The sequence below is a fragment of the Vulpes lagopus genome, chromosome 11 (assembly GCF_018345385.1).
Source record: "Vulpes lagopus strain Blue_001 chromosome 11, ASM1834538v1, whole genome shotgun sequence".
NCBI lineage: Eukaryota > Metazoa > Chordata > Mammalia > Carnivora > Canidae > Vulpes > Vulpes lagopus.
The window spans coordinates 66,868,273-67,125,126 of NC_054834.1; the positions used below are offsets into that span (position 1 = coordinate 66,868,273).

The window sequence follows — 256,854 nt, forward strand, 5'->3', positions numbered from 1 at the left end:
ACGTGAAAATATTATCATTTTAGCATGTAATTAATACAAAAATTATTAATGGGACATTTTACATGATTTTTTCACACTCTTTGAACTCCAGTGTTCAAAGCACATCTCAATTCAGACACTAAATTTTCATTAGAAATATCGATCTCTAAAGATTTTAGATTTCATGAAATTTACAGTTGGAGAGTAGAGTCACATACCCACATTATTCCAAACATAGTCAAAAGTTTTCCAATAACTGAATCGAGGATCAGTTTTAAAATATAAATGTAAGATGGGGCTCCTGGGTGGCTCAATAAATTAAGTGTCTGCCTTTGGCTCAGGTCATGATCTCAGCGTCTTGGGATTGAGCTCCACATTGAGCTCCCTACTCCGCGGGGAATCTGCTTCTCCCTCTCCCTCTGTGTGCTCCCCCATCTCTAATAATTAAATAAATCTTTTAAAAAATATAAATGTAAGTTAATCTAAGTAAAATTAAATTAGAAATGTAGTTCCTCAGTAACCACATTTCTAATGCTCAGTTGCCACACATAGTCGGTGGCTACTGTATTGGATAACAGGCTTTAGAGTAAGCTAGAGATCACAAGTTCTCTAATTCATTTTTAAGCTTTGCAAATTTCATCATAAAAATCCTTCAAAGATACAAAATACAATAGCCCAACCTCTCTTGGGAATAAATGCTAAATAAAATATTAGCAAATTGAGTCAAGCAATATTTTAAAAAATCATAACCAAATAGGGTATATTTAAGGAAGGCAAGAATGGTCCCTCCTTTCCCTTTCTCTTAGCACAAAAGACCCATTCACAATTCGTGTAAAAAATAAAATACTGGGCAGCCCGGGTGGTTCAGTGGTTTGGCGCCGCTTTCAGCCCAGGGTCTGATCCTGGAGAGTGGGGATTGAGTCCCACTTCGGGCTCCCTGCTCGGAGCCTGCTTCTCTCTCTGCCTGTGTCTCTTGTGAACAAATAAAATCTTTTTAAAAAATAAAAATAAAATACTTACCAGTAACTAACAAAAATGGATATTTCTGAAGAAAGTATAAAACTTAGGGGCACCTGGTGGCTCAGTCGGTTAAGCATCTGCTTTTGGCTTAGGCCATGATCCCAGGATTCTGGGACCCAGCCCGGTGTTGGACTCCCTGCTCAGTGGGGAGCCTGCTTCTCCCTCTCCTCCTGGCTTGTGTTCTTTTTCGCGCTCTCTCTCAAATAAATAAAGTATTTTTTTAAAAAAAGATCTGAAGTCTCCCAAAATTAATATGTATTATTTATTTATTTATTTATCTGTAATTCTGATGTAATTGCAACCAAAATACCGAGATAACATTTGTTGGGGTGGGGGGAGATGACTAGTTAAACCTATTCTGAAGTTTATCTAGATGAATAAACAAATGGAAAATACCAAAAAATAATGAAAATAGGTTAACTTGTTCTGCCTGATGTAAAAATTACCTATAAAACAATAGTGAATAAAACATTGTGAGAGAATGCAGGAAGAGACAGGTAATGGAGATAGATCCATGAATGTAGGAAAGTCTGGCACATAATAAAGACAGTATTTCAGTGCGGTGGGGTGGGGGGGAAGGTATTGATTACTTAATAAAAGTTATTGGTATCACTAATAATCTCAACCACACCCAAAAATGAATTCCAGATAGTTCAAAGATTTGGAAATTAGCAAAACGAAACTGACAAAAAAAAAAAAAAAACCTTCAGAAGTTCAAAAAGATAATACTGGAGTTCATTTTAAAATAATTTAGGGGGTGGGAAGGGCCTTTGGTAATATGGTAGTGAGCCACAAGTCATGGAGGAAATGACTGACAGGTTTGACTATTTTGGTAGACACTACTGGTTACCAGTGAGATGTAAATAAAAATCTGCTGGGGACTACTGGGAAAGATTTTCCTTCCTAATGAGATAACAGATCTGTGAGATGAAAAAAACCTGTTTTGTCCTCATCCTCTGCCTCCCTAATTGGACTATGAGGATGTAAGATTTGGAGGTGTCACAGCCATCTCATATTATGAGGGGAGACCTTGTCAGCACATTGGAGATGGCAAATCTGAGAGATGTACATAAAGAGACAGATCATACCTCTGAACCACCACATGGATTCTGGGACCATGTACCTCTGGATTTCAGGTTAATTAAATAGTTAATATTTTCTAGTTTAAGCCCTTGTTACTTGACTTTCTGTTACCTAGGGCTAGTACAAATATGTATATATAAAAAAACTCTCCATGGCAAAAGACACAATGAACTAAATGAGGAAAAATAATTTCAACATAGGTGTTCAGGTTAATAGCCTTAATATGTTAAGGATTTTCACTAACCAATAAGAAAAAAAAGAGAATAAAATAAAATGAGCAAAGAACATAAACAGATAATTCATAAATTAAATTCGATGACAAAGATATAAAAACCTCACCAATAATTAAAGACTTGCAGATGGAAACCACAATAAAATGTCATTTTTGGCCATCATACTGGCAAATATAAAAAGGAGTGAGAATGGCCAATCCAGGAGACAGTATGAAGAATCATCTTAACTCATACATGTTTGCGAAATATAAATTGGTACAACTTTGTACAGAGTGACATTTTAATATGAATCAAATTTAGAAAGATATATCCTATTTTTCACAGCAATTTTCCTTTTAGGAATTTTTTCAAAGGGAATAATCAGCCATGTGACAAAGATGTGTACACAATAATGTTTAGTAATAACAGTGAATAATAGTAAGATAATAGTTTAAAACATTAGAAGTAACTCACATGTTTCTAACAATAGGTGATTAAATAACTTACTCATTCAACGGAATGGAATTCTACGTAAACATGAAGAAAGATGGTGCGTTATATGTGTTGACATGAAAGATACTCATGATCTAGTGATATACAGTAAAAAGCAGGTTACAAAACACTGTGTGTTATGATTCTGTTTATGTAGATGTGTGTTTATATATATATGAAAACTTGAGGGATTTATTTTTTAGTAACAGCGGTTATCTTTAGGAAGTGGAATTAGGAGGGAAACTTTATTTTTCTGTATGGGTTGAATATTTTACACATCAGAAAAACAAATTGGATTCCAGTTTAGGAAATAAAGTGTTTCCAGAATAACATGCAGCAATGTGCAAAGACACATATGAGGTGGAAAAGGAGGATAGATGTTAATGTTATAGCAGGGTTATTTTAAGAGTAGGGCTAATTTAATCGACAATTATCTGGAAAGTTATACACCACAATGTTCACAATGATTATCTTTTGGATGTGCTGTGGAAATATGAATGATTTTTATCTTATTGGTCATACTTCCCATTTAAAAAATAGTTTGAGGTGTTTGTATTGCTTCTACAGAAAAACATTACTCTTGGACAACAAGAGAAAAAAAGGAAGGAGAGAGGGAAGGAGGGATGGACAAGCCAGGGCTAACTTGGGCCAAACCCTCTTGGAGGACAGCTAGCATCCTGAGAAGCCTACAAGATGTGTATTGATTTGATACCATTAAATATAAACCCTGACATTTATTAAAAAAAATTTTTGTGTGTGTCACAAAGAATTTAAGGGAACTCAAAAGATAGGATAAGTCAGAAAATTACAAAGGAAGAGATATGAGGCTCTAGGCAAATAGAGGCACACTAGAACAGCAAGATTGAGGGACATCATACTTTGGGTGTGATGAAAGGTGAGCTCCCTCCTCGTTCCACAGTCCTGCGGGGGGGGGGTCCTCCGTTAGCCCCGATGGAGACTTGCAAGAGCTGGGCATCTGCACAGAGCAAGCCCACCAAGAGGACTGTTCAGTAGATGACACTGTGGGGTCATCTGTCTGTGCCACCCATAGCAACCCCTTTTCTTGTGCGTCAGTAAAGGAAGTTGCAGTATTACAACTGACAGTGCTTGGGTGAACCTCTGGCACAGGTGGAGCCTAGCAGAATCTCTCTCCCAGACATTTGCAACGGGGCCTGGGGAGCTCGCCACGGGGTGGTTGGTGGGTGGGGGTGCCTACACAGAGCACAGCGCACCTCTTAGCTGGGGCCTTAGAGCTCGCTTCTGGTTTGTAAGGCTCCTGGTGCCTCAAGAAATAAAGAAACAAGGTTAGAAAAAATGATGGTATATTTTTTTAATGTTTATATTGAACAAATTAATGCTTTTCACCCAAAAAAAAGAGTGCCACGAAAATGCTCTGTTCACAAGATAATTACAGGATTTATTAAAAATATTAATTCATGATGCACTACAGGCGGTGTGGTCCAGAGCCAAAAGAGCCTGTGCCAACCTCCTGCTCCCCTCCCGCCACATGCCCCTGAGTCTGTGAACTCTGGGATGAGCTGGAAGCAGGAGGAAACTCAAGTGCAGCTGGCAGCAGGGAGACGTGGGGAGTTGCTACTCCTGCTTCTCCACCCCTTCCAGGGCTCAGTTCCAGGTCCTTCTGAGGCCCACTGACCTGGCCCCATGAGACACCTCCATAACCTTCCAACGAGGTCCCTGTCCCTCCTTCACCTAACTCTGCTTGACGTGGATTTCTGCCACTGGCAACCAAAAAAACTTTGCTGGAAACAACTTGCAGAGATCCCAGATTCTTATTTTTCATGGGAGGTGTGTTTTTCCACTTGCACCAAAATCCCCTCCCAGGGAGAAAGGGAATTCTCAGCTTCCGTGGCCCTGGTCTGCAGCAAGTTCATGCGTCTTCTCCCAAGGTGGAGGAGGATTGTTTAAAAGATGCTGAGTGGCAGGGAGAGAAGAAAGTCACCTCAACATCCCTCCGCCAAGCCGGGAGAGGTTTGGCTGAGTCTCAAGGACACAGGTTCAGACAAGGGCAGGCCTGGCTGCCTTAGTGAGAGCCAGAGTCGTTTTCCTGGTGCTGGAGAATGTTGAGGAGTCTTGGGGTTCTGCTTCAAGACCTCTCCTCGTGGGGGTTGGTCCTAAAACTGGCTTCTTCGGGAGAAGACAGCCAGGTGAGGTCTATCTGTCCTCTGAGGGGCTGCTTGGCTGCTTCTGCTCAATGGAAAGATAGGGCAGTGGAAGCTGGTTGCCCTTACCCATCTTATTTCTCCATGGTTCCTATACTGCCTAACTGTGAGCCTTAAATAAAGCAGACACACCGAAGCTGTTTGTGGTCTCCAGTGCTGCAGGCAACGTAAAGCCTTTGTCCTTTGCTCTTAGCTCAGGCAGTTCTGGGAGAATGTTCTAGGACTCTCCTCCTCCCCTCCTACTACAAATGGGAATTCATTAGTTTAGCCAAGCAATATTTCCTGAGCACCTACTTCGTGCTAGGCTCTGTCTTGGTGCCGGGAACACAAGGGTGGTGATAAGAGAGCCATGGCCCCTTCTCTCCTAGAACACACATCTTTTCATTCCACCTTTTTACCAACACCCCTCCCACTCCTGCATATACATAACAGAAAATCAAGCAAGAGCGAATCATGTCTTATTTCTCTTGACCCACCAAAGTATACCAACCATGTCCTTTCAGAGAGAGACAAAGAGAGAGAAAGAGAAAGAGAGAGAAAGGGAGAGAAGGCTCTCCTTCTAGTTACTAGAGAGAAAACTCTCAGTTTTGTGGTAGTCTCCCAGAACAAGGGGCCCATTTTGTCATTCCTTGTTCAAAAATCCCATGTCCCCCACTCAATGCATACACACACATACATATGTTCCCCACACAGTTGACATTCATGCCATGTACAGCTGGAGAGCAGTGAAGTCTGCCTCCCACATTATACAGAACGGATTGGCAGCTGGGACTGAAGGCGATAGAAATAAGCTATTGATCAAGGGTTATAAAAGTACTGCCACTGGGATCCCGTGATGCTTGCAAGCTGAGGGCAGCAGTAAAGTGCTACACAAATGCAATAACATTTATAACCCCAGGGCAAGTGCTTTTTACATGAAAATAAAAAGCTGATCCTCTGTTTAATTCTTTCCCCCTCCTTGGGCCAAGGTGGCCAAGTGCATGGACAGGAGCTAAGCAGGGCCACTCTGGATGGGCCAGCCTCTTGCTCCCTGGGTGAGTGACAAGTGACAGAGATCTCTTTTCCCCTTGCTGATGCCTTCTGGTGGTGTGGGGAGTAACCGCACTTTTTAAAGCTTCCCTGGCAGGAGGGAAGAAGCAGCTGTGTCCTGCCATCCTGAGGGACCCAGTCATGCCTTGGCCCCGCAGGTCTTCCTTGGTCAGCTTTGTGGATGTTGCCTGGTCCTGTTGGGAGCTGAACTTTTCACTTGAATGGATGCTAGGAATCGCTCTTTAGAACTTCATTCTGTGACATTTGTAAAAAGAAGTCCTATTTTGGGGAGAAATAAATGGAGAAGGAAGACGGCTCTGGAGGTACTACAAAACAGTAAGCACATCATGATGACTAAAACTGAGGAACCCAGCTTTTTCTTCCAAAACTCACCAGACTGGTGCTTCCTAACATGTGTTCCACAGGAATGTCAGTCCTAGAAGAAGCTCCATAAAAAATCCGGCTATCTGGGACACCTGGGTGGCTTAGTAGGTTAAAGCATCTGCCTTTGGCTCAGGTCATAATCCCAGGGTCCTAGGTTTGAGCCCCTCATTGGGCTCCTTGCTCAGCGGGGAGCCTACTTCTCCCTCTTCCTATATCCCTCCCCGTGCTTGTGCTTTCTCTCTCTCTCTCTCTGTCAAATAAATAAAATATTTTTTAAAATGGGGCTATCTGATCAAGGATTGGGAAAATGCTTCCTCTTGGAGATTCCTATTGCATGTTTGTCATTTAAAGGCTCTGAAAAGTCCTGTGGTAAAGGAACATTTTGATTTTGCTTTAACAGCATCTCCCAGATTTACTTGACTGCCAAGCTGTCCTCTCACTTAAAATTTCTTTCCTCTTTCCTTTTATTACCTAATGCCTACTAACGACACATTTTGGGAAAATGCTGCCAAGGTACTTAAGAAAGGATGTGATATATTGCCTGCCGTGTATTGTATGCCTACCAGGTGCAAAGCACTTGACATGAATTATTTCTAACCACCAAAACAACTTGGCAAATGTTATTATCCCTATTTCACAGATGAGAACAACGAGGATAAGAGTGGATAAATAACCTGTCCAAGGCCCCTGGGTTAAGTAGTGGCTCAGCCAAGAGTCTCATGCAGGCTATTCTGATTCCAAACTTCACATTTTCCAATATGCCACATGCCTCTCTACATGGAATAGAGACTTCTCTTTTTGCCAAAGCGAAGATAAGTTGCTCTTCTTTGGAGACCCTTGTCTCAGAATCCATTCATTCTTCTTCAAGCCTTGCCTGATTCATCTTTCAGCCTGGCACTAGCCCATATCTCCTTCCTTGTGGCTCATGGGAATTCCCATTAGAAAGCAGAACCTGAATCTAAGTAGCCATGGGCAGGAGTCCCAGTTTTGCCATTTACTATTTATGTGACTTTAGGCAATTTACCTAACCCCTCTATACCTCAGTTTTCTTATCTATAAAATTTTAAGTGTGCACAGAACATCTGGCCCGGAATGCTTAATAAATGGCGGCTGTTAAGTTTACTGTTAATAACCAACAGCAAGTCTTCGTGGGGGGCGGGGGGGAAGGCTCATTAGGAAAATTTTAGGAATCCCTATTTTAAATCCCCCAACTATCCTGGTGTGGTAAGATACAGACATTTTTGTGTTGAAGATGAAAAAACTGAAACTTTTTCCAGTGTACAGGTAGCAAATAGCAGAACTGGGACCTGGGCTCCCAGTTCACAGAAATTTAAGACACCCCGATGTATCAAACAGCTAAATGCACCTTAAAAGGCAGAGACATTTAGATTTAAAGCTTTGGGAGCTATTTCCAACTGAAGTCCAATCAGCAATGAGTATGAAATGTCTCTGAAATTGTGAAGTTTGATAAAATTAAATATTAATTTTAAAAATTTGATCAAAAATTAGATGGGAAGGAGAGCCCACTTGTCTTACCTACTATCATCTTTTTTTTTTTCTTTCTGGTTACATACAATTACTCTGGCCAAACCATTTTTTCTTTAAAACAACATTTTTGTAAATTGACCGAGGTTTGGATAACAGATGAACACAAGAGCTCCGTGTTAATGTTGTCATACTCTCAGTTGCTTTGCTCTGTGATCTTCTTGGTTTTGTCTAGGCTGCTGAGGCGAGGACACTCTAGGATGAAATGAACTGTCTTTAGGCACAGTTAGTCACAAAGCTTAGGTTGGAGCATTTCAGCTCGGAATGGGTCTGTTCCCATCAACCCACTGACGTTTATCAAAGGAAATGTAATATTCATCCAGATTGGAATTGGAATGAGTTTTTCTTTTCTATTAGATGAACAGTGACAACACAATGTACTTGGAAAAATAATAAGTTTGAGCTTATGCTAATTGAGGAAGTAGTATTAAAATAAATTGTTTGTGGTTCTGAGACTCATGCCCTGCACTTTTGGGGAGCCAAAAGTCCCCAAGTGACTACTGGAAAATGCTTCTTGTTTTTTTTTTTTAAATTTTATTTATTTATTCATGAGAGACACAGAGAGAGAGAGAGAGAGAGAGAAGAGGCAGAGACATAGGCAGAGGGAGAGGAAAGCTCCATGCAGGGAGCCCAAAGTGGGACTCGATCCCAGAACTCCAGGATCATGCCCTGAGCCAAAGGCAGACGTTCAACCACTGAGCCACCCAGGCATCCTGCTTCTTGTTTTTTTTAATTCTCACTCTCAGCATATTAGGAGAACGTAATGTTTTAGGTCCCTACTTCTCTGTTAGCTCCATATTTACCAAGGCAATTTGTAGCCCAAAGCCCCTAACCCACTGCTTCCCCTACTTGTTTTCCTTAACCCAGATTCTGGGATGGTAGAAGTGAAGTTCTTTTAAATTTAATTAATTCCTCTTTCTTTCACTTACAGTACCAGTTTTCAGCAAATTCAAATCTTTTGCAATTTCTTTTTTTTTAAAAGAAAAAAAATTTAAAAAAAAAAAAAAAAGAAAAAAAATTTTAAGTTTATTCATTTGAGAGTGAAAGAGTGAGTGTGAGCAAGAGCACCAGCAGGGGAGAGGGGCAGAGAGAGAGGGAGAAGTAGACTCCCCCCTGAGCAAGGAGCCCAACTCTGGGCTCAACTTGGGGCTCCATGCCAGGATCCTGAGATCATGTCCTGAACTGTAGGCAGATGCTTAACTGACTGAGCTACCGAGGAGCCCCTCTTTTGCAACTTCTAATTGGTTCTCTGTAGGCAAAGAGGGAAATGAGCAATGTGGTGTGTCTATTTCACAGATGGGAATACAGACTATACCCAAAAGCTATAGGCAACTTTTCTCCCATCTCATAGTGTAGAAGAGTTCTGGCTTATTGATGTAATAAAGTGTAAAACACAAATAATCAGCCTCTGTTTAGCTCTCAGAGAGGGCTACATCTACAGAAATAATGCTTAAAAAAAACTCTAAAGTTTTTGAATTCTGAGAGCCTTCAAAACATTTTTTTATTTTAATAGATCCCTTAACATTTCTACCTATGGGAAAATAATATCTCATGTTAGAGACGAAGCTAAAGGGAAAGGAAATTGGCTAGACTTAAAAGGAGGGAATATTATTTAGGCCTTCTGTCTTTCTATTCCCACCACTTTGGGGTGTGGTTCTCCATGTGTTCTAGCTTGGATGCACACAGTTGATGAGTTTAACACTAATGGGTGTCAGGTTCATCCAGAGAGCATGACCTCAGTATGTAAATTATTCAGCAATGAGGTTGATGTGACTATTTATAGGTCATAAATCAGTTATAAACTCAGAAATATGAGAACAGGTCCCTAAATAGAGAGGCAATTGTTACCTACCTATCCAGGGCTTAATTTAAATATGCAGTGTTGAAACCAGGCAAATTTCAAATCCAATACACTTTATTATTTTTTTCCAATACCCTTTATTTTTTTTTTATTTTTTTTTTTTAAAGAGTTTTTATTTTTTTCTTTTTTATGATAGTCACAGAGAGAGAGAGAGAGGCAGAGATACAGGCAGAGGGAGAAGCAGGCTCCATGCACCGGGAGCCCGATGTGGGATTCGATCCCGGGTCTCCAGGATCGCGCCCTGGGCCAAAGGCAGGCGCCAAACCGCTGCGCCACCCAGGGATCCCTCCAATACCCTTTAAATTGGGATTTGGGAGAAGCGAATAGGATAGGTGCATTACTTATAACAAGAAATGAGGGGTAAGTCCAGGTATGACAAAGTAGATTTCTATCTTAAGCAAGCCCCAAACATTTGGTAATGCCTGCCTGATGCCCTGGGTTGAGAAGGATTCTGAGGCCAAGATCAGCCTCTGGGAAACCCACAGGCCACATTGGTTATCCCGAGCTTGGTCATTTCATAGCCTTTAGTCATTTGTGACAGATGTTTCATGAGCGTGAGGACACTGGGTCACGTTTGCTCACCAGAATGGTCCTGCTAAATTTTATTTATTGATGCATCCCCTGCAACCAGTCAAGGAAAAAGAAAGCAAATTGCTTCCTCTTAAAGACTTGTAGACCCTTATAAGCTATTTTCAAGATTGAGATAAGGAAGAAGAAATAAGGACACTCTAAGGTCTGGCTGTGACCAGTTAGGTTTCTGGCTGGATTTGAGGCAACTCCTTGTTGTCATCATCCAGAGGGGAGATTCTCCTGCCTTGTCTAGCATCTGAGACTCCATTCTACTTTAGTAGCGCCTCTTTCTCTCATTCAGGATCCAAGTCGATTCAAGTGCACAATTACAACTTATTTCAGTGTGAAGGAATGCCAGGCCTGACAGTATCCACTTGAGGTCATTCCTAAGCTATAAGTAGCTCCAGTCCCTTAGTCTTGAATAAAGCCCTAAACGAGTCCCTTCCTTCAGTGCACTGGCCTTTCAAGGCTCTGACCGCTGGGATTAGGGTTTCCTATGGCTGCTGCTTCTCTCCTTTCTCTCTCTAGACCCACATCAAACAAACAATCACTCCTAGACCTTACTCTGGTCTCTGAAAAATCAGGTCATGTCCTGTTTGGATGCCAGGCACACCCCTGTGGCTTTCTGTTCATAACTGCACTATCTTTACAGCCCCTTGGTTCATCACCCTGCCTGCTGCCTCTGGCTACTCTCTTCTCAGGTTTCGTGTTCTAGCATTTGCTGGTGCCAGGGTTCAGTGATAGCAACCCTTAGCTGTTCTGATCCAGCTCCCCTTCTGAGCAAAATCACCCCTTTTTCTAAAAGAATTCTTGTAATCTCCTTAACTTCCTTCATATTGTCCCTTGGGAAATCATCCTGAATGGAGAATCATTTACATGTAGGAAGAGCATGTGTTCCAGCATTCCCCCAAACTTTTACAAGCATTATTTCATCTATTCCTAAAAATAATTCTGTTACTATTCCCATTTCACACATAAAAAGACTGATGCCCTTGAAGTTAATTGTCTAGAATCATATATCAAGTGATAGATGATATCAAAGAACTTTGGCAATCTGATTCCAATGTGTTATTTTGCAATATTGCCATTTGACAATTCAGAATCACATTTGCAAGGCAAAGACAGTTGCTGTCTAGTCTGGGAAATCTTAGGTATTTTCTTTCAGATTCATAGTGATCTTTTTGGGGGCACCTGGGTGGCTCAGTTAAGCATCTGAATCTTGCTTTCAGCTCAGGTCATGATCTCATGGGTCATGAGATCCACCCCTGTATCCTGGTTCCATGCTCAGGGGGAGTCTGCTTGAAGATGCTCTCCCTCTGCCCTTCCCCTCTCTCCCTCTTTCTCTCTAATAAATAAATAAATATTTATAAAAAATAATTCATAGGAACCTTTTTTAAAATCCCTTAATGATAAAACTAATGTTTATTTCAGGATTCTCTAACCTTTAAAAACACCCAACAATTACCTAAGTGTGTTTGCTTGTAAAAATTTACTGATACTTACAACTTGTGATTTGTGCACTTCTCTGTATGAATGTTATACCTTAATTAAAAAGTTTATATAAAGGAGGGGTGCCTAGGTGGTTCAGTCAGTTAAGCGTCTGCCTTTGGCTCAGGTCATGATTGCAGGTCCTGGGATGGAGCCCAGAGAGGGAGGGAGCCTGCTTCTCCCTTTGCCTATGCCCCTCCCCCTGCTCATGCAAGCTCTCTCTCTCTCTGTCAAATAAATTAATTAATTAAGTCTTTTTTAAAAAGTGTACATAAAAGATATTCCCAAATCTCTTTATTTATATTTAAACTTAGAAAACACCTCCCCTGCCCCCCATTTTGGAACTGCAATGCAGTTTGTCAACATTTTTGGGGAAGGTGCAACAGTCAGATTTTATGTTCAGCACTGGACATACATTGTGCAAGGTGGATATGCTATGCCTGATCCCATGTATTTTATGTGATAGGTTGTAAAAAACTTATTAGAACATTATTTCAATAAGGGGAAGTGAACCTTATGTTATTGCAACAAACCCGTGCCCTAACTGATTTAACATGAAAGATGGAAGGTGGCACGCTAGTTTAATGCTGCTTTCACCTGGTTGGAATTGGGGATGCTACTTACTTCTAACAGGGTCTCACTCGTATAGGAATATTAATTGGTTCTTTAGATTTCAAGGTTTCAATGCTCATAGAAAAGAAGTTACAATAAAATGATATGTAACTTTTGTACAATTTGCCTTATTTGTACAATTTGATGCAATTTACCAAGGCCAGTAATAATATTTATTCAGCACATATGACACATTATCTCATTTAAACTCCATAACAACCCTACGAAATCATATGATTATTTCTGCATTTTGCTTACAACAGTGCATCATTTGCTCAAGGTCAACCCAGGACTCTATGATTCTAGTGTTCCTAATTCCTCAAGAATAAGCCCTGCTACTTCTCACTAACAGCTTGGACCCTCACAACAATCCAGTAGATTAAGTATTATTGTTTTCCCCATTTTGGACAAGGAAATAGGCCCAGAGAAATAAAGTGATTAACTAGACATTTGCAGAGCTCAGACCCAAGCTCAGGTTCTCTGACTCCAAATCTGGGATACCTTCTACTAGATAATGTCATTGCTCAGGCCCACAATACAATTTACTTATGTTGATAATGGATAATCTAAAGGTGGGAATAATAAGGTGATAAAATTCTTTTAACATCCCCAGTCTTAGAAGATCTCCCCTGTGATATTTTTAGCAGCTCAGCAGCTTTAAGGCAGACATTTCTACTGTTCTAATTGCAACCATTTTTGTTTTTAACAACAGGTCCAGCATAAGCCCCCTGATCTATATCAGTTACTTCTGGAAAAGGAATTGGGATCTGCTTCTGTGTGGAAGTCAGAGTCACATGCACACACATACACACCTAAATTTGTGCACGGTGTTTGGTCTAGTTTAGTCGTTTTTACCTTCCCCCACCCCCCATATCCTCTGCAACTCCTGGTGTGATTTTACCCTCCTTTCCCCTGCCCCATACACACACGCAGGGGACATCTGGAAATGTCTGGAGATATATTTGGTTGTCACCACTGTCAGGGAGACGCTATCTGCATCTAGTGGGTAGAGGCCAGGGATGCTGTTAAACATCCTACAATGCCACCCATAACAAAAAATTATCTGGCCCCCAAATGTCAATAGTGCCAAAGTTCAGGAGCTCTGGTCTAGTTAATTCTATTAAGCGCACACACACCTGATATTGCTTAGGATTAAATTGACCTTGGCGATTATGGCAAAGTAATGAAATTGAAGGCATTCTCTAGAGAGTCAACTGCTTATCCACCAATATTTATTTATTTACAAGTTATACCTCATCCATTTATAATTATGATTTTGGCTTTCTGTAAATGCACACACAAGATAGTTAAAGAGATTTTAAAAGATCAGAAACCATTGAGACAGTGGGGAGAAAAGAACATACATTCAACTCCTGCTAGTCACTGGGGATTTTCTGTCATGATTATTTAAAAATCACATTGATAGATTTCCTCTACTTATTTAAGCACCTTGTTGGTACAACCCAGGTTTTCATTTATTCCAGTCCAAGAGGAATTAGAAAAGACCTGGCGAACTTCAGTAGTTACCTCCCTGCTTCAGTGAAGGAGGACCCTCAGGTTTTCAGACAGTTCAAATTTCCTTTAGGCTGACCTTTTAAGAGACAATGGGGTTACTTTTCAGCCTAAGAAAAAAAAGGATGATAGTTGAGTGAGCGAAGGACAGGCAAGGGGAGTTGGATGAGAATGCTTGTTCACATAGTCCTTTGTGGTGGTGGTGGTGGGGAGTTTATTACCTTGTTTGAAATACTCTCAAATACTGTCAGAACATCAGAAACTATCAGGTACAAGTACAAAACATCTTACTATCCATGGGTGCAGTGTGTACCAAACTACTACAAAATTGTAAATAAGAAAGTTTAGAAGAGACTGTTTTCTATTATAACACATAATACTCCATATAATACTGTAATATATAAGCTTCTGTTATATTTTTGCTATATTTACAGTATCTCTACATTAGACTGATAATGCTTATGGGGGACTAGCTGTTTTTATCATTTTGAAAGACATTTTGTATTATCCAATAGAATCCCAATAGCAAATATTTTCTGTCAAACAGAAGTTATTTAGATTCCTACCTCCTTTATTTTTTAAAAGATTTTATTTAAAAAAAAATAAAAGATTTTATTTACTATGAGAGAGAGAAAGAGAGAGTGAGAGTGCAGGGAAGGGCAGAGGGAGAGAATCTTAAGCAGACTCCCCACCGAATGCAAAGCCTGATGAGGAGCTAGATCCTAAGACCCTGAGATCAGCACCTGAGCTGAAACCAAGAGTCAGACATTTAACTGACTAGCCACCCAGGTGCCCCTCCTACCTCCTTTCTTATGCACACACACACACACACACACACACACAAGCACAAAAATTATATGTAATAACAACGTAAATGTAAAAAAATAGAAACTATAAAAATACAAGAAAAAATTATATTTTTCTAATCTTGAACTTTGGATGACCTCTTGAAGCATGGACAGAAGGCAAGAATATATAGGAAACCACAGATAAATTTGACTACTTTTATAAAAATGAAAAACTGTACTCCAGTATATAATAACATTCAAAATTTGAGTTTACTTTTGTTCAACAGTGTTTTGATGGCTATTAAATAGCTTTGGAGGAGTAAACAGGTTGTGGGAGAGCAAATTCTAAGTTACTATGCACCTGCTCTTATTGTTATGTCATTCATGTCTAAAAGTTGAACGATTTATTTCAAAGGAGCTTCTGATGTAAACTTTCAGTTTCAACTTATTTCTGTGATTTTCACTAACTTATACAAACTTTTAGCTTTTTTCCTTTTAGATTTTACTTATTTATTCATGAGAGACACAGCAGGCTCCATGCAGGGAACCCTCTGTGGGACTCGATCCTGGGACTCCAGGATCACACCCTGGGCTGAAGGCAGACGCTTAACTGCTGAGCCACCTAGGCGTCCCAGCTTTTTTCTTTAGTATTTATGCTATATAACCCTTTAAAAAATCCAATAAAGATTATTTTTAATTTGTGCATGAGAAACACAGGATTCAGAAGGCTTAAGTGTCTGCCTAAGGCCATACAGCTAGTGTGGGTCTACCAAGTGCCTATAACCGGCATGCTTAGAAATTGAGAAACACCCACCAAAACATAAAAATACCGACCCCACCACCTTGACTCAAACAAGAATCCTTGGACTTCATATGCCACATCAGTGGTAGTGTAGACGAGATATTGGGACTCTACTTGTTCATCCTCTCCAGAGTTAACTCAGAAAAAGAATTTGAGGGCAAAGGGAAAAAAGTGTATTATACAGTCCCATGTACCAGGCATTGTAGTTAGCACTTGATATGGATTATTCTATTCAATCTTCTTGATAGCCCTACAAATAAATATTAATAGCTACATTTTACAGGATATGAAAACTGAGGCATTGAGAGGTTAAGTAACTTGCCCAAGGGGTCTTAGTTGAGAAGGAGTGGTACTACCCAGGTGCCGGAAATCTGGGTCAGTTTGGGTCCACTCCTCCTTATCATCTTAGAGTGGGAAAGAGTATGTAAATGGAAACATCATCTATCAGTGAATCACAGCCATTCTTTTCCATAGGTAGTTATAGGAATGTCAAGAAAATTAGTCAAAATATTTTAATTAAATGTAAATATCTAAAATGCAGTTTTGCCTCACATTGATGTTTGATTGATACCCAAACATCTTAATGTTTGTCAGCTTGAGTCTTCTTAAAGCCAGGGTTGGTAAGCCATAGCCCCTGGGCCCAGTCCTGCTCACTCCCCTGGTTTAGCCCATAAGCTAAAAATGCTTCAACTTTTTTCTGTAGTGGTTGAAAAAAATTAAAAGAATATTTTGTGATACAAAAGAAGTAGACGAAATTCAAATGTCAAGGCCCATAAATAAAAGCTTTATTAAAAAGAACACAGCCAGGCTCATAGGTTTACATATTTTCTATGGCTGCTTTTGTGCTACAACTACATAGAGTTGAGAAGTTGTGACTTCTGTGGAGATTCTATGATCTACAAAGTCTAAATATTTACTATCTGGGCTTCTATAGAAAAAAGTTTACTTACTCCTCTTCTATAGCATTTACACACTCAGGCACAATTTAAGTTTCTGGATTTTTTTTTCCATGACATTCTGAAACATTTTTAAGTTTGTTTGTTTGTTTTCTAGAATGTACACTAGAGCAGTCTTGCTCTGAAAAAAATTTTGACAGTCCGGGCTGATCTGAAATGACCCTATTAGGTTGCCGTTCCAGTGCCTAGTGGTCCAGTTTGTGAGGCCCTGCCTTAATTCATCTCTTAAATACATTAGTGTTATCTCTAGGTGGCAAAGCTGGGTCTTACTACCCAACCTGTCCTTCCGTTACTCATCTTGACTGTGTTATGGGTTCAGTTTCACAACATTATGAGTTCATCCAGGCTTCTTGAATCATTTATAGGGATTTTCATTTTTGCTCTCAAACTCTTACTTTCTCCGCTGTGAAATTTTTTAAATATAAAATTCAGAGTACTAAATGGCCTATACATGTAAAATAAAGTCCATACTTTTAATTTTTTTTTTTTAGCTTTAAGAAATCAGAATTTTTAAAAATTTCTTTTTCTTGAGAAACTAAACTTAATTTTGCAGGTCACAGAAGTAATAAAACACCTTCATATCCAAGGATCTCAAAGCACCTCTGGTGGAAATGCATAACAAGGTAAAGAACGTCTATTTATTTTTAAACATTGTTTATTTCTTGGAGGAAATACTGTTTAATGGGAAAGAGGTGACTAGTAACAAATGCGACTCTAAGACTATTTCTGGTTTTGTCAATGACTCACTTTGACTTTGGGCAAATCCTCTCACCACTGTTGCTCTTTATCTGCAAAAACTGGACTTCATGCCTATGGGAGTTGCATGGCTAATCAATGCCTGGAAAATGCGTAGTGGCAGATGCTACAAAAGTGCTGAGCCTTAAAAACAAAACCACCCCCACCCCCCATTTGTATTCAGTTGAGGTTGGGGTTTATTGTTATTTAACATTCGAAGGCCAACACTATGTTAAGTCCAGTGTGCTGCACAGACCAGATAATATCACTGTCCAGTAGGGATTGTTTTTTTCTTTAATCTAGGATTTTGGACTTTTTTTCTTTATTGTGGTTGGGGGTTATTTTAGAATCTAGTAGTATGTCCATACAAAGACATTAAGCTTTAAGTTGAAAACTATCGATTTGAAAATCTAAATAAACCTCCTCCAAAAAAAAAAAAAAAAAAAAAAAAAAAAGGGCCCTCCCCTCCCCGCCAAGAAATCTCTCAAAACAAGAATTCCTCTGATGTTTTTTTTTTTTTTCCCCCTCTCCCTGCAGTTCTCCATGTTACAGTCCTTGGAGGTAGAATAGGCATAAAATACTTTCACTAATAAAATATGACAAACCGCCGGATTATACGTGGCCGATTCCCAGTGATTGCCCTGCTACACAAAGCAGAAAAGTAAATGCCATCATCCCCCTTAGAACAAAAGAACTTAGGAATAAAAAACATGGAGAGGGGGGGAGAAAGCAGCAATAAATAAAGGTGAGGGAAGGACCCCGTCCCCCGCCCCTCCCCGACGCGACTGTGGGACTAAGTGTGGCTAATAAAGTGGTTCAAGGGTAGTTATTTGGAAAGGGGGCGGGGTGGCGAGGGGAGGGAGCGGGCGAGCGGCGGCCGGGGATTGCATGTTGCATTCGACTTGAGGTTGCATCTTTCTCCTGTTGCCTGGACCACGCTCCCCCATTGCAGTGCTTCCCCGTTGCTTCTCTCCGCTCCTGCCCTCGCGGCTTTTTCTTTTTTTTTCCCCCCTTAAAACTGCTGTTGCACTGGAGGGAGTTGGGGCCGCTCCGGAGCCCCTTTGCAGCTCCTGCCGGCGGGAGGGGGGAGTTGGGCTCGGGCCGCGGAGTTGGGGGGGCCGCAGCGGGCTCCGGCCTCGCCTCGGCTGCAGCTACACGGGAGCCGAGCTGCGGCGCGGCTCGGGCCCATCATTGCGGCGGCCCCGGAGTTTGGCCGCCGCCGCTCCGAGCTCAGCCCCATCACCGCCGCCGCCGCCGCCGCCGCCGCCGCTGCACTGGAGTTTGGCTGCTGCTGCCCTACTTCACTCTAGTTTAGTTTCACTCACTTTACATCCGGGTTTTTTCCCTAGGCAATGGGGGCCGCAGCACACCCCGTTCCTTAGGCAAAGTGAAATAAATTCGCCGCACCGACACGTCAAGTAGTCCGCCCGCCCGAGCGCCGCCGCGGGCCCCCGCCGCCCCCCCCGCCGCCGCCCCGCCGCCCCCGGGGGGGGGCCCGCGCGGCCCGGGAGCCGCCGGGAGAGGCGAGGGGGCCCGGGCCGGCCGCCGTACAACTCCGCCCGGCGGCCCCCTCCCTCCCCGCCGTGCCCCTCTACCCCGGCGCCTCCTCTCCCCCCCCCGCCCTCGTCCCCGCTTTCCCAGCCCCAGTCCCTCTCGCCCGGCTCTCGGGAGCGGCGGGGGCGCGCACGGCGGCGGCGGCGGCGGGCCGGCGGGGCCGCGCGGCGGGCTCCCGCGCGGGCGAGTGTGTCTGGGCCTGGGCGGAGGGATCCCCGGGCTGAGGCGGCGGAGGTGCTGCGGCCCGGGGCCGGGTGGTGAATGGGCTGGTGGTGCTCGCTGCTGCTGCTGAGAGGAGGAGGAGGAGGATGAAGAGTTGGGCTTGTTTGTCTCCCACAGTTTCTCTCCTGCTGCTCTGATTCCCCCCCACCCCGATTCCGGCCCGGGGCCTGTGTGTGTCTCTCCTGGAGGAGGAGGAGGATCCAGTTCCTCCCCCCACCCCCTCCTCCCCACCCCCCCCTTGCCTGGGGAAGAGGAGGAAAGAAACAGCCCAGAGAGAGAGAGAGAGAGGGAGAGTGAGTGAGTGAGTGAGAGAGAGAGGAGAGGAGAGGAGGAGGAGGAGGAGGGAGAAGGGAACAACCTACCATCTTAACACACTAATATCTAAAAAGTGCGAGAGGCCCAGAGCAGCAGCAGAAGCAGCAGCAGCAGCTCCAGCTTCTTCCCTCCCTCCCCATGAAGAAGAGTTCCCTCCTCCTCCTCCTCCTGCTTCTCCTGCTCAGAGTTCCTGCCTCCAGCTGCCAGGGGGGACAACCAGCCAGCAGCAGGAGGGTGCAGTATCCCAGCTTTTCCATTCTCTCTTCTCCTCACTCTCCTCTTTTTTTCTTGAGTAGCTCTATTTCCCCTCCCTCCCCCCTTCCCCCTCTCCCCCTCTCCCTGTCTCCCTGTCTTGTCTCTGGTGTTTGTCTCTGGGAGGAACTGGGGCTGCCTGCTTGGAGTTTGTTGTGGGGGGGGGGGGGGAGGGAGGGGGAGGGGAGGGGTGTGTGGGAGGGAGGAGGGAAAGGGGGGGTGTTCTCGTCAGGACCCCTCAGTTAACTTGAGATTTGAGCTATAACTTCCCCTTCGGGGCGCCCCCCTGCGTGCCCTTCCTATTCCTCCCCCCCTAAAAAAAAGACAATGGAAAAACCTTGTCTCCCCCTTCCTTCCCTCTGCCCTCCACCCCTCCCCAGGATAAATTGGAAGTAAGTTTATGAGCAGCCTCGGGAGCCTGGGCGCTGAGTGCAGGGCCGGAGCGGGTGACAGAGGCGGCGCGCCGGGGGTGGCGGGGAGGGGGCGTCACATTGTCCCGGCGGGGGGCCGGGGAAGGGGGGCCGCCGGCGGGGGCGGGGGGCGCGGAGCCTCGTCCGCCCCCTCGGCTGTCCCTCAGCCCGGGGATGGTCGCCTCGGCTCCCTCACCACCCTGCCCCCTACCCCCCCCCCGAGATGCTGTCGGGGGGAAGTTTTTATTATGATTATTTAATTAATTTTTTTTTTTTTTTTTTTTTTGAAAACCATCTTGTTTGGTGACTGAGGGATCTGGTTTAAAAAAAAAAAAAAAGCTGCGGCTGCTGACGCTGCCGGGCCCGAGTGTGTGTGTGTGTGTGTGTGTGTGTGTGTGTGTTGGTGCATTTGTCTTGGGTGGCCGGAGCAGCGTTGGGGAAATTCCGCTTATTCTTCTTCTTCTGCAACTTGTTATTCCGGAGAGTCTGCCTGCACCCCTCACCCCGGGGCCGGCCCTCCCGCACTCGCCCCCGCCGCCCGCGGCCGCGGGGCGCCCCCGGGACCCCGCGCGGGCCGAGGCCGGCAGGCCGCTCCGAGAGGGGCCGCGGCCGCCCCTCCCCCGCCCGCGCCCCCGCCGGGGGGAGGGGCGCGCGGAGTGGGACTCTTTCCGTTTGGTCCAGCCCCGTCGTGCACGCAGTTCCCAACACTTCTCGTCATCCTCTCTCTTTGGTCTCTTTATTCTGCTGAGCGGTGCTGTTAGGATTTCTTTTTTTTCCCCTGACCACGTTCGCGATGGTGGGTAGCAGCAAGGTGGCCCCGGTAGGGGAGGGGTTGATACCGAGATTGGGCACCGGGGGGAGGAATGTCTCGTTTCAACTTTGTCTGTGGCTTGCACCCCCGGAGAAGGCCACACGCCGGTTGTAGGGTGCAGATGTGCTGAGAGTGATTTCTAAGTAGTTGAGTTGTTGAGATGAGGGTATGACTGCTAATGGCAGGCAGGTTTTGTTTTCATTGGTGAATCTGGTGTCATCATATTCGGGGCATATGTTGAAATATTCTTTGTTTAGGTCTTGAAGTAGAGGATCTCACCCTGCACGTCCACATTGTGTTGTTTTTAAATGATGTCTGCAAGTGTGGCTTTCTAGAATTTCAAATGGGAGTTAAGGTCCGGGCGTGTGTGGGCCTCAGCATTGGCCTTGACAGTGAACTTTGTGGCTGTGTTTTTGGATTTCAGAGATTTGCCCCATAGCTGGGGTGTGAGCTATGCATTTTTTGTTAATAGTAAGTGTCAGGAATGTAGATGCTTAAGCTGGGACGTTAAAGAGAGAACATTCCTGTATTAATAATTGATAGCTGAATATTAGAATCAGATTAATTTGGGTTGATGAAAGTTTTTTTTTTTCTTTTTTTTTAAAGCAGCTGTGCACTCTAGGAAGGAAGCCTTTACATAGGCATACTTTATAGGGGTTCTTTAGGGCAGGGAGCTGGAATATCTCCTTTGAGAGAAGATACTCATCAACATCTCTGGCTTCTTTGAAGGCCTGGTAAAGGGCCTGAAATTGGGGCTAAGACATCCAAGTGTACTTTTCACTGTTTGTGTTGTTTGTTTACATCTGGTGTTTCTCACATTTGGTCACTAGAAATAAATAGGTCAATTTTTCTTTTGGTTTTTGAAGAGTAGCCCCCCCCCCCTTTTTTTTTTAAGTTTCTTGATTTACTTGGTTTCACAGCATTGTAGGAAACTGTTACTACATTTTTACTGGAAATACTATTTTTCATTTTGATTTTGGTAAGTTCCTTTCTATTTTTTTCTATCTTCACTTGTATATGGAATCTACATTGTGGGCTTAAAACTAGCTAATTAGGGGCTATTTAAAATGTCTGAAGAATACATTTTAATATATCAGGACATATTTGATGGCAAAGAGGAAATTTTTGTGTGCAGTTTGCTCTTGTTTATCAAAAAATTTCTATACTTAAAACTTCTGTAGATAGACAACTATCCTTAAAAGGAGCATAGTAATAGTGCAGAAAATTCTCTAACACAAACTTCTGACTAATATGTTAAAAATATTCCAGGTGCTTTTCTTTATGTTAGACTTTTGCTTTTGTTAACATAATGGTATTTGCAATATGACTGGCATTGCTTGGCTGGCCGTAATAAAGTCTTTTGCTTGAGTGCTTTTGAAGGCTTTTTAAAGTAGTTTTTAGATAATTTTGCAAGCTTTATTTAAGCATGTTGTACTTTGGACTCAGGCAGGTCTTATGGAAGCAGAATAGTAATAGATTAAAGAGATTCCTACCTATGCCAGATTTTATTTTTAAGAGGTATAAGTGATGGATGGGGCCCTATTCCTTTTAGCTTTGAAGGGTCCATCCTTTTTCCCATTCAATCATCCAGAAGGAGCTGCCTCAGAAATACTCTTCTTCTGCTTACATGAAGAACTCTAAATGCTATCCAGCAGGAGGTGCTACACCAAGATAAAGCAAATCTCTGAATTTTGAGGGTCTTGCTACTTATTACAGCTCTATTAGCTTCGACTAAGCAACAGGATTAATGCCTTAAAGTTCCAGAAAGATTTTGAGTAAGTTCATTTAAAAGTTCATTAATAAATTACATTTGCTATTTGAAACTGAAATCTTTGATTGCTTTTTACCTGCTTACCGTATTTACCTGAAGTAGATTTGTTATTGTGGATAGTTTAAGAATGCTACGCTTAGGCACAGAGTGCTGTTAGAATTATTTTATTTTGATGAAGAGTTATCTTGTATTGGTGAGTGGGGTGTTGAACAGATTATGCATAATGGCTATAAACAAAAGAAGTTGGTATGACTTGGGGCTTTAGGTTTTGTGTCATCCCTATATAAGACAGATAGGATATGGAGATACGAGACTTTGGAAAGGAAGATACTGTATGTGAAAAAATTTAATTTCTTGTGTTTTTTTCCCTCACAATTATGGTCAGTGACCCTAATAGATAAATTCTTATGCACTTAGCTTTATAAATACGTATGGTTGATATATTTGAGTTGGTCTCCAAAGACTGAGATTCTTGAACTGTAAGTAAAGTTGTACCTGTGAGTACAGGTCATTGTTGATATGTCTGTTAGTAACACTTAACAATAACTGCATAAAGATGAAAGTAGTTTCATAGCATTTACAGCACATGCCCCTTTGAAGCTCTATTAGTGTTAGGTGAATTGATTTATCCCTGGGAATATCATGCTACTGTGGTAGCTTGTAAAGTTTTATATCAAAGTTTTAGAAACTTAGGAATGTGTAGAAAATTTGAAGAAGCTGCTTTGAATTTTGTCGGTTTTCTAGGCATAATACTATACTTTTTTCTCAGTAAGATAGACTGAGATAATACATGTGAAGGTTCTTTGTAAATTGTTAGAAGCTGTGCAGATGTTGAGATAGGTAACTAAATACATGGACAGAAATTTCTATCTTTAAAATACTAACTTTCTCCACATCATTTTGGAAATGAGCACCTTACAAGTGTACCCCCAACAAGTGATGAATTTTTTTTAAAATGCTATTGTGGTTACCAAAAAGCTCTTTGTTACAGTGTTGAAGCTTTGTTTAAAAAATGCTGTGGAGGCAGTTTCTCATAATTCAAAAAAAATTTGTGTGTGTGTGTGTGTGTGTGTAGATCCTATGAAATGTGTATCCCCCATTAAAATTTTTTTTCATTTCTTCATTGATGTGATAGTAGCTGATTTTAGTGAATATTTAAGTTTCAGGATTCTTCTATAGACTCTCATTAACACACAGAGTAACAGATGTCACAGTTAAGGTTTTGATTGTTTTGAGTGATTCTGTTAACTTTCTGAAAAATTCTTACTAACTAAAGCTTTCAAGCTTGTTTCAAAGTGAAAAAGATGTATAACTGTATGTATTAGTATTAGGTACACGTGTATGTCATTTTATTATTTTTTTTTAGAGGGATGCATGAGGAAATGACTACTCAAATCTAGAGGAGTGCACCGAAACATTTTTGTGTGAAAATAACGCAAAAGTTTAAAACTCAGAGCCTTGATTTGGGGCTTTTCTGATAGACTCTGCTCACAAATTTGGACTAAAACAAAATAAAATATAGTTAATTGGGAGACCCTGTGTTTATGAGCATATCAAAAGGTTTAGTATCTTAATATTTTAGAAGCTAATGCTCTTTATGAAATAGCCCCTTTAATTAGAAATTAAATATAGAAACTTATTTCTGTGTGAAGTGAGAAAAACATTTAACTGTTTAAATAAAAATGAAACCTCTTAGGGTAGTATTAACTTTTTCATCCTTCAGACATTGAATACTAAGGTTTTTTGTTTTGTATTGTTTTGTTTTTTGAGGAAATACGGAAGTTAAGGTTATAGTAATGTGCCTTTAAGTTTTGTATTCTTGGTATTTTATTGCTGAAAGCTTTTGTATTTAATTGCTATTCCAAGGGAGAAAAGGAAGGGATTAAAGTTTTAGGGCTCTAACCTTTGACAGAATTCCTTTATTTCTGTATTTGGACCTGATTTCTTGAAATATGTTTGAATCTTCATGTTACTTTGTGCTGGGAAATATTCACAATTTTTGTTGACTTCTCAGGAACTTTTGTACGTGGCTTTTTTGTAGGCCCTAAGTATTTTTTAAGAGCACAGCAATATATTTTGATCAGTTTAACTTTACCAGGTGTGTATTTTTGCTGCTTTAAGATTTTTTTAAGACAGTAATATGCTAACACTGCTTTAAGTTTATTGTATATAATTACTTTTTAAATAGCATATGTTTTCTTGTTTGTATGTGTATGTGGCTGTGTTATTTTGTAGGCTTTCGTAAAATTTTTGTGCATTGAATTTCTGGAGTTCTCTTTTGTGAGAATGTTGACGTAGACTTTTAAGAATAACTTTTATATTACTTGTCTATTAGTTCAGTGTTAAACTGGGGTGGTGGTGAACTCTTCCACCACATTTAGAGATAATATGTGAGATTCAGTCAACCTTTGGGTTTTCTATAGCAACTTTCTCACACTAGAAACTTGTGTGGCAGCAGTTTGAATACCCCTCCGCTTCTCTCCTTCCAATACATTGCAAGGCCTCCCCCGTTTAAAAAAAAAAAAAATAGTGCGCAGGTCTCTGTTGAAGGAAACTATTCCGATCTATATTTTGGAATCATGTATAGAAATGTTTTCTGCTTTTTTAAATAGACAAAAAAGTGAACCAGTCATACGAAGATAGGAAGGGGATGGGGCCTAACAGGTTGGTGAACTAGGCTTTATTTTGACTCTGTTTGTAGGCCTAGGGGACAAAAAATAACTTAAACACAGAAGCCAAAAAGATGGGTTTTGTTTTATTGTTTTGGCTGCATTGAGAATACAAACTGTCAGTACTTGAAGAGAAGGAGCAGCAGAAAGGAATTGATTTTTTTCTGCTGCAGATCCAAGTATTGTTAACCATGTGCATCTCTTAAGCAGCATGCTTACAAATCAAATAGTAGTTGATTCTTTCACTCAATTAACAGTCAGACCCTAGATTGTTTTTTTCCCCAGATTTTAAGTAAGTACCAAAAACTTCAGAGTAATGACAATAATTTCCTGATAAAAGTGGGTGATAGTAACCATGGCAACTGCTATCTGGCCTTATGGACAGTATGTTGTATTGATGAAGCTTCAGATCCTGTAGTAGCCTGTCACTTTTATGGTGAAATGTAGTAACATGTGTTGCAGGTGATTTTTAGCTGGATTGTGTTAAATTTGTGTGCCAGCTTATCTTTCCTTGTTAGGAATTTCTTGGACTGTATTCCACAGCATGTTTGTGAAGGTGCTGTTGCCTGAAAATAACCCACCACCTGTGTTAGGCCTCCTGATGCAGATTGCACTTAGTTCTTTCCCAGCCTCCTTCCTTAGTCTTGCAGAAGTAGGGGTGTGTGTAGAAACTGTATATACATAAATAACAGCTCAAAGTTATCTATTTGGACATGTTATTGATAGTTTAAAAAAATCTCTTTGTTTTTAGAGGAGGTCAATGGAGGAGAGAAATGGATCTCATTTCTATTTTTTTCTACGTCTTCTTTCTGGCAACGTGTATGTGTGTGTGTGTGAGAGAGAGAGAGAGAAATGAGGGGTTAGGAGTAGAGGGCATAAATATTGAGTAAGGACTTGACAAAAGAGAAACTTAAGTATTACTGTTTTTGTGTGTGTGATGGTGTTATGTGTGTAAAAATACAAGAATATTTTTCCTAGTAGACATTATTAGAGTATGGGAAATGTTTTTGTATGAAAATTTCCAGGAAGAAAAATTATTTATAAAATATAACTTGAAAGACTGTCAAGAGAAAATCTGGTAAAACAATTAAAACTTTCTTGGGGAAGGGAATAGGGAGCTTTGAAACTGATCCAACCAAACTTTAAATAAATGGCTCTAAAAATGATGTTTTAAAAAGTAATTTTAAAATTTTATAAAACTTTTTGCTTTTTAAGCATTTCTTTTATATACTTATCCTGTGTCAGGTTTTTCTGACGTGAAAATGTTGATGTAAATATTCATTGATACTTTTTCCAATATGTGCTAAGGAAATTGCCAGAGCAGAGAGCAAATAGATTCGATCTGAATTTTACTAGGCCCCGATAATAAGATCTAGTCAAATTGTGCTTAGATAGTTCAGACTTTCTTAAAACTTGCTGTGATAGGGTGAAGTGGTTTACTTACTACAATTCCCAGGATGCATTTCGGGCTTTTGCTTAACTCCGGATTAGAGCGTTGCATGCTGGGACCTGTAGTTGATTTAAACAGCACACACAACCCTTTCCTCTTGTCTACTCCATTTTATACAAACAGCTTCCCAAGCCTCTAAGAACTTTCTGCTAAGTAAAATTTGATTGATAATATTATGATTATCATGGTGCTGGTATTCTAAAGTGAGTCTTCAGAAACACCCTAGTGTTTTAGTTTACCTTGGAATAGTTTTTTTTTTATCAGCTACTATAAGATTTACATGTAAAGTAACTGATACATGTGTATATATGTTTGTGTTTATATATTTAAAACTTAGCAATTGTAAGTTTTTTTTGTCTGTGCTGCTATAGATCACTTTATAATTATAGCATATAGATTGCCAATATGGGCATTAGGAGCTTATTATTGTAGGGCCTGATATATGTGCTATTCTCTTTTCTTTGAATGGGGCCAGTTACTCAGTGCCCATATTTAAGTTTAAAGGTTTTTAAAAAATTATTTTGTAATAATTGTCAAAATCTTGAATCTTAGTATTTTTTAAATGGAAGACAGATTCCTTTTAATAGTTTTTTTTTTTAATTTTTATTTATTTATGATAGTCACACACACAGAGAGAGAGAGAGAGAGAGAGAGAGAGAGAGAGAGAGAGAGGCAGAGGGAGAAGCAGGCTCCATGCACCGGGAGCCCGACGTGGGATTCGATCCTGGGTCTCCAGGATCGCGCCCTGGGCCAAAGGCAGGCGCCAAACCGCTTAGCCACCCAGGGATCCCGGAAGACAGATTCCTGAAAGTAGATGTAGTTTCAGTGTAAATTTAATACTCAAAGATGTCATCTGAAAGGTAGAGGGGAAAAAAAAAAAGAAAGGTAGAGGGAGAGGTAAGGTTTCTTTAATAATTTGTTTATATTTTCATTTGTAAAATTTAAATTTCTGTTTCTGTTCTTTAAAGTTCTGATACTTTATTAATGAATGTCAGAATGTTGTTGCAGGGATTAAATGTCGAAATCTGTGAAAGTACTTAGCACGGTGCCTGGCACATAATAAAGCCTCAGTAAATGTTTAGAATTAGCAGCAGCAGTAGTAATGGTGGTTCCTGTCATTAAATAAATAGCATGCTTCACATTTTTCCTCTCCTTTTGCATTATTATTTGATCAGAAGCCCAGCCTGTTCTGACAAGACCTTGAAATTTTTGGCTTAAGATCATGATGTGGCAGTTCCTTAGAATTTTTTGCTGTATATAAGATGTCTTTGCACCTCAGTTTCTCCCTGAATGATATATGCCTGAAGTTAGATACTACCCACCAACAGCAGAATTTTGACCAGAATTCTGCCCTCTCTATTCAGTACTTTCTGTTGCTATACCACAGCCCTTGGTTGACTTTGGAAAGTTCAAAAGATATTGAAAATTTGTTTGTTCATAATATTCGCACTGGTAAAGTACGCAAACTAGTTGATTAATGAAAATGAGATGCTGCAAAAATGTTCCTCATGTCACAGTGTATGTAACCTTGGAAAGATTCTGTTTTGTTTAGAAGCATGAACCAGTCTATCACTACAGTTCACGGTGTTAAGAGAATTGATGTATTGGAGGTCAGTGAGCAGCCCCAGAAAGAAAATAGTTTCAGGTCTATAGGTTGTACTTAAAATGTTAGCTTCAAAAAAATCTTAAGTCTTTACATTATTTTTCTCTTTTAGGACACTCTTAACTTCTTTTAGGCTCTTGAACTTATAGGATATTTTTATCTCATGGCTGGTCTCTTTTAGCTTTTTGAGAAGGAAAAGGGACATCTGGGAATATTGAAAAATGTAAGCATAAGTTGTGATGTATGTGCCTTAGTTTGAGGGTATACAGAATCAAGACAGTGTCCTTCTTACCTGCTTGCCTGTTATCTTATTCCAGCTTTTTTCCTTGTGTAGAGTTCCTGGAATAATATTGCTGATGGCTGCTGTGTTTATTTAAGAGAATCCTGCCTTTAGTAGTGATTATTTAAGTATTTGTTCTCACAACAAACCAACCCACTGTAATAATACTAACCTTTTTTTCTCTTATATATATGAATTGAAATTTGTTAATATTTGTGTATTAGGCATTAAATAGATTCTTTAGATGTGTCAGAAATTTGTGAGATCTGATCTGATAATGCTGCCACATTATGAGTGGCTTTATTTATCTTATATTAACTTGACTTTTTAAGACCTAACATTAAAATAAAATAAATTCAGTGGTTACAAAGAAGTTAAATACAGAGGGCTAAGTAGAAGGGGTAAAATCGTCTCTAGTGTTAATTGGCCAATGCTGGAAAGATCAGATTTGGAGGAATTCTCCTTATAGGCATTATATAATTACACATGTGTAACTCTTGAAACACTAAAGTTGGAAATAAGGAGAGTAAAACTGGGCAGCCATGGTAATCCCTATAGAATCCTCTAATATACCTAAAGTATCGAGCACAGTTTTCTGTCTTTTTTTTTTTTTGTAATGAAATGTCCCAGGACAATGGAAATGAAACAATTGTGATGGTGTCAGAGGACTTGGCCCTAAGACCAGTCCTGTCACTACCTGTATTCTCTTGGGAAATTCAGCCTTGCTGGACTTTAGTTTTTGCAGCATTAAGATGGGGATAATGGAAAAAAAAAAAGGGGGGGGGTATAATGGTAAAAGCCTGCTTCACAATGCTGTTTAAAAGGACTGGGAGAGATAATACTGATGAATATACTTCATAGACTAAAGTAGTATATATAAATTGAGTTTGTAATCACTAATAGATGCCTGAACTTTATGATATTTGTCTATATTGTGTTAACAATGTTAATATCTAAAAAATTTAAATAATATGAGTTAGAATCATACTTGGTGATCTGAATACCCCCTGCCCATGGATAACAGACAAGTTCTTAACATGTTTACAGCATAGTTAGTGACAATATGCACTGATGCATTTGTGTCTATGTGTATATATATGTAATATATATAAATATCATAAATGTACTAGGGTGTTATGATAATAAAAACTTTTAATTATGGGCTTTTATGTTGAAAACTACTTTTATGTGTTAATATACAAACTTCCACAAATATGTGTATTTGTTCTTGGAGAAGTGGCATTGATATAAGACTAAAGGTTTGGCAAATTATGAACAGTTCTTGTACTCGGGTTGTTATTTTAATAACAATAACGATAATAGTAATGTAACATTTACTGAGTGCTTACTATATATAGTGCTAAGCTTTTTTACATGTAGGATCTCATTTAAATGTAATCCTCCCAGCAATATTCTGAGGATTTACTTTTAATATCCTACCCCCATTTTATAGATGAGGAAATGTAGGCCTCCCTGGGATCACATAGGTGTGGCAAATGCTACAACCTGAATTTAAGCCCACGTTTGATTCCAGAGCCTCTCAAGTGTCCATAGTATTGTACTAAACTATGTAATTCCTCTAGAAACCTAGAAAATGAATTACTAAAAAAATTTTCAATTTACTAAAATGGTCACAGCTATAATGTATGATTTTGAGAATGTTTCATATTGGTTTTGGTTGGGTTAGATTGAATATTTTGGAAATAGTGAGCATTGAAATGGAACGTAAACGAAGGTATTTGGGATAGTGCCTATCTTGTTCATTATTGTATGTTAGTTGTGAAGCATAGTGCCTAGCATGGAGTGGGGACTGATAACTTCTTAAGGTTGGAATTTGGGCGCTTGAGCATGGTAGGTTATTTTATACATTTTCTTAGTAAGTGCAAATATTTTACATTTGCTGTTTTAATTATTATGTAACTATCAACATTTTAGAGGGTTTGATGAGAAATGTCTTTTTTTAAAAAAAGAAACATTACAAAGGCAGTTCATCTGAATAATTCTAGGCATATAGATATGTATAAAGTAGAAAATGAAAGTCGTTCCATTCTACTTTTAAATTTTCCTGTGCATTAAATATATACTATATCCATTTCAAAAATAAATAGAATTATACCATAATACTGTCTTGAAGTTTACTTTTTTTCAAGTGGCTATTTAAAAAACTTATTTTTGAAAATAAGGCTCAGGTGAGAAGTGGGAGTGAGGTTGGAAGGAGAGAGGTAAGATTTTATACATTAAGATTATAAACATGTACTCTTGACTGGTTATTACTTATGGGGCAAAAAGCATTTTTAAGTTCTTTTACTTGTGCCTAATGGCTTAGAGATGATCATTGTTATTTTTAAAACTTTAAAAAATGTTAACCAGTATACAATGGCTACACCATTTTCTGTCCTGTGCAAGTGATTTAGGAGGCATCATTTCAGAATTAAGTTCTACTAGTTTATTCTGGTAGCTACTATTTATAAAGAGATCAATTATGGCTTCACATAACTTTTTTTTTAAACTGGTGGGCTCTCTTGTTAGGAGGCATTCATTCAACACTTACAAATTAAAATACATTTTAAAGCTGAGAAAATAATTGTAATATTTTAATGGAAATGCAAACCAAGTACTGCTTAATCAGCATACAGATAGATACCCTGCATAGGAATTAGTCCTGGTACTCACATCTTTATGTCAGTAGTGTTGGCTGACCTCACACCCCCATCCCTATCCCTACTCACTCAACCAGTACTAAATGCTATACTGATAGCCCATTGTTTTTTAAAGCAATGGAAAAAGAAAGGAAAATTATTTGAGTGCCATTTGTTTTTCTGGCATTGTGTAAAATAAGACATCCTAAAGGCCTTATAATCTACGTTAAATATAATCTTTTGATTCTGGCTTTGAAAGTGTTATCTTGTTGCTAAGGTTGTTGGTCATAATTCACCTTTGTAATTTTTAAATTTAAAAATTTTATTTCATAGGTAATAAATTTTTCATTACACAAGTTTTATTTATTTTTTAAAAAAGTCTTCCTGGTCCTAGAACGCACTCCTTGTGTCTAAGGTGCCTTAATGTTTCTTTAGACTCATATTTAGTGAAGTGCTGAAGCCTGGCCTTAAAATTCTAAGAACTGGGTCTGACAGGGCATAGCAGTTTATTTGAATTACAGTATAGTCAGTTTATTTATTTATTTGAGAGCGAGAGAGGGAGGGCACACAGGAGTTGGGAGTAGGGGGTAAGTGGTAGGGATAGCAGAGGGAGAGGGAGAGAGAATCCCAGGCTGACATCATACTCAGAGTGGAGCCCCTTTTCAGGACCTCGAGATCATGAAATCAGGAATTGGATGCTTAACCAATTGAGCCACCTAGGCACCCCCAGTATAATCAGTTTTAACAAGCCAATTCAAGGGATTTCTCATTGGCAGCATTCATATGTGCTTTTCATCTTGGTGGCTCAGACCATGCCCTAGGACGTATTTTCTTATTTCTCGAAATAGTCCTAAAAGTGTGTAGAGGGCTCAGTTCATGTCATGGATGGTCAAACTGAGGCAGAGACAAGAATTCAAAAAGTGAATGGTAGAGCCTAATTTTCCTCTATTCTACTTTGGCCTTAGCTTCTTGTCTCCAAACTTTAAAAAAGTACTGCTACCAATAAATATGTTTACATGTAATTTTCTGAATTAGTGTTTTATGCATGTTAGAAAATATACAGGGAAGCTGAAATTTTTAAAAGGGTGATATTTAAAAATATAAATTGCAATAATTCCTTCCATGGCCCCCTTCCTTCTCCAGGGTGGGTGCACCCACTTGGAGCTGACAACTTTAGATAGGCCATTCTTCTGCGGAAGAGGGTCATGAGGACACCTGGAGGACAGTTGGCACTAGGTGTGGGCCTTTTAAGTTGGAGTGGTCTTTTGTAGCTTTTTAGTTTTAAAGAAACAGCCTTTCTTTCTGTGAAAGGCTGAAAGATTGAGAGTAAAGGCCTTGAGAAAGGTGAGCTTAAAAGACAGAAATATAAGCCTTATTTGTTTTCTTCAGAGTTGACCAAAGGCAAAAGGCTGCCTACCCCAAGAGCTCTTACTCCCACCATAGAGATGGCAGTGCCTTTTTCTGTTGTTGTTAGGCAGTTTATAGAACGCAGGATAGCTTGGTAAGCGTCTTCTCTGTGCCTGATATGACGTAACAGTGTGGAGTATGCAGCATGCATGTTAAGTACAAGTGGTTGTATTTGGCTTGTTGGTGCAGCATTTTTGAGGATGTCTTAAAAAGCAGTTCTCATTTGATAGAGTTGGATATGTACAAATAATTGAAATCATCATTTCATGAAAACCAAACTTTGTAACTGAAATTACTCTATTTAGTATTTGTTTATTTCTTTCCTCTCCTTCTCCACCCCCCCCCCCCCCCCCCCCCGCCCCAGTACTTCAGAGCCGAATTCTTTTTCTGAAAGGAACAGATGCTGTTAACTTATCAGGACCTGATACTAAAAAGCCTACAAAAGTCTTTGTGCTGCTTATTTTCTTTATTTAATCTATATGCAAAGCATATTGTAATTATTGCTGTTAGAAGGTTTTAAACTGATGGTTCCCCACCCTTTTTGTGCACAGGGGAGATAGATTAGGAAAGCCAAATGGACAACTTGGTATAAAGAAATAATGACCACTGAAATAAAACAGGAGTTCAAATAAAAAGCAAACCACATACAAATGTAGAATGAAAATATCTTTTAGTAAAATGTTAGCATGCTGTACTTGGAACAGATGCCACATTAATTCAAAAGAGAGCCCAGAAAATGTGGCAACTTTACGATGTCAATGGAGGGAGCTGCAATAGTTCCTTTTCTCATTGTGTCAAGTTCTTAGTACCTCCAGGTCCAGTTCTGTTCTTCTGTATTTATTTTTCTGTGTATATTACATGTTCACATAGGAATATTAAATCCATGCTCTTTATTTTTATTTATGTAATTAAATATATTGTCATACTAGTAGATATTAGGGTGGAAAGCCCAATGACTTGTAACTAATGATTTTTGTTTTAAATATGTATATCAAAGTATTCAGAATCTGAGGTAAAAATTTATTTTTCTCTCACCTTTCAAGGGACATTTATAGTAATAAGGTAGTAGACTTGAGACTTTCAAAGAGGTCTGTGCCTTTTTTTTTTTTTTTTTTTTTTTTTTTTTGAGGCCCATCCTTTTTTGAATGTAGAATTTGGACAAGTTACAAAACTATGAGAATTTTGCATTTTTTTCTCATTTAAATTTGTAGTTATCATTGGACATTTGTTATGGTTTTTAAGTAGCTTAGATTCATTCATTCCTTTTGCGGTGTTCTTTATGGTGTTTGGGAAGAAGAAGAAAGGGTGTTGGAAGGGTACTACCATACACACTTGGATACTTCCAGACTGACGTTCATTTTATAGAAGATTGCACTGGGACATCTCTGAATTGCCTGCTTCTTGCAGTGCATGGTTAGTGTGATTCTGAGTGTGGAGAGATATGGGCTGGGGGCTCTTAACCAGATTTACAGTGTGCCACTTCCTGAACAGTGCAATGATCTAATCACCAGGGGCATACCCTTTGTGCCTGCAAAGAAGTCTGGTATGCATGCTTAGAAGAGTACTACTAGTTTTTCTCTTAATTAGTCAAAGCACGAAGGCTTACAATCTAGTAATTTTGTTGAAAAGGTTAAAAGTTTTGTTTTCATGCAGTTCAGATGAAGGGAAGTTTTTAGCAAGGGAGTAAATAAAAGCTCAATGGTTGAGTATCAGGACTGGAGCTGGTGCCAGTTTGCATGGGCTCAAATCCTGCTTTGCCACATATTAGCTCTGTAATAATGGTCAGATCACTTCACCCCTCTGTGCTTTTGCCTCTGTTTCTTCATATGTGAAATATGAATAAATAATGGTACCCATAGCCTGAGATTGTTAGGAGGAATTAATAATTTAAGGTATAAACTGCAGTAAGTTCTTGACACATAGTATGCACTAAATAAATGGAAACTGTTGTTAGGTATCACTACTTAACCTTAATTCTCAAATCCTTTCTTCTTTTAAGGCTTGAGACAAATGTTGCATAGTGGGAAAAGAGCCTGAGCTTTGTGGTCTGACCCCTTGGTTGAAATCTCTGTACAGCCACTTAAAGTTGAGTGTGTGATCTTAGACTAATTATTTAAGTTCCCTTCAGCAAAGATGTCTCTTATATGTGCTGTATACCAAGCCCTGCGCTGTTCATTTGGATTTCAATTTCTTCATCTGTGATGTAGGGCTGATAACACCAACCTTCTGGGATTGATGTGAAGATAAAATGAGGAAATCTTAAGACACTTGATAAGCAATAACTACTGTTACCATTGTTACGGTAAAAGAGTAAATATGGGAAAAGAGTAAATATGGAACAGCTTAGCTGGAAAGGAGGGTTTTTTCCTGAAATGTCATGGTGAAAAAAGGTATGGATGGGAAAAGTGTATCTTATGAGTTCTTGTTTGTGAAAGTTCTGGGAGAAATAGAAAATATGTGGGAATATGCCAGTTTTAACAGACTTTTTAAAATATTATAAGGCACTTTTAAAAAAAAACTCTTGGTGATAAAAGTCTCTTCTTATTACCAACATGGTGATGTGGTTTACAGCAGGTCACTTAGCATGGAGTCAGTAGTAGACCAGGCATTATAACTCAAAACTCAAAAGTCTAAAATCCTTATCAGCTGGTCAGTCACTTGGGTCAGCTGCTCAGGACAAAGTGTGTGCTTAACCCCTGAGAACACATGCTTGAGTAGAAAGAATAACTAGTGGAAACAATTGTAGAGGCACACAAATGCTTTCTAGTAACAATGGACATTATTTATTTGCCTTCTGATTTTGGGCATTTTGCCTTTGTGAAATTTTCTCTCATCTGGTGCTTGGTCTTTTCTTATGGTAATTTTAATTTTCTTTCTATATTTAACTGTTGTATGTTACCTATATTGAGCCTAGAAAGGCCTGAGAACAAGTTGGTTATGAGAAAAGCCACTCTTTTTTTTTTTTTTTTAAGATTTTATTTGTTTACTTATTCATGAGAGACAGAGAGAGAGAGAGAGAGAGAGAGAGGCACACAGACACAGGGAGAGGGAGAAGCAGGCTCCCTGCAAGGAGCCTGACGTGGGACTCAATCCTGAGTCTCCAGGATCACAGCCTGGACTGAAGGCGGCGCTAAACCGCTGAGCCACCTGGGCTGCCCCAAAAAGCCACTCTTTAAGTTTCTGCCTTACAATGACCTCAGACTTAAGATTTCTTTGTAAAATATCTGAGTTTTTAATATGTCCATTAGTGTGCATGAGTGTGTGTGTTTGTGTGTATGTATCTTTCTGTAAGTGAAATCAGTAATTGAGGGAGGGGGAATGATCATTAAGTGTGAAATAGAGTTAATTTTATTCATTCACTACCAATTTGGATTTGAAACTTTTTTTGATCTTTCATCTGTATAGTTTTTTTTTTTTCCCTAGGATTCATCAAATGTATTTGTAATAGCTTACCACAACACCCTGAATAAGGCATGTGTAACCACTGATGAGCATTTGAGTTAAAGTAGAATAATAGCTTCCATTAACTTTTTGTTCTTACTTACCCAACTGTACCAGTTCATAAAGGCCTAGAAGGTAGATAGAAGCATTTGCTAGATTTTATTTTGTCGGTGTTCCTAAAACCTTTCTGCTTTCTGAGCAGAAATTCTAGGAAGTTTGTGTTGATAAATTGCTGTACTTTAGCTCAACAAATATTTAAAAAATTAAGGAGTTTTATAGTAGACCATATAGTGGGGCTTGAACTCAAAACCCTGAGATCAAGACCTGAGCTGTGACCCAAGAGTTGGATGCTTAACTGACTGAGCCATGCAGGCACCCCTGTATAGTTTTCTTCCAGTTAAAAAAAATTTAAGGTTACTTTACAATTGCTAAAGTGGTCAGTAAGTGAAGCTTTGTAGTTTTAGAATTAACATAGTGTATGTACAGTATTTTTTTGAAAGATTTTATTTATTCATGAGAATGCACAGAGAGGAGAGAGAGAGAGACGCAGAGACACAGGCAGAGGGAGAAGCAGGCTTCATGCAGGGAGCCCGACGTGGGACTCGATCCAGGGTCTCCAGGATCACACCCTGGGCTGCAGGCGGCGCTAAACCGCTGAGCCACCAGGGCTGCCCGTGTATGTACAGTATTAAGTTTTCTTTATGTAGGGCTTACAAAAAATTGCTTCTTTTGGGTGAATGGAATTAAAGAACATTAAAAGTATACTTCATTTTAATAAATATAGGAGTTAGACCCTATGAGGTCTTTGGGGTTGATTTAAAGAATTGTACGTTTTTGAAAGTCTGTCTCTGCCCAATTTGTAAAAGTTGGGCCATTCATGTCAGGGCTGCACTCCTATCATACTTATGCGGGAACCTGTCTGGTTCAGTGGTACATTAGCTGCTTCGTAGAGAGATGCACATTGATTGCACATACTCCCTCCATGGCCTTTCCTTTCCCCTCTCCTTTACTATCCCTTTGCCATCTCTTCTCTATGTATGCTGTCCTGTCTGCTGTGCATCACTCCTTCCAAGGCTACCACCATCTTATTCTCTGTCTCTTAAAAACAAAACACAACACCATTGTAATTATTAGTTTTTAAACAGAGCTGTTATCAAGACCTTAAGGCTTTAACAGTTTGTGGACCTCCTCATTTTGGGCTGTCAGCCAGAAGTTGGATAATAGATAGCTTAAAATCACTTGTGAAGTAACTGAGTATTTGTGAAACATTTTTTTATCTGGACTAAGGAAGGGAATAGAAAAAGACCTGTTTACCTCAGAAGTTGCTATATTTTCTGGTAGGGGGTGAGGTGGGGGCATAGTGGGGAAAGGGGGAGCTTTGTTACTTAAACTAAGGTAAGGGAAATAGGAAGCATTAATTAATTAGATTGTTCTCTGTAGTCCTGTGGACCTAACTGGAGAAGGAATTGGAAATTCTGGCGTTGCTGATTCTAAAACTATTTTGACTGGGTAATAGAGAAGGCTAGTAGAATTTCTTTCTTTTATTTGTAAAATGTAAAATACGGCTATAATGCTTTGTTTTTAGGCATTGATTGCATTTCATTAATTGGTAGTTGCAAAATAGCAGATCTTTTCCTTTCCAGATTTCTCCTAGTGGTTTTGAACTGTTAACTGAATTGTTTTGGTAAGAAAAGTGAAACTTGGAAATTAGCTGTGGTTAAATGTTAAGTTAATGGCTATATTGGATTTAAATTCAGTAGCTTCTAAGATCTATATGTAATACATTTCATCTATTATATAGTTATACATACTAAAAACATTTGAGATGAGAATTTTAACTTTATAAGATTTTAAAAAACTTTTTATAGAAATTTAAAAACATATGCAAAAGCAGAGTAATATTAGCAAAAGCCACATACCTCTTAACCCAACTTCACGTTATCATTTTGCCAATGTTTACAGTGTGTGAAACATACAAGGAAAGTACTTTTGTGTTTTTAAAAAATGCAGTACAAAGAGATCTGTTAATATACTCAAAGGAAAAAATGTATGTGAGAATGTTAACTCTTTTCATACATTGTAAATTTAATACTGGTAATCACCCTTTAGGAGAATACTGCTTTTATTTGTCTTTTAACTTATTGAAGATATCTGAGCCACCAGTAACTTAATGGAGAACCACATCTGCTGGAAATTTTTGGTTTTCTTACCCCTTTCTGTCTTTGGAAACTCACGATTATTAGTTTTTTGAATTTACTATCCTTCTTACTTGCATCTTATTTTATGTACACTTGTCTATCGGCAACTTTTTTATGGTCTTTTCTAGAGTAGTATGTAGGGCAACTTCTTAAATCTTGTTCTGCATTTTCTCCTTTGAATGTTCTGTGTCTATGTCACATATGTGTATATAACAATTCACTAATAATACTTGTTATAACTTGTAAGATGGTTTGTCGAGGAGGGAATTTTGACTATCTGCTATCCCTGGACCTGGTAATAGTGATTAGGAACTTAAGTTATTTGCTCCATTGTTCACTTCTCTTTGGAGGAGTAGTAAGTTGTATATGTGCCTACAGTTGTGGGGCTTTTCATTACTAATCACTACAAGGTGATGGTAACCTTATTTCTGAATTTCCTTGCTTTTATTAGTTTAAATTAGACCCATACGGGTAATTATTCCACCCCAATGCATGAGGAAGCATGGTCATTGGGTGTTGTGCATCTAAACCCCTGTGCAATGCATTGAAAAGGTATCTTTAATGTTATGATGCTGTTTGGCATATTTAGTTTAGTGCAAGGAGTGTACTTACTTAACAGGACCGCAAATAAGCTTCCTCTACACCAAAGATATATTTTTAAAAATTATACTTAAGACAACTTTGTAGTATTCCCCAGTAGAGTTCATCTAGAGCAGCAAAGTCTTTCTAAAATAAAACTTATTCCTTTAACCGGTATTCATTTAAGTGGGTTTCTCTGTACTTGGTTTCCATGGAAATAGCGAATAGCTAACGTTATTTATAAGGTGGAAGTAAAATAGGGTGCCTAATGGGACCCCATGCTGCTCTGATGAAGAGACTTAGGAAAAAAAATCCATGCTCATGGGATTTTTTTTTTTTTTAACAAGGTTAATGGAAGCCCTGATTTCAGTCTTCTGTAACAGAACATATTTTTGGTTTTAAAGGCTAGCATTAATATCAAGCAAACTTCTTCTTCTTCTTCTTCTTCTTCTTCTTCTTCTTCTTCTTCTTCTTTTTTTTTTTTTGGTGTATATTGCTTTCACTTTCAACTTTTAGGACCACTTACTTATCAGCATGATTGAGGCTTTATGCTTCAGACTCGTGTTTCTTTGTGGTTTTTGTTTCAAAAGTTAAAATCCCCAGCATATTGTAGCTTTTTCAATTTCTCATTGACATTTGAAAGTACAGATAAAATGCTAAATGTTCATTAATGATAGCAGCAATGATAAAGAATCAATATGTTGAACTACATAGCTTTATGTTTTGTTTTTAATGTGAGTGTTATGGAACCATGTTTAGTTTTCAGGCCTTAAGTCAGGATTCTCTTTTATTTGTGTTGTGGAGCTAAACCTGTGTAGAGAGAAAAGATTCTGATTTTCTCTTGGGGTTAGGAACGGGGAAAATCTTAATTTCTCCTTTTTTTTTTAAAAAGGATTGTTGTCAAAGCATTTTAATTGAGATAAATGTTAATTCTTTTAGTCTTTGAATGTGGATTTGGAGTAAATCTTGGCTCTTTCCTCATTTCTTCGGTAAGGCCTACTCTTAGTTTTCTAGGCCTACAGCAAAGCCTTGCATTTCTTAAGCCCCTTCAAGTGAAAGAATATCATTCCCTTTGTGTTTGTGTTTGTGACTGGGCTGTGTGTGTGTCTCAGTAATTTCTCTATAGCCTGAAAGGCACCTGCTCATTTTCTAGCCTGGTGAGTACAGCAGTGCTATATTGAGAAGTGAGGCGGTATGGGAAGACAATAAGGTGCTATAATTTTTATTTAGTTAGTTTGGTCGTCCTTAGCAGCTTGTGATTGTTATCCGTTTTTCTGGAAGTACTCTGTGATTATTCTGGCTATCAATGCAGCAGGAGCTTTCTTCTGTGTTTTAAAAGCAAGGTTTGTAGTGTACTTAGGGCTCCATCAGGGGGGGAGTTTTTGTTTTGTTTTGTTTTGTTTGTGTGTGTTTCTTTGGACAAGCTTCTGGCTATACTTGGGTTTACTGTGCTCTAATTTTTAAAAATTTGATTAACTTAGTCTTGTTGAATTTTTGTGTGAATTTTTATCTCCAGCAATTCACTAGTTTCCTCTGTGCATGTTGGTTGGTGCTATTTTATAAAATTTCCTCAGTGTGTCAGATGTTTTAGTTTAGCTTTTTCTTGTATATTTTTAAAATCAGCTGTTTACTAGTGACCTTCCTTAGTGACTTTTACTTGAATTATCTTTGTGCTTTAGAGACATAGGAATTTGGGTCTATTATCCCATTTCTGAGAGAACAAGTCCCAGTAGTTGCAGTTAGTGCAATAGGAAGGGTTTTCACAGATGCAGTACTGGGCATTGATCCTCCTCCTTGGTGCTTATGGTTTACACCCAGAACTCCCATTAGTGTTAATAGGAGACACTAGCTTAAATCCCTATACACCAGGATAAACCCAAACTCTTTTGTAATGCCTTATAGGTACCTGAGTTGTTTTTTTGTTATTGATGGCAAGAGTTTTGGACCTGGGTTAACTGATTATTAAGATAAGAATTTGAGTTATCTTGGGATATGGGGTGATTTACTAATTCTGATCTGTAATTAAGAAGTTTATGTTATGATTAGACTCAGAAAACATTTACAGCTTTGTGAGCTGTGGAAGCTTTTGAATAAAGGATTTTTGTACTTTATAGCATGATGAAGGAAGATTTCTTCTTTCTGTCTATTTCTCCTAATACTTCTCATTTATAAAATAAATGATTTTATAAGTTTTTATACATATTGCAAGAGAACTTGGTAAAAATTATTTTTTAATTGTTAGCCTTCTCACAATTACTCTCTGGCCTTTTAAGTCTTTTGTCAGCTAATGTTGCTCACATTTTCAAACATATAGAAGCTAATAATGCACACTTAGAACTTGGACATTGTAGGGGATCCCTGGGTGGCGCAGCCGTTTGGCGCCTGCCTTTGGCCCAGGGCGCGATCCTGGAGACCCGGGATCGAATCCTACGTCGGGCTCCCGGTGCATGGAGCCTGCTTCTCCCTCTGCCTATGTCTCTGCTTCCCTCTCTCTCTCTCTCTCTCTCTCTCTCTCTCTGTGACTATCATAAATAAATAAAAATTAAAAAAGAAAAGAACTTGGACATTGTAATAACTGGTCAAGTATAAAAAAAAAATCACTGTTTACTGTGCCTGTCTGTGAATTGTGGATTTTTATTACTTTCATTTATTTATGCACAGCCTAATGGAAGAATTCCTAGATTGAGAGCAGTAAATCTGGGTTTTAGGTTGGGCTTTACCTCTTACTAACCTTTGTAGCTTTTGGCTAGTCATGTAGACTTCTTGGATTGCCGTTCCCCTGTGGAATGAAGGAATGGATTTGGTTCTCTGGGGTGTCCATTCTAGCTGTAAGCTCTTTGAAGGCTTACTTTCATAGGTACTGAAGGACGTAGAGAACTGTAAGGCAATGATTCCCAGTCCCTATCCTTCAGAATCTTCTGGGGGGAGTTAAAAAAAAATAGAGATATCTGAGCTCTAAATCAAACATCATGAGTGCAGAAGCATTAAGGGTAGGCTGTGAATTTATGTATTTTTTGGAGTTTTACAGGTTTGAGAACTACTTGTGCAAGGCATTATTTCTATTCTACATGTGTGTTTGCGCGCGTGTGCGCACATAGTCAGGGAGATAAGACGTATAAGTTACAATGTGAGATAGTGTGGTTAAATTTTAAGATGAATGTGAGAGATGATAAAGTATCTGAGAATTCAAAGAAGGGAAGATCTGGGAGTTGCAATGGTTAGGGAAGGTCTCCATTTATCACTGAATCTTTATCTGGATCTGAATGACTGGCTGAGATTTGGCTAGGTGGGGAGAAGGTAAAAAGGGTATTGTTGGCATAAGAAAGAAGATCCTCACAGTAAGTTTGGGAAGAGAAACAATTCTGAGGACAGTTGTAGTCTTTATTTCAGTATTCTCCTCTCGCAACTGCTGTATGTAGATTTCCTAAACATTTTGAGGGAGTGAACTGTGAAGATATTTTATGGAAGATACTATTCCAGTCAGAGGGAAAAGCAAATAGAAGAGCCCTGAGAAGGGAACTTGTTTTGAGTTTTTGAAGTACAAAAAAGAGGTGAGTATGGCTGGAGCAGATTAAGCAGTGGGGAGAGGGGAGGAGAGGAGATCTGAGACTAACAGAGGCCCAAATCACTTAGAATCTCTTGGGCTGTTTTAAAGGATGGCTTTTTTCCTGGGTATGGTGGGATACCATTGGAGGGGATTTTGAATAGAGGAGTAACTGGATCTGTCTTGGAATTTGAAAAGGCACTCTGGCTGCTGAGACAATAGACTGTAGCAAGACAAAGATGGAAAGGAGGGAGGGCAATAGGAGGCTATTGTAATAATCTAAGTGAAAGATGAGGGTGGCTTGGACCAAGGAGGTTGTAGTGGAGTTGATGCAAGTGGTCCAAGTCTGTATTTTGATGGTGGAGGCAAGGTGGTTGGCTATTAGATTGGATATAAGGTGTGGAAAAAAGAGGAAAAGAGCCATGACTTTAAGGTTTTGGTCCAAAGGGATAAAGTTGCCACTTACTGAGGTAGGGATGACTCTGAGGAGGAAGTTGGGGGATAGGTGATCAAGAGTAATCAAACCTATTTGACAAGTGGTGAGTGGGCAATTGGCTATATGAGTTTGGAATTTAGGGGAAAGGTCTGAGCTGGAGATAAAAGTTTGGGAGTCACCAGTGTACGGATCCTTTTATAGCCATGAGAGTGGGTGAGATTACCTAATGGGAAGAGTTCCAAGAACCCTGAGCCCTGGGGCAGTTCAGCATTTTGAGGTCTTGAGAGATGAGAAGAAACCAGCATAAGAAATCCAGAACAGTGGCCAGGGAGATTAGGAGGAAAACCAAGATCGAGTGGTGTCCTGGGGGAGAAAGGATTTCAAGAAGGAAGGAATGATCAACTGGGTCAAATACTACTGATCAAAGATGGAAGTGAGGGCTGAGACTTTTCTATTGGCTTTAGCAACAGGGAGGTCATTGGTGATCTTAAGAATAGAAGGAGACCAAAGCCCTAATGGAGTGAATCTAGTAGAGAATGAGAAGGAACTAGGGACAGTGATAATGGAGTTTTCCTATAAACAGGAGCATAGACGTGGGGTAGTAACTAGAGAAGGTTATGGAGTTAAGGGAGGCTTTTTTTTTTTTTTTTTTTTTTAAGGTGGAAGAAATAGCGGTGCTTGGCTGGCTCCAGTCAGTGGAATGTACAACTCTTGATCTTAGGGTTGTGAGTTCGAGCCTCATGTTGGGTTTGGTAAAATCTTAAAAAAAAAGATGGAAGAAACAAACAAAATGATCCAGTAATGAGGGGAAAAATTGATGCTTCTTGAAACATGAGGGGAGAAATGCTAGAGGGATGTCCATGAGAGGGTAAGAAGACAGATGGGGGACACAGGAATGATTATGATATTGGGGCCTAAAGGACTAACTCTCATTAAGCAGGATTCTGCTTTTTCTTCTGAACAGTTATTTGCATTTAAATTTATTTCAAAGTTATTATGCTTTCTGTTAGAAGTTAGGAAGGGCAGATAAAAAACAGTAAAACTTATTGTGTATCAAATTAGTGTATCAGCTTGGTGTAGTAGAAGAGAAGAGATTGAATCTTCTGTGTAAGGTGACATTTTAAAGTGTCTTTGAATGACAATTATCTGTGCTATTCTAGTCCCTTATCAAAATTTATGATTGAGCACAGACTATAAACTTAATTGTTCGAATTTGTAGTGGGATGAATTTTAGCTTAATTTAAAACATGATCTAATGTTAAACCTTTTCTCTGCAAAATTTGTTTATTATTTAATATATGTTCTTCATATACAAAGGTTTTAGGTATTTTACAAAGGGTACTTAAGTTGTTATTAATCACCTTTGATTTATTGATGGTATTTTCAGTTTTACAACCATATTAGAAATCTGAGTGATTCATTTCTTTACCAATTCTAATTAAAGCAACTACCTGTGAAGTTCTGGAGAGGTGAACCATCTTTGGTTGGCAAAAAATCATGGGAAATTATGTTAGCAAGATAATATTCATTTCTAAAAGCAAAAATAATTTTATTTAGTTCACCATATGTGTTTTGAGTGTATTTTTAAAGAATAAATCTGTAGAGGGCAGCGTTGGTGGCTCAGCAGTTTAGCACGCCGCCTTCAGCCCAGGTTGTGATCCTTGGAGACCTGGGCTCCCTGTATGGAGCCACTTCTCCCTCTGCCTGTGTCTCTACCTTTCTCTCTGTGTCTCTCATGAATAGATAAATAAAATCTTAAAAAAAAAAAAGAATACGTCTGTATTTGAAACATTTAAGCAAATATGGTTAAAATTTTTAACCACCTTAGCTCTGAGTGTGAAGAGTATGTGAGAAACAAGTGGACTTTAATCAGCTTAACATGAAGAAATCAAACTTGCATTTCAGATTTAAATACATTTTACATGTAGATAGTGTTAAAATACACATTTATATATACATTTTATTGCTAATTATTACTAAATTATATAAATAAAATATTTTTTTATCAGCTTCCAAATGGTAGTCAATTAATCAGTCATCATTTAATTAATAATCTTGGGTAGTTGTGACACACAGTGTTTAAAAATCATTAGTCTAAAAATAATTGACTCTTTTTTTGGTGTCTGAACTTCTTTACAAATCTTATTAAAGGTATGGGTCCTCTTCCCAGAATTCTTATACATATAAAATTTAGCCAGTAGTATTGTAGGGTTGGCAAATCCCTCTGAAGTCCATTCATGAGGCTCCCTCAGGCATAAAAGGATCTCAAGTTTTAAAACTTGCCCTATCTAGCTTACTTATAATGATTTTTCTTTAAAACTTTTTCCAAAAATACTTTGCCAGTATTTATTGTAGTTTGTTTTATAGAAATGTTACTACTGTGCCTGGTTGAGAGGAGGTGAGATTAGTGGAAAGGCCAGCTTGGTCAAAGGAATCTTAGGGTCCGGTCCGTAAGCTTTCTCCAGCTTTACAACCAATTGGTGTGTGACCTTTGGGGAAGTAATTTAACCTCTCAGGCTTTGATTTCCTATGTGATATCTACAGTCCCTGCAAGCAGTTTTATGAATAGTTTTATAATATCATGATTTCATGGTAAAATTCTTTATCAGTTTGGGATTAACTCTGCTATTGAGTTTTGGAGAAAATGCCCTAGAGTTTAGATACACATCCATTGTATCTCCTTACTGAATATGACTTTTTCAGAAGAGTTAATGTGACTTCACTTTGTCAGATGCCATATATGTGGAAGTAAAAATCCCAATTCTGTCCTGATCACTTTGAGTTTCAACATATTTCATATGTTATGGTTATAAACCATTGTTGTATGTGTTGGAATTGTCATCTCCAATTCTGTGGCTTGTTTCTTCATTCTCTCAATGGTGTTTTTTAGGTGAATGAGGTTCTTAATTTAGTACAATAGATCAGTCTTTTTCTTTTCATTACATTTTAAAATGGCAGTATCTTTCTTTCTGATCTACTGTTTTTTATCCAAAGTCATTCGTTTAACAAATAATGCTGTGGGGGATTGATGCATAAGACATTATCACGAGGGATCCCTGGGTGGCTCAGCGGTTTAGCGCCTGCCTTTGGCCCAAGGCGCGATCCTGGAGTCCCGGGATCGAGTTCCACGTCGGGCTCCCGGCATGGAGCCTGCTTCTCCCTCCTCCTGTGTGTGTCTCTACCTCTCTCTCTCTCTGTGTCTATCATAAATAAATAAATCTTTTAAAAAAAAGTCATTATCACCAGCATGAAAAAGCTAACAAGAAATGTCTCATAGGGAAAGTAAGTCATCAATAGAGTTAAGGGTCCACTCAGTCAATTCATTCATTTAACAAATATTTACTGAACATTTAGTCTGTGCCTGATACTGTTCTGAGTGGTACAGAATCCTGTAGGTGCTATCTATAATGTTAAGAATTCACTTTTTAAAAATTGAGATATTACTGACCTATGACATTATATTAGTTTTGGGTGTGCAGCATGATGATTCAATATCTGCATATATTGCAAAATGATTATCACAATAGGTTCAGTAAGCATACATCACCACACAGTTACAAATTTTTTCCTTGTGAGGATCCACTTTTAAATAATCACATCACTTTATAGACCTTTGCATGATTTTTTTTCTTTTGGTTGGAAGTCATTCTAATCTTGGTGACTAAAATAGCCATTTATATGGACTTGAGAACTTTCAGAAGTACTGCTGCTAAAGAAAAGACAGGATAAAACAGCAAATTTTAATTTCTTTTGAAATGTTAACTGCATGTTTTGAGGCCCTTTTAAATTATTTTACTGCATGTTTGTTATGACTGTACTTGATTAAATAAAAATTTATAATCTGGATGACATGATTTTTTGAAATAATCCCTTGAAATGAGAACACTACTGAAGTAACATCACTCAACAAATATACTATGTTTATTTTTATTTATTTATTTATTTTTTAATGATAGTCACAGAGAGAGAGAGAGAGGCAGAGACACAGGCGGAGGGAGAAGCAGGCTCCATGCACCAGGAGCCTGATGTGGGATTCGATCCGGGGTCTCCAGGATCGCGCCCTGGGCCAAAGGCAGGCGCCAAACCGCTGCGCCACCCAGGGATCCCAATATACTATGTTTAAAACATAAGTTTAGAGCATTGAATGTAGAGTTTAAATACTTAATACTAAAATATCAGGAGAAAAGCCTTGTTTCCTAATGTTTTTTAACTGAAAAAGAAGTTTGGGGTGAGGCAGAGTTAAACGATATTGGGATGTCTGGCTGGCTTCATCAGTAGAGCATGTAACTCTTGATCTCAGAGTCATAAGTTCAAGCCGCACTTTGAGTGTAGAGATTACTTAAAAATAAAATTAAAAAACAAAACAAAAACAAAACCAGTATAGCCTGACTTGACTTTTCTAACTTTGAAGTCAACTTAATGGAGTTTAGTTAATCTTAAAAAATGCAATTGATAAAAGCATCATTGAGCATTAGATCGAGATCCCAAAATCTTAATTTTCTTTCTGGCTCTATCACTGATTAAATATGTGGCAGAGAGAAAGGCACCCTTGTGTATGTATTACAGTCTGAAGTGGTGAGACTTGAAGAATGTGAATGAAAAGTTTAATTGAAATTACAGTGAAACATATAAAATGCTGTGAATTTTAAAGCCTTGTAGAAGTCCACTTCAAGATTAATTGAAAAAAGACACTTTAAATAGACAGAACTAAGTGTCAGTGACGTTACCTTGTTACTATAAAGCAATGAACAATGAGGCCCATTTGTTGGGGATGAGCCTGTATTTGTGTGTTACTTAGATAAGGTGTATTTTATTTTTGTGTGTCTCTTAGGAAAGGGAAACCATCATCTACTTACTTTCCTTGTCTTGGAAAAACTGGAATAGTGAAAAATGGAAAATTAGAGATTTAACTGCCTTTGAATTTTTTCCTTGCTGTGAAAACTACCTCTCTTTCCTTTTTTGAGAGGGTGGGGTGGCGGTTAAAGCTTTGGAGATTTTTGCGTTTTGTTTTTTCATAAAGTTAGAAATCTTTAAGTCTTCAGCTTTTGATGACATGTCGTAAATCTGTTTGTAGTCTAATTCTATTTTCCCCTTCTTCTGCTGTAGGGAGCAAGAGAGCTGAAGGAGAGCCTGTTTCCCCAGAATTGGTAAGTACTTTCATGAGGCAGGCGTAGTGTGCCTGATGCTAGTTGGGTAATAATTCAAATGTTCAGTGATTTTTTTTTTTCAAAAAAACTCTCTCCCAGAAATGAAGCTTTACTGTTTGCATTGAGTGAAAGTGAATTTTTGTCTAATTTCACGTAACCGTATCTCAAATGCATTTGTGTTTCTAATAATACTGCTAGGCTTGCATGTTCCTACATTTGATAACCTGTTAAAATGTAAAGGTCCCCTTTGCCAAAAATGTCCTTAATGCGGTGGTGAGAGCTGAAAATTCTAAAGTCAGGAATTTCAAAAGTTCAGGTTCCTATTGTGTTTTGTATTACTTAATATGCTGTTAAATTTGATGGCCTTAGTATATGTGCAAAATGGCTAGGTTAATGTAACTATGGGAACCTTGACTTTGAAATTTGGGACCCTTAAGCATTTATATCCTTAAATGTAATGCTGGATTGGTTTCATTTCTGATATTACATTTTTAGTATATGTTTGTATAATTCTAAAAGAGGAAAAAATAAGAGAGACAGTGAAATGTAGCAGTGTGGGGGCATATAGGCAAATATATTTTTTTCCTATTATCTACTTTAGTATCTACTCTAACAGCTTATAAATTGTCACACTTTAATCATTTTTTTGAATGTCTAACTCAAGATCACAGATTGCACAGGGCAGTCTAGTGACTAAGGATCAAACAAATATTAACCTTATTTGGAGAGCATGTATTATGAAAAAAAAAAAAAGAAACCAGAGCTGGAATAGTATCATTCCCTAATACAAGGCTACTTCTTTTTGTTTTTGTTTTTTAAATTCTCTCTCTCACATTTTAATTAATTTAGTGGCTGGAGTAGATATTTGGTTAGGGCTTCTTTTTGATAATTTACTGTCCTTGAGGTGTCTCTCTTATCTTTTAGGGATTGGGCTTTGAACATGAAAGGGAGGCATTTGAACCAGTTAACCTTGCATTTTACTACCTTTTTATTCTACTTGCCTGTCTCTCATGGAACCTTTTTAAATAAATAATCAAGACCCTATAGCCCTTTTCTTTGAGATGTGATAGAATCACAGAATTTTAGAGAAGAAACCTTAAGGGCTTTTTCTCTTCCAGTCTTTTACCGGTATGGCAATTTCTTCTCCTATATCCCAGACAGATTGTTATTCAGGTGCATATTGAATACTACATTAAAAAAAATGTAGCTCATTATTTTCTGTAATGTTTTCTGAGGAATTCTAGTTCCACAGAAGTGAGTAAATATTATTGAGGTGGGGTGGGGGTGGGAAAAATGTTCTGTGGTCAAATAATTTGGGAAATGCTGCGTTAAACAGGTTTCTTTACTGCAGGACTTCTCAGAACCTTTAATATGCTAATGTGCATTGTGAATCTCCAAGAGGGGGATATGATATGCAGCATTCTTGAATACTTCTAATGACAGGGAGCCCACTACCTCATAAGGTAACCCATTCCTTTTTTGTATAGCTCTAATCCTTAGTTTTTCCTTAAATTGATCTGAAATCTATCTTCCCATAACTTCCACTTCTATTAAAGTACTTATTTTGGTTATGCCAAGACCACCACACCTTCTTGTGTTACCCTTTGTGTAGTAAATATTTATATGATTCTGCCCAGGCTTATCTGGACAGTTTTTTTTTTAAAATCATTAAATAGTATTCTATAGGAAATGTGGCAATCAACTCTAAAATCTTCTCATTGTCACTGTGCTCTTATACACTTCTCTCCAGACTCCATTCCGAATTTCTGTAAGTTTTTAAATTTACTCTCAATGTTCTTGTTGGATATAGTTAGGCTGATTTTAGTAGACGTGCTTGATTTCTGTAAAAACAGGTAGAAAACAGAAAAATGTGTATGTCAGCTAGGCCTGTCCTGGGAAGCTGAGGTAGAAACTACATTATCAGAATGAACATTGGTAGTAGGGTGAGATGCAAGACAGTGCAGCAGACCATGAAGGAAGAGGGTGCTGTCAGGGAGACCCTGACTTGACGTTGTGTGGCAATGGTATAACTTCTATTGGTATTCCTTTTCTTTTTCTAAATAAGGATCTGGCCCCTCCCTCCAAAAACAAAACACAGAGGAGAGATATATATTTTATATTCAAACACATTCAGACATTATCATAAATCTAATTGTGTGTGTGTGTGTGTGTGTGTGTGTGTGTGTATGTTTAAATCTAATCTAATGGCTGAGAAACATCAGTCTCACTAGCTCGGGTGATATTTGTCAACAGCTGTTAGTACCAAGATGTGAGCATAGTAGCCTTCCCAGTGTCAGAAGGTAGTCCTCTGAAATCAGGATTGCTAAGTTCTTTGTGCAGTAGCATTTTCTGTTGACATGTGGAGTGTCACCAAAGAGATACCACCATGAAAACAAACATTATATATTTTTTAATGGCATTTTTATTCATGTTAGTAAATATTAGTTTTCAATAAATGCTACTAAAGAGCTTTATTATTTTTAGCATCTGTGACTGTTTTTTAGCACTTAATAGCTAGTTAAGTTAAAATTTAAAGATATTGTTATATCTCTGAGCATTTTTGTACAAATTGAAACCTGATATTTTAGTACTTGACATGTGACAAGTAAGGACACATGGATCTAGCAAGACTTTCTACTTTTTTTTTTTAAGGATTTTATTTTTTTTATTCACAAGAGAGAGAGAGAGGCAGAGACACACAGGTAGAGGGAGAACCAGGCTCCCCATAGGAGCCTGATAAGGGACTCGATCCCAGACCCAGGGGTCATGCCCTGAGCTGAAGGCAGATGCTCAACCGCTGAGCCACCCAGGCGTCTCTCTACTTTTTTTTTTTTTTTTAATTTTAAAGTAATCTCTATACCATTGTGGGGCTTGAATTTACATCCCAAGACCAAGAATTGCACATTCCATTGACTGAGCCAGCCAAGCACCCCTCTATTTTTTTTTTTATTGAACATACTCTAAACAGTATTCTGTATAACATGTAAGTCAAAAGTAGAGTCTTGAAGCTACTGGCTGGCTCAGTCAGTAGAGCATGAGACTGGATCTCAGGGCCATGAGTTCAAGTCCCACATTGGGTGTGGAGTTTACTTAATTAATAGAAAACAACAACTGGAGTCTTACACCAAATAAATATTTGGTATAGAGAATACTGAGCTGTCCATTTTTAGAGAATTCAGTCTGAGGGCACAGTGTTTTATGGACTTACTGTTAGTTAAAGAAACTTGGTAGATAACTTGAGTTTTGATGGGAAAAAATGTTTATGCCAATTCAGGAACAGAGCAGTGTTTCTTAGCAGTAAATTCAGAGGTACAGCATTACTACATTATTAGAATCATAATGAAAGACCTGGAGGTTACATATCTCTAAGCAGAACCTACCCACCAAAATAGTTAAAAGCCCCTTGTTTAGAGAATTTGAAAGTAGGAGTCTTCTCAGCAATATACTGTGGTGAGAAGTTTATTAAAAAGTTTGTTTGTATGAATAAAAGAGTTAAGTATGTTAATAATAGCATAGAACTTTGTAGTTTACAAAGAACTTTTTGTGTAACTTCATCTCTTTTAAACCTCATAACAGTTTTATGAGTAGATGATACTGTTCCCATTTTTCTGATTTATAAGCAAACAAACAAATTAAAAACCCTGAGGCTAAGAGTGGTTGCATAGCAAGTAAATGGAATCCGTTTTTTTCTTGTTTTAGGGGGATAGTGAGTGTGCTTTCCAGACATCACAGCTGTTTTTTTTAGTGAGATTTGATTATTATTTTTGTTTTGTTGGTTTGTGGAATTTTTATTTGTTCATGTTTTTGGTTTTATGTTATTTGAAGGTGAGAAGCCATTAGGTGTCCTAGTAGTTTGGCATGTACAGTTCTGAAGATAACAAATGTTAGTATTTTGTACTAAGCCATTGTCCTCTCTGATGGTAGCATTTAGAGCTGTTGGGTAGTAAAAGGCATTGTACCTCAGTAAAGTGTGTCCATTATTGCTTCGTGAGTCTGTTTATATTTACCTTGTAGCAATGATTTGTTAATTATAACTTACTGGAATTGGTCAAAATATGATAAATCATCCTTCTACAAATTTAGCAAATAAAACCTGTTTTATGATGCTGTAAACTGTCCCCAAATAGTCATCGTATGATAGCTGCATAAGCTGTCTAAACCCCCAAAATATTTCTTAAAAGGATTCAACATGTGCTTGCCTTGTTTTTATAAGCTATAAATATATGTATATAATGTGTTCCTTTAGGTAGAGATCAATCTCTTAAAACTGCTCTCCAGAAAGAGAACTTTTTGAAGAAGTAGGATATAAAATAAATCCTCTAATCCTTCATAAGTTTTTTATAACAAGTCACTAACTTTTTTAACCCTTCAGTTTTATTTTGAAATAAAATGAATAATTGGCATTTAGTCATCGCCAAATAAAATTTTGTGTCTCTCTGTGTCTCTAATAAGACAACAATCTGATGAAGGAATAAAAGCTGTCAGCTCCTCATTAAGTTGAGTTACAAGCTTCTTATCGTGCAAGGCACTCTTTGACATTTAGAGCCTCCAGGTTAAGTTCTGGTTTTACTTTTTCTTTTCCTGAACATTTTGTTTCATCAGTATCGAATTTTCTGAGGCTTTAGCAATCCTCAGTTAATTTTTTTAAATTTAAAAATAAGTACATATTTTCTGTGGAAAAATGTCAAAACATCAATACTCTGAAAAATTGAAAGTAAATAATCCTTATTGCTACCACCCAGAGATAACCAGTAGCAAATTATGAAAGTGCCACCTGCCCCAAACTTTTGACAGCTCTCAGAGTATTCTTATTTCTACAAATCTTTGTCAGATTGATAGACCAAACTTACCTTCTTAAAATTTACAGTTCTATGACTATTGAAGATGGATGTTTTCCGTGTTTGTTGGTCATGCTTATTCTTCTGTGAGTTGCTTTTTTATACTTTTAAAATTAATTTGTGAGCACTCTAATGTATAAATTGTTAACCCTTTGTTGTATATGTTGTAAGTTCTATATTGTAAGTTCTCTGTTTTTAACTTGCTCTTTATTTCCAGAGTTTATATGTTGAGTTGAACTATGATGTGCTATGTTGCTACCAGTAAAATCAAATATGGCCTTTCTGCTGTTAAAAATGCTCGTTTAACTTCAAGATGATTCTTAATTTGACAAAAATGATAAGGAATCATTTTTGGACATGTTTTCTGATAGAATCTTTCAAAAATGAAAACTAATTCAACTGAGTCAAGTACTGTTTTCAGGAATAACTCTAATATATGTAAGTTACAAATTTGAGTAGGATTATTTTAGTTCTTAAGATTAAGGGAGGAGCGCCTGGCTGGCTCAGTTGGTGGAGCATGCAGCTCTTGATCTCAGGGTTGTAAGATCCAACTGCCCATTGGATATAGGGATTACTTAAAAGTGAAATCTAAAAAAAAAAATAAAAATAAAAATGAAAGCAATGCTATAGTTTTAACATTTGCTTTGTATATAGAGTAAACTTATGTGACAACAAAAACCTTAGTCTTGCTAATTTCATGATTCTGATATTTATTACAGTCCATAGATTTTCTGAGATAATAAGTAGCTAAAAAACTGCTTTTGTAGTTTGTTCCTCAAAATATGGTTCCTTTTCAAAATTGTCTCCCCTAAACATACTGCCTTTTTTGTTGGTAGTATCATTATATAGTAATGCTTTCCTAACCTCCATAAATGTTAACTTTGAATGAATTTTACATTTTTGAAGTTTGTTGTTTTTTGAGAATTTTTATATAATATTTCATAGTATATAAATCCTAGGGGAGAGATTGTCAGTGATGTTTTAAGTCTAGCGAGATTAAGCAAATATAATGAAAAATAAATTCATAGGAATATTATCTATAGTTAATGATTCCATTATAACTGTTAAGTACGGTTTTAAAGACGTTTTAAGAAACTTAGGTTGATTATGGACTTGATCCATGGATAAATAATTTTTGGAAATGTAAAGATTATGAATTTCATTTGGTTTAAGGAGTACTGGTTCTTTTAGATTCATGATTGCTCCCTTCCTCAGTTGTTAAGAATATTGAAAAGCTGCTCTAGCTACAAGTTTTACAGGTACAAAGAGGAAAAAGAACAGAAGTAAAGTTTAGATTTATTTTGGCAAAAGCAAACTTTTGCTTTGGGAGGGTACCTCAAATCATGTCTGAGGCCACACTCGAGAAAAAAAAATTAAAAGAGAAATTAGCCATTGAGTTCATTTAAATATTAGTGATAAGCAGAGCAGAATAGGAAGGCTCACACTCACAAATCTAGACTTTTGACATTATTGCCACTTGCAGTTATACATATAGCCAAAAGAGATGGGCTGGCAGGCTTGAAGAAGATGGTGTTCATTATCAAGCTGGAAATTGATAGATTTCCATTGCTAGACTGCCACCTCTATTATACAGGATAGGATTATTATTTAACATTCCTGTCGTAACTTTATGAAAGTTACATTGCATTGTATCTATATAAAGTATTAATTTGTTAAATGTAAACCTTTAAATAATACCAAAATTTTCCGTTTTGAGGTTTATTTTAAAAACAGAGTAAGAGTCCATCCAAATGAAAGTACTCTGGCCTTCTTTAACCTCTGAGAGACCCTGAACTTTCCAGTTCACTCTGTGTGATGTTTAAAAATGTATGACTCTGTTGTTATGTGTCTCTAAGGACAGTGTGTCCTGGATGGTTGTAGTCTCAGCCTCTAGATTCCCAGCTCATTTAGGAAGGAAGTGGTCTTGTTCAGCTCTGTATCCTCAGAATGTAGTATGTACTATAGTGCTGAGCATCTAAGTGTGCTTAGATGTTTTCATGACCAGATTAAACACCTCCCTTCTCCCATTTCTTACTTTTTTGAAGTGTTCTGTGGAGGAATGAATGTTCAGAGAATAAAACCCAGAAAATTTTGGTACTAATTCAGTGAAAAATACTCATTTTGGAAAGAAATCTGTTTGGGACATTTCATGCTCTGTGTTGGAGCATCAAATAATTTTCAACTAATGTAATTTCTTTTATTTAACACGAACATTTCCTTTATGATCCAAAACATTTTATGATCTCCACAGCTGCAGTGAGAAGAGGAGTTTGTTATTTTAAACAGAGGCTGAAGAAACTGTAGACAGAAAGGCTGTAGACAGAGGCTGAAGAATTAGCAGACAGAAAGTGGAGAAGGTGGAGGATGGAGTTGCAGACTCTACAGGAGGCTCTTAAAGTGGAAATTCAGGTTCACCAGGTAAGTTCCATTATTGGTTTCTCCTATGTTGTATTATTAAGTAATGGCTAAGATTAGTAAACTCGCCTATCTCTGAATTTCAGTACACTTTTTAATTGTCTTTCAGACAGTTGTCCAAGAATCATGTCTTTTGCCTTTTATTGATAAGTAACAAATTCACTGACAGTACTTTTAAGAACTTTAATAGAATATTCCTGACTTTCTTTCCAGAGAAAAGAATGGAAAATATTTTTTTCAAATACTAAAGGTGTTAAAAAAAAATAACCCACACTCTTTTTTTCTTTTTTTGGTTCATCTGAAAACTTTGTTCATGTGACCTAACTTGTGTATTTTAAGTTGAGCCATGTTTTAGTTAACTACCATTTATACTGAAGTTTTTACATGTAACTCAGCTTTATGCCTTGATTCTAATCTTTAGTAAAGAAAACATCACTGCTAGAGTGCCTGGTGGCTCAGTCAGTTAAACCTATGATTCTTGATCTCCTCTCAGTTCATGGTCTCAGGATCATGAGATGTAGCCTCGAATTGGGCTCTTTAGTCTCAGCAGGCAGCATGCTTGGGATTCTCTCTCTCCCTCTCCTTCTGCCCCTCCCCCTGTTCTCTCTCTGTCTCCAATAAGTAAATCTAAACAAAAGAAAAGAAAATGTTACTGCCTTCACAGATGTTTACATTTAAAATTTCACAATTTTTTTTTAAAGATTTTATTTATTTATTCATGAGAGACAGAGAGAGAGATACAGGCAGAGGGAGAAGCAGGCTCCATGCAGGGAGCCTGACGTGGAACTCGATCCCAGGTCTCCAGGATCACACCCTGGACTGAAGGTGGCTCTAAACCGCTGAGCCACCCAGGCTGCCCAAATTTCACAATTTTTAATATTTACCTCAGGTGTATAGGCTAACAAACCTTAAAAAATATAAATAAAAATATGTTAACAATTATATTTATATAATAATATCGATAAAATATTAAATATGTAATACATTTTATATGTATAATAAATCTTATTTAATATAATTAACCCAGAAATAAAGCTATTCTTAAATAACTGGATCATTAACATATATTTCATAAACAGAGTATCACTGTTTCTATCCCTTTCCTAGACATTAGCCGAAATGTGGTCCCAGGTTCAAGATAAACACATACATACAATCAAAAGTGATAAATGATGATGAATTGACTGCTTTTGAATGTTTGGGGTGTGGAAGTAGAAAGGAGAAGGGAACAAGTTTCTCTTGTTTTATCTGAATAGTTTAAGGTTAATTTCTGAAATTGTTGGAAGCACCCTGTGGGCTTTTGATAACTACTAAATTTGCAAGTTGCTTAGAATTAGGGTGGATGACAGCTAACAAGAAAGCTTCAAAGACATACACACATAGTTTTAATTTTTCAAATCTCTGTATTCAGAAATCCCTGCTTCTGCTTTGGATTTGTTAAACTCTTGCTCAGCAGTAGTCTTATAGTTTGCTGTGTACAGGTGGACTTCTCTATGTGTGAAGTGTTTTGTTTTATGGTAATTTTAAGAAATTTAGTATATAATAAGTTATGCACATTTTATTTTATTTGGCCTTGCTTCTGTTACTAATTGAAGAGAGTAAAAATCTGTTTATAAAATCAAGCAGTCTTTTTCCCAGATGTAAGTATGTTAACCCAGAGTTGTGTTGAATACTTAATTTGGCTGAATGGCAAATGACAACAATTAAATTCATAATTTGTTCGAAGCTGACATCATCATAAAAGGAATTTCTGGAAAACAATAATCCATCTGAAATTTGTATGGATCGAAGATATTTAATGAAGTTGTATGTGATTTTAGGAGATATTCCTTCTCTCAAGAAATTTGGAGATGGCAGCATTGACATTCTGCTTTTAGTTCATCCTCACAAGATATGAACAAGTCCCAAATAAGACTTATTGAAAGACTCATCTCCTAAATTGAACTAAATTACTAAAAATGATAAATTTTTTTTTTTTTTCCAGAAAGGTAGATTCGGGTAGAAGAGTAGAGGGAGATAAAGAGAATCACAAGCAGACTCACATCTAGTGTGGAGCCCGACATGGGGCTGTATCTCAAAACCCTGAGATCATGACCTGAGCCAAAATTAAGAGTTGGACACCTAACCAACTGAGCCGTCTAGGCACCCCTAAAAATGAGAATTCTTAAATATTAATTTGCTTTATATTTTTAATTCAAGCATACCAATTTTATGGAAATTATAATTATGAAAAAATTTAATGTTTATTCTGTTTTAAAATCTAATTTAATTTTTTAAAATACATTTTTTGACTCAAAAGGGATATAATGTTCTTCTGAAAGTTATCCCAGTCTCTTAATATTTACGTTGTTTATTTCCCTATATATTTAAATATTTTTTTTTTAGGATAAAGAGCTTTTATATTCATCCTTGATTATTACATATTTCATTTGTGCAATATCATTTATATGTTGATTTATAATATTTCAACTTATAAAACACATGTAAGAATTTTCACTGTAATTACATTTAGAATACTTTTCTATTTGGGGAAGAATGTTAAATATTAAAGTAAATACAAATGATAAGCCTTGTTTATAAATCTGATGTTATTCTGGTTGGATGTGTGGTAATCTACATGATCATTGATTGTGACAAGTTCAGGAATGACAGAAATGATATCAAAGTAGGCACTGGCTGTTAGGTTGAGGCCAAAGCCAGACCGTACATTTGACTAAATATTGGATCAAAAGCCTCCCTTTTGCATTTTGTTAGGGATGGAATTATGGCTAAAATTGAGCTTGCTGGATAGAAGTGTGTTAAGAAAAAAAAAGAGAGAAAAAAAAATTTAAAAAAAAAAAGTGTGTTAAGAAAGTATGCTGTGGTGGAAGTATATTTCTGTTCTTTATGGACATAGAGATGGCTAAGAAAATTACCATGTACACATGGTTGATGTTGAGTAAATGTTAAATAATAATGGCCTGTGATGAGTATCTCACCCTTTTTGAGAAATTGCCTTTTTTATTATTTTTATACAGATTTGATGGAAGCCATATTTAAACTTTAGTAGGAGTATTTACATGGAACAGAGGATAGTATAAAGCAGAGGTTAGCAAACTTTTTCTGTAAAGAGCCAGATAGTAAAATGTTTTGCACTTTGTGAGTCATTTATGGTCTCTGTCACTAGTACGTTGCTGCCATATAGACAAAGCAGCCAGAGATAATATATAAATGAATGGGTGTGGCTGTGTCCCAATAAAACTTTATAAAAACAGGTGGTAGGTTGGATTTGCCAATAGGCTATAGTTTATGCTAACAGTATATCTTTATAAAAAATGGCTCCATTCTTGCAAAAGAAAGTAGTTTAATTTTGATAACACAGTGTTAGCTTAAAGTCATTAAGAATATGGATGGTCTAGTTAGGTTGTCCAGCTTCTCATATTCTGCCTCTGCTTGTCTAAAATGCAGCTTGACTACTTATAGATAGGAAAGGTGGTTTATTTCCTCCAGGAGTGGAGGCTTAATGTGGTTATCAGTCAGTTTTTAAGTTCCAGTATCATGGAAGAAAACCTTTTTTTTGGCTTTAAAAAGGCACCTGGGTGGCTCCATTTGTTGAACATCTGTCTTCAGCTCAGGTCATGATCTTGGCAGTCTCTAAATTGAACCCTGAGTCAGGCTCCCTGCTCAGTGGGGACTCTGCTTCTCCCTTACCCTTTGCCCTTTCCCTGTGCTTGTGCTCACACTCTCTCGCTCTCCCCGCCCCTAAATAAATAAATAAACAAACAAACAAACAAATAAATAAATAAATAAATAAATATTTAAAGGCAACTTTAGTGTTGTAGCCAACTCTCTAGTAACTAAATTAAAAAAGAAAACCAAGGACTTTTTTCATTGAAGAATGAGGCTAGCCTTTAGGCTGCACTTATAAGAATGTCTATGTATAAAGTCGCGTTTCAGTTTCACTGAGCTCTTGGAATGTCTTATTACTGTTTTGTAGATTAAGGCCAGGATACAGAAGAGTTACTACTGTCACATATGAAGTAGAATATAGTTCATATATACCTTGTGTAGATGGAAGTTACATGGTTAGCAACCTCAGCCATGCATAATGTATCTAAGCACCTGAAGTAAGACTAGTAAGACTTGACCAACTACAATAAATATCAGAAATCTTTCACCAAAGAGTGTACATTTTACTCAAGGGGCATTTCTTAAGCTATTATAACCTATTTGTTCATCTTAGAATTAGTTCACTGTGCATATCACACAGTAGATCAAAAGCTGCAAATTGGAGTTGGGGTTCAGGGGCTGTTGGAGGAGACATAATAGTAACAAAATTTGCTAGCTGATTCCTTGGCATTAAGAAGTAGATTGAAAAATTAAAATGTAAGGGGACCTGGGTGGTCAGTTGGTTAAGCATCTGCCTTCAGCTCAGGTCATGATCCCAGGGTTCTGGGATCTGAGCCCTGCATCAGGCTCCCTGCTCAGGAGAGTCTCCTGCTTCCCCTGCTTGTGCATGTGTGCTCTCTCTTTCTGTGTAAAATAAATAAAGTCTTAAAAAAAAAAAAAGAAAAACTAAAATGCAGACATGAGAACTCTTTAAATCATGGCAGTTTGGGGCCTTTATTGTAAGGACCTATTGTGCTGTTTATAGATTAGTATATTAATTGATGTAATCATACCTCTGAGTATCAATCAAAGCTGACTTTTTTTTTTTGTTTAAGAAGGCAGGTAAGTATATAAGAAGTATTTTATGACTAAAAATTTTTAAAGTACTTCAACATTCAAAGAGAGGGACAGATTTTTTAGTTATATGAAAAATTCTTTTGGGGAACAGCTTATTCCCAGATGCTTTTAGGAATCAGCCTTCTGATATTTTTTATCCTTCAAATTTTTCTGTCCTAGTTATTATCATCTTTGGGCAGTGATGCTTTTAGAAGTTGAGCTAGGTTAGAAGATGTCCATTTTTCTTTCTTTTTCATTTATTTGGACTTCTCTTTTCCCTGGTAAAGATCTTATTAAGTATTCTGGTAGCACTCTCTTTCCCAGAGGAACCCAGGTAGGTAGAGTTTGGTGTTGTTGTTTCTTCATTTCCTTACTTTCAAATACTAAGCATCACTGCCCCACTGAGTACACCCTCCTGCAGAGAAGGCAGTGGCAGAGTCAGTAGCTGATTCTAGCTTCCTTTTGTGGTAAGAACCAAACCAACAGACTTGCCAAATCTGTACTTTGCTGTATACAAACAGGCCTGTTTTGTTATGGGAGCAGCTTCTTTCCAGGCCTTTTGGGACTCTATAAACGATGATAACATTTTAGAGGGATGTTTGGCTTTTAGAGCATCCAGCTTGTTTAAATTGCTTTTTTAAAAGCTCCCATCCCCATCCCATCTCCAGATTTGTTAAAAAGCGGGAGTTTTTAATTTCAAACACAAAGTGCTAGTTTGATTTATATATATATATATATATATATATATATACATATATATATATATGAATAAATAATATGGACCAAATAAGTAATCCATATATATTATATGGATCACAGAAGCTTTTGATCTCTTCTCATTGTATGGTGTTTCTTTTTTAGGGTGGACTTAAAACTTTAGATTTTGGGGGACAAGTCTGATTAGCCATAGTGGATTAATATGTAAGACTGATGGCTCTTTTTCTCTCTTTATTACCAGAAACTGGTTGCTCAAATGAAGCAGGATCCACAGGTAAAGTACTACTTTTATTTATTTAATTTTTAAATTAAAATAATTTAAAATAAAATACCTGTTAGATACTAAACTACAAACCAGGAACTTAAGTTTTGAAAACTGTTATCTCTAACAGCAATTATTTTTAGCATATTGATTTTCATGTTATAAAGGTTTAGAAAAATCCAGTAATTCTGTTATAGTGTCGTTACTATTTCATCTTTGTTTCTGTTATTTTATGTTAATTTTTTTGAGTATTTTGGGGAACAAATTGAGTTATTACTCTTCATATAGCTTAAATTTCATTTCTGTAAGCCTGCTTATCCAGAATCAGAGTTTTTGAGGCTTCCTGTAGTCTCCAAATTAATGTATATGGCCCCGAATGATTCTTCTCTTAGCTTACACAGTACAGATATAGTACAGAACACTTAAATACTTAATTCCACTATGATTAAATAATTTCAGAATAATTTTCAAAGAACTTTTAAAAAATTATCTTTGAAAGAACTCTTAAAGAGGGTTTAAAACTACCTTATATAATAATCCAACAGATGCTACCTTCTGTTTAAATTCTCATAGTAGTTCATCTCTATCCCTGAAGAGAAATCTTCCTAAAAAGTTATCTTGTCTTTGATGATTACATTTATTATTCAGGTGGTGTCTCTTTTGTAGCCATTAGACAGTGGGTCCTAAGTTTGAAGAGTGTTTATCAGACTTTCAGGAACTGCGTGCCCACAAATCTGTTCACAGAACACTTAGACTTATTATATATGTGGAAATATATATATATGTTTAATACATATATATATGTATATTTAACTTTGTTAAACATACCATATACACCTCATTGTAAAGTTAAGAAAATTAATTCTTGGATTAAAGAATGGTACTGAAGCAGATTGATTTTTTGGAAGTGGGAAGCATATTCATTTCTCCAAAAACTTAGTACCCAGTGACCTGTTGGGTTTTAACACAGTCCATTGATTCTGAGGATTGGCATTGATGGCCCACATTGAACTCCTGTTTGACAGTCCTATTTCTTTGAGAAGCTTCTCTATTTTTATTTATTTTTTAAGGTGTATTAAAATTTAAATTATATTTAGGGAACCAAGAGGCAGTAGACCTTAGATTAGTAGACTCTTATATTTAATTTGGTAAACTACATTGTCAGCAACTGAAATATTATTAGAAAATTTTAGCATTTCTGATAGAGCTGGTCGTCATGTTAACAGAGCATCTTAACTCAAAAGAATCTGAAGGGGCAGTAGGTTGTTGGACAATCTTGTGAGTGATCTCATTACGGGAGCTTTATATCAAATATAAGAAAGACAATGTAAAGTAAACATGAAGGGGAGGATGTGTGTCCCAATCCTGGCAGAAGACCAAACAGGGTGAATCGAAAGAAATGCATGTGAAACAATGAAGAAAAAGTAGTCTTTTATTGGAATGGTGCTCAGTCTGTTAGTAGGCTGTCCTGCTACATTAAGCATTTGAAAATTTTAATTTTGGATTTTTTCCCCACTTGAGTAAAAAGCAAGCATGCTCAGTGTATCTCATCTAAAATAGTATTCTTTTTTGATTCCTAGAATTTTAGAACTGAGAAAATACCCTGGTAGTCAGTGTGTTAATTTGAATGATGTAGTGTTAAGGCAGTTGCAGCACTGACAGCTTTTCAAATCTAGGCTAAAATAACAAATGTACTCTACTAAATAAGGGAGAGGGCAAGTGGAGAAAAACTCTTATCTTTATTGATAATGCCATTAAGCAGTGTATGCATACTTATAACTTCCATTTTCTTGCTTTTGTCTGATTAGTGGAGCTTTAGGTTTTCTGTCAATTGATACTTTCTGTAAAGAATAACAATATTTCAATAGGAAGGAATACTATTACAGTATAAGATGCTAAAATATAAAATTTGTAACTTGAAACAATTGCAAACGAACTGCCCCTATTCTAATGGTAGGAGCTACATTTAGGACCTGTGTATTAAGTGATGATAATATACCTATAGTTTAATGCATGACAAATTTGATTGGCTAAATGCTTAAGATCGCTTCATCATTTGTAATACAGTATGCATAAAGTCTTCTTGCTACTATTCTGTTAACAAATGAAATATCTTTCTCACAGATATTTTTTCTTTCCAATCAGAATGCTGATTTAAAGAAACAGCTTCATGAACTCCAAGCCAAAATCACAGCTTTGAGTGAGAAACAGGTAGGGGCAAAAGGGGGGGGGGCATATTTTTAACATTGTGTTCTAAAGATATGTCTGCTTGAGGCTTCTAGGAGAACTGCTATTTTTCCTTATGTGTGAAAATAAGTGTGGGCAGCCAGACTCAGTTTTAATTTTGTTGGAGCTCTGTTTATCTATTTTTATTTTTGGTTGAAATCAGTGTCTAGAGTATCCCATGGGTATATGTTACTGGCAAATACCTAAAAGCAATGTGGCGGGCTGCTGTTAACTGTGTTAATTAAACTCTGTAGTTTACCCATAGGGGAAAGAGGTAAAGAAAGTTAGTGGGAGTATGTGATAGAGAATCTTGTAGTTGCTGGACGTGTCTTGTTAACCTGTTTTAAAGACTTGAGATGACATTTAACTTATCGTGGAGATTGGTTGTAAATAAATTGCTGTAAATGTAGGTCTCCCATTCTGATTACTGTCAAACCTGTATGTTATTCTTTATTACATAGTGACCTATTATGTGAAAAAACTTTGGTGAAACCTTGTTAGATTTATTTGTATAGAGCAAGAGAAAAGCATCTTGCTTTTTCCCCCAAAGAGATCTGGAAAATATTCTTTGGAATTTCTTGTATAATGACCGCTACTTCACCAATTCAGGCAGCTCCTGCCACCAGGTGGAGTGTGACAATTGACAGAGCTCTAAGTAAATGTCTATGGTTATCTGACAAAGCATTTGTTTTCTTGTTCCTTCCCTACCACTCTCCTTCTGGTTAAAAGGAGCAGCTTTCTACCTTGGCATAGATGAATGTTTGAACCAAAAGCATAAGGTGATTTACAATTGATAGTTCCTGCTGGTGACGTCTTATTGAAGATTTTTGACTAAATAGTTCTTAATAATTGATTTTCGTGTGGTTTAAAAAATTTTTTTTTATTGTGTGCTTTTTAAAAACTTTTATTTAGTGAAATAATAATAATGAGTAATTTGTTTCTGGAGATTTCTGATTGTGTTTGTATTGTGTATTCTATTGTGTTTTCATTTAACTAGGGGGGAGAAATTTGAGAACTGTATGGAATGGATACGAGTTGCTAATTGTTCAGAATAGGATCTTTTTCCAGGCTGAGTGAACAACTGCTTTTTTTTTTCTCCCTGCTCCTGTTCTTTTGCTTCTGTGTTCCCCATCTTGTCTTCTCTAGAGACAGGAGATATTTTAGATTAGGGAATTTCCAAACTAAAATTGGGAGGAGGTAGCATGGTGGAGAACAATTAGTAAGGAAAAATATAAACAGAGTTCATTAGTATGTATTTGGATCTGAAAGTGATTCAGTTCTCTAAAGTCAAAATGATGTGTGTTAAAGTATTCTAGCTTTAGAATTCTGTTAGCGCCAAGCTTCCTTAGAGTTTCAGGGTTAGTTTGACAAGATGCCAATGAATGAGTCACTTTTGCTGAAAAATTCACGTGTTCCAGCAGGGAAAGAAGGTGAGAACTGATTAGTGGAGTTAGGGGGTGGGGGATGCTGTCGCAAAGTTACGTTAAAGCTACATTTGGGGAAAATGGGGCAATTGAAAAAATTTACATTTATTTGAAAATTTTGTTTGTGAGAACTGATGTAGATTCATTTATTTCTATAATTTTTTATTCTTTAATTTCTTTTTTCTGCTAGGGACCTCACTTAATAGAAAATTGCATCCATTTATGTTTAGTAGTAAGACATTTCATCAAATGGTAAACTCTGTCATCTGAACTAAGTTTGGATTTTAGAAACCAGAATATTGGGGTGCCTGGGTGGCTCAGCGCTTAAGTGTCTGCCTTTGGCTAAGGGCATGATCCTGGAGTCCCAGGATCGAGTCCTGCATCGAGCTCCCTGCATGGAGCCTGCTTCTCCCTCTGTGTCTCATGAGTAAATAAATAAAATCTTTTTTTAAAAAAAAAGAAACCAGAATATTAAAAAATGGGCTTGGCATCAGGAAAACCTTAGGTATACAAAGTTAACAGAATAGTCAGAAACTGAAATGCAGTCTTGCAATTTTTAAAATACTTGCTAACTGCTTAAAACAACCTTTTTGATAGAACAGAAAATATATCATTTTTAGGTAGTCTAGTACTTGAAGAAAGCTCAGCGGTAAAGTTCAAAAGCTAGGCCTTCCTCAGGCTTATTTCCAACATAAAACATTGATATTCAGTTTAAAATAGTTTTATTTTACAACAAATGCCTAATGCTAAATGCCTGGAATTTTGTTTTTCTTTCTCAAAAGATTTTCTTAGCCTCTGGCAAAACACTGATTTCCTTCTATTTTGATAGCTAAAATCTGAATTACTTTACTCACATGACAATTTAACATTAATTTTTTTGGTTGTGAGAAAAATGCTAAATATAGCAAAGTTCAAAGAATATCATATTCCACAATTAACAACTTCTAATCCTTTGTTATTTGTTTCTATTCTTTTTATATTATGTGTACTTTTCTGTTGTTACTTTTTTCTATATCTACTTGAAAACTTACACCAGTAATAAATACATACATTCTCTTTTTTTGCTTTATTAAAAAAAAAACATTGTAAATAGTCATTAATTCTTACAGTGGGCACTCAGTACTTCTTATTTTTTATTACTACCTCAGTCTTTGATACTTAATCAGTTTCTTCCTCAAGACTATGAAATGTTATGCTCCATTTGGGAAAATACAGTCTTTAGTGAGCATCTTTTATGGCTAAAACTCAGTGAATTTCATTGAATTCTTGGTTAGAAGGTTACAATGTTTTCTCTCTTTTTTTAATTTTATTTTTTATTAAAGATTTTATTTATTTATTCATAGACACAGAGAGACAGAGGCAGAGACACAGGCAGAGGGAGAAGCAGGCTCCATGCAGGGAGCCCTATGTGGGACTCGATCCCGGGTCTCCAGGATCACACCCCAGGCTGCAGGCGGCGCCAAACCGCTGCGCCACCGGGGCTGCCTGGTTCCAATGTTTTCAAACTATAACTTGAGATTTTTGAATAAACTCTCCATTGCAGATTTTGAAGTTAGCTTCCTGACTCAAAGGGCTTTAATTTGTGGTTGACAGTTTTAACTCAGGAATCCCCAGATTTGATTGGCTAAACAAATTATATGTTATGGAGCCATTAAAAATCATAGTTTTAAAAATATTTTAATGATATGGAATGTGTTCATGATAAAGCAATTGAAAAAGCACATGCAGCTTTTATGTATTATAGTCCCATTTTTGAGTGTGTCTTATGTATCTATGTATGTGGGCATGTAAATACGTATAGAAACAGTTTCATTATGAAATGTTGGAAGGGGATGAATTTACATATGATTTATTTTTTAAGGTCTTATGTACATATTTGCTTTAATCCCTACAATAAATTTGTTTCCCTTTTATAATAAAAAATAGACAAGAAACATTATTTCAAAAATTTTTAACATCAAACTTTTGTCTGTTCCAGGGAGAATTAGCATTTAAATATCCAGTGATGTTCTCATGGTATATGAACCACTCTAATCTGAGAATCCATCTATTTTAAACACTAGTAATACCGAAGTTTGGAAGCAACTATTAATTTCTTTAACGGGATTCATTCTCGTTCTGCACCCCTCCTTCCTCATTTTGGCATAATTTTTGCTTGTTGGAATAGATATTATGATATTGGAGCTAACCCACCTATTTGCTTTACTGCTCTGCTTTTATTCTCATTAACTGTATAAACAATCAGTCTTAACATCTCCAAATTTGTTACCTGTTCCTGTGATGATTTACGCTTAAGTTACAGCAGTTGCTTCTTTGATTTCCCCTTCCGTGAACAGTTTGCCACCTCACCTTTCTTCACCTGGTACTCTCCTGGCCAGGTGTGTCAGGTCACAGCATAAATGTTACTTCTTCAGGGGACCTTTCTCCTGTCAAAATGGAACAGTTTCTGTTATGATTTCTTATTGAACCCTTCATTTTTCTTTTATAGCTGTGCCAGTTATGATTAGGTTCAGCTGTGAATGACTGAAAACTAAAAATGAAAATGGCTTAAATAAAGTAGAATTTTGTTTCTCTCTCATGTGAAAGGCCTGTAGGTATACAGATAGTAGTTCCACAGTGTTAGGGAACTCAGGCTCCTCCTGTTCTGTTGCTCTGCCACTCTCAGCATGAAGCTTTCACATTATAGTCCAAAATACCTGCTCCATCTGGTAAGAAGGGGGAAAAGCAACAAAAAGCAAGTCCTTTATTTTTAAGGATGCTTACTAGAAGTTGTATGTACCACTTCTAATTAGATCCCATTGGTCAGAACTTAGTTATGTGGCCCCTCCTAGGAGCAAGGAAGGCTGGGAAGTGTAGTCCATTTCAGGTGGCCATGGGCAGATAAAATTCGGAGACTCTGGTTCCATGTAAGAAGGGGGAAATAAATGCTGAGGATAATTAGCAATTTCTGCCTCAATAGCTTATTGCAATTTGTAATTACACATATGTGATAACTGATTTTTAATATATATCTTCCTGGGGGATCCCTGGGTGGCGCAGCGGTTTGGCGCCTGCCTTTGGCCCAGGGCGCGATCCTGGAGACCCGGGATCGAGTCCCACATCGGGCTCCCGGTGCATGGAGCCCGCTTCTCCCTCTGCCTGTGTCTCTGCCTCTCTCTCTCCTTCTGTGACTATCATAAATAAATTAAAAAATTAAAAAAAATATATATATATATCTTCCTGAATAGATCGTTAGTTTCAGGAAGTTTTAGGGAACATGCTTGTCTTAATTTACTTCTTTATTCTGAGTATAGTATTTGGTATAATATTTAGCTTAAAATAATATTTGGTACAGAAAAGCATTTGTGTTTCTTCAGGGAATTATTTTATTCACCTGATATTTTTCTCTGTTTGTAAATAATTTTTTTAAATAGTCTAGTCATCTTTCTTTTGATGCTTTTTAAACTGAGAGTACTATGAACATCTTACATTTTTGAGTGCTTTTTTTTTTTTAAAGATTCTATTCATTTATTCATGAGAGACAGAGAGAGAGAGAGGCAGAGACACAGGCAGAGGGAGAAGCAGGCTCCATTCAGGGAGCCTGACGTGGGACTCAATTCTAGGTCTCCAGGATCAGGCCCTGAGCTGAAGGCGCTGCTAAACTGCTGAGCCACCCAGGCTGCCCTTTTGAGTGTTTTTTAAAAATATGTTCATAGGTTCAAATATTTAGTGGCCTAGTTAGGTTATAATTAATTATTCCTCTAATATTTGACAATAGGATGTTTCCAGTTTTTGGTGTTAGAAATATTGCTATGATAAAACGCACATATGAATCTGTTTCTCTCTGATTGCTTTAGGATACATTTTTAGGTGTAAGAAGCCTGGGTGTACTGGTCAGATATTGCTGTAATAGTTCTGCATAACAAACCAGTGTTTTATTGAGTGGCTTATGGTGTTTATTTTCATATTGGGTCTGTACATCACCTGGGGTTTTCCTGAATCTAGGCTGGACACATCTACTTTCATGACTTAGGCCTACACACATCTACTTCAGTCTGTGGTGACTGGCCCTGCCTTCAGGCTACATGTTGCGTTAGATCTGCTCTGAACCTGTTTACCCTGAGGCCTACCATGAAGGGGCAGCAGCTACCTAGGGCATACCCATTTCATGGTTTATCACCAGAATACCAGAAACAGGCGAAACTACCAAAATACATTTTAAGCCTCTGCTGACATCAATCAAGTCTTTTAATATCTCATTGGCAAAAACAAATCATGTGGCCAAGCCCTGCAATGTTACATGACAGAGAGTGTGGATGTATAATTTTATAACAGAGTATAAAGAATTGAGAACAATAATCTGTCTACCTTACTTGGCTAACGTTATATAAAGGAACTTTAGTATGTGTATATATATATATTTTTTTTTAAACTTTTACTACTTATTTCCAAAAAGCCTCCAGAAAATGCTGTTATCAGATTAACAGCATATATGACAGTACTTAGTTTTTCCCAGGAGATACCCTGGGGGGGGGGAGGGGCAGGAAAAGCATTTTACTAATGTGGAAGATAGATTAATAGGTATCTAATGCTTTTCTGGAGGTATATTTTTCAAGCCATTTGTCCTTGGTACAGATAATCCATAGTATTCCTTAGAATTCCTTAGAAACATACCAGTTTTAGGTTTTATTTTCTTTTACCCTTTCTCCTATTTTTCTTATTCTTTTTGAGAGAGATAGATACCTTCATAGTCTTTGGTCTTTGCTACTGGTTTGCTTTTCCAACTCTGTGTTTAAAAATTACAGTCTCTATTCTTTACAGATTGCTTAACCTAATATTAAGATGAAATACTTTACTGGGTTTAATAAATAGTTGCCATTTATAAAACCATTCTCATTTTAAGTTTGAACATATTTTACTAAAATGGATTTGAAGCCTTTGGAAGAGAAGTTTCTGTTCCTATCATAACTAATTATGTTTCTGATCCATAGAACATAGTAATTTAAGCTAGGAAGGTGACTTAAACAATGGACTGTGAATGGGGGAGGGGAAACTCGGAGTTTGAGTCTATTCCTGATTCTGTAACAGAATTTTTGATAGATTCTGAATTAATTTAATATGTCTATTTCCTTATTTATGGAATGTTTGGACAATGCCTTTTAGGAGTTAATGAACATGTATCTATTGAGTGCACTGAGTATTTTGGAGGTAAGTTCTATTTAAGTGGAAATGGTTAACTTTAGTCACAGTGATTAACATTATCTCATATGGAACACCTTCATCTTACATGTCAAGTGCTACTTTTTTGAAGGACTTAGAACATTTAACACAGTCATGAGTAAGTACATCATTGTGATACATAAATTGGAATGTGGACTGTTTGTGATTTAGCCATGATTATATATATAATGAATCAGTATCTGATTTAAGACTAGAGTCCAGATCACTGTATTCTTCATTCAGTTTTATTTAATAAATTCTATTCTGTGGACCTTTATCAAATATTTTTTGAAATAGGACATTAGGCACAATAATTACATTGCCTTTAGGCTTCATTGCTTTGGAGTCAAATAAGTAAATTAGTTCTTGTAGTCTAATAATGGTAACCTGATACATAACTATCTCCAGTCTCTGATGCCAGTGACCAGAGAATGTTACTCTTTTGCATTCATAATCAAACTAGTGTGATTGGCTCATCACATTAGAATTTAGAATTGTTATTTTCTTAGAGTAGAGATTCTTAAATTTTGGTGGGAATCTGACCTCATCTTTGTCCAGAGTTTAGTAGTTCCCTAGGATTTAGTCAAGTTCATCCCTCCTGCACAATATTTATGGGAAACCTTTGGTCTAGTTGTTTCTTGAGTTTACTACCTCTTGTGTACATAGGGCATCAGTTTCTTCTCCCTTTTTTTTAAAATCTTTATTCTCAGAGTACAGTTGTCACTATTGCCAGTAGTTGTACCTAACTAATCAAAGATTGATAAAGAAGCTTGATAAAGGGGGATCCCTGGGTGGCTCAGCGGTTTGGCACCTGCCCAGGGTGTGATCCTGGAATCTTGGGATCGAGTCCCATGTCGGGCTCCCAGCGTGGGGCCTGCTTCTCCCTCTGCCTGTATCTCTGCCTCTCTCTCTCTATGTCTATCATGAATGAATAAATAAATCTTTAGAAAAAAAAAGCTTGATAAAGGAACTCATATTTTAATAATGGGTGCCATGTTGTTATTGTAGGATGTTTTAACGAGTGTGGTGGAGGAAATCAAATAAGTTGGTGATTTCTGCCAAACGCAGCAATCTACTTCTCTTAGTAGGTTTGGGCAATCTTCTTAGTTCATTCTAATCATTTATTTTTGATGCTAGCACATGGGATGACTTTTTATTTTATTTTTACTCTTTCTGAGAGGCAGAGAGAGATGGTGGGGGAGGGGAAGCAGGAAGGTTGCAGAGAGGATCTTAAGCAGGCTCCATGCCCAGCACAGCCCACTCGATCCCACAACCCTGAGATCATGAGCTCAGCCAGAAATCAAGAGTTGGACACTTAACTTACTGAGCCACCCAGGCACCCCATGGAATGACTTTAAATTCAATTTGAATTTCTTAATGCTCATTATCAGATGTTACATGTCTTGACACTGAACTATTAGAATCTACTGTATTTTTTCTTTCTATACTCATCTCTTACTTATCAAAGAGAATTTGCCTCAAGCAATGAAAATCTAGTCAAAGTCTAAGTTTTTGGAACTTTTTTCAAGCATGTAGGGACTCTTCACTTTGACACTTTGGAGAACGTTAATCTTAACTTTTGATGGGTAGATGATGCATACAACAAACACTTTTTTAAACAGGGCCTTAGCCAGTATAACTGTGACTTCATTAGTAAATTACTTTGTGCTTTTAAATACTCAGTTCCCTTCAATTCCCTTCTCCTTAGGATCTGTGTTTTTTCAAATGTCTTTATCATTCTAAGATTCTGACTCTTCTGTTTATTCCACGTATATTTATTGTGAGTTTTCTATAGTGAAAGGCCTGCCTGGTACTAGGTCCATGGAGGGTGCAAAGAATGAAAATCTTGCAAGTGATGTATCCGATAAAGGGTTGGTATCCAAAATGTATAAAAAACTTATAAGACTCAACACCAAAACCCAAATAATCCAATTAAGAAATGGGCAGAAAACATGGACAGACTTTTTTTTTCTAAGATACCAACAGACACATGAAAAGATGCTTGACATCACTCATCATCAGGGAAATGCAAATCAAAATCATAATGAGATAGCACTTCACATCTGTCAGAATGTCTAAAACCGATTAAACTCAAGAAACAAGTGTTGGTGACGATATGAAGAGAAAGGAACCCTCATGCACTGTTGATGGGGATACAGGCTGGCACAGCCACTGTGGAAGACAGTATGGAGATTCCTCAAAAAATTAAAAATGGAACTACCCTGTGACCCAGTAATCTCACTACTGGCTATTTTCCAAAAAATATGAAAACAGTAATTTGAAGGGATATATGTGCCCCTGTGTTTATTGCAGCGTTATTTAGCCAAATTATAGAAGCAGCCCAAGTGTTCATCAGTAGATGAATGGATAAAGGTATGGTATTCATATACAATGGAATATTATTCAGCCATTAAAAAGAACAAAATCTTGCCATTTGCAGTAACATGGATGGATCTAGAAAGCATTACGCTAAGCGAAATAAGCCAGTCAGAGAAAAACAAATATCATGTGATTTCCCTCATATGTGGAAAAGAAAGGAAACAAATAAAGGGGGGAAAAAAAAAAGAGACAAACCAAGAAACAGACTCTTAACTATAGAGAACAGATGGTTACCAGAGGTGACATGGGTAGGGTGACTGGTGAAATAGGTGAAAGGGATTAAGAGTACACTTACCTTGATGAGCATGGGGTAATATATGGAAGCATTGAATCACTGTATTGTATATCTGAAACTAATATAACACTTGAATGTTAACTACACTGGGAATAAAATAAAAAAAAAAAGTAGCATGGCATGTCATGCACAAGGATGACATGCAAATTCATGAAGCAATCCATATATTTAGGGTGGTTGAGTGGCTCAGTCGTTTAAGTGTCTACCTTTAGCTCAGGTCATGATCCCAAGGTCCTGGGGCTGAGCCCCGTGTGTGTGTGTGGGGGGGGGGGGTGAGGGAGGGGGAGTCCCTACTCAGCAGGGAGTCTGCTTCTCCCTCTCCCTCTGCCCCTCCCTCCCACTCCTGTACTCGCTCTCTCTCTCTCTCTCTCTCTCTCTCTCTGAAATAAATAAAATCTTAAAAAAAAGAGAGAGAGAGAGAGAGAGAGAGAATCTTGCACTGTTACTTCCCTGTGACTGGTCATCACCTTCAAGATGTTCAAGCTCATTAGCACTGATGGTTTTAGCAGCTCACTCTTGATTGCTCTCTTGTGTCCTTTCCTGCCTTACATACCCCAGAAGTTCCCTGGTGTCGCTTCTTTATACTAGGCTCTCTCATTTCTCTGTGCCTTTACATATGCTGTTCTCTACAGCGGGAGTTTTCTTTCCCTTTTACTTGGTAAATTCCTACTTACTCTTTGAAGACCCAGGGTAAGCAGAGATCCTTGACTTCTTTCCATTCTCTAGGCAAAGCTATATAGCCCTCTTCTGTGTACTCATGGTGTTTGTGCCCACCTCTCTTATTTGTTTTCATTGCACTGTGTTGTAATTATTTGTAAGCTCCTTGAGGATAGAGAATGTGTCTTGCTTGTATTTGTACCCCTCGAGCCTAGTATTGTAGTTATGTAGCAAGTGTTTTTGAATATATAAATTCATTATGCTTTCAAGGAGCTAGTCTGGTAGCTAGCCTATGTCTGGTAAGGTCTGGTAAGGTGGCCTATGATGTCCATGCTAAGGCATTTTACCACTAAAAGATTTCCCATTCAAATAGGGAAAAAATATTCTCAATATTGTTTCCTACTTGAATATTTTAAGAAAGTTCAATAACATTTTTAACTGTTTCAGTTCAGAGCAGCTTTATCTTAGTTTCAGAAAAGGAAAAATTTTATGAAGTGAAGTAGTATAAACCAGTAAATGAGTTGAGCCAGCAGTCTGGAAACCTGGTATATCTAGAAACAATCTCCTTTGTGATGTTTCTACATCACTTATTTCTGTCTGTTTTATCTTCTTTGAGTTCTCTTTAAACTTATTCTGACCTCATAAAACAGACTTACATTTCTTTTATGCTTAAAAAAATTTTTTTTTTAAAGATTGTATTTATTTGAGAGAGAGAGAGACTGTGTGCATGCGCAAGCAGGGCTGGAAAGAGGCAGAGGGAGAGGGAGAAGCAGACTCCTAGCTGAGCAGGAAAGCCTGATTTGGGGCTTGGGGATCATGACCTGAGCTAAAGGCAGCCACTGAACTTAACTGGTACCCAGGTGCCCCTTATCCTTTTAAATAATAAGAATTTCTTTGTTTCTTAATTTCTGCCACATTGCCCTCTTTGTCTCTTCGTCATTAAACTTCTTAAAAAGCTTAATCTTTGGTTAGTCTCTATTTGATGTTATTTTTCTTACTTATAGCCCTTTATCAACCCAGTGCAGTCATTTTCCATCTACATTCTACTCTAGTGAGCTCACTGAAAGTTTTAGTAACATTATTGCCAAATCTAAAGTAAATTTTCAACTTCATTTTACTTGAACTAACTCTAGCATTTCAGATTAATGACCATTTCCTTAAGGTTTTCTTCTTCAGAGAACCAAGAACCTTCCTTTCTTTGTTCTTTGACCTCTTTGAATGCACCTACTCACTTCTCTTCCTCAGCCTACCCTTTAAAAATTAATATTCTGTGGTGTTTTATCTTTGTCTTCCTTCTCATCTTGCTTTGTTTTTTCCCCCAGGAGTGGCATACAGCCTCAAATCATCCCTACATTTCAGTGACCTCCAAATCTTTATTTCCTCCTCCCCTCTCTCCTGAGCTCTAGACAGATGTGCATTTTTAGCTTTTGCCTGTTGGATGTTCCAGAGCTCCGTATTCTCCAGATAGAACACCAAACCCACCCCCCTTCAAATCCTACTTCTTCTTTCCCTTTTTGGTTAATGACACTCCCATTTATCCATTGACCAAGTGAGACATGGAAGTCATCATGAACCTTTAGTCTCACTTTGAGTCTCTTATCCAGTCCTGTTTATTCAAGCTCCTTAACATGGCTCATGCTCCCCTGCTCCCTTGGATGCAGTTCTGTCTTTATCATCCAGCCTTTCACTATTAACAGGAAGATATAAAAGACACTCCTTATATGTTGGCTTTCCTGGTTGTGATTCTTCAGTAGCTCCTTTTGCTTTGGATTCTAGGAAAAAATCCAAATTCCTTACAGTGGCTTAGAAAACCCCTTATTATCTTTAACCATGAGCCTCTCTGTTGAACTCATACACACCTTGTCCTTCAGATTTGACACATACTTAAGTTTTCTTAGTTATGCTCTATCATTTCTTCGACCGGAAATATTCTTTCCTATCTTCTCTTTTTAGTATCAAACCTGACTTAATCGTCTGCCCTTTGACCCACAGGCTCATTTACAGGACAGTACAGTACTGAAATAGCCACACATGAAAAGTTGAAAATAACTACAAATATATCAGCGTGCATTAGCAAGTAATACATAAGAGTTAACAATACATGCATATTATGAAGTAGTTAACTGAGTAGAAAGATGAATGGAAGGTAAAAAATCAAATTGTAAAACAGATATAAAGTATGATTTATTATTTAAAATAAAATGTTTAAAAAAATGTGTATATGCATCCATGGCCATTTATACTTGAAAATACATGGAGGGGTTACTGGGTGGCTTAGTTGGTTAAGTGGCAGCCTTCTGCTCAGGTCATGATCTCAGGGTCCTGGGGTTGAGCCCAGTGACTGACTCGCTGCTCAGTGGGGCGTCTGCTTCCTCCCTCTGCTTCTCCTCCCCCCATGCTGTCTCTCTCTCTTTATCTCTCTCTGTCTCTCAGATAAATGAATAGAATCTTAGAGTGAGAGAGAGAGAGAAAATATGTGGGGAAAGTTGTAGATTATTTAGAATTATTTACATGGAACTGTTAATAGTGATTTCCTCTCAGAAATGTGGAATTCCTGAGAGATGACCAAGGAATTTGGCCCTTTTAATTTTTTTGTACTCTTTCTATCTATATTTTTTATAAGAACATAGTTTTTTTAAACTACTGAAGTGTAGTATAAATACAGAAAATTATACACGTGTATATATTTATGTGTATGTATATATATGGCTCAGATACATTTTTGCAAGCTGAAACACCTGTATAACTAGCACCCATGTCGATATCAGATTTTACTATAGAAACTACAGAAACTTTTTTGTGCTTTCTTCATTTCATTCTGATTCTCTTCTACCAGAGAAACCACTATTGTGACTTCTAATAACATAGATTAATTTTGCCTATAAATGAATTCACATAGGATGTATTTTTTTTGTCTTAATTTATTCAACATTATGTTTAGAAGATTACATCTGTTTCTTTGGAAGTTTTTAAAAATTTATTTTGAAATGTAACAGTCATAGGAAGTTGTCTTTTGAAATTTTAAGTCACTAAAGAAAAGAATTTGTTCTCTCTCAGATATACTTATCCCTAACATCTTTTGGGATAGTTAAATGTTTTCTCTTGTGAATTGATAGCTTCTTGCTCTGTTTCTCTTTATCACATTTCTTTCTTTTTTTTTTTTTTTTAAGATTTTATTTATTTATTCATGAGAGACACAGAGAGAGACAGGCAGAGACAGGCAGAGGGAGAAGCAGGCTCCATGCAGGGAGCCTGATGTGGAACTCGATCCCGGGACTCTAGGATCACGCCCTGGGCCAAAGGCAGGCGCTAAACCGCTGAACCACCCAGGGATCCCTCTTTATCACATTTCTTTAACTACTTTTTTGTATGTTTATACCCCTTCTAGATTGTGAGTCTCTAAGATCTGTGTTCCCTTCACACTTAAAACCCATTGTATACCTAGTGCTTCGTGCACAGTGTTATTTAGAGATTTGTTAAAGAAAAGCAAGAAGTTCTAATCGTGACTGCCATTTACTGACTGGCCTTGTGTCTGTTGAATTTCTCTGAACTGGTTTCCTCATCTGTAATATGGGCGTTATAATTGCCAGTTCAGATGCTTTTGACTGTATGTAACTGAAAGGCTAACTAAAAGTAGCTAAAACAATAAATAGCTTTATTCACCTAATGAGTTCCTAGAGTCGTCAAGTTCAGCAGCTCAGCAACACCATCAGAAACCATGTTCTAGTCATCTTCCTGCTCTGCCGCCCTCCGCGTGTCAGCAAACGTTGCTCATGGTCATTGCTGTAACTCGAGGCTTCATATCCTCACCTATGAACATTCTGGGGCAAAAGAAAAAAAAAAGGACCAGTTATTCTTAAATGTCTCTTTTTAAGAGCAGGGGAAACCTTAGAGGCCTTTCAACAGACTTTGCATCTCATTGACCGACCATTTTTGTCACATGCCAATGCTTAAAGTAGTCACCGGCCAGAAGAATGGATCCAAGACTGATTTAGGTTCAGGAGCTGAGGATTTGCCTCGCAAACATTTGGAGGCTAGTTACCCAAACAAAATTGGTTTTTGTTAGCATGGGAAGCAGAAGGGATAGAGAATAATGGATGTTATAGAAGCAATCAACAGTGTCTGTCTCCATGTATAACTGTAAGTTTTTTCTACTAATGTAAGTTAATTATAATGTATATCTGAAGATGTGTGAATCCTAAAATATTATAAAGTTAAAATATCCATTAGTGCTTATTACTAGTTTTAGAAAAGTTTCCCTTTGCCACCTCAGCTAGCAACCTTCTTTAGGGCAAGGAATGCAAAAATAATTTTACTATTTGCCAAAGCAATTTATTATAAGAAGATAAATCTATTATAGAAGATTATGTAATTTATTTCAAATGTGAGCTATAAATTGTTTTTAAAATTGATATTTAAAATCTTTGTTTATAAACTATATTGTCACCATTGTTATTAATATTCCATGCCTTTGAAGCATAGCAGCCTTGATGTCCCTTTGTTTTTTTTTTTTTTTTTTTTTTTTTTGTCCCTTTGTTATAATACTTTCATACCTACATCATTCAGGAAAACCAAGTTTACCAAAACCCAGTGGTATTTAAGGATTTCAATTTTTTTTTTAATTTTTAGGATTTCAATTTTTTAAAATGTTGAACACTGTGACAGGCCAGATCACAGATTCCTGCATTTCTCCCAACAGATGAGGGTGAGAGAACCAGACAGGAAAAAGAAGTTGACTGTTGGGCCGCTGTCTTCACATGGTAGCTGGTTAGAGAGGTTGCCCTATAAAATTATCTTCACAGAAGACATGTTCCCCAAAATTGATTTACTCTGAGTTCAGGAAGCAAACGTTTGTGTGAATCAGCAGGGATTGGCGAAGCTCTCTCTGACTAGCTCTGTCTGAAAATGACAAGAGTGATTATTAGTTTCTGTCAGGTACACCAGACATTCCTTTGCTCTGAAAAATGAGGCCCTAGAAATCTTCAACTAATATGTTTAATTTGTCACCTTTTCTCCCACTCCCACCTCAATCACCTTTTTAAAAAACCTTTCCACCTTTTGTCAAAAAAATTTATATCATTTTGACCAAGAAGAAAACGAAAGATAATCAATTCCAAACTTAGTTCTTTTTATGAACAGTCAATGATTATTGCTGATCTCATTTTATCTAGTGCTTCTGTCATCTCATATCATAATTGGAAAAGAAATCAGGACTCCTGTTCCTGTGGAGTCAGGAGGCACAGATAAACTTATCCTGAAAAGTTACAATGCCTGAAGGAAAAGAATTTAGTGAAATTGGGGGAATGTGTTCATTGATATAACTTGAGTTTTATTTTCTTGAGTGTGTATCTCATTGTAGATTGTGAATGTGAGACAATAGAAGTGTAAGTTAATTCACCTTTTAATTGTGAAGGAGATTGCAGCCTTTATTTTAAAAAAAGTATATTACTTTACAGTTCACCTTTTTCATGGAATGTTTATCAGCAAAAGAAACCATCAACAAAACGAAAAGGCAACCTAGTGAATGGGAGAAGATACTTGCAAATTATATATCTAATAAGGAGCTAATATCCAAAGTATGTAAAGAATTTATACAACTCATCACCAAAAAAAAACCACACAAAAAAAGACCAAAACCAAAAATCCTATTAAAAAATTGGCAACGAACCTGGATAGACATTTTCCCAAAGATATGCAGATGGCCATCAGACAAATGAAAGGAGGTTCAATATCACTAACCATCAGGGAAATGCAAATCAGAACCACAATGAGATACCACCTGATATCTGTCAAAATGGCTAGAATCAGAAAGACAAGAAATAAGTCTTAGAGAAGATGTAGAGTGACAAAGAACTTTTGTGTATTGTTGGTGGGAATGTAAATTGGTGCAGCCACTGTGGAAAATAGTATGGAGGTTCCTCAAAAAACAAAAATATGCTCCAGTAATTCCACTACTGGATATTTACCCAAAGAAAACAAAACACAGGATGCTTAGGTGGCTCAGTGGTTGAGCATCTGCCTTTGACTCATATCATGATTCTGGGGTCCTGGGATTGAGTCCTGAATCAGGCCGCTGGCAAGGAGCATGCTTCTCCCTCTGCCTGTGTCTCTGTCTCTTTCTGTGTGTCTCCCATGAATAAATAAATAAAATCTTTTAAAAAGATAAAACAAAAACACTAATTCAAAAAAGATATGTGCACCTCTTTGATTATTGCAGCATTATTTACAATAGGCAAAATATGGAAGCACCCCAAGTGTTTATTGACTGAGGAATGGAACACACACACACACACAGGAATATTACTTGGCCATAAAAAGGGTGAGATCTTGCCATTTGTGACAGTGTGGCTAGACCTAGAGGGTATAATGCTAAGTGCTGATCTCATTTTATCTAGTGCTTTTGTCATTTCATAACATAATTGGAAAAGAAATCAGACAGTGTAGCAGTCTAGGGCAGAAGGAAGCACCACACTGAAAGACAAATACATGTGATTTCACTTATATGTGACATCTAAAATGCCACATGAACAAACAAGCAGAAACAGAGCCATAAATACAGAGAACAAGCTGATGGTTGCTAGAGGGGAGAGAGGTGGGAGGCTGGTCAAAATTGGTGAAGGGGGGAGTAGGAGGTATAGGTTTCTAGATATAGAAAAAGTCCCAGTAATAAAACATAGAACATAGGGAATATAGTCAACAGTATTGTAATAGTGTTGTATGGTGACAGATGGTAGCTACACTGGTAGTGAGCATAGCATAACATATAGACTTATTAACTCACTGTTTTGAATACCTGGAACTCAATGTTACATTGTATGTCAGTTATACTTCAATTGAAAAAAAAATCTGAAGCAAAATCTCCCAGAGTATTATTCACATCTTAAAACCTCCAACTAAAGTCAAGGTAGGCAAAATAACAGTTGGAAGCCATTTATAAACACCTGTCACAGAAAGTTCTGAAGACATACTTTTCCTGCTCTGATGATATCTGTTTGTCCTGCATATGAGTTCGTCAGATGGAAACAGTTTTTGCAAGCTATCCGAAGTATTGTCCCTGCTGCTAATAGCTGATAAGATTATATAGAACTCTTTTTAGATTTTCAGTATCCTTTTTCATGACTTCCCTTTCCCTTTTTATTTGCTTATTTATCTTCTTTAGGTATAAAGCATTTTATAGCCATCACTTTTGAAGAGAAATTGATTAGTTCTCTCAAAATGGAAAGACTAGTATGATTCTCTAGAGCAGGGATTGGCAAACTATGGCCTGCACCTGGGCCAAATCTGGCCTGCTGCCTGTTTATATAAATAAAGTTATTGGAACACAACCACGTCTTTCATTTACATATTGTCTATGGCCGTTTTCCTGCTACAATGGCAGAATTGAGTAGTTGTGGCAAAGACCTGGCTGTTTATAGAAAAAATTTGCCAGCCATTACTCTAGAGAAATTTACCCAGGGAGACACTTGACTCAGATATATTAGGCACAGTATAGCAGTCTAGGGCAGAAGGAAGCACCACACTGAAAATAGGGTATATACTGAATAATGAGAAGACCTTCTTGTATACACATCAGCCCTGTGGTTTTCAGTTCATTTTCAGTACCTCATTTTCTAAAAGCCTCTTTTATTTTGGATACTTTTTCTCTGCTCATTTCTGTTCTTCTCTTCTAGATTTTTTGAGGTATAATTAATATGAAACTCATTTTTAAAAGGGTTTTATTTTGGAGGCAACACCATCAAATCAAGATAATGAACTATCCATCGACTCTAAAAGTTTCCTTGTGTTCCTTCCTTCCTCCACCCCCTAGCCCTGTCCCCAGGCAGACATTGGTCTGCTTTTTGTCACTATAGATTAAGTTTATGTATTTTAGAATTTTTAAAAAACAGGCTTGTACAGGATCTACTCTTTGGATTGTTTCTAGTTTCCAAATTTTAGTAAAGTTAATATGAACATTCATATGTAAGCCTTTGTGTGGAGATATTGTTTCATTTCTCTTAGGTAAATACCTACATGTGGGTGGGTGGTATGATATGTATATTTTTAACTTTAATGGAACTACCAAAATGTGTACCGTTTACATTCCCACCAACAGCGTCTGAGAGTTTTAGTTCCACATCCTTAGTCCTTTGTTCTTAAATATGAACATAACAGCCAAGAATCTCAGATGTATAACGGAAGGCACTAAAATGAAAATCAAAACAGACCCAGAAAATTGGAAGGGACAATTCAAAATAACTACAACTTTAGGTCCTCAGATCAGTAAGAGAAGGCATTGCATCTGTGGAACAAGAACAGGATGCTAGAAATAAGAGAACAATTAGAAAACAAAAAAGAATTCTTGATAATAAAAAGGTTTTGAAGATAAAATTGGAATAATCTCTTAATAAAGGGAAGACATGAAGGGATCAACGGTGGAAGAGAGAAAAATTTTAGGGGATCATACCAGAAGGTCTACTGCCTGACAATAGAAATTCTGAGACAAGAGAACTAAAAATGGAGAGGAGAAAATCATCCAGTAACTAATATAAGGACGTTTCTCAGAACTGGGGACCATACATTACAGATTAATAGAATTTATTGAGTACCAAACACTGCAAATGAAAAAAGACATAACATCCCCATACTGGGAGCCACATTATTGCTAAACTTCAGAACAATAGGAATAAGAGATGTTAAAAGCTTCCTCAGGGATCCCTGGGTGGCGCAGCGGTTTGGCGCCTGCCTTTGGCCCAGGGCGCGATCCTGGAGACCCGGGATCGAATCCCACGTCGGGCTCCCGGTGCATGGAGCCTGCTTCTCCCTCTGCCTGTGTCTCTGCCTCTCTCTCTCTCTTTGTGTGACTATCATAAATAAATAAAAATTTAAAAAAAAAATAATAAAACTTAAAAAAAAAAAAAAAAAAAGCTTCCTCAGAGGAAAAGCAATTGCAAACAAGGATTGGGAATCAGATGGCATCAAACTTGTCATCAGCAGCACGGGAAGCTAGAATGGAGAATGAGGCCTTTGAAATTCTGGAAAACAGTAATTTGCAATGTGGAATTCTGTTCCCAATCCAACTCTTGATCAAGTCTGAGGACAGAACAGAGACATTGTAGACCTGCAAAGTTGTAAGACTTAACCTCCCATACACCGTTTTTGAGGAAGCTACTGGAGGATGTTCCAGTAAAGATTAAGATATGAATCCAGAAGATAGGGAATCCAAAACAAAAGAGAGATGAAGAAAATCCCATTTGATAAAGAAAAAACCCAGATGACTGTTGTACAACAGATTTATTTTTTTTAAGATTTTATTTATTCACAGAGACACAGAGAGAGAGAGAGGCAGAGACACAGGCAGAGGGAGAAGCAGGCTCCATGCAGAGAGCCTGACGTGGGACTCGACCCAGGGTCTCCAGGATCACGCCTTAGGCTGCAGGTGGCACCAAACCGCTGCGCCACTGGGGCTGCCCCTGTACAACAGATTTAGAGACCAACCAGTTTAGTTTGGACAAGAGTGTGGAGGACACTAAGAAAGATGTAGCCAAGGAGAAACAAATTGATATATTCTGTGATGTGTTTTGAGCCATTTAGAGGGATTGTGTAGCTTCTTTGGAAAGTATGAGGAAGAATTAATGATGGGAATATAGAAAACCAAGCAAATAACAAAGCAAGGCATTTTTAGTTCCAGGAACAACAAAATGTACAAGAGAAGTATAATTGCTGTATATTGTTTCATCAATTAATGTTATTTAGCTGAGTGAAGTAAGTCAATCGGAGAAGGACAAACATTATATGTTCTCATTCATTTGGGGAATATAAATAATAGTGAAAGGGAGCATAAGGGAAGGGAGAAGAAATGTGTGGGAAATATCAGAAAGGGAGACAGAACATAAAGACTCCTAACTCTGGGAAACGGACTAGGGGTGGTGGTGAATGGGTGACAGGCACTGAGGGGGGCAGTTGACGGGATGAGCACGGGTGTTACTCTGTATGTTGGTAAATTGAACACCAATAAAAAATAAATTTATTTAAAAAACAAAAAACAAAAAAAATTAATGTTATTTACATGGCTCTAATAATACAAACCTTAAATACAGATTTAACTAAAAATTGTGGATGACATAATGGTAGTAGGGATGGGATGAGAGAAAGTAGTATAAGAACTAAATCTAAGTTATCTTTAGTAAGAATTTAGTAGGTAATGATTAAGGTGAAAAGTTGGGAGATCACAATGAGCATATATTTTAAAATAAGATACATAAATACCTTCCTCAGAGAAGAAATCTCTAACAGACTTGCAAGTGGTTTCCTGAGAGGAACAGAACTAGAGATTTGGAAAGAGTTGGTACAAGGAACTGCTATTTGTATTGTAAGCCTTGTATTACTATCTTTTAAAGCTATGTGTATATATTACTTCAGCTTAAAAATTAGAAAAATGAAAGTCTGGACTTAGCATTAGATAGGATCTTTAGTCTTTGTGTAGTATCCTGGACTCCTGAGACATGTCACCGGCTGACTAAGTCTTTGGACTTCCAGCCATCCCCAGACTGTGCTAGGAACTTTTTTGGGCCTCTCTAATTCTCCCTTGTCATTTTTCTTAGTACAAGCCACATGCAGCTCTCTACAGTTTGGTTAAGACATTCTTTAGGAGTCTACCAGAGAAGTGAACATGCACTTCTTTTCTGGGTGGAAAAAAGATGTAGGCCCTGATAATTATAATATAAAATATGATAAATGCCTATTACTAATGAGTTTAGTCCCATGGGATATTATGTCTCTTCTCCCCTTAAACTGATACTTTTCTGGTACCACACTCAGCTCAGAAACTCCACACTCTATGAGGCCAGGAATTTTTTACTTGTTTCTGTCTGTAAACGTTTGTTGAATAAATGAGTACTCCCTGAATTATTTAAGTTCCAACAAATGTATATCTGGACAGTTGCTGAGCTTAGGCTTTTTTTTTTATAGGGAATATGAACATGAAACCAATTACAAAAAATTTGAAGTCAATATACATGGTACCCAGAGAGGAGATTCTCTCGGTGAGAATAACTTAATGGAAACCTTCACAAATGAGCTGATACTGGAGTTGAGTATGGAAGGATGCATAACAGTTTGGTAGGTAGACAGAGGCTTTCCAGGCAGAAAGAACAGTGTGTACAAAGGTATAGGAATAAGATACAACAAAGATATTCAGGGACTACAGGTAGTTAGGATTGCTAGAGCAGAGGTTCTCTCGGGTGAAGATTAGAAGGTCAGCTTGTATGATTTGAAAACAAAGCAGTTTTGGATTATTTTTCCTTTTAATGCTCAATAATATAGTATTAGTACTGTTATATAGCACTTCCTATTTGCCAGATCCTTCTCTCTGTGCTTGAAGCATACTAATTTAATTATTTAATCATCACAGTAACCCTAGGAGATAAGTACTGTTATCCTCATTTTAAGAAGGAGAGGTTACGTCACTTGCCCAAGGTCACAGAGCCAGTAAGTGGTAGAGCTCTGTATGAATCCAGGCCATGTGGCTCACACTGTTTTGAATTTCAAATAACATCAAGGAAAAACACGAGATTTACATTTATTTAAAGGGGTAGATGGATCATACTAGTTGAGAACACTATTAGATTGTCAAGAGAGAGGGAGAGCATTGGAAAGTGTATAAGTAAGACAAAGCTAAATCGCAGGGGGGCCTTGTGTACCCATTTCTTTGACTTTTGTTTGCTCTTTCTGCTTTGGTTTCAGGACAGCTTCATATCTGAAGCTCTATCTCTCTGAATTTTTACTAAATTATAAATAATAGCTGAGATGTCATCTTTCCTTTTCACCTCAGGGGAATGAGGACCTTCCTCCTCAAATCCATCTACTTAAAAATAGTCTCTTTTGTTTAATATCAATGAGTTAATTTTTAAATAAAATTTGTTACTACAGCATAACTTTGTGTATGTATGTGTATATTCCTACACCTTAGCTTTAAAAGGAGACTAGAATATTGGCACTGGGCGGTTGCAGTCTAGCATTTCTGTAAACATTTTTTTTTTTCATTTTTAGAAAAGTCATGAATGTTCATTTGGAAAATTCAGGGGCAAAAAGTCAAATTTTGCTGTGATCTCACTTGCATGTTTTAGATCCTTTTCTTCTTTTTTTCTAGCTGTATATTTGTATCAAAAATAAAATTCAGAGTGGTATTATGCTTATTATTTTGGAAATACCTGTTTTGTAATGTGTCTTGCACATTCTTTTACATTTTAAAATATTCTTACGTTTTAGAATATTAACTTTTAGTGACTTGATGGTATCCTATCATATGGGACAGGTTTTCTCTGCTAATTGAAAATAAAGCATTACTGTGAAACCTTTCATAAGCCAAAATGATGGCATAAAGTGAAGCATATCCCCCGCTTTGTGAAAGTTTGCATTTTACCATCTTGCTTTTATGAAAAACCCACATTAATATGGTAATGGCTTTTTTCTTTGGATTTGTTTCAGTTAGTGAAAACAGATAATAATGTAGGTCTTTTGTGACAGCAAAGTGGCATAACTCAAGACTTTCGGAGCGTAGGAGATACCTGTATAGGGTTAATTTAGTTCAGTCACTATTTTTAGACATTTGGGTTTTCAGTTCTTTACTGTTTCATATCTAGCTCTGACAGTATTTATCCTTGAACATCAATTTTTGCACATAATTTGATTATTTCTTGGAAGTAAAAAAATGACAGGATTGGGAGAAAATAAATGTTTTTAACATGTTTTTGTGAAGACTTTGTTCTGTGTAAAGGAATCTACCTCAAAAGCTTACACATAAAGGAAAACTTGTTGGAACCATGTTAGAATAACTCAGGAACCCAGGAGCACCTTTTGGGACTAGAACTGGAGAGTTTTTGTCTCTTGTCTCTTTCTGTGCATCTGCTTCATTTCCCCCCTCCATAGACCAGATTTCTCAGCTTCTCTGTACACTTAGCAGACAGAAGTCTTCTGGGCACCATACAGCTCCTAAGTTTATATCTTGAAGAGACCATCCTAAGCTTGCTGGCATGTTCTCATTCCAGATATTTACAAAGACTAGACCAGATATCTAGTCCTTGTCCAGTCAGCTTTGGCCAGGGGGACCCTGTCACTAGTACAGACGTGGCTAGATGAGGGAGCCACCTCTCAGAGAAAGGGAGTTGTATCAGGCCAACATCCCCAAGTTTCTGAAGCCTTGTATATTGCCTCCTTGCTCTGTGGAAAGATTGTGCCCATTTTTAGGATCATTTTCTTAAAGGATAAGCTATTTCACATGCCAGATGGACTTCTACCTTGAATGTAATGAAAAGCTTTAACAATTAATTGATTTGGCAAATATTTATTATGTTTCTATATACCAGGTATCCTTTTAGATGCTGAGAATATAGCAGCCCAGCAAGTCCAAGTCAAAGCCTTTCTTTTAGTCATGTATGACAAGTTTGATATACCTTTAAAAAAAAGAAATATATATATATATATATTTATTATTATTATTCATGAGAGACACAGGCAGAGGGAGAAGCAGGCTCCCTGCAGGGAGCCCAATGCAGGACTCGATCCCAGGACCCCAGGATCACGACCTGAGCAGAAGACAGATGCTCAACCACTGAGCCACTCAGGTGTCCCAAGTTTGACATGCTTTGAACTGACCTTCAAAATAGCCTTTTAAGTCAGATTTCATTTTACCAAGAGTATAGTATAATTAAACATACTTTACAAAGGAACCACCCATGATGTTTCATTTCTTGGATATATCCATTAACTTTTTTTCTAAGTAAGTGATTGGAAGTTGTGAGGTTCTACTACTTGACATCTTAGAATTTTAACAGTTAACCTTCCTCCTTTCCTTACCCCTGTGAGAGGATAGAGATGGATGGAGGGTGGCTTTCAGCCTCTTCAGTTTCTTTTCTCTGCAGATTTTAGTGAGATCTTTATGTTTAACTAGACTTTCTTATAGGTGAGTTGTTAGAGGACTAGAGTTCTTTGTGTTGGAAAAATAACTGACAGAATAAAATCTCTGCAAAGTAGGAAAAGTGGTATGTTTGGAATTTCCATCAAAAACAGATTAGACTTTTTGAAAGATAGTGCTTTGTACCTATCAGTCAGGTTAGCAGTTAAGTCATCCAGTGACAAACTTGAAAATGTGCAGTTTAAGTCTGGAGTTTTAGAGGAAAATCCCCTTAAGAATCATATTTTTATATTTTTTGTGCTGTGAGTTGGGTTTCACCAGAGTTAGTGGGTGCTGCCTTCTCTGAGACCTGATTTCATTTTGGCTGGGGCAAGTTCTAGAACAGCCTGCTGACTGACGGCACTTGTGAGACCCCTTGCTGCTGTTGGAGTTAGTGTTAGTTGGTTTTCCTTATTTCACCTTGAGCCATATTATATTTGACATTTTTAAGGACACACCAATTTTTCTTTTTTTCTCTATTTAGAAAGCAAGATATGGAGAGAAGTGTTAAATTTTCCTGTGTAATTTGAGAAATTTCATTCTTTTCTACAGTTTCTAAATAAGACTAGGTTTGGTGGGAGAAGTAAGCCCTAATGCTGTTGGCATCTGTTATGTGTATTGAATTATATTTCAATGGGTTTAGAATGATACTAGTTACATACTATACTTGTGGTAATTGAGAAAATAGTCACTGAAACAAGTTTTTGTGTTCTATGGTTCAAATGAGGAATCTTGGTTGAGAAAGGCTATTCTAAAAACGATTGGAAACCCTGGTCTGTAAAACTCGGAGACCCTCAAAAGATTATACCTGTGTGAATTGTACAGTGATACGGTAACTGCTTATATTGTTCTAAGAAGGGAAACAAAAAGGCCTGAAGCATTAATAGCCCTCTGGACATGATCTAGTGAAAAGAACTATTCTGTTCCTTAAACAAGCACAATATGAACTCAGGAAAAATCCTTAGTTATGTTTTTTATGTAAACCAAAACAGATTAATACCCATAATATTTTTATTTATTTTTGGTGCTAACCTTGGAGGGTTTTTTTTCCCCCAACACTTTATCCATCTTGATTTTTTTTACTCTGTTTAAAGCAAATAAAATCAGTTCTCTTTATAAGATGTGGCACTTGATTAGATTTTTAAAAATAGATAAGTAAAAAGCCCATCAGCTTAGCAGAAAGACTAAACTATTTGTGCTTGTAAGTAATGTAACTGCTTTATGGAACTAAGCCCTGAGGGTTAGGGACAGCACATGGTTTGTTTACTAACACAAAGCACAAAGATTCTATAGCTAATCTTAAAATTTCCGTGTCTAAAAGTCTTTTAAACAGGAGCATCTATGAAATCTATGCTACATGTTTACAGCCGATCCTGATTCATTGATTGGGAGAGCTATTGTGGCGAAATAAACACACACGCTAAAAAATGTTTCATGGACAATGGAAGTGACATGTCCATCTTGAACAAGTTTAGATTCCTAGAAATTGACAGTTGTGACATTTAGCCATTATCTTTTTTTTTTTTTTTAAGATTTTTATTTAATCATGAGAGACACAGAGAGAGGCAGAGACATAGGCAGAGGGAGAAGCAGGCTTCCTGTGGGGAGCCCGATGTGGGACTTGATCCTGGACCCCAGGATTATGCCCTGAGCTGAAGGCAGATCCTCAACCCCTGAGCCACCCAGGCACCCCTATCCATTATCTTTTTTAAAAGTATGTAAACAGGGACCTATTTTTTTTAAATTCTTGTCTTTTTTTTTTTTTTTGAAGTTTTGACTGTGATACTAGCTGAGAGTAATTTGAAAACAGTCAAGGTTTACAAACCCTTAAAGTCAAGTCCTCCTTTTGCCATTGTCATCACTTCCATATTAACCTAGAAATAATTTAAATTAATTTTTTTTGCGAATGCTGGCCCACACAGCCCCAGCCTGTGTAAATGCAGTCTATTTTGCTTTTGGAGTCTTCTGCCAGATGTCCCATGGAATAAGGTTAGAGTTATCAGCTTTGTTGGAAAAGGCTGAAATAAAAACAAAATTGCTGCCTACTCTAAAAACATTTCTAATAGTTCTGTTTTCTTCTTATAAGATAAAATTCAAAATCTGAGGCTTTATCACCTAGGAGTAGGGAGCAGAAATGCTGTAACTACTAAAAGCAACTTTGCATGGAAAACTTGTGTATTTGAAAAGGTATCACATTAGCTATAGAGAAGCAAGACTATTTTAAATTTTAAGACTTTCAATAAAAGGTACATTGTAGAGCCTCCTGGTGGCAGCAGTTCTTTGTTGCCAGAATGTCCTCATTTGAGACACCTGCCGAATGGGAGCTGATTCTGAATTAGCAAAACAGACCTATTATACTTGTCTATATCCTTTTGAGGCTTTTACTCCAAAGACTCTAAGCAAAATAATGTGTTGAGCATTTTAAAAATTCTGATTTTAGGCTCATTTTCCATTACATTTTAAATGGATCCCCTAATAGTTAACTTATAAATGCCTTACATCTGAATTAGAGAGTCTGGATATACATTAAGGGGTTTTGTATTAAGAGATTCCATGACTACTGCTGCCTCTATACTTGAGGATCCTCTGATGGTGCAATATATAGACCTGGTGATACTTTTTCATTGCATCTCAGTTCAGATGATCTGCTAGTGAAGGGATGAACTCACTGCTCTAGGGAATTGGAAAGGTCAATGGGAAGAAACTTGTGGCTAGCATTTGTATAACAATAAAAGCTCTCTGCAGAGAAAGGTCTTAACTGACTCATTGGCTTAACTGTCACTTGTCACTCCCTCTGAATGCCTGTGGCCAATAGATTGCTGTCTGAGGTGCTCACATACATCTCCCATCAGTTGTAGAATGCTTATCAAGAATGAGTGGTGTTTGTTCCCAAGCCTGTTTATGCTACTTGTTCTTGTTACTGTAATTATGTAATTGAACTGTTACATAAACCAGTGACTTACGAAAAAGCAAGTTGTTCCCATGAAAACCAAGTTAAATGCTTTGGAAAGAGCTGATAGAGTTAGTAAAAAAATTTCTGCCCAATATATTTGGGTAAGACAACTGTAAAAGAATGGGGTAAATTATTAATTCTAGAAGGATTCTACATTCAGATTACTTAAAAGCATCTTAAATCCTCACCATAATTTAAAAGTCACAAAAAATAAAAATAAAAAAAAAGTCACAAGTGGAGTTGGTGGCAATGCAAGCTGGTGCAGCCACTCTGGAAAACAGTATTGGAGGTTCCTCTAAAAATTAAAAATAGAGCTATCTTACGACCCAGCAATTGCGCTACTGAGTATTTACCTAAAGGATACAAAAATACTGACTCGAAGGGGTACATATACCCCAATGTTTATAGAAGCATTATCAACAATAGCCAAATTATGAAAAGAGCCCAAAATGTCTATCAATTGATGAATGGATAAAGAAGTTTGGGTGTATGTATACACACACATGTATATACATATATACATACATACACATATACATACACACATACACATACATATACACACATACATTCATACATACATAATGGAATATTACTCAGCCATCAAAAGAATGAATCTTGCTATTCGCAGTGATGTGTGGGTGGAGCTAGGGAGTATCATGCTATTTGAAAAAAAATCAGAGACAAATATCTTATGATTTCACTCATGTGGAAATAAAGAACAAAACAGATGAACATAGGGGGGTAAAAAAAGAAAGGCAAACCATAACAGAGACTCTTAACAGTAGAGAACACACTGAGGGTTGCTGGAGGGGAGGTGGGTGGGTAGGGATGGGTAAAATAGGTGATGGGTATTAAGGAGGGCACTTGTTATGAGCACTGGGTGTTGTATATAAATGATGAATCACTAAATTCTACTCCTGAAACTAATAATACATTGTATGTTAACTAACTAGAATTTAAATAAAAACTTGAAACTACAAAAAAAAAGTCACAAGTGGAAATGGTAGAGGATGCATTATGATTATAATTTAGGAAAGACATTTTGACATTCTTTAAGGTGTAGATCCATACAAACAAAGACCTAGTCTTATCTTACAACATTAGCAAATTCATTTTCATTTAAGTTAAAATATTTAGATTTCATTTAAGATAAAATATTTAGATATGTTTATAAATTTTTATAGTTTACTGATTTAGAGACCCTCTTTTTTTTTATTGATCCTGACCTGATCATTATTGATTTAAGAGAGCCTCTACTATATTTCTTCAAGCTACTAAAACTGAAGTGTACTTTTTAGCTTTTAATTAATTCATTCACAGATATTTATGGAGTAACTATTCATGTGCCAGGCATTCCACTTGGCTTCAGTGCTGAACAAGGCTGATAGGGATTTCTCTTTTTAAGGATCTTATCTTCTACTGGCATATTAGTGAAAGTATAGTGATTTAAATAGTAATGATTTTCTCAGGAGTTATAGAATAGATATTAAAATAAAATCTAGTTTTTGTATTGAAGGCCAGACCCACATCTACCTTTTGACTAGTGATTCTCAACCCTAGCTTGTACCCTAGGATAACCTGAAAAATGCTAGGATAATTTGAAAAGTGCTACATCTGGGGCCCCATCTTAGACCAATTAAATTAGAATCTCTGTGAGTGGAGCCCATACGTACAAAGACATATAGGAAAAAGCAAGTCGAGTTTAGTTAAAAGCTGTTTGATATTGTCCTAACTAAATCTGATAACCTCAGGCCAATTTGACATAGCATTTTTATTCCTGAATCATCTAGGAACAAATGTATATGGTGTTGGTTTGTCAGAGTTAATGATTTGTTTGAATCTTGCTAGAGAAGGAACTTTATATAATTTAGTTCATAAGAATAACTATTATATTAATACCTGGGCTTTCAGCTTTTCCTTTTGGAAAAAAATTTTTAAGGAAGATGAGTTGACTGAAATTATCTTTTGACTCTTCTCTATAGTTGGAAGTGTACAACATTTACCAATATATTTTAGCTTTCAGAAACATTTTGGTGAATTAGAAACCTGAAGAAAAGCGTCGTATCTTTTATTTGCTTTAAAATATTAATGTTTAGCTTACATGAAACACTGATTAAGGTTAGGAAATGCTGAGCCATGGGGTTCTTTTTTTGCCAGGCATAGCATGTAGTTATAATTTCATGTATAATGAAAAAGCTAATTGATGTCAAAGGTACTGAAAATATCTTGAAATAAAACCTCCTTTTAAGAATAAATTCATTCATGCCTAATCTTTAGGCCCAGAAACTTTGAAAGTTGAAAGTGTAGTGCTTTCATTATTTTTCTTCCTAGTTCTTGGAAGTATAGTTGAAAAATATAGTTGTGCTTTTTTGGTTTATCTTCCCACTTACATCACTCAAAAGAGGACTAGATGTTAGTACTTTTACATTTAAGTGTTTGTTTCACTAATAATCCTTCTTTCCTATAGATGTTACAGGTACATTTTTACAGAAAGTTTTTTAATTCTGTTATTCATGGGAGATGTGATCTAGTTTTCTGTGAAACCAAATGTTTATCAGAACACTATAACAAATTCCAAATACACATTACATTTAATTACGAATTTTGACTTGAAAATGTAATCTTAAATAGTTCAGTTCTGCTCTTAGAATACCTATGCCTTGGGGAAGGGGATCATTTAACATATTAGTTGAGGCACTTAGATTTTCATCTTGTGTAGGGGTAGCTCCTTTTCATCCTTAATTACCTTCATGTGAGAATTATTCCTTTACCTCTTCTCCCATTGACACTACTCTCTCTCTCTCTCTCTCTCTCTCTCTCTCTCTTTCTCTCTCTCTCACTCACACACTTTCTCTCTCTCTCTCTCTCACACACACACACACACACACACCCCTGAAGGATGATACTGTTATTTTCCTTTACTATGATCCCTTTGCCTATCCGTAATGGTAAACTATTTAGGTAGTTTGGTCAGAGAGGTCCAGGAAGGTGGGAAAGTCTTGTCAACTGAAAGTCAAAGGGAAAATACTTAAAGATTTACTAGGTGATTAACAGGTTTGATAAAGATTCCAGGGGTCCCACCAGGGCAAATGATGAGAAAACTAATAGAAGTAGAATGTTATCTTATCAGCACTAGCAGCTAGGAGCAATTTAGCCCCATGAATATCTTATTTCTTCTATCTCTCCCTTCTGTTTTAGTTAAAATATCAATGCCTCCTGTGTAGTACTTAGCAGTTTTCAATTCTATAAGGTAAACATGGTTTTTTGCCTCCTCTTTTGAGTTCAGAACACTGATATACAATGAGATTGAACAATTTGTCCAAGGTTATTTGACTGGTTTAGTAATGTGAGGACTCATAGTTTCAAATGATGGAAATTAAACTCAAAGTTATTGATGCAAAAAAGATACTTTATTGGCTTGTATAACTAGTAAGTTTAGGGATGTAGCTGGTTTCAGACATGGCTGGATTTAGGGGCTTCAACTATGTTTTAGTTTCTCCTTCTTTTGGCTTCATTTGCATATAGGCTGTCTAGTACCAGCAGTGGTTCCCTCTGGCAGCTCTCAATTATAGCCTACCATTTTGTCAACACCAATGAAGAGGGAAAGTTTTCTTTTTCTCTGGAAGTACCAGCACAGATATGGGTATGATTTTCAGTCCATGAACCAGTCATCCTTCATGTGACCAGGGAGCCAGAGTTGTCTCATTGGCCAAACCAAATCTCATTGACCAAACAACCATGCCACCTCTGAAGCAGGATTGAGATCATCCCTCTACGAGCTACATTTACTGAGAGCAGGGAAAGCGTAGTTCTCTAAAAAGGTACAGGGAGACAAAAAATAACTGGTATGTTATTGAGTTTGGACTTCTGATTCTAACTAAAGCTGATGTTACTTTCTATTTTCTACTATTAAAAATGGTAAGAGGACAGCCCCAGTGGCTCAGCAGTTTAGCGCCACCTTCAGGGCATGATCCTGGAGACCCGGGATCCAGTCCCGCGTCAGGCTCCCTGCATGGAGCCTGCTTCTCCCCATCTCTGCCTGTGTCTCTGCCTCTCTCTTTCTCTCTCTCTCTCTGTCTCTGTGTCTCTCATGAATAAATAAATAAATAACATTTTAAAAAATGGTAAGAAAAGTACAATCACAAAAATATAGTTGTCTAAAGGTGGAACATATAATCTTGAAATTTGTAAATTTTTTAATATCAAAATCCGTTTTCCTTCTTCCTGGCAAGTTGAGTATTATCACCTTATAACATCTTAGAGTCCAGATACTATTAAATAATCTGATCTCATTTTGACTATATCATAGGAAGAAACTTTCAGAGACTAACTCAGTTCTTTAATTCTACTACTTCTATGAATATATAGGGGGAAAGGAGGCTGGATAGAAGAGCTGTTGGATTGTTTGAATGTTCTAGCATTGCAAGAGGCCCACGTTTCTGGATAGAAGGATTTTTCTCCCAGTTCACCCTGTCTTCTGCCTGCCTCTCCATTCCCATCATTCTTTTTTTGTGTTTGTTTCTTGGCTTGTGTCCACTCCTTCCTCCAATCCTCCCTACTCCGAGAGCAAAGACTGGAAGGTTTCCTCACCCCCTTGAGTAGAGGCATATGGCTATTCTCTTCTTTGAGGGAAAGTGCTATAGAATGCACATTGATGTGCTTAAAAATGATTAAAGAGAGTTCACTTTGTGTGGAAAAGAAGCTTTGTGTCTCTTAGGACCAAAGTCCCAGTATCCTGTCCCAGCTATCTTGGGCAGCTTCAACCTGGGTGTCTTCGAAGGCCCTAGAAGCAGCCAAGATGCTGGATATGTAGGCTTAGGGGCTTCTGTCAACTCTTCTATGAGAGTAGAGGCGGGAGGTAATGTTAAATGCTCTGGTTTTCATTCCTGCTGTCACCAGAATAAAAATGACCTAACTGTATTTTGGGCCCCCAGGCAGCCCTGAAATGACATGCCACCTGCTGACCTAATCCATTTCATTTCTGGTGCTAGGATAGCCAAAGCAATTTGCTCAATTTGCAATTGACTGTTTACTCTTAAAGCAGCAACGATTAGAATCTAGTGTAAGAAATCACAGACTCCATTTATCAAGAATTAAAATTTTAAAGATGGAAAGTTATCCTTTTTTTGAAGAAGTCATTTGCTTTTAGAAAACTACGTTTTGCTGTTGTTCCCTAGGGAGAAGTACAATCCGATAATGAAACTTGAGATAACAGAAGTGGTTCTCAGTAGTAAGTGAATGGAGCAGAGAACTAGGAGAGTGCTGTATTTATTTTTAGGTAAATTTTGCAGTTTACTAGGGAAAAAAATCTAAATAGCATATAAGCAGATTAATTTCTGTTACTCTAACAGCTGTTTCTTTGGCAGATAGAAGAGATATGCTGCTGTAGTCCTGCACAGGCACACACACACATACACACACACACACACTCACTCAGGTACTGGACATACTTCCTTTGTCTCAAAAACTATGCTGATGAGTTCCTGGTTTTGTGGGTTTTTTTTTTTTTCAAATTTAATTAAAAAAAACTTAATCCCTTTTTTTCCTCCCCCTGCCCCCAATCAAGACAAAATGATTAAAATGTTTCAGAATGATAGTTTCAGGAGCTTGGAATCTGGTCTTGAATATGGTGTTGAACAGTTATGTATAGTACTGCAACTGATGAATTAGAGTCAGAATTAGAGTTTTAGAAGCACCTACTTCATTGCCCTCCTAGAGATCCTTATATCCGTAAGTAACATGCTGGCAGAATTAAGGTGTCTGCTTCCAGTTCAGCCCTCTTTTATTTCTTGTTGCTTTCTGTGATTCGGCAGCTATGGAATTTGCTTCCCTGCATGGGCCTCTCAGAAGCCAGATCTCCTGCTCTCCCCAACACGCTCACAGTCAGCAGAACAGGGAAATCACACTGATCAGCACACCACTCAGTTGATCAAAGGAAGCCAGCTACTTTTCTTCAACAAGACCCAGCGGTATTAGTCACTACGCCTTCTCCTGCAGTGAGCAAGGCCACTGGAACTCTGCTGGCAACATTAGTCTGTGTGTAAAAAGCTGCTTATATTCCCTTTGCCTCAGCTTTGGCTTAGGCCTTGGAAAGTTGGGGAGAAAGAGAAAAAAATGCCCCCAAGAGCCAGTATCTCTCCTTTCTAAAATTTGGTGTGAAGCATTTCCCTCCACTGGCAATCTTTAGTGGCAATCCCTAACTCTGCTGGGGAAAGATTTGCTAATTTTCCTTTAATTGTAAAAGAGCGGAGCCCCATAGCATACTGAACATGTGGTGTCTATGTGAAATATATGACACAATGCCATCTTACGCTGATTGAGTTAATCATAAGGTCTGACAAATCTACAAAATTAAAATAAGCTGCATCTTTAAGCACTTAATATTTTGATTCTGTTGCTTTTTAATGTTTTCTGGGTAGTCTTATGTTATTTTGTAGGGAACCTGTGGGTCTCAATGGTAATTTTTTGGCTATAGGCAGCAGTTTGCTGCTCGTGGCTTTAATGGGTGTGTAATTCCCTTTCTTGTAAGCTGTTGGCATTTCAGTACAGTTTACAGTATGGAACATGGAAGAGACCCCCCTGAGTAGGACAGTGGCTGCTCTTTGTCACTTGCAGCTGTGTTTGCAAGGGAGCATGCTGGCAACCAGCAAGGAGAGTGCTGTGACAGGTGGGAAGAACAAAACCAGAAAATATGCTTCTCCTTTCTCTTATCCTCTTTCCAGTCCCTTCTTTCCCCCACCCTTTCCTACCTGACCTTCTGTTTTTCTTCTCTTCCCCTTTTAGAAGCCATCTGTTTCCCTCTACCAGTTCTGTTTGGCTTGCAGATGCCACTGTACAGGAATACACTGTGCTGGAGCTAGCGTATGCTTGACCTGTGTTGAACGTATGTATTTGGGCTGGGCTTAGCCTGGTGCACTGAAGGGAATGGTGAGGGCCTGGCATACCAAATTTCATAAATTTTGCATACCGATCCTAGAGACTCAAAAGGGCAACATTATCTTACCATCTGGATCTGAGAGATAATAGAGGGTTTTTTTTTAAAGCCTTGTTCTGCAAATTCTGTATTACTTTCTATTACTTTCTAGTAGAGATAGGAGCAGCATTAGTCTGCATGTAAAAAGCTGTTTATGTACTCTTGGCCTTAGCCTGGGCTTAGGCAAAGAGGGGAAAAAAGGAGGACAATGTCCCAACAGCTAATTTCTTCCTTCTGAAACTTGGTATGAAGCATTTTCATTCCTGTTGTCAGGAATACAAATTGTCACCATGTAGGGCTAGTTTAACTGCTCCCTGAGCAGGCACCAGTTCATGGTCTCCCTGCTGTGGTCCCCCTTCAGTTTCTTTCTCCTCAAGCACTTCTGGGGGGGGTGATGTGTGATGGTGCAGCCACTTCAAAAAACAGCCTGGCAGTCCTTCAGAATCTTAAATATACATAGAGTTACCACGTGACTCAGGGTTTTCACTCCTAGGTATATATTCAAGAGCAGCAAAGACCTATGTTCAGGGCAGCCCCGGTGGCGCAGCGGTTTGGCGCCGCCTGCAGCCTGGGATGTGATCCTGGAGACCCGGGATCAAGTCCCATCTCGGGCTCCCTGCATGGAGCCTGCTTCTCCCTCTGCCTGTGTCTCTGCCTCTCTCTCTCTCTCTCTCTCTCTCTCTCTCTCTCTCTCTCTGAATAAAATAAATAAATCTTTAAAAAAAAAAGACATATGTCCAAACCAAACTTTTACACAGATATTCATAGCAGCATTGTTCATGATAGCCAAAAAGTGGAAAGAACCCATTGACTGATAGATGGTTAAATGATATGTGATATACACATACAATGGATTGTTTGGCAGTAAAAGGAGTGAAGTGCCGGTACATGCTACCACATGCATGAATCCCGAAAGCATTTTGCTAAGTGAAAGAAGCTAGTCACAGAAGGCCACGTATTTTATGATTCCACTTAGATTAAATGTCTAGAATATACAAATCTATAGAGATAGAAAGCAGATTAATGGCTGCCTAGGGTGGAGAGGTGTGTGTGTGTGCGCGCGCATGTGCATGTGCATATGAGTGAGAGAGGGTGATGGGGTAATGGGAACGAGTAGTGGCTGCTGATGTATTTGGAGTTTCTTTTTGGGGTGGCGAAATATTCTAAAATTGATTATGGTGATGGTTGCACAAATCTATGAATATGCTGAAAGCCATTGAACTGTATACTTTAAATGAGTGAATTGTATGGTGTGTGAATTATATCTCAATAAAACTATTTTAAAAATTATTATCACATATTTCATTTAGTCTGAGGGCACTGAATTGTCTTTCCTAAAGTTGTGGAGGTTAGGAGAACCCATATTCTCCAGAATATTGAGATGTAATAAAGGTAATAACTTATTTGCACTGTGTGTCGTTGCTTGCCCATACTTTATGTAATTTAACCCCCACTGAACCCCACTCTGCAAATAGAAGTGACACACATAAAGGAAAAGTAACTTCTCTTAAGATTATACGAGTAAATGGTAGAGCACAGTTTTCCTAGTCACTGCACTAGCGACCTTGATGTTTTCCAGATTCTTTTTTTTTAAAAGATTTATTTATTTATTTATTTATTTATTTATTTATTTATTTATTTATGACAGACATAGAGAGAGAGAGAGAGGCAGAGACACAGGAGGATGGAGAAGCAGGCTGCATGCTGGGAGCCTGACGCGGGACTCGATCCCGGGACTCCAGAATCGCGCCCTGGGCCAAAGGCAGGTGCTAAACCGCTGAGCCACCCAGGGATTCCCGTTTTCCAGATTCTTAATTATGCTTAACTCTCTCACCTTTTGAATGTGACTGGAAAAGCCACTCACCTTCCTGACTTGCTTTCCATATCTGGAAAATGGAGATAAGAACGCCTCCCAACTCAAAAGTCATTGTCTTGGTTTCTTTATGTAGAAGAGGGAACTAGGAATGTTTCCTATCTCCTGGGCATGTAATAAAGACTAATAAAAGACGATTATAAAGTGTCTTGTCAGGCTATAAAAATTCTTCATAAACTATCAAAATAAACTATCAAAGAGTTGTTTTTATCTTTTTTTAATGTTGTACAACCTCACAACCTGAGTGGGATGTAATAATAACCACTTGTATCACTTTTCTCTAAGGATCTCAAAGCACTTTATAGACATTATCAAATTAAACTTCCTGCCATCCCTATGAGTTACATAGGGACCTGGTATTAGAGGAGCTAGAACACAGAGAGGTGGAGTAACTTGCCTGAAGCCTTCATCTTAGGCTGGGTTTATGCTATACTGATGGCTCATTTATTTGCCCCTAGTGATATTTATTTGGCCAATTACATTTATTCTCTATGGGTTTGTCACTTGTTAAACATGAAAAAAATGCTTGTATAGCCCTCCTGAATCACTGTAGATCAGCTTAAACTTTATTGAGGATAAAGTTGTTTATTTTGATCTATGTCATCCTTGATCTAGACTAGAAAACAGTTCAACATTCCTGAATATACACTTTTGACTTCAGTATTCATTATGGGGAGCAGTGCCAACTGTGTGTCCTGCTGTGTAGATAGGAGAAATCCTTGATGAGTCTTTGGAAACTACTCACATTTGTCCAGACACTCTTCACAGAGTGAAGGCAGACTTCCTTCCAAGTCGTTGAGTTTTACAGTGTGTCTACATGTAGAAAGCTCATTTACCATCTGGATTACAACCTAGATCTTTACCACTGCCATCATCATTTAATATTGTTTTGGTCTTATGGCTTAATCCCATTACCAACCCTCCTGACAAAGAATATTATATGAAGGGAACGTGTAAGATGATTAGAAAGGTCTGTGTGAGACTGCCTTAGAGTGGTTTCTAATAACCCATTAGAAAGCAGAGTAAACCTGACCCATCCACTGGAAAACACTGAATTCTGGCTTTTCTCTTTGTGTTCAAAGAAACTGGTTTTCCTGTTGAGACTGTCCTGGCAGAGTTTTTAGGTTTGAGTGTGTTGCAGGTTTTTTTTTTTTTTGGTTATTCATATTTTGTTGTATTGGTATCCTCCTTGATGGGGACACTCCCCCCACCCCAGCAGAAGTGGATTTTCCTTGCATATTAGCCTTGTTGGTGTGCTACCCCAGGGGAGTTGGCCCCAGTACTGTGGGCACTGCCCTGTGTACAGTTAATTAAACCTCCTGCTGTGGACCTGAATTTCTGCTGCCACTGTTCACTGAAGTGTGTGAATTGGGTGAAGCAAATGTACACAAGCTCAGGCGCATTCGTGGAAACAAACCCTGAAAATAGCAAAAGATGAAGTTGGGGCAAAGCCTTCAGCCTTTAAATAAGCTTGGTAATCTGGCTAAACTGAATGCCAGAGCTCACAAAGCTGAGAATTGCATTTCTGAAGATAAGGCAGACCCTTTTTGTGTTTTTATCTTTTCTTCCCCAAATATATTGAGTTTTAATATGGTGTTTTATCTTTCTGAGCAAGAGAACAGTCAGTGGTGCACTCATGGATCATTGAGTCCAGTCCAAAGAGGAATTTCTCCTTATTTCTGTGGTGACCACATTCCAAGAAGGTAAACCTTGACCAGAGTCTTCTTCCCAAGACATGTGGCTGCCATATCCTCTGCAGCATGAAGGGATCAAGCAAGGGACAGAAGGTGAGAGTAGGGCTTTCTAAAAGTCTAGTAATCTGTACATTTTAGAGAATAAGAGATAGAGATTTCCTTTGAAGTTGGGCCTGTGCCCTTTTTCATTAAACGTGCAGAGAGAGAATCTTGATTTCCAACTATTCTTTTTAAAAATGCTTTGTAGTGCTTTGGCTCTTTCTTGTGATTCTGTTTACTAGGACCTAAAATGGTTATTTAAGAAGCTCTGAATAAATTTTTTCTAATTCTTGGCTTGCTTAGTTGGGTACAATATAGCAAGTAATCAAGCCAGGGTAATAATGGACTTTTAAAAACGTACCAGGCAATCTCTCTTGTTTTTTTCTCCACCCGTCCCGACTCCCCTCAACAAATTTTAACTGGGTATATTTAATATAAAAAATCTATCAACCAGAAAATGTTTTTTCAGCCTTTCCTTTGTGTTAATGTCTAATACGTGTGCTAATGCTTATGATCTTTAGTAGGAAGAAAGGAATAAACACATGGCAGAACAGGACACCATATAATAAAAGTCAGTATGTGGTATAGATAATGAGAAGAGAGAGGGCAGGGGAAGGCTTGGGAACCCAGGTGGGACTTGGGTCCAGAAAGGCAGAGAGAATGGAAGTATTCTCAGTCAGAGGAATCCTGTGAACCAGGGCAAGGATAGAGCAATGAACATGATTGATACATAAGAGCAAACATAAGAACTTTGCTGTATGCTAAAAATTTTTCATAAGTGTTGGGAAACAAACCAACCAGATTGAGATTCAATTGTTATGCTAGAGCCTGGTACTCAGAGGCTTTGATTGACTACAGTGTTCCTTGCCTGCAACTAGACTTGATCAGTACCTGCCTTTGTGATCTTTGATTAGCACCTATAAAATGCTTTAGCATTTGAGCATTTGAGGGGTGGAATGTGTTTGTATTTGGAGAAAATAAGATTTCATTGGCCTGTTTGCTTTTTTTTGTTTGCTTGTGTTGCTAAAACAACATAGGGAACTAAATCAATTCTCTATCTTGTAGAAAGGAGTAATGTCTATAGTTAAGAGAGCAGGGTTTTCTTCCTTAAAAGGAATTTTGTTCCTAATTGTGAAATCTTGGCCTGTTTGTTTACAAATGAAAATGTTTATGAGTAAAAGGGCAGGTTTAATGTTTAAAAGAGTTTGGATAGCTGTTGCAGAAGCAAAATTGATTTATAGCATTGCTTCTTCATCTGGGGTTGCCTGAAGGAATAAAAATCCTACATTTACTTAGGATAAGTTGCACAGGCTGTTACTTAGAAAAATTCTGTTTGAAAGATAAATATGAGATCCAAATGGGAGTGGTGGGGGTTGGGGAGGTAGTAGTCCAGGAGTCCATGGCAGTGTAAAGATTGGGAGTTTCTGTTGTAAATTATAATTATAGATTTGAGTAGGAACAGATGACCCTAAAATTTCCAGTTACATCTTTTACCTTAATATGAATTTCTGATAGTTATTTTTCCACTTATTTAAATTATATTTCATTTAATAATGTCTTCTCAGTAAAACCAAAGAGAACCTATAGCTGTAAAGTAGGTAGGCTTTTGAATAGCAGTTTGATTTATTTTCCAGTTCATTTTTCTGTATCTTGTGTTATATTGATAGTTGCTATTATTTATCTCATTTAAACAGTAGTACTTAGGTTGAAACTTGATTCTAGTCAATTTTATTATGATGGGTTTACCATTGTCTCAAATGGAGTACTCCTCTTATGTATTGTTACTATATCATGAAGGTAAAAACAGATTTACAGCTGTTATAACCACAAACCTAACCTTTCATCAGTTTGCTTGATTTACTACAAATTAAATTATATTATGCCTGATATAAATCATTAAGTATATAATTTAAAGGAGTTGCTGTGATCATCTTTTACTGTTTTCTGCCCTCACATCCAAAGCTGGAATTTGAAGTCTGAAAGGCAGTAAAATGATTAGAAAGCTGCCCTTCTGGAGTCCTAAGTGAGCATTCATTTCCATGTTGGTATATGACAGTGGGATTCTTTCAGCTCTGAACTGGAGATGCACGCGTTGCATTCAGGATGGAATGTTTGCTCCTTGACTTGTCTGCCTGATTTAAATATTCATACTTCACCAGAAGGAAAAAGCTGCTGACTTCTAAAAGTGGGTCACTTTTTTTTTTTTTAATGGCCCTTTTGGCACTTTGTAACGTGTTAATACTGCTTTAGAGCTGGGGAATAGTTTGGCAGAGCTCATCTTTATCACTTCAGGGGCCAAGGCTTCACTAGGCCATTGGAAGGAGAGAGCGTTGCAGATATTAATAGCTAATAGACTATGATACGGGCTTTATTTGCCTTTCCATTTGCTTTTATGGATGTAGAATATAATATGTTAACCAGAAAGGATTAATTTGAGAAAAATCTTCTATGTGTAGATGAATGATAAAGGTGATAATATAAGTAAACAGTAGTAGCCTGTCTTCAGATGCACAGTATTTCAGAATAAATTCCACAATTGCATAAATTTGTTTTTTTCCCTTGATTTAAATATGCTAACTTTCAAAAGAAGTCTTTGGATAAAATGGGATCATTGGTAGGTTTTGACTCTTATTTCAGCTTAATGATTATATAAAGTGTACTTTATATTGATTTGGGTAACTTACATCTAAAGGACCCAAATAGCATTTTAAACTTGAGTGTTCTGTTTTTCCTCACAAAATTAAGAATGTAAATATCTTTTATGGAAAGGAGGAAGAGCAGGAGGTAGGATGAGAACGGGAGAATTAGAATAATAGGAGGTACTAGAAGAAGGGGAAATTTCTGGAGATCCTGATTACCATGTCGTAGTTATAGGACATAGGTGAGATTGAAAGAGTTCAAATTACTTGGTCAGGAGAAATGTTATACATTACACTAGTTTCCTCCTTCAGTTCCTCAGGATTTGCAAAACTGAATCGATGGTTTCAGTCTAATCTTATAATGTATCCATGGCCTGTTCTGTACCTTACCCTAGACCAGCTAGGTGGTGATGGATTTTCTTAGATTGTGCTGATCACACAGACTAATGTGGCTTCTTCTAGGATCTTCTTTCTTGATCATCGTCAAATTCTGACTCTTGCTTTAAAATGTCCAAAGACTTGTTTAGGTCATTACCTGAAAGCTTTTTCGGTATCTCTCAAAATCTGGAATATGCCCTGTTGAGGGATATGGCTGGTTGTGTGGCTCTCCCACAGGCCCAAGATGTATTTGCTTTTATCATAGTGATATAGACTACATTTAGTTGCCTGGCATCCTGAAAAATACCAAAATATTATTGAACTGGCAGTTCTGAGGAATTATTGTTTACCCTCCATAGACACTAATTATGTTCCGGAAGATTGTTCTGTAAATCTCAAAACATATTAAATATAGTAGGATAAATTGCTATTTTTAATAAATAGACTTACAGGATTTAAAAAATAAATTGGATGAATCCTGTTATCAGAGATCTCTTAGTACAGAAATTTAAAGAATTCCAGGGTACATATTTACTATTAGGCACAGAAGCCTTTTTGTAATAGAGATGCCTGCTACTGAAGTATGTTAAGGATTAAAGTCCTCTTGTCTACTTTCAGGTTGTTCATGAGGAAAAAAGATACATGATGATTCGGAGGAAGGTGGAAGGATATATAGGTATTTGAAGGGATCATTGTACTATTTGAATAGTATGTATGTATGTTTGAAATTTTACAAAATAAAAGGTTATAAAAATAAAAACAAATTCTTCCCAATTTATTTTAAATCTGGATCTTCATGTATTAGATATGCTTATAAAGCAGCAAATTGAGCAGAATCTGTACTTTTGGAATCCTGACATGCGTGTTTCACTAAGTAGATCACACTTCCCCTGAAAGAAGCAGGTGATCTTGGCCTTGCCTATAATTGGAACCAAAGAAAAGAGACTTGTAACTTTCAGATTAACCCTTTGGTTGATGTTTCCAAGATAAATTTGACCCAGATGAATAAAAAATAATGTGTTTAGTAGTGTACAGCAAAAATGTTATTGCTCAAAAGAAGTAACCACAACATTCAAATCATTGTTAACAGTACTTTCTCTGTACATGCCAGATGTTTCTAAGATCTCATTTATTACCGACTTCTCTTTCCATCCTCCTGACTTTTTCTTTTTTAGTGACTTTTACTGTGTGTTCTAAAAACCATATGTGTGTGTTGAGAAAATTGAGTTTTGTTTTTTTTTTTAAGATTTTATTTATTTATTCATGAGAGATACAGAGAGAGGCAGAGACACAGGCAGAGGGAGAAGTAGGCTCCATGCAGGGAGCCCAATGTGGGTCTCAATCCCAGGACTTCAGGATACACCCTGGGCCAAAAGAAGGTGTTCAACCACTGAGCCACCCAGGCATCCTGAGAAAATTGAGTTTTTAAGCATATGACCAGTTCTGCTTCTGTGTTTGAAACTATTTTGCGGGGTGGTTGGTGAAGAAAGACATGATGGAGAAAAGAGGGAGAGTAGGAGGTTGGATCTTTGTACATGTTTCAAGGAGAAAGAAAAAGAGAGAGATAAGTTCATGTGTCGAGGGCCGGGGCAGGCCAGGCGCCAGGCCCGGGTCCGCTACCCGCGGGCCTGCAAAAAAAAAAAAAAAAAAAAGTTCATGTGTCTAGTGCTCACTGTATCATCTTCAGCATGAGAAGTCAGCAAGAATGACCTATTTACTGTGTATAGTCATGTTCAAATCTAGTACACTGACAAAAGATGCGACCAACCTAGGAAATTCTTACTCTGGCTAGATCAAAAACCTTAATCTTTTGAATGGGCGTGTGTGTGTGTGTGTGCGTGCGTGTGTGTGTGTATGTGTAGTGTCCTATAAGCTCTGTCAGTGTACTTCTAAGGGTGAATAGATTAAATTTAACTCAGGAGGAAAGGGGGAGATATTCCTGAGTTTTTATTATTTAAATGATCAATTCATGAGAGAGAATCAGCTAAAAGAAAAACCACAGTGGTGTTTAAACTTGAACATACACAGAACCTTCCACTCCCCAGCATGGTATGTAGTTTTGTATAAGATACTTCAGGACTGAACTGTAAGCAAGTATTTGTTTACAGCAGGACCTCTTAATGCAGTCCTTCAGCATATATACTTATTTTTCATATACTAGATTGTGTTAGTTGCTAAACCCTAATTTTCTATACAACAATGAGTAATCCAACTATTTTACTCTCAAAGTCCTCTTAGATTGGACAAGGCTACAGAGCTCCAAACCTTTACTTCTCCCTAGTTTTTAAAAATCAATATTCAGACATCGTCTCTTCTATTTATAGGCTGCTAAATTATTTGGGGATTAAAGAATCCCTAAAACATTTATTTTATAGTCTGCATAACATAGTATTTTTCTTTGTTTGTAACTATAAGTAGTATTATCACTCTGTAGTGTAGATCTTTCCTTCCACCACCACCTCACCCTGCCTCCATTCTTCCACTGAGGTGGGACCACTGTATTTAATGAAATTCCATTTCCTATGTGACTTGTATTATGTTCTACCCACTAACATACAAGAGTCTAGTGAAAAGTCACTTGGGATTACTGCCAGAGGTTGTTCAGAAGAAACCACGTCTAGTAACCCTGTTATATCTGGCAGAGTTCATACTCAGAAGCCAGCACAAAAAGACTTGGAAGGTTAAATTCTCCTACTGGAACATTTTCAGTTACATGTGCTTTAGGCTTATAAAAGACCTAATCTCTTTTCCAAAAAAAAAAAAAAAAAATGCTGTTCATATCAAATAATAGTAAACTTATTTGAGGGTTTTTTTTTTTTTCCCATAGATGTGTTGCTTGAAAGTCTTGCGAAGCGGCAGAAAAGGAAACAGATTGATAAGCACTCGGTATTTTTCATTCATGCAGATATTTTTAATCACAGGAAAATTTTAAAATTATTTTCTCTGACTTTAGTCAAGGACTCTAGAAAGCTGCAGATTGTGCAGTTTTGACTGAGATCTTGATAGTGATCTGTAATTTTAGTTTGCTCTTTATAATATTGACCTTTTGTCTTTACTACTGAGGAATGAAACACAGAACTGAATTCGGTCTTTGAGATCTGTGTTGAGCCTGTACCTATCCTGATTTTTAAGATACTGACCCAGATGATGAGTGTGATGATTAGCATATAGGTCTCTAGGTTTAAGTTAGAACTCTCCATGCTAACCGTGCATGCTTCCTAAGAATTAATATCATAATAAAAATTAGAGTGAACTGCTTCCTTCAAGATGGGCCTTGTAACTTATCTGTTCTCAGACTTCCCCACACCTTCATTTTGCCTGGGACAAAGCCCTTTGGACTTTCATGCCCAAAAATTAGTTGGCTTTAGCTAAAACTTGATTTGGAAGTATAAGTAGATAAGAAGAAATGACCAGTTATATGAAATCAGCAGCTTGAAAATGGGGAATGAAGCTGAGCAATCAAAACAAAACAAATTTCCCCACCCCACCCCTACTAAAACAGCCAATGCAAGAAAATGGGAGATAAGTTTTTAAATTTTTCATTATAATTCTCAGTGAGGTTTGAGAAGATATTATTTCATTGGTAAAACAAAAACAGGCTATCCTTCTTACCCCCAGAATAAAAAGTCAAGTGTCTGCAGTGGTCCAGTAAAACCTCAGTAGCATTTTCTACTCTATCTACTCCAGCCACCTTGCTGTTCCTTGAATGTGTTAGGGCTGCTCCCAACCTCCAGGCTTTATAATGGCCATTCTCTCCCTGTGGTAAATTCTTTATATAGTCACAAAGCTAACTCCTTTACCTCCTTCAAGAACCTAGAATGGTATCTTGCACATGGTAGGCACTCAGTAGTTTTTGAAAGAATTAAATAGGAATATTCTACAGTAAACTCAGAGAGATGAATAACAAAATGGATTTCTGCAAGGGACACCTGAGTGGCTCAGCGGTTAAGCGTCTGCCTTTGGCTCAGGGCATGATCCTGGGATCCTGGGATCGAGCTCTGCATCGGGTTTCCTGGGAGCCTGCTTCTCCCTCTGTCTGTGTCTCTGCTTCTCTGTCTCTCATGAATAAATAAAGAAAATCTTTAAAAGAAAAACAAGAAGAAGAGGAAGAGGAAGAAGAAATTGTATAACATAGTGAAGAGCTAGAGAGATGGAAAATATAAAAAAATAAACATGGAGATCACGTTGAAGAGATTTAATATATAAATAATAGGAGTTTCAAAAGAAAAGCGAAGATTAAATTACAGAAGAAAAAATTACTGAGCTGCAAAATAAAGCCCTAGATCTTGGGATCAAGCTCTTAGCATCAGGTAAGATTATTTGGGGGGATAAAAGATCATCTTATCACTAAAAATTTTAAGTTCTTAAATAAGGAGAAAAATAACCCAAACTTCTCAGTGTTTAATAACAACAACCAGAAAAGTTACTTATAAAGGAATGAGAGTCAGATAAAGGTGACATTTTTTTATCAACAGCTCTGAATGCTAGGAGATAGTGGCACTTAATAGCGTTCTGAGGGAACAGGATTGTGACACTAGGACTTTTTATTTAGGAAAGGAATAATGTGAGTGAGAGGGTAAAAAACGCTTCTGGTCTCACAAAGTATACCCTTTCTGAGAAATTGTATGTATGAAAAATTTCGGTTGGATGCACTCCAACCGAATTAATCGGAATTCAAGAATCAGTAAACAAAAGTTGATTCTTTGAAAAAGATCGACAGAATTAACAATCTAATAGTGATACTGACCAAGGAAAAAGAGATTATTCTGGATATTTTAGATAATACAACATAGGAAAAGAAAATGAAAAGCCCTATTGGAACAATAGAGGTTTATTGTCATTTGCAGAGGATTTGATTGTCTACCTAGAGAAACTAGGGAAAGTCAGTGAATGTTGTTACATGTAATAACAGTTAGGAAGGTGGCCATATACAAGGTAAAGTCAAAATCAAGAACTTTCGTTTATATCAGTCGTATCTTTTGAGAAAACAATAATGGGAAAAATTAGTCACAAAAGCAAGTAATCTTTCAAAACAAATAAATTTAATAAGAAAATGTATAATACCCATACCTTTATTTTTACTTTGAGATATAAAAGAATTTGAATAAATGAAGATCTACACCTTCTTTCTGGATGGAAAGATTCGAAGTTTTTTTAAAGAAGCTAATTCTCCTGAAATCTGTGAATTTAGTATTCTTCCATTCAAAATTCCAATGGATATTTTGGGGAATGTGACAGATTGATTCTAAAGTTCACCCAAATATAGCCAGGGAAACTTTGGAAAAGATAGGGAATGCTACATTTCTGGCCCAGACCTGTAATCCAGCTGCTACTGAACAACTTCACTGGAATGTCCTACAGGCTAGTCAAATTCAGTGTGTGTCCCAAGCTTGAACTCATTTTCTTCACCTGTTTTCCATGATGTTCCTTATTGTAAATGTTACTACTCTCTGCTGTAATAATCAAGCCTGAAACCTGAAAGTTATTTTTGACTCTCAGAGGCAGCCTTAGTTGTTCTCTTTCACTCATTCCCAAAATTTAGTCATTAGGTCCTGCCAGGACCTAATATCCCAAGTATCCTCTTTCCATAATCACTGCTTTAGTCCATGCCATCATCTCTTGGCTGGCTTATTGAGAGCCTCTCTGTGGCTATCCTTGCTTCCAGTCTTCATCCCTTCCAATTACTGTAGCTAGAGTAGGTCTTCAAAAATGCAAATCAGAATCATGGCTTAAGATGCCTCAATGTCTTTGCTCTTAGGGCCAAGTACAAAAATCCCAGAATGTCTTAAAAACCTGTATGATACTCACTTTTTCCACCTCTCTTCATTCACTCTCTCTCTCTCTCATTTCAAACAGCAGCCATTTTGGGGCATCTCCACGCCTTTGAACTTACTAAGGCACTTTTTCTTCCCAGCTTGATGAATTCATATGTATCTTTCATGTCTCTTTGAAAAAAGCATATCATCCTGGAGGCCTTCCCTGACCTCTAGATCAGGTCAGGTCCAACTGTTGGATGTTCACCTACTGCATCCTATTCCTTTTAACCTAACATTCATTATATTTCAATGTCACTATTCATCCTTTCTTACTTCTAGTTTTAAACTCCATGAGAGTCAGGACATCATCTGTTTATTCAAGGGGATATTCTCTGTGTCTAGCACAATGTAATGTATTCAGCAAATATGTGTAGTGAATGAATTAGTTGCCAGAGTCAAAACATACTAGAAAGTTATAATAGGTGAAACAGTGTGATGCTGGCAAGAACAAACAGATCAGCAGAACAAAACAAACTCAAAAATGAAACTTTCATATAAATTGGAATTTAATGAGATAGAGGAAGATGGATTATTTGATAAATGCTATTAGAACACTTGACCCTCTACTTTAAGGAAAATATCAGGTGAGATCCTTAAACTGGTCAGAACTGTTTTGATTGCAAATTACAAACTCAACTCAAACTAGCTTTAGCCAAAAAGAGGATTTATTGTAAGAATTTTAAAGTATCGGTGAATGGGAGGAATGGCTGAGCAACTAAGCTTCAGGAATGCAATAAGCAGCAAACTTTTTCAGTCCTCACAGACTCAAAGACTGCTAAAATATTCTTCTTATTACATCTTATGTCTCAGCTTCATTTTCTCCTACTGTAGACTGTGTGTGGCAGAGAATGTAACCTATAGCAGTTTTCAGGCTCAGAACTGTCACTTTTTGAAGAAAAGTGTTCTCCACCTTTACCTCCATGTTGAAAATCCCTCAGGAAGTACTTTGATTGGTGTGGCTGGAGTCTCATGTTTGCCCACCATCAAAGGAGACAAGGTAATATAAGCTTCTGCACTGACTACATCTTGGTTTCTGTGGATGAGTGTGGGTGTGCGCACACGTGCATTGTGGGGAGGATAATGGTGAGAAGGCTTCCTTAAGAAAAGGAGGTGGGTAACACAGCCTAGCCACAGAGGGACTTGTGATAAATTGATTAGTCAGTGTAATTTTTGCCTGTTCGTATTTCATATGATACTCAAAAAAATACATTTAAAGTAGATTAATCCCTGAACTCTGCCAAGAAAATCAATAATACACTATGTTATGTATTATTATGTATTATGTATGTATTATGTAATACACTATGTTATGATTGCCAGAAATCAATAATACACTATGTTAATTAATTGAATTTAAATAAAAATAAAGTGGATTAGAGATAAAATATAAAATTACAAAAATATTAGAAGAAAGCCAAGTTATATTGTTTTTAAAAAAATCTTAAACTATAAAAAACCTTCTTTAGCATGATAAGACCAGAAACTACATGGGGAAAGACTTAACATAAAAGAACAAAAGAAGAAAAACCTTCCTTAAGGCAAAAGCAGTAAAACAAAATTGACAAAATTGCAAGAACAACAGTAAAAAGCCCAAGAAAAAATATTTCAACACGTGTCTGACAAAGGGTTTTTAGTCTTTATGTGAAGAGTTCTTAGGAATCTCCAAGAAAAGGACAAGCATCCCAAGAGAAAAGTAGACAGTGGACATTAACAGTTCACAAAAATAAAAATGTTAGTGTATGTCATAGAGAAGGAAACATCAATGAACAAATATATGAAACTTCATCAACCCTATTAGTATTTAGGGAAACGAGATTCAAAAACTAGAGAGATACCATTTAGCTTCTGCCAGATTGGCAAAAATCATAATATCCAACAACAACAACAACTGTTGGCAAGAATAGAGCAGCAAGAAACTGTTGGATGAAATGTAAAATGGTTTGACTGCTTTGGTAAACAATTTTGTATTTCTACCAAATTGGAAGATAAATGTACATTATAACCCAAAAGTTCTCCTAAATGTATACTTTAGAGCAACACTGTCCAATAGAAATAGAACAGAAGCTGTATATGTAATTTAAAAATTTCTAGTAGCTGTATTACAAAAAAGTGAGCAGATGAAATTAATTTTAATTATTTCATAATAATTTTAATTATATTTTATTAACTATATGTTTTATTTAGGTATAAATATATCTAAAATATTATCATTTCAACATGTAATCAATATTAAAAGTTACCAGAGATATTTTATATTCCTTTGAAATCTAGTGTTTATCTTTTACACTTAGAACATATCTCAGTTTGGAATAGCCACATTTCAAGTACTCAATAGCCAAATGTGGCTAGCAGGCACTGTATTGGACAGTGCATCTGTAGAGACACTCTTAGACTAGAATATTCAGAGCAGGCTTGTTAATCATAACATAAATTTAGGAACCCATTTAAGTGTCCTTTGACAAGATAGATGAATTATAGTGAATTCCCACAGTGGAATACTATATTTCTTTTATTTATTTTTTTTACTCTCTGCTACTTTTTAAAAAATGAATGAAGTACAGAAGAATGTTTCAATGTGGAGGATTTCACAATATTGGGCAAAAAAATACAAGTCATGGAAGATACAAAAAAACTAATAAAACATTGTGTATAGATAATTACATAAATGGTAAAGGTATAAAGGGGAAAAAAAGTGGCAAAAAATAGTTCGGAATAGTAACTACCTTTTGCACAGAAGGAAAGGGATGCAATGAGAGAAGGGCTCACAGGAATGCAAAGATGTGGATAATGGCCTGTTTCTTAGAGATATATATATATATTCATATATATATGTTCATACATAGACACATGTATAAATACCCGTATAAATCACACCATGTAAATCATTGGCCATATTAAAAACCATTACTGGCTAGTAAATATGAAGTGATATTTTCACTAATCAAAAAATTATGTTAGTGCAATAATGAAATATTTTTTGCTTATCAAACTGGTAAAAATTTCTAAAGTTGTCAAGTCCATGTATTTGTGAGGGATAGACTAGTAGGCAGTTCACACACTGTGGATGATAATACATAGCTTCTCTGGAGAACAGTTTGGAAATAGGAATACAAGTTCTAAATTGGATTATCCTTTAACCTAGCAACTTCTAAAAATTTATTGTTAATAGAGATTCAGTAATGAATAAAGATATAAGAATATTCATTAAAGCTTTTAAAAATAATATTGGAGGGGCACCTGGATGGCTCATTTGGTTAAGAGTCTGTCCTTGGCTCAGGTCATGATCTTGGGGTCCTGGGATTGAGCCCCATGTCAGGTTCCCTGCTCAGCGGGGATTCTGCTTCTCTCTCTGCCCCTTCCTCCCCACTCATGCTCTTTCTCTCTCTTTCAAATAAATAAGATCTTTTAAAAAAATAATACTGGAAAATTGAAAACATTCATTGTAGAGGATTGGTTAGAGTGGTGTATTCATGAGTGTAGTTGTTAAGAAAAAGAAGTGGATGATGCATGTACTGATGTAGAAACATGTCCATGACACATTGTTAAATAAACAAAATAAGGGCAAAACAATGTTCAATATATAAACCTAGTATTGTTACATAAAATCAGAAAAACATCAGAAAGAATAAAACCTCGGTGCTTATCTCTGAGGCCATTGAATAATTACACGATATTTTGAATTCTTTAAATAGTCCAAGTGAAATTTATTACATTTACAAATAGGAAGTCAAAGGATATTTCCCCCTTGTCTTATGAAATTGGCATCATTTGGCGTAGTAGGATTCTAAGGACACTGGATATTGTTCTAGACTTACTTAAGTCAAACGTTGATGCCTTTCAAGAAATTTATAGATTAGGACAATTTTCTTTCTTTTCAAAAAATTTTATTTTTTAATTGAAGTATAGTTGATATATGATGTTACATTAGTATCAGGTGTACAACATAGAGATTGGACGGTTGTATAGGTTTAGGATACACCATGCTCACCACAAGTGTGGTTACCATCTATCACCATACAAGGCTATTATAATACCATTGACTGTATATTCTATAATGCTATACCTTTCAGTCCTGTGACTTACTCATTCCATAACTAGAAGCCTGTACCTCCTACTCCCTTTCCCCATATTGCATATCCGCCAACCCTCTTCTCCTCTGGTAACCGTCAGTTCTCTGTATTTAAAGCTGTTTCTTTGTCACTTTTTTCTTTGTTTGTTCATTTGTTTTGTTTCTTAAATTCCACATGAGTGAAATCATATGGTACTTGTCTTCGTTTGTCTGACGTCAGTTAGCATTATATCCTCTAGGTCCATCCATGTTCTCACAAATGGCAAGAACTTATGTGGGGTTTTTTTTGTGACTGAGTAATATTCCATTGTGTATATATACCACATCCATATGTTGCCTATTCTAAGTAACGCTGCAGTAAACATATGGGTACATATATCTTTCTGAATTAGTGTTTTCATTTTCTTCCTTATTTTTTTTAAAGATTTTATTTATTTGAGATAGAGAAAGTGAGAGACAGAACACGAGCAGAGGAGGAGGGGCAGAGGGATAGGGAGAAGCAGGGAGCTTGATGCAGAGTTCAGTCCAGGGCCCTGGGATCATGACCTGAGCCAAAGGCAAATGCTTTAACCAATTGAGCCACCCAGGCACCTCAGTGTTTCATTTTCTTTGGATAAATACCCGCTACTGAAATTATTGGATTGTGTGGTATTTCTGTTTTTAACTTTTTGAAGAAAATCCATACCCTTTCCACAGTGACTGAACCAATTTATATTCTCACCAACAGCACATGAGGGTTCCTTTTTCTCACATTCTCACCAATGCTGGTTATTGATTGTTTCTTGTCCTTTAAAAAAAAAATTAGAATGAGTGTGGATGTGAGCATGTGGGTGGGGGAGGGTCAGAGGGAGAGAATCTTCCAACAGACTCTCCCGTGAGCATGGAGCCCCCCATGGGGTTTGATCTCATGACCCATGAGATCATGACCTGAGCAGAAACCAAGAGTCAGACATTTAACGACTGAGCCAACCAGGTGTCCCTCTTGTCCTTTTGTTTTTAGCCATTATGACAGGTGTAAGGTCATATCTCACTGTGGTTTTGATTTGCATTTCCTTGATGATTAGTGATGTTGAACATCTTTTCATATGTAACTGTATGTCTCCTTTGGGAGAACGTCTATTCAGGTCTTCTGCCTCCCCCTTTTTAAAATTGAGATAGAGCTCTATTTCTTCTTCTTTTTATTTATTTACTTTTTAAAAAAATTTTTTAGGAGGGAGGAGAGATGTGGGGGAGGGGAAGAGGGGGAGGGGGAGAGAGAATCTTAAGCAGGCTCAATGCTCAGCTTGGAGCCCAATGCAGGGCTTCATTTCACAAGACTGAGATTGTGACCGGAGTCCAAATGAAAAGTCCTGTGCTTAACCGACTGAGCTACCTAGGCACCTTTGCCCATTTTTAAATCAGATTTGTTTTCAAATTGAGTAATGTAAGTTCTTTATATATTTTCTTTCGCTGTGCAAAAACTTTTATTTTTGATGTAGTCCCAAAACTTTGTCTTTGCTTTTGTTTCCCTTCTGAGGAGATTTAGATAGAAAAATGTTGCTAAGGCTGATATCAAGGACATTACTGCCTCTGTTTTCTTCTAGAAGTTTTATGGTTTTTCAGGTCTTACATTGAGGTTTTTAATCCATTTTGAGTTTATTTTTGTGTGTGGTGTAAGAAAGTGGTTCAATTTTACTCTTACATGTAGCTGTCCAATTTTCTAGACCTTTTATTGAAGAGACTATCCTTTCCCCATTGTATATTTTTGCCTCCTTTGTTATAGATTAATTGACCATATAAGTGTGGGTTTATTTCTACACTCTCTATTCTGTTCATTGGTCTATGTTTTTATTTTGTGCCGGCACCACACTGTTTTGATTATTATAACTTTTTATGGTATATCTTGACATCTGGGATTGTCATATCTCCAACTTTGTTCTTTCTCAAGATTGGTTTGGCTATTTGGGGTCTTTTGTGGTTTTCTTTTTTTTGTGTGTGGTTTTCTTTTTTTTTTTAATTTTTATTTATTTATGATAGTCATACAGAGAGAGAGAGAGAGAGAGAGAGAGAGAGAAAGAGAGAGGCAGAGACATAGGCAGAGGGAGAGGGAGAAGCAGGCTCCAGGCACCGGGAGCCCGATGTGGGATTCGATCCCGGGTCTCCAGGATTGCGCCCTGGGCCAAAGGCAGGCGCTAAACCACTGCGCCACCCAGGGTTCCCTGTGTGTGGTTTTCTATATAAATTTTAGGCTTATTTGTTCTAGTTCTGTGAAAAATACTACTGGCATTTTGAATAGGGATTGTTTTGAATCTTTATTTTGCTTTGGGTAGAAGAGCACTTTAACAACAATAAATATTCTAGTCCATGAGCATGGTATATATTTCCATTTGTGTTGTCTTCAATTTCTTTCATCAGTGTTTTATAGTTTTAAGAGTCCAAGTCTTTTATTTCGTTGGTTAAGTTTATTCCTAGGTTATTTTATTCATTTTAGTACAATTATAAATGGAATTGTTTTCTTAATTTTCTGCTACTTTGCGATTATTAATGAATAGAAATACATTAGATTTCTGTATATTAATTTTGTATCCTATACCTTTGCTGAATTCATTTCTTAGTTCTAATAGTTTTATGATGGAGGACAGTTTTCTTTTTAAAGCAGCATTTAACATTTGGGTTGTGTCTTTGATTTAAACTATCAGCCAGTAGAACTATGATTTTCGTTTTGGTGTGGAAGAGGATAGAAAAAGATGTGCATTGGGAGAAATTGTGGTAATTCTGTGACCCAGTCCAATTTAGGACCTTGGACCTATAATGGTATCGCTAACTTTAATCAAGCATTTATGTCTCACCCCGTTTCCACAATCTCTGAGCAAGTGTCACTCCTGAATACTTAAGGATAATTTCAGCTTTTGAGTATGGTGTTAATAAAGTCTCTGGGAAAAAAATAAGATTATTGCTTTCTTTTGCAGACACCGTTAAGCCTTATATATATATATATTTTTTTTTAATTTTTATTTATTTATGATAGTCACACAGAGAGAGAGAGGCAGAGACATAGGCAGAGGGAGAAGCAGGCTCCATGCACCTGGAGCCCGATGTGGGATTCGATCCCAGGTCTCCAGGATCGCGCCCTGGGCCAAAGGCAGGTGCTAAACCGCTGCGCCACCCAGGGATCCCGGTTAAGCCTTATAGACAAAACCAGAGGAAGAATCACAGCCAAACCCTTTTGATTTGACCTGCCTCAGAGCGCTTGTTAATCTAAAGAGAAAAGAATCTGCTAACTAAACAATTTAAAGTGTCCAGTGTCGTTTATGGATGTTTTTTATAAACTTTTTAAGAAAGATGATGAATCTGTGCAGTCTGTGTGAACAGTTAGGTTAAATCCAACCAGGCCTCTATCTTCATTGGGTTCTGTGGACTGTCTCTGGGTTCCTGTTTCTAGGCTCCAGCTCCATTACCTTCCCTTCCCCCTCTCTCTCAGCAGATGGTTTCAAGGACCACTAGGGCCCTTTCCAACTGTAACAGCCTATGATTCTTGTTTCTTTTTTTCTTAGCCAAGGATGTGATATAATCAATCTGAGTTATGCTTTCTTGAAATTAATTTGGCAACCATGTATGTAAAGGGAGAAATGGGGTCCCAAAGTATAGTTAGAATCATGTTATTGCAGTTTGGGGGTAAGAAAATTATTTCTGACACAGTTAAGTAAGGGGCAAAAGGTAGGAGGAAAGATTGGAATGAACAGTACTCCAGATACAGAACAAGAATCAACAGGATTAGGAATTGATTGAAACTGGGCCACAAGGCAGAGGGAGAAAGACTGAGATGATTCTGGGACTTTGAGCTCGGGAAGCTAAAAATGTATGGCACAAGAGCACTTGGTTTAAGTGCTCCCTTATACATAAATTTCCTGTAGAACTTCACTCACTGGTACAGTCTCTAGCCCCTATAGTTCTGCATTATTTGCTATTTAAAACATTTATTTACTTGTGAGCTAATAGGGATACATGCTGCTGTTCTTTTTCTGGTCAGTCCTCCCATTCCACCTCAAAATAGAAATTGCTAACAGAAACACACATGCATACACACACACACACACGCACAAAATGTGATTCAAAAAATAATAAAAGTCTGAAAATTGCAGGTATAAAAAATGTAAGCAAAATAGTTGAATGAGAGCATAAAATATTACTTGAGTGCAAATGTGAGATTTGCTGAAAAAGTGGTTTATTATGTTTATGATGCAATTGTTTCTTTAAAAGATCTAAAAAGAATGTATCTTAGGGTTAAAAGATCTTTCTGGGTTTTGTGTCCAGTGTCGTTTAAAATTTAAATTTTAGTGACACCCAGAGAGTAGACTAATGAAAAGTAGCCTTTTGATACATTTTGGGATGAAATAAAAAAGAGTACTCTTCCCATTGTTTGGTTTTTTGCAGTTTTTTTTTTTTTTTTAAGTGCTAGTATTGAAATCAGAGTTTAGTCCCCACTGGTTGGTTCAAAGAAGCATCTCAGGAGCGTAATGTTAAACAAATGTTTAAAATCTGGGCAAATCATATAATTAGAATAAAAGACTGTGCAATTGTCCTCTTATAATGAAAGAAGCATTCTTGATTGAAGCAAGAGAGCTTACAGAGAGAAGACTAATTTTTGGTTGTTTGACACGCAAGTCAGAGAATAAAAAAAAAAGAGAGAGAATGAAAACCAAAATATAGCTTGGTCATATTCTCTGGATAGTTCTTTTCAGAGGCTGGGATTTTAACCTGCAGTAGCTTTTAATGTATTAGCAAGATGTTCTCCAGATAGAGTCAGCACTTTGCTCCATTGTTTAGTAGTTGATTCTTTTTCTAAAGCCTGTAATGAATAACAGCCTACTGTATTAGTTATATGTGTCAGAGCTTTCTTCTTGTAGCAGAAGGGGTAGTGCATTAAAATTTCGGTTTCGAGAACAAATTTCAGCAAGAAGGATAATTACCAAATCAAGTTATAAAACACCATCCAAAGAATAAGTCTTTTATACTTTCATAAATTTGTATTTTATCTGCCTCCCCCTCCCAATTTGGGGATTCACATTCCTATTTTCTTATATGCCTTTGTTGTAATTTTTGCTGTAACTGCAAGATAGGTAAAGTGAGTAAAGTTGAAATACTTTTAACTAAAAAAAGCATTCCAGTAGTGATTTGTTGTTTTTATTTCAGGTACATTATTGGAAAAGACATGGAATTTATTGCTAGATTTCTAGGTTATACTTAAGGAAATATAGTTTAACAGTGAAGACAGTGAAAACCTTTTGAACCTTAAGCTCAAAGGTAACAGTCTGTTTTCAGAAGTTACTTAGTTGGGCGTCTAAACAGAATAGAATATTGTTTTGGGAACCTATTATGTGAGGAAAAATTCAACTCAAGTAATGTTAGACTTTATGAAACTCAGTATCAAGTAGAATTAATCAGTGAAAGAGAATCTCAGTGCAAAAAAATTTGCTGAAGATTATGGGACCAGAGGTTAACTTCTTGAGTTAATGCCTTAATTTCCCTAAAGTTTAGTCTGTCATGGCAGACACCACTCCTTTAGGAGCTACATTTTGCTTTGAAAGGATAAGGTTCAGATTAATAAACCATGGTCACATCAACAATGGACTTTGGAAAAAAAAAAAAAAAAAAAAAAAAACAATGGACTTTGGCTCAATTTGGATATCCCTTAGGATTGAAAGTGCATTGAACAGTCTGCAGTCATCCTATGTTCGTGTGTCCTTCAGGGGTGTCGTAATACACACTTAAAGCTAGTGACTAATTTAAAACACTTTTAAAAAGATAAGCTTTTAAAGTATAAAGTATTTTAGCATATAGACTTTAGCATTACAGGAAGCCTTAAAGTGTAAGGAGGGAAAAATATTTTTTTTACCGAAAATAAATAATGTAATTACTATTCTAATTATGAAAATTATATATAGGGGGTTGGGGAGGAGCAGAGGAAGAGAGGGAAAGATAGAATCTCAAACAGGCCCCAAGCCCAGCACGGAGCCTGACACAGGGCTCTATCCCACAACTGCAAGACCATGACCTGAGCCAAAATCCAGAGTCTCATGCCTAAGTCACCCAGGTGCCCCCAAAACAATGTATTTTTATTGTAAACCTTCAAGTAATTTAGCAAATCAAAAATTGCCTACAGGCTCAGCACTCAGCTGTTAATATTTCATTGTGTGCAGTATTGTAGAAATTAATGTGAGATTGTTCCAAAAGAACCAAGACTTTCCAGTTAAAAGGTCAGGGACAATTGTATGTGCATGTACTTGAAAATAGAAATAATTTTGCATCCTGATGCCAAACAAATACTGGAAAGTTTATGTTTTCTTGATAATTACAAGTGTAGTTTTCAGATAGAACTTTTTCAAATACTTTTTTTTTTTTTTAAGATTTTATTTGTTTATTCATGACAGACACACACACACAGAGAGGCAGAGACACAGACAGAGGGAGAAGCAGGCTCCATGCAGGGAGCCTGACGTGGGACTCGATCCTGGGTCTCCAGGATCACGCCCTGGGCTGAAGGCAGGCGCTAAACCTCTGAGCCACCGGGGCTGCCCTCAAATACTTTTTTGTTAAACCCCGCAACCTACCCTTTATACATGTATACCTTCAAAAAATTTGTTCCCTGATATTCTCAACTCAGGTATTTAGAGAATTAACTACCAGCCTATTAAATAGTTGCAGCTGTAGTAAACGTTATCCTGTTTGTGTTATTAGGCTGAAGTGAACTGAATTCCTTATTGACAAATAAAATGGTAGTGTAGGCTCCTTTCCTCTGGCATAATATAGAGTCTGTCATGAATAGGGATTGACGTTTCTGTGGTAGCCAAATAAGATTTCTTAATGTACTTACTACAAGCAAGAAAGTAATATATTGGCCACTTTGCTTATTAAGTATCTTCCCAATGTGAATTATATGCTGAAAGCAGGATAGAGATAAGATAGGAATCATTTTTGAAAAAGTGTCCCTTGAATACTGATTTCTGAGAAGGTAGCTTTTCCATCTGGAAACAAAGGATGTCTCCTCATACCTTTGGCTGTTAGTCCTTATGTGATGCAAGATGAATTGGGAATGTCTTTAGCACTTGGGTATTTTAAAGATCTTAAGCAGTACATTTACTTGATTGGTTTGCTTCATTCTTGAAAGAGTTGTATGCATTAAGGACTTCATCAAATTGCATTGTATTTTGTGTGTTTCCTGTGCAGGCGTCTGCATTCAGGTGTAGGTAGTACTGTTTTCCAAGCCTAGAAAGGGCAGGGTACTCAGTTGCCTTTATAAAGGCAATTTCTTGGTTGACTGCGATTGAGTACAGAATTGTAATACTGAGGGCCTAATTTATAACAGAAAATGCAGGAGTGCAAACCTGTTAAACCTCTTATACATGTATAAATAAGGTAAACAATGGCAGATTAGCATGGAATATCATTTGATGTGAGTAATCTTAAAAACAAATTTCCTTGGCCTGTGTCTGTTGTACCTGTTAACATAGAGAAAACTTGTAGAAATCTATGCATCATCTTTGAAATACAATAAAATCAGAGAGAAAAAGCAGAACGATGTGAGGCAGCTGCTGCTTGGATTGGCAGCCTATTTATAATCTGGGAGGCTCGTAGCTAGATTGCTGTGCTGTGTGCTGTGCTCTCACACATCAGATAGGAATGATGATTTGCGTGCATATGTGCGTGTGTTCCTACTCTCAGACTTTTAATTTTTCAGAAAAGGATTCCTTTTTCCTGCATAGAAATGGAGCATGCTACGAAAAGCAGATTTTCTGAGTTCCAAATACTCAACAGTCTCTCCCCAAGACCTCTTGGGCATTTATCAGTACTGAGGGGAAAGACCTTTGGTGGGCTAGGTATTTAAAGATGTAAGGCCTTCTCAGCATTCTTCATGAGGCTGCCTCTGCTGAGTGAGTGAGTCATGTGGGACAGAATGTCGCATTTCACTACCTTTTGGCTATCTGTGCACGTTAGACAATAACGATTGCCAAGCCAACGCGTCTCAGGTTTTTTAATTACGGATTTAAATGCCCACAGGAGCTCTGCTCATATGTTAATTCCACTGTTTGACTTTAAAGGATTCTTTTTTTTTTTTTTTTTGCATTTTCTAATTCTGATTATAAAAGGCAGTCAGCCATTCAATATGGAGACAGTTTACCACACAAACTTGTTTGAGGGGCAAGTAGGTATAGAAGAGGTAGCTAAAGCTTTTCCCTATTTTTATTCTGAAACGGGGAAAAATCCTCCTCAGTACTCTTCCTCAGTTTTTATTTTAAGAGGCCAAAATGAGGTATATTAATAAAAATAACCTTGACATTGTTTCTGCAAAGGATCGTAAAGCGTTGGGATGGCATTCTTAAGTACACGTATTGTCAGCTTTCAGGCACCTTGTGCTATGTACATCATAGATTGTCTGCAACTGAATTTTCTACCCAGGGCAGTTTTCCCCGAGGCATACTTTACTACAAAAACACTTCCCGTGCCACAGAGCCTTGGGTGTTTCAGAACATTCTAATGGAATTTTAATTTTAAAACTCCATCAAAACACAATTATAAAGATATATCGAACCTCAACAGCACTGACAATTTAAAAGCCAAATATAAAAGAATTTTGAATATTCTGATATTTTGATTTATCCTTAGTCCAGTTTGCTCACATAATCATGAATAATCACAAAGCTGACTTCCTCTGATGGGGCATCAGAGAAATAGAGAAAACAGGATACATTTAAATAAGTAACAAGGCATCATCTGGGATTTTCTTTGGCTTAAAGAACATTATTGGTGCCTTGGCAAAATCTACTTTTGAATAAGGTCTGTAGATAATAGTATTGTATCAATGTTGATTTTCTGATTTTTTTCTTAACATTTTATTATGAAAAGATTTCAAACATAAAGTTGAAAGAAGTTTATAATGAACATCTGAACAGTCGTATACCCATTACCTATACTTGCTCCATCACACATCTATCTTTGAATCTATCTTACTTATTAACAAAACAATAGTAAAAACATATCATACCTGCAGTTTACTTGAAAATGGCTCAGGGAAAGAGTGTGTGTGTGTGTGTGTGTGTGTGTGTGTGTGTGTCTAGGGAGAGAGAAGAGAATATAAAACAAATGTGGTAGAGTTGATATTTGAGAAGTCTGGGTGAAAGGTATACAGGTACTCTGTGCCATTAAACTTTTTTATAAGCCAGAAATTATGTCAAAATGAAAATTTTAGAGAAAAATGAGATTATAAGAAAAACATAATTAATTGAATCAAAATGTCCTCGGATACCAGAGAATCGATTACTCCTCAGATAAAAGGATTTTTATAGCTCAGAACTATAAATGGTTAGAGTTTTATTGTTGCCTTACCAGGAGGATGATATCACTACTAACTTAACCTGTTATGGAAGGTGTGGAGTTAGTGCTAAAATAGGAATAAAGGGGATATCTATTTCAATAGTAAGAATTTGACTTTTACCTAAAAACCAGCTGTAATGTTCACCTGCCAGTTGGTCATGTCTGAATGAGGAGGACACAGTAAGTTTGGGCAAAGAAAAAAACTCAGTGGTGATAAGCCATAAAAACTCCTCCCTTTTTTTTTTTTAAGATTTTATTTATTTATTCATGAGAGACACAGCGAGAGAGAGAGAGAGAGAGAGAGAGAGAGAGAGGCAGAGACACAGGCAGAGAGAGAAGCAGGCTCCATGCAGGGAGCCTGACGTGGGACTCGATCCCGGGTCTCCAGGATCATGCCCCGGGTTACAGGCAGCGCTAAACTGCTGAGCTACCTGGGCTGCCCACTCCTCCCATTTTTAATCTATGGTATAATATTGTACTCTATTGGGAGATGGAGAAAGTTTTAAAAAACAAACTTTAATGTGTTGGGAGATGGAGAAAGTTTTAAAAAATAAACTTTATGGGATCCCTGGGTGGTGCAGCGGTTTAGCACCTGCCTTTGGCCCAGGGCGCGATCGGAGACCCGGGATCAAGTCCCACGTCGGGCTCCCGGTGCATGGAGCCTGCTTCTCCCTCTGTCTGTGTCTCTGCCTCTCTCTCTCTCTCTGTGTGTGTGACTATCATAAATAAATAAAAATTAAAAAAAAAAACTTTATATTTGTGCCTGAGAGAAAATTCCTCCCCTTCAGCATACCCACATCAGTGTTCTCTCTTTCAGAGAAAACTCCTTTTGGGTAGGCAAGGTATGCTTATATCCATAAAATGTCTATAACACCACTACATAGTTGATGAGTGTTATCTAATAATGACAGGATAAAAAAGCAAGAATGGAACAGCACAGCCTAATACTCATCTTGAACAGCTTCCTGTGAGGGATTATTTATTGGAAAGGATGGATGTTCAATAATAAGAGATGGTGGCTTTATAAACTAGCCTAAAAGTATAGGGCGTCATGGTGGTAGAGAACAGGGAGATTAAAGAATCATCAGAGCAGCAGGTTCAGTCTCCGAGAAGTTCCCAAGTCTTATACACGTAAATTAAAGCAGAGAGTAAAAAAATAAAGGCAAATCAGAACTGAGAGTTACATCAGAGAGAAATTTAATATTAAGTGAAAAGCAATGACAGGGCACCTGGGTGGCTCAGTGGTTGAGCATCTGCCTTTGTCTCAGGTCATGATCCTGGGGTCCTGGGATCAAGTCCCGCATTAAGCTCCCTGCAGGAAGCCTGCTTCTCCCTCTGCCTGTCTCTGCCTCTCTCTGTGTGTGTCTCATGAATAAATAAAAATAAATTCTTAAAAAAAAACAATGACAAACATTTTTTAATGGAAGAAAAGTGATGTTGCTTATTGATAAGTGGAAAGCACTTTAATGGGAGAAAGAGATCTACTAATTAAAAGGAGAAGGAGAAAGGAAGAAAGGGATGTAGGGAGAGAGGAAGGAAGGGAGGGAAGATTCTGATAGTATAGATGAATAAGTGAAAGAATTAGAAAAACAAGAGAAGATAATTTAGTGGTAGGTAGATTTAAAGTGTTTATGCCTGGATCAAGGCATAAATTGGAAGGAAGAGAAAAAAAGCAGTCAGTATCCCAGGTGGCTCAGCAGTTTAGTGCTGCCTTCAGCCCAGGGCGTGATCCTGGAGACCCGGGATCGAGTCGCAGGTAGGGCTCCCTGCATGGAGCCTGCTTCTCCCTCTGCCTGTGTCTCTGCCTCTCTCTCTCTCTGTGTGTGTTTCTCCTGAATAAAAAAACAAACAAACAAACAAACAAACAAACCATTTACTACATGGCTCTATCAGCAGGGGCCTGGAAAAAGTTCTCACTGAGCATACCAACCATGATGAGATGGCATTCTTCTGTTGGGCAGGAAGAATGGAGGAGGGGTTATGTCAACATCTGGCAACCTCAGCTTTAAAATAATAATAATAATAATGAAATTGGAAGGTATCCTCAGACACCACCTTGTCCTTGCTTTCACATTCAGTTGCGCCTGAACCAGCATTTCCCAAACTGTTCCTTGGAACATTAGTGTTGTAACAGTGTTTAACAGATTTTCCATGCAAAAGGCATTCTGTAATTAGAAAATTTTAAGAAATGTTATATACTCTCTGCCTCTCAGATATTCTTAATGCACATTATCCATTGAAGATTCTGGAATTCTATAAGAAATTGTTTAACTGCATTTAACTTGATATTTAGCAAACTCCTTTCTAGGAACACACCTTTTCATACCTCAAGGGATACCACTGTTCCTGATTACACCATTTGGGAATGCTGACCTAACCCTCGAGAGCGAGAGCGAGAACAGTTTTCTTCAATTTCCTCACCTGTTTTTGGAAATGGATTTTGGCACTTCCCAAATGTTAGTCTGGTTTCTGACATGTTGCCCAAATCCCTTCTGCTTAGGTCCTCTGGCTCTGTGCAGAATAGCCTTGTGCAGGACAGACTCACACGCTGTTCAGAGTGGGAAGGATCTGAGTATCAGCCCCTCTGTTGCCCCCCATCCCCATCCCCATGAAGGCTAGGAAACCGGCAACGCTCACGCTTACACTGGGGCCTTTCTACCTCACTTTTTTCTTTCCCAGACCAAATACTACAAATTCTTTTAATTTCTCCTCTGTTTATTTTCTCATCTTTTCTCTCATTTTTGTTACACTCAGCCTAGGTAAACTGTAGTAGAAACTAACAATGTGGTTTTAGTGTGAACTGTAGTAGAAACTAACAATGTGGTTTTGTTGTGCAATAGCAACATTATAGAATCATCTGCTTATGATGAACTTTTACTTTTTATGTCATTCTCTCATTTGTTTCTCTTCTTTACAGCATTTGTGTCTCTTTAAAGAGCACATTGACTTCTGATTGTCTGTTTCACTAGCACACCTCACATGCACATGAAGGTCTTTTCCATTCCCATTTAGCATGGTGCCTGCATTTTCTATTCTTGTGCTGTTTTTTTTTTCTTTTTTTTTCCTCTCCTGAAGAATTCTTGAAATGTGAGCTCAAAGAAGATAGAGGTCTCTGCCTCTTGACTATTTTCTGTAGCACCTTCTGTGATGTGTGGCCCAGCATGATACCATTCACAGATTAACTGACACTGATGGAGGTAGTGGTGTATGCTTGCTAATAGTTAAAATTTTAGTGGAGGTATTGCAAAAATATAATGGTTCTTTCCATGTATTTGAAATGCTTAGTTTAGGGATCATCTTTTTAAATTATGATTATCATGGATTTGGTACATCAGCATTCAAAGCAGGTTACCTTTAGTTTTGGAGTCTGTACACTTGATGCAAGTCCTAAGAGCTTAAGATACAGGGAACTTGGAGTCATGTTCATTAGAAATTTCATAACTTGTGGAGATAAATAGGACCAAAGAGAATATTATTTTATATTCTAGATCATCAAATGGTGTTAGAAACACAGGGAACAGAAAAAGTGAAAGTGGAGCCAGTTGTGTTGAGGGCCCGCTTTAAAAGACATGGCGGTAATACACATGCCCCGTGAGACTCTCGCCCGCTGCATATGTACAAGGTGCTTCCTTCCTGCTGCTGCATGAAGACCAATCGAACAATGTCAGAGCCACCTCTCCTGCTCCTTGGTGGCAGTTCTAATGAAAAATTGGTTTGCTGCAGGATATCAGCAGCCACTTAAGGGAATTCTAGTATTGTCCCCAAACATGTCACAGGATCTTACTCTGCAGATGCAATATGTGTGAATGAAATGCCATGTCTGGGAATGTCAACAGGGAACAAAAGGAGACATTAGGAAATGACTCCTCTGATGCTACAGAATAGGGATCAAATCCAAGAAAAAGTAATCCTATTGGCAATTAGAGTATTTTTGAAGGGCAGAGTTGCCTATTTACTGGTAGTAAATAGCCAGGATGAATAAAATGGAGTCATGGAAAACCTGCTTTCACTAGAGTCTCTTTGCTTTTTGGAGTTGGCCTGGGTTCCTATTATTCATGTCAAGCCATCTCTTCAAACTGATGACCAAAAAAAGGGAGTTAAAACATTGAGAATGCTGGTCTTCCCTTGAAGGACAAGGATTTAAGAGGCTGTGACAAGAGCTAAGATTATTAGGAACTCCGAAAGTCAAGTGTGTGCTGGGTTTCCCACTGCTGCTGGTTACGGGGTCCTTTTCTGCTTTGGAGGTGTAACTCACAGTTTACTTGCTTCTATAGTTCAGTGTTGTATATCTGTTTTAGAGCATAGCTGCTGTTTAACTCTCAAGTAGAAATACAGAAACAAAGGAGCCAGTCAAATCCAGACTTACGGGACTCCATTTCATTGCTAAGACTGGAATGTAGTCTAACTGCCTAAGAAGTTAATTCAAAAGCAAAGCATTTAGATCTTGAAAAAAAATTGTTTCAAGTGGATTGAGTACAATTTATAGCATCAGTAAGAGCATGATACTTTGTAATACCAACTCCAGAACTTATTCAGGAGTGTGACTGTCTTTAACTAAATTTCTCTGATCCCTACTTTAGGCAGACTTTGCCTGGATTGGCTATATATGGGTGCTGTGTGGGCCTGGTTTAATTCTACTTAGTTTATAAAGGTCATCTTACTTTTTTGGCATGGCATGCATATTTACCAATAAAAGTTAGCTTCTAGGCTAATTTAGATCTCAAATGAAAAAAATTAAGATTGATTTGATGTGATGCTTAATTTTGGTATGACTTTATTTGAAACTCCGAGCACAAACTCATCAAAAAGTGCCTTTACTGCCAAGTTCAAAAGCTGACAGTCTTTTCTCCTGTCTCCTGGAAAGCATTAAAAAGCAGATCTCTCTTTTCCTCTTCAAAGAAGATAAAGCAAAAACCGATAACTGAGAAGTTAGCATCCACAAAAGTTCAAAAATAGAGTATGCGAGTTTCAAAGGCTCCAAATTAAAAACAAAAACAAAACAAAATACCCAAGTAGATTAAATTTCCAGAATGAGAAGGGCTTATTTTATTCTTTCTTTTTCTTGCCTTATTTTTGACCAACTGAGTTTGTCTTTAAATACCATTTTAGCTTCTTACATGATTTGTGTGTTCTTGCTGCTTACAGTGATGATACATTGATTTTGTCATAAAGTCTTGCACTGGGTTGCGTTGCTCTGAGATGTTATTTTAGAAATTGGTGATGTGCATCTGTGAGATCGTGTCATGGTATGCAGTAAGCAGTGCCATTAAGCGGGTTATTACCATCTGCTCCTACCTGCAGTCATTCTCAGTACAGCATCATCATTTTTTTCCCTACAAGCATCAATTGTTTTCTGTTTTCTTTTTCTAATAAATATAATTTGGTGTCCATTTCAGGATTTTACTCATATTTGCCAAATTGTCTATTGCCAAGTCATGTGATACATATTTATAATTGTACGGAATCCCTTCCATAAGAAAATGAGTCAAATAGGTTAGTGAGATTTTAAAGGCATTTGAATGGACACATAAATTAAATTATGCACAGACAGCTATTTCAGGATAGCTGTTTTCTCTGAATTGACAAGAGATGAAGTCCGCGAACAATTTTCTTTCAATTTTAGGAAGGTTCCTTTCTTTTCTGCTATAGGTTGCCCAACTGTCCCAGTACATCAGAGGCTAAATGGTAATAGTATGTGTTCTTCTGAAGGTGGTGATGTACTTGAAGCCAGACCTTGAGGATGCCCAACCATCAGGTCATAGGGCATTCTGGAAAAGTACATTTTTATTCTCTTATAAGGGAGCTTTTGAAGCATAGGATTCATTTTTTTAATCCCTACACTTAGAGTTATGAATTTAACTAACCAGAGTAGTGAATTTTCCTTTTTGTACCAGTTGAGATCACAAAATTGAAAACGAAAAGTATAGTAACATGCAATTTGGGCAGCCGATTGCATTGTACTTTGCTATTTGATAGTCTTTTCTATTGAATCCTGCCTTATTTTAAGGAAAAGATTAGTTTTTCCTGTCAGTCTGCATATTTATAATTAACAGTTTTGAGGGACAAAACCATTGGCATTTTGATTTGTGTAATCTTTGTTAATATAGAAATTAGAAAGAAAACATTGTAGTGAATAAAGATAATCTCTTTCTCAGTTTTTTTGTTTTGTTTTGTTTTGTTTTAGAGAAAATCCTGAAGTGTTTCTTATTAATTTAGAGTTCTTCAATTTTAGCTTACCAAATAGCTTCATGGGCCCCCCTCCCCACTGCAGGTAAACAGAATATCCTCTGTCCATACGCACAGGCAAGAAAAGAGTATGTCCAACTACTGTCAGCAGTAGTGGTCTGCACTCTTGTTAGCTTTAGTATATACTCTGATATCTCCTATATCTTGACTCATTCTGAGTTTTGCTAAAATCTCATTTTTCATTGTACTAGAGGTATGAGAAGATAGCAGATGTATCCTGTAAAAATCAACAGGTATACATTTTCATGAATTGAAATTTTAGTTTCTTTTTCTCTACATGTTTATTTAATTTTATTTTTGCTGACTTTTGTAGGCAACATGATATTTCAACTCTAAATACTTTAGGACTTATCTCCAACATAGCCACAGTATTGCACTTAGGACATTTAACATTGCTACAGGGGCTCCTGGGTGGCTTAGTTGTGAGTTCAAGCCCCATATTGGGCATGGAGCCTACTTAAAAAAAGAAATTTCCAATCCATTGTTTATACTTTTGTAAAATTTGATAAAATGAATCCACTAGAGAAAAGAAACTTTAAAAATAGTTTATATAATACAAAGTATCTTATTAGAGTTAACAGACACAAGGTTATTTTGTCACATTTTTATAGACATTTATAAATGTTTACTCTCAGTTTTTGTTCTTAATTACCTCACCACATATCAATAACAGTTTACAGATGAGCAGGGGTCATGGACTGTACTTTTGGGTAGCTCTAATCTCTGTATTTACATTTCCCTAGGAGGCAACCATTATGTAGTCTAAAAGCCTTTTTACTTTTAATCCAGGATCTAATCAAGAATCACACATTGCATTTGATGGCTGTTTCTCTTAGATATTTAACTTACAACAGTTTCATGGCCTTTTTTGGGGGGGGCAGGAGGTGGGGGCAATAGATGGGAATGTTTCATTTGTTGACATTTATGAAGAGTTGGTATGCTGGTTGTTTCTTCATGATTAAATCATTATTATTATTATTATTATTATTATTATTATTATTGGTAGGAGTACTGCTTAGAATACATTGTGCCTTCATCACAGCAGGGCACATCATGTCCATTTGCCATTAGTCATTCGTGATCATTGGTTGGAATAGTGTCTGTTTAGTTATTTAAGTGCTCTAGATCTGCATTCTAGGTGATAGAATCATGTAATTGCTCTGTTCAGTTTAGCAAACATCTGTGAGAGCTACCAGCTTCCAAGCAATGGACTGCAAAAGTAAGACCTAGACTTCCTTGTTCCCAAGGCACAGACAGCATTGAGGAGACAGATGTTTAAACTACAAACTGAAGGATAAAGTAGATCATGGTACATATCATCGTAGAGTTATAAACAGGGTGTTCTGCACATACAGAGAAAGGAGATAGTAATCCTGAGTAGGGGATTAGGAAAAGGCTTGTGTTAAAAATGGTGTTTGTTCTGGGTCTTCAAGAATGGATAAGGTTTGGACAGGTAGAGAAGGTGCTGGGTGGAAGGGAGGGAATAATTTAAGCAAAAGTGCAGAGGCAAGAAAAAGCATTTCAGGTTCCAGAAATAATGAATAGTTCAGAGTAGTTGAAGGAATGGATATAGTGGGAGATGAAATACAATTGTTAGGGGCCTTTAATGCTTCACCTAGGAGTTTAGGCTTTATTTCATAGTTACTAGGGAGAAGACATGGGAAATTTTAAGCAGAGAAATGACATGGTGAGATCTCCTTTTTGAGAAAGACTGTTCTATCAGCAAAGGGATCTATCTGCTTTTAGATGGGACAGATACCGATTAGGAAGATGTTATAAATTGTCCTGGTAAGAGGCCTGAATTACAGTAGTGGGACAGAAGTACAAAACTGTGCAAGAACTAATGAGATGTAAAGATTGAGGGGGAGGATTGGGATCCCTGGGTGGCGCAGCGGTTTAGCGCCTGCCTTTGGCCCAGGGCGCGATCCTGGAGACCCGGGATCGAATCCCACGTCGGGCTCCCGGTGCATGGAGCCTGCTTCTCCCTCTGCCTGTGTCTCTGCTTCTCTCTCTCTCACTGTGTGCCTATCATAAATAAATAAAATTTTAAAAAAATTTTTTTAAGATTGAGGGGGAGGATGGAGTGAACATGCCTAGGACTCCCAGCTTGAGCTCTTAGGGGGTTTATATTAAGATAAGAAACTGCAAGAGGGGGAAAACAATGATATGTTTCATCTTGCGCTGTCAGTGAGACATTAAGATAGAAATGTCTGTCATACAATTAGAAGAGGGTTCCAAGAGAGACCAGAGCTAGAGATAAATTTGACTCCTACTATGTCCCAGGCACTGTGGTAGGTACTTTATATAGTGTTATATCATTTAATTATCACAACAGCCCTGTGAAACACATACTATTAGCCCCATTTAAGAGGTGAGTAAACTGAGACTGAAGTTAATTAATTTGCCTGAAGCCAGCTAGTCATACAGGCCAGAATTCTTTCCATGTGGTCTTCCATTGTTCATGGAGATAATTGCAGCATTGAGATGGACTGTAGTTACCCAGTGAATAAGTATAGAGAAGGAAGGAAGGGGACCTGGGCTAGGAACTTAAAAAGCATCTGAATATAAGAAGATCTAAATTTAAAAGAGCTTTAAGTGCCTTGGGAAAGAGAATCAAGACAATAATGACAGATGAGCAGAGGGTTCCAGGAAGAGCATGGTTCATTGTATAGTTGCACAGAGGTCAAGAAAGACAGAGGTAGTAGCATTTGAGGGAAATTGATAGATGATCACATAAGGGTAAATAGAAGGTGGAGGTAAACACAGCATAAACTCAGGCTCCAGTGTAATGAGCAGCTCAGGATTAGGGATTGTCAGGGTTAAAGGGAAGAGGAGGTCTAATGCAAGGGAGGGAACATAATACAGTTAGTTTACAATGGATCCCAAGATGCATAGGAAGTGCTGAAGCCATGATTGGCTGATAGTCTGGAAGGCCGTACAAAGTGAAGGACCTAGACTGTGCACCTTTCTTCTAATTTTTGTGTATAAAGTTTAAAAATTAATGTTATACTAGGGGCACCTGGGTGGCTCAGTCGGTTAAGTGTCTGACTCTTGATTTAGGCTCAGGTCATGATCTTAGGGTGCTGGGATCAAGCCCCACCTGGGGCTCTGTGCTGGGCGTGGAGTTGGTTTAGGATTCTCCTTCTCACTCTGCCCTTCCCCCTGCTTGTGTGCACATGCTCACATGGGCACGTGTGTGTGTGTGTGTGTGTGTGTGTGTGTGTGTGCATGCGCGCTCTCTCTCTCTCTCTCTCAAATGAATAAATTAATAAATAAATCTTTTAAAAAATTAATGTTATACTAGAGAAGCTTTTGGTCTTCCTGTTTTGATGGGTTGCTTTAAAATTAAAAGAAGGCAAGAATTAATAGTAATTCCTTTATTTTTGAAGTCAGTAAATAAAACTGCTCTAAAACTGCTCTAAAACTCCCCTCTGCCAAACTCATGGACATCCACATTTTTTGCTTTGGGGAAATTTTGTTAGCTAAAGACATTGCCTGAAATAACATCTTTATTCTGCAGAAGTCAGAAAAGAAAGAGGCTCTCAGCCAAAACTCTTTCATGAATTTAGAAATGAAAAGCAATGTTTAGTACCAAGTGAGAGATGTCATGAAATACTAGACTTTAAGAGCCAGAAGATATCTTAGAAATCTCCAGTCTTCTTATTTCAACAATGGGTTCATTGAATGTGTCTTGAACACCCTATCACTAGCTAGGCTGAAAAGTGAAGTTACCAGTTAAAACAGTCCATTCTTGTCCTCAAGGAGCTCCAAGTCCAGTGGGAAGTTCAAAGCACCCAGTAACTCCGTTAAGAAATTTAGTGAAGTTGCTTAAATATTTGTTAAATGAATGAAAAGATCCATATTTTAATTGATTTCTTCAGGCCACATGGTTTTCAAATTAAGTGATTATATAATCTAATACAGCTATCACATGCTTTCCTAATGAAATTAATATTTAAAAAACAAAAATTTAGCAATGAGGGGGAAAGAGAACAATAATTTAGTGGATACCCATTTTTTTAGGTGCTCTACTTATTGCACACTTCATTTTCACCTCTCACGAAAGAGAAGGAGAATGAACATCAGAGAGAGAGAGAGTTTTTTTATACAGAAAAGACTTGAACATGCTTATTTATAGTTGGAGGGGAAGGAGCCAGTGAAGAGAGAGATACTGGGCACTGTCTGGTTACTTTCACTGCTCCAGCAGCTAGCAGGTCAGCCTTACAAATCAACTAATCGTTATAAACCACCCCCCACCCTGCCCTGGGTTAGGGTGGGAAGCTAGTTAAGGGAGGGAGATGGTAAACTTCCAAGATGAAGGGAAGAGAGAGATACAAACATACATTTATTTTGATTTCTTGTTCTCTAATTCCATGGGCCAAGGCTTTGCACGCTGGCTTAAGAAATCTGCTATTTGTTCTTCCAGTGCCAAGAGTATTTTTATTTTTGTTTTACGATTATTGCTGACTTGCAGTATTATAAATTACCGAAAGATGAGACCCCCCCCCCAAAAATACTCCAAAGTCAAATATAATTTAATTTTGAGTTATCTACCCCACTATTCCCAGCACTGTTGTAAAGCAGAAAATAATGTAGATATTAGAGTCAGAAAACAAAGATTTGAGTCCTGTTTCTGTCATATAGCAGTGTAATTTTGGACAAATCATTAAATCTCCTTGAGCTTCACTTTAGTATTCTTTAAAATAAGTAGCTTCCCAGGATTTTTGTGAGGTACAAATAACATGTATTTAAAAGAAAAGGTTTTGGGGATCCCTGGGTGGCGCAGCGGTTTGGCGCCTGCCTTTGGCCCAGGGCGCGATCCTGGAGACCAGGATCGAATCCCACGTCGGGCTCCCGGTGCATGGAGCCTGCTTCTCCCTCTGCCTATGTCTCTGCCTCTCTCTCTCTCTCTCTCTCTCTGTGTGTGACTATCATAAAAAAAAAAAAAAGAAAAAGAAAAAAAGAGTAAAAGAAAAGGTTTTGTAAACTGTAATGTCAGTTATATTTACAGGATGCTGACATTTTTTAAATAGCTGTATATCTGGGACTGGTACTATACCTGTTCCCAGATGACTTAATCGCTGAATTATTAAATCTCCATTATTAATTTTCCTTACAAATACTCAAGAGTCTGCTTTATGGATATGGGTATAAATCTCAAGAAAGCATTAGTTTTTGTTTTAAAAGGTTATTCTTATTCCTGGAACTAACTCTCAAATCAGATGTAATTTTTTCCATTTTAGTAAGTAATTTATTGTTAAGTGACTAAATGAATGTTCCTCATACATCTCCAGATTTTTTGTTTCTGGACTAGAAGTAGGAATGATCTCTTATTGAAAGCTGACCAAATTAGGATATTTATTTAGTGAGAATGCTGAAGTCTAAAATGACTCATTGTAAAATTGAACTTCTTTCCCCAGATTATAGTGACTGATGGTCCATCTCTACTTTCAAAGAAACCCTGAGTAGCTAATTGTATAGCCCAGAAAAATGCAAGGTGGTAGAAGAGTTACACTATATGAAATACGCTTATCATCAGGGGTCACACATTCTGGGTCAAAAGACAAACACATGCATTTAAAACATTTAATAAGGAGAATCCTTACTGTATGGTGGATAAGAGCATGGCCTCTGGGGGCACCTGGGTGGCTCAGTGGTTGAGCATCTGCTTTTGACTCAGGTCGTGATCCAGGGGTCCTGGGATCGAGTCCTGCATCAGGTTCCCTGCAGGGATCCTGCTTCTCCCTCTGCCTATGTCTCTGCCTCTTTCTGTGTGTCTCTCATGAATAAATAAAAATTTAAAAATCTCTTTAAAAAAAAAGCCTGGGCTCTGGAACCAGACTGCATGGAGTTAGAATACTGCTTTCTGGCTCTGCCACTTACTACCTTTGGAACCTGAGAAAGTTACTTAACTTTTCTGTGCTTCAGTTATTCCATCTGTAAAATGATATACTAACAGTACTATCTTACAAGAATAGCTTTGCAGATTAAATTATATAATACATAGCTAATGTGCATAGAACTGTGCCTGCTAGTAAGCACTCTATAAATGTTTCAGCTCCTTTTACTGTTAAATGCTTAGATGTTAAATTATCAGATTCATATTCAGACATTTGGTTCCACAGATCATTCTAGGCAGGTAAAGTGAAGGAAAGTTTTATGAAGGAGGTGGGACTAATTAGAACCCTCAACGGAATAAACAGAGACAGAGGAGTGAAAGAGAAGGGTACTTCAGGCCCAGGAACCATCATCAACAAAAGCTTCAGAATGGGAGCCAGTTTGTTAAGTTCATTGAGCTGGGAAGAGATGGATCTTATTGAAGGATCTAATTAAGATGGAGGGAAAATATTAGTCAAATCAGTGATGGCATGAGAGTGGATAAGGTAGATAAGATTATTAGGCTGAAAGTAGCATTTTCCACTTTGCATTCACATTTATTCACTTAAAATTCACTCTTGTTTATATATTTATGTAAGAGAAATAAACACTATGTTATTATTGTTACTATTCATAGTTTCCTTTTACAAATAGGTATCCTGGAACTCAGAGAGGTGTAACTTGTCCAGTAGCATAAGGTTTTCATACTCCAAACCCAGCCCCATTTCATCATATCTTACTGTTTCTTTTCCTTTACTAGATACACAGGTAGATTTGACAGTCAACCTAGCCAGTCAAGGGAAGATCTTTCCCCATCTTCTACCTTTTGACCCATGGAGTATCTTTTAGGCCATTGACATTTTTCTAGTGAAGCAAATCTTGGTCAAGATAGGATATATCACCCAATTCCTGACTCCATCAGGAAAGAAAGAGAGGAGTTTAGATTAAATTTAGCTAATCTTTTCAGAACACAGGCTATAAAAATAAGATTCATAGTGACCCAGGCATACTTTACAATATGGAATTCTCCTCTATACTTTCTTTACTAAGGCTACACATGCATGCACAGACACATACATACAAAGGAGAATTTCCATGTCCTTGAAGATCCCACAAATCCTGCTAAATTTGATTGGATTATCATCTAAGCATTATTATGTATTATTAGTCTAATATTGGCATGGTAGAGTATAAGGAGGAGATGTGTAAACAAATACACAATGCAAGGGAAGATGCCAAAATCTTTAAAAAATTAACATTTTCACTTTGAAGATGGAATACTTTGCAGGCTACTTTTCTGAACTTCACTTTATGTTAATTCCTACCTACCAATGAGTAGATGAACAATGAACACATTTTACTGGAAGTTCCTGTATGCTCTTACCTAGAGGATGATAATTCTAAGTGCAAAAGAAGTAGTAGAAGCAGATATGCTATTAGGCAGGTAAATAACATAGTAACACTGATCACTGTGCTAGGACCTGTACCTTATGAGAGAGTCTGGTGTTCCACTGAGGAACAAAGTGGAGAAACCCATTATGCTGAGATTTGCAAATAATAAAAATAAGTCACATTTGTGAAAATTAAAGATTATTTCCATTGTTAGGTTACGGGAAGGGTACACATTTTTTCCTCATCAATTTTTGGTTTAAATTATGTAACTAAATCAAAATTATGATGGATTTAATATGTTAGTGGTTTATTTTTAATGTGAAGAAAATTTACAGTAAACTATGGTAAAAAGTAGTTGTAAGTATCTTCTGCAAGGTGCCACCAATTCCTGAATTCAGAGCTCTGCCTGGGCTCCTTGAAAGCCCAGGTCCCTTCATCTCTTAGAATCTCATCATGTTACTTGACATGTTCTTGATAGATAAGACATTCACATTACATAGTAATAAGGAGAGAAATCACTCTTGATTAGTTACTCCATATGTAAGTGTTTTTGTAACAGAAAATCATCTGTAGATCATTGCAAGATAGCTTTAAAGATTAAAACTTTAAATAACTTTAAATAAATAAATAATAGGTATTATTTTTTAAAAATTGTTATTGACTGGATGTTGTTTTGAATTTGCTTTTTTCTGAGATCTGAAAATAAATTATTAGTTCACATTGATTAATATTTTATGTCTTTGAAGGAAAGAATAGAAATATTATTCCCTTCTAAGTGAGGATCGCTCATCTTAAAATATTTTTGTGTCATTTTTTATTGTAGACAAGTTTACCACAACCTCTTATAATGGGCATTCAAGATAGTACACTTATTAATACAACTGTATATTTTAAAACAAGGTATTTGAGCAATTGAATAGATTATAGTAACCTGTAGTCAACTAGATTCAGTTGAAATCTCACTGATCCCACTAGATGGCGTTAATTCATTAAGTGATAACTCCATCCTCTTAACAGGCAGACAGTTGCCTCTGGTTGAACTGATCATGAGTATCTTTAGAGGTTTAGTGTTAGGGGTACGTTCTTAGACTCCTTGCTATTTATATAGATTGATTTGTTGAGGTAATTTGCATATATCAGGAAGAACAGAAGGCTAAGGGCAGATTTATTCAAACTAAAAAACTGTAATCTACAGTATTTTATTAGGTGCTTGTTAATTCTAGCTTTGACTTAGCTTTTGCCCTAATTGTATATATCCTGCTGAAAGATTATGAACTTACTATTCTCTCATAGTTTATTACCCTGTTATCATACTTCTTATTTGGGCATCAGTGTTGGAAAACTGCAAATGGGAAGCAGCTGCTTCTTAAAGCTCAGAGTTTAAACATTTAATTTTAAAATCATTTGGTTCTTATTTATAGGAAAAGGATCAACAATGATCCATTGTAGGTCATTCTGGTTTTTTAGTCATAAATGTAAAATAAAATGAACATCCCAATTCTTTAATTCTTTCTTGTCTGAACTTGAATTATTTATTATCTATAAAGACCTTTTTATGCTATATATTAGTCCATTTTCAACGTTTAAAAATTGTGCTCTACTGCAGTCATTTGTAGGCTCTAAATTATTAAGCTGTTTTATGTTTTATTTCTTAAGAGTTCTGAAGTGAAATTTTTTAAAGAAATGATGAATATATTTCACATGCAAAAAAGTCGTTCCACATTTCATTAGAAGTGATTTTTTTTCTTTATGATCAGATTCATACAGCTAGAGTAAAATTGTTTGAAAATTGATGGGATGATCTATCTTGAGCCATAGAGGCTTAATTGTGCTACAAATATTATTATTTTATTCATTGCCCATGGGGAGTAAGTGGTTGGTGCTGATGGTTCCCTTAATGTTTATTTAACTATTGCAGTGTGAGACAGTTCACATTTCTTAGTTAAAAAGATTGCCGATAGTTTCATTCACTAGTAGTAATAAAAAGCCAAGAACAATCAAGGTCTTTTGCCAGTACAGACAGAATGACCAGTTTTATAAGTCAGAACGGGGAAGTCTGAATATTTGGTGCCCATTAATCAAATTAATATCTCAAATGAAGGCAGCCTGGGTGGTTCAGGTTTAGTGCCCCCTTTGGTCTGGGGCATGATCCTGGAGACCAGGGATCGAGTCCTGCGTCCGGTTCCCCGCGTGGAGCCTGCTTTTCTCTCTGCCTGTGTCTCTGCACCTCTCTCTTTCTCTCTCTGTGTGTCTTTCATGAATAAATAAATATTTAAAAAATACATATCTCAAGTGAGGAATTTGCTTTTTTTTTTTTAGGATCTGAGAAAGCTTAAACCAAAAAATAGCAACAGCTTAAAGTTATCTTAGGAATGTAGTATAAACAAGACATAACTTTTTGTGACTTACGAAAATAAGCTCATTTCTTTCTAATCATACCTTATGCACATATTTGTACTTAGGCAGGTCATACACACATGTATTAAAATTTAGCTGCATAATCTCATTTTCCATATTCAGAGAAGTTTCTGATGACAGAGATATCCTGTTGTAAAGGGGCAAAGTAGGCATTGTTGCATAGCACTTTAGTTCATCTACTTGCCTGTGTTTCTTTTTGGAAGTAGACGTAAAAAGAAGAAATTTTGAGTGTATGCAGGTGTATGAGAATAGTGAAAGAGAGGGAGAGGTCTTTTTTAGGAGACATTAATTCTGTTTTACAAACATCTCTGAGTGAGAAGTCCCATAGTCTTGAGGAGTTTAATGGAATGCTCTCCAATCCTGGCAGGATATAGCACTCATCCACAGTAGAACTTAAGTACTCTAACAAAATAAATACTTCTGTGTCCTGCAAACCAATATGAAGGAAAATGAGCTTCTGTTGGATAAGAGGTCAAATGAGCACAATTCTTTAAAACTGTTGTGTTGAAGAAAATGATCTAAGATTTCTCTTGTAGCCATGGATCAAATATTTTAGTTTATGAAATGTCATCACTTACGTGTTTTAAGTAGCTTTTAATATAATCTTGTAACAAGGATTTCTTTCTCCTCTGTCCCTCACCCCCAATATCTCTTTTCTTTTTTCTGTTTATTGAGGTACAGTTGACAAATGGCACTAAATTAATTTCTTTTTTCTTGCCTATTAAAAGTGAAATCCTTTTTTCTTAAGTCAAAAATAGAGGTTTTTTTTGCTGTGTCCGAGACACCTCAGCTTGAATCAGTCTGTTGTACAGCAGCACCATCTACAAAGTCAGACTGAGAACATTGACTGTTGTTAAGATTTCTTTTGCATTGAGGTATTTGATTTTTATGAAGATAAAATCTGATGAAATTTCTTACCATATAAGTCATTTGGTGATATTAAGAATGTAAGGAAGATAAATTTTTTAAAATTTAAGTGAAACGGTAAGAAAAAGGGAGGGGAGAACTTTAATCATTGGTAGGTCTTTTTAATTTTCTACTTTGTGACTCCATTAAAAAAAGAAACCAACTCTGTAATTTTGAAGCAGAGATTCTGAAATTACCACTTTTCTAAAAATACCACTTACAGCTGAAACTTAATATATCTAAGCATTTTAGTTCTGGGGATGATACATATTTTCATAAAGATGTATTTCCAAATGGAAATAGCACTGAGGCTTCTGAAATAGGGAACCTTTCCAAAACAGGCTTGTGGTTGCCTGGGTGAGGAATATTAGGTTGCAACACTCAAAAAGGAAATCCTGGCATAGGAAGCAATTGATGAAGGGCAAATATCCAGAGTCTAATGAAGCTTTTAAAGGGGCTTGTGTGGGCCTGCATGCCAGCCCTCACCAGTACCTCTCAAATTGAAAACCATGTACTCCGTAGTGTGCTGAGCCATGCTTGTGCTTCCATCTTTGCTTCTGTTCTACATAATATATCATTCTTATTTTTAATCTTCTATAAGTACTAGTCATCATCCTAGTGAGAATTGCAGCCTTTCCTCACTCTGCCCTTCGTGAACATGTCATTATAATAAGGGCAGCAGGGCAGCTTTATGGTGTTTTAAAAATCAAGTTCGTCAGCATCTTCAGACCCTCAGTTTATTATTTAGTGTCATTATCAGGACTAGGAATACTGAATATTTTATCACTCTAATTTTATGAAAGATTTTCTCCTTTTTCTTTGAGCACAGTCAGGGGCAGAGAGGTATATTATCCTCATTTTGTAACTGAGGAAACTAATACTGAAAAGAGGCTGAGTGAAGAAGACTGGAGTCACATAGATGGGGTGAAAGGAAAACCAGCATCCTGGTTTGTAAATTTTTTTGCTTTTAGTGCAAGCTTTTTCATTGTATGATGGCGGAGGTACCGCGGAGGTACCGTGCGTTCTGGGCTATTCTTGTTTAAATGGAATTCTTTATATACAGATTTTCTTTTCAAAACAAAAAAACATCTGAGTTATAAAAACATTCGACCAAGGAAATTATTCTGGCCGTTTTTACAACCTTCTCCTATCTCAGAATCTTTCAAAATAACTTTAATTGGGTTTATGCCATTTGGGGGAAGAAGAAAAAGTCACAGGAACAAACTTACCTGATTGTGCAAATCCAAGAGTTGAAACTCATAGTATCCAAGTTTTAGTAAAATTTCTGCAGCAGATACATATTTATTAAACTAATTCATTTTAATGAATTTAACTTGACCTGTGTTTTATTTTATTTTAATTTTTTTATGATAGTCACAGAGAGAGAGAGAGGCAGAGACACAGGCAGAGGGAGAAGCAGGCTCCATGCACCGGGATCCCGGGTCTCCAGGATCACGCCCTGGGCCAAAGGCAGGCGCTAAACCGCTGCGCCACCCAGGGATCCCCTTGACCTGTGTTTTAAATCAAAAGATACTATCAATCTACTTAATGTCAAGAGTATTAAGGAGTTTTGTTGGGGGGACTTCCATGTTTATAAGTATGGAAATTTGACTTTTGGGGAAGAAGAGACCTGAACACGATGTGAAATAGGAACTCTGCTGAGGGCATTCAAGGGAGGGCTGTAAACTCCTTGAAGTATTTGCAAAACGTATGTATGTGCTCATGCACATATGGCATTTTGGGGTGTAGGCTCCATAGTTCTTCATTATAACCTTAAAATACCCCTCTCCCCAGTAGTAAGATCCATGATCTAAATCAATTCTTTTGTAAGGTTTGAATAATGAAACATTTTATTTTTCCTCTAAGATGTAGAGTACATTTTTTCAAAATAGTGCTTTAATAGCCAGGAGTGTTTGCTGGGGATTGTTCTCAAATAAATCATAATTTATAAATGGTAAGAGATATGGTAGCTTACTCTTGCATTCCATTGGAAAGTTAATAAATTTCACAAGTTGTAGTAAGTACAAATTACAAATTAGTTCCTTTCTGAAACATTAGCCATTTCACAATTATTTTGAGGACTAAGCACTCTAGTTATAAAAGCCAAATATAGAAATGAATCTTGAGGATGGAGCAAAGGAAAAAGTCGCTCAAAGGAGCTCAACTCACCATTAAAACCCAGCCAGTGTGCCAGATTGTAATGATTTAAATCACTAATGAAATTCATGTTATTTGAGAAGGATTTTTTTAACATTAAGTGAGGTAGTAATTTTCCAGTAGTCAAATTTAATGAAAACATTTACTCATGTAAATTGGAGCTTTATTTTTATATATTAGTTTTACTGTTTTATTTGTTTTTACTAAAAATAGTCACTCTTTTCTTTATATTTGCTCATGAAATCTTTCAGAACCACTTCTAGAAATGGCATAATTTTGCCATAAGTATTTTGTTTTCTCCCCCATCTAGTTTTTATGAAGTAGTGCTAACTCTGCCTTAATTTGATTTGGCATCCCTGCAATTGAACATTTGTAAGTATCGTGTATTATGGCCCATCTGGGTTGTCATAGAAACCAAAGACCTCCATCCTCTTCCCTCTAGTTAAAAATGGAATGCAAACAGGGCTTCAAAGTGACGTTTTTCTAGTACGAGTGACAGCCCTGTGAAGTGCAGAATAGAAAGGTTTCTTATTGGTTTTATTCTCCCATGGCCTATCGTACCAGTTAACTCTGATGCGCAGCTTTTCTCTTGAAAACCTGGCAAGATACTAATGGAATTTTTAAAATGTAAGCATCAGGGGGGGAAAGAATGCAGTTAATCCTCTTCCTGCTCTTTTCTTACACAAAAATGTGGTGTTGGCTAGCAGTGTTTTTGTTTTCTTCCCTGTGTTATTAGCTGGTCTGTTGAAGCTGTGGGACACGTGGCAGAAGCATGGATTAGTCACCACAACTGTGGCTTTCATTATTAGTCTTGTTATTTATTTCTCAGGTCAGGCAAATGTGGTTTTCTCTCATTAGAACTTACAGGCACATTGGTAAAGTACATGGCAATAATTTATTAGAGTAGAAATTTGATGAAATGGCAAATCTAAGGGCCTGTCATTGGACCTGATCATAGAGCCCATTTCTACCACCTGGGTAGTCCCAGAATCCTTGCCTTTGATGGGTTTTCAACCTCTACATTCCCTTCAGGTTTTCTATCAGAGCAGTACATGACTTCTGTGATGTTTCTGCTCCTAAACAGCTGTATTAATAAGTTCTGGTATGTGATTTCAGTTGTGTTAGCAAAATATCTGGGTTTGACGGCTAAAAATATGTCGAACTGTTGGCGTGGCATTACTCAGAATTTAGAGTGTCAAATTCTTATTTTAACATAGGTTTTGAATTTAGGAAATGACACAAATAGTGACCTTTGTGAAACAAATAATGAAAAACTGACATACAAATGTATATCCTAGTAGGATTGTTTCAGAAAGATTGGATTAAAATGATTAGATAGTTGCACTTGATAAGTTTTTGGTCAGTTTTAAGTCTACTAGTTTTCAAAAGGAAAATATTAAAATCTTTAACATCTATAATTAGACTGTTTGCTTAGTTTCTGGTAATTATGTACTTTCATCACTTTAGCCCCACATCTCAACTTGGTCATTTTTAGCAGTGAACTCAGAAGTGTTATGAGTGGGGCAGCCCTGGTGGCTCAGTGGTTTAGTGCCGCCTTTAGCCCAGGGCCTGATCCTGGAGACCCGGGGTCGAGTCCCATGTCGGGCTCCCTGCATGGAGCCTGCTTCTCCCTCTGCCTATGTCTCTGCCTCTCTCTGTGTCTCTCATGAATAAATAAATAAAAACTTTAAAAAAAAGAAGTGTTATGAGTGCTCTTGGGGCACCAGGGGGGCTCACTCGGTTGAGCGTCCGACCCTTGATTTCAGCCTCAGGTCATGATCTCAGGGTTGTGGGACCAAACCCCATGTCAGGCTCGGTGCTCAGCGCAGAGTCTGCTTGTCCCTTTTCGTCTGCCCTTCTTTATTCATTCTCTCTCTCTCTCTCTCCACTATCTCTAAAATAAATAAAATCTTTTAAAGAAAGAATTGTTATGAGTATTCTCATATATTGATGAGAGACCCAGCAACTCCTAGTAGAGTAAAAGCAAAGGGTAGGGTTTCACTGCTGTCCTATCTGATAAGGTAAGAGAATGCAGTTCTCAAGTAAAACTATATTCCTTGGCATGTAGTGTAGAAGTGAATAATTTGTTTTCATAGCAAAGTGTGGAAAATGAGGTAGCAGTTTCTTCTCGCTAAACATGTTGCTTTCTTCTTTAAAGTATGCTGTCTTTGCTCATGACTTGATGGTGCTGTTTGTTTTTTTGGTTTTGGTTTTTTTTTTGCAAGTATCAAGCAGTTGAAAGGGTTAACATGCTGGCCTCAACCCTCCAGTCAGTTTAAACATTAGAATCTTCCCTTGATCGTTATTTCTATTTATCAGTATCTGTTAAAAAAAAAAAAAAAAAAAAGACAGGATGCCTGGGTGGTTCAGTGGTTGAACGCCTGCTTTTAGCTCAGGACGTGATCCCAGAGTCCTGAGATTGAATCCCACGTCTCTCTGTCTCTGTCTCTTCCCGTGTCTATGTCTCTGTCTCTCATGAATAAATAAATAAAATCTTAAAAAAAAAAAAGACTAGGGATGTTGCTGGTTTAGTAAATGTCATATTGCCACCAGCCTTGCAGAAGGTTGTGACTGCCTTTGCACAGAGGAACAGGACAAGCATTTCTATTCACCACGACTATGACTCATCCTCAGGAGAAAAGTTAAGATGTTTGTGTACAGAGGAAAAAGTAGGGCCTTGAACAACAAAATGCAGTGTGATCAATTTCTCACCCACTAAGAGAAAGAAGTTCTCATATAGCTATCAGTCTTTCTTTCATCCTTCTGTGTTGGTTGTTAATAACAGCATAATATTTGCATTTCTCTGACCTGTGTTTTTAGGTATATTTCTGCACAATTCTTCCTCCTCTAAACACCAACCTAGAAGCTGTTCAGCTCCTTTTAAAGTATATATTTTTTTGCGTCCTCTACAGATTTTAAAATTTCCTTTCTAAAAATAGATCTGCATTTTTTTTAAGTATATGTGTTAGAAGCAAGATAGGTTAATTCTGCATTCGGTTCTCAAAGAACAGTCTTCTTAAATGTAAAAAATAAACCCCACTGGAAGTATATATATGTCTTTCATTGGGTACATATTTATTTGAATTAAGGGACCTATAATCAGTCACTGACATCTAAATTTGCCTTATTCCATTTCTCCAAAGTAATAATTTAAAATGATTATTGATAGCTTATCTTTAATTGTTTTCTCCCCCCAAAATTTCCTTGGATGTAGCATTGCTCAAAATGTGCACTCTCCCAGGGTTGATCTTATATTCTATATGTGGCTCCACTTTCTCTATTGCTTACTTGCTGTCTGTTTACATATTTTTTAAAAATCTTACAATAATTTTGTTTATTAATACTCCACAGGAAATACTACAGTTCTTTTGCATATGCATCTTCTATTTCCTGAAATAGCTATATACACCTCTTAAAGAAATTAACTTTTTATGTTATAACCCCAACAGTTAATACAACACTATATACTCTCTAGGTATGTTCAATAAGTATTGTCTTCAAACCTTATTCTGCTCTCCATCCTATTCATGGCCTAGTATCCTTTAAAATCTAAGGTGAGAGAGTGATTAGCAAAGTACATGCAAAACAGCAAGCAAATTTCAAAGGATGTCCCGAGAACCTTTTCTAATCCTGCTTTAAATTTCTGTGCTAATCACACAGATGGAAACCCATCTATGAATAAGTTGCCAGTCTTTAAAACAAGGCCAGAATGGTTTGTATTTGTAGTTCATGCCCTTGTCTTCTGGGATTCAGTAATCTTTTTAGCCTCTCACCACAGTAGTACATGTATATTCCTGAGTAGCAGGCTGATTGCCACTGATGGTACTAAAATGTTTTGATAGGAGCAGAAATATGCTGCCACCTTCCTTACAAGCCCAGCATTCAGAGATGACCTGTTTGCACGTGGGCCTGTGGTGTATCATTTTTTTGTACAAGAGCAGTAGAATAAGGTCTGACTCTGGTTGATTGAAGTGGTAGTTTTAGATTCCGATAAGAGGACCTATTGCTGGTGAGGGAGGTTGAAATTGCAGAATGAGTTTGCAGCGTGAGGCAGGTCTGCGCAGCAGCAGGTTGATTTGCACTGTGAGACAAGCAGCACACATAAACAGATGGCCCAACAATGAGTCAGAACGACAGATCCTGAACAGGTAGATTGGCTTTTGCCTGATTCTTACCAGGTTATAGAGAGTAGAATTTTAATTTGTCTGCCACTCTTAAAACTAAAAAACAAGTACTTAGTGAATGAAATTCTACTCATTGGGAAATGAAAAATATGCATGATTAGGCAGAGGAGAAATCTGATTGTCACACAGATCTGGACATTGAAAGGCCCAACATTTTCAGGAGCTGCTTCCTTAGGCATAGGTCGGTTTTATCTTTTGGCATATAGTCATTCAACATCATCATGCTAAATACTTTAGCATGTAATATGTAGCAAAAAATATTAAAATTTTATCGTTGATACTGTTTTGTTTTTGGTTTTGGTTTTTTTTGATACTGGGTTTTAAAGAATTACAAAATTTTAGTTGGAAGCCCAGATCTGATACTTGGGTTAAGAAAAGCATTTTTTAAAAGGATACTGGGTGGTAAGTATCATAAAAACACACAGTAATGTAAGTTTGTAATGGTATTAAGCTAAAGAAAAATATTAATGGAAAAAATCCTTCCGTTTCATACATAAGGCATAGAAAAAAGGAAGAATATAGAATTCCCAGATCTAATCATCCATCTTCAAAATGTAAACAGTCGTTTCTCTGCCAAACGCTTTCAGAAGTACTAAGCATCTCATTAATTTTCAAAAACAAGATTTTGCTATAGTTTTATAGCTCTAGAACAGTGTTTTAAATATAACATTTGATAAAGGAAATACTGTGCTGCTTGAGTTCCTATGCTTTAATTCTCTGTCAGGTTACATTTTTCATAGACAAACATCTTTAGTATATATACATTTGACAAAGAAAGTGAGGTGGTAGTGAGTATCATTGTTAGGATACCTGTTGACCTTCCCTTAGGTCACCATTAGGAGATGTACCCAGAAGCACAAATTAGCATGACCAAAAACTTATTCTGAGATGTGTGAAGATTGTGAATGCCATTAGTTAAGGCAGAAGTATAAATATAGCTACCTTTTGTTTCCCAAATAATTGGGAGCCTATTCAAGATTAATTGTGCCAGCACCTACTTCCCAAATTGGCTTTCGTTTTATCTGCTCAAGCATGTAAAACCTAGTCTTTGCTCAGGGCAGAAAAAAGTACTAATCTACTCTTGGGCATATGGAAAGCGTTCTGGGTGCTACATTAAAAACTCCAGGAGAATGCATTATTAATGGAATAGGTCTCTTTCTCTCTCATAAAGGAAGTCATTTATGTGGCCACTGTCAAGAAGGGTAGAAATAGACTCAGTGCTAGTTCTTAACCATTTTTTAAAATGAGTTACTGAGAGATGGGTAAGGAGAAATACTTTAGCATGTAAATTACTTTTACACCATGCAGCTTGTAGAAACCAGTGTGATCTAATTGTAATATAGATCACCCCGTATTGTGTCACCCTGTAAGTTTTAGTATCCTGAGTACATTTCTTACAGGATACCACATTATCAAAGGTTAGAAAAATAATAATAAATTTGGGGTCTTAGTACTGTAAAGATTATCAGAAGATTTTCAGATCAACTTCTGGGTTAAGTAAGTTCCCATCATCTGTTTGCTCATTGCAGGCTTTAAATTTTTGTTTGTTTTTGTCCATACATGTATAATTGAGTTGAGGACGTGTGCCAGTAAGTAAAGGGGCTGTGGGGCTGTGTTGAGCTTCTGCTTAAGTCTGCAGTATTAAAGTGTTCCTTTTGTTGCGCGTGCTGGTCTTGCAGCCTCTGTAGAGCCTTATCAAATGCAGCCAGTTGGTGCTGCTGGTATGAAAGCACAGGGGAGCTCTCATGTGGAAGGTTAATGGAGTGTAATTATAAAGAAAAATGAACTGCTCAGCCACTCTATCTCACTCTACCTGCACCAAGAGTGACAAGTGCTCTGATCTTTTATAAACCCTGGAGCAGAGGTTTAACTATCTAAAATTATGACAGTATAACTGTCAGACAAACAAACACCCTGTGAAGTATAGGTATGCACCCCTGTGTAGGAATGATTCCTTCCTGTTATAGGAAAGGAGCACCTTCAGCCACCAAGAAAAGCTGCATGTTGAACATTGTACTTCTGCGTCACTTCTTCTTTTCTAGTCAATTTGTTCCATTTTCTCTTCCTAAATATACTTTCTCCCCTCTAATTAGTGGCAAGGCTGACAGCCTGCACAGGGGCAGGTCTATTCCAACGTATCCATCAGATGACAGGTATCCTTGCTTTCTCCAGGAAGATCCCAACCATCCTTAAATCAACTGGGTTCTTTCAAAGGGAATGGAGACAGTCATCTCTCCTCATGCTCAGCACTTGAACAGTCGACTGTAGGAGGCCCAAGTACCACCTGACAGGTCTTTCTCTTAGGATCTACATGTAGCATAAAGATTACACACATTTCTGCGGGCTCAAGATAAAGTTCAGTCCTTACGTCCTTCAGTTGAAAATATCACAGGAAATATTTAGTAAGGAAATTTGTGAAAATTGCAGCTGGGAGAGACAAGGACAGAGAAGGACCAAGGAGACGTTCAAAGGGTGTGATGACTAGACAAATCTGTGTTACTCGTGTGTCACATTGCCAGTGAATGTTGCAAAGTCGTCCTGCTACTGGAACAGCTGAAGGGTAAGCAGAGCTGGGTTGATTTAGTGCTTTTGCCAGCTCAGCAGAGAGTTGAAATAAGGTGTTGTGGAACCATGCAACAACAACAAAACCCCTGGCACCTTGTTCTTACTAAGTTTGAAACACAACCACTCTTGGTGAGGCCATGCTGCCTACTGAGATAAGTAAATGCAGCACCACATCCATGAGGCCTGTGGAGACTAAACAGAAATGATGGCTGTGTCACTTGCACAGCAGTCTTATTGATACTGAGCCCTGGTCTTGCATGACGGGTCGGGGAGGAGCAGCCAGGATTTCTAGTAGAAGTTCTGGAAGTGGGGAGGCAGATTTAAAACCTCTCTTTGTAGTTTATAATGTTATTTCCCCGGCCCCTTTGCATATGACTTTTGATCATTTGTGCTCTATTTTAAAAGCAGAATAGCTCTATGGTTTTTATGGCAGTAGGAGAAATCTGTTAGTGAATAAAAATTTTAAATCCAGCTTTGTATTAGTGGCTGATACGTAATTTGCTGTGATAAACACCTTTAAAAACCCACTGGAATCCAACAGTTTACCAGTTTAAATGTTGCCAACATCCATTCCATTTATTAAATTGAAGTCATTGTTCCAGAAATGAAGTTTTGGCTTGAGATAGAAGGTTAGCAATAGAATCTTAACGTTGTCCATCACACTCCATAGATGGAGATGCATATCGTTCTTGTTGGTTTGGCTGCTAGAAAGGGTATCTTTGGTGACAGAAATATAGTCTCTGGCATTTTGGGCCAAGTCCTCTAGCACTGTCCAATCCCTTTAAGAACTTTCCCAGTCCTTCTAAGTGCTGAGAGCTGTTTATAGGAAGCATGCCTCAGAGTGGACATAGTCAGTACAATTTGCTCCAGACTGATCTCTTGAGCTGTTCATGCCTCACCTCTGGCTGTCACATTTCCAACCCTGACCACATCCTCTGGCTTCTTTCCTGCTTGGTCCCTTCAGTTTGTTGCACAGCTTACTTCCTTGGTTTTCAACAGCCTGTCATTGTTTCCTGGCAGTTTACTGTATCTAGAGACTGATGTCCAGCAAAGGACATCTCTCCCCCTTGGCTCATCTCCCCACTCCAGTATATTCTACATTCAGTCAGTCCACTTGGATATCACCCAACCTCCTGTCAGCCCCAGAAGTGTTGGCTCAGACAAATGAGCTCCAGCTCTTTGTTCAGTGAACAGAGCTTCATTCAGACTAGTTTCTAGAGGATAAGGATTCCATATTCTAGTGCCTGTTTTACTGTCAGGTAACTATGAAACTTCTGGTTGGCCATTGGTCACCATATGCCTCACTTTCCCTGTCTAAATCAATGACACTTGCTCTAATCCACCCTATACAGTTGTGAAAATCTTATTTTCTAAGAGGGTATGAAAATTTACAAGTATAAAATGCTACGTACATGTATGAATGATTACTTAAGCTAAAAATATCACACCATTAGGAAAATTGTGGAAAGCGGTACCATCATTTTTAATCTAGGGTTCACTCAGAAAGTAGAATTCTTGAAAATTTCTTTAATAATCCATATTTTTGTAACATGAATTCCTTTTTTTCTTAATCATGTAAGTTAAATGATTTTGAAAAGTTTCAGCACTCAAAAACGAGAACCGGTTAAATGTAGGAGATGTTGCTCATGTCCTGGTTGGGTTCCAAGTCTGATGATCACATTTTGCTTACTGTAATTCCCTGGACGGCTTCAACAAGGCAGTTTTCATTTTTCTGACCTCTACAATGCGGCTGTTTAAGCAGCTGCTTTCTCCAGCCCTAGAGACAGCCACAGTTCAGTGCTTAGATAAACTGATTCCAATTCATTCTTCTTTGGTATGATGTGACAAGGAGGGGGTTAAATTATCTGTGAGGTATTTTAAGCTATTTTGATAAAGTCAGCACATTTCTGGAACACATTATTAATTTTTTCACTCTTTTATATTTTATATGTAGCTGTTTGTCTCTCTCCTATCTTTGGATGTTTTATCCTAACCATACTCTTCTCAGTACCCATTGATTACTTGCTTTGTATGTCTGCACTTCTTCCCACAAAAGTCACATCCCCACCCTTTTACAATAGTAAATTTTAATTAACCAGAAAGCCATATTATTTTTCTGGTTATCTGAAGTCCTTTTTGACTCACCTCCTATTGTTGAAAATATTTCTAAGTAATGGCTGATTTCTCTCCCAGGAACTACACTTCACTGAATGTAATTATTGCCTAGGGATTGAAGACTGGTAGCCCCTGGACTTAATCTAACTGGCAGAGATACTTTGTTTGCCTTGTAGTGTTAAAAGCAGTTCTTACATTAGTGCCTTTAGACAGGGCCCTCCCTCTTGAGTTGACCTTAGTCCTTATCACTCCTTATTATCTCATGGCTGGCCTGTTTCATTCATGTCCATTACCTGCCTGTGAGTTTTCAGTCCCAGAATGAAACATTTTTAATGATTTAGCTTCTTTGTAGTGTGTCAAGATCATCATTATGAGCATTAGTTTTCTGTGTATAGCACTCATAAAAAAGTATAGATCAAGAGATTGTATTCTTGCCATTCAGAGATTCATAGAATTTTAAGCAGAAGAGAATTTTGGAGACTGAGAGAAGCTGAGCCCAAGAATGGGTAAATAATTTACCCAAAGTCACAAATGTAGCTTAGTGACAAAGACAAGACTAGGTAATTTTTTTTAGCCTTTATATTATTTTTGCTGCATGATACTGCCTCTCTACGTATTTTTCCTAAGGGTGGAGGATATATATATATATATATGAATATATATATATATATACACACACATATATATATAATGGTTACAATAGAAATAACAATTTTATCATATATATATATATCTTAAATTTATATATCTTAAATATATATAATATATATCTTAAATATATATTTTTTATGAGTTGCTTTTGTGACTTGCTATATTATGTAGTATATAGATGTGAGGGCTCATAGTCCTTACCAGCAAGTAAAATAATTAATGGGGATCAAAGGGGTGGATTTGGAATTAGATATGAGGAACTAGAAGTATTAATTCAGTCTGACTCTACCCATGGTTTGAGACTTAGGTCAAGTCATGCAGATACTCCAGGGCCTCAGTGTCCTACCTGGCAGGCAATATCTATCTGATAAAATTGGTGTTTCTATTGTAACCATTATAGAATTCACCATTGCCACATTAGACTGTGTCTAAAAGTCAAGAAACTGCTGTGGTACATCCAGACAATGGAATATTGCCCAGTGATTAAAAGAATGAGCTATCAAGCCATGAAAGACATGGAGAAACTTGAGATGCATATTACTAAAAGAAACCAGTCTGAAAAGGCTACCTGCTACATGATTTCAACTGGAGGACATTCTGGAAAAGGGAAAATTATGGAGATAATAAAATGGTCACTGGTTGCCCCAGAGGTTGGTGGGAGGGCGGTTTTAGGGCACAGACAGGTTTTAGGGCAATAAAACTATTCCATATACTGTAATAGTGGATACACGTCATTATACATTGGTCAAAATGCATAGAATATACAGCATTGGGAGTGAATCCTAGTGTAAACTGGATTTTAGGGCCTCCTGGGTGGCTCAGCGGTTGAACGTCTGCCTTCAGTTCAGGGTGTGATCCTGGGATCTGGGATCGAGTTCCACATCAGTCTCCCTGTGAGGAGCTTGCTTCTCCCTCTGCCTGTGTCTCTGCCTCTCTCTCTGTGTGTCTCTCATGAATAAATAAATAAATCTTTAAAAAAAAAAACAAACTGGATTTTATGTGATAATGAGGTGTCAATGTGTAGGTTTATCAGTTTTAATAAATATACTATTCTGATGGGGATGTTGATAGGGAGGGAGGGGAGTGCAGAGGATATATGGGAATTATCTGTACTCTCCACTCAACTTTACTATGAATTTAAAGCTACTCTAAAAAATAAAGTCTAATTTTAAAAATCAAGGGACTGATCTTATGTGCACTCTCTTCTGACCCTGAACCTCAGTAATTTTGTTGGATATGGAAACTGAAGAATAGAGGTGTAAAAAGCATGAGCTCCACCTTTAGTTCTAAGAAGTATGCTGAAAGGAGATAAAAGCAACAAATCATTTTTACTGCAGCCGCAGCCATACCATCTTTTCTAAGCCTTGGAGGGTGTGTGTGTGTGTGTGTGCGTGTGTGTGTGTGCGTGTGTGTGTAAAAACTAAATATTCACATAGAGATTCATGGGTTGGATTTAGTGGTTTTCATAGCCTGTGAAAAATGTTTTTCTTCACACTTAAGATTTAATAAATTACTTAAATTTTTAACCAAATGCTTTTTATTCATTAGATTATTCATGCTTTTCTTCTATGTTGCTGAATCTCTACCTCTCTTTACTAAAATTTCTAGTACTGACAAGTTAAAACAAAAAAGCAAACCTGCTTTGAAATTCTGAAAGATGAGTTCAAGTTTCTTCTGTCTCTGATGCAGAAAACTCAGACTAAACACAGAGTAGTGCAAATCATCCTTTGTCACGTGTCTTGGAAGATCCAGTCCCTTGAAGTTAACCATCTCTCATCTTGGCAGTGTACATAGGTGATGGAATTGCTTCCTTTGGGTTGTTTTATGTAGAGTCTTGTCAGAAAGCAAATTTGTAACACTGTTCATTTTTCTCTTTAAGTGATTGTAACAAATATTTGGTGATAAATTAAACTGCTGAAATAGCAGATATTTGTGAAATTAAGAGACATTCATTTGGTAGCCTTGGAATCTCTTTTTAGATCTATGTGTTTATGATATTATGGGAGATGATAACAATTATGTTTTTATTTTTATTTTTTTTTACAATTATGTTTTTAAACATCAAGAGTGTTGTTCAGAATGTACTTTTAAGATACTTCCCAATTCAACATGTCAATGTTTAGTGATTTGTAAGACTTATTTTTTCACATGCAAGGAAAATACTACATTTCATCATAGAATATTTTCTACTTGATGTAGTCTGCCTGACGTAGTATATTATTCTAATAGTGTTGTCTTTTTCTCTCTTTTAAGGTAAAACTGCAGAATTAAGGATGGTCAAAAGATCCTCACCTTTAGACATGATTGATTCACGTCCATGTATTTTGCATGGAATATAGTTACCTATTATGTTTACCTCTTCCAGCATCTTACTCTGCCTTGTGTTTTTGTGAAAAGAGGGCATCCTATGTTCTTTCATTGTACCTAGAGCTTGGAATAGGCAAAGCCATCTTTTATCTGAACAGTATCCCATAAAATGATAGAGGTTTTTGGTTTTGTTCCACCTTTTCCCTCCTGTTTTAGGATCATTACTGTGCTCAAATTGTATTTTCATATCCAACTTGTCAGGGACAGCTACTGCACAGCAACCTCCAATCATAATTCTTTTGTGAAGAAAACCAACCACAGCAGCTTCAGGACAGAGCAAAGAGAGAATTTCTATAGTGTATGGGACAACTCTGACATTAACAAGGCAATGCTGCCTTTTAAGTTGTGGAATAGAGCCATGGAATGATGAATGACAGCCTGGTGGTGTGTGCAGGTCTGTAACAGATAGTTATAGAGGGGCATGCATTTTTATGAACTGGAGCTTAATTTACAAATTAATAGCCTCTGTGTCATATCTCATTGTGGTACAAACACAAAGATTCAGGCACTTTTTAATATTAGCAAGCAGCTAAATTGTGCAGATTATAAATGATTCTTATGTTTTTTTTCTGCTGTTCTCATTACTGTGTTTGCTGGGTCAGGTTACATTTAAATTGGACATCTATTTCATGCATTCAGAATATGGCCCTGAATCACTATAGCAGTATAAGAAATCTGGGCCATACCTAGATTTCTGTACAGGGAAATATTTCCTAATGTGTTTGATTTTTGAGATAGTCAACACGTAGCATTCTCTTTCTTAATTCTGTACTATTTTTGGTGATTCCCATTTGAAAAACCAACACAAAACTATTTGATGTTAAAAATCAAGTGATTGGGCAGCCCCGGTGGCGCTGCGGTTTAACACCGCCTGCAGCCTGGGGAGTGATCCTGGAGACCCGGGATTGAGTCCCGCATCGGGCTTCCTGCATGGAGCCTGCTTCTCCCTCTGCCTGTGTCTCTGCCTCTCTCTTGCTCTCTCTGAATGAATAAATAAATAAATCTTTTTTAAAAAATCAAGTGATTGAAATATAACCAACATTGGAAGTAAAAGTCACATTTAAGTAGCTGTTGCTCTCAGTTAAAAATTCCTATTAGACAAATTGTATTATTCATTCATTATCATCCCTTATTTTCACATTGCCCTCAACAGTTTTCTAAAGAACTCTTCCATTAGTGCAGTGATCCTCAATATTTTTCTGAAACAGGCAGGACAGTGTAGCTTAGTGCTTCAAAGAAACACAGAGAACTTAATTGTAAGCCAAATAGGTTCTGATTTTGATTTCCTTCATCTTTTATTGTACAGAAATATCTTAAAACCATCATTCCCAGCACACATTGCTCTTTTTAAGACTTGTGTTTATACTATTTTGCCCTCACATCCAGGTATGTTACATGCCAGAGAATCTTAGTGCTCCAGGGGCCACATCTCTCCCGAGTACAACAGCTACACCCTTTCTTGTTGGATGCAAAAAAATGGCAGTTCCCAGGTTCTTAGAAGGGTCCCTAGGTTTAGGCAGAGTCTAACTGAGGCAGTCTTAACAGTCTTTCATAGGGGTGGAGTTTATCTTTTAGGGCATGAATGAACTAAGAACCACATTTCAATCAGGCTGTCAAATAAAGGATTTAATCTTCTATGGACATGGAATATAAAGCCCATTGTTATGAATAAAACATCTAATTTCCTGTGGAGACAGGATGTGAAACCTATTGATTTAAATATCGTGTGTGTGTGTGTGTGTGTGTGTTGAAGGAAGAGTAAACCCCAACAAATATTTTTTTAATTAAAAAAGTAAGCCAAAGTCTAATCAGTAACATGACATGTGTATTCTCCACCATCTGTTAAGCATCCATGTAGAGAATTTTGAACTTTATTTTAAAAAAACTATGATAATTCCAACTGCTGCTGTCTTTAATTCATTTATATTGTACTGTAGAAATTCCATGACACTTTGCAGAACTCTAAAGTAAGTACCAGTGTTCCCAACTCTCTAAGATCAAGCAAATCCTCCTTAGTAGACAGCATAAACAGTTCACCACTGTATAAGATGAGGTGGTTGTAGATAATGCTTCTATCAAATAGGTGGTATGTTTAAAGGGTATATCCCTTTTTTAAAGGTTTTATAGGTTAGAAAGTATTTGTCTAATACTAACCCTGAAACTAAGTATCAGAGAGTCTGGGAAAAACTTTCCTAGTGCCTTATAAAACAAATAAAATGCAGTTATTTTTAGCTAAGTATATTTTTGTATCTGCTGCTCAATATTCCTCCTCCTTCTTCTCTGTCAAAATTCTGTCCTGTTTGTCTCTCCTAGAACATTCATTCTCTAATAACTGCAGTGCATGTTCTTTCCTTGAATTTTACTTACTGCATTAGAAAGGGACTTATTTTGAATTTATTGTCTTTTCCTTGTGTTCTTGTTCATGAAATGGTAGAATTTTCACTCAATTTTCGATTTCCTTTTAATAATACATACCTTTTACCCAAGATTTAATTTTGTCACTAATTTTATGTCAGTAACACATCCCCTGTTCTTTAGAGGATAATTTTGTAATAGCATTCTGCACATTGATATCATATCTCCTTCTGGTGTCTTCAGTGTTGATGAATATTGGTTTTACTTATGAATGCAGTGGTAGAATTTCACTCAGACAGTAAAGTTTGTTTTTAATCTGTGAGTAAATTTTGACTTCAACAAATATACATTTTTTTTTGAGATTTTGTTTATTTATTCATGAGAGACCGAGAGAGAGGCAGAGATATAGGCAGAGGGAGAAGCAGGCTCCATGTAGGAAGCCCGATGTAGGACTCGATCCTGGTTTCCAGGGTCATGCCCTGAGCCAAAGGCAGATGCTCAACCACTGAGTCACCCAGGCATCCCAACAAATATAAATTTCTCTGTGTTAGTTTTCTGCATAACAAAATTTAGTGTCACTTGTTTCATTTGAGCAATTGGTGAGTCTGAAGACCTGGAAATTTTTTTCACTGCATTTTAGGGAGGAAGACAGGTAAGATTTGTTCTTGTCTTGCTGGATTTGTGAAAAGTTACAGTCGTTTTCAGTCTCTGGTATGAAGGGTGCAGATTCTGTTTTCAGATTATATGATTGATTCATGGAGGGGATAAAGGATGAATTTTTAAGGCAGTACCATGTAAGAAGATGTTTGAGTGGGTGTTGCCTTATCATAATTGATATAAAACAGATAATGCAGAGTGGAACACAAATAGGTTGAGTGACTGACTGAATCACTGACATGCAATTATAGAGGGCAAGGCCTTGTACCTGGAGTTCCTTTTGAGAGAAGCTTTTTAAAATTTGTGTGAGAATTTGATGAAAATAAAGTGGTGGCTTGGTTGGAGGGAGGGAGGTGCTGTCCCGCCAGCTCCCCATCTCCCTTCTGTATTGACTAGTGCCATGGAGCTTGGAATGATTGACTTATATAGCTGAAAAACGAACCCAATTTTCTGTTGAGTTGGACCTATAAAATTCTGTATTTTTCCTTGGGATCTATCTTGCTGTCGTGTGAACATGTTGATAGTATCGCTGAATGTCACAATATTGATCACCATGACTACCTGTCTCAGAAACTGTGACTTGAAGTGTTACAGGCTCTGTGAACTCTTCTGCCTGAACAAGTCCTGATAAAACCTAGTGATGTGAATGTCAGGGGAATCTGAGGCTTGGAATTACATGCTGGGTTTATGGAACAGTTCTTGACAGATGGATTGATCGGAGGGGGCGGTACTAGCCATTCGGGACACCAGGCCCAGTGGCCTATTATTACAGAAAATATATTAAAGAAGATGATAAGTTACTGATCTTTTCTCCCTCCCTTCTGCCTTCATTCTCTACAGCTTTTCGTTTCTCATCTCCTTTCTCCCTGCTTCCTTTACTTTTTTACTTTCATTAACTTATTAGTCAGTGACAAATGGCCAGTATGTGACATTTAGCCTTTTCTCAAAGCTAAGGTTAATGTTCCAAGGTAATTAGCTCCATTTCAAGATCTCCTTTATATGTGAATAACATTGAAAATACCAGATTGTTTATTTTGTATAACCTTCTTTAATGACCAGCCAAAGTCATGATTTCTTTGTTTAAAACACATACTAATAAAAAATATAGGCTCACTTCCTGTGAAAATGAGAGAATACTTAAGAACTTTGCTTGATAGCACGTAGCCAAAATTTATGAAATTTGATAGCTATGTTCTCTTACTGCCACTTAACTGGTACTGATCCGATGAGGGTCCTGCTGGAGTTAAAGTAACTGGTATGTTTGCCAGAGCTGCAGGACTAAAGCTCTAGAACAAGACTGGGTGGTGGGACTTAGAAAAGCCAGCTAAAGCACACGGCAGCTCCTGTATTAGCCAGCCCTTTTTATTTTTTATTTTTATTTTTTTTATTTTTATTTTTAAATTTTTTATTTATTTATGATAGTCACAGAGAGAGAGAGAGAGGCAGAGACACAGGCAGAGGGAGAAGCAGGCTCCATGCACCGGGAGCCTGATGTGGGATTCGATCCCGGGTCTCCAGGATCGCGCCCTGGGCCAAAGGCAGGCGCCAAACCGCTGCGCCACCCAGGGATCCCCAGCCAGCCCTTTTTAAAAGAGGGCTGCTGGACACCTAAGGCAGGCTTCCACTGTGGAGCTCACCTAACTTCAAATTGTTGGTTTTCAAAACACAGCGATAGATATTTAAGTGACAGAAGGTATCAATGTTTCCCTCAGACCTTGATTTTTTTAATTTCATAGACATGCACAGCTACACACTTGGCATTCTTCTAATGTGAATGTAGCAAGGAGGGCAGGGGCAGTGCATTTCTGGGTGGTGCTCAGAAATACACCAAAGCCTTCTTTCAAAGAAAATTTTACCCAGCTCATATGATCTAACCTGTGTCCTATATGCACGGCTTTCTTCTCTTACCCACCCCCCTTCTCTCAATGGCTAATATAAGTTTGTAAGTATTTTGATCCCTGTTCCTCCCCACAGGTTCCACAGGCTTTGTTTCAGGCCCTGGGGGAGGAACAGTTGTGAATGCAGTGTGACTCACTGACTCCCACTTTCCTGATTCTGGTTCTGATTGGTCGTCACCTTGTTCTAGCCATATGGCTGCAGAGTACTCTAGCCTGCATCCCTTCCTCGTTTTTTCCCCTACTGTTCCCTTCTGTTGTATGCAACGCTGGGAGTGGGTTCCGGGCTTTGTCTCTTGCTTCTAGTTTACCCTGGTTAGACAGTAAGTAGGAGAGCACTCTGTATTTCCCAGGGATGGCTGTAAAGGAAAAAAAAAAATCTCTTCCTTTTGTGCCTGGTAGAGTAATTATTTCGTTTCCTATGCTGCTTTTGTTCAAAGTTTATTTTTTGGCAGGTGTCACATTGGCATTCTATTATTTTCTCATGATTTCAAATTATCTCTCCCTGATTTGAGCTGGGGTTTTTTGTAGAGGCTCTAGGAGTTCCTTTCTTGGGCTACTGATGGTACTATGTTTGTTTAATGCAGTTACATGTTAGGGAGGGGGACTGAAAGCAACTCTCAATAATGATTTAATTGTTAAATGTCATAATGTTCTGGCAGTCACCAAGCAATAAAACCTGCCTGTGATACTCAAAATTTTATCTGTAGCACCACTGCCACTACTTGCCCTTCTCCTAAACTGTATCAGTTCAATTACTCTATCTTTTATCCTTGAGAAATAGGATTTTGAAGACTTGAAAGTTAATTTTTTATAAGAATTTGATATTTTTATTAATTTGCATTTTTATTATTCTGCAGATGGTTTCTGCAAAGACTTTGGACTCTGCATCCTTTCTTCTTTTCTTTGTAATATTTAACTATTCAACTATTCAATATTAACTATTCAAAGAGGCAGTGCTAGCAGAGTATAAAGTTTAGCAGACTTCTCTCCCTGCCCCAAATTAGCCTTTATATGAAATTTTTATTGCCTAAAAAGAATCAATAAAGGTATAAAAAATTCTCTTAATAATATATTTTGTACTGACAAGTCCATTTTATAAATGTTTTAATATTCAGATATGTTAAGCAAGTAACCTTACATGTTTGGATTCTTTAGAGGATATGTGCAATGAAGTTGGTTAGAATCATAAGGGGGAATTTGAAAATCAACCTGGCCATATGGTTCCACTTAACTCTTTCTTTAATAATCTTCATTTACTTCTTTTTCTTCATTCATGATCTATATTAGAAAATGGCCATCTATTTTATCAGAAATAACAAACCTCAGATGGTGAACTCACTTGAAAGTATATGAGTGTTGCTTATACTTGCTTCCAGCTATCAGGCCAAGAAAGGCAGCCCAAGTCTAGCCTCAGATGATTTTATATAGCATATTCCCTGAGTCATTTCCTGGTCCCTGGTCCCGGTCACTCTATACGTCCTGTGAAGAGACATTTACTTAGCTGCATATTTCTAGCCCAGAGTATAATTGTGGATAAAATAGGTCCTTGCCCTCATGGAGCTTACATTCTGTTGAAATATATTATAGTAATGGAAGTATCCAAACACACATTTTTCTTGGATTTGAATAAGATCTAGAAAATTCAAGAAAGTTTGGTTTTTAAATTTTTATCCTATGTAACTAAATCCCTACTCTGCCTAAACAAATGTGTGCATTCCCACAGACCCTATCCCAGCAAAGAGGTCCTGCTCCTGAGTTATATATTTGAGTGGTTTAGAATAAATATTGTTTGGCATATTTCTGAGATCAGATCTATATAAAAGTCTGTTTAACATTTGAAACCGATATATGATGTTTGTTTAAATAATGAAAATTAGGGATCCCTGGGTGGCACAGCGGTTTGGCGCCTGCCTTTGGCCCAAGGCGCGATCCTGGAGACCCGGGATCGAGTCCCACGTCGGGCTCCCGGTGCATGGAGCCTGCTTCTCCCTCTGCCTATGTCTCTGCCTCTCTCTCTCTCTCTCTGTGTGTGACTATCATAAATAAATAAAAATTTTTTAAAAATAATGAAAATTAGTATGGTCAGTGTCTGTAATCAGATACAAAAAGTTAAATGACCAACAATGTACCAGTAACAGTTGTGAGTACTTAACATCCAGCAGCTTTGTACTCATAAAAACCCCAAGGATATGTTAATCTCCTCACTTTACAGAACAGGAAATAGAGACACAGATAGGTTAAGTAACTTGACAAAAACATCAGAGAGCTAGTAAGTAGCAAAACTGAAATTTGTGTCTCCAGAGTCATTCTCATGGCTACACTCTTCTTGCCCTTCCACCACCAAGCTAATAAATAATAGTCAAGAACTCTGAGCTTGACTGTGTGAGCTCCATGATCTTTTCTTCTCCTTATGGCTCAGTTTCCCTTGATACATAAAATGTTTCTAATGCTATTGCTTTCTCCTTAGAGGTGGAGTCTGTACCTTTTAGATACAAGTTTTAGATTAAGCTGTTTACAGAAAGATGTCAGAGGTACAGAGCTCTGCTGCATATTTCACAGAGTGGATAAAACAGTGTTCTAATAGATATCATTTCTTTTTGTCTTCATGGGGTAGAAAAGAGTAGTTGAACAGCTCCGGAAGAACCTGATAGTAAAGCAAGAACAACCAGACAAGTTCCAAATACAGCCATTACCACAATCTGAAAACAAACTACAAACAGCACAGCAGCAACCACTGCAGCAGCTACAGCAACAACAGCAGTACCACCACCACCACGCCCAGTCGGCTGCACCCTCTCCCAACCTGACTGCTTCACAGGTAAAAGTATGGAGAGAGCCCTGTAGGCTTCCTGCTCTAGGTTGACTTATTATTGGTCATGTAGAATAACGGCTTGTTTCAGACCATACTGAGCTCAACTAGCACTAGACAAAAGTTATGTTGGTTACTTTTTTATACTATACACTGGGGTAAAAATCACTTGAAATTCATTGGCAAAAGGAAATGATATTACTAAGGAGCAAAAGTTAAATGATTTCCCACCTGTCCAAAGAGGGGAAAGGTAGTCAGTGACAAAGAAAAATCACTACTCTGTGTTAGAACAGAACTAAGGTCTTAATTTGAATTTCTGGAAGTATTTGCATTTGTTCTAAAAGTCTGTGTGACTCTGCCTCCTCTGGAATTGTTTTGCTGGAACTTAGCAATTAGGTATGGAGATATTCCAGGAGCAGTACCCTTGGAACCAGGTAGAAAGACATTCAGAAGAAGGGCGATATATTTCCATTACTCAGGGAAACAGAATATTTGCTTCTAAGTCCATATTCATGAGCTGAATTTGTTCTAATATACTGAACGAAATCTGAAATGGAACCTACAGGTCCAAACTAGAACTAAGAACTGAAGACTTAATAACATCCTAACTTGGTGTAGCTGTGTGGATGTTTTTACTCAAAGGGGCATTGAAACTAGCATTTAAGGATCATAAGGCAATCAAGATGTACAATAAGGACATATTTGGGAATAACATCCAGTTAAGAATACTGTTCAGCCTTGGTCTCCAGACACCTACATGTAATATGGGCATACCTTTTTAAATGGGATGACTGAGCAGTGCTTCCTGATCCTTAGGGATCACAACCCTTTTAAGACTTGGGTAAGAGCTATGGATCCTCTCCCCAGAGTAATACACATTCACACCTAGTAACACTCATTTTTGTGTATGATTTCAAGGATGTTGAGATCTTCTAAAACTCAAGCATGGGCATCTTTCACTCACAAATATCAAGTCTTCAGTATATCTTTATAACATAGAGGAAATATTATAGTTTACTTGTTATTCACTGTTTATGGACAATGGGCTGGTTCACATATAAAACTGTTCAAGTTAAGAATACATTAATTGTAAAAAATGCTAACGATTACTAAAGGTAGTTGACATTTAGTAAAGGTTACTATATACTGCCACTCTCCTGAGTGCTTTACATATGTAACATACACAGTCCTTACCCCAACCCTAATAAGGAAGGAATTATTATTATTATTCTATTTTATAGAAAAGAAAACTAAGGTACAGAGAGATTAAGTAATTATCTAAAATCATATAGGTAGTATGTGTGGTAGAGCCAAGATTTGAACCCAGATGTTCTGGTGAAAAAGTCTGTCCATTCACTGCTCTTTTGTACTGCCATACAATACCAAAAAAGAAAATGCCAACATTATGTCAAATGCCAAAGTAGGAAAAAGAGGAATTCCTGTTGTAAATCAGATAGCTAGAGCATAAATTTTACCATAATCTCCAAGGCTATTTGAAAATTAAGCATTCAAACTGACTTCTAAAACCCCCTGACTAGGGCTTTCTTCTGAAGGATTGCTTATCAGATTACTTTTGTTAGAGTTGATTAGTTTGTTCTCATTGCAAAGTACACTTTCATCAGAAAGTATTTACATGGAAGAATTCATTCTTTCCTGGTTGTTAGGAGTCTTTCTCTTAACCCATGGAAGCTTCCTGTTCAAGTAACATTACATGTCCCACAAATCAGAGGAAATGCTTATATAATTCTTATAATAGCTGTTCCCTTCCCTAATAATCTTGAGTTCTGTGCTGCTTTGGGATGGTGAATGACAGTAAGGGGCCAAGGGCTGTCCCCAAAACAGTGTTGTATGGCATCTCTCCACCTGTGGCCCACCTGATATATTTAATTGATGTATCTAAGCTTGTTTTATACTATTTTGTTTTGTTAAATGCAGATGTGTAATGTTAAAAGCTAAAAGACCATCCAGGTTTTTGGTTTCTGTCTTTCAATAAACTGTCCGTATTTATTGGGTGTTCTCAGTGTGCTCGATTCTAGTATACAAAGAGGTAGTGATCCCTGCCTAGAAGCTGGTATATTATCATTGTTTTCATTCATTCTGTAAATATGTATTGGGTCTCTATTATATGCAGACTCTGTGTGCTAGACAACGTGGGGGGTAGATTCACATATAAGACAGAATTCTAAAAATTTAGAAGAGGAGAGGAAAATGTAAACAGCCAACAAAAAAGAATAAAAGGAAAGTACCAGTGAAGAGCTGTGAAAAGACCAGAGGACAGAGTAATTTTAACTAGAGGGATCAGAAGTGCTTTGTGAATGAGGTGATGCTTGAGCAGGATGTGGACAGATCAGTGGAATTTCAGTGATGGAGCCGAGGGAGGAGAGAGCATCACAGATGTAGAAAACTATGTGAACAAAAGTATGCAGTCACAGAAGTAAATGTGTGCCCTAGGATAGCAAAGAGGCTGATGTGGCTGTAATGTGGATTCTGGGAAATAATGGAGAGAGAGAGAAAGCCAGAGAGGTAGAAAGAGGCTAGCTTGTAGAAGCCCTCCCAATGCATGACAGAACCATTGGGATTTTGGACAGTCAACGGGGAGTCATTAAAGGTTCACGAGGTCAAGGACAAATGGGAGGTTGTATATGGCATTTATTAAATATCAAAGTTGAGAAAGGAATAACTATTAAGTAGCAATCAGCATGGTCAAAGAGGAAGTGGTAGGAAGAGAACATTTTTTATTCTAAGTCGGATGGCTAGTAGGGACCAAGGCACGGGGAATGGAGGGACCAGTCCCCTTTACTTAGTTAACTCAAAAACTCATCCTTATATGTAGATTTGGAAATTTTTTCAATCTACAGAAAAGAATGAAAGACTAGAAGAGTTAAATGCAAGTATACCTCTCAACTTATATTCACAATCTTGCCCTTTTTAATGATGTAATACAAATATAAAGAGGCATGTAGTTAATAAGACCAAATAGAAAATAAATCCTTATGGGGCAGCCTGGGTGTCTCAGCGGTTTAGCGCCACCTTCAGCCCAGAGCCTGATCCTGGAGACCTGGGATCGAGTTCCACATTGGGCTCCCTGCATGGAGCCTGCTTCTCCCTCTGCCTGTATCTCTGACTCTCTCTCTCTCTGTGTGTCTCTCATGAATAAATAAATAAAATCTTAAAAAAAAAACTTATGGACAAAAAGAGGAGTAGAGTGTTTCTATTTGTATTCATCTGAATGTACAACAGTTACCTGCCATTCAAAATTAAACAAAAATAGCCTAAAATAGATAATGGAAGTTCACTAGAGCCCAAAGTAATAATCTTTCTAAGTTCTGATTTGTTCGTCGGAGTCTGTTTTAAATCAACACCTCATGCTCTGCAAGTAAACAATAATAATTTGGCAAAAAAGTAAAAATTTTGCTATGCCATATATTTCTTCATTAACTTCTAGTTGGTATAGTTTAGGTTTTGTCAAAATTAAAAAACCTCTTGATGACATTGTGGGGAAACTGCTCTCTTATCTTGAAGCCAGGGACAATTGAACAGCATCAGCCAGCCAGGGACTAATCATAGCTTCCAGAAAAATAATTTTCTTTTTTGTTGGTTACCTTTCCTCTCCTATGTCTTCTCTTCTTCCTGCCAAACAGGTCAGAGATTTTCATTAGGTTTGGATTTCAAAATTCTAGATTCTCTTTGTCATTTAAACTCTAACACTCCCAAGAGTTAGGTTTATATTCTCAAGTACCTAGAATAGAATAAGCACCAGACCAGAGGTAAAGATTTAAGTAATGCCTATTGATACCTGCTGCAAATAGTCAATGTATTTTTCAAAAAGTTTTCATCAGTGAATATAGTACTCTAAGGTCTATGCCTGTATATACAGAGAATTATATAGATCCTAGAATACATGTTGTGAAATTAGCCACAAAGAAATATTTATAAAGTAGAATAAAATGCTAACCTAAGATGTCAACAAACTTGTTAGGTTTCAGTTTTTTTTTTAAGTGTTGCAGGTAATGGTAAGTATATATTCAGGTGAGTTTGAGGTTTCACTGACTTTTTTAGAATAATCACTTTAGGGTGATTCAAAATATTGATAGTGATTTACCTGAACCAAGGATGTTTCAAACAAAAGTACATGACCTCTTTCAAAGCAGTAATAGCATGCACAATAGTTTTTAAAATCCGTGTCAGTGAATTCTGCTGATTAGAACTTTTATTTCCATGACCAAGATTGAATGCCATCTGGTGTGACTTGCTCACCACTTGAAAAGGTCTTTGTATTTTAATGTCTTAAACTGAAAGATAGGGCTAATATCACACTGGGTTAAAAATACTTATTACAAATAGCTGGCAATGCAAAGTCAGTCCTTCCTGCTACACTACTGTAATATTTCTAATGATAAATAGCATTTAGCTTTTATTTAGTTTTCATTATGGGTAGATAGTAGATGACTTGCCACCCCCCAGAATAAATACCAGTGTTCCACTTTTATACTCCCATTTCACATTTGAAAAGGCACTGGCAAAGAGAATGAGACCACACCTGCATTGTTGATTAGAAAAGAGGAGACGAAGATTTGGGTGATTTTAATTACAAGTGTTAATAAGGATTGCTCCTAGGTTATGATCACTAATTGTTTTCATTGAAAGAAAATAAAGATGTTAGAAGATTAGATGATGTATGTGTGTGTTTAAGGCAGAAGATAGAAATAAAGAATTGCCTACAAAAATACAGCTTAGTACGTAAGTACCGACGCCGTCACTAAAATAGCAATACACAAGGGGATTTGTCCAGATATGTTTCAGGGAGAGTGAGGCCTTGTCACTGGTCTAGAGCAATGCTGTCCAGCAGAACTTTCTGCGTTGGAAATCTTTGCTGTCCAATTTGGTAGCCACTAGCCACAGGTGGCTTTTGAACACTTGAAATGTAGACTGTGTGACTGAGGAACTGATGTTTTAATATTTTTGTTTTAATTAATTTGAATTTAAATAGCCATGTGTGGCTGGTAGCTACCAAATTGGACAGCGCCAGTATAAAATAAGAAGAAAAAGATGGAATAGTATCAAAATCAGAATCAGCATGTTGGAGCAAATCTCTATGTTCCTGAAACGTTTGGATCTTGAGTGAGTAGTGGCACAGGATAGGTGTGTGTGCCGTGTAAGAAGGTTGTTTGCATTTTTCTTGTTTTGTAACTGGCCCCTTTAACTACTCTAGTAAGAAATCTAGAAACTGCAGCTACAGAGCAGCAGCACTTGTGGAGGATCAGTCAAATCCTATCACCTCTGTTCATCCTCTGAACTATAAGGCCTTTTATAAGGGGGTGGTAAGGAGGAGAGGGAGGGAGAGAGAGAATCTCAAGCAGACCCCACACCCAGCCCAGAGCCTGACTGTCACAACCCCTAGATCATGACCTGAGCCAAAACTAAGAGTCGGACACTTAACCAACTGAGCTGCCAGGTGCCTCTGATCTATAAAGCTTTTTGAAACACAGGTTTTTGTTTCCGCCATGTCATGTTTCACTGGATCTTTGATTGTTTCTGTGGCAATTCTCCAGAGAAAAGATTTTAGTTAGTGACTCACAGCCTTTTGATATCAAGAGCTAGTATTTACTATACTAGTTGGTTAATGGGTTTTATTATCTAGAGTTTGGGATTTACTGCCTTGAGGCAACAATTGTGCTAATCCTCATGTGAGTTTCCCTTCTTCCTCTCAAGGGTGACACTCAAAAGAATGAAAAGACACTGTCCTTTCATCATAGCTTTTGTGTCACTGGAGGCAGATAACCAGAATTATATGATGGCTTTCTTCATATTGATGAGGTTGTAGCAATTAAAGATAGAGATGGTATATACTCCATTGATTTCATCTTCTACAGAGTTTAAATTAATTGAGAGCAAGCAGAGAATAAGAAAAAACACAGATAAATAGGTATACTCATATTCTATATCTGTAAACCCACCCTATTTATTGTTGAAAATCCTGTGCCCATATTTGTCTGCAGTTATTACTATAAACTTGAAGCTAAATTTGAAAACTCTGGCACAAACTAATCTTTCCCTTTAGTAAGAAGTGTGCTGTATGTACACAAAAGAAATGTTATATCGAGAAACTTGATTATAAGAATCATTGCTTTGTTTTCTTCTGGGGATTAGCAGCATATTGTTTAGTGGGATCACACTACAGTGTCCTAATATCTGTTCTCCATGTCTCCTAGAAGACTGTAACTACAGCTTCTATGATTACCACAAAGACACTACCTCTCGTCTTGAAAGCAGCAACTGCGACCATGCCTGCCTCTGTTGTGGGCCAGAGACCTACCATTGCTATGGTGACCGCCATCAACAGTCAGAAGGCTGTGCTCAGCACTGATGTGCAGAACACACCAGTCAACCTGCAGACGTCTAGTAAGGTCACTGGGCCTGGGGCAGAGGCTGTCCAAATTGTGGCAAAAAACACAGTCACTCTGGTAAGCCAGCAGCTGCTACTCATGTGTGCCCACATGAGAGGGTTCAGGATATGCATTTGTAGAGTATATCCATTTTATGCTCCTGCTGGATTTTTTAGTCTCCATCCTTCAGCTGTACCAAGTTTTCCTTCGGGGCTGACAAGGGAATATGGCATTCCTGCTATCTGCTCAAATAATTATAGAGGTGTCCCTTGACACCAAGGACCAAAACCCATTCAGTGCATTATCTGCAATCAAAGTATGACTTGGAGAGGAATGTCCTTCATAGTGGCATGCACACTGTTTCATGTAGCTCTCTCCATCCTATTTGCAGACCTTCCTGTGAAGCTTGAATGCTTACACTCTCTGGTTCTGTATTACCTATTTAGGGAAAACTTCCCACTGAACTCCTGTAGTTCACTATCCCTTGAAATTGGCTGCACCCAGAAAGTACTAGGACAAGCTGAGGCACTTAAAAAATATTTAAGAAACTCACAAATTAGCAGTGTCTGTGTCCAAGGTCTATCAGAAAAAAATAGATCCCTTGAAGAATTACTTGAACAAAAACTGTTAGTGAGATTCTAGGGCAAAACCAGTTAGATGTTGATGCTCTCTGAAGCTTGGGGGAAATATAGCCAAATTGTGGTTTTAAAGTCGGTTCTTAAAATTTCAGCTAAGAGCTCTTGGTGGCTTTTGAATGACAACCAGTGACAAATAAAACTAGATAGCAGTAAAGTGAAGCTTTCAGCACTTACTAGGAATCTTGAGAGAGGCAACCAGCTATCTCAGCCAAATGCTGAGAGTTAGAAAATTCTCTACAAGAATAAAGCCATTCACTGCTAGATAAAGCCCTTATATTAGGAAAAAAGCCCATTTGGCCAGGCAGCAAGTTTGATTTGACTTTGGGTCCAGTCTTGACTTTTAAAATATGTACATGCAAGAGTTCTTGAATGTCTAGGAAATTGTCTAAGATTGCCAAGCCTACTGTGTTTTACATTAGGCATGTAAGGACACAGAAATGCAGTTGGTTCACTTTTGTAGGGCAAAACATGCAGGTGGGAGAGTAAAAAAGTTTTCTTCAGGAAGTGTTAATTCAGATGGTTAATTCTACCATGAAAACTTTTAGAAAATATTGTCTGACCCAGAGAATAGTGATGCTAAAAATACTTTAAGAATGCCTAGGTTTGGTATCGAACAGATACTGTCCTCTGTGGTTTATTTATTTTTCCTGTTTTTTAGCAGGTTCAAGCAACACCTCCTCAGCCCATCAAAGTACCACAATTTATCCCCCCTCCTCGACTCACTCCACGTCCAAACTTTCTTCCACAGGTGAGTAAACCAGTGACAAGCCCAATAATGGGTCAGATGAGACAGAAGTGCTCAGGGGCCCTTTCTAAGTAGCCTGAAGTATGCTTATCACCTCAGCTCTCTACAGATCTTATTAGTTAGCTAAAGGTTGTAGTTGCTGATTCTTATACCATGAAGAAGCTTATTTGAACACCAGGGTTTCTTAGCAATGACCAAAGGCAGTAGCAAGGGGATGTGACAAAAAAAAAAAAAAAGAAAAGAAAAATTTAAGATAGCACCATTTTAAACCTTAGGATGTTAACTTACTCGAAGTTTAGCCAAACCTGCTTGCCAGTGGGGAAGGCATGCAATTACTACTTTTTTCTATGTGCCAGAGACTAGAGAAGGAAACAATAGCCAAACTAACCAGTTGAAACCGAGAAGTTTAGTTTTATTCTGGAAAGTAATGGCATTAAGCATCATACTTAAATGCAAGGCCTTGCCTGTAAAAGCTTAGACTAGCAGTCTATACATAAAACTTTCTACCTAGGCCCAATCAGCTCTGCTTGCCTGTATTGTCCTGGCAGTATTCTTCTAGCAATTGTAGTGAACTCACCATTCTTACTGCAAGATGTCAGGATTGCCTCAGTCTGGCTTTAGAGGAGACTTGACTTGCCTAGTAGAAAGGCTAGGAGTTCCCATCTGAGGCCCTATGTTAAAAGAGAAAGGAATTTTGTGGTCATTGGCCATAGGTGATTTCCAAATTGCCTATGCAGTAGGATTGGGCATTGATAACATGAGATAAGGTGATTTCAGTCATTTGTCTAGTAGATCCTTAATAAATACCTTGGGTATCAATAAAGGCATTGTATATTGACCAGTTTTCAAGATAGACAGTTCTCTGCCCTCAGAGAGCTTCAGATCCTTGTACAGGCAATTACAGTGTCCATTATGGGAAGTACAGGGTAGTCTGATCACACATCTGATCACACTCATTCTTAATAGTATTCTGGAAAGTTCCCTGGAATTGTTGACATTCTATCTGAGACCTAAAATCCTAGTAAAGTTAGGTAGTTTAGGGGGAAGAAGAAAAACGTCCCAGGCAGAGGGTAGAGCATATATGCCAATCCAGTATGGAGAGATGCATGTAAGCCTAAAGAACCAAAGGCGATTTGGTGTAGCTGACCTTAGAAGACATATGGCTGACTCAAGCTAGGGAATGAGGTGAGGCTGGAGAAGCCCATTGTGCCAGAGCCTGTGGAGCCTTCTAGACTATGTAGGAATTCAGCCCTTATCCTAGGAATGACAGGGATCCATGAAAACATTTCTAAACAAATACTTGAAATGATGAGGTTTTTGTTTTAGAACATTCCCTCTTGTCATTGTGTAGGCAAAGAGAATAGATTGGATATGATCAAGACTGTAGGCAAGAAGAATAGTTAGGACATTATCAACAATAGCAGCTAATGTTTAAAGACTCCTGCAAGGTGCCACTTACAGCGCTAGGCACTTTCTGTGGGTATCTATTTTAATCCTCAAAACAGCCCTGTGAAAGTAGGTATTACTTTTTTTTAGATAGGGAACCTAGGGCTTAGTCCATGTTTTCCAAACAATGGGTCATGACATATCAGTGCTCTGTATGAAATCAATTTAATGGATGATAACCAGAATTTTTAAACAAAATGAACAAAACAGAATATGAAACATTAGCATACATAGCATATGTGTAATGTTTTGTGAAATTTTTGTGATCTATGTCTATATGCATGTACTGGTTACAGTAAGAAATGTATTCCCTACTGTGTGTCTGTAGCAGCCACCACAGGGTCATCTTAAATTCAGTTCAATATTCAGACTCGGAAGACTCTCAGGGCCCACACTTGGTACCAGTCTGCTTGGAACAACACAAGACAGAAACCAGAGCTTACCAGCAAGATAGCATCAGACATTTTTCGTCAGCCTGTATAGCAGTCTCTACAACTGTCTAGTGATAGCTTAGGTGTAGGGAAATGAGATCTTGATCAGGACGATGGGAGAGCCATCCTGGCAGTCTTATGCCTCACAGGAACCAGTGTATCTTGTACCAATTCCATAGCTGTGGCTTTCAAGGTCCCCCCAGTGGACATGCTCAGTTAAAAGAGTCACCTTACTTCATGAAGCCCAAAGCATGGTGTCCCATCAGGTATTTATAATTCTCCCCATTCAGATTCAGTTTAGCAGTAAGGGATCATTTTTTACCATAAACAATGTTGCCTGGTAACATAGTTGACATTCTTACCCTTAATCAGGTTTCCAGGGGAACAGAGCTGGGGAGTTACCTGCAGGTGAAACTTTCATGCATAAGGGGAAAAGATTTTGCCCACAGGGTCACTGTACAGAAAGTTCGAAAAATGCTGGCTTAAATCAGGTATGTTACTTAAGGTTACCTGGCTAGTAAGGGGTAGGAACCAGGATTTGAACCCGGGCAGGGCTGACCCCATGTTTTTAATCATAATTTTTTGTCACTGTTCCAGTAAGCCAAACGTAAGGTAGAACGATGGCCCTGATAGAAAGTAGCCATATTTGAGAAGGATTTGGGAAGCAGAGGTGGAGTAGGAAGCATCAAGAATGGTTCTGAAGTTTATGTAGTAAGAAAAGACCATTTACTGAGGTGATGATAATAGGAAGAAGGGGAGGGTTGGAGGAAGAAATAGAAGAATTTTAGACATGTTGATTTTTTTTATTGTTGTTGTTCTTAAAGATTTTATTTATTTATTTATTTTAGGATTTTATTTTTAAGTAATCTTTACACCCAACATGGGGCTCAAACTTAACAACCCCGAGATCAGGAGTCGCGCTCTTCACTGACTAAGCCAGGAGCTCCTAGACATGTTGATTTTTAATTTCTTGTGAGCCATCCAAGTAGAGATACATGACAGGCAGTTGAGTGTATGCTTCTGAAGTTCAGGAAATGTGTGGTTCTGAGATACAAGTATGGACATCTTTAGTACACAGGTATTTGAAGCCGTGGGATGGCTGAGAACTCCCAGGAAGATTGAGGAGGTTGGGAAGAAAAGAGGTTCCAGGACAAAACTCTAAGAAATAGTTATGTTTAGGACTGAGCAGAGGAAAAGAAAGCCCACAAAGGTGACTTAAAGAAGGGGTGGCCAAGAACAGGAAGTTAGAGAACAAGGAACAGGGCTGATTTGAAGCCTTGGACATCAAGAAATTTAGAATGTGAGTTAAGACCAGCAGAAGCATTATTACCATACTGGGCACAAATTCTGAGTGGGACCAGTCTCTGGATTAGGCATTTGACCTCAGCCCTGAAGAGGCTGCTTGGTATGGAAGAGGGAGGCTAAGGTTTGGATTCAGAAGAACCACATTGTAAGGTGACATTTGGGCCCTCTTAAGAGCTGATGCATCTTTTATAAGGTTATATATCCTCATAGCTGTAGAGTTAATGATTCCAAAATGAGTATTAATAAGTATTGGTACTAAATACCATTTCACATCTAAAGTATGAAAGATTTGGCAATGTCTTAGACTTACAAGACTTGAGACATTTAAGTAATATGATAATTATCCTTTCTTTCCCCATAGGTTCGACCCAAGCCTGTGGCCCAGAATAACATTCCTATTGCCCCAGCACCTCCTCCAATGCTTGCAGCTCCTCAACTTATCCAGAGGCCCGTCATGCTGACCAAGTTCACCCCCACAACCCTCCCTACCTCCCAGAATTCCATCCACCCCGTCCGTGTCGTCAATGGACAGACCGCAACCATAGCCAAAACGTTCCCCATGGCCCAGCTCACCAGCATTGTGATAGCTACTCCAGGGACCAGACTCGCTGGACCTCAGACTGTACAGCTTAGCAAGCCAAGCCTTGAAAAACAGGTACAGGCAGAGAGTATACATCTGCTTCGGGTAGGAGCCTTGCCATTGAGGCTGGCTGTCTCTAACCACATTCTCGCAGGAATGCTTTATCTCAGCACCATTGTCAGTAACCTGTTGCTTATCATGTGATCATTCATCCATAGTGCAAAAGGGCAATTCCTACTGAAAAAAGTTGGGTTGCTTTTCCCACCATCCCCATATGGATGGATTCAGATTCCTGTGGAAGTGAGCTCCCCCTGCTGGTTCTGAGCAGAAATTCACAGATGGGTTCTGCTGCTCTCAGGAAGCAGGGAGATAAAATACACAGAAAATGGCATATTAGTTTTGGCTCAATAAGAATCCAGATGAGGATATAGCTGTGAAAGTCAAGAAGAGTAAACAAAACAGAGAAAGGGATTTCATTTGAAGGATTTCCGCTGGTTATTACAGATAATGAAGAACCAAATTAAAACATTAAAATTTCTAAAAAGCATTTTTTTTTAAACTCTAGGGAATAGAGCAGTTTTAGCTCAAATACTGAAGTCTCTCGTTTATATTTCTAAAGTCCGGTTTTCTCTTAGAAATACAAGGCTAGAGAAATACAAGTACCTCCAAAAATACTTAAAGGAAAAAAATACTTCAGGGTTCTGTGATAGAAGACTTAAAAACAAGAAAAAGGATTTATAGGCAGTCACCATATTCTATTTAAAGAAAGACCAGTGATGAGAAAGAATTTTGCAAAGAAAAGCATCCTCTTTCAAGAAAGTTGCTTTAAAAAGTCATTGACCTATTTCTAATTGCTCAGGCTTGAGTTCTCATTCATCTGAAAATAGTCTCTCTCTGGTGATCCTGAATCTTCTGCTTCTGGATGGCTGACCATGATTCAGAGAGGCTGGCCAGATGGTAGGGAATGAGAGGCTTCCTGCTGCCTTGGCCTTCTTGAACAGAGGATCCTTATGCATAGAGCACCCGGCTTTCTACCGAGACAGCTCATAAATGCATCAGACCTTGCACTAAAAAGCTCAGTACTAAAATCTCATGCTCAGAAAACACAAGGGAAAACAGATCTCTTTTCCTGGGGAGCCCACTCAAACCCCAGAAAGTGCTTTGAGGAACATTCAGAAATAAATTAGTTACATATGTTTTATGTCCTAAGTTTTCAAACTTAGTATTAGCAGAACTTCATTATTAAAATATGAAAGTAAAATGCTCAAGCTGAGTGAGAAGTTTGGGTAGGGGCATGTTTAGAGATCAGGTGCCCTCATGCCCTGTGCTGGCTCTCAGAGAACTGGTGAAGAGTTCCAAAGAATGTGATTTCAAAACACTCTTAGATTGCTAAATATTTTTTTCCCTGACTTTTTTTTGGATAAAGAGACATAGTTTTTTCAGTTTCATTTTATTTTTATATTCCTTATTTTGTCTGATTACATCTAAGATAATACATATTCCTTATGCAAGAAAACGCAAACATTACAGAAATCTATAATGTAAAAAGTACATCTACCCCATAGTCTATGGGAAGAATAAACTTCCTCCATAATTCTAACCCCTGACACTTAAACAGTATAAACAGTTTAGATTATATTCCTCCATGTATCTTTCTATGCACATACTAACATTTTTAAGCCAAAACCAAAATCAAATAATATATATTTTGTAACTTGCTTTTTTTCATATTAGATCTTGAATATCTTTTCATGTTCTGGCCTTACATGTTCATGGAGCTTTTGATTTTAATTATAATACCATAAAAAGGTACCCAGGAATTCTTAATTTAAAAAAAAAAAATTCTTTTCTGTCAGTAAACTCCACAATCTCTCTTGTCGTTGATCAATTAGCAATAATCATGCCTTGGATAAACCTCATTGGCTACGATACTGCCACTGTGCAAAGCTTCTTGTTGTTGATCTAATGGAGGAATCCAGTTGTTGCTATTTTAGTTTAGCAGACCACCTGGCATAACAGCTTTGCAGGTTCCTAAGCTGAGTCAGCAGGGGTGCTCTTTAGACCAGACCCCATTCTCAGAATACTCTGACTTCAGATCTTTCTGCTATCCATATTTTCTGTATTTTATTTCCAATAGCAATTAGGAGATCTCATAGTTGGGCTAAGAGTGAAGCAATATAAATATTGTGACCATAGAAGTACTACTTACAGTCTGCTCATAGTTATCAAAACCTGTGTCCAACATTCTCTGTGTGACCAGGCTAGATGTGTTCCTTTCTGTTTTCTTCTGTTTCCTTTAGGGTGATAACATTTATTTAATAAAAATATGTTGATTATGTGCCAGCTGCTATGCCGAATGTGATCCCTGAATACAAGGGTAGATAAAGCCTAAACCCTCACAGATTTCAATGTGTAGAATAGGTGTGGAGGCTGTGCCTCCAGAAGAGGAAGCATGACAAGTTGTGTGCTTTCAAAGGCCTCCCACTTTGGCATAGAAAAGGCGGAAGGCAGTGTCAGTTCTAACAACGGTGTCTCACTTCTTCCCCTGTCAGACATTACCAACTTCCTTATCCATCCCAGATAAGAGCTCCCCTCTCTTACCCTAATGAGAAGCCACATTCGCTTGTGGCTCTGAGAAAGTGAGTGCTAGAGTTTAAAGAGCTTTGAGGTTGGAAACATGTTTTGGGCAGAAAAGTAGAACCAGACAAACTTATATTCTCCATACCATTGCCTTTTACGCCCCTGTCTCTCCAGAGCTCTATGAAATGGGGCCAAACACCTGTTAATGATGCACTGAGCTAAGGTATTTAAATTTAAAGTCTATCAGACTGATGAAGTTAGTTCTCAGGAATTAATGTTTATATCTTACCCACCCCACCTTCCCCCTGCAACAAAGACTTCTATGTATGTCTCCAAGGTAAGCTACTGAAAAAAAATACTGGGTTCTTTGGGAAAAACTGCCAGATTGCTACCCATTCCCATACTTCTATATATATATGTATCTTGCATAGGCACTTAAACTACATCTCCTGAAAAAGGAGTGCTTCCAAGATAAGAGTATTATCTTCAAATCCCAGTCTTCTCTCTTAGTAAACATGAGCTGGTGACTCTTCACCTTTCATTTTAGTACTGGTGCACTAGCAGGGAAAATAGATCTAAGTGACCAGAGATAGATTTTGCTTTACCTTCAATCCAAATTCATTTAACCTTGATTGATGAAACTATTTGAGCATGTATTTATTTGCAGGTGACTAACTTTGATTATTCATGCAGCCAAGTTTCAGAAGGTGAATTTGGAATTCAAGGTATACGTGGTTAACTTAGTTTTTCTAATCTTGTTCAGAGTGTTTGATTTCTATCTTTATCCTACCAAGAAGAACAGGATTTCTAAATTCAAATAATCATGGGTGCAAAGCAGTAAATATAAATGAGTAAAGCAGACTGGAAGTAAACACTTTTTATTTTTCAATTTTCAATGGAAGCTTGAGTACAAGAGCTATCCCACTTTTATTCTTAATCTCTCTCTGAAATACACAAGCATAAAATTGACAATTTGGTTTTGGTGTCAAGAAGAACATAAAAGGGGCAGCCCGGGTGACTCAGCTGTTTAGCGCCACCTTCAGCCCAGGGCGTGATCCTGTGGACCCAGGATCGAGTCCCATGTCAGGCTCCCTGCGTGGAGCCTGCTTCTCCCTCTGCCTCTCTCTCTCTCTCTGTCTCTCATGATTAAATACATAAAATCTTTTTTTTTTTAAAAAAAGAAGAAGAACATAGAAGGTAGAAGAGACTATGATAAGCCAGAAAGTAAATATGCCATCTCAAGGAAGCAACTACTTCTTGACAGTAGCCAATTTTTTTATCATATGGAAACTTTTCCTTTAAGATAAAGGCCAGAAGCCCAGATATTTTCAGAAATCACCTAGTTTTAAAAATACTGATAACTGTTTAAACACACCATGTAGGCAAAAAATAACATCTGCAGGGCAGTTTCACCTCTAGATAATGGTTTATAATCTCTAACAAAGACCAAACTTTTAGCTTACTGTGGGTTTTTTTGTTTCCCATTTTTTTTCACTTGGGTGAAATTCATGCCACATAAAACTAACCATGTTGAAATGAACAATTCGGTGGCATTTAGTACATTCGCAATATTTTGCAGCCACCCTCTTATCTAGTTGCCAAGCATTTTCATTACTCCCAAAATAAAACCCAATATCTCTTTTTTTTTTAAATGGTTTGTTGCGTATATTTGTAATTTTTTTTTAATTTTTTATTTATTTATGATAGTCACAGAGAGAGAGAGAGAGAGAGGCAGAGACACAGGCGGAGGGAGAAGCAGGCTCCATGCACCGGGAGCCCGATGTGGGATTCGATCCCGGGTCTCCAGGATCGCGCCCTGGGCCAAAGGCAGGCGCCAAACCGCTGCGCCACCCAGGGATCCCCAAACCCAATATCTCTTAAATAATTATTCCATTTGCTCCTCTCCCTGCTTTTGGCAGCCACCAATCTGCTTTCTGTATCCATAGATTTACCTAATCTGGGTATTTCATATAGATGGAATCATATAATATGTTACCTTTTATGTCTGGCTGCTTTTACTTAACATAATATTTTCCAGATTCATCCACGTTGTAACATGTATCAGCACTTCATTTCTTTTAATAATAATAGTCCACTGTATTTATATATCACAACTTATTTATCCATTCATCCACTGATGGACATTTAGGTTATTTCTACCTTTTAACTATTGGAAATTGTGCTGCTATGAATATTCATGCACAAATATTTGTTCGAATGTCTGTTTTCCATTCTTTGGGAGTTTATACCTAAGAGTGGACTTGCTGGATCATGTAGCAATTCCATTTTTAACTTTTTGAGGAACTGCCAAACTGTTTCCAAAGCAGCTGAATCTTACTCTTATTCCATACTTATTACTTATTTTCCCACAATCATTATTTATTAATAATAATAACTATTTCATACTTATTATTATTTTCCCTTTTTAAAAATTACAGACGGGGATCCCTGGGTGGCGCAGCGGTTTGGCGCCTGCCTTTGGCCCAGGGCGCGATCCTGGAGACCCGGGATCGAATCCCACGTCGGGCTCCCGGTGCATGGAGCCTGCTTCTCCCTCTGCCTGTGTCTCTGCCTCTCTCTCTCTCTGTGACTATCATAAATAAATAAAAATTTAAAAAAAAAATTTAAAAATTACAGACATCCCAGTGAATATGAAGTGGTTTTGTATTGTGGTTTTGATTTGCATTTCATTAATGATTAAAATTGTTGGACATCTTTCCTGTGCTTCTTTGGCCATTTGTATATTTTCTTTAGAGAAATATCCAAGTTCTTTGCCACTTCCTATATTGGATTGTTTGTCTTTTTGTTGTTGAGTTGTAAGAGTTCTTTGTATAATCTGAATACTAGTCTCTTATCAGATATATGATTTGTAAGTATTTTCTCCCATTTTGTAGGTTGTCTTTTCACTTTTTATTTTCTGGAAGCCTGTATTTTCCAAATTTTATGAGTAGTGTCCTTTGATAAACAAAACTCTTTAATTTTGATGAAGTCTAGAGTATCTCTTTTTTCTTTGTTGTATTGTTGTTGTATCCTATCTAGGAATCCATGGCCACATTAAGAAAATGAAGATTTACTCTTAATTTTTCTTCTAAGAAGTTGTATGGTTTTGGCTCTTATATTTAGGTTAGTAGTTCATTCTGACTTAATTTTTGTCTAGAGTGTGAGATAAGGGCCCAACTTCATTCTTTTGCATGTGGATATCCGATTCTTCTGGCACCATTTGTTGAAGAGACTTTGCCCATTTGAATGATCATGGCACTATTGTTGAAAACCAGTTGGCCATTGATGTACGGATTTATTTCTGGACTCTCAATCCTGTTCTGTTGGTCTGTAGATCTATCTTTGTGCCAGTACCAACCACACTCTCTTCATTACTGTGATTTTGTAGTAAGTTTTGAAATTGGGAAGGGTGAGTCCTCCAACATTTTTATTATTCATTATTGCTTTGGCTATTCAGGGTTCCTTGCAATTCTTACATGAATTTGAGAATTGACCTTCTCAATTCTTCTACCAAGAAAAGGCTGTTGGAATTTTAATAGGAATTATATTGAATCCGTAGATTGCTTTGCATTGTATTGTTACTTTCACAGTATTAAATCTTCCAGTTCTTGAACATGGATGTCTTTCCATTTATTTAGGTTTTCTTTATTTCTTTCAGCATTGTTTTATTTTTTTTTAAAGATTTTATTTATTTATTCATGAGAGACAGAGAGAGGAGAGAGAGAGAGAGAGAGAGAGAGAGAGAGAGAGGCAGAGACACAGGCAGAGGGAGAAGCAGGCTCCATGCAGGGAACCTGATGTGGGACTCGATCCCAGGTCTCCAGGATCACGCCCTGGGCTGAAGGCAGCACTAAACCGCTGAGCCACCCGGGCTACCCTCAGCATTGTTTTAGAGTTTGCAGTGCACAAGTCTTTTATCTCCTTAAATTTATTCCTAGGTATTTTATTCTTTTGGATGCTATTATAAATATAATTGTTTTCTTAATTTCCAATTACAGTTGTTCATTACTGTTATATAGAAATCAGCTGATTTTTTGTTCATCTTGTACCTTGCAACTTTGCTGAGTTTTCTTACTAGTTCTAGTAGTTGTTTGTGGATTCTTTGGGATTTCTATATATGTAAGATTGTCCTTTGATTTGGATGCCACTTATGTCTTTTCTTGTTTCATTGCTCTGGCTAGAACTTCCACTACAGTGTTAGGTAGCACTGATGAAAATGGGCATACTTCTCTTGTTCTCTATCTCAGAGGGCAAGCTTTCAGTCTTTCGCCACTGAGTATGATATTAGCTGCGGCTTCTCATTAATGCCCTTTATAAAGTCGAGGAAGTTTCCTTCTATTCCTAGATTTCTGAGTATTTTATCATGAGTGAGTGTTCAGTTGCTTTTTCTTCATTAATTGAGATGATTGTGTGTTTGGGGGTTGCCCTCATTTATTAATGTGGTGTGTTCCATTCCTTTCATTCCTAGGATAAGTTCTACTTTATCATGGTGTATCACCCTTTTATTTTCTTAAGATTTTATTTACTTAGTAGAGAGGGCATGCACACACGGGGCTGTGGGGGGAGAGGCAAAGGGGGTGGGAGAGGAAGAGGGAAAAAATCCCAAGTAGAATCCACACTGAACACAGCCTGTCAAGGGGCTCAGTCTCACTATCCTGAGATCACAACTGAAGACAAACCAAGAGTAGGACACTCAACTGACTGAGCCACCCAGGCGCCCTTGTATCATCCTTTTAATACGCTATTAGATTCAGTTTGCTAGTATTTTATTAAGAATTTTTCACTATGGGGACACCTGGGTGGCTCTGGGATGCCTGGGTGGGTCAGCAGTTGAGCATCTGCTTTCAGCTCAGGGCGTGATCCCAGGGTCCTGGGATCGAATCCCACATTGGGCTCCTTGCAAGGAGCCTGCTTCTCCCTCTGCCTATGTCTTTGCTTCTCTCTCAGTCTCTCATGAATAAATAAATAAAATCTTTTTTAAAAAAAGAATTTTTCACTATATTCATAAGAGACATTGGTCTGTAATTTTCTTTTTTTGTGATGTCTTTGTTTGGTTTTGGTATCAATGTAATGCTGGCTTCATAGAACAAGTTAGGAAGTGTTAGTACTTTTAAATGTTTGGTAGAATTCACCAGTGAAGCTGTCTGGTTCTGGACTTTTTGGGGGGATTTTAATTACTGTTTCAATTTCTTTTTTTTTTCTTTTTTTCTTTTTTTTTTCTGTTTCAATTTCTTTAGATATTACAGGTCTGTTGAGATTTTCCATTTCTTCTTGAATCAGTTTTGGTAATTTGTGTGTTCATAGGAATTTGCCCATTACACCTACATTATTTAATTTGTTGGTAATTCCTCAGTGTACTCTCTTTTAATCCTTTTTATTTCTATAAGATTGGTAGTAACGTCCCCACTTCTATTTATGATTTTTATGATTTTTGTCTCCTTTCTCTCTTTTTTTTTTTTTCTTAGTCTTTCCAACTAAAGGTTTCTCAATTTTGTTGATCTTTTCAAAGAATCAACTTTTGGTTTCATTAATTCTGTTGTTTTTGTGTTCTCCATTTCATTTATTTACACTGTAACTTTTATTATTTTCTTTCTTCTTCTAGCTTTGGGCTTAGTTCTTTTTCTAGTTCCTTAAGGTTTTTCTAATTGTTTAAGGTTTAAAATGAGGTTATTGGTCTGAGAGCTTTCTTATTTTTTAATATAAACTGTTAGAGTTATAAGTTTCCTCCTGAGCACTACTTTCACTGCATCACATCAGTTTGGATATATTGAGTTTTCATTTTCATTCTTCTCAAAGTATTTTCCAGTTTCTCTGGCTATTTCTTCTTTGACCCATTGGTTGTTTTAGGAGTGTGTTATTTAGTTTCCACATATTTTTAGGTTTGATAATTTTCCTTTATCATTGATTTCTAGCTTGTTGATGTTGTGGTCAGAGAAGATACTTTCTGTCTTTTAAATTTTATTAAGATTTGTTTGTGGCCTAAAACATTGTCTGTCCTGGAGAATGTTTCATGTGTACTTGAAGAGAATGTGTACTCTGTATTACACATTACATTGTTGAATTAACTGGCCTTTGTACATCTGTTAGATCTAGTTGATTTATAGTGTTTTTTAAGTCCTCTGTTTCCTTACTGACTTTCTTTTTTAAAGATTTTATTTATTCATTCATGAAAGACACAGAGAGAGGCAGAGACACAGGCAGAGGGAGAAGCAGGCTCCATGCCGGGAGCCGGATATGGGACTTGATCCCAGGTCTCCAGGATCACACTCTGGGCCAAAGGCAGGCGCTAAACTGCTGAGCCACCCGGGGATCCCTGACTTTATTTTTAAAAAGATTTTATTTAATTTATTGAAAAAAAGTAGGAGCTCTCAGTTGGGGGCAGGGGGCAAAGGAAGAGGGAGAAACAGACTCCCCACTGAGTGGAGAGCCCAATGCTGGGCTCAGTCCCAGGACTCTGAGATCATGACCTGAGTGGAAGTCAGATGCATAACCGACTGAGACACCCAGGTACCCCTCCTTACTGATCTTTTATACATGTTCTTTCCATTCTTTAAAAGCAAAGTATTAAAGTCTCCAATTATTATTATAGAACTTTTATTTCTTCATTCAGTTCTGTCAATATTTGCTTCATATATTTGAGACTGTTGTTTGGTGCATATATATTTAAAATTGTCATATCTGCTTCATGACTTGACCCTTTTATTAATGTATAATGACTTTCCTTGTCTCCTGTAACAATTTTTGACTTAAAGCGGATTTTGTTTTATATTAGCATAGCCATCCCTGTACTCTTTTGGTTACTATTTGCATGGAATATCTTTTTTCATTCTTTGACTTTCAGCCTTTTTGTATATTTGGCTCTAAGATGAGTCTATTCGAGAAGGCATGTATATCGGATCATGGTTATTTGGTTTTTGTTTTTTTATCCATTCTGCCACTCTCTGTCTATTAATTAGTAGGTTTAACCCAGTTACATTTAAAGTGATTGCTGATGTGACACTTCGGGGGCTCAGTGTTGAGTGTCTGCCTTTGGCTCAGGTCGTGATCCCAGAGTCCCAGGATTGAGTCCCACATCGGACTTCCCACAGGGAGCCTGCTTCTTCTGCCTGTCTCTGCCTCTCTCTGTGTGTTTCTCATGAATAAATAAATAAAGTCTTTAAAAAGAATAAAATAAAGTGATTGCTGATAAGAAAGGACACCATTTTGCTGTTTGTTTTCTACCTGGCTTATGTCTTATGTCTTCTTTGTTCTTCAGTTCCTCTGCCTTCTCTTATGTTTGGTTTTTCTTTCTAGTGCACACTTTTGATGCCCTCATTGCCTTTTCTGTGTATATTTTAGCTATTTTCTTAGTGGTTACCATGGGGATTATAGTTAACATTCATAAATTTTTAACAATTAAGTTGATACCACCTCAACTTTATTTTTTTTTTAAATTATTTATTTATTGGGATCCCTGGGTGGCGCAGCGGTTTGGCGCCTGCCTTTGGCCTGGGGCGCAATCCTGGAGACCCGGGATCGAATCCCACGTCGGGCTCCCGGTGCATGGAGCCTGCTTCTCCCTCTGCCTATGTCTCTGCTTCTCTCTCTCTCACTGTGTGCCTATCATAAATAAATAAAATTTAAAAAAAAATTATTTACTTATTTATTTATTTATGATAGTCACACAGAGAGAGAGAGAGGCAGAGATACAGGCAGAGGGAGAAGCAGGCTCCATGCACGGGGAGCCTGATGTGGGATTCGATCCCGGGTCTCTAGGATCGCGCCCCGGGCCAAAGGCAGGCGCCAAACCGCTGCGCCACCCAGGGATCCCCACCTCAACTTTAATAGTATACAAAAACTCTGTTCCTATATAGCTCTGCCCCCCCTTTATGTTATTGTCACAAATTACATCTTTATACATTGTAATGCCCACTAATATAGATTTATAATTATTATTCTATGCATTTCTCTTCTAAATCTCATAGGAAAAAAAAGAGAAGTTACAAATCAGAGATAAAATAATACCGGGTTCTATTTTTATCTGTATAGTTTCCTTTACTGTAATTCTTATTTCTTTGCTTTAAGTTACCATCTAGTGTCTTTTCACTTCAGCCTAAAGAACTCCCTTCAGGATTTCCTTTATGTCAGATCTACTAGTTAACTTTCTTAGCTTTTTGCAGGATATAGCATTCTTGGTTGATAGTGATTTTCTTTTAGCACTTTAAATATGCAGTCCCACTGTCTCTGGTTTCTGATTTTGAGGAAAAGTTCGCTGCTAACGATTTTGAGGACCTCTTCTATGTGATGCACATATATGTGGGCTCATATATGATCACTTATGTCTTACTGCTCTCAAGATTTTCTCTTTGCCTTTGGCTTTCAGCGGTATGACTACAAAGTGTCCCACTGTGGATCTTTTATTTATTTGTTTTTAATTTCTTTTTTACGGCAACACAGATTTTATTTTTAAAATTTTATTATTTTTAATTTTGTTAACATACAGCGTTATATTAGTTTTAGGAGTACAATATAATGATTCAACAGTTCCGTACATCACCTGGTGCTCATCACAACAAGTGCACTCCTTAATCCCCTTCATTTATTTAACTTATCTACCACCCTCTGTCCTCTGGTAACCATAAATTTGTTCTCTATAATTAAGAATTTATTTCTTCATTTCTCTCTCTCCTTTGTTCATTTGTTTTTTTTTTAATTCCACATGTGAATGAAATCCTATGTTATTTGTCTTTCTCTGACTTATTTCATGTAGCATTATATTCTCTAGTTCCATCCATATCATTGAAAATGCCAAGATTCTTTTTATGGCTGAATAATATTCCATTGTATACACACACACACGCACACGCACACACACACATCCCACACTCCTTTATCCATTCATCCAACATAGGGATGCATGTTAGTTACCCTTTGAATTCATGTCTTTGTGTTATTTAGATAAACACACAGCAGTGAGATTGCTGGATCATAGGGTAGTTCTGTTTTTAACTTTCTGAGAAACTTCTATACTATTTTCTAGAGTGGCCATACCAGTTTGCATTCCCACCAATAGTGCAAGAAGTTTCCTTTTTCTCCACTTCCTCGTCAACTGTTGTTGTCTCTTGTGTTTTTTATTTTAGCCATTCTAAGCGGTGTGAGGTGTATCCTATTGTAGTTTTGATTTGTAGGTGATGATGAACATCTTTTCATGTGTCTGTTGGCCATCTAGATGTCTTCTTTGGTGAAATGTCTGTTCATATCTTCTGCCCACTTTTTTTTTTTATTTTTATTTTTTTTTAAATTTTTTTTTTATTTATGATAGTCACAGAGAGAGAGAGAGAGAGAGGCAGAGACACAGGCAGAGGGAGAAGCAGGCTCCATGCACCGGGAGCCCGATGTAGGATTCGATCCCGGGTCTCCAGGATCACGCCCTGGGCCAAAGGCAGGCGCCAAACTGCTGCGCCACCCAGGGATCCCTTCTGCCCACTTTTAAATTGGATTATTTGTTTTTTGGATGTTGAGTTTTATAAGTTCTTTATATATTTTGGATACTAACCCTTTATCGGATATGTCATTTGCAAATAGTGAAATTTTTACTTTTTCCTACCAATTTGAATGACACTTATTTCTTTTTCTTGTCTGATTGCTGTGGCTAGGACTTCCAATACTATGTTGAATAAAAGTGGTGAGAGTAGACATCTTTATCTTGTTCCTGATTATCTTGAAAAAGCTCTCATTTTTTCCCCCATTGAGGGTGATGTTAGCTGTGGGTTTTTCATATACAGCCTTTATTATGTTGAGGTATGTTCCCTCTAAGCCTACTTTGTTGAGGGTTTTTATCGTGAATGGATGTTGTTGTACTTTGTCAAATGCTTTTTCTGAGCATATTCTAAAAAAAAAAAAAAAAAAAAAAATTTTTTCTGCGTATATTGAAATGATCATATGGTTCTTATCCTTTCTTTTATTGATGTGATGTACCACGTTGATTGATTTGTGAATATTGACCCACCCTTGCAACCTAGGAATAAGTCCCACTTGGTCATGGTGGTGAATTATTTTTTTAAAGATTTTATTTCTTTATTTGATAGGGAGCACAAGTAGGTGGAGCAGAAGGCAGAGAGAGAGGGAGAAGCAGGCTCTGTGCTGAGCAGAGTCCAGTGAGGGTCTTGATCCCAGGACGCTGGGATTACAGATTCAGCCAAAGGCAGATGCTCAACCAGCTGAGCCACGTAGGCACCCCATGAATGATTTTTTTAATGTATTGTTGAAATTGGTTTGCTAGTATATTGTGGAGGATTTTTACATCCATGTTCGTCATGGATAGTGGCCTGTAGTTCTTTTTAAGTGATGTCTTTATTCAGTTTTGGTATCAGGATAATGTGGATGTCATAGAATGAATCTGGAAGTTTTCCTTCCTTTTCTACTTTTTGGAATAGAGAAGAAGAGTTATTAAATCTTCTTTAAATGTTTGATAGAATTTGCCTGTGAAGTCATCTGGTCCTAGACTTTTGCTTATTGGGAGTTTTTTCATTACTGATTCGGTTTCTTTGCTGATTATTGGTCTGTTCAAACTTTCTGTTTCTTCCTGTTTCAATTTTGGTAGTTAATATAGTTTCTAGGAATTTATTTACTTCACATATAGTTTTTCATAATATTATCTTTAATTGTTTGTATTTCTGTGGTTTTGGTGGTTATTTCTCCTATTTCATTTGTGATTTCATTTACTTGGGTCCTTTATGTTTTTTTCTTGATAAGTCTGGCTAAGGGTTTATCAGTTTTACTGATTTTTTTCAAAGAACCAGCTCCTGGTATCATTGATCTATTCTAATCGGTTTTTTTTTAGTTTCTATATCATTTATATCTGCTATGATCTTTATTATTTCTTTCCTTCTGCTGGTGTTAGGTTTTGTTTACTGTTCTTTTTCTAGCTCCTTTAGGTGTAAGCTTAGGTTTTTTTATTTGAGTTTTTTCTTACTCTTTGAGGTAGACCTGTATTGCTATATACTTCCCTCTTAGAACTGCTTTTGCTGCATCCCAAAGGTTTTGGACTGTTACATTTTCATTTTAATATGTTTCTATGTACGTTTTCATTTCTTCCTTTATTTCCTGGTTGACTCATTCTTTGTTTAGTTGCATGTTATTTAACCTCCCAGGATTCTGTGGTCTTTCCAGATTGTGGTTGACTTCTAGTTTCATAGTGTTGTAGTCAGAAAATATGCATGGTAGAACTACAGTCTTGAATTTGTAGAGGCTTGTTTTGTGGGCTCATATATGATCTATTCTGGAGAATGTTTTGTGTGCACTTGAAAAAAATGTGTGTTCTTCTGTTTTAGGATGAAATGTTCTGAATATGTCTGTTAAAATCCATCTGTTCCAGTGTGTTATTCAAATCCACTGTTTCCTTGTTGATTTTCTGCTTGGATGATCTGTCCATCAATGTTAAGTGGGGTATTAAAGTTCCCTACTGCTCCTGTATTGTATGGATTTTATCAGTTAGTTCCTTTATGTTTGTTATAAACTTGTGGTATTTGAGTGCTCCTATGTTGGGTACATAAAAAATTACAGTTGTCCTGTCCTTGTTAGATTGTCCCCTTCATTATTATAGAGTGTCCTTCTTTGTCTCTTGTTACAGCTTTGTTTTAAAGTCTTTTATCTGACTCCTGGGTGGCTCGGTCAGTTAAACATCTGATTCTTGGTTTTGGGTAAGGTCATGATCTCAGGGTTGTGAGATTGAGCCCTACATTGGGTTCTGTGCTGAGCGTGGAGCCTGCTTAAGATTCTCGCTCTCCCACTCCTTCTGCCCCTCCCCTCACTCAATGCACCCAGTCTCTCTCTCTGTCATTCAAATAAGTAAAGAATCTTTAAAGTCTTTTATCTGATGTAAGTATTGCTACTCTGGCTTTCTTTGACATCCATTTCTTTTGCATGATAGATGTTTCCTCATCCCCTCATTTTCAATCTGGTGGTATCTTTAGTTCTAAAATGAGTCTCTAGGGGATCCCTGGGTGGCGCAGTGGTTTGGCGCCTGCCTTTGGCCCAGGGCGCGATCCTGGAGACCTGGGATCGAATCCCACATCAGGCTCCCGGTGCATGGAGCCTGCTTCTCCCTCTGCCTATGTCTCTGCCTCTCTCTCTCTCTCTCTCTGTGACTATCATAAATAAATAAAAATAAAAAAATAAAATAAAATAAAATGAGTCTCTAAAAAAAATTTAAAAAAAATAAAAAAATAAAATAAAATAAAATGAGTCTCTGGTAGGCAGCATATAGATGAGTCCTTTTTTTTTATCCACTTTGTCACCCTGTGTCTTTTGATTGGAGGATTTTGTCCATTTATAAAGTAATTATTAATAGATTACATTAATTGTCCATTTATTCCTTGTTTAGTGGTTGTTTCTGAGAATTATCTCTGATGCCCTCTTGTCTTTCTTTCATGTTCTGCTGATTTCTTTTAGTGATATATTTGGATTTCTTTCTCTTTATTCTTAGCATATTTATTAGTGGTTTTTGATACATGGTTACCATTAGGTTTGCATACGACATCTTCTGCATATAGCAGTCTATATATTAGGTTGACAGGCATATAAGTTTGAACCCATTTTTTTCTCTTCTCCCCATGTTTTAGTTATATGTTATTATATTTTATATCCTTTTTTATGAGTTCCTTGACTGACTTCTTTTACAGAAATACTGTTCCTGTTTTTGCATTTCTTACCTCTATACTGTCACTTTTTACCTCTCCTTTCCACTCAAAGAGTCCCCTTTAATACTTCTTGCAGGGCTGGTTTAGTGATCGTGAACTCTTTCTTTTAGTTTTTGTTTGTCTGGGAAACTCTTTATCTTCCTTCTATTCTGAATGGTAATCTTGCAGGATAGAGTATTCTTGGCTGCAGATTTTTCCCATTCAGCACTTTGAATATATCATGCCACTCTCCACTGGCTTGCAAAGTTTCTGTTGAAAATCTCCGGCTAGCTTTATGGGTTTTCCTGTGTAAGTTACTGACTCCTTTTTGTCTTGCTGCTTTTAATTTTTTTTCATTGTCACTGTATCTTGCCAATTTAAATATGTCTTAGTGTGAATCTGCTTTTGTTATTTTGATGGGAGTTCTCTGTGCCTCGGAAACATTCCATCCCCAGATTAGGGATGTTTTCAAATATTTTTTCTTCAAATAAATTTTCTGCCTCCTTTTCTCTCTTTTTCTGGGACCCCTATAATACAAATGTATTATATTTGATGGAGTCACTGAGTTCCCTAGGTTTATTCTCATTTTGCATAATTCTTTTTTCTCTCTTTTGTTGAGCTTGATTACTTTCCATTACTCTATGTTATAGGTCACTGATTTGTTCCCCTGCTTCTTCCATCCCGCTATTCATTACATCAAACCTGTTTCTCATTTCATTTAGTGAACCGTTTGTCTCTGCTATGTTGTTCCTTATCTCTATGTTAAGGGTCTCATTCATATCTTCCATTCTTTTCTCCAGTCCAGTGTGTATCCTTGTGATCGTTGCTTTAAATTCTCTCTCAGGCATATTACTTACATCTGTTTTGCTTAGATCTCTGGCTGTGGCCTTGTCTTATTCCTTCATTTGGGATGGGTAAATGCCTGTCTCCTCATTTTGTCCGTTCCTGTGTGTTAAGAAAGTCAGTTCTGCCTTCTGTTCTTGAAAGTCATGACTTTATGAAGAAGAGGTTCTAGAATGCCCTGCAGTGCAGTATCCCCTGTTTCCCAGAACCTGGCACTTCAGAAGAGTATCCTATGTGTTGCTTATGCCCTGCTGTTGAGTCTGAAGTCATTTTCTTTTCAGTGCAGTCATCTGCCCTGTCTCTCTAGGCTGTGCTTGCTCCCTAAGGTGTCAGTGGGATCCAGGCAGGCTAGTTCTGAGGGGTTGTGCCCACTGGGGAACTTGTGAGGGTGATGGTGGTGGTAGTGCAATTTTCACTGGGCCACTAGTTCTGTGATGAATCTCCCAAAGTGCTGCAGGGCCTGCATGCTGGGGTGGCCAGTGGAGTGAGGCTGGGTGTGGGTGGGCCTGGTGCATGACCGCAGAGCATGCTGCACACAGTGGCTGGGTGGGGCATGTACACTAACAAAATCTGTCTCTAGCCTAGGGCCAAGGCTAGCAGGCTTGCAGTGGGCCAGTCACCTGGAGAACTTTTTGGGTATTGTGCCTTGCTAGCTGATCAGGTAGCATCTGTGTAGCACTGCCTCCTGTAGCTTTGGCGGGGGGGGGGAGAGGTAGAAAAGGCACACCTGCCAACTCCTTTGTTTTTGGAGAAGTCCACTAACATCTTCCACATTCAGTATGAACAGATCTGTCTCCCGTTTGTCCCCTTTATTGTGCAAATTGCTATTTTTATGTTGCCTCTTGGCTCAGGCTTCTGTCTCTTTAAGGGTGTTGACTTAGCTTTCACTCACCCTTCTGGCTTTCTCAGTGCTAAGCCAGCCAATTTCTAAAGCTCCAGACCCCAAGTCCCACTGGTTTAAAAAACTTAGGGAATTCAGTCCCGCTTTTGAATCCAAACATTGTGGGGATCAGTCTTCCCACATGTGAGCTCCCTGATGCGAGGGCCCATTTCCCTGCCATCTCCACATGCCATCTCCCTCCCTCCTGCAGGCAGCCTACTTCCACCCTTCTGAACCTCCTAACCTTTCAGATCCAGCTGCTTCTGTTTATTTAGTTGTGGACTCTGTTCTTCCAGTCTTCAGATTGTTCTCCAGTTTATTGACTTGGATGTGGTTGGTATCTAGTTGTAAATGTAGGGACAGAGAGAGCTCAGGGTCCTTCTACTCTACCATCGTTCCCCAGACTGCAAATCTCTTTTAGGTTATTCTGTATGGATGTCACTGAGTTTCTTGGATGTGTAGATTCTTATCTTTCATCAAATTGGGACATTTTGAGCTGTTATTCCTTCAAGTATTATTTATGCTGCTTTCTCTGTCTCTTCTCTCCCCCTGGGAGCCCATAACACATATGTTGATAACGTCCCACAGGTCCCATAGGCTCTGTTCATTTTTCTTCATGTTTTTCCTTTCTGTTCCTCAAACTGGATAATTTCCATTGTCATGTCTTGAAGTTCACTAATTCTTTTGTCTGAACCCATCTAGTGAATTTTTCATTTCAGCTTTTGTATGTATCAGCTCCAGAGTTTCTATTTAGTTCCTTTCACTACTGTATTGATAGTCTCTTTTTGGTGAGAAATTGTTCTCCTGGGTTCCTTCACTTCTTTGTCCATGGTGTCCATTAGCTTTTTGAGCATATTTAAGACATTTAGTCTTTCTCTAGAGAGTCCAACATCTGGGTTTCATGAAGGCCAGTTTCTCTTGATTTCTTTTTTCCTACAAATGGGCCATACTTTCCAGTTTCTTTGCATGCCTTCCAATTTTTTGTTAAACTGTTCATTTTGAAATTACAATGTGATAACTCTGGAAATTAAATTACCCTCCCACCCCAGAGTTTGCTGTTATTGATTGTTGAGGTCTCTTTAATTGTTGAGGTCTCTTTAGTGCCTTTTCCAAACTGTTTTTGCAAAAAGTGTATTTCTTGTCACGTATAGTCTCTGAAATCTCTGTTCTGTTGTCTCAGATCAGCTAGTAACCAACAGATTTCCTTAAACAACTGGAGCCAAAAAGACCAAATAATAATAACTAGAGCCAAAAAGACCAAATAATAATAACTAAATTACAAAAGAAAGAAAGAAAAGGAAAAAACATCTTTCCCAATCTTTGTAGATTGGCTCTGAGCAGGGGTACTTCTTAATGGTAAGCCAGGCCATCTATAACTCTGCCTTAGCCTTCACCTGCTTCTTGGACAGATCTCAAAGAGCAGCCAGAAGTGTAAGCCTAGAGTTCTCTCACATCTTTCCTGAGCGTACATCTAGCCCTGGGAACGTGCAGTACGCTCTCGATTCCCTGGTATATGTGACATCCCTCCAAAGAATCTTCCTCAACCTCCTCCTTTCTGGGGTTTGGATCTATCTCCTGTATACTCCATCTACCATCCTATGTACTAGATGACTATGGGTAACATATGTCTTCAGATGCTTTTATCAGAGGCCACCGCAAAAGCCACTTTCTAAGGTGGGCAAAACAAAAGTCAGCCTCTGACCAAAATGGGTCAAAATACACAACCACAAGTTGTTGAGAACAAGGTCCACGTTGCTTCCCTTGGCACCAACAAGCCACACTAGGAACACAAGTTGCCATCCCCAAAGCCTCTTTCCAAGCTATGGAATAGAGGTTTGTAGATAGGTAAGGAAAATGCTTTCTTAGTGAAAATTTAGCAGCCTCTTTCTTCAGTAAGTATCCCCCTGGTTGCTGTAAGGTTTTTATTAGATTCCAGAATTCTGAAAAATTGATTCTGTTTTTGCCAGCTTAATGATTGCTTCAGTGGAAGGACTAATTCTTAGAGCTCCCTGTTCTGCCATTTCTCACTCCTCAACCCTAATGTTTTTAGTTTAAGCAGCTTAAAACAACAAATATAACTATCCTATATAGCTTGCTAGGGTCAGGAATCAGCTTGCATCCTAACTGGGTGCTTCTGGCTCAGGGTCCCCCACAAGTTTGCATTCAAACAAGTTGGCCAGGGCTGTAGTCATCTCAAGGCTCAACTGGGACTGATTAACTCACTTCCAAACTCAAGTCACATAGTTGTTGGAAGACCTCACTTCACACTGGCTGCTGGCACAGGAGATTCAGTTCCTCACCACATGGACCTCTGCATAGTACTGATCACACAATGGCTTGGTTTCCCCAGAGCAACAGCTCCATGAGAGAAAGACCTCTCTCCAGTGTTTTAATTGTTTTATTTGGCGGGGTGGGGGGGCTGCTTTTGGTGCTCTTTTTCCAACTCTGAGACAATTGTACTCTTATTGAGTGAGAGAGAAATTTTGAACCGAGTAATTTCTTAGTAGAGAGGAGTTGGTTTGCCTTTCCCCAGAGACGTCATACATGTGTCACTCAGTCATAGAGATGGAACCAAGAGACCTCAAGGAACTTCATATAGCCTAGGAGTGGAGCAGCAACCCTTCCAGTTGACCTCTTATCTCTCCCTCTCTCAGACTCCTGCCCTTCCTCACTCAGAAAGCCATGAAAATAAGCTTTTTGGACATCCAGGGCCTTAAAGATGACACTAGAAACTACTTTCCCATTGTGTCCCCTTGTAGGTGTGTTTGGTGGTTTGTTTTATGGAGAAATGTGTCCTTTTTGGTTAAAAAACCATATGTGTGTGAGAGGTGAAGTGAATGCTTGTTCTAGAAGGCATTGCAGTAGGCACAGAGGACTGCAAATGTGTGTAGAACAATGTGTACTCTCAAGTAGCTTATCGTATAGAGGAAGAAATAGGACAAGGCATTGGTGAAAAATAGATTACCAGGCAGCATTTGTGTTCCAGAACAGTGGCTGCCATAGTACTGATAAGGCAGATGCTGACATAAGGCAGGAGGAAAATATGGAAGTGGCTAGGAAAGAAAGTGAAAGATCTTTATGATTGTATTTGTTTTTCAGATCTGGTAGCATATTTCACAACATGATAATTTTTGAGAACTTGTGATGTCCTGCTTATAGAACCGAAGCTTCCTTCATCAATAATCAGACAGTTTCATTCTCCTTTATTTAATTGCTTGCTGCCATACAGAAAGACAATTAGCATCCACATTTTTTTTAATTTGAAAAAGTAAATTAGGTTCATGTTCACAATTTTATATCCACTGTTCTAATATCATTTCAGTATTTACAGAGGGCTTCATAAAATGAATTACCCATTGGGTCATAATAAGAATAGTAATGCAAGCTCAATTTGCTAGCTGCCATTTGTGCTTAGAGATGATAATGCTATGGATGTTCTTTTGTTTGAATGGATGCATCTGGAAGACAAGGTTGGGGTAATCAGAGTGTCAGCCTCTTGCAAGATGACCTTTCCTGGACAAATGCATCTCTCTCTAATGAATGATACAGGCAGGTGTTAAATATCCCAGGTGAGGGTAGTTCTGCATCTTCTCTTAGGTTATGAATGGAATTAGAAATAGAAGAAAGTGTATGTCCAGTTTTTTGTTTACATTATTCAGATCTTAAGCATGCTTGCTGTGGACTGGAGTTTAACCCAAATGTAACAAGAGTGAGTTTGCTTCTGGAAAACTGACCCTATATCCTAAAATACAGTGAAATCAGAGCAACCTATAGTCATTTTTATACATAGGAATTAAACTGTGGACTTTTCTTTTTGTATAATTTCGACTTGTAGTTATAAATTCACATCTACTCTAGTTTTACAGTTATTTCAACTGGGGCCTTACATTTTATTTTTCCCCTTCCAAATTGTAATCCATATTACCTCCTTTATTAATGTTTCCAGTTTGAGTATGTTTTTTTTTCTTCCTTGTTGGCTACAGTTAAACTGTGTTTTCATTTTTTTTAATAAAAAGTGAATTCTGAATTTTCGTTTAATTTTCCTTCCTTAGACAATTAAATCCCACACAGAAACAGATGAGAAACAAACAGAGAGCCGTACCATCACTCCACCTGCTGCACCCAAACCAAAACGGGAGGAGAACCCTCAGGTAGGCTTAGACCTCCAAAGGAATGGCTCAGCCTACGAGATGTGACTTATTCTTATAAATTGGGGGGAGGGGGAATACTTAACTCTGAATTTCTTGATTTTCCTTTTCTTGTGCTTCGTCACTATTCAATAATATATTGCCAAGTCAGTTTGGCCTAAGGCAGATTAAGAGTGTGACTTGGAGTATTCATGAGCTGGCATATAGGCATTTCATGAAATGTTACAAATTTGAAATGTAAGATTAATGATCATTTTCCCAGATATCCCATTACATTCCACATGATAATTATGTTTTGTTTGTTTCAGCCAACATTTCTAAGAGGTCCATCCTGTTGACTCAGCTAAGGGCTATTTATGTTATAGATTATTGTTATTATATGTGCATTTTTGTTACTACCATTGCATTGCACCAGATTCCCAAATGAATCATTAGCCCAAAAGTTGTTCATTGAAGCATAAAAGTAGGGATGAAAATAGTAACATCTATACTACAACTTAGGATAGAATTACAAACTTATGAAGCAAACAGGACTGGTACAAATACAGAATGTGAATTTGTGTGTCCCCTTAGACGAGAATTTTTTAGTTTGGCTTTCGCATAAGCAGCTCTAAAAGAAAAATGTGGACAGGTAGGTAATATGATGATGAAGATCTGAAAGTTGGATTTTATTAGACCAGCAATTTGTTTCTTTCTGCCTTCAGTGCATTCTTTTTAATGAAACCATGTCAAATAGTGGCATGAAGCCATCAAAACTTCATGTCATTTTTTTTTAAAGCAGTGACTTGTTAAGTTAAACCAGCTCATGTTTTTCTTTTTCTTTTTTCTTTTTTTTTAAATTTATTCATGAGAGACACAGAGAGGCAGAGTAGGCAGAAGGAGAAGCAAGCTCCATGTAGTCCATGTAGGGAGCCCGATGTGGGACTCGATCCCAGGACTCTGGGATCACTCCCTGAGCCAAAGTCAGATGCTCAACCACTGAGCCACCCAGGTATCCCTAGCCCATGTTTTTCCAAAACAAATACAAATTATAATTCTTTCTGATATGAAATGGATTCATTTTAATTTATCTTCAAAGAAGGGACCAAAACTTGAACCAGAAAGAGGTACCAGTATTGCAGATCGCTGAGGAACTAATGAAGTCATCCACAAAATTACCAGAGGAAACCAAAGGATATCTTATATTGGTGGCCCAGTGTGGACAAGCAAGTACTGCTACCTGTATGGTGGTGTATATTTCACCTTCTAATTGGGCAAAATCACTGCCATAAAGAAAATAAATTAGTTTTTGGTACATATGTGATGCATAGATGAGGCAAAAGTTCTTGACAACTCTTTATTCTCCTTATCACTAAAAGTCTATTCCAGAGAAGAGGAAATTTTTTTTTTCATTTAATAATTGTTTTGTGAGCTCAGTCTAGACTGGCAAAGATGTGTTGGATGTAACTGGCCAAGAAGAGTACTGTCACTTGATTAAAAGAAAGTGCATCTGAATGTCAGTCCACACACTGCTTTATAAACAGAAAAGATTTAGTAGACAGCCTTCTAATCTTGATTAAGTTGTGGAGAATAGGGGATCCCTGGGTGGCTCAGCGGTTTAGCGCCTGCCTTTGGCCCAGGGCACGATCCTGGAGTCCCGGGATCGAGTCCCGCATCAGGCTCCTGGCATGGAGCCTGTTTCTCCCTCTGCCTGTGTTTCTGCCTCTCTCTCTCTCTCTCTCTCTCTCTCATCAATAAATAAATAAAATCTTTAAAAAAAAGTTGTGGAGAATAGTGAAAGTAGGAATATAATTAATTGGCAGTCACAAAATATATGCCATTTCAATGTGCAGTATGGCAGCAAGTCTAAGAGTAAGAGTGCCTTTTCTTACTAAAGTACCCTGGCTGTCAGGAGGATGGGCTCCTACCTAAGTTTTTGAAATAAGAAATAAAGTAAAAACATTTATTCAGAACTTTGAGGATACCAGAAAAGGACACTTCTGTGTTCTCAAGTGGCTTGTTCAGGGACTGTTTCTTTCCAAAACACTCAGTATCTTAAATAGTTTGACCCTATCACTTCAGGCCAAAATATCATAGTATTGGGGACACCTGGGTGGGTCAGCAGTTGAGCATCTGCCTTTGTCTCAGGGCATGATCCCCGAGTCCTGGGATCAAGTCCCACATCGGGCTTCCTGCATGGAGCCTGCTTCTCCCTCTGCCTGTGTCTCTGCCTCCCTCTCTCTCTGTGTCTCTCATGAGAAATAAATAAGTCTTTAAAAAAATATATCATAGTAAAAAAAAAAAAAAATATATATATATATATATATATATATATCATAGTATTGAATGTTGAGGGTAAGCTGTCAAGATTTTTTTTTTCCTGTCAGGATTTTTAAAGACCAGACGGTGATATAAACAATTCTGCAAGAATACATCTGCTAATAATTGATGATGTTCCTTATTATCAGAGAAATTGATGATCCATTATTTGGCATATTTAGCAACCACATGCAAATGAGAACATACTTTCTAGACCACATGCAACCACAGAGCAAAACAGGAATCAGTTTGTTGCTGTCTCCAACTTTAAGCATCTAATGTTTGAACTTTGGGGTTCAATATTCTAATCAGTTTAACTTATGATGGAGCCCTGAGAGTGGTCTCCAAAGAGAGATTGCTCCATAATTTTTAGGCCCATGTTTGATTTAAAAATCATAGAATTAAACAGAACTATCTGCTGTTATTCTTTTTTTTTTTTTTTTTGGTATCATTATTTAATCTATTACAAATTTGTCAAATTCTTCTTGAATGCCATTCACATTTCTACATTTTGTCCATGGTACCATGAGACTGTCCAATGTCTTACTGAAATCACTGAAATTAAGATACTTTATTTCTAGTCCCTACCACAGTGCCAGACATAGTCTGGCACACTGCAGGTACTCAGGTGAGACTTATAATAAAAGATATATCATAGCATTTCAGGACCACTAAGTGTATTCTGAAACATTTTATGCATTCTCTGCTTCTATGTTCTTGCCTCTAAAAATGGGTGCCTGGATGGCTCAGATGGTTAAGGCATCTATTTTCAGCCCAGGTCATGATCCCAGGGTCCTGCTGTTATTCTTAAAACTCACTTAGTTCTGAGTTAGCATTGTCCAGTCATTGGTAGTAAAAATGTAAGAAATCATGACCCGTTATGACAAATGAAAAACTTAGAATTTGAAGCTTGTTGTATGGGAGGCTCTTTGCAACCCTCTGCATGTTTTTTGAGTGTGAAATTCTTTTTCCTGTAAGAGGATTTTTCTGGGCGGGGGGGGGGAACCTAGGCCACTCAAAGATGCTGATTTCTTTCACTGAGAAAGTAGAAGATACAGGCCCCAGTCCTTCTCTTTTAATCTCTGTAAGTCCAGAAAGCCTCCAGAGTGGCTCTGGAAGATGTCTCTTCTTTGGTCAGCTGAAGCTGACCTTCAAGCGCCCAGCCTGTTGGATTTGCTTTGCCAGGGAGTCTAACTAGGATCATCCCGTTGGCTTTGTGAGAACACAAACTGAAGTACATTCTTGTTTCTCTGGCACAGAAACTTGCCTTCATGGTGTCTCTAGGATTGGTAACACATGACCATCTAGAAGGTAAGAGAAGATATTCATGGTGCTACCTTGCTTCTGGCCCAGAGTTTTGTTCTTGAAAATGGTGTTGAACTTATTGCTAGACTGTAGAACGCTGGAATGCCCATAGAACACCAGAATGCCAGCTAGTATGGACTTTCTTTCCTTTGGACTCAAACTTGCCTTTCCTCTGTTTAACATTCATCTCCTCCCCTTCCTGTTGTCATCCACACTGCTGTCCAGGGGAGACTCCCCAGTTGCCTGGACTAAACTGATTTCCATTCACTTTAGAGGAACTCTTTTTATTTTTCCCCTGACAGCACAAAGTATCAAATGCCCCTCTGACAAGTCTGTGTCTGTATTTCTCAATCACTCTGGGTTATCAGAATCTTAAGAACAGTTATAAAGCGATACCTGTCCTAGTTATTTAACTCCAGAATCGTGAACTATGGTTACTCAGTCTAGGTCTGTGGATAAAGTTCATCCACACCTATATTCTAGTAACCTGAAAAGAGAGGGGGACAGCTCTTTTATACATATTGTTAGCTCTTGGTCACAGAGAGCCACCCTGTGAAAAAAGCATCATCTTGCTTTCTGAGAGGTGAGAATAGATGGGCCGTCATATTTGCTCCCAGCAGTGTGCTTGCCTCTGCTGAGGCTGCAGGGGAAAAAAGAGATATGCCCCCATTTCCACCTTGTCATGGGAAAAGCAAAAGATAAACAATGAAGTTCCATTTTTGTGGTTCTCTGTTCCTTCCTTCTAATTCAAACCTTTTACTTTCCCAAGAAATCCAAAGCAAGAGGCAAGAGCGCAAAAGAAGAACAACAGCAAATCCAGTATACAGTGGAGCAGTCTTCGAGCCAGAGGTATTCCTGGTCAGAACTTGGCCCTTCCCTCACTATTCTAGGTTTATTTATGATTTTCATCTCTTTCCATTTGAAAACCTATGGAGGAACAGTACCTTAATTATATTTTTGGCCAGCTTTGAGAAATCATGGTTTTTTGTCTGGCTAATCATACTGTTTCATTTTTATTATTCACTGCTTTCCCCTTAGTTTTTTCCCTAAGTTTGAGCAAATACAAACCTACCTTAAAAATTTAAGTCCTCTTGGCTTCAACAGAGCTGTCATCTGAAGCAGAGGCAGACCTCTCTGGAATATCATATTCTCTCAGAGCCAAGTATATATAATAAATCCCATTAGCACTGAGACCTTGAGGTGACTGGCACTCACTCGTTGGCATGTTGACAGGCATGCTGTGCTTGGTCTATAGCTTGTGCCAATATTCGTAGTAACCGTGCTATTCAACTAGTTACCTTTCCTTCTTCAATCCTCAAAGCGCAAGAAGAGTGCAGTCACATACCTGAACAGTACCATGCATCCTGGGACCCGGAAGAGAGGTGAGTACTTTTTTTTGTAGCTCTCCCTTGCTGTTGCTTCTGCTTTTTCTATGTTGTGTTTCTCCCCCTCCTTTCTCCCATTGTCCTAGAGCCTAACTCCTAAATCCCTTGAAAATAGTTTCGTTGTTGCTGTTTTGTGAAAATAGAGGGAGAAGAGAGTGAGATTTCTTATTAGAGTCCTGTATACTGAATCACAAGCTGCTTTGCCTCAGATTCTGGCAAAGCTGACTCAAGAAAATGGCTTACTACAGCAGTTCTGCCCCAGGCCCACCAGGCTGTCCGTGAATAGCACAGTGAACAGAACATTGTGTGAAAGGAAGCATTTTAGCATCATTGAGCAGAACAGAGTACTGCTGTTGCCAAGGTGTTCTTAAGTAGTGTCTGAGTCGTCCTGCTGCCAGAGAAACCAGAGCACGACTCGAGTTTCTGTGAGCTGCAGACTTTCCAGGAATGAGAGAGGTAGCCACACTGAGAACTTAGAATCTATGGAGTTGAAGGTATCTCCAGCTAGGGAAGAGAAGAAGGTCATTGTCAAAACAGGCTCCCTGAAATAGAAGTTCTGAAGAGCACCATCACCATATTTTGGGCCTCCCCAGGTGGGTGGTGCACCTTACTTGTGGGCGGGGCAGAGGCAGCAGCCCTCCATACAGGACTGAGTAGGTCTTAATAGCTCTGAATTTGAGCTCATGAACAAGGTTCTGAAATTGTTCTTTGATGTCAGTGATACATCCCAGGGTCCCTTTCTCCACATGATAATGTGTCCCTGAATTACAGTTCCAGGCTAGAAACGTTGCAGAGTGAGTGGAGTAGCATAATAATTTTTGCATAAGCACACACTGTCTCAGAGCTATTGGAAGCCTAGGAGGTCATCCTGACCCTTTTCTTTTGTCTACTTTAGGCAGGGCTGCACCTGTACCATTACTACCTCCTCACCTGAAAGAGATAGCATACCCACCCTCAGTGATCCATCTAATGTTTCATTAGCCCTGTCCTTTAAGTAGTCAAAAATATTTCCTTGGGAAACCCTGAGTCATTGCTTCCTATTGATTCCTGGGCCACAGTAACCAGTGTCATGGGTTATTTTTTGTTTTATTTTTGGCAATTTTTAGTAACCTCTGACCCAGTTCTCAGAAAGGAGCCCCCAGTCATAAGCCACAGTTAATTTGTCTGCTGGTGGGGATTATTTGCTAAGAGGACAGGGGTTGAATGAGCCAGAAAGACCTTGGCATCAGTGCCAAGGTCAGAGGATGAAAGCCTGTATCTACAATGCCTAGGATGTACCTTCTGCAGGTAAACAAAGAGCATTCATCTTTCACATCCCCTTTGGGCAGCACTAAATTCCCCAGAAAAGACAAACCTGTATGATCTTTGTACCGCAGACATTGCCAGTTTAACACAGGTAATATTTGTGTAATGTCTGACAGAATCATGACTCTGTGCATAATCCTGATATAAATTATAACTGTTGGCAAAGTTGTGATCTCTGTACCATTTACCAGTGCTCGTAGGCAGTTGTGTGCCTCTCTGGCTTTTTTTTTTTTCCCTTTGGTGTGCTGGATATATACTTTTGATCACTCAAAGCTTAGAAGCTTTAATCCTGGCTCTTCTAACAAGGACCCTGGCTTGGATGTATCATAAGGCAGGAGTGGTTGACCAATCTTGCCATGCCCATCAGGGTCCATTTATAGATTCTCTGTACCATGAGGCTTGATTCCCAGGGCTCTTGCTCCAATCAGCCCTTCAGCAGTGTTGCTGATGGCAGGGCCTTTTTGGAGATTTTGTAGCAGACCCTAGTCCTTAGACATGTAGTTCACCAGAGTGTGACAGAAGTGGGGAGACAGTTCTTTTTTTTTTTTTTTTAAGATTTTATTTATTCATGAGAGAAAGAGCCAGAGACACAGACAGAGGGAGAAGCAGGCTCCATGCAGGGAGCCCAATGCGGGACTTGATCTCGGGACTCTGGTATCACTCCCTGGGCCGAAGGCAGACACTCAACCCCTGAGCCACCCACATTTCCTGGGGAGACAGTTCTTGATCAGCGGGGAGAGTCTCTGACTCTATACATACTGAATATCATTGTTAAGCTCAGAACATCTTTTTAGCTCTTAGGTTCCAGCTAGTCCCAGAACATATTTCTCACCAACTCTATCAGCAAGGGATAAGAATAGTTAACTTGAATTTTGCCTCCTCGGTTTGCCTTTCTCCATGCTCACAAGCAGTGAAATGACCAATATATAGATAGAGAAAAGGAAAAACAGAAATCCTAAATAAATCCATTTGTGGGAACTGGGAATTATTGATTGTAAGGATGATGGTTACAGAGAAACCTTAGAGAACAACATGTAGAAGTGGAAAAATAAACTCTTATTCCTAGCTGTGGCCCCCCTTGAGCTTTGACATCTTGATTTCATGCTAGAAGTCTCAAATTGTAATAGTCCAGGAGCATCACCAGAATCCACCCAAGGCAAGGCCCTTTAACATGACGTAGCCCTCCTGTCATTCTCCAAGGCTGTCTTATCCTCCTTTCTTTTGAGACTCGTGTAGTTGTTTCTAATGACATTTAAATCTTTGCTTTTCTTCCTCTCTTTGGGACTGTTGTATTAACCTTCTGTCTGCTACCTCACTTCCTTTTCCATGCTAGCCAATGAGGAACACTGGCCAAAGGTATGTAAGATCATTTTTCCCCCTTTCTTTCCCTCCCCCTTTTTTCCTTTTTGTTCCCTTCTCTTGGTATATAGGTCGTCCTCCAAAATACAATGCAGTGCTGGGGTTTGGAGCCCTTACCCCAACATCCCCCCCATCCAGTCATCCTGACTCCCCCGAAAATGAAAAGACAGAGACCACATTCACTTTCCCTGCACCTGTTCAGCCTGTGTCCCTGCCCAGCCCCACCTCCACAGACGTAAGTAACTTGGGAAAAGCGCGCTCTCTTTCTGAGAGCTTACATTGGGGAAACCGTTATCATGTGTTGTCTCCTTGCCAGCTGCATCTCCTTGACTCACCCTGGAACAGCAGTAACCCCTACAAGACACAATATACCATGTAAGGCAGCTTTCTGCCAGGGCCCCAGGTCCTGCCATGTCCTTGAGAATCATGTACCACATCGGGAGGCTCAGTCAGAGTGTTTAAAATCTGGATTTGATCTGCTGTGAATCATTCTCAGGAACAGGGAGAGACAGGAAGTCAGCTCCTGTAATTGAAAGGTGCTCAGGTTTCTGTCCTTGTTTTGGGGTTAGGAAAAAGGAACAAGGCACACATTCCCCTGGCAGTCCTTGTTTCTTGCTTCAGGTAGAATTCAGGAAGTGGAAAACGTTTCTTTCAAGCAACTTTATTTAGCAGAATTGATTAAACAGGTTCCTATAAAAGTGTCATATATTTAGTAACCCTGCATGTAGAAACTGCAGGATTATAAACTAGTACCCTGAGATTATGGGTTTTTATTTTTTGTTTTTACTTTACTTATTTTTACATTTTTCATTTTAATTCTAGTAGAGTTAGGATGCAGTGCTATGTGAGTTTCAGGTGTACACTACAGTAATGCAGCAGTCATATATGTGACTCCGTGCTTGTCACCCGTTTCTCCCAGCCCACCTCCCCTCTGGTCACAATCAGTGTGTTCTCTCTAGTGCCCTAAGATTTTTAAATGAGCAAATACTTACTGAGCACTACTCTGCTGAACAAGTGCTATTCTTAAGGCTGGGGATAGAACAGGGAACAAAAGCAACTCCTTGCCCTCAAGGAGCTCCTATTACATGGCCAGAGGCAGGTGATAAGCAAATGAACATATAAAAGGTAGTAATAAGTTCTGTAAAGAAAATTGGGACAAAATAAGAGGGATAAGAAACCTTTTATTTTGTGAAGAGAGGGAAGAGAGAGCATCTGTGGTAGAAAGTGGAATGTGTGAGAATGTGTCAGGGGAGAGCATTCCATGCAGAGGGCAGAGCAGTGCAGAAGCCCTGAGATGGGCATATACATGGTGTGGAGGAAAAGCAAGAAGGCCAGGACAGTGGGGGCATAGGGAGTGGTGAGATGGTGGGAAAGGACACCCCAGAGCGGGGCCCAAGGTGCAGGGCCTTGGGGCTTTTACTTGGAAGGAGATAGGGGACGACTGGAGGGCTCTGAGGAGAGGAGTGACATAATTTTTCAACTTTTTATTTAGATAATTTTGAAACAGAGAAGTTGCAAGAAAATACAAAGAACAAATATATACCTTTCACCTAGATTCACTGATTGTTACCATTTTGCTACATGTGCTCCCCCCTATACACATGAGTGCACACACGCATACACACACATAAACATATTTTGCTGAACTAGTTAACAAGTTGCAGACATCATGAATCTTCACCCAAAACCTTTCAGTATATATTTTCTAAGAACAGATACTCTGATATAGACACAATGTAGTTATCAAATTGAGGATATGTAATATTGAGTAAATATTATTATGTAGCGTATATTCCATATTCAGGTTTCTCCAGTTGTCTCAATAATTGCCTTAGTAGCACTTTGTTTTTTCTGCTCCAGAATCCAGATTAAGATCACTCTTGATATTCGTTGTCATGGTACTGTCTCTTTTGCCTTCTTACTCTGAAACAGTTTCTCAGCCTTTCTTTGTCTTTCATGGCATGGACATTTCTTAAAACATAAGCCAGTTGCTGCGTAGAGTACCCCTCCATTTGGATAACCTGATTGTTTCCTCAGGAGGAGATTCAGGGTATGCATTTTTGTAGGAACACTAAATATGTGATGGCGAGTCCTTCTCTGTGCATCACATGTCGTCCGCTGGTCTGTCCTGTTGTTGGTGATGTTAGCTTTCATCTCTTAAGAGAGCTTTGAGTCTGTATAAATATCCAGTTCCCCCACAAACTGTTACCCAGTAGTTTTAGCATCCTTTGATGGTTCTTCCCTGTGTTTACTATTTTTAAGGTGTTTCCAAAATCAACTTGGATTTTAAAAGGATCACTGTATCGGAAACCTGGATAAGAGACTGTGGAGAGGATAGGATGGGAACAGGAAGACCAGTTAGGAGGCAAGAGCTGAGGACAGCTTGGCCTGATAGGGTGGTAGACATAGAGATGGAGGAAAGTGACCGAGTCTGCATATATTTTTAAGAGCCAACAGGATTAGATATGGAGTATGAGAAAAAGAGATAATAGTCAAGGATGAATCCAGAGTTTTCAGCCTAAGCAGTTACCAGGATAAAATTCATTTACTCAAGATGGCAAGAAGGACAGGTTTGAGGAGGGAAACCAAGAGTTTGATTTTGTACATGTCCCTTTTTTTGTGTCAATTACAGAGCTTGTCTTTAGGATCATCTTTAGGTAAAATATCTCTTGAACTGGAAGGTTCTTAGTGCTTACTAATAGTCTATCCTTTTCCAAAGAACAAAAGAATACCGTATGCACACACTAAGTTAAAATTCTAGAAGTAGCAAAGGAAGTGTTCTCTTTGGAGGACAGGTCACAGTGAAGTTCTGTTCTCTGGCAGCCTTTCCTTCCATGGACATAACTGGTGACTACAGCAAGACTCAGACTTGCTCTTGGAATTCAGCATTTCATCCAGCCTTTCTGACTTCCGGCATTAGTAATTGATAAAGGTTTTCAACCTGTTCTGAGTAATGAGTACCAGGAGTCCTTGTCAGAAACCTTGTTTGCTGGTACCAGAGATGGTCCCAACTTTTCTGCGTGTGAGTCTCTTTCTCCTAAAGATTTTTTTTGGTTTTGGTGCTTTTGGGCTAATAGGGGTCTATGGGTTTCTTTGAGAGACTGAACCCAAAGGATCTACTCAAAGTAAAAACTCCTGCCAGGTTTCATCTTAAAATGTAAACACTGCTCTTCTCAGAAATCCAAAGGTAAAAGAAGGCTCTTCTAAAACCACTAAATATGTTAGAACTTCTTAAGTGTTAAACCTAGTGGAATAGATTTTTTTTTTAAGATAATTGACTTCTACTTTTACAGTATCCTAACAGTGGCAGTGATTAAAATCAGCACACAGGACTCTCTGTGTTTGCTGCTGGGTAGGACAAGCCCCAACAACATTAATTAAACAATCACAGCTGAAAGGCAAGCATTTCCTGGGGATCAGTAACCGTCTAGAAGGACTTGGTAATACAAAACCCAGCCAGACACTAATCCTCAGGATATACCTTATTGCCACTATCATTTTATGAGAAGGGAAGATATGTTGACATACTTATAAAATTCTTTTAGCAAATGATGAAGTTGCAGTTGATATAGCCAGGATGTTTGCAAAAAACACATGTGGTCGGCTCCTAGCGAAGAATCATGGGTCACCATCTTTCAATTTAACATTTGGCTTATGGTAGCAATTCAGTCACCAAAGCCTGAGCCTTTTGACCTGGAGCAGGACCTCCAAGGGATTTTCTCTGCTCTCTTTAAGCTAATCAGAGAATCCATTCTGGGTAGATAAAATCTATACCTTGGCATTTTATTATTCATTTCTATGGGCAGTTGTTCTCCAAATTTGGTCCTTGAGACTCTTTTTGGGGTCTATAAAATCAAAACTATCTTCATGATAATACTAGAATATTATTTGCCATTTTTTAAAAAGATATTTATTCATTCATGAGAGAGACAGGCAGAGACAGGCAGGGGGAGAAGCAGGCTCCATGCAGGGAACCCGATGTGAGACTCCATCCCAGGACTCCAGGATCATGCCCTGAGCCGAAGGCAAACACTCAACTGCTGAGCCACCCAGGCATCCCTTCTTTACCATTTTCATTCTCTTTTTCTGAAGAGTAACCAGTGGACTTTTCCAGATATTACATGACATAAAATGATGTCATAACTCTGATGACACATGGAATATGCACGTGTGCTGGGATTTTACAGGTTTTCAGTACACTGTTTTAGTAACTTCCTATGATTCTGTACTTATTTCAAAATTGAAAACTTCTAAAATTTCTAATATAGTAAATATCAATAAATGTAATTTACATAAACGAAAACTCTTTGAGGTCCTTGGTAATATGGGGTCCTGACACTGAGCAGACTGGGAACTGTTGCTCTCCAACGTGGAAATAGGATAGGAAATCATCTTTCCTTTAGAAACTTGAAAGAACTGTCCGCCCCCCACTTCTTGATGTGCTCCTACTCAGGAGCAAAGGAAAGTGAGCAGAACTCTTTACCCAACAGAATAAGATGTCCAGTTTTTTTTGTTTTTACTTCATCACCAGTAATTTATCTAGGATTCATGTGAACCAGTCTCTGAAACCTTTAAATTTTTATAAACTTATTAAAGATGCAGACTCACACAGGACTCAGGTTTAAGAAAGATTGTTTCTCTAGAGAAGAGTGCCCTTCAGCCTGATTTTAAGAATGAAAGGAAAGTTATAATTAATCAAGGGATGAAACCTTAACCTCTTTAGGTGCCTCGAAGCTGAACTTTGAGGCGGCACACTTATGCAGTATTTTTGCTCGTATACTGAGTATCTTCTTTATTGTCCAGAGATAATATTTTCTTACTAAATGTAAGAAATTATCTGATTATCTTAACAACCTTTTGCAGCAGTTTTCTAGGCTCTAGATACCCTAGTGAATTATAGACTTTCCTTTTCTTTAGAGAGAAATTACAGGTCTGGGAAGATACATTCCTTCCACAGTGGCGGCTGAAAAGAATTGAACATTGCTGTCTATGTCATTGCTTCCTGTGCAGAGTTTCTGTATTAGGCCTTCTGGCAAAATAGCCTGGAAATTTAAAACAACACACTGGAAGTGAAGAGGGGGCCTAAGTGGCAGTGCTGCCTTGCTGGCTAACCTCTGGTGTGTCTTAGGTCTTCTTTCCCATGTGTCTTTATCAATCCTATTTCTGGAACAGGCCAGGGATTGACCTGCTGAAAAATACCTTTTTTTTTTTTTCTCTTCAGTGTTTTCCTCTCCATATTAAGTAGATCTGCTTTTTTTTTTTTTTTTCTGCTGTTGCCTTCCGTTCATAGGGCTCCCACAGACTTACCTGAGTACCAGAACTTTCAGTGATGGGGGCGGGGACAGAGTACACTGGGGTTGCTCATCTCTTTCCATCTGGTGATATATTTTATGGGGAGGAATAAAACCTCCCAGCATAGAATGGTCCATTGAACAGCAAATGCCAAATAGTGGTTTTAAGAGAACCTTGTCAGCTGTTGCTTTGGCTTTTTAAATTCTTCATGTTAGAAAGCTGATGGGAGTTTCATTTGTTCCTGACTTAATCTTTTCCCCATTGAATGTGCACTCTATTTTTTTCTCCCTGAGAAAAAATTTAGTAAAATTCCATATTTTGTCTGTCTTCTTTTCCCAATCCTAAACTCTGCTAAAAAATAGTGGGTAATGAGAATTGTTTGTATCATATTGTGGAACACTTTGATGAATGGAATTCAGTATCTTCAAACTTTATGATTTGTGGGTTGGACTCTACCAAAACATAAGTGCTGAGCTATCACCTGTAAAGTTAATTTGGGCCTAGGTGATTACATGGCTTTTCTGTAAACTCTAAGGATACTGTCCCTGCCCAGGGAACCTCAGCTGTATGGAGCAAGTGGGGGCTGTGCCATTGGCAATTCCTACTTTCCTTGAATACTTCTGTAACATGTTGGAGGGGGCACAGCTGAGTGTCGTGAAACATACATATCCAGAATGTGCATGTTAACATTCACATTTTACCTTTTTTGTCCTTTCTCTTACCTTTCCTCTCAATTTCCTAGGGTGATATCCATGAGGATTTTTGCAGCGTTTGCAGGAAAAGTGGCCAGTTGCTTATGTGTGACACATGTTCCCGTGTGTATCATCTGGACTGCTTAGACCCTCCTCTGAAAACTATTCCCAAGGGCATGTGGATCTGTCCCAGATGTCAGGACCAGGTACTAAGGAGTGGGTCAGACAGTGATGGGCTGAGGAGGAGAAAGTGTGGTCAGGAGGACCTCCTTTCCCCTTAGACTTGGGGGAATGGTGGAGTCTCTTCCCTCTCCTATCTGTTCATGGACCCACATAGCGTCCATCCTCTCGAGCTTCTCTGTCCTTTTACTGAGATGGGGAGTCTGTGTAGGTGGGAAGGCTCTAACTGCTTCCCTTTATTTAAAATGACTTATCTTCTCATGACCTTGCCCTTTCAAAGCCATAAGACTTTCTGCCTCTTTCTCTAAGAATGGTCCAAACCCAGTATGTGGTTTTGAGACTCTTCTTTTAGAAATAAAACTCTTAAAGGAAAGTGCGCAATTGATTGTTTAATTCAAATAACAACAGTGTCACCTTTAACCTGTGTTGTCACTGGGATCAGAGAACTAACTGTAAAGTAGCTGTCTTACTATTTCATGGACTTGAAAAGCAAACATTAACTATCCTAGCCTCTTCCCTTCTTGTGCAGTTTCTGGTCTCTTTTTCTCAACTACCTATGTACCTTTATGTTTTCATGATAAGCCGTTTCAGTCTTTTTTGGAACTAGGCAAAGTATAAATAATAGGCCCAATAGCTCAGCAAGCTTTGGGATGCTGCTCAGTTCTTTGGAATCCTGTTTGAGAGAATTCTGGTTTTCCCCAAAATTTAATCCTGGTTTTTATCCTACTATCTTCGTAAAGTAGTGGAGACCATTCTCTCTGTGTTCTCTCCTGATGCTGCTCTGTAACTCTGGTAATTTTCTAAATTATACTTTGATATTTGGAACTGATACTTAATTTCTTTGGTTAGGCTATCTTTGAGGGATGTAAAAAACTAAAATTGAGATAGGCAGGTCAGGGATGAAACTGCCAGCAGCTGCTGCCATCGTGCAGGCATGTAGCTTGTATGCCAGTGGGTCTGGCTGTCAGAGTAGTTGGGCATCATATGTGGCATGTATGAGAAGCCAGGAATGCCCCGGCAAGTCCTAGCCTCTTTCTAAGCTGGGGCTTGAGTGGCTTGACTTTCCTTGTCACCGAACTTCATTCTGTCAAAAGTTTCCGGAACTTCATAGTCTAGAAAAGTGTAGACCAGGGTTTAAATCTTCCTGGATTTTGTCTGCCAATAGCTATAGACACGTTGCTTGTCACTACACAGGGGAGGTGTGTTTATACCAAGGAAAAACTTCTAAACCTCATTTCAGATGCTGAAAAAGGAAGAAGCAATTCCATGGCCTGGAACTTTAGCAATTGTTCATTCCTATATCGCCTACAAAGCAGGTAAATAATCATCCACACCCCCTTTTGTGTGATCCTACCCTTGCTTAAAAAGAAAAGTGCTATATGGCAGCACTTGTTTTGTTTTCAAAAGGAAATTTAGGGATCCCTGGGTGGCGCAGCGGTTTGGCGCCTGCCTTTGGCCCAGGGCGCGATCCTGGAGACCCGGGATCGGGTCCCACGTCGGGCTCCCGGTGCATGGAGCCTGCTTCTCCCTCTGCCTGTGTCTCTGCCTCTCTCTCTGTGTGTGTGTGTGACTATCATAAATAAATAAAAATTTTAAAAAAACAAAAAAACAAAAACAAAAGGAAATTTAAAGTTAAAAATGAAAAGCTTTTATTGAACAAGATGAAAAGTTTGTGTAGAATTTTCTTGGAGAGGAAAAATGAGAAGTGGTATCTTAGAGTCAGGCCCACACCACTGACAGCTTTCTTAGCATAGGTGTCTATACATGTAATAAGGGAAGGTCTGGGTGGACACATTCTCCACCCACACTGGAGCTCAGAGGAACTTTGGGCAAAATATCTTCTTTGGCCAGCATTCTGAACACAGTGGCATTTTCAAATAATTCATTGTTAAAAACAGTTCCTTTTTGTTTTCCCAGCAAAAGAAGAAGAGAAACAGAAATTACTTAAATGGAGTTCAGATTTAAAACAAGAACGAGAACAACTAGAGCAGAAGGTGAAACAGCTCAGCAATTCTATAAGTGTAAGTAAATCCTATGCCTTCAGTGATAGATATGGATAGGGACACTCTCACACGTAGAATAGTACATGTGGCTCCCAAGGGCCCATGCCAGTCCTTCAGCTTATTAACAGTTAATTTGGGCGGACACAGTGTGCCTCCAAGTTACAGTTCGGCCCTCAGGACAGGCGGCCAGTCGGTACGTGGTACCTTCTCCAAGCTCTGGAACCTCCTGTTGGCTTTCATCTGAGAGGATTTTCAGTGTCCAGGCTGAAGAGATGAAGTAGCAGCTGCAGCAGTATGGCCACCACCTCTATGTGTGCCTGAGTGGGTGTAGGAGGAGACTGGAGCCTCTCCCGATGCCCGGTAGACACAGATCAGGTCCCTGTATAGAAGCCTTTCTAGTCATCCCAGTTAGTGGTCTGTCTGCACAGCACTTTGCTGCCGTCCTTTCTTCCACACCCTGCTGATTGCATCTCCAGGTTTTCCTGACCAGCTTAAGGAAGAGAGGTTTCTGGAGACAAGTATTGGAAGTAAATACTGCCCAGCCTGGCCTGTCCAGGTGTTGTATACAATCCAACAGCCTGGCCTGTCCAGGGTTGTATTTGCAGCAGAGATTCTGAGGTCCTGCCAGAGCAAATTTTATTTCTCACTGGGTAGGCACCCCTCCCCTTTTTGGAGCCAGGTGGCCTCAGCCCTCAGGGGCAGCGGGCAGTACCCTGGACTTGGTGGCAGTTGAGCTGTCCCACTCGGCACCTTTCTCCTCATCACCGTAGTACCCATGGCATGCAGGTTTCACATTCTTTTTGCTTAGACCAGAAGTCAGCGGCTGTGGGAGACCTTGAGCAAAAGGGCAAAAGACAAGTGCATGACCGAGCAGAAGGGTTTCTGTCAACTGCAGTGTTTGATTCTCCCACATATCACAGTGCTGCTACCCCCAGCCTGCCTCTAAATTCTTGCCGACCAACTGATCCTCGGTAGCCCTCAAATTGGATCCAGATACCAGTGGCTCCTTTTCTGCCCTCAAAAGCTCAGTCCGGTCCTGAGCACATTAGCACCCATTTGCAAGGCAGAAGCATGCCAAAACCTGCCCAAACCAGCTTCAGCGCAGCTCTGGGAATGTTTTTAAGATACCTTTATTTTGCAGCATTAGAATGGTAATTCACGTTTGGTTTTAAGTCCTGGTATCCAGCAGGGTTGGCATTTAAACCACTCACTTGCACTCTCCCTCCTGCCTGTTGGGCCACCTCCTCCTGTTGGGAAGTGGTGCCACCTCCAGTGCAGAGCTGAACAAAGTTTAGGGGCACACACCAGCCAACAGGGTTCTTTTACCTGGAGAGAGCTGCCAGGCCTGTCAGAAAAGCCACAGAGGCTCAGTGCCACTGCCCTTCTCATTTGCTGCAGAAATGCATGGAAATGAAGAATACCATCTTGGCCCGGCAGAAGGAGATGCACAGCTCCCTGGAGAAGGTAAAACAGCTGATCCGCCTCATCCACGGCATCGACCTCTCCAAACCTGTAGACTCTGAGGCCACTGTGGGGGCCATCTCCAACGGCCCGGACTGCACCCCCCCTGCCAACGCCGCCACCTCTACGCCGGCCCACTCCCCCTCCTCCCAGAGCTGCACAGCGAACTGTACCCAGGGGGACGAGACTAAATAACAGAGCCCCGAGAGGAGAAGCCACGGGATCCCGGCGGCAAGGAGAGCAAAAACACTGAAGACTCTAGAAAAGCAAAGCCGGATTTCTTCTGGAAAGTACAGAATTCTTTTGGTTCTTTGGTTCCAGAGAGAGAGAAGATGCTTGTGCCAGGTGGCACCAGAGTTTGCCAATTGATCCTTCTTATTCTGTGTGTACATGCAAAGATTGGACCATGTTACATGAAATAGTGCCAGCTGGAGGTTCTTTGCCAGCACCATGCCAAGTGAAATAATATATTTACTCTCTCTATTATACACCAGTGTGTGCCTGCAGCAGCCTCCACAGCCACCATGGGTTTGTTTTTGTTTTGTTGGGTGGGGAGCAGGGATGGGCGGAGGGAGGAGAGCAGGTTTCAGATCCTTATTTGCCGAGCCGTTTGTTTAGGTAGAGAAGACAAGTCCAAAGAGTGTGTGGGCTTTCCTGTTTCTAAACTTTCACTACTATAAAACCAAAAAAAAGGAAATTGAGATTTAACCTACCCCAGTGCCCAGAGGAGGGATGGGAGGGAAGGGGAGGGAGCCGGGGTGGGAAAAGTCTATCAAATAAGCAGTATTTCCTATTGTCTGGGGTGGGGCACAGTGCACGGAGGAGGACAGCCCTGAGGTCCTTCTGCACATTCCACTTCCCGCCACGGGCGCCCCCACCACTCCCCCAAGTTCCTTCCCTGCTTTGGCAAATTGGCGCGCATCCCCGCGGATGATCCGGTTACCTTCCCTCTCAGGCAACAGGCAGAGGCCACCCCCGCTGGCTGTTGCCAGAGCAGGGAAGAAGGGTGTGTGTGTGTCCAGGAAGGAAAAAAAGGTGGATCAGTGATTTTTACTTGAAAACAAGCTCCATCCCTTTTCTATATTTATAAGAAGAGAAGATTCTGAGCGAAGCAGCACGCGACCCAGGTGTGTGTGAATTGAATGGAGATGTTTCTTTTCTCTTTTTTTTTTTAATTTTTGTTGTTTTGTTTTGTTTTGTTTTTCTTTAAGAAAAAGTTTTATCTTGTTTCTTTTACTTTTTTGGTAACAAAAACTAAAATAAGGAATAGAAAAGCTGTTTTTCAGGCTGACAGTCAATTAAGGGTAGTCGAGGCCGTGCATGGTAGACTAGGAATCATAGTGTCAGTGAGGTCCAGTGAGTCTGTGTGAGTCCTTGTGTCATCGTTTGGGGCACTGTTTTTTATGCAAGGGCAAAAATCTTTGTATCTGGGGAAAACAACAACAACAACTTTTTTTTAAATTAAAAAGGAAAATAAAAGATACTGAGGTCTTCCTAGTGTTACTTAAATTAAGATCAAGGTAAGAAACATTGTAAAAAAATTACAAAAGTGCTATTTGTTTCCTAAAAACAGTGATTTCTATTAAAAAGGTGTCAGAACTGGAGAAAATGCTGTGTAGTTATAATTTTTTAGCACAGAACCTGCTGATCATGATGACATTTTGCTGTGTTTGTGTCTCAAGACTGGTGGGCTAGTCTCCATGATTTCTGTCCTCTGGACGACTGCAGCCCTGACGGGCAGCAGCCAAGCCCTCCCACCACTCTCCCCTCCTCAGAAAGGACTGTCCTCTCTTCTTGGCGCAGGGATCTGGGCTTCTGTTCTTGAAGCCTGAGTGGAGTGTGGATGGTATCAGGACCCTACCCTACCCTTGTCTCCTCGGATTTTGCTAGAGCAAAAGGCTGGTGCCTAAATAAGATCCCTTCCTTTGGTGCTGCTCTCCGTCTTTCAGCCACCAGCATTGTGAGTGCCTGCGGGACAACTCTGAAGGACATGGCCTGTGACACTCATTGGTGCACCCTGGCCTTGGGGGGGGGGGGGGGTGCAGGGGGCAGGCTGGCTGCATCAGCCCTTGGCACTGAGAAAGAATGCAGGAGTGAGATGTCTTGAGGGTACATGGTGTCTCTGAGACAAAGAGCCCCAGGGTGGCCTTTGTGTCTGTCTTGCCTTTGAAGAGGTCTGACTCTCCAGCTGCTTTCTCTGCCTGCTGGCTCCAGGTACCAGACGTGGCTGTCTATTGCCCTTTGCCCATCCTCAGGCTTCCTGGGCGACCTTTGGCTAGAATCGCTGTGCTTGCCTTGGCCTGGCCTGTCTCCTTCATGAGAAAACCAGGGTTCTGAAAGACTCGGACCATTTCTATCATCTTGCCTCGTGGGAGGTCAATTTTGTCAGGCATGTTCTCCCATTGGAGACCATGGCCCATTGCGTGCCTGGCCCCCAGAAGGGAGGCAGGCCCTGGGGGCCCCAGCGCTCCTGGGACATCTCTCCCAAGCCCACCCCATACTCTCTAATGGCCAGAGTCTAGGAGTGGCAGAAAAGGTCCCGTTAGTTTCCCCCCTTGCCCAATTAAACCCTGAGAGCAAATGCAAGAGAAAGGAAAACTTCTTAGGTCAGATATGCCTCATCTCTACTGGCCATTTCATCTTCCCAGGAATGTTAGGGGATTAAGAGTGGCTAAACAGGCCTCAGAGTCAGGCCCTGGCGGTGTGAGGTTGCCTGGCAGGGGGACAGAGGAGCTCCCTTTTCTCCTGCAGAAACCAAGGTGCTACGTCTAGTCAGGGAGCTGTGGAGATGCCTAGACTAGTTGGAGGAATAGTTGGCAAAGGTTCAGAGCCCAGCATCAGGCTGTATGCCCGGTCTTGAGCTCTCCTATTTGACTTGTCTGGGCCCAGAGGCTGCGAGTTGCCACATAGTACAAATCTTTTCTTGAAAGAAGTTAGGGAAACGATCATCACTAGAGGCTCAGAAAGCTGCCTGAGAATTCCTGGGGTGTCTGGGGAGGCTTGGGGGGCGGGTAGAGCTAGGAATCCACCAGTATTTTGCCTGCTGCTGTGAGTACGCACGCTCTGGCCTTGCCTGGGGTTGGGGTATGATCTTCCTAAAGTGCAGATATGAACTATTTCGTAAGTCAGCTGGTGTGGGGTACAAAATGTAACTCTGGCCCCAAACCCACATTCTGGATTCAAATTCCAAAACTACTTACTGCCAAGAAAAGGCCCTGGTCACCCCGTCTCCTTTTCCTTTACTGTCCTGCCAAGAAAAGACCCTCTCTCTGTGCCCTAGACCTGTGGGTGCTTGTGACCCCCTGAGACACACTTCCGTGACTGCTTCACCTAGGCCATCTTCACCTCTTCCTCCTCCCCCCGCTGCTACTCTTTCGCCATGCTCAGTCCTAGCTGCTCACAGACACATCTCAGACCAGCTGGCTTTGCAGTCACTTCAGAGGCCAGGGAGTGGCTGCCAGTGGGCCCTTGAACAGGACGCCAGCGGCGCAGGCACTGCACCCTGAAGCCGGTGAGGTCACATTGCTGTCATCTTCCCACCTCACGTTCTTGCCAGTGCCGCCTGCAGGTCCTTTTTCTTCCCTGGAGCCTGCTGGGTCTTGTCTCCCCTCTGCTGAGCTCATCCAGAGTTCTGCTTCCTCCCTTCCTTATCAGGCCCTTGGGGCAACTGGGCTCTGGGCAGCCTCTGGTGGGGCCTTTCTTGCGTGGGGCTGCACCGCTGGCATCATGTGAGTGCCCGGGTTCCCTGCGGGGCCTGCCCGTCCCTTCTTCCTGGCTCAGGCTCAACAGGCAGTGCGAACGGGCACAAGTGCTGCCCTCACGTCTCTCCACATGAGTGAGGGGGACTGTTTCCAGCTCATGAAGTCTGCATGTACAGTTGCCCCTCCAGCCATCTCTGATACTTCCTCTTGGGGCCAGCAGAGCCTCTCTGGGCTCTCACTCCCAAGTCACACATCATGCGCTCTAAGCGGTTTTCTCCCTTCACTCCCTTTTAGGGTGTGGTCTTTCTTATCCAAAGGGCTTAATTTAGGAGACTTTTACCCCAGAGGTAAAAGGCTCCTCTGGGTAGTAGGATGGATGGTGGCTCAGGTATTCTCCAAGCCCTGGGTTCTCCAGATTCCATGGCTTCTGCTGGATAGGGGCAACTTTGCTCTGTGTAGATGACTGTGGGCCTCACCCCCACCCCTCAGCTGGGCACCCTCCACAGGAAACAGGAGACCCACTCTCACCCTGACTTATAGCCGTCCTCAGTGACTGCTCCTCTCTAAGGGAGGGGGCGGCCCTTGGGAAGAGTCCCCTGGCCCTGCGGCAATCGGCAATCGTGAAGGGGAGGAAGCCAGGGGTCGCCCCTCCAGAGAGAGAGCCAGGGTGGAACTCTTGAAAAATGGTCCTGGGAGAGGAAGGGCAGGGCTCCCAATTCCACTTTGTCCCTCCTCCCACAAGGCCCTTCCTCCCTGAGGACTCCGCCGTCCCCCACAGTGGCCTGTGGCCTCTGCACCTCTGTGTCGTCGGGTCCTCAGCCCAGGGTGAGCCGCAGTCAGGCAGGACAAGACGGGCAGCCAGAGGTCAGCACGCTCCGAGCAGAAAAGAGCCAGCCAGCCCCCAATCCTGTCTCTTGTCCACGCCCTCTGTGATTTCAGTCTTGATAGAACTTGTATTTGGAGTTTTGTGCTTCAAAGTTTTTGTTTTTGTTTGTTTCATTTTTGTTTTGAGGGGGTGGGGGGGGATCCAGAGCAGCTGATCAATTTGTATTTATTTATTTTAACATTTTACTAAATAAAGCCAAATAAAGTCTCTCAGCCTCATGGTGTCGGGTTTGGGGCAGGGGAAGGTGGGCAAGATACACTCTGGTTCGGGCCTCCAGGGGAGGGTCCGGGGCCCTCCTGCAGTTCCTGGGAGACTGAGCACCTTCTCCGCTGACCCACACCCTCATGCCCCAAACCAGACGGAACACGAAAAGGAGCTTGAAGAACTTTGATTATGAAAAAGAGATGTACAGAGGAAGATGGGGGGAACCAGCTCCAAAACGGTAGCAGAGGGAGCCTAGACCCCAGCCATAGATAGCAGCAAGGGGAGGCCCCCAGGCCCCACCACACAGGTCCTCCAGCTGAAGCCCTTTCCACTGAGACCTTAAATAATTTAGATAGCAGGGAGGGGGGTTAGGGTGGCAGGGTTGTTCCAGTGTCCTCAGGAGTGTGTGAGAGCCAAGGTGGAGGGCAGGGGTGAGCCGTTCAGGCGCCTCGAGGCTGCTGCAGGGCAGTGAGGTATTTGAGGGCAGCAGCCCCGTAGCGACGGGACAAGTCCTGGTGGAACTCATCCTTGAGGGCCTGGAGGCAGTCACGGTAGGTGGGGCTGGAGCGGAAGCGAGAGATGTCAAGGCTTGGGGCATGTGGCAGGTGGATGGTGAAGGCGTCTGGCAGCACCAGGAGCTCGTATTCCTGCAGGGGTAGAGGCAGAGGGACATTCATTGCCTGGGCTTGGGGGAGGATTGCAGCTCTGGGGGGTGGGGGCAGGTTTATTTGGTAACCCCTAATAGCCAAAGTAAGGGTCAAGGGCAGATTGTAGTTCTACACAGAGGTGAAATTTCTAACAGTCCTGCCTGACGGTGCAGTGTGCCATCTGAGGTGTAGTGAGCTCTCTGGCCCTGGAGGTATTCAAATGGAAACTGGAGGTAGCAAGGCATGTCCTCACCTGTGCATCCAGCTCCACGATGTGGGCCACCTTGTTCCAGCCGAAGCCCACGAATCGGGGGTCATAGCGGGGACAATCACGAGGCACCACCACGTAGGGCTCGTAGTCAGCTGCCCACTGCACACGGTATGGGGTCCGAGCCTCCCGCCAGCGGACATAGTCTGTGGCCGCGTGACCCCGGGGCCACTCGTGGAACCTGTGGTACAGGATGGGGCAGGGTGCCCAGCTAAGGCGGGGAGCTCAGTGAGCGGGCGGGGGCCGTGTGGGGAGCGGAGCAGCGGCCTCCCCTACCTGAAGGTATAGAGAGCGCCGGAGTCCAGCAGGGCCAGCAGTTCGGCCTTGGAACTGGGGAAGCTGAAGCGGTAGTGGAGGGTCTCGAACGCTGGCACCACCAGAGCCGCTTTCTGCTCGCTGCCCAGCTGCAGCTGCTCAATGGAGGCCCTGAGTGGGGAGCACCCATCAACAGGGGAGAAGAGGGGAGTCGACTCCCCAGGCCAGCTGGCCCTCACAGACACAATGGGGCGTCTACGGGGAGCAGGACTGCCTCCCTGCGGCAGCCCAGAGAACCGACATGGGCGCCCCCCGCCCCAATACAAACCCATCTTACAGAGGAAACCGAGGCCCTGGAAGGCGCAGCCACACGCTTGCGAGGGTCCTGCAGGTGCCCACCCCCCAGCCTCAGGCACCCAGAGGCCGTCCCTCCCCCGCCCTCCTCAGGCCCACCTGAGGTAGTCGTAGAGGGAGAAGGCAGGCAGGAAGTCGATGTCGCTGAGGAAGACGTAAGGCGTGAGGGCCTGGGCCAAGGCCACGTTTCGCAGCTGGTTGACGGGGTAGAGGGGGCCCTCACGGTACACCACGTGGTAGGCCACGTCCTGCCGGGCAGAGAGCACTGCCGAGGCCTCGACGAACCGCAGGAACTGCTGGGCCTCTGCGTCTGTGAGGTACAAGGCCAGGCTCATGGGGCCCGGCCAGTGCCTGCACAGGGCTTCTAGCATCTGCAGCCTGGGGCGAGGGGGGTGGTCAGCCCACGGCCAGCTGGAATACCTCCCCGGGGTCCTGCTGTAGACACCCTTCCGGTGACTTCCTGCGCACCTGCCACTGGCTTTTTATAGGGTCTTAACTGAATCCTCCCACGTACCCCCCAGGTGGGCCCTTTCTCATGGAACAAATAAGAACACCAAAGGCCAGAGACCTCAAGACTTGCCCGTGGTCCCAGGGCTATGGATGGGCAGTTCCAGGCACCTGCGAGATTCCCCAAACCCAAACCCTTAACCGCAGCCAGTGTCTCCACATTCTGGAAGTCCTCAAGCATCAGGCCGCGAGAGCTCTTCCTTCCGCCCACTGAAACCGTCCTCTTGGAGATTCCCGGTCCCAGCCCCTGCCTCGCTCCCTGCCGCTGTCCTCGGCCCTCTCACCGGTCCATAGAGAGCTGGGCCACCAGGGTGACGTCGTGAGGCCGGGCGGGCGGCGGCACGTGGGGCAGGAAGGTGACGTGCACGCGGTGTACCATGAGCTGCTGCTGCCGGAACTCGAAGCAGGCATCTTCCTCGTCCAGGTGTGCCAGGGCCTGCTGCAACTGGTGGGGGGAGGGGGGTGTCCCAGGGACATGAGTCCCCAGACAAGGCCCGGGCCCACCAAAGCAGGGGGGGGAGCCTCCCCGGAGCCAAGGGTAGGCGGCTCCCTCCCACCTGCTTGGCCCCAGACGGCGGCGGGCTGGGGCACCCGAAGAGCTCCCTCCGCAGCAGGTTCCCATCATACTCCAGGAAAGTCAAGTAGAGGTTGCGGAAGTAGGCCACGTGCTTGTTCTTCACGCGCAGCTTCTTTGGTGAGTTCCAGTGGATCACCTGGGACCCAGGAGGGTGTTGTTCAGGGGATGGGAGCAGGGAACAGGAGCCCCTGACTCAGCAGCCCCCACCCCACTCACCTTGAGATCAGCTGCCTCCAAGTAGCAGCGCTCAGCCAGCGTGTGGTCTGACAGCTGAACGTTCCAGACGCAGGGCAGGGGCTGCACCAACCCCGGGTGCTCCTTGATAACGGCATTGAAGATATCCTGGGCAGAGACAGCCGTCGTGCCTCGGCCCAGAGCCTGCTCCCTGCCCGCCACCCCCCCACCCCGGGGCAAAGGCTGCCCCTGACCTGGTCCGCCAGCGAGGTGGAGGGCAGGGTGAGGAGCTCCTGCCCGGCTGTCAGCTTCCACATCTGCTCCCAGCCAGCCTGCCGGAGCCGGTCCAGCCACAGGAGGATCACACCTGCCCAGGGGAAGGGGCGTCATACTCACCTGGGCTAACCCTGCTCCTGGGGTCAGGGGCCATGAAGCCGTCTTTTGAATGTTTACTCTTTGACTTAGTGGCATTTTCTGACTGTTCAGACAGGAGCGTGGACCAGTTTGGCCAATGATCACTCCTCTTGGGGGTGAAGGAGGACACTGCACAGCTTACAGAGCACCTCCACAGGCATCTTCTCACACTCAGTGACCCCGGGACTGGCAACGTCATCCCCATTTAATGGATGAGAAAACAGAGGCCCAGGGGGACCAAGTGGCTTGGCCAAAGTCATTCAGCACAAACAGCCAAGGCTGGAACTGTTTCTGGCTATTCTCCTGGTGTTCTTTCAACAGCACTATTCTTCCGGGGGTGGGGGGTGGGCTCCTAGAATTCTGTGCCCTGCCCAGTCCCTGGGGCCTGAGGACCAGTGGCCACCCCTCCTGCCTCCCCCAACCACTGGCCCACCTGTGTTAAATCCCCGGCCCAAGGCAGGCCAGGGCCTGTGGTTCCTCCAGAGGTTGCCCAGGTACCAGTCGCTCTGGTTCTCCACAAGACCGATCACCTGCTCGTCTGGGGAGGGAGGGCATGAGGGAGCTGCCTGAGCCCCCCACTGGACCTCGGTTCAGCACTAGGCCACAGCGGGGCCTGGACAGGCCAGGGAGGGGGACTGGCTGGGGCTGGGTCCCAGGTCTCTCACCAGAAAAGTGAGCAAAGAGTGCCCAGAGCTCTGCAATATCAGAGGCGAAGGTGACGTCGGTGTCCAGGACAATGACACGGGCCAGGTCAGGGGGCAGGACACCAGGCAGCACTAGCTTCATTAGCCCGTACAGGCCAGAGTAGTGCTTGTTGGGAATCCAGGAGATCTGGGGCTGTAGGGTGGGGAGGACAGGGCATGAACCTGACAGAGAAGGGCCCATGAGTGCCAGAACCTGCTCAGGGTGACACGGGGAAGAAGGCATAGGCCCAAGGAGGCTGGGATTGGCGCTTCTGTAGGTGTGATGAGACTGGGGGTCCCAGGCAGCTCTAGCCTCTCTGCCACGCCCTCCCCCCCCCCCCCCCCCCCCCGCATGCCCTGTGAGGAAGGAAAGAGCTGGGCACCGCCAGAAAGAGGTGCAAAAGGGCCAGGGCTCCTGCCTTGAGCTCCTCCGCGTCATAGAAGCTGACCCGGACTGCGGGCACCATCCACGTGTGGAAGAGCATCTCCAGAATGTTCCTGGCCGTGGCATCAGTCACCAGATGGAAGTGCAGTGGATTTTTCCTTTGGGAAGGACAGGTGAGGATAGCTACTAGGCCCAAGAAGGAGAAACAGGGGACAAGACCCTCTGGAGGGACTCAAGTCGAAGCACCAACTTCGGCAAAGAGCTTTTCTGTACCGGGACCTTCAAGGGAGGAAGGGACACTGTCCCTGTGGGGCAGATGGGGTAACTGGAGCTCCCATATGTTCCCCGAGGCTTTGTTCCCTTCCCCACTCCTGACTCCCCACCCTCGCCCTGACACCTGGTTATACCTGTAGAAGAGCACAGATTTCACCAGGGTGACGAGGTCTCGGCTGGAGTTATGTCCCGCACACACGACGGCCACGTGCAAGAGCTGGGGAGGGGACGTGCAGGTGGGCAGCGGCCCCGCCCCCGCCCCTGCCCCCGCCAGCCGCTAAGACCTAGGACTGGGCAGGCCGGGCCGCGGGCAGCGAAGCCCCGCCCCGCAACAGAGCTAAGGAAGGGGCGGGGGCATGCGGAGCAGGGGTCCAGCCCTATTTCACAGATGGAGAAACTGAGGCCGGGAGCGGGGGAGGCGTCCCCCACCAGCCGGCCAGTCCGGAGCCACCTGGCGGAGCGTCGCCAGGTGCAGGGATTCCCACAGGTGCCCGGGGGCCCGGCGGGGGAGGCGCCCCCGAGATTCCCGCCGCCAGGGGCCGCGCGCACCCACCTCGCACTTGGGCAGCGGCGGCCGCGGCGGGACGCAGTCGGAGCGGCTGTGCCCCCCGCGGTGCGCAGGCGGGTCCCCGTCGACGGCAGCGGCGCCCCGCGGCCGCCCGCCCGGGGAGACACACGGCGTCGGCGCGCAGCGGCCGGAGCCCGGGTCCCTCCGCGCGCCGCCTGGGCCGCCGCACTCGCACTTCCCGCCTCTGCCAGACTGGAAGAATCCGACCAGGAGCAGCAGGAGCAGCAGCAGCAGCAGCAGCAGCGCGGCGGCCCCCAGCGCCCGGGCGCGCCCTCGGGGCAGCATGGCCGCGGGCGGGGGCTCAGGGCGGGGCGCGCCCCCGGGCCGGGGGCTCCATCGCTGTCCCTGTGGATCGCGGGCGGAGGGCGGAGGCTCAGCCTGGGGCGGCGGGCCCGACGGCCGCCCCGTCCTCCCTCTCGCCCTGAGTCGCCACCGCACCTGCTCCGGCGGCTCGGGGACGCCGACGATCCGCTTCCAGAGCCGGCCGGGGTGCAGGGCCCGGGGTGGAGGCGCAGGCCGGCCCCGTCCGAGCAGGAGCCAGCCCCGCCCCCAACCTGGGTTCAGGTTTCATCTCCGCGCGGCTGAGCCCAAAGGGGCGGGGACCCCCCCGGGGGTCCAGCCCCTGCTCCGGCATCCGACGGTCCTCCCCCTGAACTCCCCGCAATCCCGGGAGGTACCCGGAGAACCCCCCCGGATGGCTGGAGGGAGCGGGGGCAGCCACCCCGGAAGGCCCAGTCCCCGCCACCTGCCCCGAGCCCATCCCCCTCTTCCCAGCTCAGAGGCCCCATCTCCTCCCCTAAACCTCCCACCGGGGGAGGGGCCCGTGACCCCGGCCCGGGATCAAAGGGACGGCCGGGGCTAAGGAGGAAGGAGTGGAATGCGCGGCCTCCGGGGTCGGGGACACCTGCTCCGCGCCCAGGAGGCGGGGCACCTGGAGCTCCCGGCCGCTCCGCCCCGTGCGTTCCTGGCCGGCGGGCCTGGCGGCGGGGCCGGGACAAAGCCGCCTTGCGAAGGTCGTCTCCTGCCCCAGAGCTGGCCTGGGGCCTCACCGACGCGGGAACCAGAACCCCCCACCCTTGCCTGGACCTGCGCATCGTGCCTGGTGCCGGGGCTGTATTTCTAACTGTGCCCCACCTCGCACCCCACAGCAGGCCGCAGCCTGGCCTCGGCCCTGGAGGGAGAGGTGGGCGCTCTGGCCCGGAACAACGACAGTCACGGTTGACCGAGCACACACTGAGCCAGGCCCGGAGCTGAGCTTTGAGGAGCCTCAAGTCTCAGTCCCCTCCCGAGAAGGGACCTATTAGAACACCCACCCCTTCCCCCAGGCCCCTTCCCTGAAAGCAAAGTGTCCAGTTGCTCTTCTGGAAGGCCTTCCTGGGCCTGGACTTGCCCTGGATGTTCCTTGTGCCTGGATTCTTCCAGATTCTCACAAGGCCAGCTCCTCCTTCCATATCTCTTGGTTTATTTTATTCCTAGCAGTCCTCTGAAGTCCACCTTGTGGACTTGTGTGTAGCAGGTCTCCCTCTTGGGAAGGCTGTTCATGGGACTGGAGCCTTGTCCATCTTGCGCTGCCCTGGGCCCCAGAGCCCCCCCAGGGTCCAGCAGCACCAAGCGGGAAGTATGTGCTGCAAGTGACCGAGTCGCAAGAGGTCTCTCGGTGACCTGGGTCCCTTTAGCCCAACTTCACCTATAAAAAGTGAGGGCCAGAGGCGCCTGGGTGGCTCGGTTGGTGTCTGCTTGCAGCTCAGATGGGGATCTCAGGGTCCCAGGATGGAGGGATGGAGCCCTTCGTCCAGCTCCCTGCCCAGCAGGGACTCTGCTTCTTCCTCTCCCTCTGCTGCTCCCCCTGCTTGTGCTCTCAATCTCTCTCTCAAATAGGTAAAAAAAAAATCTTTTAAATTTTTTTTGTAAAAAGTGAGGGTCTGAGAGATCCTAACCCCCAAAGCAGCTGTGGGAAGCAGTCCAGCATGAGACCCCTCAAGCCTCCTCCTCCAAGATGCTGGGAGGCCTTTCTCAGGGAGACAGGGGTTTCCAGGAAGGTCCAGTTTTGGAGGCCAGGGGTAGTGGTTGCCATGGAGACCAATGGTGGCTCCCTGAACATCTGGGAATTAAAAGGAGATAAGGGGATGCAGGGGCCCTCCTGGCCTCTGGAGCTTTGAGCTTCCAGCCCCCTTGACCCTCACCTCTAGCCTGGAGCTGGAGTGAGGGGTGGGAATGATTACCTCCCCAAGACTCTCAACAGAGACGGGGACGGGGGGGGGGGGGGGGGGGGGGGGGGGGGGGGGGGGGGGGGGTAAGAAAGGTGAGGAAGAGGGTAGAGACAGGAGCCCGGGCTGCAGAACTTGCTGTAGCTACTCACAATGCCGGCCCCACCCCTGGCTTAACCTTACCACTCAGGGGCAGTTCCCTGCTGAGATGCTTGCTATAGGTCCTCCAGAGGTTATTCTGGAGCTGGGGGAGTGGGAGATGACAGGTGTGGGCACATGAAAGGGTGCTGGTCTTCTAGGACGGAGACGTGGTTTGACCCAGCTTTGTCCAGGACTTTGCTGTGTGACCTGAGCCCAGTCAGGCCCCCTCTCTGGGTCTCTGGGTCTCAGTTCCCTCATCCCGGCTGGTCTAGCTCTCTTCTCCTGTGGCTCAGGGTGGACTGAAGGAGGGAAGTTCTGGCCCAACTTGCCCAGAGGCCGTTCTAGCCCAGCCAGGTGATCAATTCCAGGCAGGGAGGGGCTGCCCTGGGTGCCTCCTGCACACATGGCCACTCTTTGTTTCTGGGACCTAATCAGGCCTGAGATCTGGGGAGGAAATTCAGGCAGCTGTGCTGCTGCCAAACTGGCTGGGCTCGTGCTCCCCTCCCAGTCCTGAAGGGAAGAGGAGAAACAGATGCTAGTGCTCCTCATTCTGTGTGTGTGTGGTGGGGGGGCGGGGGGCTGCTGCTCTGTCCTCCACACCTTTTCTCCCCAGAACCACGGGACCATCAGCCCTGGGAATGTCAAAGAAACCTCATACTCCCAGTCCTCACTCTCTCCATTGCTGCAGAGGCTGCAGAGGGAGGGACTGGAGGAGTGCCCCCTGGTGAGGTTCGGGAACATATTCATTAAGATTGGGTACAGGGCAGCCCGGGTGGCTCGGGGTTTAGCGCCGCCTTCAGCCCAGGGCCTGATCCTGGAGACCGGGTATTGAGTCCCACGTCAGGCTCCCTGCATGGAGCCTGCTTCTCCCTCTGCCTGTGTCTCTGCCTCTCTCTCGACTTGTGTTTCTCATGAATAAATAAATAAAATCTTAAAAAAAAAAAAAAAAAGATGGTGGGGTATAAGGAGGAAAGGAGAAAGCCTCACATGGAATGTGCTGAGTCCTGGTCTTTAACCCCAGCTGCTAACTCGACTCAGGACCAAGTAGCCTCAATGTGTCACTGCCCTTGCAGGGTTGTGGGCAGTAGGAGAGAGGGCACTGCTGTGGGAGACACACATTGTGGTCCACTTGGCCAGTGCCATGCTATGTCCTTTCAACTACTTGGGCCTCTTATTCCCCATCTGTGAGAAAGAGTGCATACCTAGCTGGCAATGTTGCCAGGAGTGGTGTAGGAGTGGGCCTGGCACCCACGAGGTAGTGAGAAACGATGTTGCCCGCCACCACCTCCTCTGTTCTCCAAGACCTTTAACCTCTCCTGAGGCCCCGGGACACAACCCCCTGGGTCATAGTGCTTGGCATGAGTGAGGAGGGCAGCTAGGATTCCCCTCCCGATATAGAAGAAAACTAAGCTGGAGAGGAGGGGGAGGGAGGGGGAGTGCAAGGAGGGGCTGTGGGTTTCTAGTAAGGTGCGTTGCTTAAAACCGCCTAGATTCTGTGGTCAGACTAGACCGAGATTCGTTCGTAAGCCGCTCTTTCCCCTGCACCTGCAGATGATAACCCGTAGAGGGAATTGGGCAAAATAATGTACTACTACTTTCAGGGTACCAAGACCCCGAGGGCCAAGTCCGCGCGGGTCAGCCCCGCGACCCCACCCAGGCCCCGCCCCTTTGCCCACAGCCAATCAGTGGCGGCCTCACCGGAGCGTCAGCTCCCTACCTCCCCCCGCTCGTCTCCCGCCACAGCCCCTTCTAGGGAAGCCGCCCGGTTTTGGGAAGATTCCCAGGAGTCTCCCCCCGTCCCTTGGGGAGCAGCTGAGGACCGGGAGGTGCACCCGTGGGCCGAAAAGCGCTTTGAGATTGAGGCCGACTTCGAGGACCAAGCCTCCCCTCAAACCATTTTACAGATGGGAAAACTCGAGACCCAGAGAAGGGAAACACTCGTCCAGGTCACCCCTCGGCTAAGAGCAGAAGCCCGAAACGGAGTTTTTTCCGGGAAGATGGGAGTGCACGTCCGCACAGTCCATGCGGGAGCTGTGGCCGAAGCCCTGCACTAACAGTGCTGACCAGGAGATCGAGACTGCGTGGAAGCCTGGACTCTTCCTTGCCTCAGTTTCCCCAGCACTACCTCTGGTGGGGGGACGGGAGACGAGGCAACTGGCCAAACGGGCTCCTGCCAAGACCCTCCTCGCGCCTCCCCAAGTCTGATCGAGGTTCCTTTAGCGGGCTACCTCCCGGCCCTTTAAAATCCGGCCCTCCCGTTCGAGCCTCTCGGCGTTCCATTGGAGAGACTCCAGGGTCCTGGTCCCTGCTCTGGCATGAACTGCTCAGACTACTGCGGGAGCGGCCCTGGAACTGCTAACTGCGCAGGCGCAAGAGCAGCCCACCCGGAAGGCGGAAAAACCCGGTTCCAGCAGCGCCGGGAGGGTCGGGGGCGGAGAGTGTGTCAGCCAATGACCTGAAGGAGCAAGGAGGGCGGGATCAGGCCCGCAGTTGCTAAGCGCTACCCCAGTGGGAGGTGATCTAAGATATGGGGTGAAGGGTGGTTCAATGGCCCCTCACGTCATCACCCTTCTGGCCCTCGGAAGTTGAGCAACGGTGAGGCGGGCCTAGGACCGGAAGCAGGAAGGAGGGCGCAGGAAGCAGGGTGCTGCAGCCCGTCGTACAGTCGGTCCGTGTGAGTCTGTCGGTCCCGAGGGCAGGATGGAGAAACTGCGGCTTCTGAGCCTCCGCTACCAGGAGTACGTGACTCGTCACCCGGCCGCCACGGCCCAGCTGGAGACGGCAGTGCGGGGCCTCAGTTACCTGCTGGCAGGTGCTACCCTGACCTTTGCCCCACCCCTTCGGGGCTCTGACCCCTGACCCCGCCGGCCCCTTCCCTTCAGAGTCGGGGTAGTGATGGCTGTGCTTGAGAACTACCTTGCAGGTTCCCGTAGGGCATAGGGAGGGGCCGTCCGGGGCCCCGAAGCCGCAGGCTGAGGCAAATACTCACCGCCCCCTCTTGTGCCTTCTCCCCAGGTCGCTTCGCCGATTCACACGAGCTGTCGGAGCTGGGTGAGCGGGGCTCTGGGCTGGGCGGGGGGCGACCGCCGGGTTCGCAGTCCTAGGTGTTCCGTTCGATCGTCCTGTGCTGTGACTGAATCGGACAAGGCCCAGCGGCCACTGTCTTGGGCCCTCCGTGTCCCCATAGTCGGGAGACCAATCTGGGGGCCTTGACTGGTCGGGCAGCTGGCCAAGTACCTCTCCTGCCTTTGCCCAGTTAATCTTCCCTATAGTCCTATGAGGTAGGTACTGTTACTGTCTTCAGTGTCCGGTTGAGGGGACAGAAGTTCGGTGAGGTGAGGGGACAGCTACTGATGATCCCGGAGCCAGGATTCCAACTCGGACTTCTCACATTCAAGGAGCCCCACACTGTAACTGCCTCAGGAGTGTTTGCCCAGGGAGCACTGGAGGTAGTGAAGGGAGAGATGGAGCCGCCAGGTGACCGGTGCCCAACAGCAGGGCGGCAGCTGCTTTGTCACCGAGATCAAACCATCCTTTCTTGTTCCAGCCACCCACATGAGATCCTCCTGGGGAGTGTGGAGCTCGGAGGGGGTGGGTGGGGAGGCAGGTTGGTTTCCACACAGCCTGCGGTGGGCGGAGTAAAGCAAGTGACAGGTGATTGTTGTGGCCCTGGGGAGAAGGGGAGGGTGTCGAGGCTGCAGAACCAGCCCTTCAAGGCCACACCGTCCCCCTCAGTGTACTCTGCCTCTAACCTGCTCGTGCTGCTCAACGATGGCATCCTGCGGAAAGAGCTTCGGAAAAAGTTACCTGTGGTGAGAATTCCATCGGGAGCTGCGGGCGGGAAGCACAGGGACTAAGAGTGAAGGAGTAACCAGCAGCCCACGTATGTAGCATGGGCTGTGGTCTCAGAGCGTGAGACGTGCCTCCGTCCGTCTGAGTTTCAAGCCATCTCGTTAGGTGAAGGAGCGAGTTGTCAGTGCCCCTCAGATGAAGAGACTGAGTTTCAGAGACATGGAGTAGCAGGTCCCACCTGGAGAACTCAGGCCTGCACTTATAGTTCTAGGGGAAAATCCACTCTTCCTGTCAGGCTTCCTAGGGGGGAGGGCCTGGGGCAGCCCCCCACCCCCAAATCCTGACCTCTGGGCCTGGGGTCCTTGCAGCCTCTGTCCCAGCAGAAGCTGCTGACATGGCTGAGTGTGCTGGAGTGCGTGGAGGTGTTCATGGAGATGGGGGCCGCCAAGGTGTGGGGTGAAGTGGGCCGCTGGCTCGTCATCGCCCTCATCCAGCTGGCCAAGTATGTCGGGACCGAGGAGGGCAGGCCCTGGGTGGGGGTGTCTCGGGACCAGCAGTTCATATGGGGTTCACAAGAGCACCCCTGACCCCCTGGGGCTAGCTGCCTCCCCTGCACTCCCCACCCAGGGCTGTCCTGCGGATGTTCCTGCTGATCTGGTTCAAGGCTGGCCTCCAGACCTCACCCCCCATCGTTCCGCTGGACAGGGAGACCCAGGCACAGTCCCCAGGTAAGCTGCTTCTATACTCTGGAGTGGCCTGGGACATGGAACTAATTTGTGGGCTCAGAGCTGGCCAGCAGGAGTAGCGTGTTGTCTGTTTATGGAGCACATCTGTCCCTCTCAGCTCAGTTTTCTCTCATCACCCTGTAACGTACAGAGAAAAAGAAAAATCAGAACTTGGACTCAGAACTACTGGCACCAGAGTCCTCATTCCTTTTTGTGGGTGGCAGGAATAGGGGGCGAAGCATGAATAGGACACAGAGGTCTTGCCAACCATGTCTTTGGGACTCGTTCTGTATTTCAAGAGTTGCATGAGGCAGGGTACTTGACATATCTGTCCCTTCAGGGCTTTGGACTCCTCACCAATTGGCCACCAGGCCTGGTGCTTCTGGCCTTCAGTGGGGACCGTTCTTTGTTTCTCTACCTGGTCATATTGCAAGCAAGGGACCGAGAAGACCTGGCCCTTCTGGTGGTGTGGTCCACACAGCTATGGTTGGGCTGGGCTTTCCTGGCCTCACTCCAGTCCCTGGGAAGCCTGGGTTTGGGGCAGCTCCCCTGCCTTGGGTGATGCTGGGCTTTGCCCAGGCCAGGGGGAGTGCTGACCAGAGCACCTCAGCTGCCGCCTTAGTGCAGGCTTTTCCATGTCCATCCATTCTCCCCTTAGCCTGTGAGCATTCTCTGCATGCAGGTTCTCTGCAGGTTCTGCTGGAAACATGTCCCTTTGACAGAATCTGTCCTTGCTCTTAGATGGCGACCAGAGCAGTGGCAGCCAGGAGCAGTCATACGTGGGGAAGCGGTCAAATCGAGTGGTACGAACCCTCCAGAATAGTAAGTGTAGGATATAGTGGCCTGGGCACCTCAGTGCTGAGGTCAGCCGCGGCCTGATTGCTCATCAGCTGCCTTTGTGTTCTAGCTCCCTCCCTGCACACGAGGCACTGGGGAGCCCCCCAGCAGCGGGAGGGACGACAGCAGCAACAGCGCGAGGAGCTGAATGTTCCCCCCACCCCACTGGGGCTGCAGGAGACCATCGCCGAGTCCTTGTATATTGCCCGGCCCCTGCTGCACCGTATCCTCTGCCTGCGGCTGCCTGGCACTACAGGCGGGCCAGGAGTGGGGTGGGCGGGTGGACCACGTGCTGGAGACATCCTTGACACCTTGGCCGTCAGTGCTCAGCCTGGGCCTGTGGGGTCAGCGGTCGTGGACACCCTGGCTCCTGTCTGGCGTCGTGGACGTGACCAGGTGAGCCTGGGTCTGCCCGGGGAGTGCACTCCTTCTGCCGGGCTTCATGCTGCAGGCCTGTCCTCACCTGAGCAGACTGGGGCCCCCATTGCTAGCCCTGACCGGTGCCCCTTCCTGCCTCCAGCCTGAGCCTTCTGAGCGACAGGAAGGGCTTGACCCGGAGGGAGCGGCTGGAGCTACGGCGCCGGACCATCCTGCTACTCTACTACCTGCTGCGCTCCCCATTCTACGACCGATTCTCCGAGTGAGGACAGGCTCCTACAAGTGGCGAGGCCCACTCTCGGCTCCAGCCCCTGTGCATGCCTTCCCTTCCTCCCAACTTCCTCCATCCTTGGGCACTGAGCACCCACTGTGTGCTGTCCTGGGTGTAGCCATTTCCCTGGCCCGGCCCAGCCCTGCCCCAGAGCTGGCAGGCCGTGGGCACATGCATGCAGGAGTTAAGCAGCATCAGCTCACGGAGGGCAGGGCTACCAGGATGGTGGCGGGTGCGGACTTTCTTCCTGTGGGGTAGTCTAGATCCCCACTTCGCAGAGGAGGCCCTCGAGGTTCAGGGAAGTTTAAACAGAGCCACCCAGCCAGCCAGTGGCAGAGCCAGGTACCACGTCTGTGCTCTCCCTTGGCCTGTCCCTACCATGTCCCGCACCTGCTTTGTCACTTTTGAGGGTCCAGAGCTTCCAGCTTCAGCCAGACACAGAGGGCCTACTGGTGGCAAGTAAGGGGGACTTGAGGGCAAGTTCCCCAAGGCCTGCCAGGTGACTGCCTGAGGGCAGACAGATCTGAGGAGGGGCCCCTCTGGACAATGCCAGGGGCCATGAGATAGACCGGGGACTCCTGGAACCCCCTCCATCTCTGTCTTAACTAGTCCTCTGCTAGAAGAATAGTAACTGGAATTACATACATACATTTATTTATTTATTTATTTATACTTTATTTTTGAAGGTTTTTAAAAAAAACATTTTATTGATTTATTCATGAGAGACACAGAGAGAGGGGCAGAGACATAGGCAATGGGAGAAGCAGGCTCCCTGCGGGGAGCCCGATGTGGGACTCAATCCCGAGACTGCAGGATCACGACCTGAGCCAAAGGCAGATCCTCAACCACTGAGCCACCCAGGTGTTCCTAGAATTACAATTAATATTAAGACCACACGACCTCTGTTTTGCTTTGGTTTGATTTGCTTTGTTTTTGAGGCAGTAGGAAATAAGTTTGCACCACATTGGTGAAAATAAGCCTGGCCCAGCAATTCTTATTTTTCAGATAAGTGCAAGTTCACAAGGTACTGAAGCCAAATCCTATTCCTAGCGCTAAAGGAATATTCCAGAGACATACAGGGACCATATGACCTCTCCCCACAGACAGCCTGCACTTTGCAGAAGAAGTGTAGCCCCAGGATCTTGGAACTGAGGCATTTTGAGGCGACAGTACATACAGAGGTGGCTCTGCAGGCAGCAGGCCTCTAGTGGGGCATGCGCACCTGCCGACCTGAGCAGCCTAGCACCCTTACAGCAGTGACCCAGACTGAGAAAGTTCTAGAAACCTGTCAAGAGAAATTCCTGGTCCCCCCAGAGGACAGGAAGCCCCCTTTCCTTATTGTCGGAGATCGAGTATGTCTCTGGAGCTGGGCTGCCTGCCTGTCGTGTGACCTTGGGCAAGTGGTTGAACCATACTGTCCCTCATCTGTAAAATGGGGACATGGGAGTGCCCACCTCATTGGGTTGTTGGAGGTCTTAGTTAAGAACTGACCTCATCCTACAGTAGCACTTAATGCAGAAACACTTAACAAAAGCTGAATCTAACCATTGCTTCTCTCGTTACGATCCCGAACGCCGTTGTCTCACCCACGTTCTCCTGGGGGAAAGCCCTGTCTCTGAAACAAATAGGGCCTTGGGCCTGCCCCTTCCGCTGAGGGTGCCCCCCTCAGACTGCGTGCTCCCCTGTGACCTGGTCACTCAACATTGGCTTGTGAGCTTTCAGGGTGGCTCGGCTCTTCTTCCTTCCCTTGGGGCCCTCATCGACCCTGTGCTGGGATTGTCCCGCACGTAGAGCATGTTGACTCAGGAGCTGGAAGGGCAAGACGAGGGGGAGAGCAGTGGGAGGAGGGTCTGGGGTGCCGTGAGTAAGCCACCTGCCCAAAGCTGAGCTGTGGGCGGCCCGGGCCTGTGGCCCAGAGCTCTCCTCCTCTTGTACCAAGGTCTGCAGGCACCCGGGCCTGTGGCCCAGAGCTCTCCTCCTCTTGTACCGAGGTCTGCAGGCACCCAGGCCACTCAGCCTGCTCCCTGTTTATCTTCTCTCTGCAGGGCAAGGATCCTCTTCCTGCTCCAGCTGCTGACAGACCACGTCCCAGGCATTGGCCTGGTCGCAAGTGAGTATGGGATAGGGTGTGACGGTTACCGAATATCATGAATCTTTTGAGTGGCCCCCCGTCTTTTATCTCCTTGAAACTTGATTCTTAACACTATCAGGAGAGGGAGCCCAGATGTCAGGTTGGGTGGGTGACAGCTTCTGGGCAGGCCCCAGGCCTGAGCCATAGAGCCTCAGGGGTGGCTGGAAGAGGGTGTCCTGTCTTGGGAGGAGTGTTGGACCACCCCGGGTTGTTAGCCTTTGCCCTGCGCCGGGATCCTGGAGCTGTACACCCCTGGCTTCTCTGGGGATTCTCTGGTGGAGCTGGAGCCCTCCAGGCGTTTGGAGCTCCTATCTCAGCAGAGGAGGTCTTTGCAAAGGGAGACCGAGGTTGCTACCGATGGCGCCTCCCTAGGGGCGGCCAGGCGGGGCAGTCAGTTGGGCTTCTGGCTGGGCAGATGTGAGCAGCTGTACTGGGCAGCTGTGGCTCAGAAGGGCCTTAGGTAGAGCAGAGTCAGATTGGAGTCTGGCCCTCAGCCCCGAACTCTCTTTCATTGCAGGGCCACTCATGGATTACTTGCCCACCTGGCAGAAGATTTATTTCTACAGTTGGGGCTGACACATCCCGGGAATGGGTGCAGGGAGGGGCAGGGCGGCACGTTCTGCTGCTGTGGGCAGGGGCGGCGTGGGCTGTTCAGTTCCCCGGGGCCTCTTTGCCCTAATAAAACTGACTGGCAGCGCCCGAGCATGTGGCCTCTCCATGCCCGCCGCCCAGGGCTCCCAGCACCCCGCCTGGCCAGCAGAGCACCCCCCTGACAACCTCGACTTTTCACCCTTGGGTGATGGAGCCGCTACTGCTCGCACTTGTCCCTGGGCCAAGAAGCCTCCATCAAGACTGGGACCTGGGCTCCTCTGGCCACAGAAACCTGGGATTTAGCCTCATCGAACGTGGGAAGCTACAGATGTAAACTCAGCTCCTCCTCTCACTGGTCCCTGGTGACAACAGACAAGGCCGAATGGGCAGTGGGCGACAGCTGCCTGTTGTCCTCTGGCCAGAGCCTCTGCCCCTTCCTCCAGGGCCCTGTGGATCCTGCCGCCCTAGGTGGTGGCTGCAGGCCAGCCTCTCTGGGTGGAGCCCGGTGAAAGGTGGGCCCGGTGTGGCTCGGGGACACGGCAAGCCCTGAGCCCTCACTTGACAGCAAGAGGTCTTCTCCCGTGAGCAGAGGAGGTCAGGCACCAGCCAGCCCTGGGGCCAATGCTGGGGGTGGGCTTCTCCCGGGAGCCCAAGAGGCTCTGGGGAGAAGCGGGTGCAGGTTCAGGGGTTATGAGCTGGGGTCTCGGCCAGCTTCCCAGTGGCCACGTCTCCCGGAGCCACACATGCTGCTGGGGAGGGTGCAAGGGCCCAGATGGAGCAGCTGCAGCCTAGCCCTTCTGCCCGGACTGTTGCCTTCCTCAGCCTCCGCCCCGTCCCCTTTACCCTCTGGACAGACCCTACTCTCCTGCTAGAGTCTCTAGCCCGGTGAACGGCCCTTCAGTTCTGAGGGTTCCATCTGCACCAGCCTCTGCCCTGCCTCACGTCCTCTGACACCCTGCGGGGAGCTCCGGGAGGGGGTGCCACCTCCCTCTGCTCCCCTCAGGTACCTCTGGGGAAGGCTCACCCAGCTCCTGGGCCGGAAGGTGAAGGGACAAGCCTTCCATTGAGTGCAGTGACCTTCGCTGGGCACCTGCCCTGTAGCGGGCGCTGGGCCTGGTGCTGCGCATGCGGCGAGGAGGAAGCAGGCCTCCTTGCTGTCGGGCTCTCGCCCAGATCAGGGGACACGTAAACGCTGGGGTGTGGGCAATAGCTTGAAGCGTGTACCTGCGGGAGTCAGGGCAGAGGTGGGCCAGCGGGGGTGCTGGCTGCCTAGCCGACACCCGCGGAGGGCCCGCCGGCAGGGTGGCCTCCAGTCAAGCAGGCTTTCCAACGGGTAACCCTGCGTCCACCCTGCATCCACGTTGGGCGGGGAGGGGAGGTTGTGTGCAGCACAGCGGGCACGTGATGTCACAGCAGTGGGGGCCGCGGCAGGGGCAGGAGGGGTGAGGTGGGAGGCCATGGGCCAAATCTGGGCCAAATCCGACGGGGCATCACAGACCTGGGGAGAAACTGAGACCTGCCTCCAGAGGGCAGTGAGAAGGGACCCTTTCAACCTCCTCCCAGCGGCCTGGTTCCCGGGGCTGTGGAGGACCTTGCCAGAAGCTGAGCAGTGACGGGCAGCAGGAGCCCTAATAGGATGGAGCCTGCTGAAGGCCATGGCAGGGGGAGTGTGACAGGGTGGAGGTGGAACCCTGGCGGGCCTCGGGACTGGTCGTGGAGAGAGAGAGAGACGCTGGCATCTCAGAGGCACAGTCTGCAGTGAAGGAGATGCCAGCGCTCGTGAGCCTCGGGGTTCCTGAGGACAGGAGCCAGGGAGGCCCTTCTCTGGGGCCTCGGGTACCTTGGCGGTGACAGGACTGGGCCAGACCCCTGGGACGTCTGCGGTCTTCGAAGCCACGGGGTTTCCGAAGCAGAGCCCTGCTCAGCCCTCAGGCTCTGATTCCATAGGCGTGGATGGGACCTGGGGGGGCGGGGGTGTTTGAAGGCTCCGGCTCCTGACGTGAGCTGGCCCATGTGGCCCTAACCCGGCTGGGCAGGAATCAAAGGCAGGGCCCCACAGCTTTGCCTCAGCCTGAGACGAGACTGTCTCCATGCTATCATGTTGCGTTTATTCATTCGACAAATATTGAGCATCCACCAGGAGTGGCTGGGGCTCCCGCGATGAACAAAACCAGTCCCAACCTCGGGAAGCTTCCACTCCAGGCCGCAAGTTGCAGGCTTTGCCACCTAATTCCAGATCGCTCCGCTCTGTCCAGCCTCGGGGGTGGTGGCAGGGCCTGTGGAGCCCCGGGGCCAGGCTGCTGGAAGGTCGGGGAACAGTGGGGAAGTCTCTCAGGCTCCCCCCACAGCGGCATCTCTGAGTGGGCCCATGGCCTGCTCTGGGCCCTTCGGCTGGCAAGACGCCCCTGGCATCACCCAGGAGAGACGGTGGTGGCAGCAGGATGGGCAGCGGCGAGCGGCAGAGTGGGAATGGTTGGGGCTCTCCATGTGACCTCCCCTGTGGGCCACACCTCGGGCCTGCACATGTGTACCTTACCTCATATAGACGAGAAAACGGAGGCGCACAACTGTGACACGTCCACCTCGCAAGAGGCAAGGTTGGGATGAGAACTGAGATCAGACTCCAAAGGTCTGTGCCCTTAGTCCTTGGGCAAGGACACTAGAGCCAGATGTGGTTTGGCACCTGTTGGCCGACGGGGTCAATAAAATCAAACCAAACCAAACCCCGCTGGAGTTTTCAGGCTTAGCCGTGGGGCTGGCGCTGCCACCGAGCCCTGGAACCAGCCGGCCTTTGTGAGGTGGCCCTGGGGGTTGGCAGCAGTTCCATCCTTGGGGGGGGAGGGGCAGCAGAAGCCCAGGACAGGGACCCGGGTAGGAGATGGTCCTCGCCATGCTGGGGGCTCTGTACCCCAGGGCTGGGCTGAGCCTCTTCCTCCTCTACCTCATCCTGGCAGCTGCACTCCTCCGCCCCCAGCCACTGAGGTAACTCCGGGAGGGCGGGAGGGAGGGGGGCTGAGGGTCAGGGGCCCCCAGGGGCTGGGGCCTGGCAGGTGAGGGGCTCTGTTGTGCTGCCTCCCGCTCCCCTCCCTGCGGAGGGGGGTTGGCTGGCGCCACGATCCTGGGTGTCAAGGCTCACCAGTCCCCCACCCTGAGCCTTCACAGGGAGGTGGTAGTGGCCTCCAGAGCCACGGCTGAGCACCCCAACATCTCCCACAGGCCTCAGCAATCTGTTCCTGAAGAATTCTCAGCCCCTCTGGAACTCTCACAGCCACTTTCCGGCCTGGTGGATGGTAGGATCTCAGCCCTGCCCGGGGCCCTGATGGGGGACACATGCCCTAGGGGAGGGAGCCCACGGCCAGCCCCGGGGTCTTGTCATCCCAAACGGCACCGTTCTGGGGTGACCTCAGCCAATTCCCCCAGCCACCCACACCCTCTTCTCTCCCTAGACTATGGGGTTCGACCCAAGCACCCCTGGCCACGAGGCCCTCGCCCCCTCCTCTCCCGGGCCCAGCAGCGCAAGCGGGACGGGCCGGACATGGCTGAGTATTACTACGACGCACACCTGTGACGGGAGCCCCTTATAAAGCTATTCTGTGCAGCAAAGGCTTGGGCTTTCCTGGCACAGACACCAGCGGGGGGCAGGGGCCAGGGGGCACGGAGACACACCCACTGCGGTCCAGACAGGAAATGGCACTTTAATAGTTGTGGCCAGGGTGGCAGGACCAAGCTGGGGCTATGGCCAAAGCAGCCAAGAGGCCCTGGCTGGCCCGGGCCAGTCGGGAAGCCTCCTTTTCCTGCCGGGACGGGGCCCTGCCGCAGCTTTCTTCTTCCCTGGCGAGGTCCCACCCGTGCCAGGGGCCAGCGTGATGGCCACCCGGAGGCCACACAAGTGACAGAGCTGGGAACAGGGACCGCACCCCCACCTGCTATGAAGTCCTGGGGAGGTGGCTGGGCTCAGCCTGAGCTCAGGGCCTCCGGCTGGGGTTGGGAGCTGGGGGTGGGGTGGGCACTGGCGGGTGGCACGGGCTTCGTCAAAGCAGGAGCCTTTGCCAGAAAGCCGGAGGCCCAGAAGAGGAAGTGAGGCCCAAGACGGGACAACAGGGCCCTCTGCTCCTGCAATGGACATCCTTCCTGGCCAGAGGCCTGACACCCCTCAGCCCAGCAACCCCCCAATCCCCAGGCAGCCTGCTCTGTCTTCCATAGATGAATCTAGTCCCATATATTACAATAAACTGCATTTGCCTCTCCCCATAAACCCCGCCCTCCCCCACCCTCGGCCAGAGGCCCCCACTTCCCCATCCTCTGGTGGTGACGGGTGCCCCTCCTCAAGCGGTGCTGTGTCCTGTCAGCAGCCAGCTGTCCTGGCCGCGGGCCCGAGGGCCCGGGGGATGTAGAGGGCGGGGCAGCGCTGCTACTCCAGGTAGATGTCTTCTGTGGGGCACGTGTACTCCACGAACTGCTTGTAGAACTGCTGGAAAGCTCTCCTAGGAAGCAGGCAGACACATGTGACGGGAAGAACGGGCTCTCCACCCAAGGCTTTTAAACTGGAGCCTCGGGGTCCCTGGGTAGGGCTCAGGGTCCCCCCAACCGAGCTGCTTGGCTCTGTTCTCTACACACTGTGCTTCCTGGGGAAGACTTCAGTCGAAGGAAGGGCCCAACCACCAAAATGTTTGGGGGCTCCTCCAGACCCCGCAGCCCTGACACCAGGCCACGAGGCGTGGAGAGCTGTGAGGAGGACTAGGGTGCACTCCAGGGCTGGGTGCTCGGCAGGACACAGACACGGACATACCCCACGGATTCTGCGAGGGCTTTGGTGGATTCCTCGGACACAAAGACATGGCAGGCAAACCGGTGGTCAGCGGGGTGCTTGGTGATGAACCCAAAGTACCTGCGGGAGGGCAGCCATCTGTGTGAGGGTGGGACGAGGGCCCAGACACCCCCAGGCATACCCGCAGACCCGCACCCTACCGTAATGGCTCCAGGCCGCCCCCCTAGGCCTCACTCTCTGTCCCCTCCCACTTACTTGTTGTTCTTTGGATGGTATCCACAGAAAGAGATGTTTTTCAACTGGAAAAAGTGGCTACATTTATTCCCCTACGGGAGGGAGAAGAGAAGCAGGGCATCATTAGCCCGCAGAGGCCACGGGTGGGAGATCTGGTGGCGGGGCTGGGGGCCGGGGCCAGGGTGGTCACCTTGGCCTCCTGGGAATCATCAGCCTTGACGCCGATCTTCACGCCCCGCACGCTGATCTCCAGGATGCAGCTGGATGGCGGGTTAAAGTGCACGGTGAGCCGGCGGGTGGTGGCGATCTGTGGGTGAGGGACAGGAATCAGGCGCTGGGCGACCCTCTCCCTGGAAGAGGAGGGGGACTGGGCTGGGGGTGGGCGCCCCTCCAAGGGGGACAGGGAACAGGCACCTTTTGCATAGCGGCACAGAGCACGTCGTTGCCCTTGTGGTAGGGGACCTGGACCGAGCCCAAGAACTTCACCCGGAACTGGTCCACCCAGTCACTGTTTTTGGTCAGGGCTGGAAGGCAAGCGCGAAGTGAGGAGTGGAAGTGCCAGCGGAGGGGCCACCAACCCCGGATGTCCCAACTTGGCTGGGCCTAATGTCATCTCTGCGAGGGCCCTTCCTGACGGTGTGAAGTCTCCTGGCAGCGAGTCAGGGAAGGGCAGACTGGGGCCCAATGGCGAGGAGGAGAAGGACACTACCTGCCATATGTTCAGGCTCCTTGGTGACCTCGATGGCATAGTAGGCAGGAAAGACGCCCCGGGCGCCCGTGCGCATATTGTAGGCTTCGTACCAGTAGTCCTCGGCCTGGAGCTCCACCAGCAGGGGGTCATCCACCTCCAGCTCAAGTTCGTCTTCGTGTCGAGGCACAAACCTGTCCCCCACCAAGGGCACGTGAGGAATTCAGCACCAGGGCCTCCCGAGCCATCTGCTCACCACGCTGCTCTGAGGTCAGGTGGCCACAACAACAGCACTAGTTCAATAAACCCCCTCGAAGTCTCCTGAGCCTGTGATAACGTTAGTTCCTGGGCGAGAGTAAGATCACACAGACGTGCACCTGCCACTGAGCTGGCGGGCTAAGGGAGGAAGTGCTCACAGCCACTCAGGGGAACACAGAGGTAACCGGGAGGGAGCACTTCCCCAGGAGGGAGGTGAGGAGTGTGCCTTGGTGTGGTCGGGCATCATCTCTGCTGGGTGCCCTCTAGGGCTCCTGCCCCCAGCCATACTAGGTGCTCCATCCCGGACCCTGACAACGCAGCAAAGGCCACACTGCACTGACCCATCCCCTCCCATCACCCTGCTCTGAGTTCCACCACGATGGATGCCCTCCCCCTGGAGCCAAGTGGAGGGAGGAATGCCAGTGCTGGGGGCTGCGTCCAGGCCACGCAGAGATGGCAGAGGCATGGGGGTGGGGGCAGGTGGCCCCAGTGTTGCCTGGACACCCCAACCCTGCTGCTCTTACCTGAATATGGCCCGGTGTGTCTGCTCCTGCTCCTCCCCGTTGATGACACAGGAGAAGAGCCCGAAGGACTCTGCACCTGTATGAGAGGGGTGAGCTGGAGAAGAACCATCCCACTTCCAGCTGAGGTTGCGGTGGGGGGCAGTAGCAAGTGCTCAGTCCCGATGCCCTGAGGCAGGCAGGCCAGGCCACCTTCCAGGGACACCCTCGGTCTGGCTCTCCCTTATCCCAGGTCCCCTACCACGCCTGCTGCAGACTCACTGGAGGAGCGAGAGCGGCCACTCATGAAGACGTTCAGGAACTTCTTGGAGAAGTGGACGTCGGGCTCGTCGGGCGTGGAGTCCTCGGAGAGGCAGGCCGAGGGCCGTGGCCGGGGGGCCTCCTCGTATTCCTCCCCGATGGCCGACTCATAGGGTGACGAGGCAGAGGCGCAGTTGTCATAGACGGTGGCCGAGTCGCTCTCGTCGCTGTAGTCCCCGAAGCATGGCCGCAGGCTCACTAGCTCCAGCTGTGCATGCTCATCCACCACCAGCGTGTACTTGACCGAGTCGTAGGACAGGGCGCTGGTGTCCGAGCTCAGCGAGGCCCGTGGAGGCGGCGGCGGCTCCCCCAGGCTTCCCCGCCACCCTCCCCCTGACGGCTCGGCCCGCTCCGGGGACGACAAGCAGTCGAAGCCCTCGTCCTCCTCGCTGATGGAGGGGTGCGGCCGCCCCACGGTGGAGGGGTAGGTGGCAGGGTCTGGATCGGAGCTGACGGACATCCGGCTCTCAGCCGGCGGCAGGAAGGCGGAGGTGGGCTCTGCAGGGTCCGGGGGCCTCTGTACCGGTGTCAGGTAGATCTCTTCAGTGGCCTCTAGCCGCACGTCTGCCTGATAGTGGATGCGATCTCGATGCGAGTGGCCGCGGCTACTCGGCGGGGCGGCGGGGGGGCCGCCGGGAGGGGCCATCTGCGTGGCGGTGCTGCGGCGGCAAGGGCTGTCGGTGGAGGTGCCTCGGTCCTTGGTGGTGGTGGGGCTGCTCGGGGGCGGCAGCTCATCACTCAGGCAGATGTGCTCATGTGGAGGTGTCTGCTCCCCTGGAGGGCAGGCAGGTCAGTGCTAAAGGCAGGTGGACTCGTCCCTGACTCCCAGGCCACCTGCCCCCTCCACTCAGCATGTGGGACACAGAAACCAGGGGAAGGCTCCGGGGCCAGTGCTCTCACTCCCACCCCAGCTGACTTCAGATGGGCCTGCTCCAGGCTATGGGACGGGCAGTTTACCTCAACTCAGCCAGATGGAGAGACTGCCCAGGTTTGCTCTCTGCAGGGGAAACTGAGTCAGGGCAGGTGGAGGTCCGGGTAAGGGAAAGAAGACTTACCGGTCTTCAGGGGTGATGATGACCGAGACACCCGATCCTGCCAACTGTGCTTCTTGCCCAGAGAATTATTATTCAGTGTGTCCTGTGCAGAAAACAAAAGGCCCTTGTGACAGAAGCAGTCAACAGTGCCCGGCACAGGGAGGCCCTGGCCCTGCCCCCATCAGGCCATCCCTAGGGCATTTGCTGCACCCCCAGCCACACACACACACATACACACTGGCCAAGGGCCTCACCCCCAACCCTCTTCAAACAGGCAGGAGGGGTGGCAAGTCATGGCCCTCCTGGCCAGACCTACTGGCTCTGGGAAGCTGGCCAACCCTTGGGGAGATGCTCTTATCAGCCTCAGCAAAGGTGCTGATGGCCAATATGTGTGGTGGGGAGGGGGGAGGAGTGAGGGAGAAGCAAGAGCCATCTGGGGACAAAGCCAGACCCCAGTCCCAGACATGGAGTATTTCCGTGGTAGATGCTCACTTCCAGCCAAGTCCTGGAACTCAGGAAGCTATGATCTAGGGAAGGGGCAGGGACATTCTAGGAAAAGTTGAAAAAAGGGCAAGAAAGGGTCTCCTAGCAGGTGGCCTGGGGGACCAGGATGAATCATCCACATGATGAATCAATAACATGGTTCCCCCACCCCTCCAGGAGCACATGACTGAGAAATGACAGATGTAGTTGTCAGCGGCCTGCCTTCCTGGATCTCTCGGGCTGCCCACCCCACACGGTTGGTGTCCTGGGTCCCCTCTCCACCATGCCTCCAGGCAAGGCTCCCACACACACTATTTAGGCCCCCTCCCCTGGGAACACTCATAGGCTCTCACATGCAGGAGTTTGGCTGCCAGAATCCAGCCCAGAGACTTGTGGGAAAGGGGCCGATCCTCTCCCTGCAGCCCCTGCACCCTTCACCCACAGCCCCACCTCCCGAGCCCCTCGTCTGTACCTCTCTTGACTGGGCCTGGAAGACAAAGGGCCACAGTCGGCTCTCCCCCACCCTATTCAACCCTCCTTGGCATCCAGCCACCCAGCCCAGGGGCCCTGGGCCCCCAACTCGTCCAGGCAGCTCCACCTCCCTTGTCTCTCCCCTGCCTCCGGGAATTCCCAGCTGCCCGCATCTCACTCTGGCGGCGGCCTCCGACGTCCCCATCTCCTCCTCTTACCAACCCTCCATGACCTGCCCCCGCCCCGCAATGACCACTTCAGGTGCTCTCTTCTTGGGGCCCCACACCGCTAGGGGAAACCGCGCCCCAGCCTGAGGTCCGAGCTCCAAACTCCTGCAACTCGCCCTCCAAGGCCTGTCCTGTGCTCCCAAGCTCCCCCTGCTCGCCTACGACCCAGGTCCTCCCACTGTCCCTCTCCGTCCCTTCACCCCTCCAGCCTCCCCGAGGCTCCAAAGCCCGTCGGCCCGCCCCGGCCGCTCGCAGGGCAGATCCCACCTGCCCGCCTGGGGTCCCGCGCGGCCGGCAGGCCCCTCTCCCACGGCCCCTCGCGCCCCTCTGGCTGAGGCCGGGCCTCCCGACTTGCTCCCCGCCCCCCGCGCCACCCCGGGGCGCCGCCCCTCCAGCCCCGCCCCACGCCGCTCGCCTCACCTGAGACCGCGGCACCTGCGGGAAGAGGTTGAGCGTGGTGGGCCGCTTGGGCCGGTACGTGTCCCCGCCGCCCTGGCCCTGGCCCTGGCCCTGGCCGCGGGGCGCCGGCTCCTGGCGGGGCTCGGCCTCGGGCGGCCCCGCTCCCGGCCGCCGCGCCGCGCGCTCCTCCTCGTCGTCGTCGTCCTCGGCGCCGGGAGTGTCGCCCGCCGCGTCGATCAGGTCCATCTGCAGCATCTCGGCCTGCAGCCGGCTCCCCGCGCCGCCGCCGCCCCCAGACAGCAGCCCGGCGCGCGGGGGCTGCGCGGCGCGGGCGGAGGGGCGTCAGGGGGCGGGGCCGCGCCGGGGCGGGGGCGGGGCCGAGGCCGTCGCGCACCGCCCCCCGCGCGGGCGAGTCCATTCCGCCGCCGCCGCCGGGGGGGGGCCGGGAGGGCGCAGGGGGCCCGGCGCGCGGGGGCTGCGCGGCGCGGGCGGAGGGGCGTCAGGGGGCGGGGCCGCGCCGGGGAGGGGCGGGGGCGGGGCCGAGGCCGTCGCGCACCGCCCCCCGCGCGGGCGAGTCCATTCCGCCGCAGCCGCCGGGGGGGGGCCGGAAGGGCGCAGGGGGCCCGGCGGGTGGGGCGCGAGGACGCGCGGGACCAATCCGCGGGGCGCCTTCGGTAGGCCACACCGCCCTCTCCCCGCGGTGCCCCCCTTCCGGACTCTCGGCACCCTCCCGTTCCCTTGGCAACGGCCGGTGACCTCACCGGGGTTGTAAGCCGAGCCCAGAGTGAGGTCACCGCTGTTGCCATGGGGACGCAGGGTCGCCTAGGAGTTCGGGCCCCACAAGGGATGGAGGGGGAGGTTAGTATGTGAAGGGGGCAGCGAAGGAAACTGGGGAAACAGAGAGGGGTGCTGGGGGGAGGGGCACCCGCCCCGGCCGAGGGCCCTCCAACCTGAGGCGCGCCCTCGGGCCGTCCCAAACCTCCGTAATTCCCGTCTAGCTTCCGCTCTGCCTCTGACTCCCGGCACCCTGGACAGATCCCGGCCCTCCAATTCCCTCCCAGCTCCCTGCCTCCCAGCTTCCCGGGGCGGGGAGGGCTCACCGGCAGGAGCGTGTGAAAGCCCCCCGGAGCTTGTCTAAGGCCCACAGGGTACCCCTCTGGCTAGTACTGCCGCCGGGACCCCGCTGGCTGCAGGGACCAGCCCTTCCAAAACTCTGCTGGTGCACGTGGGATGAAAGGGTGGCGTGGGATTCCCAAACAGGTGTGCGGCCTTACAGAAGCTAGTCAGCGCCCTGGGACCATTCCCCACCCCTGCTGGCCGGCCTGAGCGGGGAGGATTGGGGGCGAGGAGGGGGGATTGCAGCGTTATCACCACCCCTTGGTTTCCTCTTGCCAGGCAGGGCTTATAAGATCTCTGTAACAGGCAGCAGGGGGTCACCCAGAGACAGGCACCCCACCCCACCTCACACTGCTGCTCTCCTTTGCTGACTGTCTGATACCATGTCTGCGGTGGCCACACACCCTCCAGGGGGCTCCCAGGAGCTCCGGGCTCTGCAATCTGGCCTGGTGCTTTGCCTCCCATTTCCTGGTCAGTGGCCCCTTCTTCCAAGAAGACACAGGGGGATCCCTATCCGACCCAAGCTACCTAGATGCTGAGGACCTCCTGGCAGGACTCACAACTTAGGGAACAGAGAGCCATCTGTCCTATGACAAAGCCAGAGGCCAAAAGCAGTGGCAACGCTGCGTTAACCCTCCAGAGGAGCCTTTAGAAGGGCAGCCCAGGGAGGGTCTGCGGGGCGGTCTGCGGGGCGACGTGGTGTGGTTTGGTGCAATGGCAGCTGAGGGAGTGCCTTGGCTCTTTATTGCCATCCCAAAGCACTGCAGATTCCACCCGCCTCCACCCTGCTCTGCCTCAGGCCCTCTGCCAAGGCCGCTCTGGGAAGGGTTGAGGGTAGTCCTGGATCCTTTAACCCTGGCCCTAATGGCTACCGCCCTACATCTGAAGACCTCCTGCCCTCTCCCAGTTGAGGGAACTGCCTCTTGCCTTAGCCCCTGGCAAAAACTACCAAAACATCCTGGTCGAGCACCCAAGATGTGTCAAGCGTTATACTGGGATGTGTTTCCTGGATGTCATTTCATTTAATGAGGACGCCATACAGACCCTGAAAGCCCTTTTGTAGATCTGGGGATGCCTTCGCTCGCTCCCTGAGCCACCCTGCCCCCCGCACCCCCCAGGGCTCCTGAGAGCCCGCTCTTACCCGCAAGGACAGAGTATCTTTACACTGCAGACTGATGCCACACTCCTCAGTGATCTCTGAGAGGTCTTCATCCTCAAACTCCTCCAAGCTGATGTCATGGGTGAGCCTGGTGAGGACAAGAAGCCAAAGTTACCAACCCAGGAGGACTACTTAGCCCACTGAAGTCTCCTAGTACTTCTTCCAAGGGGAGGGCCCCTTGAAGGCAGGTCACAGCCCCCAGAGGGAGGGAAAGGGGGAGGTTCCAGGTTACTTCAGCTCCTCCCAGCTGGGAGCTCTCCATTCTGTTGCCAACCAGGAGGCAGTGCCTAGAAGGCCCAGCTGGTCAGAGCCTCGGCTTTGCCAGAGAAGTGCCTCCCAGGGTCAAGGCAGGTGCCGAGGCCAGTTCACCCATGGAGAATGCAGAGTTGAGAAGGGACTCCAAGGGATGCCTGGAGCAGGGGGTTCCCTCATGCAATCCCTGCAGCAACAAAACCCTGAGATGCTGGCAGAGGCCCCTCCCCAGCCTCAGGAGAGTGCTCCATGCCCCCAGCCCAGGAAGGCCAATGCCTCATAAGCCCTGGGAGCAAGTGAAGGGAAATCTGGTGTCAATGTGGCGAGTTTCAGCCTGTTCCACCAGACTACACCTCCATTCTGTGTTCTCTGTTTTATCTCTTCAATCACAAAATCACTTGCCCAGCGCACAGACCCTGAACAGAAGGTTGCGGAGGGGTTGAAGAAGACCGGGGGTTGGAGCTAGGGGTGTCATGAGTTCAGGAGACAGACCAAAGCACATCAACACAACTCTAACTGGCTGTGCTAGAACCCTCTCTGCCCCATCCCCTGGGCCAGCCCTGTGCCCCCACCCTACTGCAGCAACTGTCTGCTTGTCCCCTATACCTGGCTCACCCCCAGCCCTGGGCACTCCACCTGGTTTGGTGTGGGTGGGACATTCAGGAGAATTCTGTTGGGGAAGTTGGGGCAAATTCTGAGCCTTTTCCCAAATAGGAATAGGAGACTGAGGCACAGAGCAACGGAGACCCAGGAGTCCAAGGTCACCCAGGATAGGTGGTGGCCCAACCCCCGGGGAGCTTAGGAGGCCCACACTCATGGCCTCTTGCCTCAGTCAGACCAAACAGAGCCCCAGAGCTCCATGGAGCTGCCCCCCAAATGACCCCCCTCCCCCACCGACCCCTATGCCCCCTACCAGCGCTCCCACTGATCCTCCAACCAGCTGTCATTGTCTGGGCTGGAATCCATCTTCAGCAACAGCTTCATGGAGAGCCCTGCCCTGCTGGGGGGCTGCAGGGCCCCAGGGCCACCCTCTCATGCCCAGAAGGGTTGGGAGGCCAGGGCTCAGGGCAGGGCTGGGGCCTCGGGCCTCCACCGCCTGGGCCTGCCTTTCCGCGTCCTGCCCGCTGCAGAAGCCCGGGGAGCTCATTAAAAATAGATGGGCCGGGAGGAGAGGCAGGGCCGCCGCGACCCGGGCCCCAGCCCCAGCACTTCCCAGCCCAGCCCTCAGCTGCAGGCCGCTTCCCTCCCAGCGGCTGTGGCTGTGGCGCTGAAGCCACCGTGTCGTTGCCACCTCCCCCTTGGGATCAGGTTACTGCAATCGATGCCACTGGCTCCACCTGCCCTTCCAATGCCCCTGTGGGGGCTGCGGTGGCCCCCCTCCCTGGCCCAGACTTGTAAGCAGATGGCAGAAATCTGGGATGTCTCCCCCCAAAAGCCAGCCCTGATCTGCTTTAAAGGGCCAGCGCCACATTCAGGGTGCCTGGTGGGAAGGTGGGGGGGCTTCGGAAATTCTCCAGGGCTGGACGCCCCCACCCACACAGCCGAGCGCTCGCCCTCACACCTCCTGGGGAGGCTTCTGTGGGCCCAGGCAGCGGCCCAAGAGCAGTGGTGGGTGACCACCGCCAGGGGTAGCAGGATGCAGGACCCTCCCCTCCCAGAGCCAGCACAGCCAGGGCGAGGGGCGGGTGGCCCAGGCGCGGACCCCTCGGGCCAGGGCTGGAAGGCCAAGGCTTTTGTCCCTGCCAAGTGCCAGCCACAGAAGCTCAGCTCCAGCGGGATCCGACCAGGACCAGGGAGCTGCGCAGACCAGGTGCTCCTTGAGGCCGCTTCTGACCTGGAGCCGGGGCCTGGCAGCCTCTGGCTGGGGAAGGTGCAGTGTGGAAGCGGGGGCAGGTGGGGGGCGGGGGGCGGGTGGTGGCGCTGGGCCGGCCCAGAAGCCAGAGCGGCCCAGCTGCCTGACCAGTGCCGCACAGCAACTCGGGCCCGGGGAGGAGAATAGGGCCCCACGGAAGTGGTCACTACACCCCGGCTGCCTGGACAGGGTCTCCGCCGGCACCAGAGAGCCGCAGGGCCACTGGCATCCCACCCAGAGGTGCCCTCTGGTGCCCCCTGCTCTGCCACTAGTCCTTGCACACGTGCGCACCTCCTCTTCCTCCTCTTCCTCTGCCGGTCCAGCCCAGCTCCTGCCTCTGCAGCCCCAGGCCTCCCCGATGGCCCGCTCAGCTCCGTGTCCCCACGCTGGAAGCACCCCACCCATCCACCATCAGGCAAAGCTGCCAGAAACACCACCCTTCTGCCTCCCACTCCAAACTCCCTAAGGTTCCCTGCTAGTGGCAGACTCCTTGGCTTGGCATTCAAGGCCTCCAGCTCTGTGTGTGACGGCCTGCCCCTCCTGCACCCGCCTCCCCAGCTGTCCAGTGTTCCGTTGGGGCACCTGGCAGGCTTCTCAACCCAGGCTTGCTGGAAGAAGGCCTGGTTAAGCCCACTCCTCCAGAAAGCCCTCCTGCTTCCCTGTGCCAGTGCCTTACAGCCCTGGCAACACTGCCCGGTCCCCATCATTCCGGCCTTGGGTGTCACCATCTGCATGGATGCAAGGCAGTGTGGTGGGACAGACAGGCCCGGGCCTCCATCAGACACCCCACCAAGATACCAAGCCGCTCCAAAGGTGGATGGGGCTCCCGTCACCTGCCCTTGTACCCAGTGGGTGATGCGTGCAGGTCCCCACCCTCCCAGCTCCATGTGGACTGTATGCTCCTGGAGGCTAGAGCTGGTGAGGTCGTCACGTTTGTCAGGGGACATCCTTAGCGTGTCGACCTGCTCCTCTCAAACCGAGGTGTTCAGGGCAGGCCTGCATGCAGGGGAGCTTTCTCTGCTCATCTCTATGCACTCCACAGTGCCCTGCATCCCACGTCCCAGGACGGCAGGGGTGGGGGGCAGGTGGGGACAGCTGTAGCCTCTTCACAGCTAAGGGCACCGAGGTTAACCGGGCAGTGGGGGGAAAGCGCGGAGCTGGGCTGGAAAGCCTGCACTGGTTTCCAGATCCAGCGGGGTGGGTGAAGGCACTTTCTTTTAACTGACTTTTTTCTCATAAGTGAGGCAGGATGGCACGAGTTGCGGGTTCAAATCCTGACTCCTTCCCTGAGGAGGAGCAGCCTCTCCATCTCCTAAGCAGCTGCCTCGCCCCGGCCGCCAACCTCTCCGTGCTGTGCATCTCCTTCAATCCTCACTACAACCTGGCGAGACGGTCTTGTTTTGCCCATTTTCCAGATGAGGAACCCTAAGGCTCAGACGGCAGCTGCCATGGGTCTGTGGCTCCCCTATATATAACATGAGGCGACCTACACCTGCCCACCCACCTCGAGGGCGCCTCGGGGATTAACAGGATGGGCTGGTTGTGAACTGCAGAGTGCTGTGAGGGGGTCACAGCCAAAGAACAAGGGGATGGACTGGTCAAGCGGTCCCCTTTGCAAGTCGCCCCCCAACCCACCCTGGCTCTGCCCTGAGCTCCTGTTTCTCTAGGCACTGGATGTTCTGGGTCTGGCGCGGGGGGGGGGGGGGGGGGGGGGGGGGGGAGCGGGAGGGAGGCTTGTTGGGGGGAAAGTTTCATAGACCCTGGGGCCCTTAGGCTCAAGGAAGGCAACTGCAGGGAGGAAGGGAGGAGGAAGGAAAAGCTGGAGGGGAGGAGGGAGAGAGGTCCTCTTCTGATCCCACAGGCCCACCTGTGCCCCGAGACTGGAGCCCTGAGCACCGGGAGGCCACCTCAAGCTGAGTCACACCGCCTGTGCAGGTCGGCATCCCTGACCTCCAGATTGGGAGGCCTCAGCGGCTTCGCCTTCAGAGGCAGCCCATCCGTCCGTCAGACCTGCCTGCCCGCTCGGGTCTCATCTGTGTTAACATTTGGTGGCTCTGTGTCGTGAGTCTACTCTCCTGAGACCTCCCTCACCTTTGGGGTCTATTTGAGACCCCCTCTCCCTGCATGAACCTTCGGGAGCCCCAGTCCTTCCTTCTGGCCATGCTGGCTCCTCCCAGAGCTCTGAACATGCTGCCCCCGCCCACCGCCCCGTGCTCCCCACCTCTTCCTGCCACGAGCTCTCCAAAATAAATACGCCTTCATGCTCTCATGCTTATTACGTGTCCTCTTCCCTTCCACATGCTGTCACGTTTCCCTGCTGTCCCCGGGCCACCGACGGCAGCCCAGCCCTCTCCAATCTGCCATTTCAGCCCCAGAGCGGGCTGAGTTAGGAGTGTGTGCAAAGTAAGGGTTAAGTGGTGAAGCGCTGAGGCTTTAGCTGAGCAAGGCCAAACCTGAGCCAGGCATTTGGCTGTCCAGAGGCCGCTCTGGCCTTCCCGTTCCCGGCTCTCTGGAAGGGAGGTAAGGAGGCCAGCTGAGTGACCTTGGGTCCTGGCCGTGGTGCCCCACGGGCCCCTCTCATGACAGAGAGCATCTGTGGTTCAAGTGTCCAGCTTGTCCCTCTGCCACCCTGTGAGTGCTGAGCAAAGAGGTGGCTCCCAGTGGGTTCTCCACTAGGCAGGCTCCCCATTTCCCTCTGGCCCCCCTACAGGACATCCTCCCCTGGGCAGCCAACAGCAACACCTAACACGCAAATCTGGTCTGGTCACCCCTGCCCAGCTCAGAATCCCTTAGTAGCTCCCCCTGGCCCTGAGGGAAATTCCCTGTGGCCTGAAGGCTCAGTAGGCCCTCTGCTACCCTGGGGTGTCATCGCCCCCCTGCCCTGCCTACCCCCCTCCAACTCTCTCGGCTCCGGCCCCACGGCTCTCCCAAAGCCTTCCATGACTTCCCTGCCCAGGCCAGACAGCCCTGCTACGGGCTCTCTTCGGCCCACCTGCTGGTGTTTCTGGATCACTGTGATTGTACCTCTGAGTTCTGCGACCAGTGAGGGCTCCCAGTAGAGGCCGCGGGACCATGTCTGTCTTGATCAACGTGGTGCCTGGTAGGTACTTCATAAATGCTGACAGAATGAACCACTGGTCTTTCTAGATTTTCCCCGTGGAATTCTCTAGGTCAGCTGCCCTTCCAACCCCTACTTTCTGTCCCCACCTGTGTCAGAACCTGGGGTAGGATGTACAGGTGACTGGGAAGCTGGTGCTGCTGGGGACCGGGGTTGCCAGGGTCGGGGGAGCCCTCAGACCTCTCTCTGCATCCCGCCCTCAGCTCTGAGTGGACGCTGGGTCAGGCCAGGGCGATCCCTCCGGTTTCTACCTCTCCTTCCCTGGCCGTGTCCACACTGGAGTCCTTGCCGGTGAAAAACGGAGTCCAAGCCTGGAAACAAGTCCTGAGGACCCATCCCTACTTGGGGTTATAACGGGTCTGGTGTGTTGAAAGTGCTCGGAGCTGTGGGATCCGGTGATTTTGGTTTTTGAAAAGCTGCCCTGAGAAAACAATCCCACGTGGGGAACCTTTATGCACAAGGACACGTCTTCCATGTAACCACTGACGACACAGAACAACCAAACAGCTCAGCGTGGGGCTGGCCGGCCGGACTGTGCAGGGACGGAAGGTTACAGGGTCTCTCGGGTGACAGGATGCGGCCTGGGCGCGAACACGCAAGGGGGCAACTTGCCGATGGAGCAATCGTGGGCCCGCGGGTGGAATCGCGTGCAGGATGCCGTGGGCTCTGGGGAGATCGGTCTCCTCTGCTGCCCGAGAACCTGGCAGGACAGGTCGTACCAGCCTGGTGCCAGGCTGCCACTGGGCCCGGGCTGCTGGCCTGGCGTGGGCTCTCCTGAGGGCCGGGCCCTCGCTGTCCCCTGGGCAACGACTCCCAACCCTGGTTCGATCATGCACAAGGCCCGAGCCCGGGGACCACCCCCCCCCCCGCCCCCGCCGGGATACCCGAGGCAGGAAGGAGGGCGGAAGGCGCAGGAGTGAAGCACCACGCTGGCAGCTTCCTGGGCCACAGTGGGCAGGCCCAAGTCAGGGCTGCTGGAGACTTTGTCAATAAAAATACAAGAGGGGGGCCGGGGACAGAGATCATGACCTAGAATGGGTAAGAGGCCCCTAAGCAGGGCTAGTGGCGGTGACCCCATTTTGTAGGATCCATGGTGCGGGGAGCCCAAGCCAAGAACCCTGAGACCGACTTCAAGGCTCGGACATCAAAGAAGTGGTGGTGGTGGTGGTGGTGGGGCACCCTGCCGTGGCCCTGTCCCAGCAAGTGAGGCAGGTCAACACCGCGTACCCACACTGGGGGTTCGCTGGGTTGGGGGGCTGCCCAGGGCCTAGGGTGGGGGAGGGCGGCTCCAGCAGCAACAGCTTTGCTGTCACCCCGCAGAAACGGGGCTGCTGGAACCTGCGGCCGGCTCCCTGCTCTCTGCTGTCCCCTGGGTAGGAATGTTCTGAGGCCCCGGTGGGGCTCTCTAAGCTGGGCCACCCCGCATCTGTGGTCTGGCCCCACCCTCTCCAGGGGCCCCAGGCACCCCCCCCCAATGCCCTGCCTGAATGCTCCAGTGGGTCCCCAGGGGAGGGTCACCCTCTGCAAACTCAGGAGGTCTCCTCCTAAATTTGCCTCCATGCCCGCTAAGCCTCTCATGGCCCACAGAGTGTCCCATCCCCAAGGGGCCCAACACCCGGACAAGTGGGTGAAACCAGCCCCCCAGTCTTCCTCATGTCCCCTCCTGTCCCCACCGCCCCCCCTGGTCCCAGGCAGGAGGGCCCAGCGACCCTCCTGAGACAGCAATCCAGGGCTGCCCTTCCTGCGGAAGCCCTGCCGCCTCCGATGGGGCGGGGCGCTGGGCCTCTGACCGCCCCCGCTGGCCGCTCTGGCCAGCCCTCGTCTGTCTGTCCATGTCCCCTCTACACGGCCACCTGCATGATGGTCAGGCCGTGCCTGCGCCTGCGGAGCAGCTGACCAGGAGGCCACCAAAGTGCAAAGTCGAGTGAGCGAAGGAACAGCCACGTGTGTACCGTCCTGGGGGGAGAATAATGAGGAGCTCTCTGTGCCCCTCTTGATGGCCACAGCTTCATCCGCAAGGCAGCAGGGCGACATAAAAGCTACACCATCCGGGCAGCCAGGAGGCCCAGGGTCTGCCACTCGCCCTCTCCTGCGCCCCCCTCAGTTAAAGGGGAGGGGTGGCGAGGAGGAGGAGGTGTCTGAGGTCCCCTCATCCACGGCTCTCCTACCACGTGTCCAGGGTGGGCTGCCCGCTGGACTGCCCATGGGCACCCGGCGTTGCCCCACAGGGACCGTCCCACTGTCCCTCCCCTTTATCCCACCCACCCAGCTCAGTGTATGCGTTGGGTACGTTTCTAAAGTCTCTTTTCTGGAGTTTTCCTTAAAATGAACAGGTATCACTTGAGTTTTAAATTCGCTTGTCTAATTTTGTAAGTTACAGAAGTGACCTATGCTCCTTGCAGAAATAAGATGTCAAATGATCATAGAAGTGCGTAAAATAAGTGAAATCCCTCCCCCGATACCACATCCGGAGGTAACTACAGGTACCTGGATGGAGCATTTCTACAATCAGAAGGGGGAGCTAAGAAGGAACACCTGTCTATTTAAACCAACCAGCAGCAAACAAATGCTCCCTCTCCGGCTTCCATGTCCACCCTGTGCTTACTCCCTGCACAACACCCCCCACTATTCCAGAGCTCCCTCTTTTCAGGGTGGCCCTGAAATCAGACTGCCTGCATTCAGCCCCCACCTCTGCCACCCTAGCCTCTGTCTGCCTCCGTTTCTTCATCTGCAAAGTGGGGATAATAGTAACGCTCTGTTTATACAGCCCTGGTGAGGATGCTCTTGCGTAGAAAGCCCTTGGGAGGGTGCTGGGCAAAGTGAGCGCCTCCCCGGGGCCAGCGTCCCCCCCACCCCCTTATACTCTGACAACACGCACTGTTATGCTCTGAGCTCCAGGAGGACAGCGCACAACTGATCCTTCATAATAACCCAGTACGGCATTACTGAGCGCCTACTCTGTGCCGGGCACTGGGCAAGCCGAAGTCTAGGGACTGCCTCCTATGCCTTCTAGAAGCTGACAGCAGTGCTGGGGGTACACACACAGTAACAACCACAGCCCTGCGTGAACGCAGCTCTCCGCAGCCCTTGAAACACTCAACACGTGTCCCATCCAAGTCCCAGGACCGTCCTGAGCAGGAGCCAACAGTCTTGGGGCACACAGCTAAGGAGGCTGAGCCAGCCTGCACACCCAGGCCAGTCGGATCCATGACCGTGAGAGAGCGGCAACACCCAGGGTTATTCCGAGCTGGGTGAGGGGCCAGGCGAGGCAGGACAAGGGAAAGGTCAGCGGGGGCTGCTGGAGCAGGCAGGGCAGGCCACGTGGGGCCGGAGACACTGCCCTTATTATTTCCAGAAGCTGCCCTTGTCCCCACGGCCAGGCCATGGTGTCCTGGAGGGTTGGCCCACGCCTTGGCCGTGGCGCACTGCTGTTCTCGCCCACCTGGCCCAGAGTGCATACTCACTGGCTGGCGTCCACCTCATCAGTCCCTCTCACTAAAGCATCCACGATAACCTGCCTGCCAGGGGAGGGCACTGTCACCTGGGGGTCTGGGAGCAGGTGGAGGGAGGCAAAGCTGTCCTCCGGGCCATAGACAGGGCCTGGCGACCGAGTGGACTGAACATCCAGAGACGGCCCGAGGCTCTGACTTCCACGGGGTCCTCAGGCAAACCACTGCCTTGCTGAACCTCGATCTTGTCATCTATAAAATGGGCAGACCGACCCCCACGGCCATGAGGGTAAACGAGCCTGCCCCTGGGAAAGCTCCGAGCAGTGATGAGCTATATAAATGCTCACCAGCATGGAGGGCAGACACTTGTTGAGCACCGACTTGATGCACACGAAGGAATCAATATTAGCTCACCTGTCAGATGGGACTGTCAGGTCGCTCAGCTAGCAAGTGGTGGAGCTCGAATTTGAACCCAGGTCCCTCTCAGCTGTTCCACTGCAGAGGGGCCTCCCGGTAGGAAGGCAATATTTCCCTCTTGGCAGCGTGTCATGTCAGGGGAAACTGGTCTCAGACCTCAGCCTCATTATTCAAGAGGCACCAATCACAAAGGCCCCAGCCCCGGAGCCCTCACACTTGGCCTCCTCCATCTGGTCCCCTCCCTCTGGTCTTCCCAGCTTCTCAGCTCAGGGCCTCAAGGGAAGTTTCTACTGCTGCTGATGCCATTAGAGATCCTCAGGGGTTCCTACCCACCTGAGGGCCAGGGAGCCAGCAACCCCTTGGTCAGAGAGGGGCTGGCGCCAGAGCCCAGCTGGGGCCCGGCTGGGGTGGGGGGCCCAGGAGAGGGGAAGGCGCCGGCTCATTAGATGGAGAAACAATGGGTTATGTCTAGGCCTCCTCCTAGGCTCTGGAGCAGTTACACTGTCTTCTTCCTCCTCTCCAAATGGGGCCAGGATTATGGTGGAGGGATATCCATCCCTTGCCCACAACACCCACTGCCCGCTTCCCTAAAATCCACCTCCCAATTGCCTAATAGCAGATAACCGGCAGAGAGGGGGGAGAAAGGGAGCTCAGAGCACGGTCCTGGGTACCTGCTCCAGCAGGGAAACCTTCCACCCAGTGTCCTTGGCTACTCCTGGGTTGTCCAAACCAGACTCCCTCAACCAAAGCTGGGCGTAGTGTCTCCTGAATGGGTGCCTTCCGCACCTGCACACACCTGACCAGGTCAGTGCTTGCCCACCCAAGTCCACAAAGGGTCCTGACCATGCCAGTCCTGGGAGTTAGGCCCTCTGACCAGACAGGGCTGGGGGAGGGGCCCACGACTTCCTCCTTCCAGCACCAAGGTTGTCAGTTGCCCCAAGAAACTGGGAGCCACGAGGCACCCCATCCCCGCACCCATCTCTATTCAGAACCCTGTGGACTGGGCAGAAGCAAAGCATTAGCCTGCCTGCCTGCCTCCTCCGGTGTCTCAATCCGGACCCCAGGCCCTGCCGCAGTCCCCAAGTGGGGGAGAAGGCGGCCTCTGCGCCCCCTCCTCCAATCCCCTCTAGAACCTCCTAGCCTAGGGCACGGAATGGCGGAGGGAGCCGCACCGTGGGCTCTGCAGCGGCTATCAGGCTGGACGGGAGGCTGAGGGGGTTTCTGGGGACCCTGCCCAGGGAGGAGACCCCTCCCCGCGCAGCCCCTGCGTCCCGCGGGGTCGGGGTGTGCGTGTTGGGGGCTGGGGGCGGCGGGGGCCGGCGCAGGTTACCCGGGCCGAAGGGCGGGGCGCGGCGGCCGGGGACGCTCACCTGAAATTGGGCGGCGACGCGATGTGCAGCCCCAGGAACGGGGAGGCGGCGGGCGGGGACGCGGCCCCCCCGCCCAGGCCGCCGCTCTCTCGCTCCGCCATTCCCCGGCACAGCCCTGGCCATCCGGGCGGAGCGCGGCGCAGAGGCGGCGGCGGAGGGGAAGGAGCGGGCGCGCGGGGAGGCCGCCGCCGCGGGGCTCGGGCTGGGGCGGGCGCGGCGGGCGCACCTGCGCAGGGCAGGGCGCGGCTCCGGACCGCGCGCCGCTCCCGGGACTGGCGCGAGCGCCGCCGCGCGTCCCCGGGCCCTCGCCGGGGTCTCGTGCGCTCCGCCCCGGCCCGCCCCGGCCCGCCCCGGCCCCGCCCCCGCCCCGCCCCGGCGCTCTCCGAGGTGCTGAAGCGGCGGCCCCGCGGCCCCGAGCCCACGCGGATCCCTCCGCCCTCCTCCCCCTCCCGCAAAGCCCTCGCGCGGTGCGGGCTCTGCGCCCTCGGGTGGGCCTGGCGCCCGGGCATGAGGGAGCTAATGGCGGGACCCGGTCCCCTGGGCCCTAGTGGCCCCCAGCAGCAGACAAAGAAGGCGGACAGGGACGGAGGGCCATGGAGGAAGGAGGAGGAAGGCGACATGGTGTCGGCGTGGGCTCCCAGGGCAAGCCGGGGTTGGAGCCAGGTGGTGTGAAGTCACAGCCTGGCTTCCCAAGTGCATAGGTGGTGTGGCCTTGCATTACTGACTTCACGGATCCTAAGTTTTCTCATCTGTGAAATGAGGACAGTAATGGTCCCTCTCGTGGTTGTAAGGATGAAAAGTAATATAGATATGTTGTCACCTGCGGTAGGGAATACCCCACCTCTGCCTAGAACCCAGGTCTCACCCAGTCCTGTCCCCTTGAGGAGACCCTCTCATGGACTCTCCCTAGAAGATTTTCTCTCTAAAGATTGACCCAGTTATTAATGGTGAACTGAACCTTTCCTCTAGGCTTCTCTGTTTCTCCTCCCCACACCAGGACTTTCCCAGATTTCTCTCATCTCTCACTTAGCACCTCAAATGCATTTCCTGCAGAGAACTTCTCTTCTCATTTGCACCCACAGACACCCCATAGCTGGCTTCCCACATTCTAAGAGTAGGAGCCACTTTTCCTCCTGCTGCCACGGTTGACTTCTTGGGATTCTTCTTACGGTTTTTCTGTTCCTTTCAGCACCTCTACCCCTGCTAGTTTGGGGCCACGGTTCCCTTCTGGTCTCTCCCCTAAGAGGGCTAAGCCTGTGAGTTCTTTTACAGAACACAGACTGCTGGACACTCAAACTGCTGGCAAGGCTAGGGCCCCAGCTTTGGTGGGTCAAGAGCCTCTGACCAAACCTCACTGGTCTCTCTGGACTCCTGAGAACTGCGGAGGCCCTGTCCTTACTTCTTTCCGAAGAAGGGGCAAAGCAAACTGTTTCACAGCTTGTGGGATCCTATTTGCAAATCTGGACTGCTTACTGGTCGCACCACTCCCTTTTCCTTCAATGTAGCACCCAGAAAGGAGCTGCAGTCACGTGCCCTGCAGGAAACAACTCCCCACCTCCAGCCCCAAGAACATCCCATTACCTACTGCCAAAGGCTCTTCTCCCTGCCTGTGGGCCCAGAGGAGTGGCCACTTTACCTTTCTTGCTATCTTGGCTCAGCCTCCTTTCACTAGGACCAAACAGTAGCCACCTTCTGCTCAGATGCCTGGCTTTTGCTTCCAGGAAAGTGGTCTTGGCCTAGAGGTTAATAATTGTTGCTTAAGAGTGTGTGCTTGCCTCAACTGGGAGCATCTTCAGGTCAGGAGTGTGTGTGTAAGACAACTTCATTCTCCAGAATTTTCTGCTGGAGAACAAAGCTATTGTAGCTCCTGAGGCCAAGCCAAGCCAAAGTCACATTAGAGAGAAGCCAGGAGAAGGGAGGGGGGACGGGCAGGTCTAGGTCTTGGTGGGAAGGAGCTTCAAAGCAGATCTAAGAATGAAATGAATCCCAGGGCCAAGCTCCTCCCTTTTCCCCCTTTCTCATTCTGTGCAGGGCAGTTTGTGTATCCTTGGGCCCTCTCTGAGCCCCTGCCCACACGAAGTTGGGGTGTGGTGTATTAACAAAAGTCTTCCTGTGGCCCAAGGCTAGAGACCATCATAGAAAAGCCCACATATGCTGCAGAGAGAGGCCGCTCTCTGGCCAGATGGCATGAGGCAAAGCCAGCATCCAGGCCCTGGGCCTGGCTGCGGGCAGATCTCAACCACCTAGCCAGAGTCCGTGCTTGCCGCCTGCATCCCCTGCACACCACACGGTGCTTAAGTGGCTGAATCAAGATAAAGGATGGATTGAGGGCCTGGAGAGAGCCCTGCTGCCACTGACTGATCCTCAGCCCTGGGGCTTTAGGTGGCCTGAGAGGCAGAGTCACTGCAGGATAGCACTCGGGAACCTCATCTTAGGCCTGG

General features: G+C 42.1%; 5 protein-coding genes and 1 pseudogene across 26 annotated transcripts; 3 read left to right on the forward strand and 3 right to left on the reverse strand.

Moving 5' to 3' along the window:
* Window positions 1–18,899: 18,899 nt before the first annotated feature.
* Window positions 18,900–212,932, forward strand: PHF21A (PHD finger protein 21A). 16 transcript variants are annotated; one of them, XM_041723296.1, is made up of 20 exons: window positions 21,738–21,791; window positions 22,404–22,587; window positions 47,936–47,976; window positions 49,328–49,439; window positions 55,066–55,232; window positions 60,892–60,924; window positions 63,037–63,123; window positions 161,213–161,416; window positions 167,620–167,871; window positions 169,090–169,179; window positions 172,720–173,013; window positions 193,953–194,051; window positions 197,606–197,657; window positions 198,421–198,500; window positions 198,973–199,033; window positions 201,772–201,935; window positions 207,735–207,890; window positions 209,105–209,180; window positions 209,782–209,885; window positions 211,266–212,932. In XM_041723296.1, the coding sequence occupies exons 5-20, from the start codon at window positions 55,179–55,181 to the stop codon at window positions 211,521–211,523; spliced, it is 2,064 nt and encodes a 687-aa protein (XP_041579230.1). In that variant the 5' UTR covers window positions 21,738–21,791; window positions 22,404–22,587; window positions 47,936–47,976; window positions 49,328–49,439; window positions 55,066–55,178; the 3' UTR covers window positions 211,524–212,932. The 16 variants fall into 16 exon arrangements, with proteins under 16 accessions (XP_041579239.1, XP_041579235.1, XP_041579242.1 ...); XM_041723295.1 differs by having other exon boundaries at window positions 21,774–21,791; window positions 22,446–22,587; XM_041723292.1 differs by lacking the exons at window positions 21,738–21,791; window positions 22,404–22,587 and adding an exon at window positions 18,904–19,573.
* On the reverse strand, window positions 174,738–174,887 carry LOC121472437 (annotated as a pseudogene).
* Window positions 212,933–216,069: 3,137 nt separating the features above from the next.
* LARGE2 (LARGE xylosyl- and glucuronyltransferase 2) lies at window positions 216,070–222,013 on the reverse strand. 3 transcript variants are annotated; one of them, XM_041723290.1, is made up of 14 exons: window positions 221,663–222,013; window positions 221,210–221,569; window positions 220,791–220,873; window positions 220,448–220,541; window positions 219,981–220,152; window positions 219,749–219,853; window positions 219,156–219,268; window positions 218,944–219,069; window positions 218,708–218,863; window positions 218,435–218,595; window positions 217,743–218,021; window positions 217,311–217,460; window positions 217,020–217,215; window positions 216,070–216,766 (listed from the first exon to the last, which is right to left on the reverse strand). In XM_041723290.1, the coding sequence occupies exons 2-14, from the start codon at window positions 221,507–221,509 to the stop codon at window positions 216,560–216,562; spliced, it is 2,142 nt and encodes a 713-aa protein (XP_041579224.1). In that variant the 5' UTR covers window positions 221,510–221,569; window positions 221,663–222,013; the 3' UTR covers window positions 216,070–216,559. The 3 variants fall into 3 exon arrangements, with proteins under 3 accessions (XP_041579224.1, XP_041579223.1, XP_041579222.1); XM_041723289.1 differs by having other exon boundaries at window positions 218,944–219,045; window positions 220,418–220,541; window positions 221,663–222,011; XM_041723288.1 differs by having other exon boundaries at window positions 220,418–220,541; window positions 221,663–222,006.
* A 3,282-nt stretch (window positions 222,014–225,295) lies between these two features.
* Window positions 225,296–232,494, forward strand: PEX16 (peroxisomal biogenesis factor 16). 4 transcript variants are annotated; one of them, XM_041721841.1, is made up of 11 exons: window positions 225,296–226,384; window positions 226,588–226,623; window positions 227,308–227,384; window positions 227,733–227,866; window positions 227,992–228,092; window positions 228,831–228,911; window positions 228,997–229,149; window positions 229,246–229,322; window positions 229,447–229,566; window positions 231,621–231,685; window positions 232,224–232,494. In XM_041721841.1, exons 1-11 carry the CDS (start codon window positions 226,273–226,275, stop codon window positions 232,477–232,479), a joined length of 1,212 nt encoding a protein of 403 aa, XP_041577775.1. In that variant the 5' UTR covers window positions 225,296–226,272; the 3' UTR covers window positions 232,480–232,494. The 4 variants fall into 4 exon arrangements, with proteins under 4 accessions (XP_041577775.1, XP_041577776.1, XP_041577773.1 ...); XM_041721842.1 differs by having other exon boundaries at window positions 225,302–226,384; window positions 229,250–229,322; window positions 232,224–232,408; XM_041721839.1 differs by having other exon boundaries at window positions 226,274–226,384; window positions 226,588–227,384.
* Window positions 232,495–235,175: 2,681 nt separating this feature from the next.
* Window positions 235,176–235,865, forward strand: C11H11orf94 (chromosome 11 C11orf94 homolog). Its single transcript, XM_041721843.1, has 3 exons — window positions 235,176–235,279; window positions 235,514–235,587; window positions 235,744–235,865. Exons 1-3 carry the CDS (start codon window positions 235,176–235,178, stop codon window positions 235,863–235,865), a joined length of 300 nt encoding a protein of 99 aa, XP_041577777.1.
* A 111-nt stretch (window positions 235,866–235,976) lies between these two features.
* On the reverse strand, window positions 235,977–254,592 carry MAPK8IP1 (mitogen-activated protein kinase 8 interacting protein 1). 2 transcript variants are annotated; one of them, XM_041721836.1, is made up of 12 exons: window positions 254,414–254,592; window positions 243,938–244,043; window positions 241,702–241,998; window positions 240,122–240,203; window positions 239,028–239,840; window positions 238,770–238,845; window positions 238,009–238,181; window positions 237,714–237,823; window positions 237,490–237,606; window positions 237,321–237,391; window positions 237,087–237,185; window positions 235,977–236,781 (listed from the first exon to the last, which is right to left on the reverse strand). In XM_041721836.1, the coding sequence occupies exons 1-12, from the start codon at window positions 254,512–254,514 to the stop codon at window positions 236,709–236,711; spliced, it is 2,118 nt and encodes a 705-aa protein (XP_041577770.1). In that variant the 5' UTR covers window positions 254,515–254,592; the 3' UTR covers window positions 235,977–236,708. The 2 variants fall into 2 exon arrangements, with proteins under 2 accessions (XP_041577770.1, XP_041577771.1); XM_041721837.1 differs by lacking the exon at window positions 254,414–254,592 and adding an exon at window positions 245,121–245,314.
* Window positions 254,593–256,854: the final 2,262 nt, after the last annotated feature.

What these genes read in the sequence shown, in the direction of transcription:
- PHF21A (XM_041723292.1), top strand. Translation starts at nt 55,179, where the DNA reads ATGGAGTTGCAGACTCTACAGGAGGCTCTTAAAGTGGAAATTCAGGTT. An exon ending in CAAAAAACACAGTCACTCTG is followed by an intron (nt 167,872 to 169,089) that starts GTAAGCCAGCAG and finishes CCTGTTTTTTAG; the next exon opens with CAGGTTCAAGCAACACCTCC. An exon ending in GAGCAGTCTTCGAGCCAGAG is followed by an intron (nt 198,501 to 198,972) that starts GTATTCCTGGTC and finishes CAATCCTCAAAG; the next exon opens with CGCAAGAAGAGTGCAGTCAC.
- LARGE2 (XM_041723288.1), bottom strand. Translation starts at nt 221,509, where the DNA reads ATGCTGCCCCGAGGGCGCGCCCGGGCGCTGGGGGCCGCCGCGCTGCTG. An exon ending in ACTCTTTGCTCACTTTTCTG is followed by an intron (nt 219,854 to 219,980) that starts GTGAGAGACCTG and finishes CTCCCTCCCCAG; the next exon opens with ACGAGCAGGTGATCGGTCTT. An exon ending in TGGAGGCAGCTGATCTCAAG is followed by an intron (nt 218,864 to 218,943) that starts GTGAGTGGGGTG and finishes CCTGGGTCCCAG; the next exon opens with GTGATCCACTGGAACTCACC.
- PEX16 (XM_041721839.1), top strand. Translation starts at nt 226,926, where the DNA reads ATGATCCCGGAGCCAGGATTCCAACTCGGACTTCTCACATTCAAGGAG. An exon ending in GCCCTCATCCAGCTGGCCAA is followed by an intron (nt 227,867 to 227,991) that starts GTATGTCGGGAC and finishes CTCCCCACCCAG; the next exon opens with GGCTGTCCTGCGGATGTTCC. An exon ending in GACCCAGGCACAGTCCCCAG is followed by an intron (nt 228,093 to 228,830) that starts GTAAGCTGCTTC and finishes CCTTGCTCTTAG; the next exon opens with ATGGCGACCAGAGCAGTGGC.
- C11H11orf94 (XM_041721843.1), top strand. Translation starts at nt 235,176, where the DNA reads ATGGTCCTCGCCATGCTGGGGGCTCTGTACCCCAGGGCTGGGCTGAGC. An exon ending in CTCCGCCCCCAGCCACTGAG is followed by an intron (nt 235,280 to 235,513) that starts GTAACTCCGGGA and finishes CATCTCCCACAG; the next exon opens with GCCTCAGCAATCTGTTCCTG. An exon ending in ACTTTCCGGCCTGGTGGATG is followed by an intron (nt 235,588 to 235,743) that starts GTAGGATCTCAG and finishes TTCTCTCCCTAG; the next exon opens with ACTATGGGGTTCGACCCAAG.
- MAPK8IP1 (XM_041721836.1), bottom strand. Translation starts at nt 254,514, where the DNA reads ATGGCGGAGCGAGAGAGCGGCGGCCTGGGCGGGGGGGCCGCGTCCCCG. An exon ending in ACACACCGGGCCATATTCAG is followed by an intron (nt 238,182 to 238,769) that starts GTAAGAGCAGCA and finishes GGTGGGGGACAG; the next exon opens with GTTTGTGCCTCGACACGAAG. An exon ending in TACCATCCAAAGAACAACAA is followed by an intron (nt 237,186 to 237,320) that starts GTAAGTGGGAGG and finishes GCCCTCCCGCAG; the next exon opens with GTACTTTGGGTTCATCACCA.